This window comes from Mesoplodon mirus, assembly GCF_964341445.2.
Source record: "Mesoplodon mirus genome assembly, chromosome: 7".
Classification (NCBI taxonomy): domain Eukaryota; kingdom Metazoa; phylum Chordata; class Mammalia; order Artiodactyla; family Ziphiidae; genus Mesoplodon; species Mesoplodon mirus.
This window is the reverse complement of record NC_138983.1, coordinates 136745209-137033566: the sequence shown is the minus strand read 5'-3', so window position 1 is coordinate 137033566 and position 288358 is coordinate 136745209. Positions and strand designations below refer to the sequence as shown.

Here is a 288358-nt window from a genome sequence, read left to right as displayed (position 1 = left end):
TCACAGCCAGCACCGCCCCATCAGGCCCAAGGAGCCAAAAGCTTCGGCTCATCAGATGCCACAGCCAGAGCTGGCCAGTAGCAAGAATGTGGAAACTCAGCCTCCAGTGAACCCCAGGAACAGAGCCACGAGAGCTGGTCCAGGATCCAATTTCTCGTGCCAAACCCTCCCAGGCAGAAACGATCAGGGTTTAAAGAGAAACCATCTGCAATCCAAGGCCGAGGTGATGGGTCAGCTTGGGGTAGTGGACAGGGCATGGCTTTCGAGCCCGACACAGGGTTTGAAATCAATCCACTGTTGACGAGCGTTGCACACCAGGTTCCTCACCTTCTCTGAGAGCATCCCTTCCCGTGTGAAGTGGGGATGACACAGGTTGTGAGGATGAAGTGAAACAACACAAGCAAAGGTCCTGGCGGAGGCCCGGCCCTTTCCTTCCTCCATCCCTCCCCATGGGAGTCCTCTTTCTCCATCTCCATGGATCCCAGGAAGGGGATACCAGAGTCGGTGATGAACCAGGCTAAAGGGCAATAACTCTGTGCAGGGCGGAAGACAACTGCTAGACGTCCCTTCTCACATTAGATCATAAGTCTGTCTTATGTTGAAACTGTGTTTGGGGGCTGTCAGGACTGGCTTTACCCAGCATTCAGCACTCGGAATGCACAATAATAAACTGCCCTATAACTTATAGAGCACGGTCATGAAGAAATTAATCAGGAGTTCTCCAGAGTTCCCGTTATCTGAAATTTAGCAGTAATGCTCAGTAATCAGTAAATCTCTGGCAAACTACACACACAGTCCAAATCCAGCCAAACGCCTATTTTTGTAAATAATGTTTTATTAGAACACAGCCAGGCTCATTCGTCCACATAATATCTGCGGCTGCTTTCATGCTACCAAGGCAGAGTTGGACTGCAAGGGCTAAAACATTTACTATGTGGCCCTTTACAGAAAAGTTTACCAACCCCTGCTCCAAAAAAAAAAAAAGCATAGCTAAAGCTAACTGTTGTGGTTTGGGCTCTCCAAGACATGGACTCTGAGAGGAGTGTAGAGTTCAGGGATATAGACAGGGAACACCCCTGGGACCCCGGCCTCTGGAAGGAGAGGAAGGAAGCAGGAGTGAGCACAGGGTAGGGTCAGATTGTAATGCAGGTCCCGCAGCCTCCCTCGGCCGGCTCTACAGGGAACGCTGGAGCAAACGGCCCCTCGGAGTGGTCCTGAATTGGCCAAAATAGCTGCACTTTTACACTCCGCCTTGATCAGTCATTGGAAACAGGCCACCCCCAGAAGGGCGTGACCCTGGGTGAGGCAGCTCTCTAAGGGTCTGAGCTCTGGCGGCTGTCTGCTGACAACACTCCCAGTACCCGGGCAACAAGTCCTCCCTCCAAAGGACCCTGGAAGTGCATCTGCATGCCCACCACACTCACACTCTTTTAGTTTTCCCTCACCTCCTTCCTGCAATGCACCCACATCAACACCACTGAGTCGTCCAAACCACCCATGGATGTGGGGTGTCATCAGTGGGACACAAAAGTCAAAGTGGACACACCGCTTTCAGAATAACAACTAAGATATCATCTTCAGTGTGTTCCCAATAATATTCTTGAAAAAATTTTACGTCCATAAGCTTGATTGGAAATCATACAGAAACAGACTATGAATATACACACACCGTTCTCAGGAAAAGTGGACTTTCTATTTCTGTCAGAAGAACACCAAGATTTTTTGATAGAACGATTGGTAAGATCTAAGATATGTATATATTTGAGATATAAAATGTTTTATATAAAAGGTATAAAATGAGAGAGAAAGTGCAAAAGGTTGCTGCTCTTGGTGCAGGAGTAAGAGATTTTGAGCCTAAAGACCTAGGTTCAGTTCCTGTCACTCACTGTGGACAATCCCGCTCCCAGTGTTTACTCCCCTGTAAAATGGGACCAGAGTACTCTACCCACACGGTTGTCATAGAATCAGATGAAATGATGTAAGTGAAACAGCGACAAAACCTGTAATGTGCCCAAAAGATATTTCATTGTCTATGTTGGTGTTCTGTTAACACCTCCTTATCACTAAGTTCTTAAAGTTACATATTCAAATATGTAACAGTTTTAATTATTCTTCTTTTCTGGTCTTACCAAGAATATCACGAACATTGTGTCACATGCCAAAAAAAAACAAAAACCGAGGTATTTTCCATTTTTATTTTATTTATTTATTTTTTTCTTTTTGCGGTGCGCGGGCCTCTCACTGTTGTGGCTTCTCCCGTTGCGGAGCACAGGCTCCGGACATGCAGGCCCAGCAGCCATGGCTCACGGGCCCAGCCGCTCCGTGGCATGTGGGATCCTCCCAGACCGGGGCATGAACCCGCGTCCCCCGCATCGGCAGGCGGACTCTCAACCACTGCGCCACCAGGGAAGCCCTAAAATATTTTCATTTGTTCTTTACGTACATGCATGCACATACATATATACACACACATACACACACTTATATACACAAACACCAGCCCCCTACACTATTTCCTTCCCAAAACAAATTATCTCAGTGAACAGATAGACATGAATATCGCAACTCTTGGCACAGGATGTTGGAGAAAATGTCAGAGAACATTCAAAGCCCCATCTCCTCAATGGCTGTACAACCCTATGAATATTCTAAAAATCAGTGAATTGTACATTTTTGGTGAATTCCATGGCATGCAATTATACCTCAATAAAGCTTCTATAAATTGTTTTTAACAGTCCCACCTCCTCCTGGTTCTGCTCCCAGTGACATCACGTGAGGTCTCACAAACCCCCGGGAGCCCAATGAACGGGCTAGAACTCTGGGCCTCCGTCCCACCATGGTTCCCTGAGCTATAAGTGAGCAGGTACAACACGACAATGAGACTGGGGTTTAACTTCATTCTGTCTTGTGTCTCAGTTGGCATGTCTGTTCTCTCAGTGGGTCACTAACCTTTCTGTATTTCTTGTTTCTCTCTTTCAAGCTACCTCTTCACTCCACAAACACACCATATATAGATTATATCAATACATATTCCTTGGGCTGCATTAGTCAAGAGAAAAGGGCACCACAGGGACAGGATAACCCGCATTACTCAGGCTCTGCCCACTTCTATCCAATCTGTCAAAATCTCCAGTTTTTATTAACAACTGGTTATGGGAGTTCTCAGGAAGCGCTCCCCCATGACCAGATCCCCAGCCCTCTCAGCTGCCAGGGGGCCCCTGCTGTCTTCTTTCTCTTCTGCTCCGAGTGTCAAGCTCTATGAAGTTGCCAAGCTCTAACATGGCTCTTCCTCATGATAAAGTCCTCCTGGGCCCGACCATCAGGAGAGGGGAGGTCAGTGATGCTGCAGTTGACCTGGGGAGAATCTATTCCCCACCTTGTCACCAAAGCGGGAATATCTGCTCCTCCCCAGTCTCTTAAGACGTTCAAGCAAACTCGTTCCTGTTCCTTTCCTTCATTTTCTCTTTCACTCTCCTTGGCCCTCAGGGGCAGGTCCTGGAGTTGGAGGGACTCCATCCAGTTCTAAGAACCAACCTCCTCACGGTGACTGGGGCACTGTCCGTGGGCCGGGCTCATTCACCTGGGCTCCTGCTTCCCTTGCAAGAACCGTGGGTCCCTACTGCAACGTGTGCCGTGTGCCCACCCAACCAACAAACCCTTGCTGAGCAACCACCCAGGTGGTCCAGGGTCAGATATTGACTGCCTGAACCCCTGGAGGGCGCGACTCAGCCTCAGCACTTACTTCTGGGGCCTCTTCCTTCACCTGGGCTTTCAATTACTCAACAAGTACATTCAGCACCTGTGATGTACAAGCCATCAAGCCCTATGTGGCAAGAGATGAGGGGCACACAGCTGTTGCCCTCAGAGGTCTTGGAGTCTAGTAGCAGATATAGGAAGTTCACAAATAACCATAATACAAAACAAAATACATTAAGTGCTTAAAGAGAGGTACAAAGTGTTTCTGGTATTCAGGAAAAGAAAAGTGCATTTATTAAGTACTTTCTATAAACCAGGCATTGAAACATATTGGAATATATGCATACATATATATCGTAATGTATATATACATACACACAGAGAATACTGTATATATATATATACATATACACACACACATACAATATATATAATACATATCTATATTACATATACATCATAGTGTATTTTTTTTTCACTTAAAAGTTTTTAGGCCCCATTCAACAGGTGAGCAAGATACCTGTGATTGATTCAGTAACTTGCTCAGAGACTGATCTCTGCCAATGGGAAGATCTGGAAAATTTTAATAAAAGTATCATCTCAGCTGGTTCTTGAAGGTTTGGTGGAATTTTAATTCTTATTTATGATTTTTAGTTACAAGAGTAACACGTGTTCATTGTGGAAATTTTTAAAATATAGAAAAGCACAAAGATGCAAGTTTTTTTTTAAGCCCATAAATCCCACCTCAATAGAAAAACATTATTAACATTTTGGTGCAGATCCTTATAAACTTTTTTCTACTAATCACCTCATCTAAAAGAACAATTGGGACCAGACTTGAGTCACCTGCATTTTAATAAATGTTATTTCCCTGCAAACTAAGAAGTACTATCAATCCCATTTTATAAGAATAACTTGAGGGACAGAAAGGTTAGCTTGTCCAAGTCACACTACAGAGCCAAAATGTACACCCAGAGTGTCTTTCTCCAGAGCCCGTGCTCCCCTCCCTCCCGGCTGCCTCCCCGACTGGGGGCGGGGAGTGCCCTGGGCACGGCAGGGCAAGAGGAAAGGGGTCACTGAGAGACACTGCTGTCATGCTGGGTTCGGTCTCTGCTTCTATCAAGGGCATAAAGGAAACGGAGAAATTTCAGCATGACCCCAAATTTTCCAGCCTGGGCAGCTGATAGAAGGATGACCCCAGAAATGATAGCAATTTCATAATCTGTTCAATAATTCCTATAACTTCTACTGGGGAAAAAGTATTCCCTCGATGAGAATCTACCCTATCTCCGATGGCACTCTGTGCACTGTGTGATCCAGGGAGTCTTGTCAAATCAGTAGTCCAGGTCACCGAGGGGACCTGGCCCTGGCTGACATCTGTGGGAGCCAGCGTGGGAGCTAGAGAACCTCCCGGGTGAGCCCAGGGCACCCCACGCCCCGCTTTTCCATGGGGTGTCTCTGCAACCAGCAGGGCCTCCAGAACAGGCACCAGGCTACAGTGCTGTCAGGCAGACAGCCCTCTCCCCCTCCATACCAAGCGGACTTGATTTCTGCCCTCGCAGGGATGGGAGCAACAAGTTTTTGCCAAAAAAAAAAAAAAAAAAAAAAATAGAAGAAGAAGAAGAAGAAATCAAAACAGAAAACTTACTTCTTCCCTGGACTGCATGTTCCTGGCTTGACTTATATCACTTATATAACAGTGATATTATGTGTTAGAACAGCACAGAGAGTTTCAGGAAAGGTCAGGAATGCCAGCCTGGGATCTGGTCCCCTAGAGCTCTGACACAGACAGAAAGACAGGGGATTGGGGGGTGGGACTCAGGAAGGTCTTCTGATTCCAGCCCCCAATCCGGCCACACCCTGTCCCCACAGACAGGAAACGCAGCCCGACAGCACTGCAAGAGGGGCTTTGACACAAAGAAGGAAGAGCCGGCACGTGTCCTGGGACCCTTGGGATCCTCACCCTCTTTGCAGGTCTGTCTGACAAGTTCATTTTGATGAGGAAAACAGGGATTCACAGGACATAGAGTTCAGGTTCAGCTCTTGGCTGAATACCCGGCACCCAATCCCACGATCCACATCCCCCAAGCCCAAGACGATTGGTTTGGTTGCTTCTTCCTCTCAGGTTTTCTAAACCTTGCCACTTTCAAGAAACTCACCCTTGGGGAACTAATTTTTCCATAATTGTTAGTTTGTTCTTGTTTTTTCTTGACGAAAGCTGCTCTCCGTTTCTGGATGACATCTGATGACCTGAATCAGTAGAAAACATTAGCTTTGCCCTCTGACTCTGAAAACTTGGCCACAAAGTCAAATTCTCTGTAGGTCCCTCTAGTGTGAGACTTCTTGTAATCCTCTCCCTAACACATACCACAGCTCCACGCAGATGCTTCAGAGAGAACGCCGGGTCGTTGCAAATATTTTACAGGGAGCCTTCTGCAGGCCTCTTTCTTCCTCTAAATCTCTCCAGTTTCTCATCTCCCCTCGCCCCCCACCCCCGTTGCTCTTTTCCCTACATTTTATCACATCGTATCCAACCACTGTGTCCTCTATTATGTACCAGGAGAGCTAACGTCCAATAAATATTGATAAATGGGGTGACTGTGAGTGAATCCTTTCCATCCTTTCCCTTTTCATTCTTTTTCTCTGTATTTCCTCATCACTGACTCCACATTCTGCCGGTTCCCAGCTGAGATCTCTATCTGCTCCCTGAGACTTTGCAACTGGCCACTACCCATACCCCCTCTTTATCAAAAGGGTCTCCTACAGGATGAATTTCCTTGCTCCTACACCAATAAAAGCTGCTGTTTCCTTTTTCATTCAGTAGTAAATATGTATTAACTACATATTTACATAGTATGTCCCAGGCAACGTGCTAACAAAACAGATAAACTCCCAATCCCATAAAGGTGATGTTCGAGTGGGGGGAAACCAAAAATAAGCAAAGAGATAAACCAATAAATAATAGGTTCAGAAGAAAATAGAGCAGAGTCTCAGAACAGAGTGATGGGGGTTGGTTGGCTAGGCCTTTTCCAAGCCTTAGTGAGAACAGTCACTTGTCCTCACGTTTATCAAAGCCTCTCACTCGTCTGGTGACGGACAGGGATGCACTGAGAGAGCAGATCCACAGTGTCTGCTTCTGCCAACCAACCCTCCAAAGGGAAGCGTAATGGTGTCCACCTCATGAGCATTAAACCAGACAGGTAATCCTTGTAAAGAGCCTAATGCGGTGTCGGGGACACTAAGTGACTAAATAAATGGTAGCCAAGGAAAAATGGGAAGCAGGGGGAGCCGCCATTGGCAAAGGCCATCTCATTTGCTCTAATTTTAGTTTACTCTGCATATTATTTGTGCTTTCTTCAGGCAGCCCACAGCCTTAATGAGCAATTGATCCTCGAACTGATGAGCAGCTCTTGGCTGAAGGCGACATGATAAATAAATGGGACAGTTCAGAGAGGAATGCAGGCTGAACTTGACAGTAGCTGGTAGGTCTCACTTTCCTCCCCAGGGCACCTCCTCACTCACTGGTCATCTGACATACGGGCAAACCTGGAAGTGAAGGAAGTAATGACCCACGGGGCGACCTGGATCACTGGGCACTGGAGACAGAGCCACTGGAGAAACTACCCAACGTCTGAACTTAAGGCAGGAGAGGTGCAGTCCACTGTTTCTCAGACACTTCCCAGCAGGACGGAGCCTCAGTCACCCATGGCAGTGACCAGCACAGTGACACGTCCGGGTCTCTCTTCCCCTGTTCAGTTTCCTGCTTCCAGCCCAACTCCTGCTCACTGACATCACTTCCCAAAATAACTATCTCCATAAGGCCCTCACTTCAGGTAGAACTGAGGCTAAGACACTATCTATGCTCTGGTCTTTCCTTTTATTTATTTATTTATTTTTTTTTTTTTTTTTTTTTTTTTTTTTTTTGCGGTATGCGGGCCTCTCACTGTTGTGGCCTCTCCCGTCGCGGAGCACAGGCTCCGGATGCGCAGGCCCAGCGGCCATGGCTCACGGGCCCAGCCGCTCCGCGGCATATGGGATCCTCCCAGACCGGGGCACGAACCCGTATCCCCTGCATCGGCAGGCGGACTCTCAACCACTGCGCCACCAGGGAGGCCCTGGTCTTTCCTTTTAGATTCTACCTCCTAATATTTATATAAATATTGGAGGGTTGCAATGAACTTCTGTATTTTAGAGTGCAGACTGCCTTTTAATTCTAGAAGCAACATTTTTTTAATGTTTACTAATGTTTTATTTGTAGAAGTGAAAATTGAATACAACCTAAATGACAAATCATAAGACAATGGTTTCATAAACTGAACTAGTGTATCTAATGAGTAGATCATGCAGTTAGCAAAATGGTAATTAAGTAGACTGCATAATAGCAAGGAAATGCATATGGTATATGTTAAGTGGTTTGTTGTGTTTTCTTTATATTGTTTTATAATTTCTAAAATATGTTATGAAGCAGATTATTGCCTTCCCCCCCAGCTTTATGCAGATATAATTCACATACAATGTGTAAGTTTAAGGCACACAAAGTGATGATTTGATACACGTATATATTACAGAATATACTGGAAGCAACATTTAATGCTTCCTTTTAGTAATGCTCAGGCACTATATATATATATATATATATATATATATATATATATATATATATATATATATATGCAAATACTTCCAACTGAGATGTTGAGAAGTTAAATATTCTATTTGGGCATATAAATTGAGCATAACTCCAAGAATGATTGACCTGTAGCATTAGATTATTTTTTCTAAATCTAGATTTAAGCTGTCTTAGAAAGAAACTTTTTGATTTGCCCTTGGGAAGAAGCAGAAAGACAACAGCCTGGAGAAGCAACAAGAGGACAAGGAGTGACCAGCAGAAGCAGAGCATCGTACCAGAGCCAGACACTATCAGATCGCCTGGCTAGAATGGGAGGATTTGGGGAATCGTTTCCGTAAGGGTTCCCAAAAATTACCTGAGGAGGAAAACCTAATAAAATACTGAATCCTTTATAGCAGTGGAATGGAGACTTTAGGCGACTGTTATTTGGGCATTGGTAACTTTTGAAGGCTGGAGAAGATGGGAACATCTTAAGTACCAATGGTTCCCAATACTCCTGCATGTCTCTCTCCAACCTCCTTCTTTTCCCTTCCTTGTGAGGACAGGAGAAATCAAAGATCTACTGATTTAGAGTGGGTACCACCATGTCTGATGCTCTATAGGTGTTTGGTAAATATTTATTGAGTGAATAGAAGAAATAGACCAACCTCCATCACCAAATACAAAATTATCCGAATACTGAATAAGAAGGCATGAAAAGGAGAAAAAGGAATCTCATTCAAACTACTATTCAGTTTCCCTTCTAGCATTTCTCAGGGGGCTCTGCTAACCATTAACTCCCGGGTATGTAAACAGACGGTGGAGCGTAGCGGGTGATGGAAGAAGACAGGTGTCAAATATGTTTGCAATACTGGTTAAAAAAAGTAAAAAAGACTTTGTCATTGTTAGGTTTTTTTTTTAATTATAAGAATTCTCCGCTTTTACTGTGCTAATGTATACCACGAAAAGATATACTATAGACTACATAGAGTGGTGTTTTCATAAGTATTTAATCATGAGCTTCTTTTGGAGAAGTATCTTGCAAGATAGTGTTTCTTGGGTAGACGGTTCCCTGGAACATACTTTGGGAAACACTGGTTTAGCATCTTCCAGATTTCTTTTTGGCTTTGATTCATGTGGCTTTTCCTGGCCATCACATAGTTCTCAGACAAAGGGCATTCTGCACTCTGGACTTGTTCTCCTTATAAAGCTTCTTATGTAAGTGAAAATCTCTGAATGTTCCCAAACATCTTCTGTACTTCTGCATCCCAGCTTCAGTTTAGGCCTAGACCTCAAGCAGGCCCACCATACTCTACTCAGAGATCTTAATTCTTTTCCAAGAGTCCCTCAACTTTATAACCTATAAAACAGGTTGTTATCTACCCATTTATGCATCAAAAAATATGCACTAAGTACTTCTTACGTGCAAGGCACCGGGGGGACAGTTACATGACACAGATTCTGCCTGTGAAGGATATAGTTTGAAAATAACTGTCACTTAAAATGAATAAGCTTGGGAATGAAATAAACCTGATTTTGTGGTCTTGGGTAAGTTACTTAACATTTCTATCAGTACCACGGCTGTAAAACAGAGATAATTGGGACTTCCCTGGTGGTCCAGTGGTTAAGACACCTCGCTTCCAATGCAGGGGGGCACGGGTTCAATCCCTGGTTGGGGAACTAAGATCCCACATGCCATGCAGTGCAGCCAAAAAGAAAGAAAGAAAATTATATCTACTCACCTTTGTCGTGTTGCTCAAATATGATAAAGTGTGCAAACATATCCAGCACAGAGAAGATTCTGGCACTGGAACCTTAACAGCATTAATAGTATGAGAACCCTTTAGAATCTACACAGCAGGTTTACCCAGAAGCAGGCCTTGGCCTCAACGGCTTCACAGAAACCTCCAGCAGTTTCCCAATTGTGAACCAAAGAGGAGGTCACCGGAGCCAAGTCGGGCTGGTTGGTCTCTCCAGTGCTCTAGCCTGGCCCAGCCTCTGTGGTCTGGCCACAGTTACTTTTGACAGATTTTTATGGTATTAGGAGGGGATTTTTTGTCATTATCTACTTTTGACAAATGAGTAAACTCAAGCTCTGAAAAAATAAATGTCTTGGACAACATCACCCTGCTAATGCGTGGCAAAGCTAAGACAAGTATTTCACGAGGCCAGTGGCCCATACATAACAAGACAAAAGTGGACGGTGAGGGGGTTGCTATCCAAACAAGGGGCAGGTAGGGCTGTTGCTAGGATGGAATGGAGAAGAAAGGACAGAGACAAGGAAAAAGTAAAGTGGCCATTTGTGGAAGTGGAAGGACCTGGGAATCCTACAGTATCTGTCAGTTTCCAGCCTTTCCCCAGTTCCCCGCTCCATCACCCCTGGAAGAAAAGCACATCGTGTCTAACAAAAGTGCAGGGCTTCCCTGGTGGCTCAGTGGTTAAGAATCCATCTGCCAGTGCAGGGGACACGGGGTCGAGCCCTGGTCCGGGAAGATACCACATGCCATGGAGCAACTAAGCCAGTGTGCCACAACTACTGAGCCTGTGCTCTAGAGCCCACGAGCCACAACTACTGAGCCTGTGTGCCACAACGACTGAAGCCCACATGACTAGAACCCGGGCTCTGCAACAAGAGAAGCCACCACAATGAGAAACCCACGCACCGTAACGGAGAGTAGCCCGCGTGCAGCAACGAAGACCCAACGCAGCCAAAAATAAATAAATAAAATAAATAAATTTATTTTTTTTTAAAGTGCACATACATGCACACAGACATCCAGCTTTGACTCAGTCTCCACTGCCAAATAGCAGCTTCTGTTATACTGATCTGTACACAGTCCCTGCCTTCAAAGAGTTAAACATCTGAAAGGGAGACAAGAGAGACCACAAAAGGGACATAACTCCAAAAGCTGTATCATACTCAGGTAACCTAGATTCCAAAGTTAGTTCTGCCATTAAGTAGTTATGGGACCTTCGGCAGGTCACAGAATTTCGTCGGGTCACATTTTCTTCACCCCTCACTCATTCATACACAAAGCCAATAAATATTTTTCAGTTGTTTACTAGGTGCCAAGCACTGTGGTACACACTAGGAAGACAGTGTCCCTGAACCCATGTCAGTGAGAGGCAAAAATCCAGAAGATTCCCATTCTACAGCAGACTCCTCTTCCTCTGCCCCATGACTAGATAATCATCAAGTCCTGTCTATTTCACATCCAAAGCATAGCTTGACTCACTGGCCTCCCAGCCCCTGTCCACTACCATCCTGGTCAAAGCCACAGCTCATAGACACGTGAGCCACTCCTGGGGTGAGCCCAGGTTTGATGGGTTCCATCACCCAAGCTTCTGCTTCTGGTGCGTCAGAGGAGGGCTCAGCTGTTGTTGGACATTCTTCCTTGGAGCCCTGCCTGCTGGAGGACGGAGACCAAGTATCCTGGGCAATAGGCATCTTGTATGCGAAGACTAGGAGGCCTAGAGCCTTAAGAAGGACACCCTGAGATGCTTGAACATGATCTCTGCATTCCAAAGAAACCACAGCTGATTAAAAATCACATTATGCACAGAATTATTTCAAAGGGTAGGGAAGTTAGAAGCCAGAAAGTTTAAGTGTCACAATAACAAAGTTATTTTTCCTGCAGGAATTTTAATAATAAAAGTGTTTTTAATAGTTATAAGTGTTTAGCCATAAAACCAGTATATCATTAAGTAAATCCAGCCTTTGATGATTCTGGCTTTTCTGCTCAAGAGGAATAGCTCTTCTTTTTCTCTCCCTCCCAGCACTATCAGATCACAGCTTTTTGTCATTCTTTTGTATGGAAAACAAAACACAAAACTCTCAAACAAAGCAGCAGGATTGCACATCCACTCCCTGCCATACAAATCCAGTTCTGCAGCAGGTAAGGAAACTTGCCTCAATTTCCTGGTCTGTAAAACAAGGACAGTAATAGGACCCACTTCCAAGAGTTATAATAGGATTGCATCAGCTAATATTTGTAACGTGCTTGGAGCAGTCCAGCCCACAGCATGTGCTGCATAAGTGGTATTAAATTACGTTAATTATGAGATAAATAACGTTCGATCTAATTCCTGTTATGAAAACACTTGATGCGGGAGAAGTGTTAAAGCAAAGAGAGCGAAAGGGTAGGAGCTGAGTCTATCACAGCCCAGCACGCGAGCTACATAAAAAAACAAAGTCACAGAGTTTCTCCCCAGAGACAGTCTATGAGATCAAATATACGTACTTCTGATTAAATGTGTTATATGCATATATATCTGTATCTACGTATATCTACACACATGACTGTGGAACTCCTACTGCCCCACTTAAAAATCAGGGCTTGAATCAGAAGCAAAAATGAGAAATTCATTCATTGTGCCCTACTTCTCTCTACGATAACACACAAGACGTTACAAACCTCAAATTGGGTCTGGGCCCAGAATTTGGTCAGTAAATTGAAAACAAGAAGAACATAAAATGACCGAGATTCTCCATCTACAGAAATAAACCACTCGGGAGATGGCTGTAAAATGTGCTGTTGATGGGAGCAGGGCTTCTCCCCATTTTCCATCCAGGAGAACAGGATGCCTTACAAATTCAATTAAGGGCGCCAGAGTCTCCCACAAGTCCCATCAGAGTGGCCCCAGGAACACACGCTGGAATGTGGCTCATGGTAACCTACTCAGTTGAGTTGCAATGGATCAGAGATAATGTCGTGTTGTCATAACAGAGGGTGAGGGTCCACAGGAGTCAGGAAACTGAGAGTGAGACTCCCAGGGCGTCTCCACCACCACCCAGGGTTCTTGCTACATCATCAGACCTGACGGATGGAAGCACCCCTCCAAGCATCCCTTTGATCCTCGATCTCCAAGGACAGGCTTACCTGTCCCTCGGTGTCCTCAGTGGAGGGCCTTCCAAAGATGAGTGCCCTCGCTCGCCTCTGACCAGAACCTCACCCACTGTATCTCAGCAAATTCCATCAGTAAAAGAGCCAATTCTGCAGACAGGCGGCCTGGCTTTCAACCCTGGATCTAGGCTTTACCGGCTGAAGACATTAAGCAAATCTGGCATCTTAGTCCTAGTTCCTCACTGACAAGGATGACAACAGTACCTCCCCTACGGGTTGTTGCGGGAGATTAAATTAGAATAATCCAGAAAAAGACGTTTTCTGTTTTGTGCCCAGTAAACGCTTGCAATATTTCTTGTTGGTTATCATTGGTCATTGCATTGTCGTTGTTGGTCCGCTTAAACCCTGACTCATTGAACACCTCCGGGTAAACCACTAAAATCTATTTTTTTTCATTTTTATTGAAATATAGTTGATTTACAATGCTGTATTAGTTTCAGGTATACAGCAAAGTGATTCATATATATATATCTGTGTATAGATATATATTCTTTAGATTCTTTTCCATTATACGTTATTACAGGATACTGAGTGTAGTTCCCTGTGCTACACAGTATGTCCTTGTTGATTGTTTTATATATAGTGGTGTTTATCTATTAATCTCACACTCCTAATTTATCCCTGCCCCCACTTACCCCTTTGGTAACCATAATTTTTCTATGTCTGTGAGTCTATTTCTGTTTTGTAAATAAGTTCATTCATATCATTTTTTTAGATTCCACATATAAGTAACATCATATGATATTTGCCTTTCTCTATCTGACTTACTTCACTTAGTATGATACTCTCCAGGTCCATCCATGTTGCTGCAAATGGCATTATTTCATTCTTTTTTATGGCTGAGTAGTATTCCATTGTATGTGCATACCATGTCTTCTTTATCCATTCCTCTGTCGATGGACATTTAGGTTGTTTCCACGTCTTGGCTATTGTTAAGTAGTGCTGCTTTGAACACTGGGGTGCATGTACCTTTTCGAATTAGAGTTTTCATCTTTTCCAGATACATGCTCAGGAGTGGGATTGCTGGATCATATGGTAACTGTACCTTTAATTTTCTGAGGAACCTCCATGCTGTTCTCCACAGTGGCTGCACCAACTTACATTCCCACCAGCAGTGCAGGATGGTTCCCTTTTCTCCACACCCTCTCCAGCAACTGTTATTTGTAGACTTTTTGATGACGGCCATTCCGATTGGTGTGTGAAATCAAATTTTAGATCTGAAAGGTTAACCACTACTATTAAGAATGATCATGTATGGCCAGAAAGAAATGATAACGTTTTGAATAAATACATTTCTGTACAAAATGGAATATTTGATGTTATAGAACTACCCACAACTGCCTCTCAGGGGCCCCGCCTCAGTCCATGTGCTCCTATCGTGAAACCACGTAGCAGGGGATGTTAGAGCCGGTTGGGACATGAGAGGTAAACCCACTTTCCGACTCTCTGACTTTACAGCTGAGGCAGAGGAAAGGGCTTTCCCCTCTTTTTTTGATTCACAGTCAGATGCTTGTTGCCCTGTGCCCTCCAAGTTCACAAACCATTGACAGCACAGTAGAACTGCAGAAAGAAATGCTGAGCCACAGCCTGGAGTTCAGAGGCTCAAGCTCGAACCTACGTCCATGGAAATGACCACAGACCATCCGTTAACCCCTGCCTGGGCCTCCGTCCCCAAGCCTGTAAATGGGAAGCAGGGTCACCCAGCCATTTCTGCTGCCCAAAGCTGTGGGACATATGGCACCAAACGAAGCATGGAGGTGCCCTGTGGGCTGTTCCTGCACACGTCAGAGCGAACTTTCACAAGTTAGTTGTAATCATGCCTAGGAGAGAAGTCACCAAGGCGAATGACATCAGATTAGGGGCAGAAACGGGGAGAGTCCCAGCAGGACCTGGGAAAGGCTTCTGGAAGAACACACATTTTGTCCCCTTCCCCTACCTTCTGTGCCCTCATCCGTTCTTAACACACGCAAGAAAGGAGAGCTGAGAACAGGCCTAAAGCTTTGCTTGGAAAAGCAGGTGATCAGTCAGAAGGCCATCGAATCTGTGGCAGGGAATGGGAAACACATGGCAGGTCATTCTAATTAACTCTTTGATGTGTTGCACTGCGTTGGGGTGCTATTTCCAATGTTTTACGTTTGACTTGTCCCAGGCCGCTCTCTCACCATAGCAACTCAAGTTTACCGGAAAGCAGAAAAATCTGCATTGGGGAGAGTTAAGGGAGTCTGATACAGTTCAGCTAACCACAATTAATTTCTAAAAAAGAAGAAGAAGCAGCCAAATGTTTCCCACACTGTGCATGCCTTTTGGGAGATATTCTCTGCCTCTCTCTTTCTTACACCCCTCCTTCTCCCTCTCTCTCTTCCACGCCCTCTCCCTCTCTCCACCTCCCTGAAAACTCCTTTTCTGTGTACAGTAAGTCCCCTGCAAACGAACGAGTTCCATTCCAAGAGCACCCAATTTGTTCGTAAATCCAACCAAGTTAGCCTAGGTACCCAATTAACACAATTGGCTATACAGTACTGTACTGTAATAGGTTTAATACTAATTAATAGGTGTAATACTTTTCACACAAATAATACATAAAAAACATACACAAAAAATAAAGAAAACGTTTTTAATCTTACAGTACAGTACCTTGAATAGTACAATAGTACAGTACAATGGCTGGCACACAGGGGCTGGCATCGAGTGAACAGGCAAGAAGAGTTACTGGCTGGAGGAGGGAGAGGAGGTGGGAGATGGTAGAGCTGAAGGATCATCAGCAATAGGAGACGGAGGGCAAGCTGCCATTTCACTCACGCCTGACGGTGATGGAACGCACGTTCACATCTTTGAAAGTTCACAACTTGAAGGTTCATATGTAGGAGACTTACTGTATCTGTTTTTCACTAACTGAAGAAAGTAAAAGGACAAGAGAACTAAGTCCACGTGTGTTCTCCACAAACACCTGTTTCTATGAGCACCACGAGGGTGGAGCCTTACCAGCTTTGTTCTTCGTTACACCCAACAGCAGCTCAGTTAAGTTTTTGAATGAATGAATGAATTTGGCTCCTCCCTCCTTTTGCTGTGGACTGTGGATTTTAATATGATAGCCCTTTGTGAAAATGACTCTACTACCCAAAGTAATCTACAGATTCAATGCAATCCCTAACAAATTACCAATGGCATTTTTCACAGAACTAGAACAAAAAATTTCACAATTTGTATGGAAACACAAAAGACCCTGAATAGCCAAAGCAATCTTGAGAACGAAAAACGGAGCTGGAGGAATCAGGCTCCCTGACTTCAGACTATACTACAAAGCTACAGTAATCAAGACAGCATGGTACTGGCACAAAAACAGAAAGATAGATCAATGGAAAAGGACAGAAAGCCCAGAGATAAACCCACGCACATATGGTCACCTTATCTTTGATAAAGGGGTCAGGAATGTACAGTGGAGAAAGGACAGCCTCTTCAATAAGTGGTGCTGGGAAAACTGGATAGGGACATGTAAAAGTATGAGATTAGATCACTCCCTAACACCATACACAAAAATAAGCTCAAAATGGATTAAAGACCTAAATGTAAGGCCAGACACTATCAAACTCTTAGAGGAAAACATAGGCAGAACACTCTATGACATAAATCACAGCAAGATCCTTTTTGACCCACCTCCTAGAGAAATGGAAATAAAGACAAAAATAAACACATGGGACCTAATGAAACTTAAAAGCTTTTGCACAGCAAAGGAAACCATAAACAAGACCAAAAGACAACCCTCAGAATGGGAGAAAATATTTGCAAATGAAGCAACTGACAAAGGATTAATCTCCAAAATTTATAAGCAGCTCATGCAGCTCAATAACAAAAAAACAAACAAACAACACAATCCAAAAATGGGCAGAAGACCTAAATAGACATTTCTCCAAAGAAGATATGCAGATTGCTAACAAACACACGAAAGAATGTTCAACATCATTAATTATTAGAGAAATGCAAATCAAAACTACAATGAGATATCATCTCACACCAGTCAGAATGGCCATCATCAAAAAATCTACAAACAATAAATGCTGGAGAGGGTGTGGAGAAAAGGGAACACTCTTGCACTGCTGGTGGGAATGTGAATTGGTACAGCCACTATGGAGAACAGTATGGAGGTTCCTTAAAAAACTACAAATAGAACTACCATATGACCCAGCAATCCCACTACTGGGCATATACCCTGAGAAAACCATAATTCAAAAAGAGTCATGTACCAAAATGTTCATTGCAGCTCTATTTACAATAGCCTGGAGATGGAAACAACCTAAGTGTCCATCATCGGATGAATGGATAAAGAAGATGTGGCACATATATACAATGGAATATTACTCAGCCATAAAAAGAAACGAAATTGAGCTATTTGTAATGAGGTGGATAGACCTAGAGTCTGTCATACAGAGTGAAGTAAGTCAGAAAGAGAAAGACAAATACCGTATGCTAACACATATACATGGAATTTAAGAAAAAAACAAAAAATGTCATGAAGAACCTAGGGGTAAGACAGGAATAAAGACACAGACCTACTAGAGAATGGACTTAAGGATATGGGGAGGGGGAAGGGTAAGCTGTGACAAAGCGAAAGAGAGGCATGGACATATATCCACTACCAAATGTAAAATAGATAGCTAGTGGGAAGCAGCCGCATAGCACAGGGAGATCAGCTCGGTGCTTTGTGACCGCCTGGAGGGGTGGGATAGGGAGGGTGGGAGGGAGGGAGACGCAAGAGGGAAGAGATATGGGAACAGATGTATATGTATAACTGATTCACTTCGTTATAAAGCAGAAACTAACACACCATTGTAAAGCAATTATACTCCAATAAAGATTAAAAAAAAAAAAATGATAGCCCTATTTCAGAGAGGCAGTAGAAGGCAGTACAGCAGGTCATAAACCTACTGGCCTGCGAACCTGAAGACCAGGAGTCCCATTCATCCTTGCCCCTACCATACTGTGTGGGCTTCAAGTTAATCACTCATATCTCCTCTCTGAGCTTTATTTTCTTCCCCTGAAAACAAGGGCATCAAGCAAGAAATTCTTTAAAGCCTCCTTAGTTCTAATCTCCTTTGAGTGTTTTACCAAAGGCCCTGCAGGGGAATAACCCTCCCTTTGTGGGTGAACAGGCCAGGCCCGTGCTATCTTTTCTGGCCACAGAAATGGGCTGAGCTTGATGAAAGGCAGGGAGTGTCCACTTTCTCTGCACGTCTTACTCGGGTTTACATCCACTGCGCTGGGGAGGGGAAGCTGGGAACAGGCTCAACATTCTGAACAACCGCCCCCATCTGGGCCAGCTGCCCCCAGGAATCCGATTCCTGTCACATTTTCATGAGTCTGCATCTTACTTAGCTCTTACTGGCAAAACTGTGACCTCTCTAAGACGAGAGATTAAGGAGGTCACCCAGTCCTTTTCCCATCTCTAAGAACGCCCTTGGCCAAATTACCCCAGAAAAGTGATTAGATTCTGCACTGAAGCATCATCCAAGAACATTTCACAACTTCTCTAGGCATTGCACCATCTTCAGAAACTGAAGTGTACCGGGGATTCTCTGTGATGTACACATCAGGAAACCGTACACCCTCCATGCTCTGAAAATTCACTGATTTGCAGAGATCTTGGCCTTTGGACTCATCTGGACAGTGGCAGCTTCTCAAACGGAGCCCTGAGACAGGAACTTGAAGATCTGGTTGATTTCAAGCCCCTTCTTGGGCATCCCTTCCACTGTCATTAGCACCTGAGCTACCTGAGAGGTCAGGGTAGCCAGATCACAGGTGTGCCCAATGGCTGGGTGTCCACCGACACTCCTGCTCTCAGGTGCTGGGCTGGGTGGAGAGGCATGTTCCCTTCCCTGGCCTGTCCATGAACTCCAAACTCTGAGGTGATTGCTTCAGACCAGCTAAGTTAATGTTTAAAGAGCTAATAAATATATAAATAGGTACTCTCTGGGGCCAAACTGCTGAAAACGGCTTAGAACCTTCCTGCCCTCTAAAAGCCCTTTCAAAGAGGGCATCGACTAGCAGGTCATTAAGAAAAGTGAGATGTGTTCATTCTGCAAAGCTCCCTTTTCCCTCAGTGCTCCTTTGTTCCTAAGGGTTTCAACACACTCCATTTGACATTCTCAATTCCTTTGATAAGAAGTTCTTAAAAGTCCACGGCCACTCAGATCTCCCCATTCCCGAAGCAGGCCTACAGGAATTCTGGTCGTTAGTTGAGCAACCCTGAACAAGTTGCTTCACTTCTCTGAGTCTCAGTTTTCTCATTTGAAAATGGCTCATAATCTGTAGGATCTCCTTAATAATCCATGATTCTGCCCGGGGTCACGTGGAAGGAGAGTAACTTTGGAATCACACAGGCCTGGGTGGGGTTCTGACTCCCTGACTCAGTGTGTGACTTGGGCCAGTCACTCCACTTCCCTAGCCTCTGTTTCCACACTGGTACAGGAATAAATGAATGTGTGCGACCAACCTATACAAACTCAGGGTAAAAAGGCAAATATGGTGCTTTGGGTTTTTTAGCAAATTGTTCAAGCCCCGTGACATATTGGCAGAAAGCCTAGGGTCTCTCTCTCGCAGTTACTTTGTACATGAGTTTTCCAGGAACCCCAGGCTTCACTGAATTCAAAGGTACCTCATCCTCGACCCAGTGGCTCATCGCTTTCGTGGACGTTGCCCTGACCACTCACCCTGTTACCGAGTCCAAGCTCGCTCTGCTCACCACACGACAGGCCAATAAATCGGGAGACGAGGTGCGGAGGCAAGGAGTATGGCTTTATTCGGAAAGCCGGCAGACCCAGAAGATGGTGGACTGGTGTTTCAAAAAGACCATCTTATCGGGGTCTGGATGCCAGTTTCTTTTATAGAACAGAGAGGGCGAGGAGGTGAGGAACTAAAGCAAAAAGCCCCTAAGTCTTGCAAATATCTCCTGGAATGGCCAGCCTCAGGGAGGGGACATGTTAATTTCTTCTTTCTTGCAGCCATCCCCAGGTGGACAGGGTCCGGATGTTTCCCTGAACAAAGGCGCTTTGGTTTAACCTTCAGGCAGAGGAGCAGGGTTCCCCGAGGCAGACCATTACGTACAGACAGTACCCTTTTAGTGAACCAAAGCAGCGGAGAGCAAAGGTTAAAGTGAAAGAAACAGATCCAACATGTAGCCAGATTTTGTTCTTCCCCGTAACGACCCCACTCGGATCAACAGTCTGCATTTGCCCCTAGAGCCAGGATGGACTTCTCAGCATTACCTGGGGAACACCACACAGGCACCAGCGTCACAGATCTTCACTCACACGCCATCTGCAGCCAAGTTCCCCCAACCTGCAATCCCTGGGCATGAGTGCTGGGTGCAAGGGGTACACACAACACAAAAACCAGCCCTTGCCACGAGCCTCAGCCTTCGTCTTGAGGTTGGGTGACCGGTCTAGCTTTTCAAGGTCAGGTTCTGGGATCCGATCCTTTCCCAAACTTTCCCTTTCCACTTTCTTCATAGCCTTTCTCCCCTCCCCCTCTCCCTCCCTCCCTCTTGGGCAAATTTGTATACCTGGAGGTGAGACAGCATTTGCAAAGCCATTTTTCAAAAACTGTAGTCCACCCTTATCTCATTACAATACGTGCCTACTTAAGTGCCTTACATTTGTCTAACCGAGAATTTTTTCCCTCAACTTCCAAGGTCTGATCTGCTCTCTCCTCCTCCAGCTAAACAAAGGAAACACTGAAATAATTTTAAATAATCCCCTTAGCGGGCAGCCCATTGGATCCCTGCCTTATCCATAACCTTAATGCCTTGGCGCAAATATGATGCACTTCCCAGCACCTGAAAACACAGGAGTTTAAAAAGGGGCAGTGCACCCCTCCGCAACAAGAACCACACCCAAAGCAAAGGTTCCCTACCTGGAAGGAAGGTGACTCATTGTGTTACCTCTTCACCAGCTGTAACATCAGGTTTATGTATCCCTTATTAAGCCAGGGGAGGCAAACATTTTCTGTAAAGGGCCAGGGAGTAAATATTATAGGCTCTGCAGGCCACTTACATTTTTGTCATATATTCTTTATTGGGTTTTTTTTGCTTTTAGTTTTTGTGGTCTTTTTTTAATACAATTCTTTAAAAATGTAAAACATCGTTCTTAACTCAAGGCTGTAAAAAAAGGGTCTCTACAGGTTGGATCTGGCCCAGACGCTCTTGCCTACCCCTTGTCTAAACTGATGACTTCGCACACCCACAGGTTAATCCGCCTGATGTGGGAATGGAGCGAGGGAGGGAGCTGGTTTTGGAAACAGATTCCTAGGTCTTAACCCAAACCCACTCAGTCAGAATCTTAGGTAAATTCTCAAGCTCCCTGCTGGCTGTGATGGAAGCAGTCTACTGCTGACCCCAGGGGCCACGTGGGTTCCCCTCCAGCCCCTGTTCCTCCTCCACCCCCGCAGGTGATTCTCTCACCTGCTTGAATGTCATTGTTGAGCCACTCCCATCATGCACCATCCTCTATTTCTCCTTCAACTCCTCTCTGCTTACAAATTAATCAAGGGCACTGAACTTTCTTAATAATCCTTCCTAATACCACTTGACAATTTTATCACTAGCTCTTTTCCCACAAAGCTTGCTGGCAGGACAGCGTTCCCCCAAAGTGCTGCCTTCGCCCCATCCTGGCTGACGCCATGACTCCTCCTCAACTCCATCCTTGCGCTGGGCATGCCCCAGCTTCCGCCCCAGCCCTGGCCACCTTTGGGTTGAAGGATGCAGCAGTTACCAGATCTCTGAGCCAGCTCTGAACTTGCTTCAGGAGGGTGGATATCCAGTTCTTTGGATATTTTCCATGACTGCCCTTCTGGGTTTCGGGTTCCTCAGGGTCATGGCGCCTAAGTTGGCCACTTACCCATAAGAGTCAAAGTTAAACCTCCAAAATCCTAAGGAAAGGTTTATGCACAGCACGCAGCAAAAGCAAAGCCAAAAATAAAGGCAACTGGGAAGGAAAGCCAAATTTTAGGGGTCTGTGAAGTCAGCACAGGATTTTGAAAGAAATTGGCAATCAGTCCTAGATGCAAACTGGGTCAAAATGACGCTGAGGTCACCTGGGCGTAACCCACAACCTTTGTGTAGGTGCAGATGCGTTGAAGATTTTCATGGCACTGTTGCTCTTTGCATCATCACAATTTTTCACTGGAACATAATATACCAGTCAGCTCAACCGTCATCATTTCCAGAACTTTGTCAACAACAAAAAAAGCCTCGACTAAAAGAGTTTTAAAGTCAGTTCTGGCTCAGTTTATTCCTGACTCAGACGGGATGTGAGAGAATCCAGGGCAAGGTTGCCGGGGCAGGTGGGGTGCAGCTGTGGACGGCAGGCACAGTCATATAAGAAAGCTGAGGCCGTAGGCGAGAAGGTATGTATCTCTGAATAAAACAGTGGAGAAAATCAGGACTGGCCTGTTGGCCTGGGTCTCCTAGGATCCTCCAACAGACTCAATTAGAAGCCAAACAATCTCCCTTTCCATCTGTTAGGCAGAAGAATGCAAGCTGTTGGGAGTTATGATAAACTGTGTTTTTTACTTGAGTGAGACGGGGTACAAAAGAAAAGATGAGAAGGAAGGGAAGAGTGAGTGGACAGTTTCAGAAGCCATATACAGTCCTTAAAGTACACTGAACAAACACTAAATAACACCCGTCTAAGACAGAACAGGAGAATGTCTAGATGACCTTGGGCTTGGCGATGACATTTAACATACAGCACCAAAGGTACAATCCATGAAAGAAAGACAATAAGCTGGACTTCATTACAATTAAAAACGTCTGCTTGCGAAAAACACTGTCGAGCGAATGAGAAGACAAGCCACAGTCGGGGAGAAAATAGTTGCAAAGGACGCCTCTGAGAAAGGACTGTCATCCAAAATACACCAAAACCTCTTGAAATTCAACAATAAGAAAATGAACAATCCGATTAAAAAAATGGGCAAAAGACCTGAACAGACACCTCACCAAAGAAGACATACATGTGGAAAATAAGAACGTGAAAAGATGCTTAACAACATGTTGTCGGGAAATTTCAAATTAAAGCAACGATGAAATTCCACTGCACGCCTACCAGAGTGATCAGACTCCAAAACACTGACACCACTAAAGGGTGCTGAGGATGTGGAGCAACAGAAATTCTCATCCACTGCTGGTGGGAGCCCGAAGTGGTACAGACACTTTGGAAGACACTTTGGCAATTTCTGGATTTTTCTTTCAGTTTTACTGAGGTATGATTGACATACAGTGCTGTGTAAGTTTAAGCAAATAAACTGAAAACTTCGGCCCACACAAAAACCTGCACACAGATATTTAAAGCAGCTTTATTCCTAATTGCTAAAACTTGGGAGCGATTAGAATGCCTTTTGGTAGGTTGAAAGGATTACATAAACTGTGGTCCATCCAAGCAATGGAATATTACTCAGCACTGAAAAGAAATGAGCTATCGGCCATAAAAAGATGTGGAGGGAACTGAAATACACATCACTAAGTGAAAGACGCCAATCTGTAAAGGCTACATGCTGTATGGTTCCCACTCTATGACACTCTGGAAAAGCCAAAACTACGTAGACAATAAAAAGATCAGTGGTGGGCTAGGCGGTGGGCGGGGCTGGCAGCGGTGGGATGAGCAGGTGGAACTAAGATCATGCAGAGGATTTCTAGGGCAGTGAAACTATTCTGTGTGATACTATAATGATAGAACCATGTTATCATACATGCGTCAAAACTCATGGACTGTTTCACTCAAGAGTGAACTATATACTGTAAACTATGGACTTTGGGTGATGATGACGCCCACTGCAGGTTCAATGATCGTAACGTGTGCACCCCTCTGACGGAGGATGTTTCCAGAAGGGGAGACGGTGTGTGTGTGGAGACAGATGGCATATGGGAACTCTCTGTACTCTCTGCTCAATTTTGCTGTGAACCTAAAACTGCTCTAAAACTAAAACCTATTTACAGTGCACTGACCACCTTCAACCATACTGAAGTAGAACTGGATTGGATTTTTTTGAACTCAGAAGGAGTTCAGGTCCCAAAACAATAGTAGACGCCAGCTGGATACAAGAGGTGAAACGACCTGAACCATCGGCTAGAACGCGGCCATAACAGATGCTTTGTAAATACGTGTAGAATGAACAAACGACTTATCCTGAACCTCACTTATGCCGCTCCCACCTGGACCTGAGGCTGGGTGTGGCCACCACCATCCAGATGTTCATCGGCCCAGACCAGTCCTGGGGAAACAGAGGCCCAGGCTCCTCCCAGGCTTCCTTCATCCAAGGACTTGGCCCGAATCCTTGGGTGATCTTCACCTCTGGCACTTCTGTCATTCCCCTCCTCAAGCCCGTCAGCCAATGCCATCAGCTCCGGCCACTGCCTTCATCTCAGCCACCACCGCCCCGGGCCCAGCTGCCAGCGTTCTGGCCTCAACTTTGCAGCAGCCCCTGCGGGCTCCCAACCTCCACACGGCAGCTCCCCATCTCGCCCGAAGGAGAATCCGATGTGCTTACCTACGGTGGCTGTACGGGCCTGCGTGGTCCGGGTCCTGGTCCCTCTCTGACCTCATCTGCCCCTCGGGACCCTCTCCAGCCCACCAGCCTCCGTGCTGCCCTCCAGACACACTGGGCGTGTTCTCCTCTGGGCTCCCTGTTCCCGACACCTGGACGTTCCTCCCCAGCAGATCTCTCCGTGTCATTCGGGCCTCTACTCAAGTGTCCCTAATTTAAACAGGACACTCCCTGCACCCTGTACACACTGGAGCCCCTGCCCTCCTTCTACTGCTGCCAGGTTACCCTGTCTCCCCTCCCCCGCCCTCCACAGCACGTGGTGTACTGTGCATATGTTCATTTCCTTGCGTTGCCTTCCTCCCCTGCTGGGATGTAAGCTTCATCAGATCTTGTCTGCTTGTTCGCTGCTCATGCCCAGGGCCTAGAACAGAGCATGGCACGTGGTCAGTGTCTGATAAATACTGGATGGAAGGGAAGGAGAGATGGAGAGAAGAAGGTGAAAAGGGAGGGGGGGAGGGAGGAAGACAGGCGAGCCGGCTTCTCCTATGAAGTCACCATTTGCCCCGTCGACCTCAGCACCTACCACCTGCTCACCGCCCTGCAAGGCTGTGGATACTACAAAAGAAAAAGAAAGCATTCTCCTTGTCCCTAAGTATCTCAGTCTGAGGAACGAGAAAATATACTAAAACCAATTGAGTGAATGACAGAAGCAATTCACTGTGCTGAAGAGACTCAGGAGCTAAATATATTTGAACACAGACAAGTGTTGTGAGAACCAGAAAAGAAAGAGAACTACACGGAAACTGGATACAGTTGTAAAGCCTCAGCTGCGTGTATTTCTCTGGTCCTCCAGAGCACGTCCTCCATAAAGAGTCAGGACACACTATATCATGTTCTCCGAATTGGTTCTGCGGAAATTTGCCCAAATCCTTCTGAAGTGCACATTACCCACAGCTTCAGGGGTGTCCAATGACCTAAAAATCTGAGTTACTTATTCTCATGCTCACCATTTCTTCCACTGACCTATAAATTCAATCTCCTGGTCAACCCCTCCCACAATCCTTCTCTCTATTTCAGGGGAGGGGGGCAGGGAGCAAGTCCTCCTATGCCTTCTTTGATTCCATTACTGATGTTTTACTCACCTTTTTGAACTTTCTCTCACACTCAATCCCAATAATCCTTTACACTTATTTTTTTTAAAGACTGACTTTTTTTTTTTTTAACTTGGCCGCATGGCAAGGCATGCGGGATCTTAGTTCTCCAACCAGGGATCAAATCCACACCTCCTGCAGTGGAAGCGCAGAGTCCTAACCACTGGACCACCAGGGAAGTCCCTCTCTTCACTTATTTTTAATCTTCTTTTTCCCTCAGGCCGTCTTCACTCCATCTTCTATTCCTTACCTGTTTCTTCTGGATTTTCCAACACGAAGGTTTGCAGTATATAGCTCACCTCATTGCCCCATTTTTAAGCATTCAATTACAGAGGGAAAAAAGTGCATTCCCTCATCTGCCTGCATCACACATGCAAGGTGAAGGAAGCGGCTAGTAAATCATTCCTCCACATCCTCACGGGACCAAAATGGCCCGTGCAGCCCCTCCACTACATTCCTGCTGCTCCCTGCCCTCCTGGCTCATCAGCCGGTAAACTCAGGCAAGGATTTTAATTCAGTGCTACTCTTCTGGAGAAAAGGTGACTGGAAATGCCCAGTGGAATGGCACATGTGAAGGAATGTTCTCCTGGCACCCAAAATAATGTGCCCCGTTTGGACCTGGCATCAGGGTTATATGCGGCCAGCAGAGAAGTTGGGCCTCAGCCCAGATGCAAACTGAAGGGGCCACCCTGCTCAGGAGGCATCTACCACTTCCACCCTCATGGCTGAGTGATGGAAAAGCTGGTCCCCCACTAACTAAAAGTGCCAACAGTGCCAGAAACACAGAAGGTGTCACGAGAGAAGGTACCAACCAATCCACCACCAAGGGCTGAAGGACTGAAAGATAAAAGGTAAAACACAAGAAGGTTAAATGAGAAAAAGTCAAAACACAAGACACCTCTATAGCTTTAGCTTCACTGCAAGGCTTTCTAATGGGAAAAGTAATGCACTTGCTGGAGAAGCAGCTGGTTTTCATTACAGCCCAAAAGAGTTCAAAAATGAATACAGCCCCCCTTCTCCCTGCCCCAAATTCGGTGCACATTCAATTCTAACAGAATGGACACCCAGACCTAAAACTCAAATAATCTGAAACCCCCGCCACGGAGAATTGCTGCTCAAATGGTTTATTCCTTTGGAGGCCACTAACTAAAACAATGATAACTTTCATGTCAAATTCCAGGAAATAAAGGGTAGACAATAAAGAGAGATTTTTTTTTAACCAAATGCAAACAAATGAATTAGTGCTGAGGGGCTGAAGAGAAGCCAAACAAATTAGGCCTGAGGGCGCCCACCAGCCCTCCTACCCCACTGAACAGCTCCTGGGCGCCTTCTCCGTGAGAGTTCAGAAATGGTCAGGTTAGGGGACAAACATGTAACAAAAGACGCAGGCCCACCCAGAAGATGTGGGAGCCTGCTGGGAGGATTACAAACACTGGCACAGGGCCAAGAACTGCCTCTCTTCCCCCAGCAGCGGAAAGGAAGCAAGATCGCCAACCCAGACATCGTGGGCAAGTCCCCCCACAGTCAAGACTGGTTTTCAAGCCAGAAGAATGCCTGTCATTGTGCCTGCAGACCCTGGGGTTGGCAACTACATTTTAAAATCATTACTTTTTCAAATGCACTCTCCATTACCACAACAGAGCATCTCAGTCCGTTAGAGCATGGCCTGCTTTTTTGGGGACACAGTAAATATTTGTCATTAGAATTAACTAACTGTGCTAAAGAGGCCGCGACCAGGATCACGGTAACACAGCCTTCCAGTTTCCCACAGAGAAAAAGCCTATTCTTAAACCACAGACTTTACCCCACACCCCCAAACCGGCATCTGAAGAAGTCATATATGAGTTGTGAGATGGGCTATGCTAAAAAGCAGGTGACTCAGGACAAACAACCCACCCACCCAAATCACGGAGGATGGGTTGGAAATAGCATCTCGTGAAGGTGAACGCATTTCTGGCCGCCTATTGTATAGATGTGATCGTTGACGACAGGAGGGGCTCAAAAGCTCCCCTAAAGCAAATAGCAACCATGAGATTAGCCATAAAACCTCCTTAGGTGGTTTTCATTAAGAAAAATTTATAGTTGGACTTAAAAATTAAAAATCTCATTACTCCCTAGTCCCTACCTAGAACCAAATGCTGTCTTTGACCTCTGCCTTATGTAGGCCCACCACTTCCTGGTAAATCTCCTCCGCAAGCCTCACCCAGGGCATTCAGGAAATCCCAAAGTCCACATACAAACTGAATGACTGAGCAAGGACAGGAGGCCCGCTGACCTGGTGGCCCCAGCAACTCAGGGAACTGAAGGATGCCGATGCCTGCCCACAGGGTGTGTCCAGTGTGGGGATCACTGACGGGGCCAGAGCAGGGGCAGAGCATTGGAAGCAGTGTTAGAAAATGAACTTTCGATGGTACAGCGGTGATCTCAAGCGTTTCCATGCCACATGGAAACCAAGACGGCTTTCCTCGGGATTTGCTGGAGCTGCCACCAGCTAGTTTGGTACCTGGAGTTACGTTCAGCTGGGCGTCTTGTCTTTCCTTTGGAGCACTCACCCCCTTTCAAAATGAGCTTCATCCTAGACCATCCAGGCCATCTGATGATCAGAAACAGCCTGGCCTACCTACCCCTTTTGCATCTCGAGGGCTGCGGCTATGGTACTTCACTGGAAATGCAACTTTGCCATCTCCTTAAAATACTTCTTCCATGGCGTCTGCTTATGGCTGTTCTGCCTCAGCTAAAGTGCATATGGGCAAATAAGATGCTATTTCATCTGCAAAGATTCCACTTACACATAGTCTTTTGGATACATACCTGTTGTCTACAGTATTGATTTCCATTCTGTGCTCCTGAAATACTAAGGTTGCATAAAAGGATCTCAGAAGACCAAGGACACCAGGCTGGTAGGGCTTTGGGTCCTCCACTTACTCTTCATTCAGATTCATTCTGGTATTAGCCATTTATTTATATAACATATACTTTATCATATATAACATATGATAACATAATTTACATTTATGTATATTATATATGATAAAATATATACACATACATAAATGGTATATATGCATACACATATATATAATCAGAAAATTTTATGTAGAAAAAAATAATTCCATGGCTAAAAAAAAGCTTGAAAACCATGATTTAACCAAAGTGAGACCTATCTGTATCAGGGACTACAGTTTCTAAAGCTCTACCAGGCAATTGTGATATGAACAGCCAACCATATAGAGTTTCTCTGGTTGAAGCGGACCTGGGGAGCCTAAAGGCTCCCACTTAGGACCAACTCCTTACCCTTAAGTATCTCTCTCTCTCTCTCTCTCTCCCTTTCTCTCTCTCTCCTTGGAGAATAGTTTGGAAATTATTGAACCACATGATCTATATGTTCCTCCAGATTCAATGATCTACAGATTCCCATATTCCAATACTTTTAGATGAAATGGATGAGAGCAATGATGATCTCACTGTCTGGGGATCTAAAATTGAAAAGATTCTGAATTACTGTTTCAAATAATCACTCGCCGAAAAGAATATTTAGGCAAGGCAAGATATTAGGATATGTTGAAATCAGATTTCATTGCACAACTGCATAGATGAGCTTCATATTGATGAAATTCATATTTTCTGGCTTTTTGTTTTAACTGTGGCCACCCAGCCCCTTGCAGGCCAAACAAGCTCTTTCAACTTAGGATTGCAGCAAGCAAAGCATTTCCAGCAGAGGACCAATGATGGTGGAATTAAACCACCAGGTGATCTTCAAGCTCTTCCTTCCCCAGTTTGTTATTCCAAACTCTGTTACTTTCAACATCCAGAGAAGAACCACTTGTCACCAACGAAAAAGAAGTTTAATCAGCAGCTTTAACATTGTTATCCAGCATTTGGACCTTATCTCCTATCACTATGTCACCACCACTTACATTCTTAAAATTTAAAAGTCAAGACTGTCCCATGCCATGGTCATTTACGTTGAGAACAAACTTCTCCCGCCCTGCCCAAAAAAGCATTTTTAACAAAAACTTCACACGGTTTTACCCCTAGGATTATGTAAAGCACTTCCACATGTCTTAATTAATGGCAAGTAAATATTAAAACATTTGGGCTTTGTTTTGCATGTGTGTGTATGTGTGTGTTTAATTTAAGTAATGAACAGATTACAAGTAAGTAGAGCTCTTGGTTGAAGATATTTGTTTTCTTTTGATCATCTGGCTCATTTTACTCATCATTAAATAGGGAAAGTGGGTGAAATTCACCCAAGGAGTTTCCAACTTGCCAAAGCTCAAGATATGTGGTCAGTAGGCATGGAGCTGTTCAGACTGAAGCCGAGCAGGTCACTTCCGAGGGGGGTCCCCAGAGCACTATTGAAGACTCCTCTATGCCACTGTTCCATGAGGATTTTTCCAGCTGTAAAATTCTATGATCCAACTGTCTCCTCCGTATCTCCAATTGGGTAAGAAAAGGAAATAAGTGTTCAAAGAACCAAATGAAGAACCGAAAAGCCACACCCATTACTAGTCCAGTAAAGCAAGCATGCAGTCTATTTTGTCTCCCCATAACTCAGTGTTCTGTCTGCAAAATGGAGAAAGTATGGGGCCAATGAGGATCCAAATGGCTAATGATGTTGGTGAAATGCGTTCCTTTCTCTTAATTGTTTTGTTATGACTCTCACCACCCCCACCCCAATACCAAAGAGTTATAGACACAGACAGGGAAGATAAAGGGTGATGTCAATAGAGGCAGGGTGAGTCGGGATCAGAATACAGGATGGGGCAGGAAGCAGAAATCCCAGAATTCAATAGGCAGGAGTAATGGGATGGCTCCAACTGGTCTACACAAGCCTCATCTGTGCCAATTTGATTTGACACAGTTTAAGAGGAAGAAAGAAAATGCCAATGAAAACCAAAACAAAAGATAAACAGCAGCCTTTCCAAATGGGTGGGCAGGGATCTGGCCTCCTGGCAGGGGAGGAAGCCAGCAGCCCAGGGGGCCTGTCCCCAAAACCAGCTGAGCCCACTCTGCCCCCGTGGCCACTCCTTCCCACGGGGTTCAGCAGTGCTTTCCAGACCCTGAACCCATTGGGGGGATTTTTTGGAGGGAGTTTGGCAAATTATTACCCAAAAGGAACCAAAGAAGAGAAGGGAAACCATAAAATCATTTCTACAGCATAAAAAAATTTTTAGCCTTTGACTTTAGCCAGACAAAGAATTTTCAGGCTCCATTCAACCATAAAATCAGTTCTCATGCCACCCACATTTCACATGCCTCCCCCACTCCTACCGCAGCCATTCCACTCCCCCAGCTCCAGCTCCCCCCATCCTCCACGTCTCCCAGCACCTGCCATCCCCCTGGCCTCAAACCCAAACATCCATTTGAAGCAAACATGAGGACCCAACAAATATACACTCCCTCTTGCACATATTCACGTGTGTGTATACATACATACAGCTACCCCCATCCCTCACTAAAACTCTCTAACGTCCGACGGAGATATTAGCCATGGTACCAGCCCCATACCCTCTCCCAGTGAAACTGACAAGGCACAGCTTCTGTCTAGGGGTAGCCGTAGGTGATGACTATTCCACCTGGTAACCCCACTGGAGCCATAGCTCACCGGACCCAGAGTAGGTAATAAAAGGGCTATGACAATGATCCTGAGTGTGGCCAGGTAAAAGGGAAGTTGGACATATTCATTTATTTCTTATACATTGTAGGTGAGGGGCTTAGGCAAGATTTATTTCATTCTCACTGTCATCCGTAGGGTGGGCTGTGAGTCTGCATAGAACATTCCATTTCACACACCCTTGGTCTGCCTCTTTTATCCTCTTGCCTAAGCCTTTTTCTTTGGAGGAGCAAGTGCCAGAAGATAAGCTTCTGAAACAAGTCAGGTTCTGGGGGCAGTGTTCCCACCAGCCCTGGAGAGCTTTCACACAGATCAGTATCCTGGAATGAGCCTGTTCAGTCTGCAGAAGGAAGTGTGATAATGCAGGAATGTGGCTCTGGGTCTTGGTCCCCCAGGGAAGGGGAGAGAGGAAGAGAAGGGAGGAAAAGCAGAGTTAAAGGTCATGAGTAATTGAGACTTGATAATGCCATGTGCCTGTGACAGTGAAGTCACACATGGTGGTGGAGCTTTGAACCCTGGGCTCTACATAACCCACCAAGCCTTGGGCTGAAAGTTAGATTCTAGTTCTGGTCTTCAACTGACCAGGAACTTCTTCGTAACGCTAACACCTTAGTGATTAAGGAACCATTGCCTCCCCAAATTCTACTCCTCCAGTTGGATTCGCCTTGGGAATGTGATCTGTTAAACGGGAAGGGGGACGTTGCCCCTCCTCTTTTAACCCCTATGAGGCAAACTGATTCCATAAAGAGATTTAACTCTGACCTTTGGAGAAATTTGGGCAATCATGAAATTATGTCCTTTCTGTATTTGGAACAGCCATAGCTTCTACCGATAAAAACCTAAGGTCTGCAGGGTTTCCTAAAGACCTCACATCATACAGGCTTTTGGCAAGGTTCCTAGACCTAATGAAGAGATACAGTGGAGAGGAAGAAAATTTGAAGGGTGGCAGAAAGACATGGATAAACTATGCAGGGACTTCATTTTAACATGGACATCTTGAGCCATCCACACGGAAACTTTTCCTGGAGAGAGAGCACGTGAGATGTAAAGGCAAGGAAACGAGTTTCACCTCCTCTTCCTTCTTTCATTCTCCAGTGGCAGGATTAGGAAATAACCAACTGGCTAAAGATCAGGGGGCAAGAAGGAAAAGGAAGCAAAGCAAAAGGTCTGTATTATCCCTCCCTGGATCATCCTAGTGTTCTGACAAATCAAGAGGTGACCGTTTGAAAGATGAATGATCTCAGACCATTTTATGGATAGAGTCAGATTTTCTCATTATAGTAAATAAGTACAAGTATTGTTGGCATTCCAAAGAGGCTCAAAACCCATATCTACACGCAGGTTCCCCAACCATCTCCTCTGATTCTAGGAGGTAAATCCATGGTCAGGTGAGTTGTGAGGCAACCCAAATGAGATCCATTAAAAGATCAAGAGAGAAAGAAAGAAGGGAAGGAGGGAGAGAAGGGGAAGGGAGGCGAGGGGACAAAGGAAGGGGGGGGAGGGAGAGAGGGAGGAAGGAAGGAAGGGAGGAAAGCAGGAAGACTGGCTCTTAGTTTTTTTTTAAACTTGGGCCTAACCAATGAGAGTGTGATTTATGCCATTTGTCAAAGCAGGGAAAAGCTGAAAAAGTCAGAGAGACTGACTAAGTGGCCCCCTCCCTCCTGCCCACCTGTGATGTACACAGTCTAGGGCAAGAAGAGTCTGTTGGCAGAAATCTCTCAGAGGAAGAAGGAATTCTCTTTATAGTTAAGCAATTGTATCTCTTTTCAATCAAAGGAAAGTAGTATCCAATTTTCAGGGAAAGAGTTAGAGGAGACCAGTCAAGAATTCAAGAGGTGATTGGAATCTTAAAAAAAAAAGAGAGAATTCAAGAGGTGGATTCTCCCTGGGACTTCCCTGGTGGCCCAGTGGGTAAGAATCCACACTCCCAATGCAGGGGGCCTGGGTTCGATCCCTGGTCAGGGAATTATATCCTGCATGCATGCTGCAACTAAGAGTCCACATGCTGAAACTAAAAAAAAAAAAAAAAAGATCCCGCATGCTGCAACTAAGACCCAGCACAGCCAAAATAAATAAATAAATATTTTAAAAAGAACTAACTCAGTATTAAAAAAAAAAAAAAAAAAAGAGGTGGACGTTCCCAAGACTGATGGAGAAAACCCCTTAGTTGTTCAGGCCTCAGAACTGCTATGGAAGCAGAGGTGGGCAGCTTTGGAGAACAAAGGTCTTTGAGAGCCAGACCTATAAGGTCGAAGAACATGGTAGATATTTGTCACTTGGGGCCACCCAGCATCCAAACACTCTCCTACTGGTGGAAGAAATCCCAAGTTAAGTGGAAAACAGTCCTCCTTGGTAGCCCAAGAGGCCACATAGCTCCTCCCCCTCTTCCCTCGCAGCTGGAGAAAGGGCATGTGACCGAGGTGTGGCCCATCGGAGGCTACCATACAGTTCAACTCCGAGTTAAAAGCCAAGGACCACTTAGAGATGATCTTGTGATGGCGGGTTTCTAGGGGGAGTGGAGCCTGAAGGTGCGACAGCAGAAGCAGCACCCCAAGCCCACTGCTCCCACAGCAGGGTTTTCCCAGAGATTTCAAGAGCTACTGAATACGTCCAATAAATCTATTTTCTGCTTAAGTTAACCAGCTGGAATCTTTTCTTCACAACCAAGAACCCTGAAAAATGCTGCATTATAACAAGAAATGTATCAGAAAAGAATCCCCTGCTGGTTGGAGGTGCCCATCTAACCCCTGAAGTACCATTTCTCAGGTGATGCTCACCTGTCCTCTCTGGGCAGTGAGCAGGTAACTGAGAGAACCGTTACATCCGCACTGGCCGCGCACGCCATGTGGGACTCTGCTCCTGACACACAACTCCACACTCTGCCCTCGGGGAGACGGCTCTCACACTGAACCCACATGCACTGCACACTGTGCATTCATCTGCTGTCCTGCTTTCTTATTCCCTTTATGGTAATGCTTTTTTCAGCAAATATATGTTTGGGAGATGTAGGTGTTCTCCTATAACCCACAGGGAAGAACCTGAGAAAGCGAGCAGACCTCAAAGACTTCCACCAGTTTCCATCCCGTCATCTGGCCAAGGCCTCTCCACTCCAATCCATTTGCAGGACCCCATATACAATTTTTTTTTTTTTTTGCAGTGCGCAGGCCTCTCACTGTTGTGGCCCTTCCTATTGCGGAGCACAGGCTCCGGACGCGCAGGCTCGGCGGCCATGGCTCACGGGCCCAGCTGCTCCATGGCATGTGGGATCTTCTCGGACCGGGGCACGAACCCGTGTCCCCTGCATCGGCAGGTGGACTCTCAACCACTGCGCCACCAGGGAAGCCCCCCATATACAATTTTGTTGCTTCTGCCTTCAAGGTTTTGTTCAGCAGAGAAAGTTCACTCTACCAATTAAGCGATCTCTCTTCCTCAAAACTCCTGCTCGAGATTCCTCTTCTATAGAGTCTGGCTCCAAAAGTCAGGAGCCGCATGGTTCCCTGGATGCACTGTGTTCTTTCTCTCCTTCACTAGGAACGCCTGACCTGCCCACCAAGAATCTCCACTTAACCTGATGAGAGTCTGCTTCTTAAAAGCTCAGCTCAGGCACCACCAGCTCCAGGAAGTGTTTGCTGACCCTCTGACAGTGTACTAGAGACTCCTCCTTGACTCTCTCCAAACCCCCATGCCTGCTTCCACTACTGCACCTTCCACACGCATTGTCCCCTGCTTACGTGTCTGCCTCTCCAGGGAGATGATGAGCTCATTGGCGGCTGGCACTGGGTCTCCTTACACCAATACCTGGTGCAGCACTTGGCACAGAGTAAGTGTTCGGTGAGTGTTAATGAATGAATGAATGAGTTAGCGCTGGGACCTACCCCCACAGCTGAACTTGTTCTGCCACTGAGACCTCATCTGTCAAAAGCGGAAACGGAGAAGAACATTCGCAAAGGTCTCTTCCAGGCCCAAGATTTTGTGAATCATTTCAGTTTTCCCTCATGAATCCCACTTAAAAGCAATAGTCATAGCTAACATTTCCTGAACAGGTTAGCAAGCCAGCTGCTCTGCTAAGCACTGTATCCGCCCTCCGTATCCATGGGTTCTGCATCTGTGGATTCAACCGACTCCGGACTGAAATTATTCAAGAACATGCACGCACAAAAATTCCAGAAAATTCCAAAAAGTAAGACTTGAATTTGTCATTCACTGGCAAGTATTTACATGGCATTTACATTGGATTAGGTATTATAAGTCATCTAGGGATGATCTAAAGTGTACAGGAGGATGTGCGTGGGTTATATACAAACACTACGCCATTTTATACAAAGCACTTGAGGATCTGCAGATTCTGGTATCCGTGGGGGTCCTAGAGCCAATCCCCCACAGACACGGAGGGAGGGACGACTGTATGGGATTATCTCATTCAAGCCTATCAAACCCTTATCAGCACATTTGCAGGGAGCTGTACAGTAGCCAAGCACTCAGTCTCACGGGGACTAAGATGGGGTTGGATGAGCGTACAGAGCAGCCTGAAGAAGATGCAGCCAAGGGAAGGGAGGAGGGGGCCAAGCAACTGGGTGCGGTTTTCCTGCCAGAAGAGACTTGAGGAATAAGCCAGGAGAGAAACGGGAAGGGAGGTCACAGTTGTTGAACACTCCCCTATGAGTCCTCGCAAAACCCCATGAGCAAGGCATGGTCGTCCCCACTTTACTGAGAGGGAAACCAAGACCCAGAGAAGTGAAGGAATTCATCCAAGGTCCCGCTGAATGGAGGCCGAGTCCAAAAACCCAGGTCTGTTTGTTTGCAGAGCTGGACTCACCATCCGCCCCAGGATGGGGAAGGTCCGACAATAGGGAACCGTCCCCAGAACAAAACCTTGGAGCTCTAACCTATAGGTTTCCTCCAGCCTGTTCTCCTAAAGGAAGCAAGGGTCTGTAATCGATACAATCACACAGTCAGTCAAAGCAAGCTTGCAATTTCCCAGGAGCCCTCTAACGTTCTTTGGACGGACCTACCAAGGTTGAGAATCGCACAGGCAGAGAAAAGAGCCCATGATTTGGAGGCCAAGAACTTGAACGCAAGGCCCCCCATCCACTCTTTGTTGGCTGGTGATCTCGGGACCTTGGAAACCGTAAAGCATTCAACAAATACTGTCATTTTATGAATGATCTGAGAATCCTGGCCTCAACACACGGTCAGATATGATCTGGCCCTGGATGTTGAGCCCTTTGAGCACACCAACAGCCTTCAAAAAGGACAGCACGTCTCAGCTAAGCCTGACACAGCCCCTCCAAGCTTCCTGGTCTCTTTATTTGTTGGAAGCATCTGTTTGGTTAGAGAAACACAGCAAGAACGTCCCTCTGCCTGCAAACCTCCCCTTCAGCTGGACAGATGGGCCAGAGAGCAGGGCTCCCAGGAGCAGTGACGCTCAACAAGATGCAGATGGCCAGCTGACCCAGGCCACCGGACTCCACGTGCCGGAGCTGAGCAACAGCTCAGGCAGCTCCCCTCCCCATGGCTACGCTGACCCCTCTGGCAAAGAGCTCAGGGCTGGGACGGGTACCACTGCTGGGAAAGAGAGAGCTCCAGTCCTCCCCCACCCTCCGTTCCCTTCCCACACTGGTGGATTCAGCACTGTTGTCGCCAGGAGGGCCTGCAGCCTGGACTGCACTCAGCTGACAGGAACTGTGCACGTGTCGGGGGGGCCGGCCACCGCCCTCTAGGAGATGGGAGGAGGGGGCTTGGGCTGGATGGTCCAGGGTGTGTTCTGGTTCCCAGACCTGATGTGGGCTGACCTGACATGAATGCCTTTCTCTCCCCCATATCCATGCTCCAGGAAGTACTGATACTTTACTCGGAACACCTTCCACCCCCCCTCCACCCATCTCTCCACCCCCAACACGGAGACAGACACAATCTCAGGCAGACAACCTGTTCTCTGTGAAGCCTCTCCAACTCCTGGGGGCAGAGTTATTCTTATTTCAGATCTCCTCCTGCACCCTGTATATACCTGAGGGAAGACTGAGGGGTCCAAGTCCAGTTAATCCACTTACGAGCACAGAATTGTGGCAGGGATTATCTGAGTTAGCAGAGGTAAAGGGCCACGGCAAAGTACTTATACGGGTATATATACCAATACACAAATCTAAACATCTGAAGACAGTATATCAATAGAGTATGCATACTATATGATATACTATATAGCAGGTATGTATACATACACATAATAGTGTATATGTGTGTGTATATATATACTCTATTAATTTACTGTCCATAGCTATATAATTGATATATATGATATACTAATAGATTAGTATGTTATTAGTAGTATATTAATATTAGTACCACATTATATACTAATAAATATATTATATATCATATATTATTGATATTTTCCAGGATGAGTATCATATCACGTCATCATCTATCTACTTGTCTGCCTTCTTCACTAGACCATGAGCTCTTTAAGGGCAGGAGCCATGACTTCAGTTTCATCCACCTCTTACGCCAGGGTCTGGAACCCAGTAGGTACTCAATAACCAGCTGATGAATGGATAAATGCCACAACACTGTGTGCCCACCCCCGCCCAATATACTATCAACTGAGGCGGAAAAGTCCGACTGGCCACCCAGTCCTCCCCAATCTTTTGAACTTCCCAGCAGAATCTCACGCAGAACGTTCCAGCAGAGGCCTGGCTTTAATTTTCAGAGATAAAGAGCCAAGCGCTGGAGAAATGCCTTATCCGGCTTTTCAAGCCCTTTCTCCGTATTCGGCCCCCCGAGACTGGAGACTCGCACTTCGGCCGCCCTCCCAGGCCCCTCCCAGGCTACACCCGCGCCGTCGGGGTCTCCACCCCGGGGCGGCCCTGCTTTCCCACACAGTGTGCGACGCAGCCGGCCGCTCTCACGGACGCGGAGGGAACCGGCCATCTCACAGGCCGGGCGGGCTGGGGCCGTTCCCGCAGCTGTCGCCCGTGGCCTCTCAACACCCACCAGCTCTGCTGGAAGCAGCCCAAGCGCCTCCAACACCCAGAGCGACATCCAAGTCCGAGCCTCCCGTGGCCCCGAGGCTGGAGGGACCACACACAGCAGGCGGCGCCCACCCCACCCTCGGGCCTCACTCCCCACCCAGGCCTCACCCAGACGCCCACCGCACGCACTGCGCTCCACGCAGAGCCCCTCTCGGAGGTATCCTGCGGCGTCCATGCTGGACGCAAACAGCGCTGTGAAGGACACAGCGCCCTGAGCAGTGTCGCTGCTGAGTCCACAGCACCTCCTGTCTGCCCCTCCTCATGCGCAGAGCAGAAGGGAGTCCAGAGCCTGGAGCAAAAACATCGCCCGCCTTCAGGCTTCATAACCTCACAGAAAGACGTAGAACGTAAACGGGCCCTAAACAGCAGGTCCTTGCCACGCTAGGCACTTTCTAAGAGTGAGAAAGACGCCAGTATTCCTCCATTTTTGGCAAGAAAAATGAGATTCATGGTATCAGTTTTGCTAATGTTCTTGGAGCTTCCTTGGACCCTCTCCCACCCTTGGGTTTCCCCATAGCAGCTCCACCTTGGTGTGTTTTATATACAAATTTCTGAGTGAACTTTAGTTTGAAAGAATGCCATGGCTATAAACTAATGTTCATGCAGTTCCTATATCTGCTGCATATCCAAATATATGGGGTCAGTCTGGATGAAGTTTCAGCCCCACCTTGTCCCCTCCCCTTCAACCCTCTCTACACGCATGTGCACACATGCCTGTGAGCACACACACACACGTCAGTCCTCCCAAGCCAAGGTTTGATGTTCTTGGCAAGGAAAGGGCTACTTTTAGATACTAGTCTTAAATGGCAAAGAAGGCCAAGGTGGCCACCAATCTTTTCTCTGGGACCAGCACTTTGGGAAGGACGTTTCTACTTCCAGCAGCAGGCTCCTAACGTAACTGAAATGCAGCCTCCTCAGACGGGGGGGTCATTTCATCCTCAGGTTTCTGCTGCAACCCCAGAAGTCCATGTTGGGAAATGACGGGGGAGGGTAGGACAGATACAATCTTGAGGATATTGTTGGGAAACGGAGGAATTTGTGGAGTAAACACTGCACTGTTCTCAAGTTTGTCTTCCCATAAAAGCTCGGTACTAGAGAGACGGCTGCATCTGACATTCTGCAAGCTGTCATTAGACACCACTGCGTGCGTGAGCCAGCACTTGTACCAGGAGGGGATAAAAAAGAAAGATTTCCCGTCTGCAAGGACCCGACCACCTCCCTGGAGAGATAAGACCGCAGCTGTCCATAGACAGGCACATGGCAACCCAAAGCAGCGTGATCAGTGTCAAGGGAAGGAAGGAACTCACAGGAGACACAGAGACCTCAGGAAGCCTTCATGGAGAGATGGGACTCGAAGACTTGGGCATGAAAAGGGTGTATGGGAAGCATTTCAGGGCACAAGAGGTAGCCTAGAGAGGACTAGCGTGGGAACGAGCAGGAAGTGCTTGGAGGATGCTGAGTAGAACAGCAGAACTGCGTTTGGGGGATGGCTGAGAATAAACACCAGCATCGCCAAGAGTGCTACTGAGCGATTACTTACTGTTGATTGATTTATATAAATAACATCTCCCTATTTCTAATCATCCTGTGAGGCAGGTAGTGTCATCCCAGTTCTACAGAGAAGGAAGGTGAGCTTGGAGAGCTTAAGTCACCTGCCCAAGGCCCCATCCCCACCTCCGTCCCCCAAACAAAGCCTGAGCTTTCTCTTCCCAAATCCCTGTGTTAGTTGGACCCAACCATCATGGTTTCCACAACAGCCAGAGGAATATTCTCTCGTACCAGACCTGGGAAGGTTGTGAAGGCAGATCTAATGGTAAGATTCATCCTAACTGCCTCCCCGTAGCACGTATGTATCATCTTTACCTAAGCTACTGATTTCTCCATTCATACCATTTACCCGTTCAACCCACGACCTGAAGGAAATAGATGTTAAACGTCTCGGATTTCAATTAACCATTGACTTAAACCAGGGTTCTCAAAAAAAGTGCCAGGTGGAGCCAAAACTGCATTAAGCAAATGAATTAAGCTACGAGAAGGAGATGAGGACGGAAGCGCAGCCCCAGACCTTGGGCAGCACCAGCCTGAGCCCGGGGAAGGGCGAGGTTATGGCGGGCACTGAGCCGCACTGGCTGGGCTTCCCTTGCCCACCAAGCCCCAGACCAGGGCGCAGGGGATTGGGGAGGCGTTGAAGAGCAGGAGCACCTGGTGGGAATTCTCCTGGAATTCCTGGGAAGCAGAGGGGCACCGGGACGGGGAGCTTAGTCTGGTTTTCTCCCTGTTTCAGCATCAGATCTTTTGATGTTGCAGCCCAATCACCTCCCCTCCCCCCATGGTAACCCTGGGTGACTGAGAAGCAGGGGGTAGAAGGTGAGGCCTCCAGGGAACCCCAGCAGCCCCACTTCTCTGCCCCCAGCTCCCCACCCTCTTCGCCTGCCAGTGCAACTCAATGCTGAGCTAAAGGCCGAGCGACCGTACGATCTGTCCTCCAAACCAGCATCCTCCTGAGAACGCAAGGGGGCATCGTTACTAATTATGCAGGACAACAGCTGTACACTGGAGCCCGGGAGCTAGGGCATGTGGTGTCCCTGGTTACAGGGCTCGGGGCAGAGTCTCTGCAGGGCTGGCCTTGAAGAATTTCCCTTTTAAGGAAAATCAGTTGATTTCAGTTATGGCAGAGAAGTTCTCCCAGGGACTTTTTTTAGAGCCCCTAAGGGTCTCCCTCTCTCCTCTCTGGTGTAAGGTTTGTAGTCAGAGAAAGCAGGTGGTTGGGGGGGGGGAATTAAACTCACTGACTAATAATCAAGAACCCAAAAATATATCGTGGCAATGGTCCTGTTGACAACTGGGTTACACTGGAGCCATTTCCCAGAATCCCCTTCCCTGGATGGTTCTGGGTTAGACTTAGCCAAAAGTGGGACTTCAGTAGCTTTGGAGGCAGAAACGGTGTCCTGGCCATCAGATACTTGGTTTCCAGTGGACTTTCTCACCCCCTCCTGCTTTGTGGGGTCATTTCAGCAAGTGGGCTTCCCCAACTGGCACCACCCCCAGCTCTGCCCAGCACCTCCCATTCCTATAAGAAATAGGATCCATTCCTATAAGAAATCTCTTCTCCCATAACTCCCACAATAGTGGATCTGCTTCCCTGATTAAACCCTGACTGACACAGAGAGGGCAGACTTTTTAAACATCTGGACAGGTGCAGGCCAATTATATGTAAAGGCATACTTGTCTCCCGTTATTCCTGCAAATACTGGTGACCAAGGAGAGCCTCAGAGGACAGCCCACATGAGGGACTGGGAGGTAGAGGAAACCAGGCTCAGGAACCCCAGTTCTGGAACCAAATCCCAGTTCTGCCAACTAATCACTGCTGGGGGCAGGTGGATAACCTTCCTGAGTCTCAGTATTCTCCTCTGTAGTTCCTCTTATTCTGCAACACCCAGCTACACCAAAGGGCCAACACACGACTGGACATCACTGTCCCCTTCTCTCAACCTGCCACCCCCGAGACTCTCCATGCTGGTCACCAACCCCACATCCAAGGGGCAGCAGCCTGGGAAGGAAGAATCACCAAAGCCAAACAGGCAAGTGCTGGGTGGGAGAGGAGGCATCAGAAAGAGCCGGAAAGGAGAAGGGCAGAGGGAGTATCTGCAGGAGAGAGGTGTCCTCACACGGCCTTCCCTGGGCTGCCGGGACGCTTTCGAGGGATGGATTTCAGAGCAGAGAGTCACATTTCAAGATGTCCATCTCGTACGGGGCCAGCCTCCTGTGTACCAGTGTGGTTTCAGGGAGCTGATTCACTGTCCCCACCTGCACCCTCACCCGCACCTGCTCCTTCAGCGCTGCCTGACCGGTGGCCTGTCTGCCCAGATGTCATCTCTCCTCCACACGACCACTGACCCTTCAGATCACTGCAGGATTCTTTCTGCCCTGGCCTGCACCCTGCACTTGGCTAAACAGGAACCAAGATACGCGGGCAGTGGAGACTCAGCTGCCTCCTCAAGCCCCGAGGCCGATGCAGGAGCTTGCAGATCAGGTTCTGAGCAGGTGCCATTCATTCTGGGGGGGGGGAGAGTGTAGGCGATGGGGACAAGGTGCCCAAAGGCAGAGTCCTCCAGGAGTCGAGTTGGAGAGTCCATGTTGGGGTCCCTCGGCCTCCCTAGAAGACAGTCCTTCCACCAGGTGGTTCAGGCTCTGCAGCGTGGACCCTTCCCAGGACGCTTGCTGGGCAGAGCACACTCTTCAACAGACACCCAGACAGCAAAGCAGGGGCGGCCGACCCTGTGTCCACGAACCAAGCTCAGCAGGCTCTCTACCCAGATTCTGACACTGGGGTTCTGAGACTCATCGGGGGCTGGTTAAGTCAATACATGTGATTTCCCTCAAGCCTGTGCAGACCCTTGGGAGATCTTCACTCCAGAACAACATGGTCTTTGGCAATCTGGGTCCCTACAATCTCTGCTAAGAGCTCAGCATCTCAAAGGTTTCCCGCCCAAATCTATATTTCATCAACATTGCATCCAATCCATCCTCCACTTGGCCCTGGGACCCTTCTAACCTGCCCAGAGAGGTGCCTCCTTTTAGGGTTGGTCAAGGCCAGTGGTTCTCAAAGTGGGGCTCCCAGATCAACAGCATCACAGCACCTGGGAACTTGTTAGAAAGGCAAGCTATTGGCCCCCACCCCAGACCTACTGAATCAGAAATTCTGGCGGTGGGGGGGGGGGCCGCGGGCAGCACTCTGTGCTTTAAGAAACACTGGTCTAGACTTAACGATCTCCTCTCTGCCAGAATAGGAGGGAAGGTACTGGAGGCAAGAGGACCAGGCAGAGGCCTGGGACACTGCTGAGGTCTGGGGCCATGGATGAAGGTAAGGAGAAGGTCTGCTTGCTCTCTGATGAGCTAAGAGGGAGGCTGGCTTTCCCCGGGCAGCAGAAGTTCAGGGGTCTGTCACTCTGTGAGCCTAATCTGTCCCCCGAAGAGTCTGACCATGTGTCACTGCAAACACAGCTTGCTCTACCGCAGAGCAGATGTTCCCAAGAGCTGAGCCGTTTGAATAGAGTTAATGGGCAGCCGTAAATCATCAGCTGGAGACACGCGGAGGCTGCAGGGGAGATGAGGCCACTTGGCCTGAGCCCCAGCATGAGAACTAGGTGTTCCCTCCACTTGAGCTGGCATGCAGGACATCAGCCAAACAGGGGAAGGTTGGGCAGGGCTGGTCCTCATGCCTGCTTGGAGCTCAGACTGCAGCCACTCGCGCTACTGGGGAGATCCTGAGTGAGGAGCGGAGAACCCAATTGGCCAAGGTCCTACCAGCTGCTTCAGGGGGTGGTCTGGAAGGGCACCATGCCCAGTCCTTGTGCCCCACTTCCCTCCTCTCCCTGCATGGTCCTCACTGAGGTTCTTCCCCAGGAGGGCTTCCGTTAGTAAGAGAGGTGGGCGAGGAAGGGAGCACAGACAGGAAATGCGCCTGGAAAGCTCCAGGACGCCTGGGGAAGCCCAGGGCACAAGCAGCCTGGAGGGGCGCCTTCTCCACCACCACCCATTCTGTCCTCCCAGCTGCAACCTCCCCACAGCTCTGAACTGAGCCTGATGCCGGATACCTTGCTGACCTCTGTGCTGAGGCTCCCCTGGGGGCAGAGGTGCCAGTGCTGAGCCACCGTCCATTGATCACACTGCAGGGTGCAAGCTACTCTGATCACCCAAGCTCAGCTTCTCCTGTCTTCACGTCCCTCTGCCTCCCCCCACCCCCAGCCATGCCCATGGCGGATGTGCGCTTGAATCTGAGTGTCCACCTGTGAGGACCGCTACTGAACCTGGAGTTCAGCACTGAAGACCAGTGCCATCGTTTGGGACCAGTTCTCCAAAATGGTGGGGAACAAGGTACACTTGGTAGGGGTAACCATGTAGAGCCCTTTGTCAGGAGGGCAGAAAGGGAAGCAATCAGCCTGGATTTGGCAGGAAAGGGAGTGTAACTAAAATTAAAAAGATTTAGATTCTGGGCCTATTAAATGTGTGAAAGGATGCTAAAATTAAAGTTTCAGCAGAAGAATTCATATCATAAAGATTGGTACCACCAGAAGTATAAGACCAATTCCTATGTGTGCACCTCACACAGTAAATGTTCCAAGACAAATTGCACCACTCTGGGATGCTTGGGCAAATCAGTAATACAGGAAGGGAACCAAGAGTTGTGGGAAACGGTGCAGGAAGAAAGTTCTGTGGAGAGAGCTGTGGCTGAGCTGCGAGTCCCACCCCTCCCCCACTTGGGGTGACCATCTCACCCCAAGGCTAGTGAGAAGGGGTTGCTACGAGATTCCTCAGAAAACCTGCACTGTGTTTCTTGCCACTGGAAGAAGATAAAGCGACCTGGTGTGGGGTCACTCCTGAGAAAGTAAAGATGCACATGGACCAGGTGGATGCGGCTGCATGACTTATCCTGGAACCACGTGTGCTTGAGAAGAATGTGTCTTCTGCTGCTGTTGGATGGGATGTTCTATATGTCCTCTGGGTCCATCTGCTCTAACATATAGTTTATTTTTTTAATAAATAAATTTATTTATTTATTTTTAATTTTGGCTGTGTCGGGTCTTCATTGCTGCGTGCAGGCTTTCTCTAGTTGTGGCGAGCGGGGGCTACTCTTCGATGCAGTGCTCAGGCTTCTCATTGCGGTGGCTTCTCTCGTTGCAGAGCATAGGCTCTAGGTGCACGGGCTACAGCAGTTGTGGCCCGTGGGTTCAGTAGTTGTGGCACACGGGCTTAGCTGTTCCACGGCATGTGGGATCTTCCCGGACCAGGGATCGAACCCATGTCCCCTGCATTGGCAGGGGGATTCTTAACCACTGTGCCACCAGGGAAGTCCCTCTAACATATAGTTTAAATCCAGTGTTTCCACACACACTGATTTTATGTCTGGGTGATCTATCCATCATTGAAAGGGGATTATTGAAGTCCCCTCCTATTACTGTATTGCTTTATATTTCTCCCTTCAGATGTGTTGGTGTTTGCTTTATATATTTAGGTGCTCCTATGTTGGGTGCATAAATATTTAAAATTGTTGTATCCACTTGATGAACTGACCCCTTTATCATTATGTAATGACCTTCTTTGACTCTTTTGACAGTTTTTTAGTTGAAGTCGACTTTATCTGATATAAGTATAGCTATATACTATACTTTGGTTTCTATTTATATGGAATACCTTTTTCCACCTCTTCACTTTCAGTCTACATGTGTCCCTAAAGACGAAGTGAGTCTCTTGTAGGCGGCATTTAATTGGGGCTTGTTTTTGTAATCCATTCACCCACTCTGCGTCTTTTTATTGTAGAATTTAGTCCCTTTACATTTAAAGTAATTATTGATAAGTATGGGCTTAATATTGCCATTTTCTTCATTGTTTTCTGGCTGTTTTGTAGTTCCTATCTTCCTCTCTTGCTCTCTTCCTTTGTGGTTTGATGATTTTCTGTGGTGGTGTGCTTTGATTCCTTTCTCCTTGTCTTTATCTACCACAGGTTTTTGTTTTGTAGTTACCATGAGACTTACACAAAACATCTTACATACCTTCAGTATGCTGTTCCTCATTTGTAATGCACTGTGCAAAATATTAGTGAGCATGGCTTTCTTAACACAGCATTTTCTATTTTCACCCATCACTTCACAGTGATGTTTTGCCTCAAATTATTTTTAGTTTTGATTTTCACTGAATAAACCTGTACTTTTAGCACACCCACAAAGAAGTAATCAAAAGGTTCAATTTATTTAAGTAAATAATATTGTTCAGGTTTCCTTTTATACAGTTCTGTAGATTTAAAATACAGCTTCTGGGTCAAGGGGTCTGCAGGAGGGAACGCGCTGGGAGAACCCACCAAAGTGCCCACACAAGAGAGTGATCTTCACACCCAAAGCACAAAGCCACGTTGGGAAATTTCCAGTCAAGAATGAACCTTTTCTATGTCCTCTGCCCCCTACCTTTTCTCACCACTCCCCATCCACCTTCCCATCCATGGAGGGAAAAGAAACCAATCAGGAGGTAAGAGAGGAAGGTGAGAAGAAAGGGTTGAAAAATAGAGAACCAAGCACATCCCTCACTTCGCTCCTACAGCAGGCTCCAGAGGGACCCTACCTGAGGATCATTTGAGCCAAGGGAGGGGAAGAAGTTTAACATTAAATCTAGTTCAGAATTTTTATTATTGTCCTCACCTGGACATTGCAGTTTCTGAATTAAGGCTGTTGGAGAATTAATGTGTTGGTAAGATGTACCTGCTGGAGTATCTTTCTAGGGCAAGAGAAGATTGCACCTGCTGAGTAATTTTAAAGGGATGATGAGACACACAAAATATTAAGTTGCATTTTGATCATGTCATGTATTGTGAACGTTCACAGGGCACTTACTCTGTACCAGGCATTTTCCCTGCATTGTCTACTGTAATCCTCCCAACAGCAACACTGGGTCAGGTGTTGTCATCCTCACTTCACAGCTGAGGAAGTGGACACTCAGAGAGGTTAAGGACCCTTTCCAATGATACACAAGTGGAGAAGCCAAGGTGGAACTAATCTGTCTCTGATTCCAAAGCCTTTGTGTCAAGTTAGACACATTCTTTCTGCCTACAGGTTCATCACAGTTTCTAAAATGTGAGGGTGAAAATCAAGGAACACCCACACGTTTGTTTGCATGTGGCTACATTTCCCAGGAACCTACAAATTCTATCGCTTTAATGCTCAACCTTCACCTTCCCCCAGCTGCTTCCCCAATAGAAGCAGGTCGCATGCAGGAAAGAGTGTTAAAAGTGGGCTTTCAGCTCCAGCCAGAGACAGGGATATGACATGTGAAGGGTGTTCCTTTTTTTCTTCACCACATCCTTTGCAGTCACGACTGCATTTTAAAGAGAATGTCAGGTTGGCGGAATTAGTTAAGCTCCAAGACAAACGTTATATGTTTGTTTTTAAGCCAGGCCTCCTGAGTAAAAAAACCAGCAAGCATATGACAGGGAAAAATCTCCTTTTACAGGCATTCACGGGCACAGCCAGAGGCCTCCTTAGGCTGAGGAAGACTTTCTTTTCTAATTTAGAGACTCAAGGGTACAAATAAAGTTAGGTACTGGTTAAAGAACCTGGCCAAACTTTTAAACAAATCCAAGTTTCTATGAGGCAGTCAGATAGAACAGACCCTTTATAAGGAAAGGACTTGTTTTGGTTTGGAGACTGTAAAAAAGGGAGAATCGTCCCTGAGATACTGAACTCAACCTTTGACAGTCTAAGAATTGTCCCCAGTACCCTCCTGGGTCAGTGAGAGTCCTGAAAGACACCAACGACCACAGCAAGTAAGATTCTGGCCAAACAGACATAACTCCTTCAGTCAACAACCATCAACAAGCCAGCAGCCTGCCAGGCCTCCCAGACAACAGAGAGGTTAGCATCTCAAGAGAATCTTTGAAATCAGGTACAGGTTCAGAACCCAACTCTAAACTCACCATCTGAGCAACTCATGGTAAACTGCTTACCAGGCCCCAGTTTCCTGATCTGTAAATTGAGCATACAGGCAATGCCTATACAAAGGGTAATTGTGAGGGTTAAATGAGATGATATTTGTAAAGCAGCTTGCACAGTTCCTGGCTGTTAATATTAAGTGTTAAATATATTTTTAATATATGGTTTAAAACATTTAAACTATAAAAAAATTAAATTTAAAAATTGTAAAAGCTGCCCTTCCCCAGGATCCCAGTCCCCAATTTAGACTATTGTGATAACTTTTGTGAGGGTTCAAAGAGAGAGCTGAACTTCCATTTCTGGGAAGATGGAGTAGAGATATTTTTCCTATTCCTTCCACCATATACAACTAAAAGCCCTGGATAGAATATACAAAACCAATACAAGAAGACTCTGAAAAGTGGAAAGAAAAAGGCAGACTGGCGAGGGACCTCAGAATCTGATGACAACACAGCAGTCAGTTTTCTGAGCTTATTTTTTGCCTCGTATGTACCAGACTTGGAGCTGAAGAAGACAGCAAACAGACCAAAAAACAGACAAACTCCCAGAAAAACTCTTCTCTCTCTGGCCAAAGAATGAGGAAAAGGGAGCCTAGAAACACAGAAAACTTGTAGTCGATCACTGCCCTACTCTAGCCAAATGCCACGGAAAAAGGCTGTGATCCAGGAAAGCTGGGTGGGGAGCTACCCCTCACCTGCTCCATCAGGGTGCAACAAGACACCCTCAACATCCCTGCATGGTACTGTCACTTAGAAGGTCAAGAAGGGCACTGGGAGCTTCATCCCCACCGGGCAGTGATGTTATCTTCCCTTGGGGTCCAAGTGGAGACCAATGGAGACCTGGACTTCAAGTCCACATGGAAATAATGAGGTGACCCCCAACCTGCAGAGTTTGTGTCAGAGGAGACAGGACTCACTGTCACCCAGAAGTAATGAAACCACCACACCCTCCCTCCCACTAGAGTCAGTGGAGGCCACATGGGAAGCAAAACAAGGCACTCCTCCCCCTGCCAGCCAGGAAGTTTCAGTGGAGGCCTAGCAAGGAGCCAGAAATCCCCCCCCCCGTGCCCAGCAGTAATGAGGAGCCTCCTCAGGTGTCATTAGAGAGATCCAGTGAGGGATTCAGAATTCTACTCTCACCTGGCAGTAGAAGGTGACCTTCCCCTGCAATCCTAAATATGTAGGTACCAAACAACAAAGCTGCAAAATATGTGAGGCAAAAACTGATAGAACTGAGAGGGAAAAATAGACAAACGCACAATTATATTTGGGGATTTTAATACCACTATCCAAAAATTAATAGAAAAATTAGACAGAAAATCACCAAGAGTATGAAAGAACTCAACACCATCATCAACCAGTAGGATCTCATTGACATTTACAGAACACTCCACCCAATAACAGCAGAATACATACTGTTTTCAAGTTCCCTCAAAACATATACCAAGATAAACCATATCCTGGACCACAAAACCAACCTCAACAAAGTTAAAAGAACTGAAATCACATAGAGTGTGTTCTCTGACCACAGTGGAACCAAACTAGAAATCAATAACAGAAAGATAACAGGGAAATAAACAACACACTTATAAATAATACATAGGTCAAAGGGGAATTCTCAAGGAAAAATTTTTTTAAATTGAACTGAACGAAAACAATAATAATAACATATCAAAATTTGTGGGACACAGATAAAGCAGTGCTTTGAGGGCAATTTATAGGCCTAAATGATACATTAGAAAACAGTGTAAGTCTCCAATCTATGACCTAAGCTCCCACCTCAATAACCTAGAAAAAGAACAAATAAACCCAAAATGTGGAAGGAAGAAAACAAAGAGAAAAGCAGAAATCAATGAAGTTGAAAACTAAAAAACAATAGGGAAAAAATCAATGAAACAAAAAACTTCTTCTTCGAAAAGATCAATAAAATTGACAAAACTCTAAGAAGATGAAAAAAAGACAAGATATAAATTAATAATATTAGGAATGAAATAGAGGCTAACATTACATACTTCATAAACATCATGACGATAAGAGAATACTATGAACAACTCTGCATACATAAATTTAACAACTTAAATGAAATAGACTAATTTCTTGAAAAACACAAACTATCACAACTCATCCAAAATGAAATAGACAATTTGAATAGTCCTTAACTATTAAGAAAATTGAATTTGTAATTTTTTAAATGCCCCAAAAAGAAATCTCTGGGCCCAAACGGTTTCATAGAGAATTCTACCCAAAGAAGATTTAACACCACTTCTATACAATCTCTTCCAGAAAATGGAAGAGAAGGAAACACTTCTCTATTTAATGAAGTAAGCATTATCCTGATACTAAAGACAACACAGAAAAAGAAAACACACCAGTATCTGTCATAAATATAACACCAAAATCTTTAATAAAACATTAGCAAATAGAATTTAGCCATACAGAAAAGAATTTGACTTAACTAAGTGTATAATTTAATAGGGTGTCTTCTAGGTATGCAAGGGTGACTCAATTCACAATCAGTGTTGCCTCCATATAACAAGCTAAAGAAGAAACAGCTCATGATGATATCAGTCAATATGGAAAAAGCATTTGACAAAATTCAACACCTATATATGATAAAAACACTCAGATAACTAGCAATAGAAAGATCTTCCTCAAACTGATAAAAAAGCATCTATGAAAACCTACAGCCAATGTACTTAATGGTGAAAAATGAATGTTATTGCCCCTCCAAGTCTGGGATCAAAACAGGGGCATCTGCCCTCACTACTCTCATTTACATAGTGCTGAAAGTTCTAGCCAGTGTAATAGGGGAAGGAAAGGAAATAAAAGGCATACAGATCCAAAATGAAGAAATAAAAATATCCCTATTTTCAGATGACATTATTATATATGTGGAAAATCTCAAGGAATCTATGTTTTTAAAGGTCCTAGAATTGAGTGAGTTCAGCAAGCTTCCAAGGTACAAGATAAACATTTTAAAGTTAACTGCATTTCTACATACTAGCAATGAACACATAGATACCAAAGGTACAAATACTGTACCACTTACAATAACTGAAAAAAGTTAAACACTTAAGTGTAAATCTAACAAAACATGTACAGAATTTTTATGAAAAACTACCAAGTGCTAATGAAAGAAACAATTCCTAAATTGATGGAGAGACATACCATGCTCATGGATTGTAAGACTCAACATAGTAAATATGTCAATTCTTCCCAAATTTATATACAGATTTAACATAATTCTTATCAAAATGCCATCAAGGATTTTTGTAGCTGTATACAAAGTCACTGTAAAATTTAGATGGAACAGCAAACAAACTAGAATAGCTAAAAGAAATTTTGAGAAAGAAGAATAAGAGGAAATCGTCTACCCAATTTCAAGACATTATATAGCTATAGTAATGAAGACGGTGTGTACTGGCAGAAGGAAAACTACACAGATCAATACAACAGAATAGAGAACCCAGACAAAGACCCACACAAATATGCCAAACTGTTTACTGATAAAAGTGCAAAAGCAATTCATGGAGGCAAATATAGCCTTTCAACAAATGGTGCTGGAGGAACTAGACACCCAGAGGCAACAAAATGAACTTCAATCCAAGTCTCACACCTCATTAAAAATTTCACTCAGAATGGATCATGGACTTAAATATAAAACATAAAACTGTAAAACTTTTTTTTTAAATAGGAGAAAATCTTTGGGATATAGGTCTAGGTAAAGAGTTCCTAGACATGGGACCAAAATCATAATCCACAAAAGGAAAAATGATAAACTGGACTTCATCAAAATTCAAAACATTTGCTCTGCAGAAGACTCTATCAAGAAGTCTACAAACTGGGAGAAAATATTTTCAAAACACATATCTAACAAAGGACTAATATCTAGAATATATATAGAACACTCAAAACTCAGTAGAAAAATAAATAATCCAATTAGAAAATGAGCAAAAGACATGAAGAGCCATATTCAAAGAGGATCTAAAGATGGCAAATCAGCACATGAAAAGATGTTCAACATTATTTGCCATTATGGAAATACAAATTAAAACCCCCTGAACTATCACTGCATACCTATCAGAATGGCTAAAATAAAAAATAGTGATGGATGGCAAATCAGCACATGAAAAGATGTTCAACATTATTTGCCATTATGGAAATACAAATTAAAACCCCCTGAACTATCACTGCATACCTATCAGAATGGCTAAAATAAAAAATAGTGATGGAAGAAACAAGATCACTCACACATGACTGATGGGAATATAAAATGGTACAGCCACTCTGGAAAACAGTTCAGCAGTTTCTTAAAAAACTAAACATGCAACAACCGTATGACCCAGCAATTTGCACTCCTGGGAATTATCCCAGATAAATGAAGACATTTTCACACAAAAACCTATGCACAAATATTTATAGTAGCTTTTCTCATTATAACCAAAAATTTGAAACAGCCCAAATGTCCTTCAGTGGGTGAATGCTGAAACCAAGACGAAAGGACAACCCTCAGAATGGGAGAAAATATTTTCAAACAAAGCAACTGACAAAGGATTAATCTCCAAAATTTACAAGCAGCTCAATATCAAAAAAACAAACAACCCAATCCCAAAATGGGCAGAAGACCTAAACAGACATTTCTCCAAAGAAGATATACAGATGGCCAACAAACACATGAAAGGATGCTCAACATCACTAATCATGAGAGAAATGCAAATCAAAACTACAGTGAGGTATCACCTCACACTGGTCAGAATGGCCATCATCAAAAAATCTACAAACAATAAATGATGGAGAGGGTGTGGAGAAAAGGGAACCCTCTTGCACTGTTGGTGGGAATGTAAACTGATACAGCCACTATGGAGAACAGTATGGAGGTTCCTTAAAAACTACAAATAGAACTACCATATGACCCAGCAATCCCACTACTGGGCATATACCCTGAGAAAACCATAACTCAAAAAGAGTCATGGAACACAGTTTTCATTGCAGCTCTATTTACAATAGCCAGGACATGAAAGCAACCTAAGTGTCCACTGACAGATGAATGGATAAAGAAGATGTGGCACATATATACAATGGAATATTATTCAGTCATAAAAAGAAACAACATTGAGTTATTTATAGTGAGGTGGATGGACCTAGAGTCTGTCATACAGAGTGAAGTAAGTCAGAAAGAGAAAAACAAATACCATATGCTAACATATATATATGTTATATATATATATATATATATATACATATATATATATACATATATATATATGGAATCTAAAATTTTTTTTAATGATTCTGAAGAACCTAGGGGCAGAACAGGAATAAAGACACAGAGAATGGACTTGAGCACACGGGGAGGGGAAAGGGTAAGCTGGGACGAAGTGAGAGAGTGGCATGGACATATATACACTACCAAACGTAAAATAGATAGCTAGTGGGAAGCAGCCACATAGCACAGGGAGATCAGCTTGGTGCTTTGTGTCCACCTAGAGGGGTGGGATAGGGAGGGTGGGAGGGAGATACAAGAGGGAGGGGATATGAGGATATATGTATATGTATAGCTGATTCACTTTGTTATAAAGCAGAAACTAACACACCACTGTAAAGCAATTATACTCCAATAAAGATGTTAGAAAAAGAAAAAAGATACATCATGCTAATACTAATCAAAAGAAAGGGCATAGCTATACTAATTTCAGACAGACCAGACTTCAGAGCAAAGAAAGTAATCAGGGATAAAGAGGAGCATTACATGCTGACATAGCGATCAATTTTCCTAGAAGACATAACAATCCTTAATGTGAATGAACCTCACAACAGAGCATCAAAAATGTGTTTCAAAAAGTGATAAAACTTCAAGGAGAAATAGATAAACCCAGCATTATAGTTGGAGACTCAATACCCTTCTATCAGAAACAGATCCAGAAGACAGAAAATCGTAGGGACATAGTTGAACTCTATGTTGAACTCAAAAGCATCAATAAACCAGATATAATTGACATCTATAGACTATGTCACTCAACAACAGAAGAACACAGATGCTTCTCAAGCTCATGTGGAACAAATTATTAGCAAATATAATCCAACAATGTATAAAAAGAATTATATGCCACGATTAAGTGGAATTTATCCCTGATATGCAAGGCTGGTTCAACATTTGAAAATCAATTAATATAATTCATCTTATCAACAGATATATCTGATAAAAGACTAATATCCAACATATGCAAAGAACTCTTAAAACTCAACAATAAGAAACTGAACAACCTGATTTTAAATGGGCAAAAGACTTGAACAGACACCTCACCAAAGAAGACATACAGAAGTAAAATTAGCATATTAAAAGATACTCAACATCACATGTCATTAAGAAGTTGCAAATTAAAACAGCAACATATTACTACACACCTATTAGAATGACCAAAATCCAAAACACTGACAACAGTCAATTCTGGTGAGAATGTAGAGCAACAGAAACTCTAATTCACTGCTGGTAGGAATGCAAAATGGTACAGCCAGTCAGTTCAGAAGACAATTGGGCAGTTTCTTACAAAACTAAATAAACTTTACCATATGATCTAGCAAGTACACTCCTTGGTATTTACCAAATAAGTTGAAAACGTGTGTATACACAAAAACCTGCATATGATTGTTTATAGCAGCTTTATTCATAATTGCTAAAACTTGGAAGCAACTAAGATATCGTTTAGTAGGTGAATGGCCACATAGACTGTGGTACAACCAGACACTGGAATATTATTCAGCACTGAAAATAAATGAGCTATCAAGCCATGAAAATGCATGGAGGGAACTTAAATGCATATTACTAAGTGAAAAAAGTCAATCTGAAAAGTCTACATACTGTACGACTCCAACTACTGTATATGACATTCTCAAAAGGCAAAACTATGGAGGTAATGAAAAGATCAGGGGCTGCCAGGGCCTGGCGGGGAGGGAAGGAAGGATGAATACGTACAGCACAGAGGGTTTTTAGGGCAGTGAAAATACTCCGTGTGATACTTTAATGGTGGATCCATATACATGTGTCAAAACTCATAGAATGTACAAAGCCAAGAGTAAACTCTAATATATACCGTGGACTTTGGGCAATAATGCTGTGTCAAGTAGGCTCCTTGATAGTGGGGAGGTTGCATGCGCGAGAGGGCCAGGAATATACAGGAAATCTCTGCACTGTCTGCTCAAGTGTGCTGTGAACCTAATACTGCACTTTAAAATGTCTAATTCTTTAAGTATGTCTAATTTTTTTTAAATGCCACTACCATACATCTAACAGTTGAACTTCTTAGCATTGTTCCCAGAGAAATAAAGACATTTCACACAAAAACCTGTACACAAATGTTTGTAGCAGGGTTTTTCATGTTAGCCAAAAACTTAAAAACAGCCCAGATGCTGAAACCCACTGCAATACAGCCATACCATGGAATACGACTCACAACAAAGAGGACCAAACTATTGATTAGCAGTCGCCAGGGGCTAAGGAGGGGATGAGAGTGAGGGGGAAATCACTATAAAAGGGCAGCATGAAGATACCCAGTGATGCTGGAAATGCTCTGTATCCCCATCAGTATCCTGGCTGTGATATTACAGTACAGGTTTGCAAGATGTTATCATTGGGGAAACTGGGTAAAGGGCACGTGGGCTCTCTCTGATTTCTTATAACTGCCTGAAATCTGCAGCTATCTCAAAGTAAAACTTTTTATTTAAAAAAATGACAAAAGGAGAGCTGAAGAGATCCAGAAATGGAACACGGCAGATCCTAAAGTCATAGCAGCAGGGGATGCAAAACACCAGCTGTCGGGGCCGCCTTGCCTCCCCCTGTCCTAAGAACCACGTGAAGCCAGTTCTTCTTGAGGACTGTGAGGGGTATGGGAGGTCAGGCAGAAGGAAGGGGGAACATACAATTGCTTTCAAAGGAGCCAGACAAAGAATAAGTTCTATATCAGACGAGAGCAAGGGCAGACATCCGGGAAAAAGACATCCATGTCTCAACTTCCTAATTCAAGCTCAGCCCTGAAGGTTGGGCGCAGGCTGGGGAGGGCAGGAAGGTTGGGGGGAGGTAGGCCGACACTCTGATAGAACCACAGATACAAAGAGTGGCTCCTTGTGACATGTCCTGCCCGGTCCCAGCTGTCCCTAAGCCCCAGTTGGTTCTTCAACACTTCCTTAAATGATCTGAGATACTTTAGTGGCCTCCATGCATTCCCACTTTTTACCCTAAGTTAGCTCAAGATAATGTTTTGTCCCTTGCAAATAAAAAAACGCACTGCCTCAAAAACCAAGGCTTGGGCTCTGACAATTTAAATACCATGAATTAAATAATTGTCACCTAAGAACAAATTCAATCCAGCCTACAGTTGCCCTAAAGCCACAGGACCAGCTTCAACACGGAGAGGCAGATGGGGTGGTTACAACAGTAATAACTTCTAACTGGGTGATGTGGGAAAACTTCCTTCCTCTCTGCACTGATTTCATCCTCTGTAACATGGAGGTCATAGCAAGATAGGAGAGTCTACATCTATGCCTTCCCTCACCTTCAAAAATCAACTTAGAGATTTCTGGGGTGGTCCAGTGGTTAAGGCTTCACCTTCCAGTGCAGGGGGTATGGGTTCGATCCCTGGTCAGGGAACTAAGTAAGATCCCACTTGCCTCGGGGTCAAAAAACCAAAACATAAAACAGAAGCTATATTGTAACAAATTCCATAAAGATTTTAAAAATGGTCCACATCAAAAAAAAAAATCAACTTAGATGCCAACCACCTACACAAAGTCTGCCCTCATTCATCTTCAAATAACTTCTCCCTCCTCTCAACCCCTAAAAACTTTATTTAAAACACTCCCACACTTCTTATCTTGTGTTATAATTAGATGAACATGTCTGATATTCCCTATTAAAGTGTAAATTCCCTGAGAACACGTGTTTGTTTTACGTTTATTTGTCCCCCCATACTGCATAGTAGGACACAGATAAAGTGGGCAGTGAGTTCTTTGTTGAAAGAATAAATCAAGGACAAACTGAGACAATTTGCTCCCGATGAGGAAGCCCTTTTAAAAGTATAAACCATAAATTACAAAGTGTAAAGGCATTGTATATACATGTATATGTGTGTATGTATGTGTGTGTGTATATGTACATAAAGGCATTATATATGTGTGTGTGTGTGTGTGTGTGTGTGTGTGTGTCTATGCACCACCTACTACGTGAACTGGGCCTAGTACTTTAACCTCTTTGACTTCTCACAAACAAGGCTCTGTGGGCAAGGATCACAGGGAAGGTGAGGTTGCATTGTTTGCTTTTGTTTTTAATTTCTACCACTCCTAATTTCAAAGGAGTGAAATTGAAGGTTGGGTACAATAAAACGCCTAAGCCCCAGGCACATAAAGACAAAATTGAGAAATCGGAAATGGAGAGGAGAATTGGGGGAGATAAGTTAACTAGAACCATAGGTGAAACAGTCACTGCAAGTGGGCTCTAAACTGAGTGCTAAGCTTCCTGGTAGCCAAGGCAAAAATCAAAGTGGGATAACATTCTTAGCTCTCATTGTCAGAAAAAAAGATCATACCGACACTGGGAAAGATAAACCCTTCTAGGAGCTGCCTTTTGCAGGAATTAGGGTGTCAGTCCTTTTAAAAGGCTGATAAGTAACACTGTGGGCAGCATCCTCAGCTGCCCCCTCCCCAAACCAGCAAGGCTGCGGACAGGCCTCTAACCCAGGGAGGCCCTGCTTCTGGGGGAGGATCAGAAAGGGCTCCAGTACGAGCCAGCCCCCCGCCGACCCAGCAGCCCCACGCAGCTGTGAAATCAGCCAGTCACATCATTATTTAATGCTGTCGGACTGGATGTCGGAAAATGCCTGCCTCAAACAACTATTTTCCATTTGGCATGAGGTTGGGCTGCTCTCTCTGACAATACATTGCCATTGGATTCAGCTATCTATTAAAACAGATCATGTCTCCTGAGTAGAAAAGAAAAGCCACGATAATAAACCATAATTACTGTGGCAGAAGGGCATGTGACAAATTCATCTTAAAAGTCATCAATTGTTTGCAAGTTAAAGAAGAGAGTGCTGCAAAGAGAGAGGCGAGAACTGGGCATGGGGGTGGCAGCGCTGAGAAAACAGCAGCAGCAGAAAGTCAGGGCTTTCTGAATCTTGGGTGACCAGGTACCTGGGCTTTCACTGTCCTATTCTCTCTGCTTTTGTGTGTTTGAAAATACCCATATTTAAAATGGAAAAAAAAAAAGTTTAAACCTAGGTGCACTGCAGTTTATACTGCAAGATTCTGGCCCTGAAAAGCAATCTGAACCCTGTAAAGCACCCTAAGCACCCGGGTTACCCACTATTCACTGCTGCTGCTGTGACTCGGCTCCACGAAGCCCCAAGTGGCCTTCCAGAGTTCACATGCAGGCCTCGTCCGAGTCCTGGCCCAGGGCACCCGGTGACCCAGTGGACTCTGAGTGGTCCTAAAAGCACCTCAAACAATGAGCTGTTTGTTCCCAATCCAGTGGTGGGCCTTGGAGAGCTGATCTCAGCCCCTTCGATGGCTGCCAATAAGAAACTGACCCTCAGTGCGGGGTTGGTGGGGGGAAACTAGGGGCTCTGACCCTCCCAGGAGCAGGGGACGGAGAACATGGCCTTGGCTCCACCACTAGTGGGTCTGGGATGGGAGGAAGGAGAAGCAGCAGAAATCGGAGGACGGCAGGGATAACTTTCCTGTCCAGCCAAGGCCTCTCTGCCTGCAGACTCGTGAGTTAGAAGCTAGAGTCACGGGGGATGGTCCAGCAAGGAGGAGCCTGGGGTTGCAGAGCCTGGAGCGGAGGAGGGGCTACAGCTGCGCGGAGGAGAAGGGCTGCGACCGCGGATCCAGGAGGTCCTCAGAGATGGGTAACTCCAGGCAGCCTCACCTCACAGAGCCAAATTCAGAGAGACTGCAAGATGCACAGCCGTAAGTCTGGGGCCTCTGATGACGCCACACCGCTTAGCTGCGCAAGGAAGGGGCACGGGGACGACCCGAGTGGGACCTAGAAGAGGGAAGCTGTGAGCTGACCCCTCGGCACCCGGCAGCCCTCCTCCCCAGGCAGCAGCCAGCTCGCTCCCTTCGAAGAACGCAGAAGAGGAACGTGCTTTGATTTTCTTAAAACAAACACTGTGCTGAACAAAGAGATAAGCCGGGCCGGGGTTGGCTCAGGCTCCCCTGTGCAAGGGAAGTCTCACTTCATATTTCCACCACGCAGGCCCCGGGGAGCCAGCCGTGGCCCCTTCTCCTCTCGGGAAACGCCTGTCTGGCAAGGGGGGGTCTGCTCTGATCCGGCGACACCAGCAGCCGAGGGACTTTTCTCTGCCGGCCGGGCCCCCAGGATCCAACAAGGAAAGAGGGCCCTTGATGCCTGAAGCTCAGGAGGTGCCCCTCCCGACCCTGGGGGCTTGGAAAAGTGACCTTGTGGGGAGGGGGACGCTTCCCCTAAGAATCTGCCTGAGTCACACCCGCTGTGAGAGGCCGGAAGCCACGGCGGGGCTCGGGAGCCGCGGGGGTGAGCGGTCGCCGCCTCCCCTCCCCGCCGGCCGCGCGCCCCCATCTACGCCCTGCGTCACTCACGCTCCGCGCGCACCGGGCGACACGAAGAGCGCCAGGCACTCGGTATTCCGAGTGCTTCTCACAGGTTATCTCACCTAGTCCACTCGGCGAACCTGCCAGGCAGGTACCGCTATCACCTCCAGGTACAGATAAGGAGCCAAGGTCACACGTGTTCGCAGCAGACCCGCCTTGAACCTGACGCTTGGCTCTGGAGCCTGAGCGGAAGGGCGGCTCCGCGGCCCGGCTTCCCCAAGGCCCCACACCTGCTCCAGGTGTGCGTGCGTGTGAGCCCGACCGCCGGCCGCTCACCTGAGCGTCCCCGTCGCTTGTTGCCTTGGAGACCAGGGTTCCGCCTGCATGCGCAGCCTTCCGTCCCTCTCCCTCCGCTGGCTCCCTGGGCCTCTCCCTGCGGCCCGTTGGCCGGACCCCTCCCAGCTTCCGGCGTCGGGCCCAAAGCCTATGCGTATATACGTGCTTACGCATACGAGTACGTATATATGTATATATACGTTCTCTTTCACTCAAAGGCCAATTCCACAGGACTTCCTTCAAAGGAGAGGAGGAATGAACTGCTCCCCTTTTCTATCCCAAATATTCTTTTTATTTTTCAGTGAAGTGGGTCTTGATAAGCCAGCCCCGTAGGGTTGCACGGAGGAGTCCGAAGGCGCAGATGCGGAGGAGGAGGGGGCACACGGAGCACAGCGGGCAGGAAGGGCACGCGGCCCACTCGCAGATGACGAGCCCGGGCCTGTTAGTGAGCCCAAGAGGGAAAAGCCCCAGTGCCGGGACGTCGCTGTCACTTCTGAGCGGTGACCAGCACAGTGCACCCGAGCAAGGACTGGCTAACAGGGGGCCATGAGCAAAAGTGCGCTCCAAGGCACAGGGCGAGGAACGAGAGTCTGCAGGAACGCGTCCATTCGCGTGGAGGAAGTGCCAGGAAAAGACCAGTCTCTCAGGGTGGGACAGTGGTCAATAAGTAGCTATAACTTGCAGCTATATACAAAGACGCTCTTGGTGACCAAAGAGGAATATTGGGAGTTTGGGATTGACATGTCCACACTGCTATATTTAAAAAGGATAACCAACAAGGACCTGCTGTACAGCGCAGGGAACTCTGCTCAGTGTTCTGCGGCAGCCTGGATGGGAGGGGAGTCTGGGGAAGAATGGACACATGTATACACATGGCTGAGTCGCTTTGCTGTGCACCTGAAACTATCACAACGTTGTTAATTGGCACTACTCCAATATAAAATAAAAGGTTAAAAAAGAAATAAAGAGGAAAAGGAAGTCTGTCAGCAACCCCCACCCCACCGCCATCCCCCTCACCCGAGTAGACCACACACAGTGACCAGCCATCACAGGTATTCCTATCTGCTTCTAGAGATGGCTGGAACAGGCCAGAATGTGCATGGCTTGATTTCACTTCCCTTAAGTAATCTCCCTGAATCTGTCCTTCCTGAGCTGCCTTCTAAATTTAATTTTCCAAGTAGATTTTACTGCAAAAGAGAGGACAATAACAATAGCGATGGTTGTCTCATACTGAATTCTTACTAAGTGCTTTACAGGTGTTTCTCCCTCAGTCACAAGACTCCTGTGAGTTAGGGTTATTTTGTAGACGAAGCTGTGTCTGCCTGTTGTTAGCTATTCACAGGCAGGCATTGACCTGAGTTGCTCCTCTGCAGATTTTATCACAGCGCCTTGCATACATGGCAGACTTTCAATTATGTGTTCCACTGAACCAGATTCAATTAACAACACTCCGGGGTTAAGGACACACCTCTTTACCCCAAGTTGCAAGTGAGAGTTTTCTTTCTTTCTTTATTAACACAGTAATAAAAATAGCTAACATTCCTTGGTCTTAGTAGGTGCCAAGTACTGTGCCTAATGTTTCACATTCATTATCTAATGTGACTGTCATAAAAATCTTATTATTATTTTCCCCATTACAAAGAAATCCCCAGAGGTTTAGAGAAGCAGTTACAAAGAGGCAAAGCTAGGATTTGAGTCTGTGCTCAAATCATGAGTCAAAAAACCCCAGTCTAGGGATTTGTGCTCTTTATCACTAAGCTAATCTCCAAAATAAACATATTAAAAATGAAATTCATACAATAAATAAATGGGGAAAAAATCCCCATAATCCATTGTTACACAGCTGTCTCCCCTTCACCACGATGCCCACCTCTTTCACACAGATTTCCACTGCTAAATGTTTGACACACGTCCTTCCAAATGTTTTTTGGTGTACATACATGCATATATTTTTCAACTGTTTTTGGCCGCACCTCGTGGAACGTGGGATCATAGTTCCCTAACCAGGGATGGATCCCGCGCCCCCTGCATTGGAAGCGCAGAGTCTTAACCACTGGACTCTCAGGGAAGTCCCCATACATTCATATTTGTTACATACATACTAGTTTTTTCACAATGGTATCATACTTATTATACTGATCTTCAATTTATTTATTTTTAACAATTCTAGACACCTTTCCATATGAGTATGTGTATCTTGTTATGGGCTACATTGTGTTCCCCCAAAATTCATATGGTGGGGTCCCAACCCCCAGTACGTCAAAATATGACTGTATTTGGAGATGGGACATTTAAAGATGTAATTAAGGTAAAATGAGGTCATTAGAGTCCCTAATCCAATATGACTGGTGTCCTTATAAGAAGAGTAAAGGACACAGACAGGTACAGAGGGAAGACCCTGTGAGGACACAAGGAGAAGGTAGCTGCAAGCCAAGGAGAGAAGCCTGAGAAGAAAGCAACCCTGTTGACACCTTGATCTTGGACTTCCAGCCTCCGAAACTATGAGAAAATTGCTTAAGGCACCCAGTCTGTGGTACTTGCTATGGTAGCCCCAGAAAACTAATACACGGCTTTATCACAGTTCTTTTCATCTGCCACATGGAATTCTTTTTGATAAATGTACCACGATTGATTTAAATAGTTCTCTTTCTGTAGGAATCTAAGGCCTCCCTTCCTTGTTTTCTTCCTTTCTTCCCTCCTTCCTTCCTTCCCCTTTCTCTTTCTTCCTTCCCCTCTTTCTTTTTCTTTCTTTCTTTCTTCCTTCTTCCTTTTCAATTACACACAGTGCTATAATGGATATCCCTAGGAATGTTCTTGCACGTTTATGAGTGAGTGTTTCCATAGGTTAAATTCATCAAGGAAGAGCTTTCATGTCAACTAAGAAGCATGTTTTGTAAGTCAGTACCTATCGCCCGGGAGCTTTGAGTTTTGCATGCATGTAGTTTGTTAAGTAATTCATTACTGTTCTTTTTCTGCACTCACTTGGCCTCCTGCTCCCCCTTTTATGTTGCCCGTTTCATTTTTCGGATTGCATTGGACCTTTTTCATAGAGAAGGAGCTAAAAAGAAAGAGAGTCAGGCACAGGCTTAACTCCAGGAGGACAGAAGCCCTCAGCCTCACCAGTGTCAAGGCGGCTGCTCTGTCTCCAGCTCCAGCTCTTCGTTCCTTGAGTTCCTGTGCACTTTTTTAAACTCACAGAGGCCACACGAAGACCTAGGAAGCCATGTGACACTAGAGGTCAATTCAGTTGTCGTTGCCAAATCCCTCGAGAAGCAGCGGCCGGTGGAGAGAGGCAGCGGCCTAGCCATGATGGAGAATTCCCTGTAGTTGGCTTCAAAGAGTTCAACGCATCAACACAGAGACTCATTTCTGGCACAAAGCATATAAGTCTATATTCTTCTCTCCTCTCTTCATTTCTCTTTCTTAAAAACAGTCAATACCGTGTGATTTCAGAATGCTAGTCCCTGTTCAGAAACCAGACTCACCATGTCTGTGGCTCAGCATAAAACCCCAGCTTTCCGGGTGAGGGCTCAAGGCCCGGTTCTTATCCACCCTCTCCCACCACCCCTCTCCGGCACAGCACCTCTGCCTCTGCAGAGGCCACACCACCTCTGCTGCTGCCCTTGCTCAGGCTAATCATACAGTCGCTCCCTTCGACTGTGAGCTCTCTGAGTGCGGAGTCTATGTCTCATATTCCACATTCCTGGATTCTGGTGAGAAAATGATAAATACGGAAAAGGGGGAAAGAGGAGAAAAAAGAATAAGGAAGGACGCAGTGCCTGCCTCGAGGAGATGATGCCCTTCCACTCCATGCACACGCGGCCACCTCCCATCCCTCTCCAGCCTCCAGACTCAAGCTGGGCTGTCCTCACCCACCCCAACTCCTCCTCCTCTAGGAAACTTTCTGGACCACTCTGCACTATTTATTTATTTCCTAAGACTACGCAGGACTCTCTGAACTGGACTATAGGCCCTTTGAGGGCAAGGACCATTTCTTGGGCTTCTTTCTTGTAAAGCTCCAAGCACACACTACAGTAGACAGTTATCAGACTAAACTGAAGACACTGTCCAGGAATAAATCCGTCCTCTTCTGAAGCCTGAGACCATCAGTTGAGAGAGAGACTCGGCTGTTGAGAACTTCTGTGAGATCAGAGACCCAGGAGGAACGATTCTCACTGCTTTAGCCCTAAATCCTACCAACCTACTTGTCCCTTAACCAATGTCACTTTTCTAATCTGCAGAAGGGGAATAATAGTTAACTTTATTGTTCTATTATCCATCAAGCTGCTGTGAGGATAGAGCGCATGTAACATATAAATAATTATGAGCTATAAACACACGCAACATGTACAACATCTAAAGACTTAACAGTGCCTGGGTGGGATGTAGAAAAACCCCCATTATTAGCAGCAGCAGCCTTATTATTATCCCACTTTCCAAAAGGTGTCCAGGTTTCTCTCCCCAAGGCCCAGTATAAAGAGAATGCTGTGATGAGAGCTACCCACTGGGCAGCAGTGCCGAGTTTAAAACAGATTTTGGTGTCTAGGTATGGGTGTGATAAGTAGAGGGAAGCAATGGAAATATTTAATATCACTTTCCTGGTCCATGACATCCAAAACTACTTTAGAAGTCAAGAAGGACTAAGGTGGGGCTTCCCTGGTGGCGCAGTAGTTGAGAGTCCGCCTGCCGATGCAGGGGACATGGGTTCATGCCCCGGTCTGGGAAGATCCCACATGCCACGGAGCGGCTGGGCCCGTGAGCCATGGCCGCTGAGCCTGCGCTTCCGGAGCCTGTGCTCCACCACGGGAGAGGCCACAGCAGTGAGAGGCCCGCGTACCGCAAAAAAAAAAAAAAAAAAAAAAAAAGGACTAAGGAAACCCCAGGGGCAGTAGCAAACCTATGTTGCAGTGAGATTTCTTAAAGATTTATTCTCCTTCCAAGGGCCACCTGCAGGTGGAAGAGTAGGCAGGCATGCTTCGGATGGGACACTCACCAAAAAAGTGGGGAAACATGGAAATTTCCAAAGTATAAAGCCGAAAAATGCATCTTCTTTTGTTTCAGAAAAAGTGACAGACAAAAGCTTTTGAAAATCCCCTTGGAGCTGAGATTTCCAATTTATGGAATTGATGAGTCTTAAAGCTTGAAAGGGACCATGAAATTACTGATCAAGTTGAATGCCTCATCTAAAAAGGAAATGGACACTGAGAAAAGACAAGTCACCTGCAGAAAGTCACCTGGTGGTAGCATAGCCTAGAAAGAAGGTTGGGTCTCCTGACTCTCAGGCCATGACTGTCCAGGCTACCAGAGCCATGCGTAGATAGGTGACTTTTGAAGAAATAAGAGCAAAGTGACTCAGACATGGTGCCCTAGACTGATGGAGAGACTTTCCCATTAAGCAGTTAGGTATGTATCTAATTATCTCAAAAGCAATATGTATGTGTCAGACTTCCCCAGCATGGTGGGGAGAAAATAACAGTGGCCTAACCATTGGCATCTTCATTTAGATAGAGATTGGGCAGCAAGGAGATTTACCCAGTTTGCTTTTAAGAAGGTTTTCTTGCCCAGAACAGTACATAAACCTTCTCATCCGGAAGATCCTCATTTTTCTCAGCCTGACTCCAATCCATTTGCCAATCCAAAGCAGAGTGTGTTACACATTAAAGCCACAGGATCATTTATGGGTACCATATGGAGACATAATATCTCGTAACCCAGTGGTACTGTCCCTAGAGTTAATACAACTCTGTTAACATATGTTCCTGCTATTCCCATCCTGAGAGATGTGTATTGAAATATATTATGCACAGTGTATGGTTAATGGAAAGATACAGGGGGTATATTAAAAAATAAATCTGTTTATATGACCTAGGCTGAAATACATGTGAAATACCATACAGTTGCTTTCCACTGTATGTGGAGGAAAAGATACTGAACTATCTCACTGCCTTTTCCTCTGATTGCTCTTCCCTTTTCCTTTCAACCTCCCATGTCTCCTTGTATGTTTTCTTGGTGCCAAGCTAACCACAGAATAGTAAGATTAGAGGGAGGGGGATGTGATTCCAGGAACGAAGGCAGTTAGTAAGAAGGTGTGGCTGGGAGTAAGGGGCAACAGGAAAAAAGAAAACCGTCAGTCGTCCCATCCCTCTGAATCCTGGCAGTACTATATTTTCAAAACTTAGTCCAGACAGGAGATCAAGAATTTCCACTTTCCACTCCCCTTGTTCCATGGTCCTATCCATGTGTCAAAGAATGACCTCACTTTACACTTCCTTTGTAAAGCACGGAAGTCACTGACAGGGAAAACATTCATCTGCTGTTTCCTCTGATACTTCTTTCCTTGTCATACTCTGCCCAGAGTTAGTTTTCAAGACCAGCTCACCCTTAACTGTATACATTCCTAGAATTTATGTCATCTTCTCCAATCCACTTACACTGCCCTAGTCTAGGTTTCGTGGTCTTGAATCTGGATTATTGCCGGAGCCTCTTACTTGGTGTTTCTGCCAACAGTCTTTTCCTATCCTAATCCATGCTTGCTCAAGCTCACCGGAGTTGTGAGCTGATCAAAATATGATCTGAGTTCAATATCTGATTTTAAATCTTTCCATGGCTCTCTATTGCCCACCAAACAAAGCACAAATTCCTTAAGGTGGCATAAAGGGCCTTCATGATGAGACCCCAGCCCAACCTTCAAGCCTCATCTCCCATCACTCCACCCCAAGCACCCTGGAGTCCAACCATAGCAAGTACTTCCATTCCTGACACTCTCATGCTATTGTCCATGCTGGCCCCACTGTGGGGAATGTCTTCCCTCCTTAGCTACTAGCAAATTCTATTCACTCTTCGAGACCCAGCTCTGGCATCATTTCCTCTGTGAGGTCTTCCCAGATCCTCTGAAAGTTATCACTGCAACTTCCTCTTCTACAATCCCATAGACCTAACACATACTTGGAGTATAGCCCTTCCCACTCTACATCACAGTCATCCGCCTGCCCCCCCAGTGAAATGTGAGCCCCCTGAGAGCCAGCACAAGAGGTTTCATTCTATAACTCATTCAGTAAATATGGAGCGTGGAGACCTGACTGCCACTTAAAAGTTGGGAGAACACATACTAGGTCCTTTACATCTTAGGCCTCAGCTTCTTCATATGCAAACAGGCACAGTAATTTAACATCATGCATAATGTTAGTATGATGAATAAATACAATAATACAAGCAAAGCCACTACCAGAATCCTCGTCTATGATTAATGCTGAGGGATGGATATTAGTGTTATATTATGGCTCTGTGTCAAGCAGAAGTGCAAGGTCAATTAGGGCCCACCCTCGAGGTCCTCAGAGTATAACTGAAGAGTCAGACAAACCACTGGTGCAGTGTCAGAAGGACACGGAGTTGCCGGGAGAGCGCAAAATGGGCCATCTACTATCGAGGCTGAAAGTCATTCCTGGAGGAAGGACTGAAAGGGGGTGAATCTGAAACCACAGAGGACGGGGAACAGCCTCCTGACATTTCTTGGATGAGACGTGATGCTGGCCTGCACTAAGGCAGCAGCTGTGGCCAGGAACGGAGGGGACAGCTTGAAAGACATCTGGGAGGTGGAATTAAGTCATGTGACTAGGGAGCGATGAGATGTGGGGTCCCTGCCAGGGAGAGTCTTGTGAGCACCGGCCCGGGGGAGGTTTAGAATGCAGACTCAGGAGCCATCCCTGTGCTGGTTTTAACTGAAGCAACCGGAGAGCGCGTGATGCGGGGGGAGGGAGGGGAGCGTGTGAAATGAGCTGCGCAGAGGGCTGCACTGGAGCAGCATTTAAGGGCCGAAGGAGGAAGACCAGCTCATGAAGGCAACAGCCAGACAGAGCAGAGGAATCCAGCACAGAAACAGCAAGGAAGCAGAGAAAAGAATATTCTGGATATTCTTAGTGCCTGGTGCCCAATACCTGGCAGATATACAGATGTTTGTGGAGTAAATGAGTGAATCACTGAATTTAAATGACCCACTTAAAAGTGAAGACATATGAAAGGCCTTTCATAGGAGTAGGTGCATGCCTATTATTTTACCCTAACAGCGTCTTGGGGTATTGAAGATCAAGGAGATGGCACTTCCCTGGCGGTCCGGTGGTTAGGACTCTGTGCTTCCACTGCAGGGGGCACGTCTTCGATCCTTGGTCGGGGAACTAAGATCCCACAAGCCACTCGGTGGGGGAAAAAAAATGCACATGTAAAAAGGAGAAGGGACCTTGGACTTCAGTGAAGAGCAGGGGAACTGAAGGAGAGATGGCTGGCTGAACTGCACTCCACGGACGACAGAGAGCGTGAATGTCCTCAAGGCATCTAAAAAGGAGTCAAGGAGACCAAGTAACCCAGCAGCTTCAGCAACAGTGGAACACCAGGCCAGGGACAGCATGAGAGCCACGCGGGGACTACAAGGGGAAAAGGAACAAGTCAAAGGGCACCGTGAGGAAACAACCAGAGAATGAAATTCCAGGTGAGAAGCTTGACTGAATCCTATAAATGACATTCTTGGAACAACTGGGGAAATGCGAATATGGACTGGATATCAGATGCTGACACGGAACTGTTCGTTTTCTTAGGTATGATAATGGTATCATGTTTATAGAAGACAATCTTTATTCTCAGGAAATGCCGCTGAAGTATTTAGGGGTGAAGTGTCAGGATGCAACTCCCAAATGGTTTAACAAAAAAGGTCTCTCAATGAAAGAGATGAAGAAAATACAGTAAAATAATAATCACAGATTCTAAGCAGAGGATAACTCTACTCTTTCCAGTTTTGTATGTCTGATATGTTTCATTATAAAAATCGGGGGAAAGATTGAGAAACTCATTCTTCAGAACCTTGGAGAGTCCTCCCCCAGAAATAATTCTGCCATATCTAGGAAGCAGGAGCCATGTGGACTCCTGAGGTGCTAGAGAAAAGGCAGTAGGCAGCGTCCCAGCAAAGTACAGAAAGTGGAGGTGACCCATTTCCTATTTTTTAAAATGTCAGGGACACAGCTATGAAAGGAATAACCTTAAGCCACTTACATTTCAACACAGATTGGGAAATAACAGCTATGAAAATTCTTTGAGAATTCTGGAGGCAGTGTAACTTACTCCAGGTTTAGAGTAACAACTAATGACATTTACTGAGTGCTTGCTACAGCCCAGGCACTCTGCTGGACACATCAGTCCACTGATTCACACAGAAGCTTCAGAGGTAAGTACCGTTATTCCCTCTTTTTGTTTTTGTTTTTTTTTTGTGGTACGCGGGCCTCTCACTGTTGTGGCCTCTCCCGTTGCGGAGCACAGGCTCCGGACGCACAGGCTCAGCGGCCATGGCTCACGGGCCCAGCCGCTCCGCAGCATGTGGGATCTTCCCGGACCGGGGCACGAACCCGTGTCCCCTGCATCGGCAGGCGGACTCAACCACTGCGCCACCAGGGAAGCCCTCCCTCTTTTATAGTTAAAGCAATTGAAGCTGTGTCCCCCAGTCAAAAGCCTCAGCACGTATCTGGCTGCCCTGTCTACACAGAGCTCCCTAACTTTGGTCCTCACCACATTTCTCCCCTCACCTTTCAGCGGGTGTGGAAACTAAGCCCAACAGTTACTACCTGGGTTGTTGCACGAGCCCTTGGGTTTTCCCTACCCTGGCCCACACCTTTGTAACCTGCTCTTTATTTAACTCTCTCCTCTAATTTTCCTAAGTTGAGTGTGCCTATTTCCTGCTGGAATCCTTGGAACCAGAGGGTGAGAAAAAGAGAAAGAAATTGGAGACAGGTGAATCATTACCCAACAGGTTAGTGGGTCAAGAGGCAACCCTGGTTGGTGGGTAAGGCAGCCCCTAAAAAATAGTAAGGCAAATTGGGAAAACTGGGCATGGTAAAATCACATTGGAAAACAATTTGGAAATAGTTCATAATGAGGTTGAAGATGCAAATACTCTGTGGCCCAGAAATTCCACCCCTAAAATCTCTCACATGATACATGCTCTGGAAAACATGTACAGGAATCTTCACAGCAGAATTGTTTGTATTAGCAGGATTCTGGAAACTACCTAGATGTCCATCATTCCTATCTAAATAATGAAATAATATACCAGACTGAAAAGCAAGCAAATTAGAACTACATGTACCCACGTGAATGACGCCTACAGGCAGAACGTTAAGCAAAGAAGGTAAGAGGTTGAAGAACACAGGTCCCTGCAGGTAAATGCACATGCTACCCTGCATGGACGGTTGAAAAGTACGCCAAGCAAACTAGGCATTGCTTGGGGGTACAGACACATGTAGTGAGACAATGAAGGAATGGCTGGGGATGATAAACACCAAATTCAGGGTAATGGTTGCTCCACCTCTACCCTGGGCAGAGGTGGGGAGGGGCACGAAAGGGCAGGCATCCCCAGAGGGCCTCGACTCTGCTGGTGATGTGTTATTACTTACACTGGGTGATTAGCACCTAGGCTTTATTTTATATTCTTTGTTCCTTGTGTATGACTTAAATATTTAATAATTATTTTAAGGAAAAAAATGAAAAAAGTTTCTGGGTTTGTTTTTTTTTTTCCCCTGCCAGGTTTTCAGGGAAAATAAAGAGTCATGGGGGTTGATGGACTCCCTTGCCAGTTTCACTCGCATCTCATCATTTTTTTCTGCTCCTTTGACTCAAAGTAGCTCAAACCATCCGAGACTTCTGGGGCTTCTCTGAACTCTTGGTTCATTTGGTGGCAGAATGTTTCCAAGAGCCAAATGCCAGCCCTAAAAATCCTCAGAAAACTCTCCCCTGGGAAACATACCAAGAAGGCAGTCAAGTGCATGGGTTTCCTGTTAGGAGGGGTTACAGGCAGACCTCCTTTCATTGCACCTCTCTTTATTATGCTTCATGGATATTGCATTTTTGTAAATTGAAGGTTTGTGGTAACCCTATGTCAAGCAAGTCTATCAGCACCATTTTTCTGACAGCATTTGCTCGCTTCGTGTCTCTGTGTCACATTTCAGTACTTCTCACGGTGCATCAAATTCTTTCCTTAGTGTTCTGACATTTGGTATGGTGATCTGTGACAGTAATTTTTGATGTTACTATTGCAAAGATTACGACTCGCATAGATAATGGTTAGCATTGTTTTTAGTAAATTACTTTTAGTTTTTTTCTTTCTTCCTTTCTTTCTTTCTTCCTCTCTCTCTCTCTCTCTCCCTCTCTCTTTCTTTCACTGTGCCAGGTCTTAGTTGTGGCACACGGGATCTTCATTGCAGCATGCAGGATCTTTTCAGTTGCAGCATACAGACTCTTTGTTGCGGCATATGGACTCCTTAGTTGTGGCATGTGGGATCTAGTTCCCCGACCAGGGATCAAACCCGGGCCCCACTTGCCCCCACTGGGAGCACAGAGTCTTACCCCCTAGACCACCAGGGAAGTCCCGATGGTTTGCATTTTTTATTTTCCAATAAAGTATCTTTTAATCTAAGTATGTACATTTTTTAGTCATAATACTAGTGCACCCTTAATAGACTACAGAATAGTGTAAACATAACTTTTATATGCACCAGGACACCAAAACATTTGTGCAACTCGATTTATGGCGATATTCACTTTATTGCGGTGATCTGCAACAGAACCTGCAATATCTCCCAGGTCTGCCTGTATAGGAATCAGGGCATGTTTGGGTTGTGTTAAGAAGTCCTTTAGAAACCACAAAACATTGCCTCAAGAACATGCTCTCAGTCATCCCAAGAAATCTTTCAGGGCAGAAGAATGGAACACTGGTCACTGAAGAAAGGTCATTGTCTCGCTGCCATACCAAGAGGCTGACAAGACCTCCTAAAGCACAGTGGAGTAGGGAAGAGCCTAGTTCTGGAAGGAAGCAAACTTGGGCTTGAATCCTCGCTCCGCCACTTGCCAGGGTAACTGTACAAGTCACGTCATATTCTGAAAGACCAGTTTCAGCATCTAGAAGGCTGGATTGATCAACCCACAGAGGGTGGCTGTGAAGACCAAGTGGGATCGTGTTTGTAGATTAAACGCTGCCTGCACGGAGCAGGGTCCTCATAGTCCCAGAGGAGACAAGCTCCATCACCCTTCCTGGTCTGACGCGTGTTCCCAGGGAAGCCTCCATCTGGGAATCGCTCCCTGGTGTTCGACCGGCCCCAGGCCCTGCTCTCCGTGTGTGTGTACCTGCTGCCTGGGCCAGATCCCCACTCTCTGCAGGCCCAGGCCCAGGAGGGTCCTTGACGGGGTCATGGCGTCCCCCAGATACACGTCCTTAGGCCTCCCAAAGACTCTTTCCTCAAAATCCTCACCACCAGCAGCACCACATCAGGAGTCTCTGCTTGATGACCTGTGGTGGAGACAGGTCCTCTCCGATGAGTCTAGAATCCCAGTCCCGTGGGGTCAGAAGTCCCAAGGAGCGGTGACCTAAACCCCTGCATATACTGTCTAGGACTGTGGCCCTCGTGGGGACAGGGGAGAGGGGTGGGTAGAAGGGGACCGTTTGTGACAGCTCAGGGATGCGGCTGAAACCTCATCAACCTCCAAGCATTTGCCATCACAATACTTTCACCGTTTTCCCCAATCCCACTTTTCAGGAGGAGATTCCCTTCCCTCATCCTCTCCCTCTATCTTGCCCTTTCTGCCAAGATCACTCTCCTTTGGAAACCAATAGCTCTGCTTCGTCCTTGGAATGCCTCTGGAAGCCAGGGACTGTTATCTCCCTAAACTACATTCCGGCCAGTGCTTGGAATGTGATCTACATTACTGACCACTAGCGCAGAAGAAAACAATGCGAGGCCCTCCCAGCTGCGTGCAGAGGCTGAGCGGTGCTGCCGGGTGGGAGGTGAGAGAGAGCTGAGCTTCCCACGCAGCTTGGGGTCTCCTCCCGCCGGAGCCCCCGTGATGCAGGCAGGGAGGAGCCTCCCCTTCCAGGGCCCCACGACGGAGGCGGTAAGGGGTCTCCTCCCACTTGGGCCTCATGATGGGTGCAGTGAGGATGCCACCGCAATCCCCTCCGGGCCACGTGGGCTGGCAAGTGAGGGTGGCATCTGCGGAGCTTGAAGGAGATGTTGGGCTCTTCTCGGACTTGCTGCTATAGGACAGCCGGCTTCAGGCCTGACTCACCCGGTAGGGCTGGGCACAAGCCAAGGGCCATGGAAAGACTGTGGGTTACACACCCGGCCGTGGGCTGTGCCAGCTCAGCCTGCTGGGGAACAGCCAGGGCTCGCTGGGCACAGGGAGCATGGCCCAGGGAGTCAAGACCTTTATGCAATCATAGAGGCTTTTTCTTTTTTTTTTCTTTTTTTTTAACACATTCTTTTTTTTTTATTATTAGTTTCTGCTTTATAACAAAGTGAATCAGTCATACATATACATCTGTTCCCACATCCCTTCCCTCATGTATCTCCCTCCCTCCCACCCTCCCCATCCCACCCCTCCGGGCGGTCACAAAGCACCGAGCTGATCTCCCTGTGCTCTGCGGCTGCTTCCCACTATCTATCTACCTTATGTTTGGCAGTGTATATATGTCCATGCCTCTCTTTCGCTTTGTCACAGCTTACCCTTCCCCCTCCCCATATCCTCAAGTCCATTCTCTAGTAGGTCTGTGTCTTTATTCCTGTTTTACACCTAGGTTCTTCATGACATTTTTTTTTTAATTCCGTATATATGTGTTAGCATCTATTGGGGCAAGAAGACATTCCTCTCCCGAGGAGGAATTACAAAGCAAATTGTTCCTGCCTCTCTTTAAAGGCCAGTGAGGTTAGGAAACTGCTCCTTCCTTCTCCAGAAGGCTTGAAAACACAGGCAGGTTTGTCTGCTTTCAATGTTTCAGTGTAAGTCGCTGCCCCTATTACCTTGCCTGGGGTGCTCCTGAGCCCCCAGACCCGCCGCGGGGTGGGACCCAGCCTTCTCCCCTTCCTCTGTTATTTGTTGCAACACAATAAGAAATATATATCGGTCTCTGTCCCCTGGTTCCTGACACACAACTCCGAAAGCACTTGTGATTCCCTTAGTGAGAGAGGTGCTAGGAGCATCTTTTTGTTTTGATATTTGGTCTTTGATGCTGGTTCATGGTACAGAGCTCCTTTTCAATCCCTTGCAGTTTCCAGTGTGAGGTAACCTCCATAAAAATCCCTACACTATGTGGTTGGGAAGCTTCTGGGTTGGTCAACACATCCACATGCAGAGGGTGACACACGCCAAGTCCACAGGGACAGAAGCTCCTGCGTCGGGACCCTCCTGGACCTCGCCCTATGTACCTCCTCGTCTGACTCTTCATCTGTGTCCTTGATCATGTCCCTTATGATAAACGAGTAAACACAAGCAAATGTTTCCCTGAGTCCTGTGAGCCATTCCAGCAAATTATCAAGCCTGAGAGGGAACTGTGGGAACCCTCAACTCTGTAGCCAAGTAGGTCAGAAGTGTGTGGATCCTGGGGACGCATTACTTGTGATGTGTCTGAAGTGCAGGCAGTCTTGTGGGACTGAGCTCTTAACCTGTGGAGACTGATGCTAATGCCAGAAACGAATTAAACTATACGACACCCAGTTGGTGCCCGGAGAGTTGGAAAATTGTATATGGCGAGAGGAAAAACAAAACAAAACACATGCATTTGGTATCAGAAGTGTCGTAGGCAGAGAAACGGTTTTTCCTTTACCCCCAAACCAACCCATGGGAACTTTTCCTCACAAAGCTTTTGCTGGCAATTGCCACAATGGAAAGCAGAAGGGATACCAAAAATAACAACCCCAGAAATGTGACAAGGTTTTGGGTAATTTTACAGAGATCTTACAGTTGCTGACTGCCAGCTTAGACATCAACCCTCAGCCCCTCCAGATCCCGTCCAGGCCTCCAACTAGCTCAGAGAGTCAGACAGCCCCTTCTGGCTCCCCACTCCTTCCACGATGACTTTCTATCAAGTGCCAAAGCTTTGTCCCAGCCCCCCCTTAGACCCCTCACTCATCTCTGAATCCCAAATTGAAACCAAATAATCATCCACCAAAGTGTAAACCGTAACAGTGCCTAGAAACCCAGACTGAGAATGTTGGAAACGCCCTAAGGAAACAGGAAATCTACCTTCCTCACTTTGCAGATTAGGAAATGGGATTCCAGAGACAGTCTCAGATCTGAGACCAAGGCAAGTTTCTGGACTCCTAGTTGGATGTTCTTTAAAATGTGTCACGCCCCTGCCATGCCCGTACGTCTGCTAACGTGGTCCGACCAAAACAAAACAAGGAAGAAGGGAATATTCTCCAAAAAGGATGAAACTTCCCTCTAAAGACTTGGGATCCCTCCTAAGGGAGGTGCCCAGGAGCATGCTGGCCCCCTGACCTCGGTCCAGCCCCAGAGGCCGCCCCTCAGGCCACCTGCACACCCGCTCCTCTGGATCCCCTCCGCCACTCAGCAGGGTGTGCCCCTCCCCTGGAGCCCTCCCCTGGCCCCTCTCCCCACACCCCCAGACCCAAGTGCTCCTTCTCGGCCCCAGTCCGACCCCTCTTCACACTCATCACACCCGTCACCATCTGTGTCTTTGCCAGCCTGGGCGCTGCGCGAGACAGGGGCCCACAGGCTGGCTGATGGTGGGTGCTCAGTAGATCTGGGGAAGGTGTGTGTGGATGAGATGAAGTCACAGAGGCAGGACACGGGTCTTAAATACAACTTTATTGGGAGCAGGCCGTTGTCCCCGCAGCGGCCACCTCCCACGTATACACAGTATACAGAGACCAGCCAGTACCCAGGTCCTTCCATCCTTCTGCAGTACACACACGGAATGCAAAAGAACCAAACACAAGGGGGTCTCGGTAAACGACAGTGTCTAGTGCCTTCGGGAGCCAGTGCCCAGGCTGGGGGCACTCGGGTCCCTCCTCCCGTCCTCGGCTCCCCTGCCCCTGCCCCAGCATGGCGAGGCCCTCGAGGTTGAGATCCTGCAATCAGTGCACACAACGGGCAGAGGAGGCAGAGGCTCCTGAGCCCAGACCCTTACTGGTCCACACCCCTCGGAAGAGGTTGCTGCAGCCCCAGAACGTTCCTCTTCTTCCACAGACAAGAGAGACCACCTTAACTGTTTCTCCATCACCAGAAACCTGTGCCTTGAGGCTTGTCTCTGCTCAGCCTTGCAGAGTATGGTTGGATTAGTGAAATGGTCCCAGACAAGACACACCTCCCAAGTTGTCTTGCTCGTACTTCTTTTAAAAAGGAAAAAAAAAAAGGTAAAAGGGAAACATCACGACAGAAAAGAGCGCTGAGACCCAGCTTACGTCAGGAACAAGGTTAGTTGTCCCTCCTGGAAATGATCCGTCAAGCCGCTCTCCTGGGGGCCAGGCGCCCCCAGCGACGGCACCTCCCTTCCCACCCACCCGGTCCCCGCCCGTTCCGCACGCCCCCGCGCCACCCTCTCCTCAACAAGGAGGGCTGCACCAAGCACAGGGTGCGGGGCTGTCGTCAGCTAGCGGGGGTCCACCTCTGCCTTGCAGCCCCAGTGCTCGCTCGGGCAGGGAGGGGGGTTCCTCCTCGCTCCCTTCTTCAAGGGTGGCTGCAGCCCAGCCTCCGAGATCCTCCCGCCCTTCGCCCCCTGCGGGAACTTGTTCCAGGCTCAGCCAAGGTCAGACTGGGATTAGAACACCATCCCCGGCTCACCTGGCTGGTCGGCTGGTTTGTGGATTCTATCAAGGGAAACCAAAGGCTGACTGCCTTTCCCAGGGAAGGCAATGCTGTGCTGTCCACCTCACCGAGGTCCAGGACTCACTACCTACTCTCAGAAGCAGAACCTCCCGTCTTTGTGCTGGGGCAGCTGCACCCTCAAGAAATACCCTGCTTGGCCAAAGAATCCCTAACTCCAAAACATCGTCCCCCCTGGAGCTGTAGGAAACATCCGGTTTCCACTCCGCTACTGTGTCTCCGAGATAGACAAGTCTCCGGCAGTTCCTACTGGTGGCTGCCAAGGGCGCCTGGGTCAGCTAAGTGATTCCTGGTGTCTCCTGAAACCTGTCCCCATGGCACCTGAAGAGAGAGACCCTGTCATTGCATTTGGAGGCCCGGGGGGTGGCGGGCTGAGGGGAGCAGGAAGCATGCACCCAAGCTCATCTCTGTGTCTGGGCAGCTCAGTCTACAGGGGAGGACAGCGGGGCTGCTGGAAGCACCAGGGTCCCCACTGCCCCGGGGAGGGACAAGGGTGGGTTCCCAGAGAGCAGAGCCTGAGGTAGCAAACAGTGAACCCCGTTATCCAACGGCAGAAACTACAGCCTGTGATGCCACGTGGCAGGCCCCAGGCAAGACCGCATGTAGCTGTCTGGATGATGCCCACTTGTTTGTTCAGCACCTGGCCCTTCTGGGCATGTCCCACGTCCCCCTAGTGGGATCAGGACTGTGGCAATGCTGGGTTAAGGTAACAGCCTTACTTATATCTGGCTCCCTGGAGGAAGAAGCCATCAGAACTGGGGCTCCCTCCTCCCCATCCTAGGGAGACATGCCTGCAAAGCTCAGACCCAGCCCCAGTGACAGGAGAACCCTCCAGATCTCTCCTCAAACTCCCTGCTTCGGGCACAGAACCCATCACCCCAGCATCTTTTTTTTTGATGGTCGGATCCCTCTTGAAGAAGACGAGTCTCCTTACTGATCGCCTACCTCCCCCTGCAAAGCCTCAGAGGATACCTATGCGGAAGCCCTCCCACTAGTCTGAAGACTGGACGACCCAGGGAGAGGAGGTGACCCTTTAAGGGATGGCCGAGAGTCGAAGGAAGACGAGGAACTTGGGACTGTCCCCCACACACCTCATCCCAAATGGAGCGGCCCAGGCTCCAGTTACACCTGCCCCCTGCCCCTCAGCTCTGCCCACCCCCAGCTGGTTTTCACTGTTCAGTCCACATCGGTCAGAAAAGAAAGTGGAGGAAAGCACCATAAAAACCTGCCTTGTTCAGAGACGGCTCAGAGCCCGGGGGCCCCCTGAAGTGGCCAAGCTGCCGGGCCTTGGCTCTTCCAGCAGCCTGCGGCCTCCCTGACGGGGGCCAGGGTCCCTGAAGTCCTGCTGGGAGGCGCCCATCCTCCAGGTCCCCGGGAGACTGGGCCCGGGGCCTCCTGCGCAGCTCCAAGCCCCTCTCAGCCTCACCCCGAGGCTGGCCCCGGAGGAGCCGGGCGTGAGGTAGACTGTGCCTTAGTGACTTAGCTTCCCCGCCCAGGTCCTTGTCCCTGGATGTGGGTGGCCTCGCGGCTTGGGCCCCGGCCACTGCCCTCTGCCCATGGCCGCCCCGGAGGCAGCACCGCAAGGGGCTGCAGAGTGAGGAGGCGGAGCGCTCCGCTCAGCACGGCCTCAGGACGCAGAAGTCCAGCTCCTGGGGCTTCCGGCGCAGGTTGCACCGGTCCCGGGCCAGCAGCCGCCCTCCGTGGCCCACGCACTTGAGCGGACGCCTCTTGAAGCCCCGGCCGCAGCTCTTGGAGCAGGGGGACCAGGCGCCCAGATCCCAGGCCGGGCAGGGCTCCCCACAGGCGCGCGTGTCCGCCGGCCGGTGGGCAGTGTCGCAGGCGGATGCCCCGCGCTGCCCGGGGGGCCCGCGACAGTCCACAGGCCGCCGCTGCAGGCCGCTCCCGCAGCTGGCCGAGCACGGCCCCCAGCTGCCCGCCACCCAGCGCGCGGGGGCCCGGGCATCCGGCTGCTCCACCTGATTGGAGAGGCTGAGGACGCTGTTGTGGAGCACGGAGGGGGCCCGGGGGTCCGTGGGCGGCGAGGCCCGGTCCTCCCGGGGCTCCTTGGGCAGGTAGAAGGAGTAGCGGACCCGGGGCGGCGTCATCTTCCCCACGGAGAGCACCTCCACGGTCAGGGGCTCCAGGATGGGCCGCGAGGCCTGCAGGCTCTCCACCGCGGTCCCCGTGCCGCTGTAGCGCAGCAGGCTGCCCTTCACCACCAGGTCCCGCTCCACGGCCGACACCACGAAGTGCCCGTTGAGCAGGTACTTGCCTTGGCTGTTCTTCAGGGCCAGGTAGTTGTCGTCTCCGATCAGCCCTTTGTAGCCGCGCTGGCGGATGTCGATGCTGGAGGCGCCCGCCGGGATGGCAACCACGAAATTGTAGCCGTGCCTGCGGCGGCAGAAGAGTAAACGTTAGACCGATGTCTCCAGGAGGACCTCGCTGCCCTCCGACGTCGAGACGGGTTCCCCTTCCCAAACCCCGGGCAGGTCACGCAGGTGGCAGAGTACAGGGCCTGGCCCAGTCCATGGGTCACACAAACCGAGAGGTGGGTAGGCTGTCGGCACATCGGCCAGCCCCGGATACGCTGGCTGCACCTATCGCCTCCAGAGGGAGCGGAGAGGAAGGCGGAGGAGGACGGGAGGGGCCAGGGCTGGGGCTGATGCAGCGAGGTACACACGCTGGGGTCAGGGACCTACACCAAGCCTTGGCTCGGGCGCCAGCTCCCTGGTGGCTTCAAGCAAATCAGCCTCTCTGGGCTCCAGGGGCCTCATCTACGCAATGAGCAGGTTAAAAGAGATGATGTCTCAGCTCCTTCCCACTCCACTAGTCTATGAAAGGGACACCTGCCATTTAGCCTGTGAAGAGAGTCCGGGGATCTACCTTTAATTCCCAGCCCGGTCTCCCCTGCGGGCCCCTGAGGGACAGCCTGCAACACCATCCGCCTGCAGCACCCAAGTGCCCAGAGAGGTTACACCCAGGGCTCGGCAGAGGGCACTGTGTCCAGGGGGCGGGCGAGGCTCCTGGACAGCCATCGAGGCCTTACTCCCACCAGCACCTGGACCCCCAAGTCCTCAGATCCAAGCACACCCCTCAACTGAGACAGCAAGGACTCTGCTTGCCCCTGCTTCTTCCAGAGCTGGGATCCGGACTTTGCAAGGAGCACATCCCCCTGAAAATAAAGGGAACGTGCTGGACCTCGGAAAGGCAGGAGCCCAGGCTCAGCAGAGACATTTCTTCAGCGGATCTGGGCACCCATCTCCCCCGAGGGGGCTCCCTCAGTCCCAGCCGTTCACTCCGCCGACTCCCTGCAGTTTAGTGCCATTCTCGACTTAATCCTGTCCCCAAGGCCAGGGCCTCAGGCTCAGAAAAGTGGGAGGCTGTCACATCTGTCCCCAGGTATGTTTTGTCATCATCATCATGAACATTTAGCGAGCATTTATTACGCAGCAGGTACTATGCTAAGCATGTTACTTGAATTAACTCCCTAATCCTCACAATAGCAGGACATGAAATATATTAGCATCGTACTCACTTTACAAGTGGGGAAATCTAGAATTCTAGAGATTGTGTCACTTGCCCAGCTTCATCCAGAAAATGGGGAACTGGGACATGAACACAGGTCACTCTCACTCTAGAATTCTAGACAGACCCTAACAACTCTGCCAAATGCCTGAATATCATCTCCAGCTGAGTGGCATCCTAGTCAAGCCTTCGTCTTTGTTGGATGAATGAATGAATGAACATCATACTTGTAGCCGGGCATGAGTGGCCTCTGAAGCAAGGGTACTGGCCAGGATTTGACATTTACTCCATCTAACCCAAGCTTCCGACACATGGGGGCAATCCTTCCCTCCCCCCACCCCCCCCAGGGCCCAGAACTCACATGGGCTTGGTGAAGAGTCCTGACACCTTCTTACAGCTCTTATTGTCTCCCCCGCACACCCCACATTTGTCGAACTTCTTCTTGGAGCCCAGGTTCCCGTCACAGCCAGCCTTGATGCACTTGCCTTGGACGCAGACCGAGGTGGAGTCAGGGGTACACAGTGTGCCGTCCACCACCTGCAGTGGCCCAGGATGGGGAGAAGAGGGACGGGGCAGCTCAGCCTGATGCTCCCCAAGACCTTGCCCCTGCCCCGGCCTCCCGCCCAGGGTCACCCACCTTCGGCGCCAGCACGTAGAAGTAACCGGTGCCGCTGGCTCGGCAGATGAGCTTGCACTTGTCCCGTGGGGAGACGCCCGAGTACTTGGGCACCCAGGCCACAGCCAGGCTGAGCCGGTTTGTGCTGCGATTGTAGCCGTTGAAGGCCTCGCACTGCTCCTCCCGGAAACTCTTGCCAGAGGCTGGGGAGGGGGAACACATGCAGGAAGCTAAAGGGAGGGCCAGTTGGGGAGAGGGCAAAGGAGAGACGCACCCCAGGGGTGCTCAGCCTCCCCTGGCTCTAAACAGTTCCTCCTCCGCCTCAGCCGGGTGGTCCTCATCACTGAAGCCACCCCACCTCAGAGGACCAAGGCAGGCGGGGACCAAAGGATGCAGGAGACAGACGGTAATGCATCCCGCAGGCAGTGTGCCGCCTCTCCCAGTAGTCTGGCCTTAAGTTCCCTCGAACAGGAATCCTAAATACAACCCCCCAGCAGTCTATTGAAACTGCTTTCAGAACGTTCTTAAATGCATAAAATACATAGATAGATTACAAAGAACACCAATTATATTTATATACAGCTATCAATATATTTTGAAACATATTCGTGATTTATGTGCTTCCTTGTTAACCCATTAAATAACAAGATCCAACAATGAGTGTAAAACCCACTGTAATTGTGAGGCAGTGACAAGCACAAATGCCATTTTAAGGAATCTGCAACAACTGAAAATATGCAACATTCGAAAACACCCATGATTTCTAGTGGCAGACCCACAGGTACTGTGACTAGCATTGTAGTTTGTTGCCTAATTAAGAGAAACACTAAATTCTGGGTGGAAAGGTTAGTAAAAACTACTAAATTTCTAACTGAAGGAAATACTAAATTTTAGATTAAAAGGTTAGTAACTATAGAGACGTCATTTTCCTCCCACCCAACTTCATGAGGCTTGGATAAAGAATTCCTGCTTGGGGGGCTTCCCTGGTGGTGGAGTGGTTGAGAGTCCACCTGCCGATGCAGGGGACACGGGTTCGTGCCTTGGTCCGGGAAGATCCCACATGCCGCGGAGTGGCTGGGCCCGTGCGCCACAACTACTGAGCCTGCATGCCACAACTACTGAAGCCCGTGGGCCTAGAGTCTGCAACAAGAGAAGCCACTGCAGTGAGAAGCCCGCACGCTGGAACAAAGAGCAGCCCCCACTCGATGCAACTAGAGAAAGCCTGGGCGCAGCAATGAAGACCCAACGCAGCCAGAAAGAAAAAAAGAAGGAAGGGAGGGAGGGAGGGAGGGAGGGAGACAAGAAGGAAAGAAAGAATTCCTGCTTGTATACAAGTAAGAATGGTGTCTGAGTTTGAAACTGGGCTGTACCTATCCCTATCCCATTAAAAATAGCAAGAAACTGAGAATGTGGAAAAGATGTAATTTACTTTTATCCCAGCAAGTTACAGACAGCTGAGCGTGGTCTATAGGAAAGTCAAACAAGGGATATGTAACAGTTCCTTTTTTTCTGAACCATATTAGTTCCATTCTGCTATTGTTATTGCAAAGGATTATTCTCAGAAAACAAATTAAAAGCTAACCTATTAAAAAAAAAAACTCTGCTTATGAAGATGGGCTTGTCTGTGCTTAACTAAGAGGGTTCTAGTATCCTGTCCCCTTGGGCCATCTAGACTCCCAGCCTCAGCATCAGAGGAAAACAGCCCTGGCAAAGGTGGCTAAGCCAAGAAATGATCCCAAGGTTTCTGCACAGCTGCACGTCCGGACTGTGCCCTGGGACTGAGAATCTCGACTGCAGGAGCTCTGTGGCCTCCCGCCCACCTCCCCAGCCCGGCGCGGCCGCCCCCACTCACCTGAGCTGGGGCAGGACTCCAGGCTGCAGGAGCGGTATTTCACCCTCACTCCCTCGCAGTACTTGCCACCGTTGGCGGGGGCAGGGCTGCTGCACTGCCTCCGCGCCAGCTGCACGCCCCCGCCGCAGGTGCGGGAGCAGGGCCCGTAGGGCTCCCACTTGGCCCAGGAGCCGTCCACCTGTGGGAAGGGTCTGTTATGTCCCTGCGGGGTCGGGGCACCGCACCCACATGCTGAGCCTGCACAGGAGCCCCTCGGGGACAGCCTCCACTGTGCCATCCCACCGGAACGAAACCCACTTTGTGCCATGAGGGAGAAAATGAGCAGTAAATGATCCTGTGCCTGGGACGCACACAACACTTCAGCCCATTGATTAGCGAATGCCCACTGCCCCCAGTTACACACGAGGCCACGCGTAGGACAGGGCTCCTGGCTGTGGAGTCAGGCAGGCAAGTTCCACCCGGGCCTCTGCCCTCGCCACATGGGTGGTCTTGAGCAAGCAGAGAAACTTCCTTAAGTTTCAAGGTGCTTCGTGTGCAAAAATGGGGCCAGCACATCGACCTCGGGTGTGAGGTCAGATGGAAGATTTAAATGATGCAGCGTGTGTGAAATTTCCTAGCTCCGTGCTTACCACCGTGAGGGAGCTCAGGGTTTCTCTTTCTGTGTCGTTAGTGTCCTTACAAAAGTCTCTGAGTCTAAAGGATGGCCAGTAAACCGTGTCGCCATAGATATCTGAATATTTTTATTTGTAAGGTTTCCATAATTCAGACTTTTCACCAAACCAGACTGGTCTTCACCTCAATCCGGGGTTAAATTTGAGAAAGTTTCACTCCAAGCAGATGTAATGTTTGTGCTAAGAGGAGATAAAGACAGGAGGCTATTGAGCAATCCTGAAACTCTGTTTGGCTTTGGGGTGAATTATGCAGTGTTGCTTTACTTTTCAAGAGGGTGGAGAAGGGAGAGAAAATTTATAGTCTTCATTATGTTTTTCTTAGGATGACAGTAAAGCCAGTTCTCAGCCCTGAATACACACGAGTTGGGCAACAGGGCCCAGGTGTACGAGGCTGGTGGAGAGGCTGTCACAGGTCACCCAAAGCCGCGAACCTGCACGGAGCCAGTCAGGATCTGGCTGCAGGTAAGACAGACACCTTAACTTAGGTAGATACTCAGAGTTTCATCCTGAGGAAGGACACTTTCCCTCAACCCTGCTTTCTCCTCAAACCACGGCCCACCTCATTCACGCCTTCCCCTCCTCAGAGAATCAGCCACACCTGCTCCTTCCACCTGCTCCCTCCTCCGTGCCTTGCAGTACGGGCTCTGTCCCCATCGGACCACGGGAGCTGCTCTCTCAAAGGTCAGCAGTGACCCTCCTCGAAGGTCAGCAGTGTCCCCTCTCAAAGGTCAGCAGTGACCCCCCCCCACTAAAGAATGAAAGAGTCTGTGCCCAGGCCCGTGGTCCCCAACCTTCAATATTTAACTGTGCTCCTTTGGCTTCTGAGACGATGCTATGCATTTTTTTTACCTGGCACACTTCTTCCTACCCATTCCTACAGGAAACAGTCCTGCCATGTGCCATTCAGTCACTCATTTGCCAAACATTTGTTGAATTCCTACCACAAGCCTGGCACCATGTGCAGCAAACCCCTGCCTTTGAAGCAACTGCATCCCAGCAGGGAAGACAGACCATAAAAATAAGCCTGTGCATATAGTGTCAGATGGGGTTAAAGCAGGTGTTCGGAGCGGGAGATGGGGAGGGCCCTGGCGGGGGGGCTGCCCTGTGTTACAGGGGGGCATGGAGGCCTCACCGCTGAGGTGACATTTGTACAGAGGCCTGAAGGAAGTATGGGAGTGAAGCATGTCGATACTAGGGAAAGAGCGATCCAGCGCAAAGACCCTGAGGAGGCAGCGGGAAGAGCTGAAGACAGAGACGGGGCTCGCTGGGTCTGAGCCAGAGGACCTGGCTCGCATTTCAAAGGATCCCTCTGTCTGCTCTGGAGGGAACCGTCTGTAAGGAGTAAGGTCAGAAGCAGGGGGACCGGTTAGGAAGCAGGGGTGATAATCCGCGGGGCTGGGGGCGGTGGCGTGGGGGGGTTGACAGCAGAGGAGGTGGTGAGAAATGGTTAGGCTCTGCATCGATTTCGAAGAAAGTCCACAGGGATTGCTGGACACGAGTCTGGAGCAAAGAGGCGTTGGCCTGAGCGCCTGGAAGCCGCCAGAGCAGGTTCGGGGTGGTGACGAGGAGCTGCATTTTACAGATGTCGTATTTAGGACGGGCATCGGTTATCCAGATGGGGAGACGGAGATCCAGGGAGACAGGCAGTGTCCAGGAGAGAGGTCTGGGCAGCAAACTTGGGAGTCTTCAACATGTATGTGTAAATGGTGTCTACAGACAGCGATCTAGATGCTCCACCTCAGAGGGTGGCGTGGATCTTGACGGGGGCGAGGACCGAGCTCTGCAGCACCCACCCCAACGCTGGGAAACAGGAGTGTGGGGAAGGGGCAGCTGGGGGGAGGAGGGAAACCAAGGCGGGTGCGGCTGTGTCCTCAGGGCAGAGAGCCATGGCCGGGTCAAATGCTGCTCGCAGGTCAGGCAGGAATCACCAAGCAGCAACGTGCAGGTCGTTGGTGACCTTAAGAAGAGTTATTTCAGAGAAACAGGGGGACTGAAAGCCTGTTTGGAATGGGCTCCAGAGAAAAGTGGCAAGACAGGCGTTGGTGAGAGCTGGTTCATACAACTCTTTCAAGGAACTTTGCTGTAAAAGGGAGTCAAGTAGGGGCTTCCCTGGTGGCGCAGCAGTTGAGAGTCCGCCTGCCAATGCAGGGGACGCGGGTTCGTGCCCCGGTCCGGGAAGATCCCACATGCCGCGGAGCGGCTGGACCCGTGAGCCATGGCCGCTGAGCCTGCGCGTCCGGAGCCTGTGCTCCGCAACGGGAGAGGCCACAACAGTGAGAGGCCCGCGTACCGCAAAAAAAAAAAAAAAAAAAAAGGGGGGGGGAGTCAAGGAGAGAGACTGTGATACATGAGAACAGGAGGATTGTGAGAAGTTTAGTTTGAGGTGGAAGAAACTGCAGCAAGCATGCATCCTGATAGGAACGATCCGACTCAACAGAGGGGACAATCTGATGCTGCAGGAGAGAGAGAGGAGATTGACAGGGTGCTTTCCTTGAAGAGACGGGAGAGGAGAGCATCGGAGTGCAAAGCACAAAGCCTGGCCTCAGGTGAGCGTGTGGGCAGCTCGTCCGCTGTGCAGGAGGAAAGGCAGCACCATGGGCGCAGAAGCAGGTCCAACGGTGGATGTGGTGCTGGGAGCTGGTGGGAGTTCACGTCTGATAACTTAAATGCTTTGTTTTTCTTAGGGAAAGAGGAAGAAAGGTCACTGGCAAAAGTGAAAAAATGAGGAAGAAAGGGCTGGTCATGGAAGAGAGAAGTGAAGGTGTGAAGTAACAGCTTAGGTGGTTGGGAGAGTGAGAACTCAGGAAGTAAAACGTGATGTGACCCCTGGGCAGCAGGACAGGCCCACCGCAGTGTCCAGGTCATTGATTCAAGCTGAGGCCAGCGAGCAGGACTGCGTGTGCTTCTCCAGCCATGTTCACCTACGCTGGCACCACTGAGAAGGTGAGGGAGTTGGATGCCACCAGGGTGGTGGCTTAGCCCAGTGAGTACGAGGAATGGGGACAGGGCAGAGGAGTGTACGTGACAGAGTGGTTCCAACAATGGATTCCTGTGTCTCAGCTCAATAAGAGGCTGGTGAGGGCCTGAGACGCCTGAGGGATGATGGAAAGATGTCGGATCAAGGGACTGTAGGTCAGATGGGATTGAAGAATTGCTGGAGTCCCAAAACTGGAGGGAGTGAGCTGGGAAAATAGGGCTTCAGTGGACAGAGTGGGACCCCTGAAATGAGATCTCTGGGGTGATTAATAGGACAAGTTTTGTGCTTTGTCCTTAGCTGATGAAGGCAATGTCCTCCCTAAAGGGACAGGGTGGAGGAGGGACAGTTCGCTCAGAAAGAAGGTTGAGGATAGAGTGGATTTGGTTCCTGAGGGATTGAGAGGTCCATAGAGCTTCTCCCATCACATTTCCTGTACCCAGTATCCCCCTAACCAATCCCTTTATCCTCTGACTCATCTTCCCAAGAGAAGGAACTGGCAGTGCCTGGCCTGTCCTCAGGACCTTCCAGCCTCAATGCATCAGGCTGGTGGTCAAGGCAACTACGGGCCAGTAGCAAACCACCCTCCCAAAGATGCCCCCAGTGGAGTGCTCATCCACGCAAGCCTCCAGCTCAGCCCACCTCCCAGACTCTGCTCCAGCTCTGCCTGTTGAGACACTACTCATCCCTCGAGGCTCTCTTCAAATCCCACCTCCTCGGGGCTTCCCTGGTGGCGCAGTGGTTGAGAGTCCGCCTGCCGATGCAGGGGACACGGGTTCGTGCCCCGGTCCGGGAGGATCTCACATGCCGTGGAGCAGCTGGGCCCGTGCGCCATGGCCGCTGAGCCTGCGCGTCCGGAGCCTGTGCTCCGCAACGGGAGAGGCCACAGCAGTGAGACGCCCGTGTACCGCAAAAGAAAAAAAAAAAAAAAAAAAATCCCACCTTCTCATCAAGGCTTTTTCAGGCCCTTCTAGTCATCATTCAGCTCTCATCCCTGTTCTCCACGACACGTTCTCACACTCTGTCTCAACACACAGAGCACACACACCCCTCTGCGTCTTGGGTTACAGTTACATTTCTGGCTTCCCCACTAGACCGTGAGCCCTCTCTGACATGGCCCGTGTTTCATTCGTTTTTCTGACCACCACAGTACTTTATCCAGATCCCTGAATAGAGTGGGTTGTTGCCTAATGAATGAATGAAGCTTTAATTAAACGTATATTCCCAGAACACAGAAGATTCTACATAATTCCGTACCATGCCCATCTCGGGGCAATGGATAAAGTGCTTGGTGAATGCTTTTTTATTATTGATCCATGGCCTCTGAGTACATAAAACCCCAAGGCAAGCCCTCCCGTGGCCAAGGCAGGGGCAGGAGAGGGCTGGAAAATCCCCTCCAGGATCAAGGGAGAAGATGGGCCTCTTTCTTATTCCTTTTGGTGGAAAAGCGCAAATCCCTTTGCTATCCCAACCCAAGATCTGGAGAAAATAAAGTTTTTATTATATTCAGAGAATATTTGGATTTTGAATTTGTTCCGGTCTGGTTGCTATTCCTGTTTATCGGGAAAAAATAACTTTTGTTCATTTATGTTTCAACTTCAAAAACGACCAATCACAACAGAAACTGAAGCTTGGTTCGGGATGTAACAAACAGGGTTCTGAGCCTGGCTCATCTTGAGCCCACGGCTCCCTGGCCATGAAACACCCGCTGAGGGCAGAAAGGAAGGAGCAGGCAGTGAGCCAGTCCGAGCTCCAGGTGTTGGGCTCCAGGTGTTGGGCTCCAGAGCTCCTCCCAGGGTGCAGCTCAGGGCTGGGCCCGCTGCCCCTGGGAAAGCACCCCACCTGCCTACGGCCTCACCAGTTTCTCTGACCGGTTTCATCTTTTCTCTCCGGTTTTGGAGTCAAGAAGGGGCCAGGACCACAGCCAGGGCAATCCAGGCACAGAGCAGCAGTGAGATACAGTTACGGCCACACAGCAGTGTGTGCCGGGGCTGGTCCCCAGGGCAGGTCCCCGGAGTCCACCCCCCGCCCCCCAGCCCACTCACCCTGTGCTTGCTGAGGCTGCGTCTCTCCACACAGGCCCCCTTGAGGCAGAAGCTGCCGTCCCCGCAGCTGGTGCCGTCGGCCCAGGGGAAGTGGCGGGTCTGGCACAGCGTCTGGCCCTTGGCCTTGCCCGTGCACCATAGCTTGCTGCAGCGCTGCATGTAGGGGCAGGGCTTGGAGCCCACGCCGAAGGCCAGCTCGCACTGCTGGCTCAGGGGGTAGCTGGCACCCGGCAGGTCCTCGGGCAGGGACACAGGCTTGCTGGGCTCGTCCAGAAGGCAGTCGCCTGCAGGGGGCCAACGGCGCTCATCAGGGGTGAGCCAGAAAGGTGGCCACGGCCAACGCAGGGTCTCGACGGGAGCAGGGATGAAGCCAGGGGAACGGAATGCGCCCCGTCAGACGCCGTGGGTCACGGGGCACAGACGGGACGGGTCCGAGCCAGTCTCCCCAGGGCCCCGCTTACCGTGCCCGCTGTCCAGGAAGTCGGTGACGATGGCGGCGCTGCAGGCCGACCAGGGGTTGGTGCGGTCGATCTGGATGAGTGTCGGGGACATCATGTGGTTGCCCCGGAGCTTCCCAAACACCTCCTCGCACACCTTCACGTTGTCGTGGGGCATGTTGAACACATGGCCTGTGGGGGAGGCGAGAGGCCTCAGAGGGCGGCCCGCGGGCGAGCGTGGAGGAGCCCGAGGGGCGGGTGGGGGGCGGGAGCTAGAGGACCTGGGTCTACGGCTTTCAGGCAGGTCATTTCTTCCAAACGGTAGATTGCTTCGCAAGTGTCCTCAAGATCATGTTCCTGGGGACTTCCCTGATGGCACAGTGGATAAGACTCCACGCTCCCAATGCAGGGGGCGCAGGTTCAATCCCTGGTCAGGGAACTAAGATCCCACGTGCATGCCGCACCTAAGGAGCCTGCGTGCTACAACTAAGGAGCCCACGAGCCACGGCTAAGGAAGCCATCTGCCACAACGAAGGCCCGGCACGACCAAATAAATAAATAAATATTTTTTAAAAAAATCATGTTGGGGTTTTATTGCTGTTATATTAAAAAAAAACAGAGAGAGAGAGAGAGAGAGAGAGCAGGATCTCACAGGTCCTGCCCTGCCCATCAGCTGTGGGCTCAGTGAGGACAGCAGGGTAGGGAATGTCCTCTCCCCTTGGCCCCTAGTTGATGAGACACGCTGACCACTGACTGACACAGACAGTGGCACCGGCCACCTGGGCTGGGGCGATCAGGAAAGTGAGCCATCACCAAGGGCGACTCTGACCCTAAGGAAGGAGCCCAAGGGAGCAAAGATAGACATCCACCCCTGCCCAGAACACCCAGTGCAGACCCAGAAGGGCACTCTCCTCCCTCCCCCAAGAGCTGCCAGCCTCACCCAGCTCGTGGGCGGTGGTGAAGGCCGAGGGAAGCCCGTCGTCCTCGATCACGGAACAGCTTCTCTTGGGGTCGCACATGGTGCCCACGTCGGCCATGCCCAGCGTGTCACAGGTGGTGGCCCCACACAGGTCCTGCCCGGGTGGGGGAGAAGCAGAAGCCGGCCAGAAGTTAGAGACGTAACAGAAGGACCAGATGGGAAGGAGGGGCACTCACCCGGCTCTGGGCCCCAGCAGGCCCGGCACTTCCCAACCAGGCCCTTTGCCCAGGGGGCTGCAGGACTGTCATTCATGGACTGCACGCAGGGGAAAAGCCTCAGGAGGGAAGCTCGGTGGCTCGCTGAGAAGATGCGACCCAAATCCTGCCCAGGGAGGCCCTGGGAGGAAATTAGGAGGTACAGGATTACACTGAAAGGACCGTTGCTTTCTATAGACACAGCCTTCCAGCCCTGAAAACGGTGACTCCCCAGCCGGGTGAGGTTCTGGTCGGGGCTGACTGGGCAGGACGGGGTGGAAGGCTGGCACCACCCCAGCCAGGGTCGGCTCTGGGAGCCTCGATCCTTGATGCGGGACTGCCTTTGGACCACCATGAATTAAGCTCAGATTCTCAGCCAAAGGGTCACTGGCCAAGGGCCTGCCCTGCCCAAGGCCCGGCTTCCGCGGGCTGCGAGTAAGCAGGGAGAGGCAGAGACAAGCCCGGATGCAGACCCAGCTCCACTGGCCACAGAGGCTTGGGGACCACAGGCTCCGCGGCCGCTCCGAAGAAGATACGGTACATGAGTCGCGACCTAAGCAGGAAGGTCCCTCTTTCTGTACTGAAACAGCCTGCAGCGGGGCCAGAGCCTCTGGCAGCCCGGACGGAATACACTTCATGGATGTGGAAGGGTCTCCTGGGGGCACAGCTCTCAGGACTCAGGAGCATTATGGGCCAGCAACGCATCCAGGTGCCTTCGGAGCCCGGAGTTGGAAACGGGATGAGACACCTGTACACGTTCTGCTCCTCCTGAGAAGACGCTTTGAACGGGTGACACTGGTACTCTCTACCTCACGTCCCTGCCTTTAACGTGGAGGGCATTTGACAGTTTCCACGAAGTTGACATGCAGCATCTCGTGTAACCCCCACCACAGGCTGAGGAGGCAGAGGTATTATTACACCCATTTGTCGACGGTGGAGACCGCGACTCATGATCACAGCTAATCACCGTGGTGGCGACTGAGTAAGTGCTGACAGCGGGCCTGCACCTGACACACACAATGCTAGTTAATCCTCCAGCATCCACTAGGGTAATGACGGCACCATCACCCTCCACAGACACCTCTTCAGACTCCCCTGAAGCTCAGAGAAGCTCAAGTCCCAGGCAGGGTCTGAGGACTGGACAGTCACCCTCTGTCCGCTTCATCGCAGCTGTTTACTCAGCGTCTCCTGAGTCCACGCACTGCGGGTGTTTCCCCCAGGAGCCCAGGGGCTCACACAACAGGCACAGAGAGCTGTCCTCAGCTGTGTGTCTCCCTAGGGGTGTGTGTGTGTGTGTGTGTGCGCACGTGTGCGGACGTGGGGAAAAGGTGGGCAGCCAGGGCGTGTAAGGGGGGCCAGGGAGCACAGGAGGAAATGTGGTCACAATACAGAAAATCAGCAAAATTTAATCCCAAGCGCTCAGAAGTTTACCACCTGAGCAGTCAGACTTGGCTTCTCACAGTCAGGTGACCGTCACACCTCCTCATGAGGTCACAGTGATTCTGGCCAGAGAGCTTCCAGGGTGATCAGACTGAACCCGAGGGCACCCGAGTCACTGGCGGGTAAAAGGCTGCCCCGCACTTGCTCATGGCTCCTCTGTTGCTTCTGGGAGCCCTCGGGGGGACCTCGAATTCTGGTCTCTTCCAAGTCCCCTTCCCTCTCCAAAGGCTCACTCCCCAGAGAGTTCTCCCTCCGCCAGAGTTCTGAAACCCAGAGGACACCTGCTGTCAGGACGCATGGGGGCTGGCGCAGGGGAGGCTCACCTGACCGGTGGCTGAGGGAGCGTGGCCGCCCAGGAGCAGGCTGGGCCGGTGCAGCGGCCTGGGAGCGGAGGATGGAAGGGAGGCAGGAAGGCTCGTGCAGGGCCAGAGGGAGGCGGGCACGAGAGCGCAGGAGCCCACAGAGGTGGTCGCCCCTGAAAGTTCTAGCCTGGCGGTCACAGCCCGTAGGCAGAGCCTGCAGGACGAGCATGTCCCACTGTCCCCGGGCCACCACGTGCACCCAGCACTGGCCTTGTGTACGGGAGGGCACGGCAACAAGCACCAAGAAGCCCAGAGTCTGGTCCTGGCCCATCACGCTGCAGGTGTGTCCCTTCGGGCAAGTCACTCCTGTCCCCTCGTTCTCCTCCTCTGGGGAGGGCCAGCTCCCAACTAAAACCCAGAGGGTCCCAGCACCTGAAGCCGCTGCTCCTTCCCGATCCCAGGGTGCTCAGCCCACCCCACCCCCCGGCCTCTGGGTTATAAAAGGAACACCCAGAACAATCCGCTTGTAGAATGGAAACAACCTTAAAGGTGATCTGGTCTGCTGACCCATGCAGTGTAGTTGATAAAACTGAGTCACAGAAACTTAAATCACTCACATGGAGATTCAGAGGCCCATCCCCTGCCCTGCTCAGCGGAAAAGGCTAGAGCAGAGTGGGAGCTCAGGCCGGAGTCTGGCGGCCGCAGGGCCGCCTGCCTCTGTGGTCAGGAGGTCCTTAAAGCCAAAAGCCGCCTTTCTCTCGGGGAGTGTGGATTCTCCCTGAAGCAGACATGCAGCTGCAGGCCCTTCCTGGCCGGGAGCAACCTGTTCTTTCTATCAGGAAATCCCAGTTTCCCTGGATCAAACAAGAAGAGCAAGGCAAGAGCCGGCAAACTTCCTGAGGGTCGGATGCAGCTGACAGCAGCTGTCCCGCAGTACCCAGCCCATCGCTGTGGGAAGACCAGCTGCTTGGGGTCAGAGGTGCCGCCTGGCCCTCTGTCTGGCCCTTTGCCCCGAGTCAGGACTCAGATGGAGCCTCGCTGGGCCTGCAAGCTTTGAACTCCCACAGGTGGCTGTGCAGGGTCCCATGGTGCCTTGTTTGTGGCCCTGTGTGTCTCCACCCTTCTGGAACGAACTCAGATGCACTCAAGCTGCCTTAACTTCTTCAGCTCAGGCACTTGTCTCCAGAAACTGAAACGGTTCTGGTTCCTTCCACCTGGAGGGCATAGGCACCGCCCAGCCCAGCCCCTCACTATTTCTGGTGATTTGCCATTTCTTCTTGTAGCTGCAACTGCCTTTCCAAATGACCCAAGAATCATCGTGGCCAACCACTTAATCCTCCTGGATTATTCTTTTCTAATTGTCTCTTTTTACAAAAATAATTTAGGACTAGAGCCACATTTGGGGAACAAATCAATAAATAAGGATAACACCTGGCAGCGGCCCATCCCACGTTTACCAAGACTGTGAGTTACACACGCGCCACACCTCCCGGGCAGCTGCCTTCCTTACGGCCTTCCTTCCACCTCCTCTCACATCCCCCGCCATCTGCTGAGATGCTCGTGTTTTCAACAGTAGGAAGAGAGGGAGATCCACAAAAATCAAGCACATTCATTTTTTTAATGTGGCAGAAGATACATGTTCTGATGGAGCCAACTTCCCGCTCACACTGAACTCCTGTGCATGCGAACCAGCACTCATGTTCACGGCCACGTCACAGCTTCCAAGAATTCTACTCGCAGAACTTCAGAGCCGCCCTCTCATTCTGCAGGTGAGGAAACTGAGGCTCTGTGAGCTAAGATCACTCCCCCAAGGCCATGCCGCTATGACGTAAAGAATGGGGTCCGCATCCATGCCTTTTGACACCAGGCCAGCAGTGGCCTTTGGTCTGGATGGCACCACACGAGTTAGGGTATCCTAATCGCTGGTGAAACCACCCTGCATTTGTATTAACACTGTCCCACAGCTTGTTACCCAGCTGAATCTCTCAGGCGTCACTGGATTTCTTCATCCAACTCAGAATCCACTTCTGTTTGTAATCTCCAAGGATGGGAGGGCATGGCTTTGCTAGAAGAAAAAAAATCTAGCAGTTCAGTGCCTAGGCAGTGTGACTCAGGATGCCTGGAAGAAGAGGTTAGCTCACACAGGCAGCTTCTATCAGCAGATTCTGTTCCACTGGGATATAAACACCTCAAGATACACAAAGTGGTATCCCAGCAAGAGATGGACGAAACCAAGCAAGAATTACATCATTGAGGAAGCAGGAAGACCAAACAACTTTCTCCAGAAGCCGTCACTTCGAGGAAGCGTGCGTACCACGTCCAACAGTAGCTGGCCTTCATGCACAGACGCTATTCTGAGCACTTGACCTGCTTTGCTTACAGAATCCTCACAGCAGCTTTATGAAGGAGATGCCATTACCAGGCCGCGTTCTACAGATGAGACCCGGAGAAGATGCGTAACCAGCCCAGGGTCAAGCGGCAAGCCCAGGTTAGACTAGGAGGGAGGGGCCGAGGGAGGGCCGAACCCAGGCAGTGCATCAGCAGAGCTGGGCCCTCCCCACCCTTGCATGCGACTTCCAGGGCACGTGCTCCCAAAGAACGAAGGGGCCGGGGGGTCTCAAGAGGGCAAGGTCGTCCATTCCGGACCCCCTGCCCCCAGAGCGCAGGCGGGTCACGGGTGGGGAGAGGGGAAGGCAGGATTAAAGGCCACGAGTGCTCTGGGAACGGGGTCTGTGCCAGGTCCCAGCCCCACACCTGCACAGACACACTGACCCCAGCCCTGCCATGCACCGTCTGCCGGCTCCTCCTGGGCAAAGCCTGATGGTAGAGAGCCAAGGTGAAACGCCAGAGAACCCGAGCCTCCCTCTCCCAGCCCTGCATCCTCCAAGGTTGGAAGAACAGTCCCCAGGAAGGGAGGTGAAACTACCTGAGCACTCAGAGCTCTGTGGTCCTTTCGCTGCATCAGCACCTCCCTCCTGCGAGCCCACTGAACAATGGCGACGTGCATGGGCCCATCGGAGGGGCTACAAAGATGTAGAGAGGTCCTGCCCGGAAGGTCAGTGGGACTGGCAACTGTGGAGCCCAGAGCTTCCACACAAATAGGAAGTGTTGAGCATACCTGCAGGGGGTGGGGCAGAATGCTTTGAAGCAGGACCGTCTCAAACCTAAGCTCTGGCCAGGGACCCATTGGTAATGAGTGGACAACAGCAAACATACTGAGCAAGACTAAGGCAGCGATGGTATCAGCTACCATAACTGGGCACCAATTCTGGAACACTCGGTAGCTCGTCCCCTCAACAGCCCCGCCAGTCAGGTACCCTTGTCATCTTCATTATCCTTGTTTTACAGATGAGGGGAGAGTAGTTCAAACGGCTGATTCACTCACGGTCATTGCAAAAAGCGCAAGTGCCAGGATCCCAACTCAGCTCTGCCCGACGCCATGCCTGTGTTCTTTCCACTGAGCCCTGCGACCCGGGCAAGGTGTCACAGCAAGGTGAGCGTGAGGGCCCCACGTGAGGCCAACATCTACAGAGACGTTGAAAGGCAGGGGAAGGGCAGGACCTACCGAGGGACCCACCTCGTTGCCCCTCCTGACTAACCACAGTGTAAAAAAAAGAAAGAGGGCTTCCCTGGTGGCGCAGTGGTTGAGAGTCCGCCTGCTGATGCAGGGGACGCGGGTTCGTGCCCCGGTCCGGGAAGATCCCACATGCTGCGGAGCGGCTGGACCCGTGAGCCATGGCCGCTGAGCCTGCGCGTCCGGAGCCTGTGCTCCGCAACGGGAGAGGCCACAACAGTGAGAGGCCCGCGTACCGTAAAAAAAAAAAGAAAAAAAAGAAAGAAAAGATTCCAGGGCACATTCCTCCCTCCAACTTCCTCCCCACCCTCCCCCATCACTCCCGGCTTGTTTATTTGCTGTAAGTAAGAAACAGGGCAGAAGAGCTATCACCCTACAGGCCAGGGAGAATCATCTCTCCTCCTCCCTCCCAGAGGGAGTGGGGTTGAGTTTCCATTTAGTGATAAAGATTTACAAACTATTAAATGCCAAATCTACAGCTGTCTCTCTCTCTCTGCTAACATCTTCCTCCAAGACCCGACTTCAAAAAAGCTTCTCACAAAAGACAAAAACTCTAATTCGAAAAGATACACGCGCCCCAATGTTATAGCAACACTGTTTACAATAGCCAAGACCTGGAAGCAACCTAAATGTCCATCAACAGATGAGTGGATACAGAAGATGTGGTATATTTATACACTGGAATATTACTCAGCCATAAAAAAGAATGAAATCATACCATTTGCAGCGACATGAATGAATCTAGAGATGATCGTACTAAGTGAAGTAAGCCAGACAAAGACAAATATCATATGATATCATTTATATGTGGAATGTAACAGAATGATACAAATGAACTTATTTACAAAAACAGAAATAGACTCACAGACATAGAAAACAAACTTACAGTTACCAAAGGGGGAAGGGGTTGGGGGAGGGATAAATTAGGAATTTGGAACTAACATATATACACTTACATATGTTTTTATATATATATATATATAAACATATAACACATATGTACATATATAAAGTCAACAACAAGTTCCTACTATATAGCATAGGGAATGATACTCGATATTTTGTAATAACCTATAAAGGAAAATAATCTGAACAAGAAAATATATATATATATATATGAATCACTTTGCTGTACACCTGAAGCTAATACAACATGGTAAATCAAAAAAAATTAAAAGATCCTGGTGACTTCCCTGGTGGTTCAGTGGTTAAGATTCCATGCTCCCAATGCAGGGGGCCCAGGTTTGATCCCTGGTCAGGAAACTAGATCCCACATGTATGCTGCAACTAAGAGTTCACATATCACAACTAAGGTGCCCATGAGCTGCAACTAAGGAGGCTGCCTGCCACAACTAAGACCCAATGCCACCAAATACGTAAATTTTTTTTAATTAAAAGATCCTGACAAAATTACGATTCTTTTTATTGTGTTGGGAGATGTGTGTAAAATCCATATTATTATTTTATTATTAGCATTCCTTTTGTCAGAACACTAAATGTCACCGCCATGCTGCAACTAGTTGATTATGGAAAGAACTGGCCTCTGTTTCAAATGAGGGTCCAGAATGCTGATCCTTTCTGCACAGTGTAGAATACATACACATCCCCACAAAACCCAAGGCCAGAGCAGGAAGACAAGCACCAGCCTTGGGACGTGAGAGGAGGAAAGGTGAGAGCGTGAGTGAGGAGAGGAAGAGAAGAGAACGAGGACAGAGAGCCTGCCTCGATGACCCCACAAGAGGAAGAAGACAGCGCGGAAGAAATCGGGGAGAGAAGGGGACAAGGGAGCACCAAGCATGGTACTCGGAGCGACAGGAAAACAAGTAAATGAAGGAATAAGCGGCAAAAACAGCCCCACAAACTATGAATCCTAAAAAGCAGCCAGTCCCATGGAGGAAATGTCACAGATAGCAAACCAGAAGGTGGCCTGAAGGAGGGGCCTCCTGCAAGATAGAAAACAAGCTTCCTGTCCCACCACCACCACCTCCTTCCTTCTTGCCTTGCCTTCGGTCCAGCATCTGTTTGTCCCTTGTCCTCAGCTTCCAGACTCCGGTGTTAAAGAGAATGACCCCCCTCTGGGCTTCCAGAAGACAGGGTCCGAGCCTTCGCCAGGGCACTGACACAGCACTGTAATGGGTTGTTTCCTTGTCAGGGGTCCCTGACACACAGTGAATTCCTGGAGGCCAGAGGCCACATCTTAGGAGTATCTGTAGCTCCACAGCCCAGGCTAGTACCAGAAATAATAGATGCTCAATAAGTGTTATGAGAATGTATGGATAAATGAATGGAAGCCAGTGGACCACAAAGTTGCCCAAACAGCAGAGGCGCTAGATCTAAACAGAGAGAAGACCCGGAGAAGTGCGGTCCCACTGGACCACTGCCCAGCACAGCAGAAGCCACAGAAACTCCTCCTCTCAGAAATAAATGTGCACACAGAACGGCTGGCTCTCATTCTCCACAGATCCTGGTTCCAGTCCTCTGTGACCTCACCCTGCTGTTATGAGCTGGAGGCTGATCGCTTTGTAGAATCCAACGTGCACTCCCCCTACGGGAATGGACTTATTCCGAATCTTTAAGGAAACTCTTCAAATTGTCAGAATCCTTGCTGTAGGATCCATTGTTTCTCCTTTGTGGACAGTAAAGAATCCTCCCTGGGTCTCATCTTCCCAGTGTTTTCATCTCAATACCTCACAGCCCTCCATCCGCCTGCCAAGGGGACAGCAGGCTCCCCACAGCCTGGCCCGGGCTTGTTTCCACCGCTGCAGCTCTGAGACGTGGGAGGGGAACTCCACGCCTGCCGGCCTGCCCTCCTCCTGCTCTCTGCTGGGCACCCCGGCACCAGGAGCTCCCTGGAGCTGCTCTCACCTCTTCCTCATGGGAGGAAGTACTGTCCGGCCAAGCCCGACCCCTTCCTAACTGCTTCCTCCCCGTGAGAAACACAACCGGAGTGCAATCAGAAAGAGGCAATCGCCATTTTTCCAATTTCTCTGGGGCAACCAAGAAACAGGTGACTCTAAAGGGACTTCCCTGGAGGTCCAGTGGTTAAGACTCCACACTCCCAATGCAGACGGCCTGGGTTTGATCCCTGGTCAGGGAACTAGATCCTGCATGCCACAACTAAGAGTTCACATGCTGCAACTAAAGATCCCGGACACAGCAACGAAGATTCCACGTGCTGCTGGGTTTCCCTGGTGGCGCAGTGGTTGAGAGTCCGCCTGCCGATGCAGGGGATGCAGGTTCGTGCCCCGGTCCGGGAAGATCCCACATGCCGCGGAGCGGCTGGGCCCGTAAACCATGGCCGCTGAGCCTGCGCGTCCGGAGCCTGTGCTCCGCAACGGGAGAGGCCACAACAGTGAGAGGCCTGCATACCATAAAAAAAAAAAAAAAAGATTCCACATGCTGCAACTAAGACCCGGCGCAGCCAAATAAATAAATAAATGTTAAAAACAACAACAACGAAAAAAAAAACGGTGTCCGTCAGTTCAAGGTCCTTTAGAGACAAAAGGTAATTTACAAAATAAGCACCTTTCTAAAAAACGTCTTAGCCAAGCAAATTATATATATATTCTTTTCAAATTTTAGTTGGAAAAAGCATGGATTACACCACTATTCCAATAAATAGGGTTTAAGCAGAGAAGCTCACACATCTGATTTAAAGGATTACTCCCCACCCTTACAAAGTAAGACAAAAGTCCCTCCTGCGTTGGAGCCCAGAGGAGGCCCCAGGCTCCTGGAGACCACGTCGGCCTCCGCCTAGAAAGAGCAGCTGCGCGCTGGTGTTCTCATCTCATACTGTACCTTCCCCGGGGAGCTCAGGAATGAGCCGTTCCTGAGACTCTGGGAATGCAGCAGGCCCTGAAGTCTGTACTGGCCAGGAGGAGGAGGAGAGACGTTTGCTCTGGAGCATGAAGCGCATACCTGCACGATGCGCCTGCCGACACAGCCTCCCCACTCTCTGGCTTTGCCCTCTCCACGCCTAAGGGAAAGACAGCTTCTAAGAGTCACACCATGCACATTCCTGCTTCCGACCCAAGCGATCATACATCTTGTACCCATTATGCATGGTCAACATAGCCCCCTAGGGGAGGTCTAGCACACACCGCTGACAAACAGAAGCTGTCACGCTGTTTGATTGCTTCTTCTTCAAAAGGCGGATCCTTCTGACGGCGTGGCCCATATTCCCAGCAGGAGTGTTCTTCCTAGGGCTGGTTCCAAAAGTCAGCCTCACCACCAGGCAGTAGAGACGAAGGTCTGTTACTTTAGACCAGTGAATGGCCTCCACAGGGGCATCCCAGGTAGCAGATGGGGCAACAGCTGCTTTGCCCATTAAGAGATCCTGTTCTTGGCCTTTGCTTTTTCCCCAGCCATCTGACTGCCGAGTTGGGCTGTGTGCAGAGGTTGAAGCCACCTCCTTTGCAGCTTCCCCGTGACTCAGGCAGTGCTTGTAGGGGCTGGGCAGTGATGGCTCCACAGACCTCAGTTGGAAGAATGAGCGCAAGGAAACGGACTCGGGCCAAAGGCCTCCCTAGAGGAACCAGGTGGTGGGAGGAGAAGGCTGGGAAAGGAGGAAGCTTAGCTCCAGGAAGGGACCAGCTGTGCCAAATGGGTTAGTGTGGAAGCCTTCAGCTCCTGTTCCAGCCCCATGCGCGCCAGTCCATCTGGATACAGTGGAGAGTCAGGGCCCCGTAGGTACCCAAGGATTCCTTGCTACCCCCAGAAGCCTGTGGTTATGATGTCAACAAAACAAGAGCCTGGCACAGATTCAAACCACAGCCCCCCAAATCAGAGGAAGCAGCAGGTCACATGGATGCTCGCTGTCCTCCCAGTCTCCTGTATCTGAGAAATTTCAAGAATCCAAAAACACAGCACCCAGTCCCTGCAACATCATGAATCTAAATTTTCAATAGATCCATAGCAAACGGCAGAGCTACTTTTCTGATCTGCTTTTTTGATCTGTCTTTCTAATCCCAAGACTCCGTATCTTTCCAACCCTGCAGCTGGGATCTCCAGATGCTCTGCCCTGAGCTCACTCCACTTCCGCACTGCCAGGGCCAGGAGCCGGAGCCCTGTAGTCAAGCCCCGTCATAGGAAGTGTCAGTGAGTCTGGGTCATGAGCAGCCCTGCCTGCTCTGCCCAGAGCCTACATCGGGGCACAGGGTCACAATCCACCAACAGGGATACGGGAAAAGTGAAGGAGATGTTCTCAACTCAGCTCTAAGTGAAGCTCCGCTTGAAACTCCAAGCCTCGAACCGTTTGCCTGCTCTGAATGGACCAGAAGCTCCTCAAAGAGGAGACAGGCCCAGGACAGACGGATGTAAGAGAAGCAGCAAGGAAGACGGACATGCTGCCTGTACTTGAGTCTGTCCTTTCACTGCAACCCACGAAAAATCCCAGACGAGCCCCTCTATCCCAATCCAGCTTTCCCAGGCCCAGGACAGATAGAGGATAACGGCGTGTTACCCACGAGAAAAGCAGCAGGCGCTCAACTTCCAGTTCCACAAGCAGGAAAAAAGGAAGCCTCGGAAGGGTACGTCCGAAAGGACTTAGACGCCTCCTTACAGTAGGGGCGGACCTCGCCAACACCATCCTTAGAGCGCCTCCTATCTGCCTTGGAGACAAACTGCGGCTGCGGGGCGGCAACTTCCTGGGTTCCGGCCCCTCGGCGCCGGATCCAGGAGGCGCTCATTGGCCGCGCGGGGCCTACACCTTCCGAAGGAGCAGGCGTTCCTCTGACCGCCCACGTGCATCCGGATGCACAAGAGCCGGAGCTCCACCGAGCCTAGGAGCCGGCTCTCCCCGGAAGATCCAGAGTGGCAGTCGGAAGAGATCAACGAGATTTCAACTCGGGGGTGGGGGATGGAGGTGATTGCGCGCCACAGAGGGCATTTAGAGAGTTAAGGGCAGTGACCTCCCCCCCAAAAAAATGGGGGCTATCTGGGTCCAAAGAGGTGACAAATCAACTCACCTGCCGGGTGAAGAGGATGGCGGTGTCCCAGTACTCAGGGTGCTTGTCACTCACTTTGTTCAACTTCTTCTGCCACGCGCAGAAGTTGCGCAGCGTCAAGGCCGCGTTGCCCGTGACCTTGGGCCCCGTGTCGCGGTCTCCGAGAAGCAGCACCTTGACCACGACGATGTTGATGGGGTTGAGGATGCTGGGATGGCGGTAGAGTCGCGCCGCCGTGGCCAGCAGCGTCAGCAGATAATGCTCCAAGTCCGCGCCGTGGAACTTGACCATCGACTCGTCCGCCACCACCAGCGTCTCCACGTACCGCGGGATAGACACGAAGCGCTTGGCGCGCCCGGACCTGCGCGGGCTGCGACCCTCCCCTAAGCCGATCCGCTGAGGCTTGTAAGGGTCCAGGGCCCGCAGGATGGAGGGGTTCCAGCCTGAGGCCACCCCGCAGCGAGACTTGGGATCTGCGGGAGGCCCGCCGGGGGTGCCCCGGCGCTGCAGGAGGTGTGCGCCCTGGCTGGTGCGCTGCGCCGCCGGCACCCTGGCGTTGGGCAGCGGGCTAATGACGTACTCGGTGCCTCGGTAGCCAAAGGCTCCGCGTAGCCCCCCGCACAGGCTCAGGGCGGCGAACGAGTCTGGCTCGTCATTCACGTCCCCAGAGTAGAAACAACGTCGCAAGTCCGGAGAGCTCCCGATGAGTCCCTGGAGGGGGACGCCCAGATGCTCAGTGGCGAAGGCGGGCGCCAGGAACTGAGCATCCGGCGTCAGGTGTAGGTAAAAGTCCTCCTGAAATGCTGTGATCTGAAACACGAGTCCCTGATCCCCGGAGTCCTCGGGACGCCGCCAGTAGTAGTGGCGGCCGTTGATGTCCGGGTCCAGTCGGATGGGGACCACCACCTCTCGCTCCGGCTCTGAGCCGCCAGCGGGTGCCCCGGCGAGAGCCAGCGTTAAGATGCCCAGCAGAAGCATGGCGCCGGGCAGCGCACAGCAGCGCTCTGGGAAGGGCTCGGCCGGCTCCCCGGCCGCCGGCACTGTCTCCTCGCAGCCCGTACGCCGGAACCACCGACGCCTGGGGCCGCCCGCAGCTCCCAGAAAGGAGAGCCCCGGGCAGGGAGACTCCTCGCAGAGCAGCGAGCGTGCACCGGGCAGTTCGCGCCTCCTACCTGTGCCTTTCCAAGCAAAGCGCGCCCTGGGAGCTTAAGTACAATCGCTGTCAAGTGCAAGGACGAAGATTTGCAGCCGAGAACTAGAGGGAGGTGTCGGCCGCTCCTCCGAACCGCAGCCGCTCCGCTCGCAGCGCCGCAAACCAGGCGCTGGGCGAGCCTATTAAAGGCCCCCTCCTCTTTGGACTGCCCAGTCAGCGCCCTCCCTCCCTCCCCTCCCTCCCCTCCCAGCCTCCCAAAGCTTGCAGCCTCCTGGGGCCACCGAAGAGCTCGGTCCCGCCTCCCGAGCGGAGAGCCACTTGGCGGGGAGGGAGTGGCGTTGAGCTGAGGCTGGAGGCGTGGGCTGGCCAGAGAAACCAGCGCCGGAGTCTGGATTCGTGTCCTGCCCTCACGCTAAGTCCCAGTGCCCGACACATCAGTCCGGACCCACCATCCGGCCGCTCTCTGGGTCTTAGCCTTTATCTCAAGGCATTCGGGGTCAGGAGTTGGACATGAAGACCCGCCACTGACCCCCTCATCCCTACCGTTGCAGCATCCCTGCTGTTTCCTCATCCTAGGGTCCCCTAAAAGTCCCAGAACCAAGAATTGCCCCCTGTAAATGTGCACACTCCCGGGCACATGGAGGGACCTTCTGGAAGCCAGGGCCGCCCAGGTCCACAGTCTGCCATGGGGGTGGTGGTGGGCTGGCTGGGATGATACTGATGGTTAATTTCCAAGAACTTTGCCAGTCGGCTCTTACACAGTCATTCCTAACATTTTAATTATGTGAACTTATAAATTATGTTTAATAACAAGCCCCATCACTTCCTAATTATTTGTGCGGAGTTATCTGTGCCCTTGAACCTCGGGAACCACCAACCCTCCAGGACAGCCCCCAGCCCCCAGGTCAGGAGAGCAGAGGGGTGGGAGTATGATGGCAGGACTGAGTGGTGCGCCATTCCGCACGGCCCCAAGCTGGGGTGTCACGAAGGGGGCTCGGACCAGGTCCCGTGGGATGTGTACACCACCCAAATGGGCAGACGCTGCCACTCAGGGCTTGAGGGAGGGAGGGGAGCCTCTGTGCTCAGCACTGACCAGCGGACCAGTGCAGGGGGCGAGGCCCCGGAGGGGCTGAGGCACTGCTGCACGGTGGGAAAATCATCAGGAAAAAGTATTTCCTCCCTGACTTCCTCTCATCTGATCCTTGACCAAGTAGACGCAGGACCCTGGAGTGCGACGCTGAGGATGTGTGGGCAGGGTGTCCGTCTGTCCGTGAGCTCCGGCTTACCGTGCGGGGAGTCTGAGGGGCCCGGTGTCAGGCTCTGGGCCCCGAGGTCCTCCCTAGCTCGCTGTAAAATCCACGTCTTTTCTTCTGACCAGGGAGGAGGTCAAGTAGAGGAAGGAAGCCTTTCCTAGTCTCTCCTGATACCGAGAACATCTTCCCAGAACCAAAGGGCTGTGGGTTGAGTTCGCAAGGGGGGGGCGGGCAGGAGAGTATGTGATGCAGTGAAGCATGAGAAGGCGGTGTTCGGAAGAAGTCTGGAAGTTTCTCAGGAAAGTGGCTGCTCGCGAGTAAACAACCCTGTTGTTGAAGGGAAGAGAAAGCTGGGACTGGTCCATGGCAGAGAGCGCTTTCTGCCCATTATCTTCTCCCCATAAAGGATCCCATCTGCAAGAGCCCCCTGGGGCCTTGGAACAGGAAGAGCACTCGGATGCCTCGCGAGTCTCCTGGGGCCCCTCTTCAGCCGAGATGCACGGGGCTGAGATTCATTCTGTGAATGAGCAGGAGATGGTGTTTATGCTCTGCAAATGAGAGAGAGAGGGTGTGCATATGGAGAACTGTGAGAGAGAGAGTTCACCACATTTCCAAAGGCCTTCTGTGTTTGAGTGTTTAAAGAGGGCCTATAATTAAAGAGAAACTCAGACAACCAAGGGCAATCGTAAGTCACTTATTTAGGGCAAGCAACTGTTGTCCTACACCCAGCAGTTTTGTTTTGTTTTGTTTTGTTTTGTTGCGGTACGTGGGCCTCTCACTGTTGTGGCCTCTCCCGTTGCGGAGCACAGGCTCCGGACGCGCAGGCTCAGCGGCCATGGCTCACGGGCCCAGCCGCTCCGTGGCACGTGGGATCCTCCCGGACCGGGGCACGAACCCGTGTCCCCTGCATCGGCAGGTGGACTCTCAACCACTGCACCACCAGGGAAGCCCCACCCAGCAGTTTTAATGGTGAGTTACAAGGTTACTTTCACTGTGATCCATGGGGTTTGGTAGGGGGCCATGGCATGTCACTCACGATGGCAGGCCCATGAGAGGAAGCCTTTCCCCACCTGTGGGCCTAGCTTCCCCTTCCCCAGTCTCACCCCAGCTGCTCTCACCCCTGAGCACAGAAACAGGCCACGTGGACGTCCTCAAAGGCACGAGCATGCACTGAGCCCTTACTCGCCGCTAAGCACGGCACCAAGTTTTACATGCGTTCTTATTTGACGCTGGTCTCTCCCTGCTTGGGAAGCTGCAATTCTGTCCAGGCACCTTTACCAGGGGTTCCTAAGCAGTAACTGAGGCTCTAGGGAAATGCCGAGGTAAAGCACATAGAACACTTGAGCAGAAGGTAGGAGAACTCCGCATGAACACTCCAGTGCTATCAGCGATCTGATTCTCTGACCCTACACTTTCTCATGTGTCAAAGGAAGAGGGATTCTCCTCCATCAGAGGGATTCTCCTCCATCCATTCTCCTCCATCTCCTCCTCTTCGGTCGGAAGACTGCATTGGAAATCTCTGGTCTGGGTGACGTCTAGGATCACATCCAGATCAAATACCACCTGACTGTTCCAGGCCTGTGGAAGGCGGCAGAGCGTAACGATTGGGAGCCCAGGCTCGGAGGACCACCCCATCTTAGTTGTGCCGTCGTGGGTGAGTTACCGTACCTCCTTAAGCCTCAGCTTCTTCATTATTACAATTAGCAATAATACTACCCATGTCCTGTACTTATTATGAGGATTAAGTAAGCAAATGCTTAAAAAGTGCTCGGAAGTGCTGGTGCATAAAAAAGCTTCCTCAGGGCCTCCCTGGTGGCGCAGTGGTTGAGAGTCCGCCTGCCGATGCAGGGGATACGGGTTCGTGCCCCGGTCCGGGCAGATCCCACATGCCACGGAGCGGCTGGGCCCGTGAGCCATGGCCGCTGAGCCTGTGAGTCCGGAGCCTGTGCTCCGCAGCGGGAGAGGCCACAGCAGTGAGAGGCCCGCGTACCGCAAAAAAAAAAAAAAAAAAAAAAAACAAGCTTCCTCAAAGTTACCTAGCAGTGCTGTGAGTATACTTATTAGCTATTATTATGAATTATTATTACTACCAAGCTTTACTTGACCTTCCGAGATGATTGCATCATCACCTTCTGAAGTTTCTGGTATTTCTAGTGGGAGAGGAGGAAAGCTAGTGGGACCACCTTCTCCCAGCTCCGCTGGGCCTCCCAGTGTCACTTTGGTGGCCCTGCTTCCATGCTAGGACACTGCAAGTGCCACCCTCTTACTTCTCCCTGTCCTCCAGGACGTTAAGACCTTTGGGAGATAAAAAACCGCTCTTCCCCCAAAGAAAGATTGGGGCCTGGCCCTGCTGTCAGATCTGAATACCTCAGCTTGGCCTTCATGCCCTTCACCTACTAGGCTGACCTCTTCCTGGCCTTCTGACCTCAGCCCAAGTGCCACCCCCTCAGAGAGGCCTTCCTAGGCCACCCAACCTAACAAGCCCCAAATCATGATTATGAGTCCGTATTTTATTTTCCGCCACAGCATTTACCTCTATCTAAACCTATTTTGTTCATTTGGATCTTTACTTCTTTATTGAACCCCCCCAACTATAGAACGAGAGTGGGACCTCCTCTGTCTCTTTCACTGTTACCTCCCCAGGGCCTGGCCCAGCGTTTGGCCAATAGGGAGCTCTCCATAAACACTGAGTGAATGAATGAATTCGCCCGATTCTAATCTCAGCTCGGCCACTCGCAGTGGACAAGGAACTTCAGCTCCAAAATGGGGGTAAGGCTATCTCCTGGGAGAATTGGGAGCGCCTAACAACTGCTCCCATAATTATTAATTCCCTACACCTCTGTGACAGAACCTCAGCCCAGCACCCTAGTCACCCAACCCAGGATCCTCGTGTCATAGTTGAGGCCACTGAGGTCCAGAAAGAGAAAGTTCCTTGCCAGCGAGCTGCTTTGCTCATCTTATAAACTCATTTCTCTTACGCTTTCCATGAAAACCTGGCTTTAGCTAAAATAATTAGTTTGGCTTCTTCTGCTCCGAAGCTGTTACTTCAGCTCAGCATCTCCCCGACGTGGGATGCCCTCCCAACCTCACCTCTGCTTGTCTCTCTAACTCTCACCTCCTGTAGGAAACGACTTCATTTAACTCTCACAGCTTTGATTATGCCTGTTTTCTTAGCTCCTTCAGCATATGTGTATTCCATTTCTAGCAAATGAACATTCCACTTGAACTTGCTTACCTTTCGCTAATTAAATGTTAAACCCTTTTCCTGGGACTGGGCTACAGCCACACTGGACCAGAAACTCAGCAAAACCGGGGCTTCCTTTTCTTTCACATGAGTCTCCATGACAGTCCCCAGAGCAGCTGTGGGTGGCTTGGCTGAGCCAGGAGGGTGCCGAAGTTTCCAGGTAGAAGATCAGCCCCAAAGGGCGATGTACTGAGGCCAGAGGATACAGCCACAGGATTCTGTTAGGAGACTTAGAACTCACTTCTTTCAGATTCTGCTTATTCACCAACATCAGGACCAAGGATGACTTCTGCCTCCTGTAAAATCTAGCATCCTGGCGTATCTCCCCAAACAGGAGATAAGAATTAAGGAGAAAAGAGAGTGGGGGAGAAAGGAGGAAGAAGCCCTATGGTCGAGGCAAGATTTCAGTGGGGAGGGATGTCTCTCAACTCCTCAGATCAGGTGTTATTAAATCACTGGTTTACCATGTTAGCATTTCAATCAGAATATAGATTTAAGAACGTACCATTTTTGTGCGTGTGCTGTATGTCTCTACCGTTCTCTGGCAAAGATCCCTGAAAGTCCCAGGTGTGTTTAATCTGCTTTTCATGGAAACTGTGCTATAGAGACGGGCAAAGCAGATAACATTCACAGAGGCATAAGGAAGCTTTCTGGAAGGCTCAGGAAGTGTTAAAGGCATCATCCACGGGCTCACACCAGTGCTGGAGCTCTTGGCCAGCCAGAGCTCTTGGTCTTCCCCCAGACGTGGAGACAGCTGAGGTAGCTGGAGAGTCACCTAAGGCCCCTGAATTATAGCCCTGGGCCTGGGTCCATTCTTCTCTGCTCACAGGAAATATTTAACTCTATTTTTTCCCACTCTGTTTTTCCTCTGGGGCTCAGTATTTAATAGACGTCCCTCTGGTACTTAAGTCCTGTACCTCTTCTCTTGGATGCTAGGAGGTTAGAACAAAGGGTCCTGACTTGGCCTGGGGACACTCACCCGATAATAGTTCCAGGCTTCCTCCTTCTTGCATCCTGAGTTCCCCTTCAACCATCTTAAATAACAGCCACCACACTCATATCTCAGGATCCCCAATTTAGCAACTTATTTCATAGATTTACACACACACACACACACACACACACGCCAGTGTAAATTACTGTGGAGCTCTTGGCTGTTCGGGATATCGCTGGCCTTCGAACGGGTGCAGGAGCAATACCTAGAATGGAGATGAAATGAGGCTAAATCCTCAACTCCTGCCTGGGGATTTAGAAAGCAGCTCGTTCTTTCTGCCAAGCAAGCTTCTCGCTGCTCTGCTCTTCCAGTATATGCTTTCCCACCATCATCAGCATCCAGAATAGGAGCTTCAAGATTGGGCTTGGACCAGAGCCCCAGGCCCCCTGCACGGTCAGTAGGAAGCACCACCTCTGAACATCAGGATGTCAGAAAAGGCCCCAAGATAATTTCATCATTCCTCCCACGCGCCACGTTCTTCTCCATCCACCCATTCTCCTTCTTAATAAAAATACTTGACAGGTACAGGATAGCATGTGATCTGCAAAGGAGTTCATATTGATGTATATTATCTCACTTTATACTCACAAAACACTGGGGGAGGGGGAGGGGTGGGACAGGAGTGAGTAACATCTCCACTATGGGTAAGAAAAACAACTTGATGGCCCTAAAGTGACGGAGCTACTATGTTTGGAGTTTTTACAAAAAGTCACAGAGAACACCCTAACATAGCAGAGGAGTATTATTTAATTTGCATTCAAAGAGCGTTTGTTTCTGTTGTATTCACTTTCACTTCCTTCCTTCTAAGCTAGGGCACTAAGGGAACCCAACCCTATGGAACTCAGCATAGACCACAGTTTGCTCCAATGTAGCGATCCTGAGCCTCTTAGGGACCACAGAGGATGTCCTAAACACTGAGAAACCTGATCCCTGGAAACACCCAGCCACAGACACACACTCGAAACTTTGCCGGTAACTTTGGGAGATTTGTAGACCCTCAGAAGCCCATCCCTCTGCTCCTGGAGGCTTAGCAAGTCCTGCCTGTGCCCAAACAAGAGGAAAAATCTCCTCTCACACCTGTTGTTAAAATACTTGAACATCAGATAGGCCACAGCAGGACCTGGGCAGAAAAAAAACAGCCCTTATGTGTCTGAGGGTAGCTCACTGCCCCAAACTGCAGATCTGCAAGCCGGCGCCCAGCCCCAGCTCTGGTGGTGGGTAGTTTGGGGGGGCCAGCTAAATGGCCCCGTCTCCTGCAGCTTTGAGGTCCCTATCTATCTATGGAAGAGGAGGACTATTCTTACCGTCATGAGTAAGGACCCATGGAGCCCACAGACTGAGGAGCATCATTTGGGGCTCTTGTCATTAGAAGGTATGGCACAGTTCTCACTTCAGGAGTTTGCCAGGAAAACCTGAGGCGAGCTCCTGTGGGGAAAACGGGGGGAGGGGCATGTGGCCCGCGGAAACCCCGGGGGCCAGCTCTTCCCGTCTGCACCCCACCCTGCCCCCTCCACCCTCTGCTTCCCTGTCCCCCCTCCCCCCACCCCCACCCCCTGCCAGGCTGGCTGTCCTCTCTCCAATTCCTGCATCCTCACTCCGCTTTCTCAAAATCTGCCGCCACCGGCTTCATTTGCACTAAGGTGCAAGCAACTGATAACAGCTTTAAAATGTTTCCCATTCATGTATATTTACACCTTAAAAGGATCAAAGCCTTTTCCAAAACAAAGTTCTGACAGTAGAATCTTAGAGAGTGGCCACCAAGTGAGGTGCTTTAAGAGGGTAGGAGGTTCTCAAGTCAGAAAGAGAAAGACAAATACCGTATGCTAACACATATATACGGAATTTAAAAAAAAATGTCATGAAGAACCTAGGGGTAAAACAGGAATAAAGACACAGACCTACTAGAGAATGGACTTGAGGATATGGGGAGGGGGAAGGCTAAGCTGTGACAAAGCAAAAGAGAGGCATGGACATATATACACTACCAAACGTAAGGTAGATAGATAGAGGGAAGCAGCTGCAGAGCACAGGGAGATCAGCTCGGTGCTTTGTGACTGCCTGGAGGGGTGGGATGGGGAGGGTGGGAGGGAGGGAGATGCATGAGGGAAGGGATGTGGGAACAGATGTATATGTATGACTGATTCACTTTGTTATAAAGCAGAAACTAATAAAAAAAATAAAAAAGAGGGTAGGAGGGCGAGAGGGTGGCACAGAGACCTTCCCAGGCAGGGTCACAGCCCAGCTGTGGGGGCGCAGGTCTCAAAAACAATGAGAAATAAACCACCTGTGCCACATCTGATTCGTGTCCCCACACTGCTCTCACCCATCACTCTGTTCCCTGGGCCCAACAGGCTGGAAGCGTTCTTACAGAACCTCCCAGGACTAGAGGGTGTCCACTGAGGAAGCTACTGTCCTTGAGTTTTTTCTCTGGCATCTCATTTAGAAATGCTTTGTGAACTGCCTCCCCGCCCTGTATGTCCCTAATGGGGTCAATGCACTTAGGCCTCTCTGCTTCACCCTGGAAGTAGAGAAGCGAGGGGGCAAAGGGAACAGGTGCCATGGATGGCCAAGGTCAGAGCAGGAGCCAGAGCAGACAATTCCCACCTGAGCCTCCATGACCCAGCATTCACGGACATGCTTACAGGACATCAGAAATTAAAGGGCAGACCGGGAATTCCCTGGTGGTCCAGTGGTTAGGACTCCACACTTCCAATGCAGGGGGCATGGGTTCGATCCCTGGTCGGGGAACTAAGATCCCACATGCTGCATGGCCTGGACAAAAAAAGAAGAAAGAAAGAAAGAAATTAAACGGCAGAAAACCCTGGTATTTAACTAAAGAACGGGACTTCCCTGGTGGCACAGTGGTTAAGAATCCACCTGCCAATGCAGGGGACACGGGCTCGAGCCCTGGTCCGGGAAGATCCCACATGCCACGGAGCAGCTAAGCCCGTGCCCCACAATCACTGAGCCTGCGTGCCTAGAGCCCACGAGCCACAACTACTGAAGCCCGAGCGCCTAGAGCCCGTGCTCCCACAACTAGAGAAGTTACGTAATGAGAAGCCCGTGCACCGCAACGAACACCCAACACAACCAATAAATAAATAAATAAATAGAATTATTTACTTAAAAAAAACTAAAGTAGAACATAGAACGAGCCCCTGGCCAGTCCATCGGGAAAAGGAAAGCTGCTCTGGCTCTCCTGGCCCGGGCCTCCTCCCACCTGAGCGGGGATCCCAGAGCAGAGCCCGGGTGCCCGGCAGATCCCTGCTTGCTCCCAGCCGGGGCGCCCCAAAGCTCTGTAGCGAGGCAGGATGCCGTCCCCTTCGTCAAGGCTCTCGCGCTCTGCCCGCGCTCGCCTCCTCCTCCCAGCACCTCTGTGCGGTCTCCCTGGTCACTGTCAAGAGTCAAGAGGTGATGGGATCCAGTAATGTCACTTCTCAGCCAACCTGGCAGGATCAGCCCAGAAACCCATCCAGTACTTTCCAGCTGTGGTTGGTGAGACTCCAGACATCGAGTCACTCCAAGTAAAGACTTCTCCCCTGCTCTCTCCAGGCCAGCCAGCAATCTCCTCCTTCACCAGGGCATCCCACCCTCACATCCAAGTCAGCCAACAGACCAACTGGAAGACACCTGCAGACCACAGAGCCCAGGTGGGTGAAAATCACCGCATCTCATCAAGGAGGACCAAGGGTGCTGACTCTTCGGGAAAGACCCCAGAACGGGGATCGGACAGGCTGGCCGCACCTGCACCCTGGGAGGTGCAAAAAGAGAGGAAAGTGAGGGAATGGGGAGATGCTGGGAAGATGAGTAGAAACTTAGGAGGGAACAAAGAGGCTCCTTAACTGCGCACACATTTGCAGAGCAGAGGACACTCATAGCTTCAACTACCCATCCTGGCAGCCAGCTCCACATCCACACGCCCGGCCCCACACCTGCCTGAGCCTCGTGGATGTGTATCCATCCCCACCAGCCGTCCCAGAGGGCGCTCAACAGGTCTGAAACCAAAGGTATCACTCCCTCCCACGCACATTCCCAAAGCATCCTGCACGTACATGTACACCGCGTGCCGTTTTCCGCAACTGGGACAACGGCACCTCTGTCCACCTCATCACGCCGTGCGTCAGCCCCACCTCCTCTGTCCCCTCGGCCCCCTGCACCATCACCAGACGAGATCAAAGGCTCCAGTGTGTTCCTGTGCGTCTCCACCGCCCCTTCCTTCCCTCAGGCGCACACCGCCGCTGGAAAGCGTGTCAAAGCGGGTCCGCGTTACTCCAATCTCTCCCTTAATGCGATCCTCATTCTACATAATTGCTGGAGTCATCCTTCTAAAAGGTGGATGCAGTCATGTCACTTCCCTGCTTCCGCACTCAAGTGCACAGGTAACAAATACACCCCTCGCACCTGCCCCAGCGACTGCTTCACTGCCCGCCACTTCCGCCGCTCCAGATCTGAAAGACGCACTGAACTCCGTTCCTTCCCAAGCGCAAAAGCTCCTTTAATGTCCATCCGTGTGTGTGCGTGCGTGCGTGCATGCGCGCAGGCCCGCGCGCGCGCACTGCAGGGTATAGGTATGAGCGGGTGTGTGGTGCGTGCGCGCACACACACACACACACACACACGACAAGACGTGGGAAAAAAGCCTTCGATATTTCAAAGCTTCGATGCTAATTAAAAAGCTTTTCCATGCAAGGGCACCAGGCCCTCCATCTGTATCCTCTTCCTCTTCCTCCCCAGCCACGTGGCTGCTCAAATGCCACTCTCTTCCTAAGTCCTCAGGCCTCTCCTGTTTCCCCATCACCTTTTGAGGCATTCGGAAGATACCTCCACGTTCTTCGATAGTATCACTCAGGGTGAAACAGTCCTCTGTAAGTCACTAAGTATGGCTAAAGTCTAAATACTTTGAATTCTTCCTTAATGGAAGGTTCTTTTACTGGAGAAAAAGCAAACATACCAAGGAAGAGTTCTGAGTGAAGATAACATGCTGGATGACGAAGGATGCTGAAATACACCAGCATGCCTCGCTGTACCCACGGACTGGGGCTCTGCCGCCAGGCCCATCTCCAGGCAGCACTGGGACTTGGGTCGTGTCAGATGAACCCTCTGAGCTCAGGTCCTGTTCTGCAGGAGAAGGTGGCGTTAGATGGGACACAGAGAGAACACCAGGCTGAGAACGCACATTCAGGCCCTGAATCTCCTGTCTGCCGACCAGCTGTGTGACTCGGGGAGGAGGACGGCCTTGCAGGTCTCAACCTCCCCATCTGTAAAACGGGAGGATGGAGAAATGACCTCTGCCAGCCGCATCTAATGTCTACCGTCCTCTTTAAATTCTCAAATCCAGTGAGCTTGATGCAGACAGAGAGGACTGCAAGGAAGAATGTCCTGAAAAAAAGAAATGTCCTATAACCTCAGAAAGTGGGATGTGTGGACAGTTTGCACTAGTCCCAGATGTCTAAGAGAAAAATATCTAGATTTTTTATCCAGAATCAAGAGAATGTTCATTTCCTCCACTGCCCAAGGACACCAGGAAAATAGAATGGATGGGGCCCTCACGTTCTCATAACATCATCCCCCGCCCAGTTCAAAAATCCTCTTTTAATTTGAAAAAGAATAGACACATGTGTATGTATAATTAAATCACTTTGCTGAACACCTGAAACTAATACAACATTGTTAATCAACTATACTCCAATATAGAATAAAAAGTTTTTTAAAATCCCCTTTTAACACCCTTTCGGGTGCCCCCATCTATCACTTAGTAGCCCTGGTGTGTGTCCCTGGCCCCCAGATTTCTCGCTCAGGCTACAGCCCTGGTGTCTGAAATTCCACCATTAGTTGTTTATTTCTTTTGGTTCCCCTTCCTCCGGTCTCTTAAAATTCAAACACTCCTAGGGGTACTTGCTATCAAACCAAAGGAATTTGGTTTGGATTCCTTTCTGTCAATGAGGGCAGGGCAGGGAAGCGCCCTGGACAACTCTAAAGACGAGAGAAGCTGAGGGTGAGGGGAATGAGGCCAAGGTAAACTCCGGAGTCTTTACGACTAGTCTACCAGACCAGGCTGGGTAGATAACGATGATGACAGTGATGACGATGTGATGGAAAACAGTGACCATTTACATATGCCTACCGTGGGCCACGCACTCTGCTTAGCACTTCCCATCCTAACTCACTGGGAATATGTTTATAAAAAGTGGATCGTTTTTATATCAAGTCCCTTGATAACCTTGAGTAAGCACTTCATCTGCCCTGAGAAGTCACCCTCCATTCTGAAATCCCAGCTCCTTTCCTTCATCCCTCTTTTCTTCCATCTGTTACAAGGAGAAATGCATGCAGCGTTGCACGTTAGTACAATAAAATATATTTATATGTGTGCGTGTGCCTGTGTGTGTATAATCAGAAGTGGTTAATTAGACCCATTGTTTAGGGAGACTTGAGACCCTCTTGCATCGGCTATTAAAAGTGAATGTGGGGCCTCCCTGGTGGCGCAGTGGTTGAGAGTCCGCCTGCCGATGCAGGGGATACGGGTTCGTGCCCCGGTCCAGGAGGATCCCATATGCCGCGGAGCGGCTGGGCCCGTGAGCCATGGCCGCTGGGCCTGCGCATCCGGAGCCTGTGCTCCGCAACGGGGGAGGCCACAACAGTGAGAGGCCCGCATACCGCAAAAAAAAAAAAAAAAAAAAAGTGAATGTGACAAGACTCCCATCTGGTGGTTAGAATCAATAATGACGATGTAGAGGAACTGGATTGTTTTCCTTAATGATTAAAGGATGCACGAAAGCCAAACCATCCTCATGATTAAGGTGGTCCCGGGCCCTGGAGACACCGCGGCTTGGTCAGCTCTCCAAGACGGCCAGGTAATTTGAGTTGAGACACACTGGTCTGATGAAGACCGGAAATCGAGGTGAAGGAAAGATGGTGGGAAGGGGAGAAGCACTGGTTATAACAAGCAGGACAACCACACAACACCTCCTTCAACCTTCTCCGGGGACTGGGTGTGAGAAATAGAATGAACACTTAGATTTATGTGCACAATTGTGAAGGACTGCCGCCTCAGACTTGCATGTTGTGATAGAAATGTCTAACTTTGGAAAAAGTTGCTCCGCAGTGGATAAATGTCATGTTGAACAGTGCCACCTGCTGGCCATTTGGTGGTAAAGCAAACATGACCCAAGCCTCTTGTCATTCATCTTTGTGGCCATCGTTACAGCATGTAAGACTCAAAATGCGCAAGTGACTGGCCAGTTACGGTAGTGACCACAGATTGTCATCACGGATGCAGCCCACATGGATCTGGGGCGACCTTGTATTTGGGGTGCCCCACAATGAACCCAATACTTGGCAGTCAGTCATTGAATATACAAAGTAGGAACAAAAAAAGTTTGTTTGCTTCTGCTTGTTATATTAAAATCAATCAATGTCTGGTCAGCAACCAAGTCGACGTCAATATCGGACTAAAGTTTGCGCTAGATCTGGTTCTCGGTGATGTAAATAACAGGATTGGAAATGTGCCCATTGAGACTATCTGTAAACACCAGAACAGCCAGATGAAGGTAGGAAAAATAATCAGTAGCTAGCGCTGCACAGGAGTTAGGACATTGAACTTAAAGTGGCCTCAAGAATATGAATTAAAGATTTTCCATATACTGGGTGAAGTTCCAAAGGTTCCAAAAGATAGAATATTTAGGACTAAGAAAGGATTAAGCAAATAAAAACACAGAGGAATGCTTGTGTACGTACAAGTGGCGCTCACAAAACCCTGCATACCAAAGGGAATACAAAGGCACATCAGCACAAAAATGATGTCAAAAACCAAACCCGAAGTGCTGGGGGTCTGAGCTCACTAGCGAGACAGAGAAGGACCAGGAAATCCTCCCTCTGTTATAGGCAATGTGTGGGTCACAGCAACTAACCAAAGTTATAGAAAATGAACATGAATTGACGCAAAAAACGGTATTATTTTGTTTAGAAAAAAAGAACTGTTTATATTTAAATGCCATCACAGGCTTTTGAGAAAAGCTGTTTATTGCCTTCTTTGAAATCGAAATCCTAGAGGCCCTTCCAGCTCTGTAATACCATGATTTAATCTTTGGCTCTAAACAAAGAAACACTAATTCAGTGTAGGACATCATCACTAGAAAAATATTATATTTAATTAGTAGTTTATGAATGCGACCTTAGTTAAGAACGCTGTTTCCACCACTTATTAACTGAGTGACCCTAAGCAAGTTATCTAACCTCTCTAAGCCTATTTCTTTATCTGTTAGATGTCCTTTTCAGAGGATTGTCTTGATGGTAAAGTGAAATCACGTTTTGTGAGCTGTTCAGCACAGTGCCTAGCCCACAGCAAGCAGTCAAAAGATGGATGCTAGGGGCTTCCCTGGTGGCGCTGTGATTGAGAGTCCGCCTCCCGATGCAGGGGACACGGGTTCGTGCCCCGGTCCGGGAAGATCCCACATGCCACGGAGCGGCTGGGCCGCTGAGCCTGCGCGTCCGGAGCCTGTGCTCCGCAACGGGAGAGACCACAGCAGTGAGAGGCCCGCGTACCGCAAAAAAAAAAAAAAAAAAAAAAAAAAGATGGCTGCTATTATTACCGAGGATTTAATGGAAATTAAATTTAAATGAGTCTCTAGGACATTGCCTGGCTCAGAGTAAGCACTCACTTTTAACGGAAAAGTATGAATTGCAAATGAAATTTGAAAGCAATACATTTTTTAAATCTTCATGCAGTGGGTACCATAGCATTTTAGGAAAAATTTTACCACTAATTATGTGTCTTTGGGTAAGTCACTTAACCTCTGAATTTGTTTTTTCTCTGCAAAATTTGAGTGGAAATGGATCAGATGGCCACTAATGGATCTTCCAATTGGAAGGAGATTCTAGAGATAGCAGAGCTTAGGATACATTATAAATTTATAATATATACTCTATAAATCTCTAGTGATAAGCTAAGAGATAACCAGTTACTAATAGTATGAGTTAATTAAAAACTTGAAATTCATAATAAACCTGTAGTATAAGGTACCATAAACATAAACTTCCTTTAATTATTTAAGGACTAATTAAATAAATAATTGCTAGATACAGAATTAAAGACAGAGATATTTTGATTTTCATTTTTTATATAATTTCCCCTTCATATTCAGAGCAAGAAATTATGTTAAAATTCTTATTCCACATGAATCACAGACACTGAGTCTAAATAATCCCATATTCCAAATTTGAGGACTCCAAATTAATGTCGCTCTACTGTAATTCAGAGGTCAACAAACTGTTTCTGTAAAGGGCCAGATAGTATATATATATTTAGGGGCGCTTAACCCTGCCCTTATAGTACAAGAACAGCCAATGTGTAGATGAATGACTGCAGCTGCTTTGCAAAAAAAACGTTACTTATGGACACTGAAGTGTGAATTTCATACCATTTTCAAGCATCGTGAAATTTTACTGTTCTTTTTCATTTTTTTCAGTCATTTAAAAAATGGGGGTGGGGGGCTTCCCTGGTGGCGCAGTGGTTGAGAGTCCGCCTGCCGATGCAGGGGACACGGGTTCGTGCCCCGGTCCAGGAGGATCCCACATGCCGCGGAGCAGCTAGGCCCGTGAGCCATGGACGCTGAGCCATGGACGCTGAGCCTGCGCATCCGGAGCCTGTGCTCCGCAACTGGAGAGGCCACAACAGTGGGAGGCCCGCGTACCACAAAAAAAAAAAAAAAAAAAAAAAAAAAATGGAAGTGGGAAGCATCCTTAGTTTGTGGACTATACAAAAGCAGGCAGCACGCAGGATTTAGCCCACGGGCTGTGGTTTGCCAGCCCCTGGTGTAATTATGCATTTTGGGAAAGAACGTGGTAACATAGGAAGTCCGCTACTGGCAGATACCCCCCTGGCCCGTTGTTGCATTTTGTTTTGTACTGTTTCCACCTGCCATTCTCCTGAGGGCTTTCACCACAAGCCAGGGAGCCCCTCTCAGTCCCAGCAGCAAGGGCACTAGGCGGAAGCATACCTAAGGTAAGCCTGACACCTTGAGGATGCAGTGCAAGTGGCAGGCACCACCCTGGAGTTACCAGCAAGGCACGTACAGCTCCGGGGAAGGGTGGATCCAGAAGGGCGATGGGAGGCCAGCCACGCACGCTCAGCCCAAAGTCCACGACCCGAACTCTCTCCAAAGAAACTTCCAAAGAGCTGTCTTTGGAGGCATTTTATTCTATTTAAAAACAACAACAACTCCCAGAGCCCTCCCAGCTGAAACCAGGAGGCCCAAGGATGTCCAAGACTTTCCCTGGTCTGGTTAAATCTCCCACCTGCAGCCATTAATATACACATGGGAGGAAGGGGACTGAGAATAACCGTTGCCTCCCCAACGAAGGAGAAAGAAAGAAAACGTAAGGACCCAATTACTATTGATAATCAGGAGTTCTACTGGGCGGCCGGGGTTGGGGGGATGGTGAATAGGGGACTTTAGGCTCTAGGAAGCAAAGACCGATGATCGCAGTGTTACAAAAGGCCTGAAGCAAATGGGATTACTCATTGCCTGCCCCGGTCAGACTCCCCCAGGGCTGTTATACCATTGTCCTGGGATGAAGTGTTTGGCTCATTTTTGGAAAAGGATTGAAGAGGCCATTCTTTCCATCCCCCTGCCTCCGGAAGTGTTTCCCCAACACTCCAGTTATTCCTGTCTTGTAAATTATCCAGGAAAGAATCCTCTGGAGCATGATACAATAAAAAGCTCATCCTTCCTTTCATCTAACTCAAAGCCTTCTGTGTTTCTGAGAAAGCAGAGAGAGGGGACACTTGGAGGGAATTTGCCAGGACTTGCCCTGGGATTCTGTAGTCACTAAGGAACTTTTGTGTCTGTGAGGGGCTCCTGTTCGGGATTAAGAAGCCCTGAGAGTCTCACATTCATGCTGATCCTGCATAGGCGGTGAGGGAGCAGAATGGGCTAAAATGAAGAAGGGGCGACCCCGCCTGTCTGTTGGCACCGCAACCCAGGCGGAGAACTGGGCAGCTGGGGTAGGTGAGCCGGCAAAGGCCCTGAGCCCCAGGAATCTCCCACGCTGACAACTCGGAGCCCATCCTTAGAGAACAGGACCCTTGGCCCAGCCCAGACCTGTGCCATTAGGACTGGGCTGCCAGCCAGTGCTGCTTTTTGTGGTCTTGAGAGAGGACCGTACCATTCCCCTCTCCAGGTTTCAGCCCCTCTCATCCCAGGGAGGTGACGTCGTGGGACAGAATGAATCAACTCTCATGTTCACTGGTACCCACAGCCATGGGCAGTGCGATGGGAGGTGGGAGTGCCCCCTTTCTTGAGGTCCCCGCGCAGCTGAGCACTGTTCCAGTTGAGTTTTCAGGGCCAGACACGAAGCCCCTGGAGCTCAGGTGCCCTCCTCATCAAGTGCTTACCTGCCCCGGCGTGATTCCACCCTGCTGCTACCTACCCTGGCGTAATTTACCCCTGTGCTGGGTTCTGCCCCCAGCCCCCGACCAGGCAGTCACAAAGTCCTTGGCTGCCTTAACCAGGTGGTATTGCTTGCCCCGATCCGCCGCGTGGGGTGAAAACGTGTTTTTCAGCAGACAGAGTGACTTTAATATGACCTTTCTCGCCTCCCTCTTTTGCTTTACAATGAAAAGCTCTGGAACCTTCTCTGAAGATCTCTCTTCTGCACAGTCGGATCCCCGAAGTGACACTGTCGCTGGGACCGGTGTGAGGGTCTCCTGGGGTATGTGTCCCGGGCACTTGGCCTCAGAGGAGGGAGCGACTGGGGTCTCCCCAAGGACGCTGGTTGAGGGGCCCGTCCAGCACTGGAGGAGTTAATGTGGGACCGCGTAAGCGAAGGGGAAAAAGTTGGAGTTGACACTTAAAGGGGGGCGGGGGGGGGCGGGGGAGCGAGCCCCGCTGACTCCTGATTGGTTTTACATTTCATCCAAATTTTTTTTCTCTCCTCTCTCGCTCCCTCTTTTCAGTTTCTCTCTCTGATCCCAGGGGAGGGGAAACGGGAATAGTGAGAGATCAAAAATAAACCTCTTATGTCAAAGCCGGGAAGGAAGTATAAATACGAAGGGCTCGGCAGCCCACTCTGGGCTTCCCGGGGTGGGGAGAAGGCAGGGGCGGAGGACGCGCACGCGGACGGGGAGCCAGTTGCTCGCGCTCGGCTGGGCGGGAGGGCGCGGGAGCAGCGGCAGCGCCGCCAGCCGGAGGGGCCGCCCGGGGACCGCCGCCGCCAGGCGCCCACCGGCCACGCGGCCGGCCAGCCGCCCGAGCTCCTGCCCGCGGGGACAGCGGCCGGGCCGCCAGCACCTGCCCGCGCCGGGCCCGCTTCCTCCATCGCCTGCGCCGCAGCCGCAGCCCCCATGCCCCGCGCCGCCCCCCGGTGGCCGCCGCTCCTGCTGCTGCTGCTGCTGCCGCCGCCGCCGCTCGCCCGCGGCGCCCCGGCCAGGCCTGGAGGCGGGGGGCCGGCCTCGGCGCTGGTGGTGCCCACGCGGTTGCCGGGCGGCGCGGGCGAGCTCGCACTCCACCTGTCCGCCTTCGGCCGCGACTTCGAGCTGCGCCTGGCGCCCGACGCCAGCTTCCTGGCGCCCGAGTTCAAGGTCGAGCGCCTCGGGGGCTCCGGCGGGGCGGCCGGGGGCGAGCAGGAGCTGCGCGGCTGCTTCTTCTCGGGCACGGTGAACGGGGAGCCCGAGTCGCTGGCGGCAGTCAGCCTGTGCCGCGGGCTGAGCGGCTCCTTCCTGCTGGACGGCGAGGAGTTCACCATCCAGCCTCAGGGTGCGGGGGGCTCCTTGCACCAGCCGCACCTCCTACAGCGCTGGGGGCCCGGGCGCGCAGCCGCCGCCCAAGCCCAGCCCTGGCCCGGAGCGCCCGAGTGGGAGGAGGAGAAGGGAGAGGGTCGGAGGCAAGAGGACGACGAGCAGGGCGAAGACGAGGAGGCGGAAGGCGCCAGCGAGCCGCCGCCGACCCTGGGGGCCACGAGTAGGACCAGGCGGTTTGTGTCTGAGGCTCGCTTCGTGGAAACGCTGCTGGTGGCCGATGCGTCCATGGCTGCTTTCTACGGAGCCGACCTGCAGGTAGGACTCGCTCTGCCCGGAGACGCCGGTCACCTCCCAGAGTCTCCAAATTCTTCCCTTTCCATCCCTCTGAGAAAACCCTGCCCGTTCCTCACCCCAGACAAGGTTCTGCCCTTTCTGAGCAAGCCCAGTAACTCCTTTCCTGACCCCTGACACCTGGGCTACCTCCGGCTCCTCCCATGCGTCCCTTCCAGCTTAGAGCGCGGGTCCTGGGCTTCCTCCTCCCTGCTCACCCCCCTCCCTCACATCCTGAACTGAAAGTGGGTTTTAAAGCCCCCCCCGCCCCCGCCCCAGACACCTGCCCCTCCCAACAGACATGATAAGTGAACATCTGGGGAGAACCTCCACCCCCACCCCCACGTCTCCCCGCCCTCTGCTGTCTCCAGACCTGGGAGGCTCCCAGGGAGAGGCAGCTGGGATGGAAAGATTCCCTCTGCCTACAGAACTGAGGCCGCCATAAGTAAAAGACATTGTCTGCAGGGAGTTGAACCTGGAAAGGGGCTGCCCAACTTCTGTGTGCCCAGCTGGTTCTGATCAGGGGCACGGACACCTTGCCAACCTGGCACTCAGCCCTGGCAGAACTTGGCAGTGCCGGCATCAGCACAACAAGGGAGGGGAACAGAATTTCTGCCTGGGGGCTCAGCCCGGGAAACTGAAGCTTCAGTGGAAAAGGGAAGGAGAAGGGGGTGGGGATCTGAACTCCTCTGGTGAATGTTCCTGGTGGAGCCAGAACTATCCTTGGTCCGCCCAAGCGGCTCTCCGCCCAGACACAGCTCTCTACCGAGCTGGGGCAGGAAAGCTGATTCCAGGGGACAGCTCCTGTAGCCAGGCCATTTCCAACTAGATTCCAAGATGGTGCAGAATCAGCAGGAGGTGTGTGTGTCACCCTACACCCCAACACCTCGTGAAGTGGAAGGGCTCCAGGAGAGGCTGCGCTTTCTCCTCCCTGGGGGAGCGCAGAACCAGAGACGTGCGCGGTGGAGAAGAACTGACCTGCCCAGCGGTCACAGTTTCCTGAAAAAGGCACCTTGGCCGCTGCTGCAGCTCAGTTGCTGCCTTTTCGGTGATGGCAGTCTTGGCTGGGACCCTATACTAGGCTCGGCCTGTGCCCAGCTGTTGCGGGCACCGAGTGCTTCGGCATCCCCTATGCAGCATAGTCTAGACGAGGTGCAGCCGGCCCCCCAGCTTCTCGCCCCAGCTTTCTCACTCTGCAGTCACCGGGAAATGCATTCTAGATGGAAGGGTGGGAAGAGCTGGCCGGCTCCCCTGGCTGCTGCCGGGCCGTTAAAGCCCCGCGGGCTCCATGTGCCTGTCCCGGTATTCGGTCCTCCCAGAGCACGGGGAGGCGGCTTGGAGCCGTCAGTGCGGTCTGCCCCCGGGACTGTGGGTCTGCACTGACTGAGTATCTGCTTCCCTGCCTTCCATGAGAGCAGGGGGAGGCACCAGCCGCCTTCCCTGACTCCTTTCCGCAAGCAAGTCCTCCAGAGGGTGGCAGGGGGGTGGGCTTCTCCCGTCTCGGGTGAGGATGGCTACTCCAGCTACCAGGGGCTCCATCAGAAAGCACATTCATCGCCAACCCAGAGCTGAGGGGCTCAGCCCCTCCCGTGCACGACTCCTTTCTGACAGCTGCCTGAGAACCAGGAGGTAGGAAAGCCAACAAGGACATGGAGCAGCAGCAGAAAAAGAAATTTGCCTTTCGGTCTTCAGAGCCAGAATGTCCTCCCTGGCGTTTTCCTACCATCTCACTCTGAGCTCAACGCCCAGACACTTCAGATGCTGTCTGTTTGCCTCCAGCACACACTCGGCAGCTCCGGATGTCAGAGCCTTCTGAAAGCAGACGTGCTTGCTGCCGCCAGGGCTCCCAGGCCACTGAAGCCGGGGGCTGGGCTGGGTTCTGCCCAGGTCTGCAGCACCAGACAAGTTGACTTGCTCTTCGCAGGAGCACTTCCACCCTCGTATGACCCCTCGCTGGGTGACCCAGAGCACGGTTGCCCCGTTTCCCGTGCGCACACACAGGTTTCTGGACCATTCACAGACTGGCACCTCTGCAGCAGCCGGCTCCCTCGGGCCCGGAGAGCGCGCCGCAATAGGCATCGGGCACCCTGAAGACTGAGGTCCTCTCCCTGGGCGGGCGGGGGGCTCCCTCTCTCCTCGGGGCCAGCCCTGCCGTCTCCCCCTTGGTCTCATCACGTCACTGCCTGCATCCTGCTGTCACCGCGCTGGGGTGGGGCAGGGGCCGAGACACAGCTGTCTCTATGACTGGCCCCTGGCCCTCTGCTCCGACCGCTCACCGGCTATGGAGGTGCCACAGAGCAGACCTGAACTTCTCAGCTCCATTTCCTGGGCTTCCTGGCTCAGCCAAGACAGGAGTGGATGTCAAGGGCCGGTTCCCCACGACCTTGCCTGCCCACACCCACCTCCCAAAATGGAGCCTAGTTCTTTACAAGTAACTCTCCGAGGGGCCTCCTGGAGACTTCATTCATACAGACAGAAAAAGCTTCGGGGTGTCCCGGCAACGGGGGCGTGTGAGGAGGATGAAGAGGGCCCTCCCCCTCACCTGTGAAGCGAGGTGCCTGCACTAGGGCATCGATTCTAGCCTAAACGTCGATGAGGCTGCTTCATGGTGAGTCTTCTGGAAAGTTCAGCACCACGTGGAAAAGCCACCCGCTGCGCGTGCTCAATCTGCAGAGTGGTTTCCACGCGCCACCTGGGTGGACCTACCTGTGAAAGGGCAGAGGAAGAGAGGCCAGCTCTCGCAGCACCCGAGTGCGGCGCTGCGTCACTGAGCCACGCCGCCTCCTGAGCACCAGGAGGCTCTGAGGCCCTGGCTCCCCTGACATCATCCACGCTGTGGGACTGGGTCACTGAACCCAGCAGCCCAAAGACGTCCAGCCACAGTGCGAGGCCCAGTCCTGAGAAGGAACCACCTCTGAGGCCAAGAGAAAGAATCAGCCGCGCGCAAGGCTGGTCTCGCTGCTAAGCAACAGGGGAGTCTCCCAGACACTTGAGTTCAGTCAATCCCTTGACAGGAGGGGCCCTGTCTCCCACCTTCTTCTCTGGTTTCAGAGTTAAGGAGCTCAGACAAAAGGGGCGTTCTGAAAGAAGGGACCACCTCGGAAGAGACCGTTAACTCTGTCTGCATCCGGCCGCAGCTAATTGTTCCCTGGATGAAACTGGAGCAGGAGAGGGGCGAGTGGGGACCGTGCTGCGCCCCATGGTTGGTCTGGGAAGCTGTCCTGCCAGGGCAGCAGCTGCACGCTGAGCTTCTGAACTCGCTGCTGAGCAGGGAGGGCCCCCAGAGAAGACCAGAGGAGTCCCAAGATTCAGGCTACTAGCAGGTGGTTTCCGGGAAGGGCCAAGTCACAGCCATTTCATCTCCCCTTGCCCTTGCCCCCTGGGGAAATGTCTCCCCCGCCAGCCCTAATACCCGAAGTGGCCAAGTACCCCGGCTTGCCCAGCACAGCCTCCATCTAGGCCTGTTCGTTCTGGCATAATTATTAATAGTCTCATCTTTCACTCTGAAAAGTGTCCTGTTTTGGATAATAACAGAAACAGACACATGCCCGAGTCTCCACAGGCCACGTTATATGCATGTGAAGTATGTTCCCCCACTGGCAGAAGACCAAGTCTTCTCCATCCCTTTGGTCTGCTGCCGTCAGAATGATGGACTATATGAAGTATTTCCCAAAGAGAAGGCCCTAGTGTTCAACGGTCTTTGATTCACCACTTCCCCCTCCCCCCCGGGGGGTGGGGTGGGGGGGGGAGTTGGGCAGAGACAACATCAGGGGCACCCTGGCTGGCTTGCTTGAATGCTCTGTTCGGGCTGTGCTGCAGTTTTCCTTGCAGCAGCAAAGAGGGTGGTAGTCAGTGCCGTGATGAAGCGCGTAGACTTTGACAGGAAATAGACATGAGTGGCCTTGAGCGAGTCACCCATTTCTCTGTACCTCGATTTCCTCACCAGCCTGACAGGCACAGTTATACCAATGTCCTGGCAGTGTCTGGAGGAGATGGTCAACTACGGAAGGCACCCGACCCAGAGCCTGGCACACAGTAGGTGCTCGGCGAAGCGTGGCTGGCGCTAGGGTTGCCTTGGGTGATGCATCTGTCAGAGCAGGAGGGCAGGGCGGTCCCACGCCGTTAGAGCCGGCCAGCGCTGTGCCACCTGTGCTGTCGCACGCAGCACGGCCCCTGCTCTGCCTGGACTGTGTCCACTGGGCCCCTTGTGGTGCTGGTAACTGCGTGCTTCGGCGGCGTGGCCTTGCCCCTCGCTGCTGGGAGGACGGGGACGGATGAAGGACATCTGTGCAGGACCCTGTCTTCTCTCCAGCTCTTCCTTCCTCTCCCTTTGCTTCTCCCTCCTCCCCAGCAGTCTCAGGCCCCAGAGAGATGCCAGAAGGGAGAGTGATGGCCCCGTTGCTGAGGCCGCAGGGTTTGCACGGTACCACCCCTCCTCTCCCGGCCTCTCCCAGGCGTGCTGCGAGGAGAGCGCGGGGCCCACAGCGTCAGGGATGACGCTCTGAAGAGAAGGAGCTGCTGGAAGTGTGTTGGGCCCGGGCCCAGCCTTCGCCAGACTCCCGCCATAGCTGCTGGCCTTGGCTGCACGGGAGGGAGCTCCGGGGGAGGGATCTCCTTGTTTGTGTCTCAGAGAATCAGAGGGCTAGGTCCCAGCCTAGCTGGCGGAGTGTCTTTTCGCTCCTCCAGGTCCTGGGGGCGCCAATGGAGAAGGAGGCCCCCTGAAAAGTGCCCACCTTTCCGTAAGGAGACCCAAGGGCAGGAGATCCCCAGGCCATTCCAGAGTCGGGTTGTGTGACCACCCCGGCCCGGCTGGCCCTGGGCTCTGACCTACCCGACCTGGCTGTGGGGCGGTTGTCTGCTGGGGGCCCTGCTGCAGCCCGCAGCCCGCACCCACGTGGTGCACAGGGAGGTATAAATAGACAGGGCGCGGTAGAGCAAGCGAGCTAACCTTCTCCTTGACTGGCTCCTGGGCCCACTCTCTGTGGGACTGAGTCAGGCCTGCCCTTTTGGACCAGGAGATGGACCAAGAAGCGGGGGCTCACAGACTCACGGCCGCCCACCCACCCAGGCCCGGTGGCCCTTCCCCCAGGGCGCTGTCAGATGCACAGGCAGCCGGGCCACCGTTCCTCAGAGGAGCTGATGGTGGCTAGAGCATCCCGTCCCCAAAAGTGCAGTGAGGCAAGACAGAAGGGGAGGGGAGCCGGACCAGGACTGGGGACTTGAACAGAAACTCTGGCCCACACAGTCCTGGCAGCCCTCTTGCGATGGGAATTATCTTCTGAGAAAGCAGCCAGAAGGACCTTCAAATGTCCTCCCGTCTAACCCACCTCCTGGAAGGCAAACGGCTCTCAAGCCAGCTCAGCCCCCCAGTTGTTCCTCGGTGTCGGGAGAAGATGCTGTGAGCTGCCTGAACTCAAGCAAGCAGACTCCAAGAATCTCAGTGTCGGGATGCGCCCCCCCGTGCCGGCCTTTGTGCAGCAATTTGTACGTGTGCACCTCTGGTTTTCATCGGGGACGTGCCCATCGCATGGTCTCTGCTAGTCTGACCAGGCAGCTTGGGAACCAGACCCTTCTGAGACCTTAGGTCTTCCGTTCCTTATTCTGAGCCTTTGGGGACTGCTTCGGAGCATCTGGCATCTCTCATCTTCTCACCTTCTTTGTAAGACGTCAGCTCCCCAGTTTTGAGATTGTGAAGGTGGGACTGAAAGGAAGGCCTCCTGTGAGGAGAGCTTCAGGTTGTCTCGGAAGAAGTTCCCGGACTTAGCCCCTGGTCCTTCCTGGGGTAGGAGATCCCGGACGCAGCAGAGGCCTGGAGGAAGTAGCCCCAGAAAGCTGCCAGTCCTCAGCCCTCGCCCCCAGCTGCATACTGATGTGATTGCTTGTTTCCCTCAGGAATCTGACTCCAGGGGCTGGTGCCAAGTTTCAGCTTTGCTGATAAGATGTTTACATCAGCCTAAACATAGCTGGAGTGCTTGACACACTAAGTAACCTGCCAACCCCTGTTTGTAGGGCTTACAAAATATCTGGCTGGTTGCCTGCGAGGTGAACAGACAGATCCCATTCACACACAATGGGATTCGTCTAGAACTCGCACACGTGGCCTCAGCCCGTGGAATGTCCGTCTCTAGCCTTTCACCCTCCTCTCCTTCCTTCTTCTGCCACCTTCCAGAACACAGGAGGGAAGAAAGAGAGGCTACAGGAGGTGGTGCCCTAGGGAGCAGGGAGCAGGGCTGGCCGCACCCCTGGCTGGAGGCCTGAAGGCCCGTATGCCTCTGCCCCATTCGTCTCCTGTTCTGTGAAGTCATCCAGGAGGGCTCCCTTCTGGAGGTCCTGGAGGCGGAAGAGTGAGCCCCATCGGGCCTCCCCCAAAGCCTTGGGAGCAGTTGGCAGCCCAGGGTTGGGGCAGCGGCCAAGCACCGATGTCAACGCCTTCAGCTGGCCTTGGTGGGACCGGAAGCAGTGGGAGCCTGAGCGCCTGGGTCTCAGCGACCCACCCGATTCTCTCCCACCCCAGGCAGAGGGGAATAAACCCTCTGGGCTGTCCAGGCAGAAGCCAGGAGGCCAAGCCCTGGGAAGCTTACTGAGAAGAGCGTAGACCTCAGAGACAGACACGCTTGGGCTGGCACTCCAGCTTTAAGAGCTGCGCGGCTGTCGACAAGTTATTTAACTTGTGAGAACTTCCACTCCCTCGTTCGTGAAATGGGGATGACAATCCCTACTTCCCAGAGTTATTGTGAGCATTTAATGAGGTGACACGTGTACCGTCTGTGACTGGTGCAGAGAAGCTATTGTCAGGAGTGACCATCAGAGCAAAGTTTTCCCATCCTGGAGAGTAGGGGTTACCCCAGCAGACATCAGGAAAATTCTCGACGGATTTTAACCTTGGGCGCTCAGATAATTGCTTCTGGGCTGAGGGCGGAGAGGGGATGGGTGGCTGGCAGGGAGACGGTTGGTGTCAAGGTTAAGGTAGAATAACCAGTGCAGTCCACTAGAAGAACTTTCCGTGATGATGGAAATAGTCCGTCTGCTCAGTCCGATGCAGTAGCCACGAGGCATACACGGCTATTGGTGCTCTTGAAATGGGGCCAGTGTGGCAGAGGAGCTAGGATGTTAATTTTATTGAATTTTAATGGATTCAGATGTCCGTGGCCACATGTGGCTGGTCAGGATGTTAAACACTTAAGCTTTGGAGCCAGGCGTTCTGGGTTCACACGCTGGTTGACACACTGGCTCTGGGACCTTGGGCCACCTACTGAGCCGTGAATTTCTTATAGGTACAGTGAAGGGAAGTAATGCCAGGGCCTTGGGGGTTTGGTGAGCCTTCACCGAGGTGCTGTGTACCGAGGCCCAGCACACAGGGTGCATAACGGCGTGACGGCAGGGGCGGGCGGCAGCCAGGAGATCTCCCCCTCCCTCTCCACCCCTGCTTCCTGCAGAACCACGTCCTGACGCTGATGTCTGTGGCGGCCCACATCTACAAGCACCCCAGCATCAGGAACTCCATCAACCTGATGGTGGTGAAGGTGCTGATCGTGGAGGATGAGCGATGGGGCCCCGAGGTGTCAGACAACGGCGGGCTGACGCTGCGCAACTTCTGCCGCTGGCAACGGCGCTTCAACCAGCCCAGCGATCGGCACCCCGAGCACTTTGACACGGCCATCCTGCTCACCAGACAGGTCCGGGGCCGCTGGGAACCGGGGGCGGGCTGGGAGGGCGCGCCGAGGGGACCAGACACGGGGACCGGCTCCCTGCTGGCCCCAGCTAGACACCAGGAGCCTCGTGTGTGGACAAGAAGGAGGAGGTCACGAGGACATGTAGGAGGTATTTGCGAGGCAAGGAGAGGCATTCGTGGGGGCTCTTCTCCAGAAGTTTGTGACCAGCTGTCTGCTGAGGTCATAACAAGAGGAAACGGGCTCAAACTGCCCAGAGAGCGATGTGGATCTGGAACTAAGACAGGAGGTCCAGCTGCAGTGGGGGTTAAAGCCGGTGGAGGTAACCAGGGGGTCCCCTCAAGATTTCCCCAATGGCAGGAGGCCTGCCCATCTCCCTGGTGTGGTTTAAACAGATGGCTTCCTGAAGGCCAGCAAGTGTGATCATGTGTGGAGACCCTGCTCACCCCCCAGGCCGCACGCACAACCCCAAGGCGAGTGCTGTGTTTTTTAGCCCCACTTTACAGCTGGGGAAAGCGAGGCACAGAGCTGCCACCCCGTGGCAGCGCCCGCAGTCAGGCCCCGGCCACCTCGCTGTGGGGTCCACACCCTTAACCACCGCCAGGCTCTCCCACCTCCCGGGACAAGCTTTCCGAGTCCCCGGCAGCCCGAGGACATGCCGACACACAAGGAGAGACGGCCTTTGGGGAGAAATAGGGATTTGGCTTAAAACGTGTCCTGCGTCTCCGGAGGCGCAGGAATGGGAAGGGTTTCCGTTCTGTGTCTGTCCTCACGTCCCGCTCTCTCCGCGAGCAGAACTTCTGCGGGAAGGAGGGCTTGTGTGACACCCTGGGCGTGGCGGACATTGGCACCATCTGTGACCCCAGCAAAAGCTGCTCCGTGATCGAGGACGAGGGCCTGCAGGCGGCCTACACTCTGGCCCACGAGCTCGGTAAGGCTCGCCACACCAGAGGCCTGGGCTGCTGGACCGGGTGGGAGGACCCGCCCTCCCGAGTCCAGCCGGTGAGGCCCCCCCAGGACCCTGCCGCCTCTCGGGGCCACCCCTCCTCGTTCCGGCAGGGTGACTCTGCCCTCGTGCTGTCTCCACCCCCACCCTGAGCACGGGGCCATCCTCAGAGGTCACCAGGGAAATGCCAGTGCTCAGGTAGAGCCGTGGGGCCGCATCCCGGCTAAGCAGTCAGGATTCTGGAAGGTCAGCTAGCGAATGACTGAGACGAGTGTGAATCCGCACAGGCCCCGGCAGAAAATAAAGGGACCCCGGTGTTCCTGGTGCTCTGAGCAAGCTTCCTGGGAGAGGAGAGCCAGGCACGGTGGGCCGGGAACAGTCTTTGAGGAATAAGTGGAGCGCTGTGGTGGTCCCTCGGGGAGCTGGCGCTGCGTAGGCCTTCAGAGGCCCTCTGTCCCCTGGGCGGATGGCTGGGGGCAGTGGCGACGCTGGGTGGACCGCGGGTCTCGTCCTCCCCAGGGCACGTCCTCAGCATGCCCCACGACGACTCCAAGCCCTGTGCTCGGCTCTTTGGGCCCCTGGGCAAGCACCACATGATGGCGCCCCTCTTCGTCCACCTGAACGAGACGCTGCCCTGGTCCCCCTGCAGCGCCATGTACCTCACGGAGCTCCTGGACGGCGGGCACGGTAGGTCCCCCAGGCTCCTCCCTGGCTGGCAGCCGGCACCTGCAGCGCAGACATCTCGGCCTGGGAGAGACTCAGGAGCTATGTCCCCGCCACCCCGCCAGGCTCAGTGTTCAGACCACTCCACAGAGCATGCCCTTCCTTGGCCCAGCTTCCAGCAGCCCCTTTCGATTATCCCACAGAGCAGGTGGAAGTAGTCTGAGAAGGTCTGTCTGGAGGAGGTGGGTTCGGACAGAGCTCGAAGGGATGGAAGAATTTTTGTCGTGCAGAGGGGAGAAGGGAGCTTCTGGCTGGAGCGATAGATCACAGGGTAGTGTGCAAATGGCAGAGAGGCAGGAAGCGCCCCGTGAGGGCAGGGAGTGGGGCGAGGTGCTTGGTGAAGACAGCCTGACTTGTTGAGTAAAGCAGTGAAAACACAACTGGTTCTTTTTTTTTTTTTTTTTTTTAGTCTCTGCTTTACAACAAAGTGAATCGGTCATACATCTGTTCCCACATCCCCTCCCTCCTGCGTCTCCCTCCCTCCCACCCTCCCCATCCCACCCCTCCAGGTGGCCACAAAGCACCGAGCCGATCCCCCCGCGCCACGCGGCCACCCCCCACCATCCATCCACCCCACGCCCGGCAGTGTATACACGTCCATGCCTCTCCCCCGCCCTGTCACAGCCCCCACCCCTCCCCATATCCCCAAGCCCACCCCCAGTAGGTCTGTGTCTCTATTCCTGTTTTACCCCTAAGTTCTTCATGACATTTTTTTACAACTGGTTCTTGATTCTTGGTACAAAAATAATAGATTATCCAACATCAATACTTTGGCTTTATTTCTCCTGGCCTGGTTTTTAAGAGTCCATTTACATCCCCAATTATACTGTGACGTAGGTTAGTGTTACAATTAGCTGGCCTTCCCTAGGTAGACACTGAATGCGTATAAGATGTTCTGGATACCAAAAGAAATGCAACCCTTAAAACAAACAATTGCTACTGATGGTCTAAACTTGGAGGAGCTTCTGTGGATGACTGAGTGCTGACGGTTTGTAGGTGGAGGTCAAGGAGGCCTCGCGTGTGATTGGGGGGACCCTTCTTCCTACTCCTCTGCTTCCTCCACAGGAGACTGTCTCCTGGACGCCCCTACCTCGGCCCTGCCTCTGCCCACAGGCCTCCCCGGCCACAGGGCCCTCTACGAGCTGGACCAACAATGCAAGCAGATCTTTGGGCTGGGCTTCCGCCACTGCCCCAACACCTCTGCTCAGGACATCTGTGCCCAGCTCTGGTGCCACAGGGATGGCGCCGAGCCCCTTTGCCACACGAAGAATGGCAGCCTGCCCTGGGCGGACGGGACGCCTTGCGGGCCCGGGAGCCTCTGCTTGGATGGCAGCTGCCTGCCTGAGGAGGAAGTAGAGAAGCCCAAGGTGAGGGACGGCCACTGGGAGTGGGGGACAGGGAGAGGGAGGGCTGCTTCCAAGGAGGAAACCACAGTTGAGATCCATGAACTAAGAGACTCTGGGCCTGGGGGCAACTCTGAGGGAAAATCACTCACCTCTGGACAAAGCAAAGCATATTTATCCGAAGCCGAGAGGAGCTGTTCAAGTCTGTACTCAGAGCCGATGGATGACGTCAGCAGGGCTCCGGGCCTTTGGGGGACTCCGCCTCTGGGGCTGCCGCGGAGTCGACGTGAGGCTTGGTGCTAGGTGTGGAACACTCCAGTGCAAAAGCAGTTGTGGGGACGCAACAAACAGAAGCCGTTATGAATTCTATTATAAGCAGGTAGCATGACAGCAGAGGAGGGACATCCAATCAAGAACGAGGGGAAGGTATTCCTATCCTACCCGTGTCGGAGCCGAACGCATAGCTAGGGGTCAGGAGAGTGAGAGTAATTGTGGGAACTCCTTGCGCAAGGAGGAGGGAAGGAGGAATCAGAATCACATCTGACCAGGCAGAGAAAACCTGGCAGAGTAAACTCGCAAGGAAAGGCAAGGCAGTGCCAGTGAGAGTTTTTAAATGATTTGCTTCTTTGCCCTGCTCTTAATACATCCTAACTGTGAGGCTGATCACATTTCTCTGCGAGTCACTGAGCCATCTGTGAAACAGCATCCACCGGGTTCGCAGCCTGGGCCTGGCCCAGCTCTGAATCACCAGGGTGGCCTGTGCACTCACCCTCTGGAGGGCTGTCCTCGGGGGGTGCTTCCATTGCACTGAGGCCCAGGAGCCCGCGGGGGCGGGGAAACCACATGCTTCTTCTAAGCCTGAGCCAGGACGGGATCCATGGATTCATTCTCAGCTCCCTCCCAGCCTACACCCCGACACTGAGCTTCTCCCAACCCTGTCCTGTAGCGTGTGCTTCACACGTTCCTGAGGGGAGAGGCAGGGAGGGAGCCCATCCAACCTTTCCCAGCACCACAGCCAAGCCCAGTACAGGGAAAGGTGGCCAGAAAATGATCACGGGATGATGCTTATCCCCTATTTTCAAGGGGAAAAGACAGATCATAAAATACTGTATATATATACATATGTGTGTGTGTGTGTGTGTGTGTATATGTATATGACAGAATCATATCTGTGTAAAATAAAACCTGGCACCTTCATGATTCTATAGTCAGAGCAAAGGTACAAAAGGATATTGATGAGAATCATGTCAATTGTTTCATCTGGGTAGTGGTATTTTGTAAGCGTTACTTTCTTTTTTATACCTTTCTGTATTTTTCATTTTTTATATGAGCACATATGACTTCTGCAACTTTTTAAAAATTATTTTCATTTTGAAAACTTAATGAACCTACCCAAGGCAATGCCTTGTCCTCAGGGTCAGTTGTAAAGTTGGAAGCAACTCTAGTTTAGTTCCCAGCACCATCCTACCTGGCAGCTGGCAGACTAGTGGCCACACCTCCTAGAGATGAGTCCTTCAGATCAGAACTTACCTGCCTCAGCACTGGTGGCATCTGGGCTGCGTGCGTCCTGGCTGTGGGAGGCTGTCGTGCTCGTGGCTGGATGTTTAGCAGCACCCTGTCCGCCACCTGCTCGAGGCCAGCAGCCTACGCCCTGCCCAGCTGTGACAACCACAGGGTCTCCGAACACTGCCACGTGTCCCGGCCGATGGAGAACCGCTGCGCTAGACCCAACCTTATTCCCATAAAAGTGTTTCACTCAGCAACTCCTGTTGAGCGCCTTACAAAGGGCAAGGCACTGTTGTAGACAGCAGGGGCCAGCCGCGAGCAAGGCCAGCACAGACTGTGATCCGGGAGCCGTGGCTGCATGGGCCACACAGCCCCTGCACAGATGAATCAGGCAGTTTACTGAACAGCATGCACCAGGACGGGCGCAACTAGGCGAGGAGGTCACACTAAGAGCCGAGGCCTCCTGCCCTCTGCTCCCCACTCAGCTCAGCCTTGTGTGTTGCAGGCCGTGGTGGATGGAGGTTGGTCCCCGTGGGGACCCTGGGGAGAATGTTCACGGACCTGCGGAGGAGGAGTACAGTTTTCACACCGCGAGTGCGAGGACCCCGAGCCTCAGAACGGAGGGAGATACTGCCTGGGTCGGAGAGCCAAGTACCAGTCGTGCCACACGGAGGAGTGCCCCCCTGATGGTAATCGCCACACCGGCCAGAGCAGCTGCTGTGTTGCCTGCAGCAGATCCCCAGAGGAGTCCGGGGGTCTCCCGGGCACAGAGCTTTCCTGGGTGCAGACATAAATGGTTGAGAGCAGCCCGTGGCGACCCAGGACACCTCTCCCTGTCCAGGGAGAGCCTGGCAGAGTCAAGGAGAGACACTGCCCCGGTCTTCCAAGATGCGGAGATGGAGGGCGTCACTCCCAACCAAACTTATTCATTAGAGCTGGGGGAGGGCTTTGCAGAGGGGCAAGCATCTAGGATAACGTCTGAACCCTCGTCTGTATGCAGAATGGAGGCGTTTTCCAAAGCCAGGGTCAGAGCCAAACCTCCAGTATCTTTCCAGCCAACATCCAGCTCAGGGCGGAGGGAAGATTTCTGCATCTGACCCTAAGGCACATTCCCCCTGAGAAGAGTTGCCCATCTCCCCTTGGAGCGTGGTAACTGCCTGGCGGCCCCTTCTTGGGAAGCAGCCCCACCTCTGCCTCTCCTGGGGACGTCCTTCCCGGTGCCTGCTAGAAAGCCCACACATTAACGTAGGGGCAGTAGACCACGTGAGAGCAAACCACCGCAGGTCTTTTCCCCACCATCCCATCCAGCTCCCCTTGTGCAGCCCCAGGAAGTATTGGCAGGCAGCAAACGACAAGCAGAGAGATGCATCCAAGCGCAGAGGCATACTGGCATTGGAATGGTGTCTAATGAGGGAATCTGGAGGCTTTGCAGTTTTGCAAGATGAGGAGGATCAGTAACGGCAGGAAGCCCTAGAAACTCTGCCCTGGAACCGTGAGAGTCTGCCTGGCACACGGGTGAAGCGTTCCTGGGGGAATGAGAGAGAGAGAAAGGGGAAGGGAATGAATATAGGCATGAGGTAGACACGAACCATAGGTGATACCATGATTTCCGGTGCACCGGGACCAGCCATCTCAGTCAGTGAGTGTTTTGGTGCCTCTTGTGTGCGTAGAACCGGAATAGGTGTTATAAGGACATAAGAAGCATGTTCTCTTCCTCAGGGAAATGCAGATCTTGTTAGAGATCCAAACCCCTTTTACAGAGCAATTAAAGGTCAATCTGTGAGGCACAGACCCCAGACTGACAAGGAATCCAGAGCGAGGAGAGGCCTGGCCTGGCCGGAAGCTTCTTGGGGAGTCAGGGCTGAGCGGGGCCTGGAGGGCTGAGACAGGGATGAGGTGCAGGAGGCCGTGCTGCAGTGGGGGCTAGGATCCCCCCCCAGGGCACAGCTGAGCAGAGCAGGCCAGCGTTTCCAGGCCAGCCAAGGGTGCGTAAAAGCTAAAATAGCCTCAGGAGGTCCTCTGTGCTGGCTGTCCCATCAGGTCACCTGGGAAGCTTTTCCAAACACAGAGGCCCAGACGCCTCAGGTGTCCTGACTCAGAATCTCAGGAGGAGTGCATGGCCGGCTGGGATTTGAAGCTCCTCAGACCATGCAGGTGTGCAGCTGGCGTGGAGAACCTTGGTAGTAAGAGCGGGTTTAACTTCAGGATTATGGAAGGGAAAAACCCAGGTCTTACTTCAGACAGATTGTTCTGGAGGCAGCATGCAGCAGGACGGGAGAGGAAGCAGGCTGTGTGTCGGAGGCTGGGCACCAAGTCTCACAGGAAACCACAGGCCTTGGCTTGTGAGCAGTGGACCAAGATGCTGACAGTGGGAAGGAGACATTTAAAATCACAGATCGTCCTGAGAAGAGTACAGGACTTAATGACAGGTTGGAAATAGTGGATGTAGATGCGCAAATATTCAGAAGATACCAGGGTTCCGGTCTCAGGCTGGAATGTGGTAGCATTACCAAATGAAACTCCAGCCAGTTCTTCATATGGAGAAACCATATGGAGTTGGGCCTCACTGAGCTGGAGGTAATTGCAGCATCTACAAATGGAGCTCCCCCAGAGAGACCCAGAATTACAGCAAGTGGGGTGGAGAGGCAAGGTCAGAACTAGAGATGTAGATCTGGGAGCCTTTGGCCACATGTCCACGGAGGTCAAGATAAATCACGATCAGCAGAGGCCCCAAAACATAACTCCACGTGTCATTCTGTGCTTCCCCTGTCCCCACCTAAATGTATTCATCTGTAAAGCAGAATTAATATTCCCCCCAAACGGGAAGACTATTTTCCCCAGAAAGCCCAGCTGAGGCTGGCTGCTCCTTTCCTTGCCCCGTGAGTCAGGCCTTAAGTCGGTGTCTAGGAAAGTTGGGGCCAGGTGACACTGGACCTCTGTCCTCGGGTTGGGTCAAGTCCGGGAGGAAGAAGTGTGCCCAGAATCTCGGCATTTCTCCCATGGGGTCCTCCCTGCTTCAGCTCAGCCTGTTAACTCCAGGCCCTCTCGCCCTCATTTTAGGGAAAAGCTTCAGGGAGCAGCAGTGTGAGAAGTACAATGCCTACAATTACACGGACGTGGATGGGAACCTGCTGCAGTGGGTCCCGAAGTACGCAGGGGTGTCCCCCCGGGACCGCTGCAAGCTGTTCTGCCGAGCCCGGGGGCGGAGTGAGTTCAAAGTGTTCGAAGCCAAGGTGAGGATCCTTCTGGAACTCAGGTGCACAGGTGTGGAGGAAGGCCCCCTGGCCTGAGCCCGAGAGTGGGCGGCGTCAGTGCTCACTGGGCCCTCTGACCGCCCCCCTCCCTTCCCCACTGCAGGTGATCGACGGCACCCTGTGCGGGCCCGAGACTCTGGCCATCTGTGTCCGTGGCCAGTGCGTCAAGGCCGGCTGTGACCACGTGGTGGACTCGCCTAGGAAGCTGGACAAATGCGGCGTGTGTGGCGGCAAAGGCAACTCGTGCAGGAAGGTGTCCGGTTCCCTCAACCCCTCCAGGTGGGTCTCCCCAGAAGTTCTGTCCCCAGCTGCGCGAGCGGACCGGGCTTTGGAGTCACAGGGGCCTAAGTTTGAATTGTGGCTGCTACTCCATCCCCGTGGAGCACTGAGCTTCAGTTTCTTCATAAAGCGCGGTGTCCTCTCTATCTCAGAGTCGCTGTGACGAGGCACGAGATGGGCAGAACACTTGGCCCAGGGTCTGGCCCGCAGAGATGACGGCTCTCGGGGCAGCCAGAGGCCACTCGGATAGGGATGTGTCTTCTCTGAGTCAACTGGCAGTAGAGCTACACTGAGTAACCGGGACCTTTGCCAGAAAGCAGCTCTTCCAGGCCTGCTGTGGGAAGGACATTTCACCCTAATCTGATGGGCCCTGCCCTTTCTGCAGGTGGATCTTCAGAAACGGGGGCCCACAGGGGGGTCTTGGCAGCCTCAGGGCTTCATGGATCTGAGAACTCTAGACGCTTTCTCACACCTTAAAGCCACACGTTCATAAAGCTCCTATATCTATCTGTTTAAGTGCTTTCACTTCTGTGGGCTCGACGGACTCCTAAAATACGTCTACTGGGGCCACGACCGTTACTCCCCTTTTACAGATGAGGAAGCTAAGGCACAAAGAGATTACATGACTCTTCTAAGGTCACAGTGGTAGGTCATGGCGGCCAGAGGTGAGCCTAGGTTTATCCACTCCCGGGCGGTTTTTTCCTGTCCCCCACACACTTCCCGGGAGGAATGGCTAGGGCCTGCGGCCACACTGCGCCCCCAGCCGGCTCCCTCGCTCGCTCTCCTCTCATCAGCCTCAGAAAACAGAATCCGCCTATGGCAGACAACTCAGGAGTCTTTTCAAATTTAAACTCAAAGGATATAGAAAAAAGCAGCACGGGGTGTGGGACAGTCAGACACTGAGTCCCTTCCCAGAGCTCTCTCAGGCATTAGACGTGGGGCCTGGGGTCCTTTCTCAGCTGCCCAGTGGGCGTGAGGCAAGGGCAGCAAAGAGCAGAGTGACCGTCCTCCTCAGTACTCCTCCCTTCCCTCCCAGCCCACGAAACCAAATACTTCTGCCCCAAAAGAGAAGAAGAAGAATTAAGGTTTCTCCATCCCACGTAAAGCCCCAGACCCACAATAAAGTTGAAACGTTTTCCCCAAACAGCATCCCAGCACCCCAGACAGCCCCGCTCATGGTGCTGGGCACGCCCAGAAGAAGCCTCCTCAGAGCAGGCTGTGTTGCCCTGCTTCCTGCCCTAGAGCCACGATAACCAAATCCCAGCAACTGATGGACTCTAAGAGGTGGCGTGAGGCGTCCATCTGGTCAGCTTCCGGAATCGGTGTGTGGATCAGATTTTTCCACATGGGTGTGAGCTCTGGGATGAAAGTGGCCAAGCAAAGTTTACACCAGTGCAAGGAGCTGCACGTGCCTGAGATCTCTTTTCAGCCAAGAGCCCAGGTTTGGCAGCAACGCGGCTCAGCGCTCACCCCCTCTAGGCTGCCTTCCCCTCTGTGCTATTGTCGAGATCTAAACTCCAAACGTTTGAAATAGAGCTCCCAGGCCAAGCAAAAGTCCCGGTGTACCAAGTGTTCCTGTCAGCCTCAGCAGCTAATCTACTGAGCACTTTGGGGCGACTACTTCCTTATTTGCTAGCAAACTTTTGTCCGCCCACCCCCAGTCCCCGCATGCTGACTTCCTGAGCACCGGGCTGGGGAGCCACGGGTCCTAAAGGTGTCTTCCTGTCATAGTTATGGCTACAATGACATCGTCACCATCCCAGCTGGCGCCACTAACATTGACGTGAAACAGCGGAGCCACCCAGGGGTCCAGAACGACGGCAACTACCTGGCCTTGAAGACGGCCGACGGGCAGTACCTGCTCAATGGAAACCTGGCCATCTCCGCCGTGGAACAGGACATCCTGGTGAAGGGCACCATCCTCAAGTACAGCGGCTCCATCACCTCCCTGGAGCGGCTGCAGAGCTTCTGGCCCCTGCCTGAGCCCCTGACCGTGCAGCTCCTGACAGCCCCTGGGGAGCTCTTTCCCCCCAAAGTCAAGTATACCTTCTTTGTCCCTAATGACGTGAACTTCAGCATGCACAGCAGCAAAGAGAGAGCGACGACCAACGTCATCCAGCCCCTGCTCAACGCGCAGTGGGTCCTGGGAGACTGGTCTGAGTGCTCCAGCAGCTGCGGGGCCGGCTGGCAGCGGCGGGCGGTGGAGTGCCGCGACCCCAGAGGCCAGGCCTCCACCACCTGCGACGAGGCTCTGAAGCCTGAGGATGCCAAGCCGTGCGGAAGCCAGCCGTGCGCCCCGTGATCCGGCGGGCGGGCCAGGCTTATGCTCATGGACTCGGGGCACGGGGTGCAGACCAGGGTCACGCTACGGTGACCCCACGTCTGGGGGTGGCGTGGCCTGCCTACCCAGGTCCCCCACTGCTGCAGCTGGGCGTGAATCCATGGGGGGAGGAGAGGAGAGGAGAGGAGACAGACCACAGACGCTAAAGTCTACTGTCTAGTGGGTTGGACCTCGCTTGGGTTCCAGTAGAGGGCATAGGTTAAAAGGTAAAGAGTACTCTTACGGACCCGAAAAGAAGACTTGGTCAGCCTGTTTGCAAAGGACTAACAAAGTTAAACGAAAAAAGTTTTTTCTACTTGGTCCCCTCGTTACACCATCTACCTCAGAGGGGAACACTTAGTCAAGGAGAGGTGTGGAGTGGGGTGGACTGTGAGCGCCAAAGCAAGCACTGTAGCTGTGCCCTGAACTGCCTTCAGAAATGCCCAGGACTGTCTTCAGGATTAAACCCATCGCCTGGAGGGCTGCGAGTCGCAGGATGGTGGAGAGCCCCGTGTTCTCAGGCTCGCGCCTGCAGGGGTGGATCCACTTCAAGTATTTATGCAAATGTGTCTCTGAACTAAAGTGTGATCTTGCGCCAATGGAGTGGTCTGATCTGGTTCGGTATTGCTTTGGAAAGGGCAGGGGACCCAGGGCCCAAGGACAGAGGCTAAAACTAGGTCGGCTCTCCTTGAGCACAGCCAGGGAAGCTGGCACCTTGCCTGCACCTCTGAGGCCTCCCCCGAGTTCTCACGTCTGCTGAATCCAGGCCATTCAGGCAAGTCTTTATCTGCAAAATCTAGACCAGTGGTTCTCAAACTTTAGTGGGCATTAGGGTCATCTAAAGGGCTGCTTGAAACACAGATGGCTGCGCCCCACCCCAGAGTTTCCGATTCAGCGGGTCAGGGGCCTGAGAATCCACATTTCTAACAAGTTCCCAGGTGACATGGAGGCTGCTAGTTTGGGGGCCGCACTCTGAGAACCACTGCTCTAGTGGAAGCTCCCAGCTCTGAGGTAACAAAACGTTATACTCGAGAAAGCCCATGCTGCTCCACTCTGCATATGTCCTCATCCTCACATTTACATACTGACCAGGCAGAGATACAAGATTCTCCTCGCATCTGAGGAATGCTGCACCTGTTTCTAAGTAACATCATCCCAATGACCTCAGCTCCTTCTCTCCACGCCAAATGTCATTCCCAGCTCACAACTCTTTTGACCCAGACAAATTGCAACTGTCCCAATCAGCCCTTTTACATAGCCTGACCTTCCCCACTAGCCACCTGAAACCTGCCTGAGAGCCTCCCAAGTCCCATCTTCCCTCCATGTCACCTCATCTCTTCCTGGTCAGATGAAGCCCCCGGCTCGACTTCCATATGGTCTGGTGTAGAGGGAGCTCAGTCCTTGGTCATAGTGGGCGAAAAGGAACAGACGACATCAAGAAATGACATTCTAGGGAAAAGGAGGAAAATATCTAAATTTGCATCGTCCCTTTTCCTGTCACCATTGACCCCACCCCCCTTGTCCTTCCCTTTAGCTTTCTCTCAAGACCCCTTCAAGTAAAAAGTGACCTGGGCAGAGAGGATGCTACATGGATCCCTTGTGTAAATGAGGAAAAGGTGCCCACTGGGAGGACTCAGGCCTTTGGGACACCGGCAGGGCAAACAGGCACGGATTTCAGCCCCTACCGTGCCCTCAGCTGGTCGTCTTCGTGTGGTGCACACCCTACACGGTGGCCGTGGACACAGCTGACCACTTTTCCCTGACTGCCGGCTTTTAGTGAGTGGGAGGCCGGGCTTACCTAAGCATAAACAGTCACACACACCGGCACGTGGCTGACGACCAGGAAAGCCAGATCTGTCCTTGCTGTGAACCAGCTTTACTGAGATTGATCGTATGTTCCTGCAACCCTTCATCTCCTTCCATTTCTCACTCTCCCCCAAATAATCAAGGCCAGGTGTGTCCCCATTAACCACCCACGCCATTCCAGCTGTGCCATACCTAGAGTCTGCATCATTACCAGGCACAGAGTTTGCCCTGGAGTTCAGCTGGCAGCTGGGCTGCTGATGTGCAAAGCAGAATGGAATCCAGCTTGGCTCTTCCTTGCTGTGTGGGCTCAGCGAGGCTCACAGAATACTTGTTTGTGTCTGGAAACTCAACAGCTGCAGCTCGGGGACTCAGAAAACAGATCTGCAGAGAGAGACCATGCCATCATTTCCCCCAGCCTACCACGACCACCCTTCTAGCCCAGAGAAGGGAAGGTTGCATTTCCTCTGCTGAGAGCTTGCATTTTCCAGCTAGAGCTCCTCGCAGAAATGGTGGTGGTGCCTCCTCGCGAAAGCCCACAAGGCCCTGACTCAGCAGGTAACTTGGTCATGCCTCTGGATCCTCCGAGCTCCTGCCAGAAATATTTCAAAGGTGGTACATTAGCATCGAAGTCCATTTCCAACCTCTGTGCGCAAGACAAGTGAATCCTTGTCCGGGGTTTATTCTCTGCCCTTTATTCTCCTATAGCTGACCAGAGGGTTTTGTGAATCTACAAAAGCATGTTCCCCGGCCCGCTTTAGTAAACCACACTTCTCTCCCAGGGGTGATGGGAATGTCTTCCCACCAGCTCCACACCTTGCTCTCTGATGACGTCCGCTAGGCTTTAGATCCTTCGTGTTTGGGCATTTTAGCCAGTGGACCCTCTTACTGAGGACTTTTCCTCCGTCCTAGCATCCAAACATTAGTGCTTCTTGCTTTCCCCTGGAGCCCTCTTCATTTTTACCAAGGCTTCCTACCACCACCAAAACAAACAAATAAACAAAAAAGACAAGAACAAGAGGAAAGTTCTTAAGAATATGTTGTCTTTTGCTTTGTTGTCATATCTCTGTGTGGTCCAGACAAATAGAGTGGCTTTGTCACAGCTTCACTCTCAGGCCTGTGAAGTGAGGTGGTACCTCTGCTGTGCGCCAGGCCCTCGCACGCAGCCTGAGTCCCCCAGAGTCCGAGTCTCCCCTGGTCGCGGGGAAAGAGGCTCCGGGGCCCACAGCGATCTCGGCTCTGTGCGCTATGCCTCGGATCTTCAAGCCCCTCCGGGAAGCAGCGGGGCACCCATGGCTGTTGGGGAATGAGGAATGGTTTGTCCATAAGAGTGACCAGAAACATGGAATTTACCAAAGAGAAGCAGGGGTAGTGCTATCCTTGGATTTCCAGATTTCTCCTGCCATAGTCGCGTCACTTCCTCTCGCCTCTAGGGTGAGTTGAAGCTAGATTACTAAGTACACGGCCAAAGTCAAACACGAGATGGGGTGAGCGCGACGAAGACTGTGAAGACAGCATTTTAGGCAAGGCTAAATCACCATCTCGACAGCTGTCCTCCTCCACCCAGGCTCTGCTCCGTGCGGAGTGGAGAGACGTGTATCCCCAGCAGCGCCCTCCTCCCCTAATTCCACCGTCGATTAGACACTCAGCCAGCCCAGGGTCCTGAGCAGGCACTGCCCGTGAGTGCTAGGAGGGGAGAGGGGCAGTAGCGCCCATGCCCGGGAGGCACGCAAACCGGGGGTCACTGCCTGTGGTGGCCTCGGCTGCAGGACGGCGTGTCTTTCTGAGAAAGGTCTCTCCTAGTACGGCACCTTTCCCCGTGGTCCTCCGCTGAGCTTGTAGCTTCGAGAAAGCTGCCCGCGGAATGCGAGAGAGAAAGAAGGCACCAACCTAAGCTGATGTTTTTGCTGGTTCAACCTAGGTAATCACTGGAGACGTACTGTGGTCAGATCGACCTTACATTCAAAACAGTTCCAAACAAAACGAAGTAACTCGCAAAGGGAACTGGAAGTTGGAGCGCTGAGGGAGCGGGGCGGTTGGGTTGTGACCCCCGGCTCCCCCTGCCTCGCGGGCGCCACTTCAGCCCCTCCCAGGCACCTGTCTGCTTTTCAGGTCAACACTTCTTCCCAACAACCCGGCCAGGCTTATCAGAACAGGTGCGCCCCGTTACAGCCCTGTTCCTGCTTCTTCACATGGGGACCTTCTCTGATACTCCACTGGGGAGGTAGTGGGCCTTCCCGGCTAGTGTCACCTTCCCGGTAGTGTCAGCCAACCCACACCCCCCAAAACAAGACCCTGCTCAAGTATGGGGAAGAGAAAGATGAGACCCAGTGCAAAAGTAGAGCCTGGGCTGAGATGCCAGTGCTGGAAGAGACGAACACAGGAGCCTTCAGACGCACCTGTGTCTCCTTTAGGACATACTTTCCCTCAGGCCTGGGGCTCAGCGACGAGAGACGGGAAAGTTCTGGCTAGTCTTCCACCCCCACGAGCTGCCCAGCCTGCCCCTGGCAGACGCACAATTGCCCCAGGAAAGGAGAGAAGAGTCTTCCCCAGCCCTCACCGTTCCTCATTCCAAACAACTTGTAAGTCCCAGGGGCACTGAAAGAGTTTGTCCTCAGCCAAACACAACTTCCTGTTTCTAAGAAAGGGAAGAAAAAAATAGTTGAAAGGGTTTTTGGACACTGGAGATGTTGAGTTTCTGTAAACGCAAATGAATCAGACACATGTGGAATAAATTTCTCCGGAAGTAAGAAAAGATGCTGTGAGTTTCTCTTGCTGGACCAGAAAGTGGAAAAAGCGTAGCTGAGATGAGAGGTGCATCCGAGGCTAAAAGGAGAGAGAAAAGCCGTGTGAATGTCGCCTCAAAGAGAGGGACCCGGTGATGACGAAGGTCAGTGTGGGCCTCCGAAGACCACATCCTGAACTTGCTTATTTATTCCTCACAACTTCTCCACCTCTGAAGTCATAGATTTAAATATCCTGCCCCCCCAACCACAATTTACGACCCTTCCCGACCTCTCACTGCTCCCCTTACACTTATTCTAGGGACCCCAGATCCTTGACGACCCCCCATACACACATCCCCATCTTTATTTCTCTGCCTCTGCCTCTGTTTCTTCTTTCCCTGTGTGCTTAAAATCCGTGTTCCAGCACCTCAAGTTCGATCTTCCAACATTCCCACCTTCCTTGCCCCGCTGACTGTCTGGGGCTCCACAGCAGAGCCCACGAAGACCGTTCCACCCTCTGCCTGAGGCTCGCCATCGTGACTCTGGCAACCAGGCTCCACCCCCCCCCAAGCGTGTGGGACCACGTGAAGGTGGCATCTCCAGTGAAAGCTCTGACCAGCCACCCACACAGGCTTCCCTCGTCGGCTCTGTTGCTGCTTCTCTACAAGATTATCTTCCACTTTCCCCACTCTCCTCACAAGCTCATGACCCTGCTGTGAGTGAAAGACCTCACCACCACCTACTCAGCAGAACCCAACACTGCATCTTCCATGATACGAGGAGAGAGGGGACACGGTCTCACTGCTGACAGGTCAGGCTACAGACTCGAGTCTAGAGGAAACATCCTGATTCTGCCTTATTTTAGAATCAAGAGGCATATTCCAGTGACTATCAAGTCCGTCGGAGAGCAGAGATTCAGGACCTTATTAAATTAATCTCCCAGGTCCTCCAGGGCACAGCACATCAGGTTCTAGGCATCCAGGACTCCCGACCCCGTCATCCTTGTCCACCCCTCTGTTCTCTACCACCCACCCAGAGTAACGCCTTTCCTTGTGCTTGTTCCCTGACATGATTTATCAGTTATTCCACCCTGTCTGGTTTCACTGCTGCAGGGAGCTTGAACTTCAGATCTCAGGGTGGAGGAAGGGGAGGTGGAAAAGCCCTCATGGGGACAGAACCAAGAACAACAATGACAGCAGCCTTTCCCCCATGCTCGCCCACTTCTGGTGTGTTATGATGCTGAAAGAGTGTCTCCCTCTTCTCCATCATGTGTTATATTACCAAAGATCCCTTCTATTTTTCTAGCCCCCAAATGTGCTAGATCTCAGAAAAGGGATGGGATGAAAACAACAAAGCGAAACAAAACAAAACCCTGCCCCACAAGGGAATGAAAGTCATCATACAAGAAAGCTCAGTGGCTTACCGCCAGTCCTCAGCCTTACCTGTAGCTCTATGTATTCTTTTAAAACCTACCCTCTTTTCCTTTTTCTGTTACATGTTGAGGTATTTCCGCCAGTCAGAATCAATCCCTTCTAGAAACCAGAGCCCTCCACCTTCTCAAGGTCCTCAGCCCCTATATATTCTTCCCTCTGCCTGAAATGACCTTTTTCCCTTTTTCTACTCCCCTGACTTCAACAAATTCCTACTTATTCATCAATTCCCACATTCAAAGTCACTTAGTCAAAGAAGCCCTCGGGTTAGACGCAACACCCACAAGGCCTCGTGCACTTTGCTTTTCAAACACTCAGCTGGACCACAGACTCCATGAGGTCTGGACCACACCCTGTGCTCACTGCATCACTCACGTCTGGCCTAGAGCCTGTCGTGCAGCAGGCACTTAATACAATGAGAAAACAAGTGATCGAGTTTTCTTTTTGTCTTACAAACAATATGTTTACACCTCCCCACATCCCTCTCTGTTCCTTCCACCCTCCTCGCCCCCTAACAAGCCAGCTCTCCCCACAACTGCCCACAGGACTGCTGGCCAAGGCCGGCAGTGACCTTGCTAAGTCTGCAGACACTCCTCTCTCTGGCTGCCTGAGTCCTCCCCTCCTTCGTGGTTCCTGGCCCCCGCTCACTCCTAACTTGAGGAGATCCTCAGGGTCCTACTCACTCTTCCTGGTGGGGGGCGGGGCTGGAAATCTTGTACGGTCACGTGGTTACGGTTTTTTCCTACATGCTGATCACTCCCAAATTTAAATCCTGAGACTGTCAGGGGTCCCCAAGACCACCCCATCATTCTGAGATTCGCTAGAACTCCCGAGACTCAGGCCGAGTTGTGCTCATGGCTGAGATTTATTAGAGACACGGTGAGGATACCGGCCGAATCATAAGGGACAGAGACATGGGCAGGTCCAGAGAATCCGTGTGAGGCTTCCGTGCTCTCCGCCTCCCACGGGGGCCGCACGGAGCTCGCTCTTCCCCAGCAATGAAAATGCAGCCACACGCGTGTGAGGTTTCAGCCCAGGGACGCCCAGGAGAGGCTCAGAGCTCAGGGCTGTATCCGCGGGCTGCCCATGTGGATGCCCTCCGCCTGGCACACAGCAATGTGCCAGACTCCCGGAAGGAAAGCCGGCGTCCACCATAAACCACAGGGTCCGCGCAGACAGTCTAGGTGCGGAAAACCAGCCTCGTCAGTTCACTGGTGACGGGGACACCCTGAGAGCCGAGGTCCCAGACACCAGCCAAGGGCCAGCGTGCCATCAGGTGTCTCTCAGGACGGCGGCCTCGGCCCTGCTGTGTTCCCTCCTTTCCGCACAGGCTGGCTGTCTCCTGAACCACAGGCCCATATGCTTCCAGCTCCCCGCCAGACTCAGCGGCCGCAAGCTCACCCTCTCCCAGCTGTTGTGCCTGTTCCCCTCCCCGCCACCCATCCTATGCACTGGCCTCCACATGAACCACTTCTCTCTAGTCCGCCAGCTGCTCAGGACCCCCAGCCCGGGACGGAACAGACAGCACGTCCCACCCCTCCCATCTGATTCTCACATTATTCAGAGTTCTCTTGTAAACCTGAACATTGGATCGTTTCACTTCTCCACTTAAACCCTTTAATGGCTCCCCGATGCACTGAGCACGTAAATGTAACCCTCTCAGCAAGACCTGCCAGTCCCCGAGCGACCTGCCCCCAGGAGCTCCCAGTCTGATTTCACGTCCCTCCCTGCTCTGGTGACACTGTGTCTTGTCAGTTTCTCCCCAAGCCCTTTCTCACCCGGGGGCCTCACACGCACCCTCCCCGAGCCTGTGACGCCCTTTCCTTGGCTCACGCCAGGCTCCCTCCACTCATCCTTCACGTTGAAGGCTAGAGGTCGCGTCCTCAGAAGTCCTCCCCGTCTTCCATAGTCTAAATGAGGCCCTGTTACGCTCTTCCATGACAGTAACTACATATGTCTGCGAGGAGCGTTCATTTCATGCCTCCCTCTCCCCCGCACTAGACTGCAAGCTCCACGGGGGCGAGGATTCTGTGTTCGCCCTGGATTTCCAGAGCCAACAGGCCCAGGGCTGTGTGCGTCTCCATCAGGTGGGCTGCCATAACACAGCACCGGAGACTAGGGGCTTAAATAACAGGAATCTGATTCTTTCTGTTCTGGAGGCTGCAAGTCCGAGACCAGGGTGCAATCACGGTCAGTTCCTGGTGAGCACCCACCTCCTGGCTGGCCGGCAGCCCCCCTCCTCTGTGCCTACATACGACCTTTCCTCGGTGCATGCTCACGGGGAGAGAACCTCCTTCAAGTTCCTCTGTAATTCCCACCGCCTATAGGACAATTCCTGAGGCCCTCAGCATAGCTTCTGAGCCTGCCGTGACCCGGCCCTCCTCTCGGTCCGGTGCCTCTCTCGGCAGCGCCCCTGCCAAACTCCCTCTTCTGCAGGAGCACGTTCAGTGTCCTGGCTGCCCTCACACCCCTGCCTCCTACTGGGTGGCTCTCTCCACCGTGGCTGCACACCTTGCCCGCAGCCCCTTCACAGCCCGGATCCCTGCAGCCGGGGTGGTGCAGCCGAGGATGCCCGGTGAGCGGATGCAGTAAAACTGCCCAAAACTGTGCTCCTAGGAGGTGGGGAGCTGCCGGAGAGGAGACGAAACACATGCGGGGGAGGAAAGAGCCGCGCACGTGAGCTGAGGGCAGGAGGCTGAGACCAGCTTGGCGCGCGCGCTCAGCTCTGTGGGCGCAGTCGCTCAGTCCCTGGCTGCCCGCCGGTGGAGCAGAGGCGGCCCTCCGCGCCCCGCTACCACGTCCTGAGGGAAGCAGCGGGGCCTGACGCAGCTGTGTGCGCGTCCTTCCCAAGTCCCGTGAGCGGTGAACGGGTGAGCGTGGCCCACAGTGGACGCTCCGTGCACGGACGTCCTTCTCCCCTCTCCCTGCTGCCCGTTCCCAAGCCCATCCCCTGACCTCCGCACCACACGTGTGCCTCCAGCCCTGGCGCCTCTCCCACCATATTTTCCTGCTCCCTGGACAGCTGGCGTTGCCCTCGCCGTGTTGTACACTATCCCAGCGGATCCGTGTAGATGAAGTGGTGCGTAATTCCTTTTGTCTGAATAGCCTCAGTCTGTCTACTGATGGAAATGAAAATGGAGAATAAATTTGCTAGATCTTCAGCCTCCACTGTATTCCAAGTTGAAAGCTGACTTGGATGTCACATACATGGCAAAAGGGTGAGCGTGTGTATTTGAAAAGCTGTAGACTGAGAGTTAGATGATCTGGCTTTGAGCTTTGTGTCTGTCATTTATCAGCTAAGTGAGCTTGAGCAAGCCACACAGTCCCTCTGAGCAACAGTTCCTTCGTGGAGAAAATGTCCTACCAACCTCAGATAATTTGTGTAAGATTTAGATGAAAGAATGCTACGTGAGAGTGCTTTGCACATTACCACGTGCTATGGAAGTGTAGGGGATTCGGTACCCTAAGTCTTAGGAGAGTGGAGGCATCACCTCTGCTGGATCAGGATATTGGTTACAACCAAATCCCTGGGTTGGAGGAGGCTGTAGGCAGAGGAGGAGAAAGAAAAGCATAAACTTACCTAAGTTATGCTACCGGAATCGGTAGCATAAGTCCTCTGTGTGATGGCAAGTTGGCGAGAATTGGAAGGAACAAAAGAGCCACGCTGGCCATGTCTGACTCAGGGCTCTGGGGCTTCAAAGCCAGCGCCAGGCTGGGCAGACGTGTAGAGGGTGGACTACCCTCCTCCCCCTCTGAGTGTGGAGACTTGGGAAATAAACACAAGATCTGAGGATCAGAATAGACACTTTATATTTTTACAATAGCAAGAGATTGGAAACTCCCAAATGCCCGTCCATATGGGACTAGTTAAATAAATTATGGAAATTCATTCAATGATACACTATGCAGCCATTTTAAAAGGTGAAAAAAAACAAAAGGATGTTGAACACTATATATAGTATGCTACCAACTGTGGGGCAATGTATGATTTATTTGCTAATGTACATTTAAAACATGTCTGCAGGGACAGGAGACACTGTAAACCCTGGTGGGGTCTACAAAGGGGACTAAGAAGCTGGGGGACAGGAGTGTAGGAAGATATATATGCCCCTTTGTGCCTTTTGCGTTTTGAACTGCGTGACTGTGAGACCACCCTGTGTGTGCGTGGAAGTGCGTGCATGTGTGCCTGCACGTACGTGTTTGTGTGTGTGTGTACCAGTTTTACTGGACTGGATCAATGTCTTGAACCTGAAGCCAATGGACTCTCTCCTTCCTAATACTTAGGTCTCCACCCTAATTTCAGACCCCATGACCCGCACATACAGAAATCAAATCCAGACAGCAACACGCAGGACAAGAGCAACAGAACACATGCTGTCAGTCCCGGGGAAACAGCCAAGGGCTGTGGACAGCAGTGCCTTTCTCCCAGTCTCAACAATGGGAAGAGAGGGTTTGGACGTTTCTCCAACTGGATGGCCTTTCCCTGCCGTGTCGATATAAAGGGTGGGATGACAAGCATCCTCCCTAACGGTACAAGAAAAGTCAGCGTCAAGCGGAGGAAGAAAAGATGAGCCACACATGTGAAACCGCTGGGGCTGGGGAGGTGGGTGTTAAGAAGGAAGCTGATGGGAGTGCGCAAAGCTAAGTTAAAGGATTCTGAGAAAAATTAAGTGGTGTCAGCGTGTCGTGGGTCACAACTCCTGTGAGGGCCAGGGACCCAAATGTTTTCTATTGCATCCGTTAGTGAGACAGAAGAGTAAAGGGGATACAACTTTTGATCTGGCATAATTAGCGAGGATGCTGACAAGATGGGAGCCTGATTCGGTCTGGTTCTAAGGAAGCCCCTCCCTCACTGCCCCTCACTGCATTCCTGCTCCCCACACACAGAAATATCTCTTCATTCGGTGTTCCAACGTTCTGTTTTGCATTTGGTTTTGTTCAACTGCTGCGTCTGCTTAGCCAATTTCTACTTAGAAGCTGAAGCGCCAAGAAACTACACGAGAAGAGCAGGGCCTGGGCAGGATCAGAACTGCCGGAGATTTTGCCACCAAGCCTCATGCACCAAGACTGCCAGGAGAGCTTTGCAAATGGAATCAGTCTGAATGTAGCTGATGAGAAACATATGAATGAACGAAGCCAGTACAAACAGAAACCGTTGAGTTTCCCACCGCAGTAGCCTGGAGTGGCTTCCCCAAAGTTTCTACACAGATGCGTTTGCCTTTCTGTCACCAAGAGGACTCATGCTCCATGGAAACGCCTCCAGATCCCGCTGATTAACCCTGACCTCCCAAAGTCCACGTCCCCTCGAGTCCACTCAGCGCTCAGGGTGCAGTTTGCCTGGGAGCTATCTGGTTCCTCTGTTTGGTACGTTTTTATAGGGGACAGGTGGGAGGTAGAATTTGGTCACAATATGGTGCCTCCTCTTCCCTGGAACTGGAAAAGGTTACAAAACCTCACCCACTGACTAGGTGTGTCCCCATCATCCCCAAATAAAAGTCCAAGATGTCTCCCAAATGTTGTTGGGGAATTTGGGGCATTCTCCTGTAATTTCCTCAAAGAAGCATACCTGATATCAAACCATCAATGGCAACATTCATTGTAACACGTCTCAGATGAAGTTGTAATAAAGGAACATGATTATTTGCCTAGAGCTAAGAAGAAAAGAGTTAGGTAGTAATGAAACCTGAACAGAGGTTGTCTAGGAACTTCCAAGGAAGAGGGCACCCTGATTCCTACTAATACTTGCCCTGGAGCCCAGCCTGCTGTGTCTACAGAGTGGAAAATTACAACACTCCCAAGAGATATTAACTCCAGACAGATGTGGTTCTGGCAGTGTCCAGTTTCCTTTTCCTGATTCCATCTTCACCATGCGGCCTTTTCCATCTTAATTGAGAGCAGTTGGCCAGCTCCAACGGGCCCTAACAGATAGCGGCCATTAGCTACCCGGACATTATGCTTTATCAGTCAGGCACTGTGTGTTTAGCCGGCATGATTTTGGGCAAATGCCACATAGGGATTTGGCATCTGCAAAGCTTTGGTTCAGACCTGGGACCGATGGTGATTGATGGTCCTGTGATTCAATATTTAGGAATCATCGAGCCGCCAGTCCAGAAACAATTAAACCACTGGTCAGAGAGTTGTTCTGCTTCTTAGGTTCTCCGAAGGATAACTTAGCTACGTGTTACTCAGCATAAACATTACGCTGACCTCGATCCAGGAATTTAAACAGTGTCATTTAATGTAAACGCTAGCAAATACCTTCTTGCTGAAGTGGTCTGTTTTCGGGATGGGTTAGGGTTTCTTCTCTCCAAAAGTACTTTGGGGCATTGGATTTTAAACTCACAGTCAGATCTGCATTTCTTCTCTCATTTACATGGCGTGGCCTCCCAAGCATCAATAGCAGCTGCTAAGGTTGAGGGAGCCCCCTGCTGATGGCCTGGGTGTAACTTCACAGCACATGGCAAGAAAAACTGGGTGAAGTCTCAAGATCTCCTGAATCTGAAAACTGTAACCTGTCTCTAGACCCAGAGCAGACTTCTGCTGTGAAAATCCAGGCTCCAGAAATGTCCTTTATTTCCTCAAAGTATCCACATTTTTTCCAATTTTACTCTTCCGGGAAGTAGAACAAAGAAGAGCGGTCTGTCTGTCTGTCTCTCTCTCTGCAACTGCAGTGCCCTGATCCACTCCAGGACAGCTCTGCTCTGTGTGTGTGTCCTGGAGTAAAGGAGTGGGAGCCGCCTGAGTATATATAGAGTCCCAGAATCATGGCACTGAATTTAGGAACATTTACCCTTTGTGGCGTGTCCAGACGAAGAACTCTGATGCGGCCACAGCTTGAAAGAGGAATTCTTCCCAGCAGCTGTGGCCTTGATTCTGGAGGTTAACAGCTTAACACCAGGGTGTGGTGCCTAATTCCAAAGTCTGAAAATTAATGGTGATAAGGGCGGGCCTCCTGCCAAGGCCTGCAGTGTGAATCCCAAGAGAAGCACTTTCTATTTTGGGACCTCTCTCAACCCAGCGCACGCTGTCCTGTGCCTTGATGCATGTCCCATCTCTTCGTCTATACGCTTCTTTCTCCAACTCTTTTATTCCTAAACTTTCTTGAGTTTTCAACCTACGGACAGTGATGACAACTTACTCCCTATCCCATCTAACTCTCCGAAAAGAATAGTCATGAGTCAAATACCTGACCCAGATGTCAGCAGGAAGAAAGAAGGATAAAACTTCCCCTGCCACAAGCATCAAAGGGAAGGGAGAGGAAATGGCAAACAGAGTATCAAACCTGGATGAAAGGGAACAAAAGAACAATAAGGTCCTTTTCCTTGAGACGGCTCCCCTGGAAAGAAAAAAGAAAAGTGAAATCTCCCGCCCGCATGAGGTAGCCAACACTGCCAATAACTGCGTGCAAAAGGAGCCATCTCCGGAAAATCAAAAGATCAAAAGGTCTTCGGTGCTCAGAGTTCTTCAGGGACTCCCCGTTGCCCAGTAAAGTCTAAAGTCTTTAAGAGGGTATTCAAGTTTCTTTACTTTTTCTGCCACAGTCCCTACCTGACCCAACACATGTATGCAGAGCTCACTCTCACTCTGGCAGTTACACCACTTTCACCTCATGTTTTCCTGCTCCTGTTCCTTCCTTCTCCTTTTGTCAGGGGCCTGCCCATCCTTCAAGAGTTAGCTCAAATGTCCCATCCTCCGTGAAGGCTTCTCCAGCTCTCCCAGATAGAATAAACTCCCCTCTCCCTTAGGTTCCCAAAGGATTCTTGTTTATATCCTGCCTCCAACCCCACCGTCATAATACTCATGTACGGTCCTGATAGTTCAGTCTCCTCTGCGGTTTATAAAGTAAGATCCAGCCACGCATTCATACCTGCATCTTCCCTTGAATTCCCACCTCCACCAGGTCTCTCCATGCCCCACCATTCCCCATCCTCATTCCTCCTGTAAAGGAACTATCATAGCTTCTTCTGCATAGGAGATTCTCAATACACTTCTTGTTCCATTAAATTACGTTAATAACTAAGAAGAATAGGAGATTACAGTTTACTCCAAATACAGAAGAAGAGCAGTACCGTGACAACGGGCAAGTGAGATATTACTTCAGACCCTAAGTAATAAGAATCCTCATTTGTCAGTTCCAAGATGGCTCATCTAGAAGGTGCTCAAGATTTTTAATTTCTCCAGGTTATGGCCCCTGCCTTCTACATGTGACCATAGGGCACTGAGAACCATTTTTGAGCAACTGTGAATCAGGAACCACTCCCCACCCACCTTGCTCAAGACAGTTTAACACCATCTGCTAGGAAGTTGTCATTAAAAATGACCCAAATATGCTATGAGCAGGGGGCAAGTGCTGACCCCGGAGTTGTGCAATGACCAGCCCTAAGTGGTCTTAAACATGAGAAGTTGTACATATCTGTGAACCTAAAAAATTATTCACAACCTAAAAGTTGAGAGTTATGTTTTATTCGGCGGGAGTTTTTAGGACTTCAAGCCCGGGAGGCAACATCTCAAGTAACCCTGAGAAAACTGCTCCAAAGAAGCGAGGTGGGAGCCAGGTTATATATCAACAGAAGTTTTGCAACAAAGGGCAGGGAGCCAGAACATCAAAAGATTATTATTATTTTTTTAATATTTATTTATTTGGTTGTGTTGGGTCTTAGTTGCGGCAGCGGGCTCCTTAGCTGTGGCATGCGAACTCTTAGTTACGGCGTGCATGTGGGATCTAGTGTCTGTGAGTGAATCTCTGGCCAGGTACCGAACCCGGGCCCCCTGCATTGGGAGCGCAGAGTCTTAACCACTGTGCCACCAGGGAAGTCCCCAAAAGATGATTTTTAATGAAAGAAACCCAGATATCCCAAGTTAAGGAATTTAGCGCTTTTCTATGTATGGGAAGATGCAAGAGTCTGGGCTCACTGACATCATTCCTTTGATGTGCACCTCAGCTATCTGGGGCCAGTATCCTGTGCTTTCTCATCCCGAGTCTCCTCAGGGTGCACCATGGGGAGTGGCTGCAGCCTGATAGCTGCTAGATGGCAGGTATTTGTTCCTTCCTGAGTTCCCTCAGGGCCCACATCCATTGCAGTGGTGGCTGCAATCGGTGATGACTGTGACATATTTTCTTTACTGATTTGTCAGGAAATACTCCACCTTTCATATGCAATCAGTGTTTGTCCTTCGAGATGGACTTTGGTGTTCAAATCCAGGTTAACTATTTTAACCTTAAGTTTCCATACCTCTGAAATGGAGCTAATAAAATCGCTCTTCATGAGGTTGCTTTCAGTATCAAATGAGATTTTGAATATCAAGTACTTAATGACTCACAACAAATGCTCAGTAAGTGAAAGCTATTCTTATTACAGTAATGCTTCCATAATTTAATACATTTCTGAAAGTTTTCTTTTGGAACCACCTTCAAAGCCCTTTTATAAGCCACATGTAAAAGTCATGGGGTTTTTTTCTAATTCTTTTTATTCCTTATTTTGTGCTAAAATATTACCATATTTGAGTCTCCATTTTTTTAATCAGATTTATCTAAAAATTATATTTAGAGGTTCACAAAAGTCAAATCCACTGTGTAAAGAACAAGTGTTGCAATCACTGACTATACACTTCAGGTACTTATGGAATTCCAAAGGCATGGTTCAAAACTCAAATGTTGTATAAAAAGCACTTGCATCTTACTCAAACAGCCGAGACCCATTCATTCTCCACAATATCTAGAAAAAGGTTAGAACCACTGTTCCCAGCTTAATTCAAATCAAGTATTTACTGAATAAATATATGAAGGTTATTGAGGGACGACAATTGTAAAAATCAGGTCTTCTGAATCCATAGACTAGAATGCCAAGAAACCCAAAACTGTGGAAGCAACCCAGCGTGGAAGCTGAGTTAAGCTGACATTCTAGATGGCTCCAGGGCACTTCAGTGGAGGCATAGTCTCTGAGCTCCCTTCTGGACCTGAGAATAACTTTAATTATTACCTCATATTCCAATTTTTCACTGCTTAGCCAGAGAATATCCTTGAAAGGTCACTGGATTCACTCACAGACACTGCCAAAGCTCTGATTTTTCAAGAGTGGATTATTATTCATTCAATCAACAAGCACTTCCTGGCTCCTCTTGTAGATACAGCACTTAACACCGTAGGAGTTACAAGGAAGATAATGCATGAACCCTGACCTCATGGGGATTCCACTCTAGAGGAGACTAGAATCTAGAATTCCAATGTGAAAAATGTCAGTTCTAATCAGTTTATAAGACTACAAAGAATCTATCATAAGTAATGTAATGACTCTTTGCGTAAAGAGTAGAAACAATGCACGCTATGGAGAGAAAGACACCAGTGGGAGTGGTCATGGAGGTCTCGGAATGAAACTCAGCCTTAGAGGATAGAAATGCTTTCAACAGGCAGCGAGAAGGGGGACTATTCCAGGGGAGGGGACAATTACAACAATGGCATAGTGATATAAGTGGCCTTGGAAAATGGAAAGTGGACCAAGACTCAAACAGGGGCTACAGTAAGGACATAGTGGTTATAGAATGGGAAAGGTAGTTTGGGACCATATTGTAAAGAATCTGAATGGCAGGAATTCATACTTTATCCTATAGAGTCTAGGACGGGACACTCCCCTGTTGTACGCTGGAGAAAGTTAGGCAGGAGATATGGAAATGCTAAGCTTTCAATGGGTCCTTGTGACATGAGCTCCAGAGTCAAAGGACTTCACAGGCAAATGGGTCTAAATTTTCTGCCTGGAAAAAAAAAGGGGGGGATTAGCTGTATATTTTAGTCTTCCGTGTTCACCCTGGCCTCTCTGACTGAGGGTCACCAGTAATGGGCAGCTGAAGCAGGAAAAGCCAAAGAAACTGAGAGCTGCTGGTGGCTGGAAAGAAATTGTTCCTGGCAGTGAAATCTGCCCCATCGATGCCTGGGATAAAGCAGTTGGGATTAGGTGGTTTGCTGGGCCCCATGGCATGGTCTGTGGTGCTGTCAGCAGTCTTTCATCAAAACATGACGGTGTAGCGTGCAGTGGTGGCTGGTTTATGTTCTGGATATGAAATGCAGGCTTACGTGTCCGTCTATTTATATGTGCACCCAGGCCTGCTGGATGACTGCCATTCCATTCAAGGGAGGTGAAATAAAACCCTCTGGTATAGCACGCTGAGATACACACCACACATTCCTGGAAGCAGCAGGCAAGAAAGGGTTTGACCTGCAACCACAAAAAAGAATACAGTAGGGGAAACCACACAGTGGCATAACAGACCACAAAGAGAAATCCATTCTCAGAGTGTGGAAAGCTGGTCTTGGAAAAAGCAGTAGGTGGGATTTTGAACAAACCACACCGATTCTGAAAGCAACATGAAGGGCCCTGGGGCACCACCTGTCCCATCTGCGTTAGCTTCATTGTCCAACTCCAGTCCTGTCGAAATCCTTGCATTGGGAGCCCACGTGGTTTGCGCTGACTTCACTCCACCATGCCTTAGGCATACCCTACAACAGAGACTAAGCCAATTTCAACCCAAAGGAAAGCAGATTGCAGAAGTCAGCATGGTTGGTTGTGTGGGAAATGGCTAAATGGAGTTTGAAGGCTCCCAGAGTTACCATGGGTCGGCGGCGTACCCTGACGAAACCCGCTGCTTGTGGACTTTCAGTTCCAACCGCCAGCCTCCCACTCCTCTCGGATTCCCCACCCTTGAGCATTTACAGACAGACCCATATTTTATTTTATTGGCTACCCCCTGCCTAATGCTTTCCCAGGTTACCAGGACTGAATGCTGCCTCTTTTGAACTGGTGCTCATCTCATGGCACTTTTCACGTACCTCATTTTGTCTGATTATTTACATACACAGCTTTTCCCTCACTAGTTTGTAAACTCCTGTGGGTGAGGTATAATTGCCCTCTCCCCACATCACCTTAAACACCTTAAAGTATATACAAATATATTTTGTATAGTTGGGAAACTATAAATCATCTAAAAAAATGGAAACTGTTGAAGATTTGTGAGTGGGAAACCAATTAGGAGACAACTGCCATAGTTCAAGGGACAGTTAGTGAGCGTCTGAAGTCAAGGAGGTGGAGAAGGAGACGTGAGGCCTCAATACCTGTTGCTGACGCCACTGACTTTTAGAGCAAAGTGACACTTAAGCAAAGCACAAATCACCTCCAAGGTGAAGATCACAGCCAAATAGTATCGCTGTTTGTCCAAACTCTGACTTGCTCTGAATGGATAATTGGGTATTAAAACCAGTACTATTTTAATAAAAAAGTAGAGAGACAGTCAGGTTTGGGGAGGTGACCACCAACCTTGAGGAAAAGAAGCAGATGTGAGGTTTCTTCCCTCCAGCCTCCCTCACCTCCATCCCTTCCTTTCCATCCCCACAGTCATCCTTTCCCCAGCCAGTCCTCATATCCCCTTCTCTCCCCTGCCCCTTGAGCTAAATGCTCACTAACTGTCCCTTGAACTGTGGCAGCTGTCTTCTAATTGGTCTTCCACTCAAATATCTTTGACAGTTTCCAGGGTTTTTTCTAGGTAATTTATAGTTTCCCAAATATGTCCCACACATTTCCACCCCCAGATCTTTGCTCAAGCCTTTGCGGGGCCTCTGGACTATTTTCCCCCATATCTGCCTATTCAAATTTTATTTATTCTTCAAGATTCAGTCTTACCACATCATCCTTCATTGAGTCTTCCCTGAAATTTCCTCCTGGAAGCAATTTCTCTTTTTCTGAACTCTCATAGCACTTGGCACCTTTCTTACTGTATTTAGCACACTCTGTATTACAGTTTTCCATGTACATCTTTGCTCTCCAATTAAAATGGAAATTCCTGGGGACACAAACTTGTATCTTATCTCCCATAGTACCATGCATTGTTAATTTCATACAATATGTCCTCCATGAATACTTGTTGAGTGAAGGAATGTATGAATGAATGAGGATATAAAGCAATACAAATAATTGAATGAATGGGATGGATTGTCAGTATTTCCCAGACTTAAGGAAAAAGGAAGGTCACTCCAGATGCTTATCAGGTTGAACCTCTTACCTTTACTTAGGTTAATTATTATTAGCCTCATTTTACAGACAAAGTAACCGAGGCCAGTGTAGACCAAATGCTTATGGAAATCATATTGCCCAATGCAAGGCTCTTTATTCTAGGCCATTCTGCTCAATATTAGCCTCTATTTTTTAATCTCTGGCACGTATGTCATGGGATTATCTTCAAGAAGACCAGAAAAGATACCCTAGCTCTTTTTATTCCCTTCTCATTAGCCCCTCTTTTTAGTCCCATGCCTTCATAGCGGGTACAGATGAGCACTTATAATAGGAAGATGTCCTACTCTCTATAAACAGGGCAGACAGGGTCTAAATACATCCCAAAAGCAAAAGTTTTTCGGGATCAAAAGTAATTCCCAAAGAATCCCCTGGCGGTCCAATGGTTAGGACTCAGCACTTTTACTGCCGTGACCTGAGTTCAATCCCTGGTCGAGGAACGGAGATCCTGCAAGCCAAGCAGCTCAGCCAAAAAAAAAAAAAGTAATTCCCAGATTAGAGTCTATGGATACAGTGAGGAGGGAATTTGATCAAAAGAAGCAGCCTAATTGTGCAGAATGTGAGAAATCAGCCAATCACAGACGCCTCCATCAGCAGGCAGGGCCAGGAAAACAGCTGTCTGCAAGTGTTCCTGTCTCTCCTGGCCACAATGCCACCAGGACCTCCTTGGTAGATGGTTCCCTGGACTTGGTTCAAAGCCAATGAATGGAAACTCTCAGGACAAGCTTTTTCTTCTTGCGGCTGGCAAACTGCCCCAGAAGCATTCCAACCCCCTGGGCTCCACCGGGAAGCAGGCATCAAATCACAAGAACAGAGCACCGGCTACCAGGGACAGGGTGAACCTGGCTTGGTAGCGGCCCCAGGCTCCAAGAAGTGAGAGGATCACTAAACAGGCTAGTTCTGCTACAGCAGGAAGAGTTAAGCCTGCTCCTGAGAAATCTCTGGCAAATGTTCTCACGGTATGATCTGTGAACAGCAGCTCCTGATAAAAGCTCAGAAAGAAGATAGTAGTTATTAACACCCTTTGGTCTGAGGCCTGCACCTCTTTTGACAGTTTTTCTGCATGGTAGACAAAAGGGTGCGGAAAATCAGAAAGATTTACAGGCAGTTGGGGGTTAGTGCCGCAGCCTGGAATCAGAAGGTAGTTCTCACCTGGCCTTTCTAAGAGATAAAAAGCTAAACGGGTCTGTGCCTCTATGTCCCCAGCCGTAAGATGGGTTTTCCTGGACTGGGACTGTTGTGCTTGTATGTAAGATGCCAGATCTATGCTCCGAGCATCAGTCGAATGTCCTCAAGCCACATCAGCCTGGAGTGGGAACCGTGATGGTCACTTCAGGCTCAGTTCTCAGCAGTAACAAGAACCTTCCTCGTGGGCTGCTTCCTCCCGGCAGCTCAGTCCCCGGACGCCGTGCCCTTCCTCTGGCTGCGGCGACGCCACTGGAGCCCCAGTCTGGGCTGTGGGCCGTGCTGACCTTACAAACCCTGGTGTGGCATTCTAGGGCTCGGCTCCAGCACTCCCCTCCCCAGAGGGCCCAACTGCTCCTCTCCGGTTTCATTCCATTCTCTTCTTGGGCTCCCACATCACATAGACCTTGAAGTACCTGACTGGTTTCTGCAGTTCACTAAGCTTCCTTGAAGGGTTGGGGTAAAAGACCATTCAAAAGGTGTCTCACCATGTTACACTCTTTTTTTTTTTTTTTGGCCAAGTCCCCTGCATTGGAAGCGCAGACTTGACCACTGGATGGCTGGGGGAGTCCCAGTACACTCTTCTAAAGTGTCCTTATCTTAACGTTGAGGGCATTTTAAAACATAATCACTGTGCCTTCATCACACTTATCAAAAATAACAATAATTCCTTAAAGTCCTCTCCTACCAATCCCTATGCATATTTCCTTGATTTTCCCAGTCTTTTTATTGTGGATTTGTTTCCATCAGGATCCAAACAAGGGCCTCACAATGCATTTGGTTATCTCTTCTGAGTCTATTTTGTCCGATAATAACTCACCCTCCCTTTTTCTCTAATGCCATTTTTGTTGGAGCATAATGCATTATTAGTTGGAAAAACTGGGTCATTTTTCCTACAGAATGTCCCATCTTTTGGATTTAGCCAATTGTATCCTTGTCATTTAAGTAGTTCTTCCATCCCCCATATTTCCTATAAATTAACAGCAGTTCTGATGACTTGATTAAAATCAGGATCAGTTTTTAGGCAAGAAACATTATAAGAGATACTTCCTGTTGCATCACCACATATAATGTTTCTGTTGTCCCACTTTTAGGGAGGCTAAGGTTGATCACAGGGTGTAGGTGGGGTCAGCCTGACCCTTCCATCATAATGCTCCCCACTGACATTTCAGCTAATAGTTTTAGCCTCATTAATGGAAGTTGCCTAGATCAATTATCTCTTTAGAGGTGGAAAATGGTGCATTTTTAAAAATTCTATCATTCCTTCTGCATTTATTGGTTGGAATTCTCCTATTATAGGACCTACTTGTATCAAAGATTTAGTTACCCCATAATATATGGCATAGGAAAGATAAAATACTTTCTCGTCATTTATTCATTTTCAGAATAAAAAAATATTGCCCTAGCAACTTCCAATGGCAAGCCTATTAGGTTGTTTGTGATGTTTTTGGTTTCATTATGAACTCATGGTTTTTATGTATTTGATGGTTTTAATCCATTGAAGTTATTATTCTTTTTGATGCAGAAATTGCCCTATTTTGGCCAATAAGGGCCCCTTTAAAGTGGTTCCTGTGTTGTTTTGACATGACCTCTAATAGTCTGGGAGAGTTTCCTTGCAAAACAAGTGGTCCATGGCTCATCATGTAGATTTCTTGTCCCAGGCCTGGAATCAGCCATTTCACCATGGGAAATGGTATTTAGAGACCCATGTCAGGATTTTTTTTTAATTAAGCATTGCAAACATAATTGAGACTTTCTGTGTGGACATCTCTTGGATCTCATTGCCCCTTTTTTTTTCCATTGGAGGTAAATACTACCATGAATGTGTTATTTATCCTTCTTGTTTAAGTTTTAATTCTTTTACTACATATTCTGTATACATACATATTGAACGGCATTGTCTTGCAGATATTTAAATCTTATAAGATGGTATTACACTGTGTATCTTATTTCAACCAGTGTTTTCCACACAATACTATATTTTTTATATTTACCCATATTGGTAGATATATTGCCAGTTCATATTAACTGCTGCGTGTTCTTTCCTGGTATAAATATACCACAGTTCTTTTCCTGTTGATGAATTCTTTGTTTTTCAAATTTTGCTATTACAAACAATACTGCAATGAATATTCTCCATCACACCTCACTGTGCATAGCATGAGAATTTCTCTAGGGTATATTTCTAGAGAAACTGCTCAGTCTTTGGGTATGAGCACCTTCAGATTTACTAGATACTGCTAATTGCTCTCCCAAATGGTTGTGCAAATTGATACTTTCACCAGCAGTGTACAAAAGTTCCCACTTTCTTCCTACAATCTCACTCAAACTTGGTATTATCAGACTTTTTAATTTGTGAAGTGATTTCTCCTTGGCATCTTAATTTTCACTTCTGTGACTGCTGGCAAGGTGTGTTGGCTCCTTGCGTGGTTGTTTCTATTGTGTTTGAGAGCATAGTTGTTAAGACCATAGGAACTGAAGCCAGACTCCTAGGCTCAAGCTCAGCTCTATCACTTAACTATCAGTGATGTTAGGCACAGTTTAGCCCTTTCTGTGCTCGTTTCTTCATCTGTAAAGTGGGGGTGATAAACACCTATCTCATAGGGGCATATCGTAAAGATTAAATGAGTTAATAGATCTCGAGTGCTTAGGACAGTGCCTAGCCATCATCATCATCATCATCATCGTTATTGGCTTGCCAGGGTTCTTTCTATATTCTGGATGCTATTTTCTTTGTTAGATTTTGCATTTTAAATATCTTTTCCCAAATGTCTGCAATTCATCTTTTTACTTTGTTTTTGGTATCTTTTGTTTTGGCAGAAAGTTTTTTGTTAATATGATATAATAAAATTTGGTCCTTAGTTTTTCCTATACGGTTCAAGGTTTTGGTATAAAGCCTAAGAAATCTTTCTATACACAAGGTCATAAAGACCTGTATTTTCTTACAAAAGTTTAAAGTATTTTTGTTTGTTTGTTTGTTTTTTACTTTTAGGGTTTTAACCCACCTGTGATGTAAGAGAGGGATCCAACTTTGCATTTTTCCACAAACATAATCAATTTTCCAAGCACCATTTATTGAACGGTCTTTGTTTTCCCATTTATTTATAATTCTACATTTATTACATATTGTGTCCACATATGTGTGAGTGTGTTTCTGGGCTTCCTATCCTGTTCCATTGATTCATTTTCCAATTCTTGCACCATCCCACTATGTCCAAATTTCTAAGACTTTTATTTTAAAATAAGCCTTCATATCTCATAGAACAAGTCCCAACTCTTCTTTTTTTTTAAAACATCTTTATGGAGTATAATTGCTTTACAATGGTGTGTTAGTTGCTACTGTGTAACAAAGTGAAACAGCTATATGTATACATATATCCCCATATCTCCTCCCTCTTGTGTCTCCATCCCACCCTCCTTATCCGACCTCTCTAGGTGGTCACAAAGCACCAAGCTGATCTCCCTGTGCTATGCGGCTGCTTCCCACTAGCTATCTATTTTACATTTGGTAGTGTATATATGTCCACGCCACTCTCTCACTTCCACCTCTTCTTTTTTGAAATGGAATCTCAGTTCTTGGCTCCTTGCTCCTCCACAGAGTCTCCCGGAGCCTGAAGGACACTGTAGACTGTGTCTAACGTCTGAGAAATCTGGCTGGTAGCTGCTCTGACAACGGAGCAAAGGGAGGCATTAGGGAGATCCCACATCCCCAGAATTTATCTGAGTAAAGTGTGGAGGTATTTCCCCTGAGCCAGTTGTGGGCCATAGGAAAGACTTGCCTTTGTGGGATCATCTTAGACCCATGTAAGAGGGCCAGCTTCTATAAAGAACTAGAGCTGATGGTAAGCTAAGTAACCCGGTGGAAAAGATGCACTGTCCCATATGAATGAAATTGGAGATGAGAGATTCCCAGAAACAGCAGGTGCCCCAAAATGCCCACAGAAGACCTCCGTGATAGGAAAAGTCAGCTTTAAACCTCCTCCCAGTCCCGGGTGGTCTGATAACCAGCTCATAACAGGGCTGGGCCAGTAGGACCTTTCCTTTTGCTCCCCTCTCTTTCCCTGCTTCAATTCTAGAGGAGCCAGAGACCACCTAATGAGTGCAAGGGGAGGAGGAGAATATCTAGTCGAGGAAACAGATGGCACACATACCGTGCTGTCTATTCCCATTGCAAGCTTTCCACCTGTTGCAGACTCAGGCTGGGGATGAAGATAAGCTTCAACTTTGTGATGCTGGAAGTTTTGACTATTACCTGGGACTATATATCTTAATTCATAAACTGAGACCATTTCTCATGATCAAAGGACTTTTTAGTTGGAGTGGCCAAAAAAGTGAATGAGTTTTCGTTTATTCAGTGGCAAGAAAGAATTGGTCCACAATTCAGCTTACAAGGACAAGAGCAGGAGGCAAATGATGACACTGCACAACTGTACTCCATGGATCCTACTCATTTGAAGTACTTATTATCTTTATTACGTTGCTGAATTAAATTTGCTAATATTTTACCTAGGAACCTTGCATCTACATTCTTAAGTGTGGTTAATAGATAATTATCTTGTCTTGTCCTTGTCAGCTTTGGTATCGAAGTTATACTAACTTCATAAAAAGATCTGGGGAGCTGTCCCCCTTTTCTATCATCTGAAACAGGTATAATATAAGGATTCTATGTTTGTTGATGACTTTGTAAAACTTGTCTCCAAAACCATCTGGGCCTGACTTTGGGGTGACTTTGGGGTACAGGAGACTGGGTCATATAACCTATAATTCCACTTAGTACAATAAGGTCTCAATTGCTGGGAAGCAAACAAATGTGGGGCGCCATTCTCCCTCTGCATCGTGGAACCCTCACCCTCCTCTTAGGCCCCCTCAGGTAGCATGGGTAGCCCAGGGCTCATGATGGAGGGAGAGTGCCAGTGCCAATTTGGATATCAAATTTTAGTAAAGCTGGATTTCTTTTTCTTTTTAGAAAAAATTAAATAGAAATTGAAGAAAAAGGGAAAATATTGCCTCCCATACACCAGTGGAACCTCTTATGCACCCCATCTTTGGAGACCACCGCACTAGAGAGTGGACTGAACATGACCAGCAGCTAAAGCGGTCTGCGTAGAGCCTCTGCAGGGAAAGGGAGAGGCAGGAAGAGGGGCTGGCAGTGGCAGCAGCCACATGCAGGCTTTACCTGTGAGTCTGATCATAAGAGTCCCTGAGCGCACTTGTTAACAAAAGAGACTCCCAGACTTACCAAATCAGAATCTCAGAGTGGGATGTGGGTGGGTGCCTGGAACCTGTATTTTCATTTTAATAACCACTCCAGAAGTCTTGTAAATGGGCAGGTTTGGGAAACACACAAAAGGAGAACAAGCATGGGCTCTGGAGTTAGGCCAGAGCTCCATAATCACTCACCCTTTAACAGTTGTGGGCTTAGAGTGTGCCATTTAACCTCCCTGTGCCTCCATGCCCTTATTAAGGAAAGGGGGTTAGTCGTACCTGCCTGGTAGGGTAGCCATAAGGATTAAATGAGAGGATTCATGTAAAACACTCTGTACAATGTCCAGCACTTGGTAAATGGTCATCTTTTTTATGGACAGGCTTCTGGTGGAAGATGTGAGGCTTGAATTTCCAAACTACAAAACATTCATCCGTGAGGTTGAGATGAGGGGATAGTGCCTCAGTTCTTGTTTGTTCAGCATTCAGTTCCATTTTTCTGGTAGCAGTGACTGTTTTTTCTTAGAGAATCATCACCACCTTCTAGTGGCAGTTCATGTAGCTCAGGTTGATGGATCTGACCCTGCCCTTCACCTCCAGGGCTGAGTGTGACCAAGGCCCGGCCAATCGGCATACTCCTTTCCCCCCGGCCACCATGACTGGTTCTGAATAAGGAGTATGACCCAAGTTGGTCCAATGAAATTCCACCTTGGGACTTTTCACTAGAGCGGTGAGCCTGGAGCTGAGCCGCCAGCTGCCCTCTTGCCAGAGGAAGGGAGGGCCCACCTGAGAATGCAGCAACAGAGGAGAGAAAGGCTGAGATATGGGGAACATGGGACCAAAGCTCAAAGGAACTTTGAGCCCTGGAATCGAGACATGCTGAAGCAGTTCCATCCTGGGAGTTTTCAGTTATGGGAGCCAACAACTTTTCTTTACTTAAGACAGTTTGAGTTAAAAGTTCTGGTACTTGCATTCAAAAGGGTTCTGACAATGAGTTTTAAGGCACTTCTATTTTAGACTTCAACTTACTGTATAATCATGTAAGCCCCTTTCTTGTCTGATACATTTCCTAACTTTATTAGGAAGAAGCAATCCCATGACCTTAGCATTTAGACTTGATGGATAATAGAAATTGCTAAGGCATGATCACTCCCTGGGGATTAGACAACTCAAATCCTTTCCATCTAAATAGATTCTTTTCTCTCAGGGTGAGAAGGAGCTGATATTTAGGTACGTCTCTGTTTTTGTTCTCCAAACTCTGAGAAACGGTGCCGTTAAAGGGCAACACAACAATTAAAAGCTGTTGGATATAAGAATGACACGCTTGGTTGGTATGCAGTACTGTGCAGCTGAGATGATTATTCTCAATTAATGGGCAAACATTACACAATTGTCTCTTTCAAGTCCAGAGTGCTAATATATAATACACAATCAGAGGGCATTGTACATCGGAATATAACTCATTAGCCAGGGCCAATTCTTTACCCCTTAGAAATAAAATAGTCTGTTGTTTATGAAAGCCACAATTTGGAGTCTTTTAAATTTGCAGCTATAGACCAGGTGAAGGATTTCTATTTGGGAAGAATCCAGATGGAATTGGGAACCGAAATTCCTGTTGGGAACTCATTATTAAGGCAAAATCAGTGTTAGTAGAACGGGCGTGGGAGGGAGGCGGGCTTTGATCTCCTGTGCCTCCCACCAGGAACCCCACTCAAGGACTCTTGGCCAGTCTGGCTGAGGCAGCATCTGCCCTGCTGAGGGACATCCCAGAATGGACATGTCCCTATGTGACTGCCCAGGGAATGCCAAATAGATTGGGTCATTTTATTCAAACCTGGGGGCCTTGGCCGCCCAGGCACATGCTCTGTGGATGAACTCACTTTTCCTTTAGTCCACATGGCTGCCGAAGTCTGCAGCTCAGACAGCAAGGGAAAGAGGTGAGGAGAAGGCAGGGCGGGAGATCAGAGAAATCTGTGGAAGAGGATTGAATTACTGTCGGATCACAGGGTGTGGGAGACTCTGGGACAGATTGATGGGAGAGCCTACCCGGCTGGCAGGGACCTGAGAACTGTCACAGATAGCTGTGCTGAGCCAGCTGCCTTGCTTGTGCATGCAGGGAACAAGCTAAATGGGAGCAGGACATCTTAACAGTTACCAAAACACCCAGCAGGGTATCAGCCCACCTAACTGGAAAACAAAGCAGGCCTTTGGACTCCAAATCCCCCAGGCCAAAGCCATATCTACAATGTTATCCAGTGTCTTGCTTCACAGGGCATGTCTCTATCAGTCTTTCAACAAACACCTATTAAAAGCTTCTAAATGTCAGGGCTGGCTGTGCTAGGTGCTGGGGATGTGAAGGAAATATGCACAGTACTCCCCTCTAAGGGTCTCACCACCTAGTAAACAATTATAAAAAAGGGAAAAAATGCAGTAGGAGCTGGGGTAAAAGAGAGGACAAGTACTACAGGAACCCAGGAAACAGGCACCAGCTTATGTTAAGTTGTTATGTAAAGCTAAAGAATTTGTATCTTCAAACATGCATGAACCACTCTTCAAATTCCACCCAACAGTTGTCTCTTATCCAATCCAGGCTCATACCTATGACCTCAGCATGGTAAAAATATCCCCCATGGCCCTTAAGGTCTAGTAATAATTTAATGTTTTGTTTTTCTCTGTATGTTCTTTGATGTGTTTTCATATCTCAGATGTCTTTCTTTTCGAGGGCGTTATTTACTCTGGTTCGTAGGATATGATATTAAAAGGTCAAGGCTTTAATTTTGTGGAACATTTAGCTTCATTTGGAAAGAGAATTAAGCCCCCACAATCAGAGGTTTACCCCTCAATCTAAGCCAGAGGCTTAGCAAATGTGGACTGTGTCCTTGCTTACTGGGGCCAGACAAGAGACAAAAAGAGGTTCGCTCCATTCAAACCCATCGTCATTACCAGATATTATGGCATTGACAGGACACAGCCATTAGGTGGTTTGGCAGCGTTATTGTGCTCATAAATAATGGTAAATATGAGTGTGTGTGTGTGTGTGTGTGTGTGTGTGTGTGGGCATGTGCATGTGCACATGTAATGTTTTGCAATCTCCTTGAGGGCAGTGATAATGGTAATTATTATGAACGGACAAGCATAACCCCAGATACTGACAAGGCACACTCCCTCATATCTCTCATGTCTGTGCTCAGCATTACCTCCTCAGAAAGCCCTTCCCTGATCACCACTAGAATGTAAATCCACTGGGATTTTTGTCTATTTTGTTCACTGTCCACAAAATTAAAGACCTGAACTTTTAAAATGTCATATTCCACTGAGTACATTAAACAACATGGTCAAGAAGAAAGATGTCCTATATATAGGATGAATAAACAACAAGGTCCTACTGTATAGCACAGGGAACTGTATTCAATATCCTGTAACAAACCATAATGGAAAAGAACATGAAAAAGAATATATATATGTATAACTGCATCAATTTGCTGTACAGCAGAAACTACCACAGCGTTGTAAATCAACTATATTTCAATAAAATGAGTTTAAAAAAAAAGAAAAGAAAGATGACCAAGATGTGAAAACAGAGGATCTACACGGAAAAGAACATAAACATTAAATTGTTGCTAGACCTGAATAGCCTGGGGATAGTTTGACCCTGTTGAGGTCATGGATATGAGACTAATGGGACAAGAGAAAACCGTTGGACTGACATAATGGAAGATGTGGCATCTGAAGAGTGGTTTATGTGGCTAAGGACAATCACGAACTCTTCGGCTTCACATCACAACTTACATGAAATGATGCTACCTTCTGGGTGCAGCTCCTAGAACAGTGCCTGCCACATGATAGGCACTCAGTAACTTCTTATTGAATGTCAAGTGCTCTTCAGTGAAGTTTTTATTTGTTTCCTGTCATTTAATTTTGTAAAAAGGTAGTATGTTGACATAGTTCAACATTCATTTTAGTGTAAAAAGGTAACACAAGGCCTTGTTCTTACCCTATTCTCTGCCTGACTGGTTCCCACCCGGCAACCATGTCCTGTAACCATTTTTATTACTTTCCTTCCAGACTTTGTTTATGCAAATCAAATACAACTATATTTTTATTTTATTATGCAAAAGATAACATACTATCTACTCTGATATTAACCTTGCTTTTTTTCATTCAATAATATAAGTTGATGAATGGGTAATGTGGTATATTTATACAATAGAATATTATTCTACCATAAAAGAGAAGGAAATGCTGCCATTTGTGATAACATGGATGGACCTTGAGGGCATCATGCTAAGTGAAATAAGTCAGACAGGAAAGACAAATACTGCATGATCTCATTTATATGGGAAATCTAAAAAAAAAATCATACTCATAGGAACAGAGAAGAGGTTGGTGGTTGCTAGAGGCTGGGGGCAGGAGGGAGAAACTGGGGTGAAGGCAGTCAAAAGGTACAAACTTCTAGTTCTAAAATAAATAAGTTCTAGAGATAGAACATATAGCATGGTGACTATAGTTAACAATACTGTATTGTACATTGGAAAGTTGCTAAGAGAGTAGATCTTAAAAGTTCCCATCACATGAAAAAATAATTGTAACTATGTGAGGTGATGGATGTTAACTAAACCTATTGTGGTGATTATTCTGCAATACATATGAATGTCAAATCATTATGTCGTACATCTTAAACTAATACAATGTTATGTCAGTTGTTTCGCAATAAAATGGAAGGGAAAGATATAATTCGGAGATTCTTCAAGTTCGATTTGGTGTCTTCAATTTTTTTTTTTTTTTTTACAGTTCCAGTCAATTCTACTATTTAAATGTTCCACAGTTTATTAAACCAGCCCATGTGGATGGACACTTTTGTTGTCTCCAATCTTTTGCTATTAAAAAACAAAAGCACTCTATGCTGGGCTTCCCTAGTGGCGCAGTGGTTGAGAGTCTGCCTGCCGATGCAGGGGACACAGGTTCGTGCCCGGTCTGGGAAGATCCCACATGCCGCGGAGCGGCTGGGCCCGTGAACCATGGCCGCTGAGCCCGTGTGTCCAGAGCCTGTGCTCTGCAACAGGAGAGGCCACAACAGTAAGAGGCCCGCGTACAGCAAAAAAAAATAAAAATAAAAATAAAACAGCACTCTATACTATATAATAGTATAAATTTCCAGAGATAGGATTGCTAGGTCAAATAGTTTACATCTTGGTAATTTTATATACATATTGCCAAATTGCCTTCCAAAGGGGTTATGTAAATTTAAGTCCTCACCAGCAATGTAAAAAAAAAAATCTGTCTCCCCACCACCTTGCCAACAGAGTTTTATCAAACTTAGAGTTTTGTTAATCTAGTAAGTAAAAAATAATATCTCAGTATGGTTTTTATTTGCATTTCTCGTGACACAGAGCACCTCTTTATTTCTATGAATGGATACTTCATATCTTTCTTATGTTTCTGTTAGGTTGATCGTCTTTGTATACTTGGCTTATAAGAAGCACAATACATATAGGGAGATTAGCCCTTTCTCTGTAATGCAAGTTTCAAAATTTTTTTCCAGTGGTGTGTTGGTTAGTGTTTAGTAATGGTCTCTGGGGAAAATAAATCCTGGTTTATAGCATTTGCCAAGTTTCATGATGTAAATATTCCCACCACAGCCAATTTCAAGCTACCAACATGACATCACTAAATGTGGAGTTGGGGAGAAACGTGCAACACCAGGCCATTATGTAATATCTCCATGATACAGACACAACAGATGTAAATCACTCCAAGAGCATGGATGATAGCAAAATGTAGTTAAACAATTAGAGTGATGAGTCTTTGAGCATATATTACCTTTGTATCATTCTTTATTTAATTATAAGTTTATATAACTTAATTTTAAATAATGGCTGTGGTTGACAACCAGCTTGCAAAATTTCTAAAATTTAATAAACAGCTCCTGTGAGCCAGTGCAGGCCATCTCCAACACCCCACTGCCTTTTATTCTATTTGTTTTCTGCCTTTTGACTTTTTTTTTCAAATGATGTTTTTCATCATGCAAAGGTTTCATTTTGATGTAGTTTTATTTATCAGTCATATTATTTATGAGTTCAGAATATTAAGTAACAGTTAGGAAGACCTTCCCCATTCCAAGATTATAAAAGAGTTTTACCATGTTTTCTTCTGACACTTTTATGGTTTCACTTTTATGTTTAAATCTTTAATCCATTTAGAGTATACACTAGTGTATTGTGGGAGGTGCGGCTCCTACATGCAGTTTTTCCATCCAGTTATCTCACAAGAGGTGTTGAATAGTCCATCTTTTCCCACTGATTTGTAAAGCCATCATTATATGATGAAGCTTTCTTGATTTTAATGAACATGGTATTTATCATTATTTGAATGATGTTTTAATTATGATTATAGTTTATAAACAGGTTCCCTGTGTCTGCTCATTTGATTCTTTAACCTATAGTGGTAGGCTTGGTAGATTATAATAGCTACCATATTTTCATGCCCAGCATACTCTCCCATCCTCTGTCTCTTGAATCCTTTAGGGAACTCCCCCTTCATGCAATGTGATCCTGGACAGACAGTCAATTATGGTACACTGGCCAACTACTGTGTTATATATGCAACCTAGGCTGGCCAATCCAAAAATCCCAACACATGGTAATAGGCTAGGGTTTGCACATCTGACCTGAGCAAGGCAATATAATCTTCCTTGGGAATGACATTTGAAAAAGATTTTCTGTTGGAATTGTTAAGCTGGGAGATAAGTTCTTTAGATCTTCTTAACTGACACATAAATTAAAACTATCTGAGAAAAAGCCAAACAAAAACAAGCAGAGCTAAGAAATGGAGAGCCAAAAAGTTTTAAAGGCATCATTTGGGTCTTTGGATCCAGCCTTGCCCAAAAGCCAATGCCCTTGGACAACCAGGAATAAAAGCCTACAAATTCCTTTTTTTATTTTTAACTTATGTTAATGTGTTCAATATGGCTTCTTATAATTTGCAGTCAAAAGAGTTCTAACCCTCTTCAATAGATATTACTGTTCCCACATTACAGAGGAAGAAACAGAGGGTGGTAGAGGTTAAATTCAATCAGTGTTAATGTGCTTCCCACTCTTTGCTCTTACCTTCTGGGACCCGTCCTTCCAGCGCTGGCAGCTCCTCACTTTGTGTACTGTATCCCAAAGATTTTCTGGTGATGACAGGGAAGAAAGGCCATATTAATGTATGGAGGCTGCTTACTATCTTCTAAAACAGTTAAGATTCTAAATTAGATCTGTTCTATTCCTCCTCATCAGCCTTTCTTTTCCTGTAGCAAGGTGAAAATCTCCCTGACCTGACTTCTCAATATGATCAAGGTTTTGGCTTTATCCTTGGTATCTTTGGCTGGAAAGGTGTAAAAGCTCATTATCCAATAATGCCACATTCAAATCAGCCTCAGAGCATCTTTTCATATTGCGAGGAGAAATTTGATTTTCTAAAGTCCCTTTATAATTGGGAATTTCTTTATACTATCTAGAGTAGAGTATACCTTAAAAACATTCTGAGTTAGAACCAGGTCCTCTAAAAATTCTCTTTCCTATGGAACAGCTAATACTTAGAGCTTCACAATTAGAAATGTTTTCGTTTAGCTTGAAATACAGTCTTCTGTTAAAATGCAAACAGCCCCTGGACAGGTTTACACTCGAGTCTTATTGGCTATGTGCACCTTAATGTGAATTCATTTAGCAGACTGGAACATATTTTCACTGAGGTAGTAGGAGGCAAAGGAGGATAAGTAGGCAGAGAAGAAAAAGGACAGGAGAGGCAGGGGATACTAATGATAGGAGAAAGAGTGAAGAAATGGAGAGGTGAAGACAATTACTAAAGGCTTTCCTCCCAAGACACTTCTGAGATAGAGCTGTGAACCACAGTCAGGGTTAGGACAAGCTGATATGACAGCTACCATTAGGAATGAATTGAATTAGATTCTCTGAGCTCTGAGGGGAGGATCTAATTGAGCACTAGAAGCAGCCATATCATTATCTTCACATTTTCTTCTACTTGGTCATTTTTGGCATTGCTCAAGACCCTTCATGAGCTGGAATTAATATGCATCCAGAAATCAGAGCCAACCATTTGCAGCATGTAACTGCAGCTGTCCCACACTGTCAGCAAGCACCAACTCCCTGAGCAATTTACTACCTGGACAGAAGTTCATTTCATAAGCTTATCTGTTCTCAACTGTCATCCAATAACCTAGTGGATTCCTCATCTATAAAATTTCAACTCTCCAAGCAAGTTCCTATTCCAAGCCTCCTTACAGTGGCTCAGAGTGTCTTTGCTCCACCATTTTTTAGTAACTACACACACCTTCACTTAGGTTACATGCCAAGTGCTCTGATGCTCTTTGGTGAAAGTCCAAGTGAAGGCAAAACAAGGTTAAGGAAAAGACTTCAGCAAAATGGCAGCCTAGGAAGCTCCAACTTTTCATTCCCCAACAGAAATGTTTTTTTTTTTTTAAGGCAGAAACTGTCTGAACCAATCTTACTGGAGCTCTGGAAGACACTCAAAGTTTTGAGCCACCAAACAAATACCCAATCAAGAAAAAGCCATCTTGGGGCTTCCCTGGTGGCGCAGTGGTTAAGAATCCACCTGCCAATGCAGGGGACACGGGTTCAAGCCCTGGTCTGGGAAGATCCCACATGCCGTGGAGCAACTAAGTCCGTGCACCACAACTACTAAGCCTGCACTCTAGAGCCTGCGAGCTACAACTACTGAAGTCCGCGAGCCTAGAGCCCGTGCTCTGCAACAAGAGACGCCACCACAGTGAGAAGCCCGTGCACCACAAGAAAAAGTAGCCCCTGCTCGCCACAACTAGAGAAAGTGCGCATGCAGCAACAAAGACCAAATGCAGCCAATAATAAACTAAATGTAAAAAAAGAAAAGAAAAAGCCATTTCAAAATGGTAGGAAAGTTCTGTGGCATTTTTAGTTACCCTTACTCCACCTTTCCCCAGCATGGCAGTGGTTTTGGTCTTGAAGTGGTGGCAACCTGGTTTCCAGTATCATTCCTCAAACTAGGAGAAGCAGAGCAGAAATTATTTGCAAATTACTGTGTACATTTAAACTGTCTGGTGGATACCTGAAGGACTGACACAAGAGCCTGTCTCTGTTATGTCTAACTCAGAAATCAGGTGGTAAAAGTGGTGGACACTACTCATAAAACTTGCAAAAGACTATAGCCCCACAGACTCCTGGAGCAAGAAATCATAGGTGGAAACATACAATAGACCTTCTAAGGTGCAGAGGAAAATCTGGGGTAAGACTGGGAATCTAGGACATTTGAAAGCAGCCAAAAATATGGGGGGGTTTAGGAAGCCATATGCACACCCAGGCAAGATGCATGCTCAGAAAATTGCTGAGAAGACCTTAAGATTTTACCTCAGACTGATTGCTAGCCTCAGAACTAGCCTAGCTAAGTACTGAAGGAATGCCCTAGTACAGAGCCAATCTGCAAACACTGGAAGAGTTCCTGGCACTCAAGAAACTTTCTACCAAAACATCTGATTTTGAGCTGAATATGAGCTAAAGGAACAGAGACTTCAGTGATCACATCTGACCAGCAATAGCCTCTGCAAAGATAGTTAGGACATCACTCAAAACAAACAGACTATTACAGCCTTCAACCACAATAGCAACAACAAACCCAGCAAACCCTGGGAAAGGGGAAGAATGTGATTTCCAGAGTCATCATATATATATATTTGGCCATGCCCCTGGCATAGGGGACCTTAGTTCCCCATCCAGGGACTGAACCTGCACCCCTACAGTGGAAGCATGGAGTCTTAACCACTGGACCACCGGGGAGGTCCCCAGAGTTACCATATTATAATCGTTAAATATCCAATTTTCAGCAAAAGAATATTGCAAGGCATAGACAGAAACAGGCAAACATTCAAAGGAACAAAATCAATTCACAGAAACCATTCCCGAGGAAGCCCAGACATCATACTTACTAGATAAAACTTAAATATACTCAAAGACCTAAAGGAAAACATGGATAAGGAAATAATGGAAACCAGGAAAAATCACGTATGGATAAAATATCAACAGGAATTATAAAAAGGAACCAAACAGAAATTGTGGAGCTGAAAATTACAATAACTGAAATGAAAATTTCACTGGAGGGATTCAACAGCAGATTTGAGCAAAGAGAAGAAAGAATCAGAAAGCTTGAAAATAAGACAATCAAAATCATAGAGTCTGAGGTGCAGAAACAAAAACAATGAAGAAAAGTGAACTAAGGGATCATGAAGTATACCAACATACACATTATGAGAGTCCCAGAAGAGACAAGAGGGGGGTGGAGACTATTTGAAGAAATAATGGCAAAACATCTCAACTTTGATGAAATAAATAAACCTACAATTGTAAGAAGCCTGATGGACTCCAAACAGGATAAACTCAAAAAGACCCAACCAAGACATAAAAGCAAACTGTCCAAAGATAGAGTCTTAAAAGCAGCAAGAGAAAAGTGAATCATCATCATGTACTAGGGATTCTCAATAACAATATCGGCCAATTTTGCACAACAAACCCTGGAGGCCAGAAAGACATGGGATAAAATCTTTAAAGTACTGAAAGATAAACCTGTCAACCAAGAATTCTATAGCTGGCAAAACTTTCCTTCAAAAATAAAGGAAAAATTAGGACATTCCTAGATAAACAAAAGCTGAGGAAACTGATTACCACCAGGCTTGCCCTACCAGAAATGCTAAAGGGAGTCCTTCAGGTTAAAATGAAAGGATGTTATTTAGTAAATTGAAGTTGTATGAAGAAATAAAGGTCTCTGATAAAAGGTTTAAAAGAAAAAAATGCATAAAGAATAATTATAGAGCTATGTTATTGGGCACTGTTATGGGTGGTATTATGTCCCCCCACCACCACCAATTAATAGTGAAGTCCTAACCCTCAGTACCTCAGAATGTGATCTTATTTGGACATAAGGTCATTGCAGATACAATTAGTTAAGATGAGGTCATACTGGAATGGGTGGACTCCTAATCCAATATGACTGCTGTCCTTATAAAAAGGGGGAAATTGAGAGAGGCATACAGGGAGAATGCTATATGAAGATGAAGGCAGAGATCAGGGTGATGTTTCTACAAGCCAAGGAGCAACAAAGATTGTCAGGAGACCACCTGAAGCTAAGTAAGAGGCTTGGAACAGATTCTCTCTCACAGCCTCAAAAGATAGCAACTTGCTAACATGTTGATCTCGGACTTCTAGCCTCCATACCTGTGAGACAATAAAGTTCTCTTATTTAAGTGACCCAATTTGTGATAATTTTTTAGAGTAGCATTAGGAAACTAGTATAGGCACATAATAGATAAAGATGTAATTTGTGACATCAATAACATAAAGTGGCAGGGGAAGACAGAGCTATATAGGAGTAGAGTTTTTGTATGCAGTTGAAATTAAGCTGGTGTCAGTTCAAATTAGGTTGTTATAAATTTAGGATGTTAAATGTGATCATGATTATAGCCACAAAAATATAGCTAGAGAATATATACAAAAGGAAATGAGAAGGGAATCAAAATGTGTGACTACAAAAAAATCAACAAAACACAGAAGAAAGCAATAATGGAGTAAATGAGGAACAAAAAAGCTAACAGACATACAAAAACCAAATAGCAAAATGATGGAAAAAAGTCCTTCATTGTCAGTAACTGCTTTAGATGTAAATGGATTAAACTCTTCAATCAAAAGGCAAAGACTGGCAGAACTGATTTAAAAACACGATCCAACTATATAATGTCTAAAACAGATTCACTTTATATCCAAAAACACAAATGGGCTGAAAGTAAAAAGGTGGAAGAAGATACCCCATGCAAACAATAATCCAAAGAGTGCTAGGGTGGCTATACTAGTTAGACAAAATAGACATTAAGTCAAAGACTATTACAAGAGACAAATAAGGACTATATAAGATATTATATATCTATAAAAGGGTCAATTCATCAGGAAGATATAATAATTATAAGCATAGATGCACCAAACAGCAGAGCCAAAGACTATATGCAGAAAACCTTGACAGAATTGAAAGGAGAAACAGTCCTTCAAAAATAGTTGGACAGGGCTTCCCTGGTGGCGCAGTGGTTGAGAGTCCGCCTGCCAATGCAGGGGACATGAGTTCGTGCCCCGGTCCAGGAAGATTCCACATGCCACAGAGTGGCTAGGCCCGTGAGCCATGGCCACTGAGCCTGAGCATCCGGAGCCTGTGCTCCGCAACAGGAGAGGCCACGACAGTGAGAGGCCCATGTACCACAAAAAAAAAAAAAAAAAAAAATAGTTGGACACTACAAACCCTACCTTCAGTAATGAATAGAACAACCAGACATAAGATTAATAAGGAACAGAGGGCTTAAACAACACCATAAACTAAATATATATGTATATATATACATATATATACAGAAAACTCTAGCAACAACAGAATACACTTTTCTCAAGTGCACATGGAACATTCTCCAAGATAGACCATATGTTAGATGACAAAACAATTCTTAATAAATTTAAAAAGATTGAAGTCATGCAGAGTATCTTCCTATCAAACTAGAAGAGAAATTAGAAAATTCAAAAATATGTGGAAATTAAACAACATACTCTTAAATATCCAAAGGGTTAAAGAAGAGAAATTAGAAAATACCTTGATAAAAATGAAAATAAAAACACAACATATCAAAATTTGTGGGATGCAGAAAAAGTAGTATTAAAAGGAAAATTTGGGCTTCCCTGGTGGCTCAGTGGTTGAGAGTCCGCTTGCCGATGCAGGGGACATGGGTTCGTGCCCCGGTCTGGGAGGATCCCACATGCCATGGAGCAGCTGGGCCCGTTGAGCCATGGCCACTGAGCCTGTGTGTCCGGAGCCTGTGCTCCGCAACAGGAGAGGCCACAACAGTGAGAGGCCCGCATACCGCAAAAAAAAAAAAAAAAGGGAAATTTGCAGCCGTAAAAATTTACATTAAAAAAAGGAGAAAGATCTGAAATCAATAACCTAACTTATACCTTAAGAGAACTAGAAAAGACAAACAGGGAAGCTCAACATTAACAGACAGAAGGAAATAATAAAGATTAGAGTGGAGAAAAATAGAGAATAAAAAAATAGAGAAAATCAACAAAACTAAAGTTTATGTTTTGAAAAAAATCAGTAAAATTGACAACTCTTTAGCTAGACTGAATAAGACAAAAAAGAGAAAACTCAAATTACTAAATAAGGTTGGGGGGAAAAGACATTACTATTGACTTTACAGAGATAAAAAGGATTATAAGAGAATACTATGAATAATTGTATGCCAACACACTGGATAATCTAGATAAAGTGGACAAATTCCTAGAAACATACAACCTACCAAAACTGACTCATGAAGAAAGAGAAAATCTGAATAGATCCATAATTAGTAAGAAGATTGAATCAGTAATCAAAAACTCTCAACAAAGAGGCCTTCCCTGGTGGCACCGTGGTTAAGAATCCACCTGCCAATTCAGGGGACACGGGTTCAAGCCTTAATCCAGGAAGATCCCACATGCCACAGAGCAACTAAGTCCATGCACCACAACTACTGAGCCTGTGCTCTAAGGCCCATGAGCCACAACTACTGAAGCCCATGTGCCTAAAGCCCGTGCTCCACAACAAGAGAAGCCACTGCAATGAGAAGCCTGCACACTACAACGAAGAGTAGCCCCCACTCACTGCAACTAGAGAAAGCCCACGCACAGCAACGAAGACCCAATGAAGACCCAATGAAGACCCAATGCAGCCAAAAATAAAAATAAATAAATAAATAAATAAATAAATTTTTAAAAAAATCTCTCAACAAAGAAAAGCCCAAGATCAGATGGCTCACTGGTGAATTCTCCAAACACTTAAGAAAAATTAACACACGTCCTTCTTAAATTCTTCACAAAAATTGAAGAGGAGGGAATACTTCCTAACTCATTCTATGAGGCTATCATTACCCTGATATCAAAGCCAAAAAAAGATACTAAAGAAAACTACAAACCCACATCCCTTAAGAATATTGATGCAAAAATTGGGGTGCATGTCTTTTCAGTTATGGTTTTCTCTGGATATAAGCCCAGGAGTGGGATTGCTCTATTTTTTAGTTTTTTAAGGAACATCCATACTGTCCTCCATAGTGGCTGTACCAGTTTACATTCTCACAAACAGTGTAGCAGGGTTCCTTTTTCTCCACACCCTCTCCAGCATTTATTTGTAGACTTTTTCATGATGGCCATTCTGACCAGTGTGAGGTGATAACTCATCGTAGTTTTGATTTGCCTTTCTCTATTAACTAGCAAGGTTCAGCATATTTTCATGTGCCTTTGGCCATCTGTATGTCTTATTTGGAGATGTCTATTTAGAACTTCTGTCTATTTTTTGACTGGGTTGTTTGGTTTTTTGATATTGAGCTGTATGAGCTATTTGTATATTTTGGAGATTAATCTCTTCTTGGTCGCATCATTTGCAAATATTTTTTCCCAGTCTGTAGGTTGTCTTTTTTTTTTTTTTGCAAAAGATTTTCAGTTTATTATCGCTAGGTAAATATCACACTAGAAAACAAGCTCCTCTTCCTCCCCCCATCCCCCGTAGGTTGTCTGTTTGTTTTGTTTATGGTTTCCTTTGCTGTGCAAAAGCTCTTAAGTTTAATTAGGTCCCATTGATTTATCTTTGTGTTTATTTCCACTACTCTAGGTGATGGATCCAAAAAGATATTGCTGTGATTTATGTCAAAGAGTGTTCTGCCTATGTTTCCCTCTAGGAGTTTTATGGTATCCAGTCTTACATTTAGGTCTTTAATCCATTTTTAGTTTGTTTCTGTGTATGGGGTTAGAAAATGTTCTAATTTCATTCTTTTACATGTAGCTGCCCACTTTTCCCAGTACCACTTATTGAAGAACCTGTATTTTCTCCATTGTATATTCTCGCCTCCTTTGTCGTAAATTAACTGACCAAAGAGATTTCAAACTATCTAGATATATCAGACAGGAGCCCAGCAGGAAATAGAATTCAATGAGACGGGTTTTGTGAAAGAACCATCTTTAGAAGTACTGTTGGGTTTAAGGGAACAAAGAAGAGATGCCAAGGTACCTGTCAAGAACTGTTAGGGATCTGAGATTTTACCCTATTTGAAAGCTAATGAGATAGCCTGTTACAGCTTCATGGGCAGTGACTGAAGACATGACACTCCTGGATCAAAGATGAAGGATAGTTGACTAGCAATAACAGTGGCAAGAGCATCAGCATTTTTGTTTTGGTTATCTAAGCCTCAACTCCCGCAGAGTGACATGAAGCGGGCCAGAGAACAACTGCACTTGTGATGGGTTGAATTACAGGCCAGGAAACCCTGAGTTAGGAAATGCAATCTTTTATAATGGGCAGTAGGCATGTCTGCCCTTTGCTTCAGAGGAAGACGTTATCTTCATTACACTGGACAGTGAGTATGACTGCCTTTTGCTCCAGAGAGAGACACTATCTTCACTTTCCAAGACTATTCGGTATACAAACATCTTTGAAAAGATCATCAGCAACAAAAGGGCATTTAGTACCTTACTCACAAGATGTACAAAAACATGAGAGAACCGTGGAGAATTATCTCCTGATATTATCTAGAAATCAGTGGGGTAAAAATCTGTTATTCATAGGGTCAAAATGCAAGAAGAAGAAAGAGTTATCTGAGCCCAGTGAGAGCTGGATCCATGGAAAAGGGGCCATTAGTGGGAACTCTAGTCATGGAGAGACACGTATGCTACTAGAGAAGCAATGCTGAAGCAGGGAGAGAATGCGAAGGAACTCTGTTCTCTCTTTCACTCACACTGATTTTTGGCCAGTGACTCCAATTTGTCAAACTCCACGTAAAGCCAGCTAGCAAGGACACCTGCAGGACACAGTTCATAGGGGTCAGTCTTACATATCCAAAGCAGCACTGAGAGAAGATTAGAGAATCTATTTGGGATGCAGTGGAGGAAAATAATCAGTATAATATGTGGTCCCTCCCATATCTTAGTTTCAAAACTTCTTGACTTTCTGGGATCAAATGATCTTCATGCTGCTCACTCTAGTCAACAACCCTTGAGGCTACATGAAATTTATCAGCACACAGGACTCCTCCACCTATGAAATATTAAGCCTAAATATACAGATCCATGACCACACTTGCGAAACCTCCAGCTTTTTCACTCTCTTTTTCCCCAGGAAACCTGCTTTGCTTACTTGAGCACCACTGATTCTTGCATTCCATTTATTTCTTCCGATTCCAATTTCCTTCTTATTGAGTTACTACACTTAATGATGCTTTCAGAAAGAGTCACTGAGAGATACATTCTCACTCTTTTGACTGGCTGAACATGTTTTTATCCTATCCTCAATATTCTATGTTAGTTTAGCTGGGTATAGAATTCTGGTGTACCAGTTATTTCCTCTCAGAACTTTAAAGATATTATTCCAGTGTTTTCTAGCTTCTAGTCTTAATGACGAGATACTGGGTTAATACTTCTTTTCTCCATAGGTGACCTTTGTCTTTGTCTCTAGTGTCCTGTGTTTACATAAGGATTGTTTTGATTTATTTTGCTCATGAGTCAGCTTTCTTCAATTTGAACAATCAAGTCTTCTAATTCTTGGAAAATTCTCAGCCTACATCTTTTTTGATATTGCCTTTCCCCCATTCTTTTTTTTAATTTAATTTTATTTTTTTATACAGCAGGCTCTTATTAGTCATCAATTTTATACACATCAGTGTATACATGTCAATCCCAATCGCCCAATTCATCACACACTCCCCACCCCCCGCCACTTTCCCCCTTTGGTGTCCATACGTTTGTTCTCTACATCTGTGTCTCAATTTCTGCCCTGCAAACTGATTCATCTGTACCATTTTTCTAGGTTCCACATATATGCGTTAATATACGATATTTGTTTTTCTCTTTCTGACTTACTTCACTCTGTATGACAGTCTCTAGATCCATCCACGTCTCAACAAATGACCCAAATTTGTTCCTTTTTATGGCTGAGTAATATTCCATTGTATATATGTATCACATCTTCTTTATCCATTCGTCTGTTGATGGGCATTTAGGTTGCTGCCATGACCTGGCTATTGTAAATAGTGCTGCAAGGAACATTGGGGTGCATGTGTCTTTTTGAATTATGGTTTTCTCTGGGTATATGCCCAGGAGTAGGATTGCTGGATCATATCGTAATTTTTTTAGTTTTTTAAGGAAACTCCATGTTGTTCTCCATAGTGCTGTATCAATTTACATTCCCACCAACAGTGCAAGAGGGTTCCCTTTTCTCCACACTCTCTCCAGCATTTGTTGTTTGTAGATTTTCTGATGACGCCATTCTAACTGGGGTGAGGTGGTACCTCATTGTAGTTTTGATTTGCATTTCCCTAATAATTAGTGACATTGAGCAGCTTTTCATGTGCTTCTTGGCCATCTGTATGTCTTCTTTGGAGAAATGTCCATTTAGGTCTTTGGCCCACTTTTGGATTGGGTTGTTTGTTTTTTTGTTATTGAGCTGCATGAGCTGCTTGTAAATTTTGGAGATTAATCCTTTGTCTGTTGCTTCATTTGCAAATATTTTCTCCCATTCTGAGGGTTGTCTTTTCATCTTGTTTATGGTTTCCTTTGCTGTGCGAAAGCTTTGAAGTTTCATTAGGTCCCATTTCTTTATTTTTGTTTTTCTTTCCATTACTCTAGGAGGTGGATCAAAAAAGACCTTGCGGGCCTCCCTGGTGGCGCAGTGGTTGAGAGTCCGCCTGCCGATGCAGGGGATACGGGTTCGTGCCCCGGTCTGGGAGGATCCCATATGCCGCGGAGCGGCTGGGCCCGTGAGCCATGGCCGCTAAGCCTGTGCGTCCGGAGCCTGTGCTCCGCAACGGGAGAGGCCACAACAGTGAGAGGCCCGCGTACAGCAAAAAAAAAAAAAAAAAAAAAAAAGACCTTGCTGTGATTTATGTTGAAGAGTGTTCTTCCTATGTTTTCCTCCAAGAGTTTTATAGTGTCCAGTCTTACATTTAGGTCTCTAATCCATTTTGAGTTTATTTTTGTGTATGGTGTTAGGGAGTGTTCTAATTTCATTCTTTTACATGTAGCTGTCCAGTCTGCCCAGCACCACTTATTGAAGAGACTGTCTTTTCTCCATTGTATGTCCTTGCCTCCTTTGTCATAGATTAGCTGGCCATAGGTGTGTGGGTTTATCTCTGGGCTTTCTATCTTGTTCCATTGATCTATGTTTCTGTTTTTGTGCCAGTACCATATTGTCTTGATTACTGTAGCTTTGTAGTATAGTCTGAAGTCAGGGAGTCTGATTCCTCCAGGTCCATTTTTTTCCTGCAAGACTGCTTTGGCCATTTGGGTCTTTTGTGTCTCCATACAAATTTTAAGATTTTTTGTTCTAGTTCTGTAAAAACTGCCATTGGTAATTTGATAGGGATTGCATTGAATCTGTAGATTGCTTTGGGTAGTATAGTCATTTTCACAATATTGATTCTTCCAATCCAAGAACATGGTATATCTCTCCATCTGTTGGTATCATCTTTAATTTCTTTCATCAGTGTCTTATAGTTTTCTGCATACTTTTGTCTTTTGTCTCCCTAGGTAAGTTTATTCCTAGGTATTTTATTCTTTTTGTTGCAATGGTAAATGGGAGTGTTTCCTTAATTTCTCTTTCAGATTTTTCATCATTAGTGTATAGGAATGCAAGAGATTTCTGTGTGTTAATTTTGCATCCTGCAACTTTACCAAATTCATTGATTAGCTCTAGTAGTTTTCTGGTGGCATCTTTAGGATTCTCTATGTATAGTATCATGTCATCTGCAAACAGTGACAGTTTTACTTCTTCTTTTCCAATTTGTATTCCTTTTATTTCTTTTTCTTCTCTGACTGCCGTGGCTAGGACTTCCAAACCTATGTTGAATAATAGTGATGAGAGTGGACATCCCTGTCTTGTTCCTGATCTTAGAGGAAATGCTTTCAGTTTTTCACCATTGAGAATGATGTTTGCTGTGGGTTTGTCGTATATGGCCTTTATTATGTTGAGGTAGGTTCCCTCTATGCCCACTTTCTGGAGAGTTTTTATCATAAATGGGTGTTGAATTTTGTCAAAAGCTTTTTCTGCATCTATTGAGATGATCATATGGATTTTAGTCTTCAATTTGTTAATATGGTAAATCACATTGATTGATTTGTGTATATTGAAGAATCCTTGCATCCCTGGGATAAATCCCACTTAATCATGTTGTATGATCCTTTTAATGTGTTGTTGGATTCTGTTTGCTAGTATTTTGTCGAGGATTTTTGCATCTATATTCATCAGTGATATTGGTCTGTAATTTTCTGTTTTTGTAGTATCTTTGTCTGGTTTTGGTATCAGGGTGATGGTGGCCTCATAGAATGAGTTTGGGAGTGTATATTCCTCTGCAATTTTTTGGAAGAGTTTGAGAAGGATAGGTGATAGCTCTTCTCTAAATGTTTGATAGAATTCACCTGTGAAGCCATCTGGTCCTGGACTTTTGTTTGTTGGAAAATTTTAAATCACAGTTTCAATTTCATTACTTGTGATTGGTCTGTTCATATTTTCTATTTCTTCCTGGTTCAGTCTCGGAAGTTTATACCTCTCTAAGAATTTGTCCATTTCTTCCAGATTGTCCATTTTATTGGCATAGAGTTGCTTGTAGTAGTCTCTTAGGATGCTTTGTATTTCTGCGGTGTCTGTTGTAACTTCTCCTTTTTCATTTCTAATTTTATTGATTTGAGTACTCTCCCTCTTTTTCTTGATGAGTCTGGCTAATGGTTTATCAATTTGTTTACCTTCTCAAAGAACCATCTTTTAGTTTTATTGATCTTTGCTATTGTTTTCTTTGTTTCTATTTCATTTATTTCTGCTCTGATCTTTATGATTTCTTTCCTTCTGCTAACTTTGGGTTTTGTTTGTTCTTCTTTCTCTAGTTCCTTTAGGTACAAGGTTAGATTGTTTATTTGAGATTTTTCTTGTTTCTTGAGGTAGGCTTGTATAGCTATAAACTTCCCTCTTAGAACTGCTTTTGCTGCATCCTATAGGTTTTGGATCGTCGTGTTTTCATTGTCATTTGTCTCCAGTTATTTTTTGATTTCCTCTTTGATTTCTTCAGTGATCTCTTGGTTATTTAGTATTGTTTATCCTCCATGTGTTTGTGTTTTTTACGTTTTTTCCCTGTACTTCATTTCTAATCTCATAACGTTGTGGTCAGAAAAGATGCTTGATATGATTTCAATTTTCTTAAATTTACTGAGGCTTCATTTGTGACCCAAAATGTGATCTATCCTGGAGAATGTTCCCTGTGCACTTGAGAAGAAAGTGTAATCTGCTGTTTTTGGATGGAATGTTCTATAAATATCAATTAACTCTATCTGGTCTATTGTGTCATTTAAAGCTTCTGTTTCCTTATTTATTTTCATTTTGGATGATCTGTTCATTGGTGTATGTCAGGTGTTAAAGTCCCCCACTGTTATTGTGTTACTGTTGATTTCCTCTTTTAGAGCTGTTACCAGTTGCCTTATGTATTGAGGTGCTCCTATGTTGGGTGCATATATATTTATAATTGTTATATCTTCTTCTTGGATTGATCCCTTGATCATTATGTAGTGTCCTTCCTTGTCTCTTGTAACATTCTTTATTTTAAAGTCTATTTTATCTGATATGAGTATTGCTACTCCAGCTTTCTTCTGATTTCCATTTGCATGGAATATCTTTTTCCATCCCCTCACTTTCAGTCTGTATGTGTCCCTAGGTCTGAAGTGGGTCTCTTGTAGACAGCATATATATGGGTCTTGTTTTTCTATCCATTCAGCAAGCCTGTGTCTTTTGGTTGGAGCATTTAATCCATTCACGTTTAAGGTGATTATCAATATTTATGTTCCTATGACCATCTTCTTAATTGTTTTGGGTTGTTTTTGTAGGTCCTTTTCTTCTCTTGTGTTTCCCACTTAGAGAAGTTCCTTTAGCATTTGTTGTAGAGCTGGTTTGGTGGTGCTGAATTCTCTTACCTTTTGCTTGTCTGTAAAGCTTTTGATTTCTCCATCGAATCTGAATGAGATCCTTGCCGGGTAGAGTAATCTTGGTTGTAGGTTCTTCCCTTTCATCACTTTAAGTATATCATGCCACTCCCTTCTGGCTTATAGAGTTTCTGCTGAGAAATCAGCTGTTAACCATATGGGAGTTCCCTTGTATGTTATTTGTCATTTTTCCCTTCCTGCTTTCAATAATTTTTCTTAGTCTTCAATTTTTGCCAATTTGATTACTATGTGTATCAGCATGTTTCTCCTTGGGTTTATCCTGTATGGGACTTGCTGCGCTTCCTGGATTTGGGTGGCTATTTCCTTTCCCATGTTAGGGAAGTTTTCGACTATAATCTCTTCAAATATTTTCTCAGGTCCTTTCTCTCCCTCTTCTCCTTCTGGGACCCCTATAATGCGAATGTTGTTGCTTATAATGTTGTCCGAGAGGTCTCTTAGGCTGTCTTCATTTCTTTTCATTCGTTTTTCTTTATTCTGTTCTGCAGCAGTGAATTCCACCATTCTGTCTTCCAGGTCACTTATCCGTTCTTCTGCCTCAGTTATTCTGCTACTGATTCCTTCTAATGTAGTTTTCATTTCAGTTATTGTTCACCTCTGTTTGTTTGTTCTTTAATTCTTCTAGGTCTTTGTTAAACATTTCCTGCATCTTCTCGATCTTTGCCTCCATTCTTTTTCCGAGGTCCTGGATCATCTTCACTATCATTATTCTGAATTATTTTTCTGGAAGGTTGCCTATATCCACTTCATTTAGTTGTTTTTCTGTTTTCCATCTTCTCAATCTTTGCCTCCATTCTTTTTCCGAGGTCCTGGATCATCTTCACTATCATTATTCTGAATTCTTTTTCTGGAAGGTTGCCTATATCCACTTCATTTAGTTGTTTTCTGTTTTCAAGTTGTTTATCTTGTTCCTTCATCTGGTACATAGCCCTCTGCCTTTTCATCTTGTCTTTCTGTGAATGTGGTTTTTGTTCCAAAGGCTGCAGAATTGTAGTTCTTCTTGCTTCTGCTGTCTGCCCTCTGGTGGATGCGGCTATCTAAGAGGCTTGTACAAGTTTCCTGATGGGAGGGGCTGGTGGTGGGTAGAGCTGACTGTTGCTCTGGTGGGCAGAGCTCAGTAAAACTTTGACTGCTGATGGGTGGGGCTGGGTTCCCTCCCTGTTGGTTGTTTGGCCCGAGGCAACGCAACACTGGAGGCAACCCTACCTGTGCTCTTTGGTGGGGCTAATGGCAGACTCTGGGAGGGCTCACGCCAAGGAGTGCTTCCCGGAACTTCTGCTGCCAGTGTCCTTGTCCCCAGGGTGAGCCTCAGCCACCACCACCACCCCCACCTCTGCAGGAGACCCTCCAACACTAGCAGGTAGGTCTGGTTCAGTCACCCCTGGGGTCACTGCTCCTTCCTCTGGGTCTCGATGTGCACACTACTTTGTGTGTGCCCTCCAAGAGTGGAGTCTCTGTTTCCCCCAGTCCTGTCGAAGTCCTGCAATCAAATCCCACTAGCCTTCAAAGTCTGATTCTCTAGGAATTCCTCCTCCCGTTGCCGGAACCCCCAGGTTGAGAAGCCTGACGTGGGGCTCAGAACCTTCACTCCAGTGAGTGGACTTCTGTGGTATAAGTATTCTCCAGTCTGTGAGTCACCCACCAAGCAGTTATGGGATTTGATTTTATCGTGATGGCACCCCACCTACCGTCTCATTGTGGCTTCTCCTTTGTCTTTGGATGTGGGGTATCCTTTTTGGTGAGCTCCAGTGTCCTCCTGTCGATGACTGTCCAGCAGCTACTTGTGATTCTGGTGTTCTCACAAGAGGGAGTGAGAGTACGTCCTTCTACTCCGCTATCTTGGTTCAGCTCTCTCCCCCCTTCTTTCTACTTTCTTTTCCTGGAAGCGACTGTATTCTCTATATCTCCACTTTTCTTTCATAGTCTCCATCCTTTCTGTTTGTGCAGTCATTTGGATAGTTACCTTTTGGCTATGTTTCACTTCACAAATCATTCATTAATGTGTTAGTCTATAGTTTAACCCACTTATTCAGTTTCCATTTCAATAAAAATGTTTTTCATTTTGAGAAACTCTATTTGAAGAAACTCTTCTTCAAATCTACCCAGTCTATTTTCACAGAGTCCTGTTTTCTCATTATGATTTCTATATCTTCTTGCATCTTTTTAGTTAGTTTCAAACTACTTATTTTATAATCTTTTCAAGACTGTTTTATAAAAACAAGGTTTCAGAGTTCTAATTCCACTGATAGAATTAGATTTGGATAAATCTCTGCATAATAGATCGTTTCCCATGTGGTTTGGAATTTTGAGTATAAGCTCATCATTAATAGAGATTAGTTTTCCCATGTGAGTCTCCTGGTTGATGGAGGTATACTACATAGTGACTTTATATTTGCATCTTCCAGGCACACAAAGGATTTCACTGTCCAGGATAACAAACTGTCCAGGACCAGCCTTTATACTAATATCTCCTCTTCAGGAATCCCATTAATGAAAATAAGGAAAATTCAGATTCAAAATCTGAACATGGGGCAGAAATACATTTCCTTATTACTTCCCTGTGAAGTTTGTAGTTTTCACTGAGATACCAGGGGTAATTTTATCAGAGTCCTGGCTTGATTTAGGGATCTCAGTTCCAGCTTCTTGCCTTGTTCTCTCTTAAGGCTCTATCTCTTATCCTTATACAGGTGTTGTGAGCCCAGTACCTAGCCTCTAAAGTATATACACTGCTTTGTTATCTCCCTGGCCTATGAATCAAGTTTACAGATCCAGAATTTAGCTCCTTTTTCACTTTTGGCACCAGGAACACCATTTCTATGCCTGTGCAGTGGAAAGGGGTAGCAGAGATCCTCACTGGCTCATTCTGCCATGATGCTAAGACTGGCAGTCCCCTTACATTGCTACTTCATTAATAACTCTAATTCCTTCATTTCTCTATTTGTCCAGGAACCTTACTCCATTCGTGGCTATGGTGCCAACCCTAACCAGACTGGAATCCACAGTACACCATTCAACCATTCTACTTCCTACAACCCACCTGTAGACTTCTTTTATTCTGCCTCACCCATGTGGCAACACTCAAGATTGGATCTATCTGAAAATCCCTTTTCTTATAGCAAGCCTATGATGAACACAGTGCAAGCATGGACTTTGGAGTAAAACAGCTAAATTTGAATCCCAGCTCTGCCATTCACTAGCCAAGTAACCCTGAGCAAGTTATTTAACTTCTCTAAGCCTTCATTTTTCTCCAGTAAAATGTAAATAATAATATGTATCTGAGAGTTATTGTAAGAACAAAATAAAATAGTAAAGGCAAAGTACTCAGCACAACTCCTGACACTTTCAATTAATGTGGTTATTATTAGATTCTGGAGAAAATCTCCAGATTTTCACCCTCAGCAAGACCCTCTGTGGGGCTTGGGGACCTTGTTTGTGAGGCCTTTTCTATTCCCCACAAGTGCTCTTGCAAATCTGCAACATTCTCTTCAAGCCATGCACCACAACTCTGACCCAGCAGGTAACTTTGCTTCCTATCTAGATGAAAACATTGAGAGTATCAGATGCCTTCACCATCAACTTACTGCCCTCACGAAAGCCTTGTATCAAATGTGGTTTTTCATTTCTTTTTTGAGTACATGTTGTGTGCCAGGCAGTGTTTTAGGTCCTGTGTATACATCAATGAACAAAAGAAACAAAAATCCCTCCCCTATATAGTTTACATTCTACTGGCAGAAAAGAAAACAATAAAATAAAGTAAATAAATTACATTGTATCTTAGAAAGTTCTCAGTGTAATGAAGAAAAGTAAAATGCTGGCAGGATTACAATTTTAGATAGGGTTATCAGGAAAGTTCTCACTGAAAAAGTGGCATCTTAATAAAGGCAGTGAAGGAATGAGGAAATAGAAAGTACAGGCAGAGACATGCCTGGTGTGTTTGAGAAAAGCAATGATGCCAGGTTGGCTAAAGAGAGGTGAGTGAATAGAGCACTGTGGGAAGTAAGGTCACAGAACTAAGGAGGGGTGAGATTGTGTAGGGTCTTGTAAACAATTACCAGGACATTGAATTTCACTTTGAGTTAGATGGAAAGCCTTTGGAGGATTCTGAGTAGAGGGATGACTTGAGATGTTAATATTTTAATGGCACCTCTCCGCTGCTATGTTGACAATTGGCTGAAGAGATGTAAAAGCAGACTCAGGGAAACTAGTTAGGAGGTTATGGAAATAATACAGGCAAGAGATGCTGGTAACTCCTATCAAGGTAGTAGCAGTGAAAGTAGTGAGAAATGGTCAAATTCTGTATATATTTTGAAGAAAGTGCCAACAGTATTTGTTAATGCACTGAATGTGGAGTGGGAGCAAAAGAGAGGAATCAAGGATGATTCCAAGATTTTTTCCCTAAGCAACTAGAAGGATAAAGATCCAACAAATTAATTAAGAAGTACTGAGGGGATTGGGTTTTGGTGGGGAGGATAAGGATGATGTGGAATTTAGTGTAGGGCACATTAAATCGAAGATGCCCACTTGATATTCAAACAGAGATGTCAGGTAGATTACTGGAATTTGACATTCGAGGGAGAAGCCCAGGCTGGAGATATACATTTGGAAGGTGTCAGCATATTTAAAGCCATAAGACAGGGCGATATCACCCACCAAGGGAGTGAGTGCAAACCTACTCTGCAAACAGAGTAGGTCCAAGGACTGAGGAGGAGACAGTAAGGACGATTAGCAAAGGAGACTAAGAAAGGGTGCCTAGAGAGGCGGGAGGAGAGCTGGGAGCGTGTGGTGGTGTCCCAGATGTCAAGTGAAGAGCATCCCAAAGAGGCAATGATCAACTCAGCCAAATGGCACTAAGTGAGGTGAGGATGGAGCATTGACCGTTGGCTACAGCAATCCAGGGGTGATCTGTTACCTGGACAAAAGCTGTCTGGGTAGAGCAGTGAGAGCAAAAGCCTAACTGGAGTGGATTTAAGAGAACTAGCTCAAATAGATACTTGTACGTCACTGTTCATAACAGCATTATTCACACTAGCCAAAAGGTGTTAACAACCCAGATGTCCATCAGTAGATGAATGGATAAACACAATGTGGTATATACATACATACCATGGAATAGGAAGGAAATTCTGATACATACTACAAGATGGATGAACCTTAAAAACTTATACTAAGTGAAATAAACTAGAGAAAAAAGGACAAATATTGAAGGATTCCACTTATACGAGGCATTTAGAATGCTCAAATTCATAGAAACAAAAGGTAAATGGTGGTTACCAGAGGCTGGGGCGAGGTACTGGGGGTTATCGTTTAATGTGTACAGAGTTTCTGTTTGGGATGATTTAAAAGTCCTGCACAGGCCTCGACGTGGTCATGATTGCACAGCAGTGTGAATGTTCTTAGCGCCGCCGACCTGTACGCTTAAAAACAGATAAAATGGCAAATTTTATATTATGTACATTTAACCCTGCAACAACAACAAAATTTTTAAAGGGAAAGAATTGGAAACAATGCAGCGAATCTTTCAGGAAGTTTTGTTGTAAAAGGGAGCAAAGAAATGGGGCAGTGGAAGGAGAAGGAAGAGGTCAAGAAAGAATTTAAGAAGGGAGAAATTACAAGTTGTTTCGATGCCAGTTGTAATGATCCTGGAGAAGGGGGGAAATGATAATGCAGAGAGCAGGGAGATAGCTCCAGTGGTGTTACTGAGTGAGCAAGAGGACATGGCCTGGTGCCAGGTGGCAGTGAGGCCTTGCTGGCAGCAGAGGAAGGGGCAGTCTCTGAAGGAAGGGCTGGGACTTCCCTGGCGGTCCAGTGGTTAAGACTCTGCGCTTCCACTGCAGGGAGTATGGGTTCCATCCCTGGTTGGGGAACTAAGATCCCACATGCCGTGAGGTGCGGGGTGGGGGGGGAACAAAAACACGAAACAAAATGAAGGAAATGCTGGGAGCAAGAGAGTTTCAACCACCCCACAGGAAGGAAGGCAGAGTCCCTGGATCCACACAGTGGGGATGGGTGGGTAGATGTGGTGATAAAGAGTCTGTCAAAATTCTCTTCTGACTGCTTTTCTTTCCTTTCTGATATAGGAAGGATGGTCATTGTGGTAGACAGAGTAATGGCCCCCCAAAGTTGTCACATCCTAATCCCTGGAACCTGTGAATATTAACTTACATGGTCAAAGGGAATTTGCAGATGTGATTAACGGTAAGGACTCTGAGATGGGAAGATTATGCTGGATTATCTGGGTGGGCCCAATCTAATTACATGAGTCCTTAAAAGTGGAAGAGGGGAATGAAATACTGCCACATATTACAACACGGAGGAACCTTAAAAACACGCTAAGTGAGAGAAGACAGGCACAAATGAGCATGTATTGTATGGTTCCACTTAGATGAAATGTCCAGAATAGGCAAATCCATAGAGACAGAGAGTAAATTAGTGGTTGCCAGGGTTTGGGGCTGGGGAGAATACAGGGTGACTGCTAAAGGGTACAGGGTTTCTCTGGGGGATGATGAAAACTGTTCTGTAATTGGTAGTGGTGAAAGGTGCACAATTCTGTGAATATACTAAAGATGATTGAATTGTACACTTTAAATGAGTGAATTGTATAGTATGTGAATTAGATCTTCAATAAAGCTGTTACTAAAATCAAACAAACAAAACTGGAAGAGGGAAACAGAAGATTGCAACAGAGCAACATGTGACAATGGATATAGGGTCAGAGAGTTGCTGACTTTACAGACAGGAGACCATGAGCCAAGGAATGCAGGTGGCCTCTAGAGCCCGAAAAAGCAAGGAAATGGGTTCTCCCCTTGAGCTTCCAGAAAGGGACACAGCCTTGCCTACACCTTGATTTTAGCCCAGTGAGTCCTGTGTTGACGTTTTGACCCATAGAACTATAAGACAATATATTTGTGTTGATCTCAGCCACTACATTTGTGGTCATTCATGTTATGGGTCATCAACTGTGAGTGAGAGTAAAGAAGAGGTATTAGAGGTTTGACAGGAGAGGAGACGTTAGGAAATAGTCCTGTAGGAAAGCAAAAGAGTGAATTGACTGGGAAAATAGAGCACGATTACCCGCCAGTGTTAAAAACACGCCTAAGGGAGTTGGGAACTTCGTTTCCCCCATCTAGATGGCTACTGTGGGAAGTCTGGTTTTTTATGACCCACAACTGGGCAATATTTCACTGATTGTTTCATCCAGCGAGTGGATGCTCAGAGTAAGCAGCAGGTGGGAGACGGGAATCTGTCATTTGCTTGGTTGGACTCAGTTTCTGGTCTCAGTTTTGTGGACACCCAGCAGTCTGAGTGCGAGTCGCTAAACAGAAGCCCACAACCTTCTCTGGTACTCAACAGAGGAGTGAGCAATCTGACCCCACACTGGAGGGAAGACCCACTGGGTCAGACATAGTAAGAGGTGGCATGTCAGCCTCCAAAGTGGCTCATAAGTACAACATATTGTGCTCTATGGGTGATTTAAGAGATCTTCCAAGGTAATTTCAACTACACCTGATTTTTAAGATTTGTAACGTGTTTGTTGTATAATTTAGTTATTTTCCATGTTTACTATAGAAAATAAGACAAAAAAGAAGTCGGCTAGATGAAACCGAGTATAGAAGCCAATGGCATGCAAGGAATGTTGGAGAGATATAAAAATAAGTAGAGCGTACATGTTCTGAGCTAGATAGACAGAGAAGGAAGGACCAAGACATACCAAATATTCCTGATTCACTAAATATACATGAGATACACCAAGCATCCAACGTTTATGAGCCACCCATAGATGATGCCCTTCTGACCCCACTTGTCCTCTGCCCGAGAAATGTAGGTGAAACCACAGCTACTGGACTTCGCTGGTGACGCAGTGGTTAAGAATCTGCCTGCCAATGCAGGGACACAGGTTCGATTCCTGGTCTGGGAAGATCCCACATGCGGCAGAGCAACTAAGCCTGTGAGCCACAACTACTGAGCCTGCATGCTGCAACTACTGAAGCTTGCGTGCCCAGAGCCTGTGCTCTGCAACAAGAGAAGCCACCGCAATGAGAAGCCTGCGTACCGCAACGAAGAGTAGCCCCCGCTCGCTGCAACTAGAGAGAAAGCCCGCTCACAGCAACGAAAATCCAACGCAGCCAAAAAGTAAATAAATAAATTAATTAAATAAAATTACTTTAAAAAAAAACACAGCTACTCATCAGGGTAATTGATGAGATACAGGTATTTTCCAGGTAAACTTGCCCCTGCATCATTCCAATAAACAAGTGTGTATGATGGCCCTATGTACCTTCAGTCTATGGGATCCCCTTGCTCAGACACAACTCTGATTCCCATAAAGCCCCACCACCAGAGAGGAAAGCTAACACAACAGGGAAAAAACAGGAATATGAACATTGTATAATCCAGACTCAGGTAGTATGGTTCTTCCACCGTGCTTGTAGCTTATCCAATGTGTGTTCACATACCCCACCTTTCCCCTTACTTCTCACTATGTGTTTTAAACTTTATTGATAAACTGTGGGATTTGAGCTTCTTAGTTTGGTCTATGCACTTTTCTCCTCTGTGGCCTCTGGGACAACTTTGCCTAATATGGGTCTTGGAGGTTATCACTGGCCCAAGGTAAATTCAGCATCAGGAGCTGACTTTAGAATCTTTGCAAACGATTGTGACTCTACTGTTTTGAGAGTAATCAAATTTGTCATTTAGCCGATAGGTTGCAAAACTGTGTGCAATCATATCCAGACATGGTAAAACAGAGATTCTGGGAATCAGAGATGGATGTGGTAGCTAGCTATGTCTTTGAATAGTTTCTCATTGAGGAGGCAAGGTATCTGTTGTTCTATGTGGGAAAAGTGTATTATGTTGGACAAGGGAATTTTTGATACTGGATGTATGGGAAGAAATATGTGTGTACCCTCTATGAGATTGCCTACCTGGCATTCCCCCTTCTTCTGGAAATTGCCCCTTTGCATCCACATATCTGGCAAAGAAGCTGCATGTTCTTAATGATGCCCATCGTGTTGATTTTGGTTGGTTGGTTTAGGGATGAGTACCTGACCTGACCTAAGCTAATAAGCCCCTTCTCTGGCATTTTTGAATTTAGGACTCAAAGAATTGAGGTCAGTTCCTCTCCAGCGTAGACATTTGTGTTGTTTTTCTTACAGACTGCAATACACTAGGGTTTTAACCTTATATCTGGGGTTCTAGAGCCAGATTGCTTAGATTTCTTTTTTTTTTTTAATTATTTAATTATTTATTTATTTTTGGCTGCGTTGGGTCTTCATTGCTGCTAGTGGGCTTTCTCTAGTTGCGGCGAGCAGGGGCTACTCTTCGTTGCCACGCGCAGGCTTCTCACTGCGGTGGCTTCTCTTGTTGCGGAGCACGGGCTCTAGGTGCATGGGCTTCAGTAGTTGTGGCTCACGGGCTCAGTAGTTGGGGCTCTAGAGTGCAGGCTCAGTAGTTGTGGCGAACGGGCTTAGTTGCTCCGCGGCATGTGGGATCTTCCCAGACCAGGAATCAAACCTGTGTCCCCTGCATTGGCAGGCAGATTCTTAACCATTGTGCCACCAGGGAAGTCCCCAGATTGCTTAGATTTCAATCTTGACTCTGACATTTACTATCTATGTGAACTTGTGCAAATAGCTTACTCTCTCTTCAGTTCCTTATCTGTCAATTAGAGGTAATTATAATATCTACTTCATAAGGTTATAATGAATATTAGAAGAACTTAGGAGAGTACCTTGTTCTCAATAAATGTTAGTTATATTTACTCTTTACAAATCGAGACAGATGTTTTATTTTTCCCAAATCTGACTTCAATTCAATGTTATTCAACATTTATTTTTTGCACACATACTATATTCCGAGCATTAAATTAAGCTTAGGAAAAAATATGGTACCAAAATAGACATGGTCCCTGACTTTTTTGATCTTATAGTTTCGTGGAGGAAGCAAATATTAAACAATTAATCACAGAAATAATCTTAATACAAGCTATAAGACTTGCTATGAAGGACAAGTAGAAGGTGGTATAAGAGATTATAACTGGAACACCAATCTAGCCTTCCTTAAGAAAGCAATGTAAGAGTTAGTAAGGGAAGAGGACATTGGAGAAAGCTTTCCAGGTAGAGGGGTCATCAAAAGCTTTTTGAGGCTTGGATGTAGTGAGAAAAGGAGGAGGAAAATAGCATGAAATGAGGCTGGAGAAACAGGCAGGGACCAGATCATTCAGGACCTTGCAAGATGAATAGGGCACTAAAGGTTCAAGATCTTGGAGGTTAGGTTAAGGATTTTGGATCAGGATGGTGGCAGTTGAAAATAAGAGTAGACAGGGTTAAGAGATAGTGAAAGGGAAAGAATCAAGCATTTATCCTGCTTTCTTACATGAACTATACCAACGGGTAATCAAATAATTGAAGAGGGGTGATTTCTCTTGTAGAAATATTGCAGCTTCTAAATGAAGAATGATTGAATTATATCACCATTTTAAAACTCCTCATGAATGAATTGATGCAGGCATTATTCATCAACAGCTGTTAACACTACAAAAAGAGAGACAAGCCCACACTGTGTGTCTCCTAATGGAAAAATACACCACCACCTAGGAAGGTATCCTGCCAAAAAATTAAACTCGAATTTGATAATACATCTAGATCTTACTACCAATTTATTGAAAATAACAGAGGACAAGGTAACACGTTAAAGTATGCTGTGGGGATGCAACTGACAAAATCTGGATTGTGGCAAAAACTAAAGGACAAACAACTAACTTCCTTAAATTAAAAAAAAAAAAATACTAGGAGTTCCCTGCCGGCCTAGTGATTAGGATTCTGGGCTTTCACTACCATGGCCCAGATTCAATCCCTGGTCAGGGAACTGAGAACCCGCATGCTTAGCGGTGTGGCAAAAAAAACAAAAACAAAAAACAAAAAATGGGAAAACAAAGAAAAAATAAATACAGAGGACTTTCAAAAATGTACCAACCCAAAAACAATCTAAAAAAGAATGGATATATGTACATGTATAACTGATTCACTTTGCTGTACACCTGAAACTAACACAACATTATAAATCAACTATACTCCAAAAAAATTTTATTTTTTAATTAAAAAAAAAAGAACCAACCAAACACAGTATAGCTCCTCACTGAAACATTTGGTTAAAAAAGAAGTAACATTTATGAGTCTATTGGAAATGTGTATACTAACAGGATATTTTATGACATTAAGAAATCATTGTTATTTTAAATTTGTGATTATGGCATTAGGAGTTTTTTTTTTAACTCTGTTAGAAATACAGACTATTTACATAGAAAATCATATGACATCTGGACTTTTCTTCAAAATAATATGGGAAGGGGAAAAAATTGATGGGGGTATGGATGAGGCAATGTTGACCACTGACTGGATTTGGGGGCTTGGGTGTTAGGTACATGTTTATATATATGTTTGTTTGTTTGTTTGTTTGTTTGATTTTGCGGTACGCGGGCCTCTCACTTTTGTGGCCTCTCCCGTTGCGGAGCACAGGCTCTGGACGCGCAGGCTCAGCGGTCATGGCTCACGGGCCTAGCCACTCCGCGGCATGTGGGATCTTCCCAGACCGGGGCACGAACCCCTGTCCCCTGCATCGGCAGGCGGACTCTCAACCACTGCACCACCAGGGAAGCCCAATATATATTTTTAACTGTTCTTCCTATATTTTATATGTTTGAAATTCTCCACGATAAAGAAGATAGGGGCTTCCCTACTGGCGCAGTGGTTGAGAGTCTGCCTGCTAATGCAGGGGACACGGGTTCGAGCCCCGGTCTGGGAGGATCCCACATGCCGCGGAGCAACTAGGCCCGTGAGCCACAACTACTGAGCCTGCGTGTCTGGAGCCTGTGCTCCGTAACGGGAGAGGCCGCGATAGTGAGAGGCCTGCGCACCGCGAAGAAGAGTGGCCCCCGCTTGCCACAACTAGACAAAGCCCTCACACAGAAATGAAGACCCAATGCAGCCAAAAATGAAATTAATTAATTTTTTTAAAAAGTTTAAAAAAAAGAGGTTTATATTAAAAGAAATTTGGAAAGCAAAATTGACATAATTTAATAATAAATCGAGAGATGGAGGTGTCAGAGATGACCCTGGGTTTTGATTTTTGTGCCTGGTTCTAAAATGGTACCCTTCAGTGATTGGAAAACAGTGAGCAAGAACACTATCTATAGAAGAAGGCCATTCGTCTATCTTGGACATGTTGAGTCTGAGGTATTTCTGAGACAACCAAGCAAAGTGGAACTAGTAGGCAGTTAGACAGGCACATCTGGAGCTGGGTAGAGAGATACGGGCTAGCAGTGTGCATTTACGAATCAATGGCTTGGGTGGTCCAGTGGTAAAGAATCTGCCTTCCAATGCAGGAGATGTGGGTTCGATCCCTGCTTGGGGATATAAGATTCCACATACTGCAGGGCAACTAAGCCCACGTGCCACAACTACCGAGCCCACGTGCCACAACTAGAGGGAGAAATCCCACATGCCACAACTAGAGAGAAGCCCATGTGCCATAACTAACACCCAATGCAGCCAAAAATAAAAATAAATAATTTTTTTAAGTGCATTTAAAAAAAAAAGAATGGCTCAAAGAGTTTATGCGAGTAGACAGGTCTGCCTGGGCACCAGTTCTTAAACTTAAGCAAGGGTCTGAATTACCTGGAGAGTTCAATTAAACACAGATCGCTGGGCCACTCCCCCAGAGTTTCTGAATCAGTAGGTCTAGATATGACTTAACTCACATTTCTAACAATTTGACAGGTGATGGTAATGCTGTGGTCTGGAGACCACATTTTTGAGACTCACTGGTCCCAGAAGATAGTATAAACACTAGTTCTCAACCCTGCATGCACATTGAGAATGTCAACAAAGACAAGGGAGAGAGTGTTTCAAGTTTGATCGAGTACTCAACAAGTCCAAATGCTGCTCAAAAGTCCAGTAAGATGGGGAATTCCCTTGCGGTCCAGTGGTTAGGACTCGGGCGCTTTCACTGCCGTGGGCCTGGGTTCAATCCCTGATTGGGGAAGTAAGATTCCACAAGCTGTATGGCACCCCCCCACCAAAAAATCCAGTAAGATGAGAGTGCAAATAAATATCCTCTGGATTAGCAACATAGAAATAATTGGTGACAGTAAGAAGGTAGAGTGAAGGGAAGATCAAATTAGAGGGGATGATGAGAAGTAAAGAAGGAGAAGCACGATCAAAGAACAGTGAGTGCGGATAATATTTAGGTTTGAGAAGTCTGGCTGTGAATCCTGTGAAGAGGAAGAAAAATAGTGTTGTGGTGGGAGGCAAGGTGGGCTGAGAGCAAACAAAAGCATTAAGATCAAATTACTGACCAAAGCACCACCTTCTTCCTTGAATTAAAAAAGAAATTAAACCACCAATTCCCCATCTGAAGATGAGCTGTATTTCAATAGTTGCATCTTAAAGATCTAATGAGTCTTCAAAAATCAAAAGGATGTTGTGACCAGATTTGACAATTATGAATAAAGCTGCTACAAACATTCAAAAAAAAATCAAAAGGATGGACTTTTTTTTTTTTTTTTTTAAAGGATGGACTTTAATTGTGGATATTCTGGCATCTTGGAGAAGAATGGGTAAGTCTACTGAAGCACAAGCTTCTTCCCTGACATCACAGGTCTTGGGAAGTTGCCATTCTACTAACTGATAAAATTGGCCCCCATTTTCATTGATTTCATTAATCGTGATTCATTCCTTAAACATTTATCAAATACCTATTATGGGCTAGACACTGTGCTAGGCTCTGGGATTAAAATGGTGAATGATAAGAGGGAACTACAGTGGTAATTAGAAGAGTGTTGGAGAAATGCAGGGAGCTCTAAGAATCTATACCATGGGATCTAACACAGTCAGGGGAAACAGGGGAGGAGGACTTGAATGAGTGGTTGTCAAAAAGAAAGCTGAATTCCATTTATATGAAACGTCCAGAATGGGCAAATCTGTAGAAGCAGAAAGTATACAGATTAGTGTTTGCCTAGGGCTGAGGAGTTGGGGAGGAAGGGAGAGTGACTGCTAATGGTAAGAGTTTCTTCTTGGGGTTACGAGAATGTTCAAAAATTGACTGTGGTGATGACTGAACAACTCTGCATATACTAAAAAACATTGAACTGTAACACTTTAAATGGGTGCATTGTATGGTATGTGAATTATATCTCATAATGTTCATGTATATTGTTAAAAAAACAAAATTCAACTCAGTAAACTTGAAGATCTAATTCAGTTTATTCGATTCCTGAATCAGGTAGCATCCCATCTAGCAATGAGAAGTGTGCTCTGAGGGGTTGTACAAAATGGAAGGTTTTATAGGAAGAAGTGGGGGGGGCAAGGGATGTTTGATAAAAGAATAGAAAGGATTATTTTTAGGCTAGGACACCTTCTTCTGTGGGGGGAAGTGACAGCAAGGGTTTCATCATGCAGACTGCATCTTCTTCCTGGGGCGGGATGGGGTGGGGAATGGAGAGGGTCCATGTGACAGATTATTATTATTGCTGACCAGAAACTTCCAAACTGGCTGATTAAGGCTACATTCCCGGTAAAGGTCGAAACTGCAGTTAGGTCAGGTATTAAATCTAGGTTTGGTACCATGGGCTTTAGCAAGAGTGATACCATTTGGGCTTGTGGTTTTTCTCTTCATTTTATTATTATTATTATTATGTTAATTATTTATTTTTGGCTGTGTTGGGTCTTCTTGCTGCGTGCGGGCTTTCTCTAGTTGCAGGGAGCAGGTGCTACTCTTCCTTGCGGTGCGCGGGCTTCTTCACTGCAGTGGCTTCTCTTGTTGCAGAGCAGGGGCTCTAGGCTCATGGGCTTCAGTAGTTGTGGCACACGGGCTCAGTTGTGGCCGGTGGGCTCTAGAGGGCAGGCTCAGTAGTTGTGGCACATGGGCTTAGTTGTTCTGTAGCATATGGGATCTTCCCAAACAGGGGCTCGAACCCATGTCCCCTGCATTGACAGGCGGATTCTTAACCACTGAACCACCGGGAAGCCCTGGTTTTTCTCTTTAAATACATATATTATGTAGAAGAGATGTGTGGATTGAGAGGAATTAGCTAAGGAACAATGTATACATACACAGAGGGAGTAACGTGTGCACTGGAGGAAAGAGTGTGGCATTTTAGAAGATGTGAAAAAAAAATCTGCATCTGGCATGTTCCTTGAAAGAGTATAATGAGAGTTGAAGCTCAAGCTATGTATTGAACAGGCCCACATTTGTAGCTGTGAAAGCCATGGTAAAAGTTTGAGATTTTATCCTAAAAACAATAGGAAGCCATTGTTGTGTGATAAGATCACTATGCATTATAACTCCAGCTACCATGCAGAGAGTGAAGAGAAGGGTGGGGGGTGGGGGGGGGTATATTCGGGAAACCAGGTAAGTGGTATTACAGTTCTCCCGGTACAAGGTATTGGTTGGTGTCTTAGATTGTTAACACAAGTTCGTGTGCCCGATGCACAGTGAGGCCAAACAAACTGAAACATTGGGGCCATGCAAGGAGATGAGGTGGCTCATGCCCTAAAAAGCCCTGAGCTCCCGCAAGGTTGGCAAAGCACCTTTAAAAGCCAGGGTGGCAGGGGGAGCCTCAGGGCATGTGATTAGCTTATCAGCTTATCAATTCTCTGATTGTCTGATGGTGAAGTAGCAGGGTGGTGTCACAGGGGTTCACATTATCAGTCCTTAGGCTCCAGGAGGCCTGGGGCTATGGGCTCAAGGTTAACAATCTTCCATTTGTTGGGGGGGGTGGTTTACATCTGCAAAACAACTCAGGAAATGTGCATCAAATCCACCATTATCTAGGTACTTCAGAGAGAAGCAAAGCAGAGGATCTGGGGGAGGGCCTGTCCTGGGAAGGGAAGGCCCCATGGCCTCCTGCTTGGTTACAAGATGAGGATGGTGGTTGTAGGAATGGACGAATTCAGCAGGACTTGTTGATGGGATGGAACTGAGATGTGGTAGAGTAGTGAAGTAGCCAAGCTGACATGCTCAACTTGGATGATGAAATGGGAATACTAGAAAAGGTGCTAGTTTCAGGGTCGGGGAGTAAGACTAATTTTGTTAATATAGTTGGAATGATCTAATAGGGAAGCAAGGCTGCTTTGTGCAGTAGTGAGTTCTCCTTTATTGGAATTATCCGAGTTGGACTAGAGATCTTTCAGTTAAGTGTCCAGTGTTCTTGCTCTGAAATAAGTTGTGGACTAAGTAAGTAAGTTCCCACTCAGCCCTTATGGTCTACCACAAGTAAGGGCCATTTCTGCCAGAATTTGGTCCCCCAAACAGCTCAGGGCTGAAATAAAACCCTCTTCGCCTGGTATTTGAATTCCTCAGAATCACCTACACCAGGTTAATAATTAAAGGTTCCTCATAACTGTCTCCGTTTGTTTGTTTCGCCTGTGTGCAGGATTCTGGTTTCATAAAATCCTCCCAGCAGTATTATTTAATCTAGTGTGGAAGAAAGGTGTATATAGTCCGCCAACCCAAGGGCAAGTCTCTACTAGCCCAGGAGAAGGTGGGAGGCTGCAGACGCCACAGACAGTGACCCTGCCCATAGCCAAAGCAGAGGAGAGGACTCCTACAAAGTTAATCTTTTTATATTTTTTCACACCCTATCCAACCATCTAGCCCTGTGCCCTCAGGATCCCACAGCCATTGGGTGGTTAATTTATCCTCCAGTCCCAGTAAGGGGGTGGGGTGAGAGGATGATAATTTTTAAATATAAAATGAAAAACAGAAAAGTACAAAAAGGGAGGAAATGGAGAAGAGACAAGAGAGTAATACAAGAAAAGCTGTATTTTGTGCCAGGGCTGCCACCTCAGTCCCCTGGGAAGCAGTAAGGACTTGCCTAGAGGTCCCTTATCGACTCTCCGATTAAATGCCCTAGGAGAGGTCCGCGGGATTTGTTTGACTGCTTTACTCCCACCCTGATTCTTCTCCAGGTATTACCTTGTGCACCTGCTCTAACACACACCAGGCCCTTCCTGAGACTTACTCTGTCACTGCCGGTCCCCTCCCAGGGTAAGCATTCCGCCTTCTTTTTCTTCTCCTTCTTCAAATCTCAGCACAAAACTTTCTGGCCTCATTCGCATGTTCCTGACTTTCCTCATCTCTGAAATGGGAATAATAAAAATGATGGTGGGAATGACAGCAAAACCTACGTATTACGATTGCTGTGAGGATTAAACATTATATATACTTGAAAATCTGTTGGAAACCGCAGAAGACTATACAATTTGACGTTGCTTTTTATGGCCTTTATTTCTCACGTAGATTTCGGTGGCTAGAAAGAGGGGGTGCTAGGGTGCTGGGGTGCTTGTCTCTCAGTGAGATCAATGCAGGACGTTGCCAAGTGTTTCAGAAGAAAACGCCACTCTACTTCAGACGGGGTGCCGGGCCATCTTGCACAAAGCCCTTTGGAGAAGTTTTTCGGTGCAAAAGCTGAAGGCGTGGGAAAACACAGCATGCAGCTGAGGAGCCCCCCGGGCGCTGCAGGCCGTACCCCCTCGGCCCCCGCGCGGCCGGCCGACTAGCCTGGGGTGCGCTTCTGCCAGACGTCCAGGGCGCCCCTCCGGGCCACCGGGCCCCGTCCGAGTGCTCGCCCGCCGGGCCGGGGACGCTAAGGCTTGGAGTCCCGGGAGTTTTTAACACTTTACGCGATTTTGCAGTTGACCGAGAACTCTCAAGCCCCCCGCATACTCCCTCGCCGGAAAGCCAGGTTACTGGCGGTGGAACCAAATGAGACTCCAGGTGTGAAAAGAACGGGCATATTTGAGGAGCCCCGTGTTGGGGGAATGAGATGTACTTCTCCAGTCATTTCAAAACCGCACCTCCCGCCGGGTGGCCCAGGGAAATTCTAGAACAATCCTCGGGCGCCGAGAGGACGCCCCGGGCTGCAGAGGCCGCAGGGAGCCGGACACCGCCCGGGCTTGGCTGCCTGCGGGGAGGCGGGCGCGGGAGCCGGCGGCGCACGGCATCCTCACCTGTCCGGGGCCGCCTCTCCGCAGGCCTCCGTTTCCGCGTGTGAGAAATGGGCTGACTACCAGCTCACCCTCTCACCGAGAGAAAGTGTCTGGGGTGTTCCGGTTCAGCGCCGCTACAGAAACCACTCGAGAAAACGGGAGTTTGTTTCGGTTTTAGCTCAAAGGAGGAAAAAAAAATGCAAGAAGCGTGCACCGTGCGCAGAAATGCTTGTCAAGGTTAGCGGGAAGCCGGCTGAGCGGACGGGCAGAGGAAGGACGAATTGGCCAGGGCCTAGGCGGCCTGTGAAGGTAACTCTACACGTGTTCACGAAGGCATGAAGATGCACGGCCCCTGTCAAAACCCGCGGGTGCGTCGGGAGACCGAGCTCAAGAGACGGCGACCGGGAGCAGCCTACTCTGCGCCTGCGCAGTACCCGCGTTCCCCCCCGCCCTGAGCTCGCGTCCCGCCCCCGAGCTCGCTCCGCCCCGCCCACTTGCCCTCCCTCTCCCCAGCCCGGCCGCCAGCGCAGAGCATTGTGGGACACAAACAAAGTGCCCCCAAACAGGCTGGAGTGAACGGAGCGGCAACCGCGGCGGCGCCGGCCCGCACGCGCGCGGCGGCGGCTCCCTCCCAACCTCCCCCTCCCCTCCCCTCACTCCCCTTCCCCTTCCCCACCCCGCCCCGCCGGGAAAACGCGAGCCGTCGCCGCGCTCCCCAAACCGCCGCCTGCCCTCGGCCAACCGCCCCCAACGGCCGCCCGCGCGCGGCTCGCCGGGCCCCCTCGCTCCTCCCCTCAGGCCCCCAGAGCGCTCCCCTCCCGCCGCCTCGCACTCTCCCACCTCGCAGGCACGCCGCTGCTCGGGGCCGCCATGCCCCTGCCGCAGGCTGTCCACGGGCCTAGGCGCGGCGGCCCGAGATAGGGTCTCCTCCGCCTCCCGGGGGAGGAGAGAGGGAGCGGGCCGCGCGCTCCGCCCCCTCCCCCCGGGCTGCCGCCGCCACCGCCGCCACCACCCCCTCGCCGCCTCAGCCTGGCGGGGAGGAGGAGGAGGAGGAGGAGCAGCAGGCCTCCGGGCCCTGGCACCGCCGCCCGCAGGTAAACGGGGAGGGGAGGGCAGGGCCGGCCCCTCTTCGCCGCCCGCGCCCTCGGGCGCGCCCTCCGAAGGGCTGACGCTGCGCGTCCCCCATCTGGGCTCTGGACGGAAGGGAACGCCTGGTCTCGTCACCCCCTCCGCGCCGGGAGACACCCCGCAGGGTCCCCTCAATGGCATCTGAGCCTTCGGGAAGGAGACTGGCCTTGGGTCCCGCCGTCCAGGAGAAATTGCCCCGATCTCCCAGGACGCCCCGCATCCGCACGCGCGTTTGCCCAGCACCCTAACCTCGAGGAGGCGGGGTGTTAGCGTCTCACCTGGTCGAGCCTGCAGCGCGAGACCCACTGTTCCCTCTCTCCCCTGCTGCTTTTTTTCTCTGGTACTGGGAAGAAAAGGTTGGCACTTACTTAAAAAACAAAAAATGAAAACCTTTTTTTCTTCCCTATCTGGGGATCAGTCTGCATCTAGTCATTTTCTGCTGGCCTAACCAGAAAAGGGTTACCTGCGAGTGAAATGACGAGTACGTTAGAACTGATGAAAGGAAGCATGCTTGTGAGTTGTATGAAGGTTAACCAGAATTTAGAGTAAAGCCCAGTAAGTCTGCTTTATTGGGACTGACTTACAGAAATGAAGGCCAGAACTTATTTTTTTCGACGTATAAGTAGATTTTCTGTTGGTGAGGAAGACATTCCCTTTAACTTCCACTTATTTTCTTACTGTTTTATTCGGATAAGCGGCTAATACCAAAAGCAGACTTCACAATTTGATAGATACCAATAGTTTGGGTAGGTAGGTTTTTTTGCCTAGAGGGTTTCGGTCGGAATTATTGCATTTAAAAAAATATTACGTAAATCTTCATTTATACAGTTACTTACCCCCATTACTTCACTTTCACTGCCAATGGATATTTAATTTTACCTAATGTAGCTTCCTAATCATGGAATGTGGCAATAATGAAAGGAATGTTTTCCTGTAGTCTTGTATTTTAGGATGATTGCATTAATTATGAAAACCAGATTTACTTATTGTGTGCAACACTGCGAGGCATTTTACATATCTGACGTGATTTTATTCTCAGAACAACTTAATGACTTAAGATATTATTGCTTGGGTTTTACAGATGAGACAAACTCAAGTGATATTAAGTAACTTGCTTTAGGCCACACAACTTGTTAGTGATAGAGGTGAGATTTGTATCCAGATACAATTCCAGTGTAGATGTGTTTTCTACCATTCCTCTCAGTACAGGTACACTTTTTTAAAACTTAATTATGAAAAATGTCAGTCTCTTTGAAATTGAGGGAAAAATGCAGTGCCTAGATTCAGTGATTGACATTTTTGCCATTTCCCCACTCTCCTCCCTTTCTGTGTGTCTCAGTATGTAATCATTTGAAAGTAAATTGCAAACCCCATGACACTCCAGTATTTCAGCATGGTTTCCTAAAACTAAGGACATTCTAACCCCAGTATCATTATCAACACCTTTCTAAATTAACAATCCATATGCAAATTTCCTTAGTATGCCAAGGTCTCTTTTGGGAAATCTACCCCTGCCCCTAGCATTGCATTTGTTGATTACGCCTCTAGTCCTTTTTTTAGAAGAGAGGTACCCGTCTTTTTTTATTCTGACAATTAACCAAACCACTTGCTTTATAGAATGCTCCCACTTCTGGGTTTGTCTGTTTCCTAATGGTGTCATTTAATTTATTCTTCTAACCCCCTGAATTTCCTGTTACTGGAAGTTAGGTCTAAAGAAAAGCTTGAGTAGCTTAAGGAAAACTTTATTTGGCAAGAATATTTAATAGATGATGCTCTGTACTTCATGTTATGCCATTTAGGAGGTATTTAACGTCAGATTGCCACACTGTTAAGGATACTAAATGTGACCACTTAATCAAACTGGTGACTACCAGATCTGTTATAAAGATGTGGTTTCCCTGTTTGTGATTTGTACGTGATCTTGGAGTAATACCTTGACACCAAGCAAATACCTGTTTCTGCCTACCCTTTGCTCAGTGATTTTAGCACCCATTGATGACTCTTGCTTAAATCAGTTATTTTATTGGAGATTTTCTGTCAGGAAGATTTCCTTCATTAACTAGGAGTGAACTAAACTTCCTCCTAAAAATGCTAATGTCCTCCCTCCAGTTATCAGTATTCAGAGTAAAGAATACTGGGGCGATAGTCACCCCCAATGGTGGCAAATAAGGTTTGTTTTTTTTTTCTTTTTTATGGGGATAACTGTAACGGAGCAGGACCCCATGGGGCCTTCCCTTCCCAGGACAGGCCCTCCCCCAGATCCTCTGCTTTGCTTCTCTCTGAAGTACCTAGATAATAGTGTTGGATGCACATTTCCTGAGTTGTTTTGCAGATGTAAACCTACCCTCCTCCAACAAATGGCAGATGTTAACTCCTTGGCGACCCTGAGCCCATAGCCCCAGGGGTCCTGTTGCCTAAGGACAGATAATGTGAACCCCTGTGACACCACCCTGCCGCCACACCATCAGACTGTAAGAGAATTGTGCACAAGCTGATCACATACCTCGCGACCTCCCTCCCTCACCTGGCTTTTAAAAGTACTTTGCCGAAACCCTCCGGGGACCCTTCGGAGAGCTCGGGGCTTATTAGGGCATGAGCCACCTCATCTCCTTGCATGGCCCTGCCGTAAACCTTTCTCTGCTCCAGACTCCGACGTTTCAGTTTGTTTGGCCTCACTGTGTGTCAGGCACGTGAACTTGCGTTAACAGTTTCACTATGGACTCATGGGTTTTAATTTATTCTTTTTTTTTTTTTAATAACCATGACAGTCGTTTTTCTTCTTGATGATCTAACTGTCCCAAATTTGGGCAGTAGGAACCTTTTCAAGCTGTCTCCTGTGTCTTTTTAAATGCTAGGAGTGCTTTCTGGCACAGGATATCCCAGGCTTGCCTTGTTACTTTCCTTGTTCCAGATCTGGAATGGGCTGTTAATCTAAGGAGTCTTGGTTCTTTTTAGTGAGAAATGGTGTATAGAAACCAAGATCTGGATGTTTGGCATATTCATTGCTGCTGGAGTGTCACTATTTCTAGGCCCTTTCAGAGGGGAGAACTAAAAATGGTTTTTTGCTTGTGAATCAAGTTCATAGTGATACATCCAATTCAGATTTAACATAGCAGATTTTTCTTTAACTTCTTTGATTCTATATTGGTCTCTTTTGTCTTAAACAAAAATCTTGGTTCCTAATAAAATTAACATACTTGCCTTATCCTACTATGTATACTTCAAATCATTTCAAAATTATCATACCAATATCATTACTAACAATAAACTGAGTAAAGTTTAAGATTTCTTTGCATTTATTTTTGTCCTTAGAATATATTACATGAAGGCTGTATCATCAGAGTACTTACTGTGTTCAGAAGTCACTTGAAGTACTTTCCTCTGTTTGGTTATACTGCCAATTTGATATGGTTCATTGGTTTCATTTTTTAATCTTAAGGTTTTCTTTTTTAAACTTTATTTTTTTCCGAAAGAAACAACTTTTTATTGAAGTGTAGTTGATTTAGTGTTGTGTTAGTTTCAGGTGTATAGCAAAGTGATTCAGATATACATATATTCTTTTTCAGATTCTTTTCCTTTATAGGTTATTACAAGATACTGAATATAGTTCCCTGTGCCGTACAATAGGTCCTTGTTTATTTTATATTTAGTAATGTGTATCTGTTAATCCCAAACCCCTAATTTTTCACCCCCCCTTCCCCCTTTGGTAACCTTTGGTTAACCTTTGGTAAGTTTGTTTTCTTTGTGAGTCTGTATTTTGTAAATAAGTTAATTTGTATCACTTTTTTAGATTCCACATATAAGTGATATCATGTGATATTTGTCTTGGTCTGACTTATTTCACTTAGTATGGTAATCTCTAGGTCCGTATATGTTGCTGCAAATGGCATTATTGTTTTTTATGGCTGAGTAATATTCCAGTATGTGGAGGGGTGTGTGTGTGTGTGTGTGTTTGTATACACACATACTACATCTCTTTATCCATTCATCTGTCAGTGGACATTTAGGTTGCTTCCATGTCCTGGCTATTGTAAACAGTGCTTCAGTGAACATTGTGGTCCATGACTCTTTTTGAATTACGGTTTTCTCAGGGTATATGCCCAGGAGTGGGATTGCAGGATCATATGGTAGCTCTATTTTTAGTTTTTTAAGGAACCGCTATACTGTTCTCCACAGTGGCTGCACTAGTTTATGTTCCCACCAACAGTGTAAAAGGGCTCCCTTTTAAAATTTCATGTTTGAGTATATAAAATATATACAAGGTTCAAAAGTCAAAATAATATTTTTAAAGTATGCTTAAAGAAGACTCACCCAAATTAGTTTTTAAGATGAAGTGTTCTTTAACTTCGTCAACCCTTTTAATATCTAATCTCATAAATCTTGACCGCAGTGGGCAAAGTATGTTACTTATGTGAAGCGATATAGGAGTACTTTTAAATTTTGCAGTTCGATTCCGATTCATCTGGCAAAGAGAAAGCACTAGACTAATCTTCAGAGGTGAGCAGAGAAGTAGATTTCAAGCTTGTTTTGTTTTTGTTTTTGTTTTTTTGCGGTACGCGGGCCTCTCACTGCTGTGGCCTCTCCTGTTGTGGAGCACAGGCTCCGGACGCGCAGGCTCAGCGGCCATGGCTCACGGGCCCAGCCACTCCGCGGCATGTGGGATCTTCCCGGACCGGGGCACGAACCTGCGTCCCCTGCATCGGCAGGCGGACTCTCAACCACTGCGCCACCAGGGAAGCCCTCAAGCTTGTTTTTGCAAGCTTTACTTTGAAAATCATATCTTTATTGTTTGGTCAAATTTTTTTTTTTTTCCTTTCGGCTGCAGGCTTGCAGGATCTTAAGCCTTGCAGGATCTTAGTTCCCCGACGCTGGGCCCTGGCATTGAAAGCCCGGAAACCTAATCACCAGACCACCGGGGAATTACAAAAACCATGTCTTTAAAGGGGCATGTAGTTGGTAGAGCTTTATGAATCCATCTACTTATATGTCACACAGCAAAACTGACATACATATGCTATCTGCAAATATAAAAGGTATTTGGATATATGATCAGTGAGGATAGCACTTTTTTTTCGATTGGGCAAAATTTGATAGAAATTATAATTATGCTTTCAAATGAGAATATATAAGGGAGCAATCAGTAGTTGTCTAAAATAAGCAGAATATAATTATGCAGTTTATAAGCTGCTTATCACCCAGGAAAAGTTGTGCCCACGGTGTGTTTCCCTCTGTGTACACCATCACTGCTTTTGGCAATAGAGCAAACATCTCTTTCCTTCAGGAAATGGAGTGGGAAAATGAGGAATGCATATGCTTTGGTCCCATTTGCCTTCATTCTGTCTTTAATCTTGGTAAAATATACTACCCAAGGTTAGAACACATAAGGTGATGAAAAAAATGCCACAAAGTGTAGCATAGGGAGTGGGCTAATACAGGGATGATAATTGCCAACATTTGTTGAGCCCCTTTAAAAAGGTAGCGCTGTGCTAGACATTTCATACATCATCTCATTCACATCTCACATTAACCCTTTGTTACTGCTGCTGGTATCTGCAAATAAGGAAACTGATATCCAGGTTTCAAACTCAAGTCTGTCTTCAGTGTTTCACTTAACTACTTGGCTGCACCTCACAGCTAAATATATGTCATAAAATTGGATATATTTTCACTCAGCATGAATCAAAGGAAGTGCATGACTGACATTAGTCCTATAGCAGCACTGAAGATTGCATCTAAAATTTTCCTAATAAAATGTTGGAGGTTTTAATTTTTTTTAAATTTTTATTTATTTACTTATTTATTTGGTTGTGTTGGGTCTTCGTTGCTTCACATGGGCTTTCTCTAGTTGCATCGAGCGGGGGCTACTCTCCATTGCGGTGTGCGGGCTTCTCATTGCAGTGGTTTCTCTTGTTGTGGAGCTCGGGCTTTAGGCACGCAGGCTTCAGTAGTTGTGGCACATGTGCTCAGTAGTTGTGGCTCACGGGGTCTAGAGTGCAGGCTCAATAGTTGTGGCGCATGGGCTTAGTTGCTCCATGGCATGTGGGATCTTCCTGGACCAGGGGTCGAACCCATGTCCCCTGCATTGGCAGGCGGATTCTTAACCACTGCACCACCAGGGAAGTCCCCAGTGTTGGAGGTTTTAAACTTTAAGTCTTCCTAGCCTTGTAAAGGATAAAACTCTCTTGTTATTGAAAATGGTCAAGCATCAAAGACTATTGTAAAGGAGTTTCCTTCATTAGTTGGGGGATCCTAATTAATTTGGCTTCTTCCAACTGTAATTTTTTAATATCTTTATTATATATATTGAATGTGTGTGTGTGCATATATATATTTTCCCCCTCCTGTGGTTTCCTGGTATTCTGTAGACTATCGAGCATGTCTTTATATAAGGTATGATGGAATGTTTTTACTTTAAATGCAACCGCATTCATGACTGAGACAGTTTTCCCTGTACCTCAGACTGATTGCTTGCAATTTATCTCCTGTTAAGCTGAAAGCCACATTTGTTCTTTATATCAGAAAAACTTCACCCCATTTTAGACAATGAGCTGGAAATCTCTGGATTCTTAGTCACAGGATCTAAAATAAAATAGTGATTGCATATGTGTTTTTTAAAATATAAAGATACATTGAATTTCTATTACACTCTTGCTTGAAGGGCACATTGAATATTACATTAATTTCTTCACTGACATTATTAGGGCCAAAGGTGACCTTAGCCAGCACACTTTTACATAACTGATCATGGAGTACATCAGTGGCTTATATCATTGTGGTATTTCACATTGATAACTCTGTCTTATAAGAGTGAAAGTTGATGGATGAAACTTATTAATGTCTCACTTTTCTAGGAGAACATCTTTGTCTCCATATTGAATGTTCTTCCATTTTAATAATTGTATAGCTTTAAAAAAACTTTAAACTTACAAATGTTTGATACTCCAAGAATTTGTAATTTCCGTATTCTATATTGTTATTCTTCTGTAGGTATTCAATGGTATATATATGTTTTTTTTTATGTTGACAAGATTTGCTGTTTACTTGGTTTTCATAATTTTTATTTATTTTATTATTATTATTTTTTGTGGTATGCGGGCCTCTCACTGTTGTGGCCTCTCCCGTTGCGGAGCACAGGCTCCGGACGCACAGGCTCATGGGACTAGCCGCTCCGCGGCATGTGGGATCTTCCCAGACCGGGGCACGAACCCGTGCCCCCTGCATTGGCAGGCAGACTCTCAACCACTGCGCCACCAGGGAAACCCGCTTTTGATAATTTCTGATGCATTCAGCATAACTGTTGTACAAACGTCTTTGGGTACCATATAACCAAGACTTTGAATCTTTGGAATCAGGATTTTGTGGAACTACTACCCTCGGGCTTCTGAAATGACTTTAGATAATTCCTTTTAAAAATGATTTTCTCTAATTCAGATCTTACCCTAAGTATCTGATCTTCACCTACTGTTAGCAAGCAAGCCTATTCAGAACTACCCTCTATTAAATGTTAATTTTATTCACTTTGATAAAATTAGTAAATTCTTTGGTCCAAACAAAGAAAATAAAATGTAAGATTTTTCAGGGACTCAAGGGATACTTACTTTGCTTCCATTTCGTTTTTCTCTTCTACTGGTATGTTTACTAGCGTGTGTGTGTGTGTGTGTGTGTGTGTGCGCTTCCATTTTTACCTTTTTCTCCTTTTTTACATTTTGACTATCTGGGTTTTACTTTTTCCTTTGCTTTTGCTTTTCTTTCTTTTTGCTTTGGATCACCCAACATTGCTCATTTCCTTTTTGTGGCTTTCCATTACTCCATGAGGACAGTTTCTTTTATCTTTGGTGCCTTTTATGTGCCATATGAAACTATACCCTACTTCTGTGAGAACTGTTTCTATTTACAGGAATCACTGCCTCTGTTTTTGGCCCACCTGGTATGTTTCCTCCTCTTTTCTTCCTACTTCCTTCAACTAGGTTCACTTAGCTTTACTTTGAGAGGCAGTTCAGTGTAAAGCATCACTGAGCATACCGCCTAGGTTCAGATCTTGACTCTAGTGTTTACTAATTGTATGGCCATGGGCTGGCTCCTTAACTTCTCTGTGCTTCATTTTCCTTGGTTAAGTGGAGATACCAAGTGATACCTATCTCAAAAGGTTGTGTGAAAATTAAATAATTAATATGTAAAAAATACCTAGAATAATGCTTGGTACATATTGAGTACTATATAAGTATTAACTAATGATTATTACTGCTTTTTTAAAAAAAATGGTTCAAAGCCATTGATTATTCTTTAACAGTTTCTTGAGATATACATAACTCAAAAGCCATAGATTATTGACACTAGAAATTTGTGGTCTCCAATTTTAGTGGGGCCTTCAGTGCCACCTAGCCATCCTTTTTTGGATGGCTAGCCTCCACGCATTTTTTGCATATTTCATTTTCCTCAAAATTCTACTTTATGTCCTCTCTTGTCAGCAGTCTAACCTCTACCTATAACTTCAGAGAAGTAAAAGCCAAAGCTATCAGAAAAGAACTCCCACTACTTCTCACCACCCACCTATAAGCCTAACTGTAACTACACCCTTCCTTTCCTTTTTTCTTACACTGGGTCTCATTCTGTTTAAGGCTAATTCTTTTACTCAGGCACTGAATCCAGTTTCTTTCTATTTATCCAGGGATCTTACACTATCTGTTATCACCTGTTTTCTATATCTTTTCCTTCTCTGATTCTTTTCCACCAATACTCAAAACATTCTCTGTATATTTTACCACAATTTAGAAAAGCTTATCTGGGGGAAAAAACATTCTGTAGTTTCTCCCATTTTATAAAAATATCAGTATCCTCCCTCGAGCCCTTATTTCCCTCCAGCTAACCCCCTTGCCCTATCTTTAGAGCCAAACTTCTTTAGATTGAATTGTCTACTCAAAATTTTCACTTCCTCATTTCTATATAGTCTTTATCTTTATTGCAGTCTAACTCTACTGCCTCTCCATTATGTGCTGTTTTAAGGTCACCAGTGACTCCTTGCAGATAAATTGAATAGACTTTATATCTTATTTGACCTATCAGCAGCATTGGACACTGTCAACCACTCCTCCTTGAAATGCTCTATGCCCTTCATTTCTGGAGCATTCTACCATCCTGGTTGTAACAGGGAAGAACAAAATCTGACTCCATGTTGGATCTGTTTCTTTTACTTTGACCTTTGCTTTCCATTGTTTTTGTTCTGTCTATAGCTATAGGCATACATAATGGCCTGCCCCTCTGCCTGAATGTTAAACTGAAGTGCCCTTGTTTAGCTCACAGGGAAACAATGACCTGCCCACCTGTGAATGGCTGCAGAAAAGAAGAAATTAACACATCCCCTCCCTGGGACTGGCCAGAGCCAGGAGGTATTTTGCAAGACTTACTGGCTTTTTACTTTACTTCCTCACCTCCTCTGCCTCTCTGTTCTATAAAAGAAACTAGTATTCCCATCCGGATAAGATGGTACTCTAGGCCGCTAATCCACCATCTTTTCGGACACCCAGCTTTCCAAATAAAGTCACTGTTCCTTGCCTCAACACCTCGTCTCCTGACTTATTCGCCTGTCATGTGGCAAGCAGAGTGAGCTTGGACTTGGTAACATGGTCATTGTATATATCACTTGCCCAGGTTTTTCTTCTGCTGCTCCCTCCCCCTTTTTTTCCCACCTCTTTTTCCCTTGGTCAGTCTAGCTAAAGACATCAATTTTGCTTGTCTCTTCAGAGAACCAAGTTTTGGCTTTAATTTTTTCTGTGATTTTTCTATTTTCTGTTTAATTTATGTCTGAGCTTTATTTCCTTCTATTTTGGGGAGGTTTGTCTTGCTCATTTTCTAGCTTCTTAAGGTAGAAACCTAGGCCATTGATTTTTTTTTTTTAATTGTAGTGAAGTACAGAAAAAAAATTTACCAACTTAACCTTTTTTTTTTTTTTTTTTTTTGCGGTACGTGGGCCTTTCACCATAGTGGCCTCTCCCGTTGCGGAGCACAGGCTCCGGATGCGCAGGCCCAGCAGCCATGGCTTACGGGCCCAGCCGCTCTGCAGCATGTGGGATCCTCCCAGACCGGGGCACAAACCCACGTCCCCTGCATCGGCAGGGGGACTCCCAACCACTGCACTACCAGGGAAGCCCCCAACTTAACCATTTTTAAGTGTGCTGTTCAGTGGCATAAAGTACATTCACAATATTATGCAACTCTCACCACCGTCTATCTTCAGAACTGCTTTCATCTGCAGAACTGTAATATAATTCTGTACTCATTAAACAATAACTCCCTATTCCCGTCTCCCCCCAGCCCCTGGCAACCACCCTTCTACTTTTTATCTATGAATTTGCTCTAGGGACCTCATATAATTGAAATCCAACAACGTTTGTCATCTTGTGACTGACTTGTTTCACTTAACATTATGTCCTCAAGGTTCATCCATATCATAGCACATATCAGAATTTCCTTCCTTTTTAAGGCTAAATAATATTCCATTGTACATACCACAATGTGGTATATACCACATCAATGTGTACATATCACAGTTTGTTTATTCATTTATCTATCGATAGACATTTAGCTATTGTGAATAATGCTCCTGTGAACATTCATGTACAAGTATATGCTCATGTCTCTGCTTTCAGTTCTTTTGGGCATATACCCAGAAGTAGAGTTGCTGGATCCTATGGTAATTCTATGTTTAATTTTCTGAGTCACTGCAGTACTGTTTTCCATAGTGTCTACGCTTACATTCCCACCAGCAGTGCACAAGGGCTCCATTTCTCCACCTCCTTGTCAACACTTGTTATTTTCTGTTACTTGGTTCTTTATAGCAGTCATCGTAATGAATGTGAGATGGTAGAGTGTGAGGTGGTAGACCACTGGTTTTTAGACCTTCTCTAATGTATTTATCTAAAGCTATAAATTGTACTTTAAGCACTGCTTTAGCTGCATTGTACAAATGTCGATAATGTATTTTCAGTATTTTACTCAGTTAAAAATACTTTGCAGTTTCTCTTGTTGATTCCTTCATCACTATGGGTTATTTAGAAGTGTGTTATATTTAAAATACATGACATTTTCTTGATAACTCATTGACTTCTAATTTTTTAATTGTGATTAGAGGACATACTCTGTGTGCATTCATTCCTTTAAAATTTATTAAGAAGATTTGTCTTATGGCCCAGCATATGGTCTGTCTAGGTGAACATACCTTGTTGCACTTGAAAAGACTGTGTACCAGTGACCTTTGTGCTATTAAAGATAGCCGGCTCTAGCCTTCCTTTACTTGTTGTTTGCGTGGTGTATCTTCTAAAATACCCCTCTGTCTTTTTATTTAAAGTAGGTTCCCTGTAACGAACATGTAGTTGGGCTTGCTTTTTTAATCCTACTCTCTGCCTTTTAAATTGAAATGTTTATTAGTCCATTAAAATTTTACGTAGCTACATTTTACATTATTTTGAAAAGCAGGCATGTATTAGTTTGCTAGGGCTGCAGTAACCACAAACAGGAGGGCATGAAGAGAAACTTTTGTCTCAGTTCTGGAGGGTAGAAGTCTGAAATCGTGGTGTTGACAGGGTTGGTTCCTTCTAAGGGAAGGAACTTATGAGGGAAGGGTCTCTTCTTGGCCTCTCTTCTTGCTTTTACTAGTGCCTTGGCTTGTGGCAGCATAATTTCAGTCTTAACATGGCATTCTCCCTTTGTGCATCTGTCTTTGTATTTCACTTTATATAAGAACATCCTAATTACCTCAGTTTAATTTGATTGCTTTTTAAAGAGCATGTTTCCAAATAAGGTAACATTCTCAGGTACTGGGGATTAGGATTTCAACCTATCTTTTCAGGGACATGCTTCAATCCATAAGACGCATATAAGGTTGGCAACAGTGCAAAAGCGTATTAGGTAAAGCCACTATACTTGTGTACATATTTTAAAGCATACATAGTAGGACTCGTGAGTACTTGGTAGGAACACTTAAAACGCTCTTTAGAGAAACACAGAGCTCTTTAAATGCTAATTGACTAAAACTGACTTGAATTTGATTTGCTTATGTAAGGATCCAAGAGACTGAATAAGATATACCCTTTCTTCAAGCTTTTTTTCTGGTAAAAATGATTTGAGGTTAATAGCTGATATCCCTTAAGTACTGTGATTGAATTCTTGTAAATGGTAACTGATGGGATGGGGAGAGAGAGGGGACTGTGAATTTGAGTTTTCAGTCAGACAGACCTTTCTTCAAATCCTGGTTTTATTATAAGAATGTGGACAAGTTAATTTAACCTTCTGTTTCCTCCTTTATAACTGGATCTTAAAAATTCTTTTCCCAGAATTGTGAGACCAGAGTGTGATAAAGACACTTGGTAGGAGTTACTCAATGTATATTAACTTATTTTATCTGGATATAGAAATTAATAATCAGCATGACTCTGTGGTTACCAGCAATGAGAAGAAATTCTAATAGTTTAATATCACTGGTTTAATTGATTTATTGTTTAACTCCAGGTAGATCTCATTCTCTCTTCTTCTCAAAGCTCTGAACTAGAAATAACTACTTCTTGTAGTAAAATGATTAAAACCTTTACTTGATTAAAAAGTGGCTAGTTACAAAAGTTAAATGATTTTTTTTTTAATAACTCAGATACGGTAATTCATTTGTAATTCTTCCTGAAAACTCAGTAAAGACTTAAGGAAGACCCTTGGGGATTAAACAGTTGTCACATAAATATCACAAGCACTTTTATTAGTGTTCATGTTCTCAAATATGAGTACTCATGTGAATCCATTCTGAAAAGTGTGATTCCTTTCATGGAAAAATGTAGATATTTGTTTTTGCTTAGATTGACAACATAGTGACAGGTTTTCTTAGAACGAAATTTAAAATATGAGGTGCTGTAATATTTGTCCAAAAAACTTGATTCTAAAGGAAATAATAGTGGAAAACATCTTATTGTAGCAATAACTTTATGGAGAAGGAAGTGAGTTGTAATTTTCACTACTTCACTCAGATTTCTGTGTAACTTTAGCATGAAGTTTTTTCTTCCATTCTTAAACCATCTATACTGACAAGTTTTCTATAAAAACGTTTGCATGTTGTATATGTTAAACTCCTTAAAAAATATTTATTTCAGGGCTTCCCTGGTGGCGCAGTGGTTGAGAGTCCGCCTGCCGATGCAGGGGATGTGGGTTCGTGCCCCGGTCCGGGAAGATCCCACATGCTGCGGAGTGGCTAGGCCCATGAGCCATGGCCACTGGTCCTGTGCATCTGGAGCCTGTGCTCTGCAACGGGAGAGGCCACAACAGTGAGAGGCCGCATACCACAAAAAAAAAAAAAAAAAAAAAAAAAAATTATTTCTGGTATTTTGCCTCAAGTTTTATTTTGTTGTCCGTCATTTATAATTATACTTTTATTAATAATGTGAATGAACATAAAAGAATATGCTTATTCCAAAAGTAAGCACCATAAGTCACAAACATTTATTCAACTTTTTAAAAATGCCCTGTGTTAGGCAGTTAAAGAATATACACAGGCTCAACCTTTTCCCTCAAATAGCATATGGATCTATAGGACAGCAAAATCTGTAGGCAGCTAACTGATCACCTATTATACATAAAATACTGATTAAAAGAGCAGTGATCCTTTTGTGGCCGTAAAGGGATGCCTAGTTGAGAACCACTGCACTATAATAAGGAACGTTACTGGTAAGAGTATAGCACATGTAAATGGTGTAGAGACAGAAATGGTTTAGAAACTCTGCTGGTGTGTCTACACGAAGACTTGTGCACAGATGTTCATAGTAGCTTTATTTGTAATAGCCCCAAAGTGGAAACAACTCAAGAGTTTGTCCTCTGTTAAATGATAATCAGACTGTGGTACATCCACATAATGGAATAGTACTCAGCAATAAAAAGGAGCAAAAATTCTTGAGCCTAACAACATGAATGAATCTCAAAATAATTATATCCAGTGAAAGAAGCCAGATGAATAAGAAAATATATACTGCCTGATTCCATTTATGTTAAAATTCTAGAAAATGCAACTAGTCTAAAATGAAAAGCAAATTCGTGGTTGCGGGGGAGGGAGACATTGTGAAGAGGCACAAAGAAAATTATAGGAGTCATGGAAATATTCCTTATCTTGATATCTGTGTGAAAACTGACCTAATTGTATGCTTTAAATATGTTTGGTTTATTTTACATCAGTTATACTTCAAGCATTTATAAAATGATTTTTAAAGAACATGGGTATAATTGATTCTAAAAATATACTGGAATTATCCTTGGAGAGACAGGACATATACCTGGTAAACCTAAATTGGTATTATATCAAATACCTAAACTGGTATTATATCAAATGCCAGATCAGTGGTCAAGACAGAAAATGCTACAGGAGTTCAGTGGGGGGAAAGGCAGCATAGTTTAGTAATAAAATGAGGAGAGGATTAAAGTCAGAGTACTTGATTTTGAGGCCCTATTAAGCCACTTATTTTTTCTAATCTTTATTTTCTGTGATCTTTGAAGAATTTCCTAATCTACTTCATAAGATTTTTAAGGTCCAAAGAAAATATATTTAAAAATACACTGTAGGGGCTTCCCTGGTGGTGCAGTGGTTGAGAGTCTGCCTGCCGATACAGGGGACGCAGGTTCGTGCCCCGGTCCGGGAAGATCCCACATGCTGCGGAGCGGCTGGGCCCGTGAGCTATGGCTGCTGAGCCTGTGCGTCCGGAGCCTGTGATCCGCAACGGGAGAGGCCACAACAGAGAGAGGCCCACGTACCGCAAAAAAAAAAAAAAAAAAAAAAAATACACTGTAATCTGAAAAGTGGCATGCAAATGGAAGGTATTGCTGATATCCAGAGTAGAAGGAAGAACAAAACAGAATAGTATTTGACCTGTTGAGAGAAATAAGGGAATTCCAAAATGAGACCAGAGGTGGGGAAGTGGAAATATGTATAATATGTTCAGAGAATGAGTCAAAGATGAGTTTGACTGGAGCAAAGAGTTTGTGTTGGAGAGCAAGGAAGAAAAGATAACTAAAGCATCTAAAAGCACAATAGAGCAGAGAGAATATGAGATATATAGCGAGAAAGACTAGCATCAGAATGTAAATTGCTTTTTAATTGCCTTATGGCTTTGGATAAGTCCTTTATCCTCTGAGCTTCAGTTTCTTCATCACTATAATGGGAGGATAATAGTCTGCCTTATCTTGAGTATTTTATGTATTGAAATCAATTGATGTCCAATGATACATATATGAACATGCTGAAAAGAACTTAGTGCTGTTCAGAGTTGTACAATGTGATAGCTAAGGCATGAGGTAATAATTGCTGTACTAAAATGATTGGATTTTAGACATTGTGAACGGTGGTGGAGGATTAACTCAAGATTGGTGAGACTAAAGACAAGGAGACCAGTCAGGATGTTAAGTAGCCCAAGGTAGTGTGGCTAATGGAGAAAAGAATGGGTGGATTTGAGATAGGTCTTAGTGACCAAGTCTGTGTTAGGAGGAAAAGTGAAAGATAGAAGTTGTGTTAGCTTCCTGTGGCTCTTGTAATAAATTATCACAAACTGGATGGCTTAAAACAACAAATTTATTCTCTCACAGTTCTGGAGGCCAGAAGTTCAAAATCAGTATCACTGGGTTGAAATCACAATGTTGGCAGGTACCCCCTTCCTCCAAAGGCTCTGGTGGGGTGGGGAATCCATTCCTTACCTCTGCTAGCTTCTGGTGGCTATGTAGTCATTTTGTGCCTTGCAGCCAAATCACTCCAATTTCTGCCTGTCTTCCTATCACCTTCTCTGATATTGGTGTCAAATCTTCTAACCTCTCTCTTAGAACAGTGCTAAAGATTGTATGTAGGAGCCACCTGGATATCCAGAGAAGTCCTCCTATTTTGGCATACTTAATCACACCTGCAAAGTCTGCCATAAAAGTACCATTTGCAAATTCCAGGGAGTAGTTCATGGACATATTTTGAGGAGTGACCTTTTTTAGCTTACCACAGAAGTCAAAGATGACTCCTAGGTTTTTCACTTTTGGAACGTGGTATCATTGGCCAGAGAACTTCAAGAGGAAGAGTACATTTGTGAGAAGTGATGATTAATTCATTTGGACCTTTTGAAGTACCTATGGGACATCTGTATATGGATATTCATTTTGTGTAGCAGACAACTTTGAATTGAGTGACTTAAACACTAAGAACATTCACTATTTCAACCAAAAACAAAACAAATCCTAGAGTAAGACAGCTTCAGAGTTACTCAACAATTCAGTGACATCATCAAGGGCCTCAATTCTCAACTTTTTGCTTTGCCATCTTTAAGGAAGCTCTCCTTGTGGTTCCAAGGTGACCCCTTAGAGTTCTAAGCCTTAAGTCCAGAGATGAAAACACCTAACCGGCTTGTTTTGTGTGCCTTTTTTTTTTTTTTAATCAGCAAGGAGACCTAACCCTAACCCCTGAATCTCCCCAGCAAGCTCTATTCCTCTTAGCCAGATAAACATTTTAATGTTTTCTTGACTAACTTTTACCTAAATAGATGTATTATGTCTATGTTGCAGTTGGTCCTTTATGATTATCTTGACAAGTGGATTTTACTACTCTTTGATGTGCAAATTTGAATATACAAAACCATCTTTCTCTGGCTTGGCTCAGTTTGAACGGCAGTCTATTCACCTTGCTGAGCCTTTTCTAAGTTCTTATCTACAAATACCTAACCATCTCCTGATTTAACATTAAATGTTAAGGCAGTGGTTACTGTGGTGTGGGAACTCTCCTGAGATCCCCAGAAGCTTTCAGAGGGTACACGAGGTCAAAACAATTTCATAATAGTATTAAAATATTGTTTGTCATTTTCATTCTTATTCTCATGGTGTACAGTGGAGTTTTCAAGAGGCTACTTGAAGTGGGATATTACAACAGACTGAATGCAGATGCAGATAGGAGGATTCCACTGATATAATAATAAACCAGACGAAGAGATTTGAAAAAATCCATGCCACTCTTGCTTCTCTTTTGTTCTGAGAAAGTGTAGGTTTTTGAAAAATATGTTGTGCTAACATGTAATGGGCTTATTATTTTTAATGAATGAAGTTTTTGCATTTCTAAGTTTCAATGTATAATATGGTAATATTAGTAAATATAGTTCACATAAACAAAAGTTCTTTGGAATTCTCCGTAAATTTTAAGAGTGTAAAGGCGTCCTTGAGACTAAAGAGTTTGAAACCTTGCCATCTAGTGTCGATGCTACTCTAAACACATACTCAAAAGTTTTTCCATTTTACTAGTTTTCCTTGTCTCCCTAGCTGATTATTATCAATTATCTCGTAGATAGGGCATCTTTATGTATTGCAGGATTTGTTGTGCATACTTCAGAATCATTCATACTGCTCAGTGATTTATTCCATTCATGGGGGGGCAGAATCCTTTCTCACTGTTTATTAAAATGTTTAACTCTGTGTTTTGTTTCCCCCATAATCACATACTTCTCTTTATTAAGCTTAATGGTTTTTGTGTTTATTGACCATGATGGATTTAATAGTATTCATAACTACCTCAAAACTAAGCACAGAGAGATAAACTAATGAAGACTAGAGCAAAGATTTAAATGACCTTGCAAAACCATTATTATTGTCTCTTGGTAGTGGGTATAGTTAACATCTTGCTCTGGAGAATGACTTTGAATTATCAATAAACATTTATAAGTTGGGGAGTATCTGTAATTTTTCTGAATTTGCCTATGAAGGGAGAGTAGCTAAGGGAAGACTTCCAGGTTTTGACAGGAGATGGTGAATCAAAAATGAGTACTAGATTTTAAGCTCTGGGTGACTGGATAATTGAAAGCATCTATCATTAATAGTTAGAAGTCCTGTTGTGGAGTGTTAGTTGAGGAGAAAGAATTTGAGTTCAGTTTCAGACAGTGAATTTGAAGGATGGCAAACACATTCAGATGGAATTGTCTAGCACTCTAGCTCATCATAAGAGGTCCAGAATTGGAGTTCAGGAAGGATGCTGGGGTTAGAGATTTGAGATTAGTTCAGCCAAAGGTGAGAGAGTCAGACCTATCAATAAGGATACTTCATCTGTTACTCAGTGCTGTATCACATTCTTGTGTGTATACTATGTGCTAGGCGCTGGGTGCTTCCCACGTACTCATTTAACCTCATTTAAGCCCCTGCCACATTTAACTTGTATAAGGGCATCCAGTCAGTTCAGTGATATAGTCATGATTAAGATCCAGGTTTGTAGAGAAAGATAAATACTGTATGATATTGCTTATATGTGGAATCTTAAAAAAAAATACAACAAACTAATGAATATAACACAAAAGAAGCAGACTCACAGATATAGAGAACAAATTAGTGGTTACCCGTTGGGGGGGCAATATAGGGGTGGGGGAGTGAGAGGTACAAACTATTGGGTGTAAGATAGGCTCAAGGAGGTATTATACACCATGGGGAATATAGCCAATATTTTTTGATAACTGTAAATGGAAAGTGACCTTTAAAACTGTATAAAAAATTTTTTTTAATTAAAAAAAAAAAAACCAGGAGTTCCCTGGCTGTCCAGTGGTTAGGACTTGGAACTTCCACTGCTGCGGGCATGGGTTCCATCCCTGGTGGTCAGGGAACTAAGATCCTGCAAGCTGCATGGCGCAGCCAAAAAGAAAAAAACAAAAACAGAAACAGATTCACAGACATAGAAAACAAACTTCTGGTTACCAAAGGGGAGAGGTGGAAGAACAAATTACAAGTATGAGATTAACAGATACAAACTACTATACATAAAACAGATAAGCAACAAGGATTTACTATGTAGCACAGGGAATTATACCCAATATCCTGTAAGAACCTACAGTGGAATGTAGTTGTTGTTTTATAACCTGTTTATTATTCAAGCATAGTTAATTTACAATATTTTGTTAGTCTCAAGGATACAGCATAGTGATTAAGGTTTTTCTGAACTAAAAAGCAATTGCTCTTCCTACTATATAAGCTGTCTCTAGGCACCATTAATATATTAATTGATAATTGAGTATAGTGAAATAAATAATGCTTAGTTATACATGAGGTGGAGAAATCTGTTGTTGGATTTGGGCAATATGAAAAGACTTCAATTCTTTTAATTAATGCATTGTACTGTGTCAAAAGACTCAATGTATTTATCCTTATAGCAATTTTCTATAGTTCAAAGGGGTGTGGATACTAAGAGTATCTATCTATGGCATATCTAGAATTTAAAACCTTAATAGGAATTAAGGAGTTATGATGTAAGATATATATTGCTCATTGGGGAGGTTTGAGGTAGTAAGTTTCTAAGAAAATTCAAATTAATAGGTTTTTTTTAAGACTTTATTGTAGATTTCTATATTTATAGATTGAAGAGTTGTAACTATAAGCATGTATTTTTCTGGGACATTCAGATAATTACAATAGGCTAATGTTTGATATTTTCAGTCACCTTTTCTTCTTTAGGTTGTTTTGCAGCAAAGACTACAACTAAAACTCAGCTTTTAAAATTCTGGCCCAAGAGCAACTTTTTTCTTTATTTCAAACATTTTGTTATAGAATTTGCCTAACTAAATCATTTGTTTGAAAATTTATAAAGGTATTTACTTGAATGAGTCATAACCTTTTCCCATCCCAAGCTGTTTCCAATTGTTTCCTATATGGAAACAATTATTCTTATACTATTATCAAATCAGTGGAAAGAGTACTTGTAATTTAGGAATACTGGCTCCAGGTCCTGTTTTTAACTGTGATTTTTGTACAAAGCAGTAGACTCCAAGAATCAAGTAATCTGAGCTCCACTCCCATCTTCCATTAAGTTATGACTGGTTAACGTTTCTGGGCTTTTTAGCATAGTATCTAGCACTTGGTAATGTTTGGTAAACTAAACTTTTAAACACATAATCTACTAATATACCTTTCAGCTTTAAAATTCAAGTTCCTTCATTCTATTTTCTGAGGGTTTTTTCCCAGTTGAGGGGGGAAAAATTGCATCTTTTCAATCTATTCCTCCATCCTTTATCTCTTTAAGCTCTAAGATAATGTTCAAGCCATGAAACATTCTCTTATAGTATAAGAGAATGAAAACCATCAGTTCCAGAGACGTACCTCACAGTCTGACATATGGTTCCTCTGGAGACACTTAACATAGTTTTGACTATATCAAAGTGCTATGTTTTTCCATAGTTGTCTGTATCTTCAAAGATTGGTGATTTCCAGAGTTGCTGTAGAAAGTCCTGTTCTTGACCAATTTGAGTCAGGGTCCTAAACGGACCAGATATTACCAGAGGTTTTGTGGTTCCTGTCTCTTTATCAGTTGTGAGTTAAAGCTAGAGGTATTGTAAAGAACCATTACTAATGTACAGTACCATTAATAGTTGTGGCAATTATGAATTATTTAAGTGATTATTACAATTACTTTTATTTTATCATGAATAAATTTTTAATGAAAAGGATGAATAAGCAAAGTGAGTTGCACTTCCATATTGCCTATAAGCAAGAATGATTCAGTGAAAAAATTTGCAGTAACATACAATGTAATTCTATAAATTTTACTTACCTATGTGCTGCCTTTTTATTTATTTATTATTATTATTATTATTTTTTGCACTACACGGGCCTCTCCCGTTGCGGAGCACAGGCTCCGGACGCGCAGGCCCAGTGGCCATGGCTCACGGGCCCAGCCACTCCGCAGCACGTGGGATCCTCCTGGACCGGGGCACGAACCCGTGTCCCCTGCATCGGCAGGCGGACCCTCAACCACTGCGCCACCAGGGAAGCACCCTGCCTTTTTAATATTATCTGTGGAGTAGGGAATCAGGGAAAAAAAAAAAACAAGCTTCCTTCTCATTGTCAAATAAACTCAATTTTTAAAAGTGAAGTTGAACCTATTAATTTATTTTCTTTATATAAAAATGAAGTTTTTTGATTTATTTAAATGATGAACTTATTTCTTACACACTTTGTAAAATCCTTTTGGGAATACCATGCCAAAGTAAAGTCTAATGCTATTTGCTTCGGTTCTCTGCAGTTCTTTTGACGGTTGTCAAAATCTGGCCTTGTCAATGAAAAAGTTTTAGAAGTAGGTGATGGTGCTGTCTGCACAACAGTGTGAATGTACTTAATGCCACTGAACTGTACACTTAAAAATGGTTAGAATGGCAAATTTTATATTATATATATTTAACACAGTTTTTTTTAACATCTTTATCGGAGTATAATTACTTTAAAATGGTGTGTTACTTTCTGCTGAATAACAAAGTGAATCAGCCATACATATACACATATCCCTCCCTCTTGCGTCTCCCTCCCACACTCCCTATCCCACCCCTCTAGGTGGTCACAAAGCACCGAGCTGATCTCCCTGTGCTATGCGGCTGCTTCCCACTGGCGATCTATTTTACATTTGGTAGTGTATATATGTCCATGCCACTCTCTCACTTTGTCACAGCTTACCCTTCCCCCTCCCCGTGTCCTCAAGTCCATTCTCTACATCTGTGTCTTTATTCCTGTCCTGCCCCTAGGTTCTTCAGATTTTTTTTTTTAGATTCCATATATATGCGTTAGCATACGGTATTTGTTTTTCTCTTTCTGACTTACCTCACTCTGTATGACAGTCTCTAGGTCCATCCACCTCACTACAAATAACTCAATTTCATTTCGCTTATGGCTGAGTAATATTCCATTGTATATATGTGCCACATCTTCTTTATCCATTCATCTGTTGATGGACACTTAGGTTGTTTCCATGTCCTGGCTATTGTAAACAGAGCTGCAATGAACATTGGGGTACATGACTCTTTTTGAATTATGGTTTTCTCAGGGTATATGCCCAGTAGCAGGATTGCTGGGTCGTATGGTAGTTCTATTTTTAGTTTTTTAAGGAACCTCCATACTCTTCTCCATAGTGGCTGTATCAGTTTACATTCCCACCAACAGTGCAAGAGGGTTCCCTTTTTGCCACACCCTCTCCAGTATTTATTTGTAGATTTTTAAAAATTAATTAATTTATTTATTTTTGGTTGTGTTGGGTCTTCGTTTCTGTGCGAGGGCTTTCTCTAGTTGCGGCGAGCGGGGGCCACTCTTCAGTGAGCGGGCCTCTCACTGTCGTGGCCTCTCGTTGCAGAGCGCAGGCTCAGTAGTTGTGGCTCACGGGCCTAGTTGCTCCGCGGCATGTGGGATCTTCCCAGACCAGGGCTCGAACCCGTGTCCCCTGCATTGGCAGGCAGATTCTCAACCACTGCACCACCAGGGAAGCCCTGTTTGTAGATTTTTTGATGATGGCCATTCTGACGGGTGTGAGGTGATAATGATACCTCATTGTAGTTTTGATTTGAATTTCTCTAATGATTAGTGATGTTGAGCATCCTTTCATGTGTTTGTTGGCAATCTGTATATCTTCTTTGGAGAAACTATTCAACACAATTTTTTTTAACCTGAATTTTTGCCCATGGAGGTGTATCATATATGTGAACATCCTCTTTCATGTGTTATATGGCTAAATAAATAAAATTAAAATACTGGTGGTAATTGCCAACTTGGAAAAGAGAAATGTGAACAGTTTAAAGTGGTAGCCACTCTTACTTAAGATGATACAGAACTTTATGATTGTGGTAACTTCTGTCAAATGATTTTTAAGTATTTAGAAGGCTGTGGAACTAGATGACCTCCAAGATTGATCTCTACCTGGAGATTCTTTGAATTTGTGAATAAATCTTGCTTTCATTAGTTAAGTAGAGGATTAAAAAACTGGGAAACAATCCAAATTTTTATCAACAGATGAATATATAAACAGAATATACGTACAGCGGGATATTATACAGTCTTTAAAAAGGAAGCAAATTCTGATACATGCTACAGAACGGATGAGACATTATGCTAAGTGAAATAAGCCAATTACAAAAGGACAAATATTGGATGATTCCATTTATATGATGTACCTAGAGTAGTCACATTCATAGAGGTAGAAATAGAAGGTTGTTTACCAGGGTCTGGTAGAGGGTGAAGAATGAGGCGTTATTGTTTGATGAGCACTGAGTTTTGTTATTCGATGATGAAAAAGATCCAGACATAGTGAAGATGGTTGTACAACAGTGTGAATGTCCTTAAAGCAACTGGACTGTACACTTAAAAATGGTTAAAATGGTAAATTTTATGTTATTTATTTTTCCACAATAAAAGAAAAACCTTTATTAACTGCTGTTAATTAAATAACTTATTAGATAATGTAGGTGTTTTCGTTTATAATAGAGTTTTGGAGAACTTTTTTTTAATAAAGTGATTTGGGCACATTACCAATACAGTAAAACTGCTTTTTGGTATATTACTTGAAGTATGGCTAGTAAGACTGAGGAGCTGAATTTTCAATTTAATTTACTTTACTTGATTTAAATTAAAATAACCACATGTCGTTAGTAGCTCCTTCATTGAACAGTGTAATTCTATAGTTTCTTCATCCTTTTATTTTCAGCCTACCTATATCATTATATTTGAAGTGAGTTTCTTACGGATAGCATGTAGTTGGCTCATGGTTTGAAAATATGCATTCTACCAGTCTGTGTCTTTTAGTTGGTTTTATTTGGATTATGTACATTCAAGGAAATTATTGATATGTTGAGGCTTAAGTCTGCCATCTTTTTGTTTTTGTTTGTTCCCTCTGTTCTTTGTTTCTGTTATTTTCCTGCCTTCCTGTGGGTTACTTGTACCTTTCTGAGAATCCATTTTGATTTATCCTTAGTGTTTTGAATGCATGTCTTTGTATGTATTATTTTGAATTTGCTCTAGGTATTACATATACATAAATAACTTATCACAGCCTACTGTTGTCAGTATTTTACCAGTCTGAGTGAAGTATAGAAGGCTTACCTCTTTTTGAAGTTACACTCCCCTGTTTATAATTGCCTTAAATATTTCCTGTACATGCTTTGAGAATCACATCATTGTTGTAGTTTTTGCTTCAATTATGTGAAACAATTTAGAAAAGTCAGAGGAGAAGGAAAGACTATATAGCCTATACAGTTGACGCTTGCACACGGCAGGGATTGGGGCACCAAGCTGACCCTCTGCACAGTGGATAATCTGTGTATAACTTAGAGTCAACCCTTCGAATCTGAGGGTTCCTCCGTATTCAAGGTTCTGCATCCTTGGATTCAGCGAACCTTGATTAAGCTAACCGGAGATCATGTAGTACTGTAGTATTCACTACTGAAAAAAAATCCACATTATGAGTGGACCTGCACAGTTCAAAGGGTCACTGTAATTTGATATTTTTCATTGTTCTTCCTTTCATTTCAAGAGCTGTCTGAACTTACTCTTTCTGGGTGGATCTGCTGGCATCTGATTCTCTAGTTTTCAATCATATAACAATGTCTTGATTTCTCTTTATTCCTGAAGGGTGATTTTTGTTGGCTGTAGCATTCTTGGTTGGCAGTTCTTTTCTTTGAGTACTTAAAAAGTGTTGTGCCACTTCCTTCTGGCCTCATGGTTTCTGATGAGAAAGACTCCATTACTTGAATTGTTTTCCCCTTATAAGTAGGGAGTCATTCCCCTCTTGCTGCTTTTAAGACTTTTTCCTTTGCCTTTCTGTTTCCCACAGTTTGCTTATGATGTGTCTGAGCATGGACTTCTTTGAATTTATCCTGTGCAGGTGTGTTGAGCTTCTTAAATCTCTAGGTATAGAGTTTTTGCCAAATCTGGCAAGTTTTCAGCCATTATTTTTTTCAGCCCCTGCCTCTCTTTCCTATCCTGTCGGAACTCTGAAGATATCCATATTAGATCTTTTTTATAGTTCCATAGGTCCCTTAGGCACAATTCATTATTTTTTCAGGCACAATTCATTATCTTTTCTCTCTGTTGTTCAAACTGAGTAATTTCTAATGTTCTATCATCAAGTTTACTGATTCTTTCCCCTGTCCTCTTCATTCTTTTGTTGAACTATCTCTTGAATTTTTTGTAACAGCTTTATAATTAGTATACCATACCCTACATACTCACCCATTTAAAGCGTACAGTTCAGTGGCTTTTAGTATATTCATTGATTTGTGCATCAATCACTGCAATCAATTTTAGACCATTTTCCATTACCTAAAAAATCCCTGAACCCCTTAGCTGTTACCCCCAAATTTCCCCACTCCCCAACCCTAGGCAACCACTAATTTACTTTCTGTCTCTCTAGATTTTCCTGTTCAGAACATTTCATATAAAAGGAATCATACAATATGTGGTCCTTTGTAACTGGCTTTTTCACTTGGCATAACGTTTTCAAATTTTATCCATGTTGTAGCATGTATCAGTACTTCATTTCTTTTTTGTTACCAAATAATACTCCATTGTATAAATATACCACATTTTATTTGTCCATTCATCAGTGATGGATATTTGCGTTGTTTTTACTTTTTGAGTACCGTGAATATTATGCTATGCTGTATAGGTTTCTATGTGGACATCTCTTCAATTCTTTTGGGTGGGTAGAGTTGTTAGAACATACGATGACTCTGTATAACCTTTTAAGGAACTTCCAAGACTGTTTTCCAAGTGTCTGTGCCATTTTGTATTCCTAGCAGCAGTGTATGAAGTTTTCTGTTTCTCAGCAACATTTGTCATTGTCTTTTTGGCAGATAATAACATCCTAGTGGGTGTGAAGTGGTATCTCATTGCAGTTATTGTATTTTATCTTTTATTCTTTTACTGACATTTTCTTTTTTTTCATTTGTTACAGGCATGTTCATAATTATTCCTTAAAGCATTTTTATGATGGCTACTTTAAAGTCCTTGTCAAGCAGTTAGAACATTTGTGTCATTTCAGCGTTGGCATCCATAGACTTTTCTTATTCAAATTGACGTTTTTCCTGGTTCCTTGTATGATGAATGATTTTCTGTTGTATCCTGGACATTTTTGGATTTATGTTACGAGGCTCTGGGTCTTACTTAAATCTTCAGTTTTAGCAGGCCTCCTCAGACACAACTCCAGCAAGAGAGGGGGGGCTCTGCCTCATTACTACTAGGTAGAGGTGAAAAAATACATGGTGGAGAAAGTAGTGCCTAGTTACTGCTGGTCAGAGCTGGAAGTTTGAGTTCCCCACTAGGCCTATGTTGAACTACCCTGGTGAAAGAGGAGGAACACCTTGTTTACGCTCCCCTTGTGGCCTCCACTGACTGATGAGGATCCTCTTTATCACTGGGCAGGGATGGAAGTACGTACCCGCCTTGGCCTTCTCTGACACATACCAACAGGGGGCAGAGGCACCTCGTTACGCTTGCAGAAAGGGAGACATCTCAGCTCCTCGCTTGGCCTGTGTTGATGTGGTTGAAGTAAGAGTTCTTCCTGTGGCGTTCGACTGAGTAGAGCAATTATTGTCTTAAACATTTTCTTTCTTACTAGGCTTCCTCTTGCCTTGTTCTTTAGCTATAAAGAGCTGGCTTTTCTTGGAACATTTTTTTTTGTCTGCACCCTCTGACATTTGTTGGCCTTCTGGCTCCTTTCACCCAGTCCAGGATATAATAGGTAAATATAAAACTCAGAGGACTCACCAGTGTCATTCCTTGCAGGTCTACTATTTCTCTGTCTTTCAAAGTTGTCTTATGTTTATTTTATACATAATGTACATAGTGCTTAACTGTACTAAGTGGAAGGAATAGAAAGAAGTGTTATATTCATCTTGGCCCAGAATCAAAACTCTCTCTTGCCCATTTTTTCATGGGGTTGTTTTCTTACCATTGAGTTGTAAGAGCTCTTTACGTATTTTGGATAAAAGTTCTTTGACAGATGTGTGATTTGCAAATAATTTCTTCCAAGCTGGAGCTTGTCTTTTCATTCTCTTTTAATAATAGTGTTTTCACAAAAGTTTTTAATTTTGAAGTCCAGTTTATCATCTTTTTGCTTTTCATTGTGCTTTTGGTTTAATATCTAAGAACTCTTTGCCTAACCTCTGGTCACGAAGGTTTTCTCCTATCTTTTTTTAAAGATGTTGTATAGTTTTAGCTTTACATTTAGATCTGTGACCCATTTTGAATTAACTTTTGGGCTAAGGATGAGGTTTCAGTCAAGGTTTTCTTTTCATATATGGAATTTCAGTTGTTGCAATAACATTTACTGAAATGACTTTCTTTACTCCATTGAATTGCTTTTGCTCCTTTGTCAAAAATCAGCCATGTTTGTGTGGATATATTTTTGGATTCTCTTCTGTTCCATTGGTCTCTGTTTCTGTCCTTTTGCTAATACTACTCTGGCTGGATTACGGTAGCTTTATAGTAAGTGTTTAACTTACTTTGATAACTTTAACTTCATTTTTCTTTCAAAGTTGTTTTGTCCGTTCTATTTCTTTTTGCTTTGTATGTAAATTTTAGAATCAACTCGTCTATACCTACAAAAAAAATCCTGCTGTAATTGTAATCGTGTTAAATTTGTACAACAATTTGAGAAAGAATGACATTTTTATTATATTCTTTTCCAATTCACAAAAATAATATGTTTCTGCATTTACCTAGGTCCTCCTAAATTTCTTTTATCCATGTTTTATACTTTTCAGCATATAGGTTCTGTACATGTTTTTTTAGTTTTATATTTAAGTTTTTTTTCTGGGATTACTGTAATGATATTGAGGGTTTAAAATTTTTTTTAATTAAATTTAGATTTCCTATTGTTCACTGCTATTGTATAAAAATACACTTGACTTCTTCATGTTTACCTCGTGTCCTGTGACTTAATAGTTGTAGAAGGCTTTTAAACAATTTTTTTATTGAGGTATAGTTGATGTACAGTATTATATTGTTTCAGGTATACACAATAGTGATTCATAATTTTTAAAGGTTTTACTCCATTTATAGTTATAAAATATTGGCTACATATGCCAGAAAAAAAGCAGGCAGCACAAAAGCTGCCTGTGAGAGAGAGACCAGTTATCAGATTTAACAGAAAAAGACTTCAAAGTAACCACTGTAAATATATTCACTAAAGGAAAATAAAGGGACTAAAGGAAATCGTGATTAAAGAAGTCAAGGATGGTGTAATGACAATTTCACATAAAACAGGGACTATTGGTAGTAAATAGGAATTGTTGGAAATAACAATAGACATTCTGGAATTGAAAAACAATGACAGAAATAAAAAATTCACTAAAGGGGCTCATTAGTAGGTTTGACCTGGCTCAAGAAAGGTTTAGCAGACTTGAATGTAGCACAATAGAGATTATTCAAACCAAAGAACAGAGAGGAAAAAAGATGAAGAAAAATGAACAGTCTCAGAAAAATGTGGGACACCATCCAGCACACCAACATATGTGTAATTGGATTACCAGAAGGAGAGGAGAGAGAAAAGAGAAGAAAAAATATTTGAAGAAATAATGACAGGAAACGTCTCAAATTTTTTGAAGAACAGTAACCTACATATCCAGAAGCTCTATGAACTCCCAAGTAAGAAAAATGCAAAGAAATCTCCAAACAGACCTATCATAGTAAAAATGCTGAAAATCAAAGACAAGGAGAAAATTTTGAAAGCAGCAAGAGAAAAATAACTCGTTACTTACAATGGAACCCCCCCAAGTAAGATTAATAGCTGACTGCCTATCAGAAATAGGGGAGGCCAGAAAGCAGTGTGATAACATATTCAAAGTGCTCAAAGAAAAAAACTGTCAACCAAGAATCCTGTACTGTCTTTCTAAAGTGAAAGCAAAATATTTTAAACAAAAACTGATTTTCTTGCTAGCAGACCACCTTATAAGAAATACTGAAAGAAGTTCTTAAGGCTGAAAGCGAATGATCCTAGATAGAAATTCAAATGCACACACAAACAAAAGAGCACTGGTATAGGTAAATATGTAATTATTAAAAATAGTAGAAATGGATATTTTTCTTTCTTCTCATAACTGATTTAAAACACAAGTTATAAAATAGATATATAATGTAATATTGGGCCTATAACATACAGAAGTATAATGAATATAATGTATTTGTCAATAATAGCTCAAAAACGGGGGGAACAAAACTGTATTGGGCTACACAAGTGACTGTAGATGGTAAAGTAATTATCATAACAATGTTGTGTTTGTAACATTATATAATATATATATAATAATAGTACTCGGAAAAGGGAGGAAGGAGTAATGTTTCTGTGTGTCACTGATATTAAGCTAGTAGAAATCAACAGCTGATTCTGATAAGTTGAGACATATGGTAAACTCTTGAGCAGTCACTGAGAATGTAACTCACAAAAATAAAAGTCATTAAGGAAATTACAGTGCTACATTAGAAAATACTCATTTAATCCAAAAGAATTCACTACAGGAAGAATAGAGGAACAAAAAAGACATGAGACATATAGAAGCAAATTAGAATGAAAGGCATAAATCCAGCTATATCAATAATAACATTAAATATGACTGGATTAAACAGTCAAAAGGCAGAGATTCTCAAATTGGGCTACCAAAAAAAAAAATGATCTAGCTACATGCTGTCTACAGGAGACACATTTTTTTAAAATTAATTAATTTGTTTTTGGCTGCATTGGGTCTTCGTTGCTGCGCATGGGCTTTCTCTAGTTGCAGCGAGTGGGGGCTACTCTTCGTTGCGGTGCACAGGCTTCTCATTGTGATGGCTTCTCTTGTTGCAGAGCATGGGCTCTAGGTGCACGGGCTTCAGTAGTTGCGGCATTCGGGCTCAGTAGTTGTGGCTCACGGGCTCTAGACTGCAGTCTCAGTAGTTGCAGTGCACGGGCTTAGTTGCTCTGCGGCATGTGGGGTCTTCCTGGACCAGGGCTCAAACCCGTGTCCCCTGCATTGGCAGGTGGATTCTTAACCACTGTGCCACCAGGGAAGTCCGAGACACATTTTAGATCCAAAGATAGACACAGATTGAAAGAGAATAGAAAAAAGATTTACCATGCAAACAGCAACTACAAGAAAACCAGAGTGGTTGTACTAATAGCAGAGAAAATAGACTTTAACAAAAAATGTTACTAGGGACATTTTATAATGATAATAGGGTCACTTCATCAGGAAGATACAACAGTTATAAAAATTAATGCACTTATCAACAGAGTACCAAAATACATGAAACAAAAATGGACAGAAATGGAGAGATAGACAATTCAACATTAATAGATGGAGACTTCAATACATCACTTTCAGTAATGTATAGAATAGCTTGGGAATTCCCTGGTGGTCCAGTGGTTAGGACTCCACACTTCCACTGCAGGGGGCACAGGTTGGATCCCTGGTCGGGGAACTAAGATCCCACATGCCACATGGCATGGCCAAAAAATAAAATAAATAAATAGAATAGAATAGCCGACAGAAGATCAACAGGAAGTAGACGCTATAAACCAACTAGACCTAGCAGACAACTATAGAACACTGCACCCATTAACAATAGAATATACATTCTCAAGTGCATTCTCCAGTGTAACTCATGCTAGGCCGTAAAACAAACCTCAGTAGATCTTCAGAGGTTGAAATAATGCAAAGTATGTTCTGAGACCTTATTGGAATGAAATTAGAAATCAATATAGCAGGACAAATTTTGGAAATCTCATAGATATGTGAAAATAAAACAATGCATTCCTAAAGAACCAGCAGGTCAAAGAAGGAGTCGAACAGGAAATCAGAAAACTTTTTTTTTTTTTTTTGCGCGGTATGCGGGCCTCTCACTGTTGTGGCCTCTCCCGTTGCGGAGCACAGGCTCCGGACACGCAGGCTCAGCGGCCATGGCTCACGGGCCCAGCCACTCCATGGCATGTGGGATCTTCCTGGACCGGGGCACGAACCCGTGTCCTCTGCATCGGCAGGTGGACTCTCAACCACTGCGCCACCAGGGAAGCCCCCGAAAACATTTTGAGGTGAATTAAAATGAAGATACAACGTACCAAAATTTATGGTATGCAGCTATAGCAATGCTTAGATGGAAATTTATAGTTGTATATACCTATATTAAGGAAGAAGAAAGATCTCAAATTAATAACCATCCTTCCCCTTAAGACACTAGATAAAGAAGAGGAAACTAAGGCTAAAGCAACCAGAAGGAAGGAAGTAATAAAGATTATAAAGGAATACTATAAACAATGAACCATCAGAAATGAAATTAATGCAGTTCCATTCACAGTAGCATCAAAAAGGATAAAATACTTAGGAAATAATTTAACAAAGGAAGTGCAAAACTTGTACTTTGAATACTACCAAACGTTGTTGAAAGAAATTAAAGATGGTCTAAGTAAATGGAAAAACACCCCATGTTCATGGATTGGAAACCTCAGTGTTGTGAAGATGGCAGTACACCCCAAACTAATCTATAAACTTGAGCACAATCACTGTCAAAATCTCAGCTGAGGGACTTCCCTGGTGGCGCAGTGGATAAGACTGCACTCCCGAAGCAGGGGGCCCGGTTTCGATCCCTGGTCAGGGAGCTAGATCCCACATGCATGCTGCAACTAAGAGAGTTCACATGCCAAAACTAAGGAGCCCGCATGCTGCAACTAAGGAGTTGACAAGCCGCAACTAAGACCCAATGCAACCAAAATAAATTAATTAATTAATGAATTAAAAAAAAATCTCAGCTGATTTTTTTTGTAGAGGTTGATACCCTGATTCTAAAAGTTACAAGGGGGGCTTCCCTGGTGGTGCAGTGGTTAAGAATCCGCCTGCCAATGCAGGGGACACGGGTTCGAGCCCTGGTCCAGGAAGATCCCGCATGCCGTGGAGCAGCTAAGCCCATGCGCCACAACTACTGAGCCCGCAAGCCACAACTACTGAATCCCATGTGCCTAGAGCCTGTGCTCCACAGCAAGAGAAGCCCATGCATCACCACGAAGAGTAGCCCCCGCTCGCTGCAACTAGAGAAAGCCTGCACGCAGCAACGCAGACCCAACGTAGCCATAAATAAATAAAGTTACAAGGAACCCAGAATAGCCAAAACAATATTGAAAAAGGGACAAATTTGTAGGACTCAGACTTCCTTATTTCAAATTTACTATGTAGTAGCAGTAATCAATAAGAATAAGGATAGACATATAGAACAGTGGAATAGAATTGAGAGTCCAGATGTAAACCCATATATCTATGCTTAACTGATTTTCAGCAAGGCTGTCAAGACCACTGAATGGGGAAGAATAGTCTTTTTAACAAGTAGTACTGGGACAACTGTGTAGCCACATACAAAAGAATGAAGTTGGGCCTTTACCTCACATCGTATATAAAAAATAACTCAAAATGAGCTAAAACTATAAAACTGCTAGAATAAGACAGAGGTAATTCCTCATGACATTGGAGTTGGCAAGGAATTCCTGGATATGACACCACAAACACAAGCAACAAAAGAAAAAAGTAGATGTTAAACTTCATCAAGATTAAAAACTTGTGCTTCAGAGGACACCAAGAAAGTGAAATAACAACTCACAGAATGGGAGAAAATTTTTGTAAACTGTGTATCTGATAAGCAACTCGTATCTAGAATAAAGAACTTTTACAATTCAATAATAAAAAGACAACCCAGTTAAAAAATGAACAAAGTAGCTGAATAGACATTTCTCCAAGGATGATTTGCAAATAGCCAATAAGCACATGAAAAGATGTTCAACATCATTAGTTATCAGGGAAATGCAAATCAAAACCACAGTGAGGGGGCTTCCCTGGTGGCACAGTGGTTGAGAGTCCGCCTGCTGATGCAGGGGACGCGGGTTCGTGCCCCAGTCCGGGAAGATCCCACATGCCACAGAGCGTCTGGGCCCGTGAGCCACGGCCGCTGAGCCTGCGCGTCCTGAGCCTGTGCTCCGCAACAGGAGAGGCCACAACAGTGAGAGGCCCGTGTACTGGAAAAAAAAAAAAAAAAAATTAACAATTTCTTGACACTTTCAAGTAGTCAATAAAAACAAATTTCCAATTATCTCATAAGTTTATTCTTTAAGATATGCACAAAGTTCCCCATTCTGGTTCCCCCTTTATCTCTTTCTTCCTTGCTGTTTTTTTCCTTCCAAGTCTTTTGTCCTGTAGAGTTTCTGAGTCTAAATTTTGCCGTTTGCACTGCAGTGGTATAGCTTAATATATTCCTGTTCCTCTGTATTTACTGTGAATTGGTAGTTGGATCTAGAAACTTGGTCAGATTTTTGTTCAGTCTTTTTTGCAGTGTCTTACTGCTCTTTCTGTGAAGTTATAAACCATGACGATTAATGCCTCTTTATTTGGGGGGGGGCATGCAAAATGGTGTTCTTCTAATTCTGACATTCTTTCTTCATTTATTAGCTGGAATATTTCTATAAAGAGAAGCCTTTCATATTCTATTTGATTACTTAAAAACACTTTATATTGGAAAGGCAGGATAAATGCTTTATTTCCCCCCCCTTTTAAAATTAATTAATTAATTAATTAATTTGTTTATTTAGGCTGCACCGGGTCTTAGTTGAGGCATGTAGGATCTTCATTGTGGCATGTGAGATCTTTTTTTTTTTTTTTTTTTTGCGGTATGCGGGCCTCTCACCGTTGTGGCCTCTCCCGCTGCGGAGCACAGGCTCCGGACGCGCAGGCCCAGCGGCCATGGCCCACGGGCCCAGCCGCTCCGCGGCACATGGGATCCTCCCAGACCGGGGCACGAACCCATATCCCCTGCATCGGCAGGCGGACTCTCAACCACTGCGCCACCAGGGAGGCCCATGTGAGATCTTTTATTATTATTATTATTATTATTATTATTATTATTATTATTATTTTAAATTTAGTTACACTGGGTCTTAGTTGCAGCTTGTGGGCTCCTTAGTTGTGGCATGCGGCCTCCTTAGTTGTGAACTCTTAGTTGCAGCATGCATGTGGCATCTAGTTCCCTGACCAGGGATCGAACCTGGGCCCCCTGCATTGGGAGCACGGAGTCTTAGCCACTGGACCACCAGGGAAGTCCCTCTTTCCCTCTTTATAAAACCAGTTTTCAAAATAATTTTTTGGTTCATTAGCATCTTTAAAGGTGATGGATTAGGTTTGTTTTTGTTTCTAGTGTCATGTGAACTCATGAATGTATTTCATTGATTCAGTTTACTGTTCCATTTTTTGCCATTGGGAACCTCCTCAAAGTGACTTGCATTTTGGCATACCCTTAGTGATCTTTGATAGCTTCCTTGCATAGCTGATAAGATGCTCCAGGTGGACATGTACTGCCCCCAAAGTGCAATCTGCCTTTTCTCTAAGGAGCCATGATTTCTTTTAGTGGGAAATGGAATTTGAAAGCCAGTCTGGGTGCTAGGGATATTCATGGCTGAAGATGAACTACGTTATGAGTTCAAACTGATGCTTTTAATTCAAATTCAAGGCTGTAAATTCAAATTGCAACTTTATCTTCACCTTTTAACCACTGATAATGAATAGATACAGGCACTGTATATAGCCAAACCAGATAGAAATTTCAGGACATATATCTATCCATTCACGTATTTCACTGCGTCTATATTATGCTAAATACTGGACAGGTTAAAAATGTAGATTAGACACCATAAAATGTTTTCACCGAATCCTTTTGCTCTCTGCTTGCTCCAAGCTTCTCACAGCTTGCTTTTCTGCCTCTGCTCCCTACACATTCTTTAGATGTCTTAGGCTTTAACAAATTCAACGGGATGAAATTTGCCAGTGACTTACGTAAAACCCAGTATTTAGGTCCAGCTCCGACCTCTTCCCTGAACTCCAGGCCAGAATGGGCAACTTCATATATACATGTACTCTCGGATATTCCTCTCAGAAGTATTTCAGATTGTATGCTTAAAACCAAAATATTTCTTTTCATTCAAATATAAGCCCTACCAAAACCAGCTCTTCCTCTTTCACTGCCTTGTTTGGTGGAAATACCATCCACTCAACCATCTCGTCCAAACCTAGGGTTACATTCCTGTCTGCTGCGACTCCCCCATCCCATCCCCAACACAAAGTCATGCCTAGGTGGTTTTACCTCCTAAATATTTCTCAACTTACGTTCTCTATCCTCACTGCCACTGACTTAGTTCGATTTTATCTCATCTTACACTTGTACTGCTATAACAGCCACCCTCTAGACTGCTACCAGGATAACCTTAAAATGTAGCTGTAAATAACACTGCTCTCCAGTGGTTCTCCAGTGGTTACCTACTGCATAAGGTCCTAGGTCCTTAGCATTGGTATAAACATAAGTGGCTCAAACAAGCAGTGTTTCAAGTCTCACTTCCTCTGTAAAATCAGATTATCATCATCTTACCTCATGTGAGATACCATATCTGAATGTCCTAGTGCTGCATTTGCTACTGTACATGGTCAACTAGTACAGATACTTCATATGTAAATTCCACCTGGATATTCCTATTAGAGGCATCTTAAATTCAGTATGTCTCTCTCCCTAACCTTCTTTTCTGTCCTTGACTAGTTTTAATTAGAATATAGGGTGGGAATGAAGTTATCTCAGTTCAGTTTTAGCATAATTAAAACCTTGTTAGTATAATTTGGAAAGTTAGTGTCCAGTTTTGAGATGTGGCTGGATATTTAAACATGCAAATTCTTATTAAATATCAAGTTTCACATCCTTGCAAATTAGTTTCAAGGTTAGCAGTCTCATTACTTTCTCTTTAATCATCTGAGGCAGCCACCTCACTTTATATGCTGAAGAGCTACTCCATTTTTTTGGTTTTATTTATTTATTTATTGGCTGTGTTGGATCTTCGTTGCTGCACACGGGCTTTCTCTAGTTGCGGTGAGTAGGGGCTACTCTTCGTTGAGGTGCACAGGCTTCTCATTGCGTTGGCTTCTCTTGTTGTGGAGCACGGGCTCTAGACGTGCGGGCTTCAGTAGTTGTGGCGTGCAGGCTCTAGAGCACAGGCTCAGTAGTTGTGGCTCATGGGCTCTAGAGCGCAGGCTCGGTAATTGTGGCACTCAGGCTTAGTCACTCCGCGGCATGTGGGATCTTCCTGGACCAGGGCTCGAACCCATGTCCCCTGCATTGGCAGGCGGATTCTTAACCACTGTGCCATGAGGGAAGTCCAAGCTACTCCATTTTAATCTCAAATCCTCTGATAATTTTTATCAGTTAATCTTTACATCAAAATATACATATTCAAGATGTGCTCTGTGTCATATAAGAAATAGAGTAGATATTTTGAAATTTTATCTCCATTTCATTTTATTCACACTTTCTAGGGTAATAATAGAAGCTAACATTTATTGAATGTTTACTTTGTGCCAGGAATTGTGCTAATTCAGTCCTCTTGACTATCTTGAAAGTGTAATTTCCATTCCTGTTTTACAAATGAGAAAACTGAAGCATAGAGAGATGAAGTAACTAGACTTAAGATTTAATGCCTGAATGGTAAATGGAAGAGTCAGAATTCAAAACTTAGTATTTGTCTAACTTAAACTATTCTAGCAACTGGGCTATATACCTTATTTGGTAAATGTTTTTCAACCCAACTGCAAAACAGAATCATAGGATATTTTTCTCTCCTTAAAGTATATGTTGTTTAGCAGCGGCCGCTTTCATAAACACGTATATACTATTTCATAAGTAATTTGGAATAAAAGGGATAGGAAGGAGACTTTCTGAATTACTCACTAGTTCAAATTGCAAACTATTACAAAATACATTTTTATTTTGAATGCTACATAAATTCTGCATTAGTAATTGGATTGAAAAAATATTTATTTGAGAATTTTAAATGAGTTCCAAATTAAATATATAACTACACACATACATATTCATCTACACGCATATGGAGAGATACGAGGTTTTTTTAAATAGAATTATCTAATTTATAAAAATTTCAGGATATACCTTCTGGCTTCTGTACTATCCATATTATGTATGACTTTTTCAAATAACATAATTTCATCCCAAGTTTTGCCACAATGTATGTTACTGCAGTATTTCTAAATTATATTTGTCTGTGTAATTTATTATAGAGTATGTCATGAGACTAAGTTTTCACAGACCTGTGTTGGGAAATTAATGTAATAAATACATGGCATACAGGGCATTTCCCAGTCTAATCTTCATCTTCCTTCCATTCCATACCTCCATCTGTATTATACTTTGTACCATATGTGTGTAACCATTACATTGAACAAACACAATCTACGGAAGGTACTCAGAATCCATTTTATTTTTGTCTTCCACCATCCATATAAATTTATTCTGTGGGGTTAATACTCCCTCCAACCTCTTGAAGGGCAAGTCTTAATAACTTTTCTGGTTACTTTCAGGGAATAGAAACATTATTTTCGAGAACTAATAAATTTAATTCAGAGCTAAAGGTTTTCTTCTTTGCCCACCTCAGGCTTACTGTAGGTCTGCAGTGGAAAGTGAGGTTTGTTTGGCTTCCTTTTTCTTTCTGTTTTTCCTCTCTGCCCTTTTATTCCTTCTCATTTGCTGACTGTGGTTTCTGGCCCCTCCAGGATTGAATAAGAAGAAAAGGTCTTTAATAACAGTAGCAGCAGCGGCTGATGTGTCAGTAGCATTTATTTCGTGCTAAGTACTGTTAAAAGCACTTTATGTGTATCAGGCCAGTTAATGCTCAGAGCTCTCTGAAGTAGGTTCTGTTATCCCTGTTTCACTGCTGAAGAAATTACGGTGAAGTTTGGTGACTTACCTAAGGTCCCACTGCTACACATGGCGGTACCAGGATGTTCACCCAGCATTTGGGCACCAGAGTCTCTTCAGCCACTCCGGGCGCTGCTTTTATATACTGTTGGGAGATGGTAAGCATACTTCGTAGTCTTGGCCAGAGTTTAAATCAGACTTGTATCCATTAGATTTTTTTCAAGTGTGACACATTTTCCGTAGACCTGAAACAAAGGGCAAACTTGCCTTAATCCCTTTCCATTAAGGGGGAGTAGAAGGGAGTGGGAGAGGGTTTGAAACTCACAACACACTGATCACTCTGCAAAGTCCTTTTCTAATATTTAACTCTTTGAACGTTGAAGGTGGGTGTAACTCAAGGTTGAAACTAAGTTTTCCCCTGCCTCCATGCCCAGGTGGCCTTGCACCTCACTTTGGATGCAGTATCTGTTGTTTGGGGCCTCCACCCAAACCAAGATTGAAATGTTTTCAACACCCTGTTGCACATGTTCTCCAAATATACTATTTAATTTCTTGCTTTCGCACCTTTGTTCATGAAGATGGTCCCTGGATTATGAGTGTCACTTGCTTGAAGGCATGTTCCTCCCTGAACCACGTGATCCCGATCAAACTAAGTGCTCCTGATGGCCTGGCTTTTAAAGAAGCCAGTTTACTGGGGTACAGCAAATGAACAAAAAACTTCAAGTAAAGCTTTCCCATTTTTTTCCCTCTTCATCTCATTCCTGTGAGAGAGAAATCAGCAGATACGTTAAATGGTAGTTTGGTCAGGTCAGTCTTAGCTGCCTGGTGTCTCGTTGTAATTGCTTGTCTTTGGGAAGGCGCACGGGCAGGTTTATATTTGAGATGTCGCCTCTGATTGGTCAGGGTAGTTACTTCAGCGGCTTTACCTGGCTGGCTCGGCACAGAGCTTCATGCCATTTATTGTGTTATCAGACCAAGAAGAACCTCAGATTGGTCATTTTGTCTTCTCATGTTGGAATATTCAGTGAATTTTTTGTATTTATTCAGCTGGAAATCTTTAGGGTGTCTTTTTTAAAAACCTTTTCCCCTTCACATGTACATTTACTTACAAAGAACATTCGAAAGTGATGTTTATGTAGTGGATTGATGTTTGAACTGACGACCTCTGCATGCCCACATTTAGAGTAACTTATAGTGCCATTAACAACGATTTGCCAGTACGGTGCACACACTGTACGCAAGGCACGTCAGCATGGTGAGCACTCGCTGAGATCGTGTGAGGTCCCATGAGAGCCTGGCACTCCCATCTGCTTTATCACCCAGCAGAGTTCTACTTTCATTACACCCTGCCCTCCATGGTGCCTCTCCTGCCCTGCACATTCGGAATTAAATTTTTCTTTGTTTGCTTTCACATAGCACTAGCTGTATAGTTTTAATTAGGTACATGTGTTGTCTTCATAAAGACTGCAAGTTTTCTGTTTTTTTTTTTTTTTGGCTGCATTGGGTCTTCGTTGCTGCACGTGGGCTTTCTCTAGTTGCAGTGAGCGGGGGCTTCACACTGCGGTGGCTTCTCTTGTTGCGGAGCATGGGCTCTAGGCGCGCGGGCTTCAGTAGTTGTGGCACGCGGGCTCAGTAGTTGGGGCACACGGGCTCAGTAGTTGGGGCTCGCGGGCTCTAGAGCTCAGGCTCAGTAGTTGTGGCGCATGGGCTTAGTTGCTCTGTGGCATGTGGGATCTTCCTGGACCAGGGCTCGAACCCATGTCCCCTGCATTGGCAGGCAGATTCTTAACCACTGTGCCACCAGGGAAGCCCAAGACTGTAAACTTAATGAGGTCAAGGACAATGTTTTATTTTTAATTGTGTTCCTCTCTTTACATAATAAAGTTCCTCACAGCTAATCAGTCGATTATTGAATTAAGTTTTCAATAGTATAAACAAAATCAGTCAGTAGTATGATTTGACTGTCAGAATACCAGGTTTAGTCTTACTAATATTTGTACCCAGACAAGGGAGGTAAAAATAGTAAAGTTATGCTCAAGTTATAATCCTGCCATACCTGTCATATTGTGTACAACTCTGAGAACCAGTCTTAAAGGAATATGGGAAATGGAGATTGTTGAGAGCATAGCAAGGATGTTCATCAAATTTTAAGGAGAACTTAAAGGGACAAGGGATGTTTAGCTTAAAGAATAGAACCTTAGGAAATAATGGAATGTGATTGCCATCTTCAGTTTTTGAAAGCTTTTTCAAGGGGAAAGAAGAAGTAGACCTACTCTGCATGACTTTGGGGTTCGAACCAAGAGGAACTGAAACCCTAGGGTTTTGCAGCAGTATGGTGCTTTTTAAAAGAAAAAAATTGTTTAATGTGCAAAAAGAAGAGAATAAACACCCATAGTCTACCAGTGATTCCCTTGAATATGATGAAAGCTACCATCAATACACACATTCTTCTGTGTGCAATTTCAGAAGGATCATGGCATCCTTAGTGAATCCATGAATCTCTAGTTAAGACCTCATGTTCTCTTGTTCTGTGTGTGTGTGTGTACAAATATAAACATATGTTATATATTTCACAAAGATGATTATCGTCTATATACTCTCATCACATTTTTCTCTAAATACATAATAATGACCACTATTGAGTGTTCACTGTATTCAGTAATTGTGCATTCGTTTAATACTCAGAACCACACATTTTTCCAGGTCAATTAAATATTCATCATCTTCAACATCATTTTTAACTAGTGGCTATATTTTTGAGGCATTTGAAATCTTCTTTATCTAGAGATGATTTACAAAAAGTGTTTCCCCGAATTTGTTTTGCATTTATTTTACTACTTTTTTTTTAAATAAAGAAAAGTTATTTGTCTTAGATAAAATAATTGATGTACATAGCTATGTGTTCTTGTATTGGAAAAGCAATCTAACAATCAAAAGACCCAGATCTTAGCTTTGGTTGTCATTTGTTAGCCATTTAACTTCTCTGAGCATTAGTGTTTTCTTATCTTTATCAAGGGGCTAGTACAAGCCTCCGTGACTTTCACATAGAGGATGTAAAAAGAGTTTAGGGGGAAAGTACTGTAAAAACTTATTTAAAAGTATTATTAGATTTGCAAAATTAGAAGTTATTTAAGAATGTCAGTTTTTTACATTTTTAGTGAATAAATGTAAAATGTGATACAGGCAAACCAATTTTTTTTTTAAGGGAAAATCCAATCAGTTGATTACTAAACATTATTTGTTTTATAAATTTTCTTTCAGAAAGGTGCTTTTATCGTGTTCGAAATCTAACACGATAGCAGCAGCTGCTTTCACTTGAGTGCTCAGCATGTGTGGCGTGTATTGTCTCATTTAGTCCTTATAACAGCCTTGGAGGAATTGTTGAAGAAAGAAGGCAGACCTATCACGTCATAAAACTTAGACTCTTGGTCACTTGTATTTACTCGCTTTATATCCTAAAAGAGGCAGGATAAAGCATTGAGGTTAAGAGTGTAGGTTCTGGAGCCAGCCTGACTGGATTTGAACCCTGGGTCTGCCACTTAATAACTTTCTGACTTCAGCAAGGTAGTTAACCTTTTTCTGTTAAATGGGGATAAAAGGTACCTACTGGTAGAGACATTATGACAATCAAATTATCGAATGTGAAGCATTTAGAACTATATCTGGAAAATAGTATTCTATAATTGTCATTATTTGCAAACTATTATTATTTAAAACTATGCAGCTCATTAAGTGTGATAGTAGCTCACAGACTCCACTGATAGGACACTTTAGGAGACAGATATAGAGAATGTATTTTCATATATTTCTTACCTTGAACTAACTTTCTCACTACAATCTTGCAGCTTGTTGATTTAGCATGGTGGCCTCATGAAAACGATCTAAATCACCTTTTATTTCAGCTACTAAACCATCAATTAATGCTTATTTTATGTATCTTTTAGGACATTCTGATTCATTTGCATCCTTGAAGAGCATCGGTAGAAGAGGAAGGAAAAGATGGGTGTGAAAACATTTACTCATAGCTCCTCTTCCCACAGCCAGGAAATGCTTGGAAAGCTAAATATGCTTCGAAATGATGGACATTTTTGTGATATCACTATTCGTGTCCAGGACAAAATCTTCCGGGCACATAAGGTGGTACTAGCAGCTTGCAGTGATTTCTTTCGCACCAAACTTGTAGGCCAAGCAGAGGATGAGAACAAGAATGTGTTGGATTTGCATCATGTTACAGTGACTGGCTTTATACCCCTTTTAGAATATGCTTACACAGCCACTCTGTCAATTAACACAGAAAATATCATTGATGTTCTAGCTGCAGCCAGCTATATGCAAATGTTCAGTGTTGCTAGCACCTGCTCAGAGTTCATGAAATCAAGCATTTTATGGAATACACCCAACAGCCAACCAGAAAAGGGTCTAGATGCTGGACAAGAAAATAACTCTAACTGCAATTTTACGTCTCGAGATGGAAGCATTTCTCCAGTGTCTTCAGAGTGCAGTGTGGTAGAAAGAACCATTCCTGTTTGCCGTGAGTCGAGGAGAAAGCGCAAAAGCTACATTGTTATGTCTCCTGAAAGTCCTGTAAAGTGTAGCACACAAACAAGTTCTCCACAGGTATTGAATTCTTCAGCTTCCTACTCAGAAAATAGAAATCAACCAGTTGACTCTTCTCTAGCTTTTCCCTGGACTTTTCCTTTTGGAATTGATCGAAGAATTCAGCCTGATAAGCTTAAGCAAGCAGAAAATACCCGGACTTTAGAATTACCTGGCCCATCTGAGACAGGTAGAAGAATGGCTGATTATGTGACTTGTGAGAGCACAAAAACTACCTTACCTCTGGGTACCGAGGAAGATGTCCGGGTCAAAGTAGAAAGGTTAAGTGATGAGGAGGTCCATGAGGAAGTATCCCAGCCTGTCAGTGCATCTCAGAGTTCACTGAGTGATCAGCAGACAGTGCCAGGAAGTGAACAAGTCCAAGAGGACCTTCTGATTAGTCCGCAGTCTTCCTCTATAGGTATAGTGTCTTCTGTGTTTTCCATAATGCTATGAAGTCAAGTCTAGCTTTTCTTTTTTTAAAAGATTTAATTTAATTTTCTTTTTTTTCCCTGCGTTGGGTCTGTCTTTTTTTTTTTTTTTTTAATAAATTTATTTATTTATTTTTGGCTGCATTGGGTCTTCGTTGCTGCATGCTGGCTTTCTCTAGTCGCGGCGAGAGGGGGCTACTCTTCGTTGTGGTGCGCAGGCTTCTCATTGCAGTGGCTTCTCTTGTTGCGGAGCATGGGATCTAGGCGCTCGGGCTTCAGTAGTTGTGGCACACGGGCTCAGTAGTTGTGGCTCACGGGCTCTAGAGCGCAGGCTCTGTAGTTGTGGTGCACAGGCTTAGTTGCTCCGTGGCATGTTGGATCTTCCCGGACCGGGGCTTGAACCCGTGTCCCCTGCATTGGTAGGCGGATTCTTAACCACTGCACCACCAGGGAAGTCCCTGCATTGGGTCTTTGTTGCTGCGCACGGGCTTTCTCTAGTTGCGGCGAGCAGGGGCTACTCTTCGTTGCGGTGCATGGGCTTCTCATTGCAGTGGCTTCTCTTGTTGCAGAGCACGGGCTCTAGGCATGCGAGCTTCAGTAGCTGTGGCTCACAGGCTCTAGAGCGCAGGCTCAGTAGTTGTGGCTCACGGGCTCTAGAGAGCAGGTTCAGTAGTTGTGGTGCACGGGCTTAGTTGCTCCGCGGCATGTGGGATCTTCCCAGACCAGGGATCGAACCCGTGTCCCCTGCATTGGCAGGTGGATTCTTATACACTGCGCCACTAAGGAAGTCCCTAAGTCAAGCATTTTTTAAGTGCTTATTAGATAAAAGTTTTGTACTGTATCCTATAGGAAATATTAAGTAGAATAAAACATGGTAACTGGGTTTTTTAGATGGTATTAGTACTACAATGTTTTTTTAGTAAGTTACCCACGGGGAACAAAGAAAATAGTTGAACAGTATCTGATGGGACACATATATGATGGCACAGTTCATATATCTGTGATTTGTGAATTACTTTCAATGCAAAAAATACCAGTTTAAAAAATCCAGTTAGTGTTTTATTCTTTTTTTTTTTTTTTTTTTTTTAAATTTTTTTATTTATTCATTTATTTATGGCTGTGTTGGCTCTTCGTTTCTGTGTGAGGGCTTTCTCTAGTTGCGGCAAGTGGGGGCCACTTCTCATCGCGGTGAGCGGGCCTCTCACTATCGCGGCCTCTCGTTGCGGAGCACAGGCTCCAGACGCGCAGGCTCAGTATTTGTGGCTCACGGGGCTAGTTGCTCCGCGGCATGTGGGATCTTCCCAGACCAGGGCTCGAACCCCTGTCCCTTGCATTGGCAGGCAGATTCTCAACCACTGCGCCACCAGGGAAGCCCCTAGTGTTTTATTCTTTATTAAAATATTTATTGAAAACTTAACCATGTGCCAAACTTGGGGATATATGATGAAAAAGACGTATAGTGCCTGCGTCTGAGGAGTTAATAGTCTAATTGGGGAAGCAGATGAGTAAATCAACAATCAGCACTAGACTAGAGGTAGGAACAATGTGTTACAGGTTCACTAAGGAAAGAGCAAGTTAACACTGTGTATTTGAGCTGGATCTTACGTAATAAGTAGGAGTTTGCCCAGGTGAGGGAATGACATTTCTTTGAAAATGTATAAAAGCACAGAGGTGTAGAAGAACATTGCATATTTGATAAAGCAGTGAATTCAGTGCACAATGATGTGAATAAAGCATGGAAACTTACAAGTATAGAAAATAGTGGGAAATAAGAAAAACGAGCAGTTGAGAACATGTTGTGAAAAGCCTTGAACACTAGTTTCAGCTAGGAGTGCATTCGACTGCATATAACAGAATCCCTTCAAAATGGCTTAAACCAAATGGGATTTTATTATTATTGCATAAAATATTCAGAAATAGGAAGTCCAGGACTGGTAGAGTGGCTCTACAGTGACCTAGGCCCCTTATATTTTTATAATCCACCATCCTTAGTTTGTCATCCATATATTTATTGCTTCATGGTTATAAGATTTTTGCTTCATCTTTAGCCTCATATTCTAGAAAGGGGTAACTCTTGTATGGAAAATGTTCGTAGAAGTCCCCAAAAAACTTCTGCCAGTTTATGTCACGTCATCTTTCCTAGCTGCAAGGAAATCTGGGAATACATGTATGTTAGTTGGGTATGTAACTGCCTCACAGAATTACAGGAGAATGGATATTGTATGCAACTAGCAGTGTCTACCACAGCTTGGCCAAGCAAGCTTGGGTTTTATCCTAGTGGTAATAAGGAGTCTACCTTACATGAATGAAAAATAAAACATTTACAGATATTTTAGGAAAATGAATTTGATATTGGTCAAATTCATAGGGGGTTGGCTGGGGAGAGACCGTCCAAAAACCAGTTACAGTACAGTTGTCTTTGTATGAATGAAGATGCTTAGCATAATACTATAAAGAAAATGGATATTAAGAGACTTTGTAAAGGAAGAATCATTACTACCTGATGATGTTGAATATGTGGTTTGAGGGAATAAGAGGGTCAGGGTACCTGGATGACTAGGAAAATACTGATAACATTATATTCATTGATTTTAAGTCACAGTTTTTCATATTTTATTATCTAAATTCAGATATGTTTTGCAATTAATAATCTTTACAGTTACTTTTTCTTTCTTAATGGTACAAAAAATAATGGTAATCGTACACTCGATAGGAATCTATTAGATGCCATAACTACTATGAAAATCATTGGGAGGAGGTGGGAGCCCAGTTTTAAGAGTAAGTCAGCAAGGTTCCGTGTGAACCATGCTTGGGTGATGACCAGGCAACATGCCACAGAGCCGTTGAAAGGCAGGGTGGGTGAGATCAAGACTGGAGATTACCAGTTTAGGACTTTTAGCAGTGACAAATTGACTCTCAACAGGAAAATGTGTGTAAGAGCCAAAGCCAAGGAACTGATCCTTGAGAAGTATCTATGTTCAGGGAGAGAAGAAAAGCCAACAAAGATCAATAAAGAGGATTTCTCCAAAAGATTGGAGAACCAGGAGGGCCCCTTACCTTTGTTAATTCCTTGGATTTTGATCCACCATATGAGTTTCCCAGGGCTGTCACAGCAGCTGCCACACACTGGGTGATTTAAAACAAGAGAAGTTTATTTCCTCACAGTTCAGAAGGCTAAAAGTCTGAAATTATGGTGTTGGCGGGGAAGGTTGTAGGGAAGGATCCTTTCCTTCTTCCTAGCTTCTGACAGTTACTAACATTCCTTGACAGTCCTCAACATGTAGCTGCATCTCTCCAATTTCTGCTTCCATCTTTATGGGGCCTTCCCTCTGTCTCTGGCTTCAGCACCAAATCTCCCTCCTAAGGACACCAATCATTGGATTATGGCCCACTCTACTCCAGTATGACCTCATCTAACTTGATACATCTGCAGAGACCCTATTTCCAAATAGGGCTATATTTACAGGTACTAGGGGTTAGGACGAGTATGTCTTGGGCGGGGGGGGGGGGGCGGCGGACACAATTCTACTCATATACCTACTAAAGATAATATTCCGAAATTTGGGTCAGGATACTTGTGCTTTCAAGTGACCACACACTCAGTAATATATTTGATGGCAGGAGATCCTAGCTATTTGACAGTGTGACCAAGTTTTTGTTAAATTACTAACATGTTTAATCTTGAAAACACCTTGGTACCTTCTGAATAATGAACTAATAAGTAATTACTATTTTAATTATTTATCTGAGAACTTAGAAGCCAAATATTAATCTAACTGAGTATCTTGCTAACTAGATATGTGAAATAGCCTTATTTTACCACTCTCAAGTATATCTAATCAGTTCACATTTTGCCTTTATTGTATTATTAACATGATTAAATAGAGAAGTTAGGAGCATAAGTAGAATAAGCCTTTCAGTTTTATAAGAATACTTCCTTTCCAATATATACTATTACAAATGTAGGTTCTGTTACAAAGCAGACATACAAAGAACTCTGATCTGAATGTCATATAATCAGATAATCCAAATTAGGTTTTTTTCCCATTTCTTCATAGCAAATGTACTAATCACTCTCAACTAACCTATCTTAACTCCAAATCTGTACGCTAAAATAAAGCCTTACAGAAAAAAGTTAAATTCCTAAAGTATACTAGGCAGTGAAAATTGTAGGAGGGAGAAGAGGAAGATGTGTGTGGTACTTTTTATCCATATTCCATAAGAATACTTCATAAGAGTACTTAATTTTACTAACTTATTAAAGATGATATATAGCAGGTAGTTTGTCATTCTAGAGACTGAGAGTATAATACTGAATATACTCATTATGAAATTCTAAAATAATAATTTAATTACTCATGAAATTAATTCAAATAAGATTTTACCTGTTCTTTTTATTGCCAGTTGCCCAGCAAAAAGTTATAAAATCTGACACTCCCAATAAATACAATAAGTACAGCAAATTTAAGAGACAAACAATTGCTAAGTTTAGATTGGGTCTTGTTTCTCAAAAAGCTGGCCATCTATATCTGGTATGGTTTAAGGAAAATTTGTTTAAGTGAGAAGGACTTCATGATAGGGCTTCATTATTTGTCTTGAAGTATTCGATTATCTGTATACACCAAAGATAAAATAGTTTTAGATAATCCACAGTTTACTAGGCTAACAAAGAAATTCAGGGTTTTTTTCTAGACTCTAAAATCTGCCGTTAAAAGAGAAGTGACTGTTATGAGGGTCAGTTAAGATGTTGAGAAATTTGACAGTTTGTGTATGAATAGTGAATAAACTTGTTGAGGTGAGCAGTTAGAATGATGGAAGAATTTGCGACACTGAGCATATATGCAGTATAGCGTAATGATTAAAAGTTCAGGACTTGAAGTCAGTCAGGTTTGGAGTCTGCTACCAGTTTCTGCCACTTACTAGATGTGTGACTTTGAACAAGTCACTGAACCTCACCAGGTTTCCATAACCATAAAGTAATGGTAGTATTACCTATCTATTAAGTATGTCAGTGCTCTCCAGCAAGACCACCAGGAACACACCTGTAGTTGAACAAGTTGGGGTGGTGGTTTTAATACCTGAAAATCCCAAACAGTTACTTAAATATACAGAATGAGTTAGTGTGCAGCGGGCATGTGTAAACCCTATGTCCAACATAGAAGTAGTATCCTAGTAGTGGGCGTATTGGAAATGTAAGTATCATTCATTACAGCAGGAGTGAGCCAGTTTTGGTCCCTTAAAATGGACAGATTCCTTAAGTGGAGTTAAATAGTTCCTGCAAGCCAGGCTCAAGTGTCTCTGAAGAGAACAGACTGGCTATCGTAATCAGGATGGTCCCAGGATTAGTGTCTTTCTGACTGAATAGGTCTTGCTGTTAGAATTGTAATGACTTCAGCAGAAACATGTTAATTTGAGGTCAGGGTCCATTTTTCTATGGCCGAAGCCTGGGATATGATAAAAGATTCCCTCTAAAAGGGAATCTACCTTCTGTAGTGCTTAAAAGAACAGTTATTAAGTTTTTGTCAGCAGGGTCAGATGGAGGATCCAGCAATCTGTTAAATTCAGATTAGTAACTATGGTCTGGGGTTGGGGGGAAAGTACAAGAGTTTTGTTTTTCCTTAAGTGGCAGAAGGAGATCTTAGGAGTTCAAAAACAATAGGATGAAGATGAAAGATCGTATTGGTTTTAATAGGCAAGATTAATAGTAAAGAGTACTGAAGAATCAGAAAATTAATCTGATTTTGTCATCTTGGGTAGGAACTGTCCACTTTTGAAGTCAGTATCTTCTGGAGAATCCCTTAGAAGGAATGGATGCACAGGAGTTGGAAGGGTGTGATACGTGTCTTTTAAGTTGGGAAACATGAATCCAATGAATGCCACCTCAAACTGTTACCACTGAATCAGTTGTTAACAATATCTGATCAGTTCCTTTCTATTGATAATCAATGGAGAGTTTTCTCTGGCGGCATCTTTTCCAGAAAACCAAAACTCCAGATTTTAAATCATTCATAAGCTCTTCTCTGTTTGTGATAAACCTGGGGTATCATTGTAGTATCAGTTGGTAATCGTGTAGAACCTAAGATTTAAACCAAAATTCCCACTTGAAAAAGGCAGCCTACTGTTAACTCATAAAGAGTCGACTTGTGGGTTGTAGAGATGATTTGTCTTATTGCCATCAAGGCTCTTGGCAGTACTTAAGACTGTGGAAGTTAAGAGGGTTTTTAAGTGCTTTGATAAGTATAGTTTTAGGATCTCATGTGTTCTCTTTATTTCTCTCTTGAAGTTTGTGGATGATGGGGACAGCGGAGAGTCTGAGTAAAAGATCAGCTTATAGAGTTCTTTCAGAGCAACATCAGTGTAATGTGTGGTCCTGTTACTTGAGAATAGTTGGGATTTCCCCAGTCAGGAATACAGAATCTATTAATTTTTCTTTTGCCATTACAGCATAGCTCTTAAGCATGAGGATGTCTCAATCCACCCTAAAAATTAAGAATCATCAAACAAACTCATAGCTCATTTAGAGGTGTTTAAAGATGTACGTCAATGCTTGGTTCCTATCTTTGTCTTACCAATGTTGTGTCATTGCCAGGAAGGCCATGCACTGGAAATACCCATGGGGTAGCTCTTGAAATCCCCGCCCCAGTGTTGGTACAATATTGATGTATCTCAGATGGACAATCTTGTTCATGTCGGAAGCTCCCTGCAAAATGGCTAATTCCAATTCCAAATTGTCCTTGGTGAAATTGAGTCAATTGAGAGATAAGTGTAACGTGTTAGGATTACGGAGAAAACATGAAGGAAACAGATGTTTGGCCTGGAAGAGATGCAGTTTCAGATTGAGATGACTCATGAGAACTGCAGTGGTCCATAAGAATAATGCTTGTGTAACTTTTTATTTCCAGTTGCAGAGGCCAGGGACCAGATGAAACCCTCCTGGTTCTGGGCATTTGAAACTAAGCAAAGCAGTTCACACAAAGACAAAATTGAAGTCAAGTCCTAATAAGGTTTTTTTAAACATCTTTATTGAAATACAACTTACATATTGTAAAATTCGCCCATTTAAAGTGTATACTATAGTGGTTTTTAGTATATTCACAGAGTTGTGTAATTATCCCCCCGAAAAGAAACCCTGTACCCCTTAACAATGCCTCTCTTCTAGTCTTACCCCTATCCCTAGGCAACTACTAATACACTGTCTGTATAGATTTGCCTGTTCTGGATATTTCGTATAAATGGGAGTATGCAATATGTAGTCTTTTCTGACTGACTTCTATCACTTTCCATTATATTTTCAAGGCTCATATGTCATACCTTATAAAGTTTTGAAATGTTTTTGCCAGTCGGAGATCTTCTGAACTCAGCTTCCAGGGCCAGTTCAGATGGACTAATCGGGTCTCTGTCCATCCTCTCATTACAGTGTATTTCTCTTGTAGACAAGAGTCAACACTAGATAGATAGATCATAGGAGCAGGTGTTAGAAGGCCAGAAAACAGTTTCGTCAGGGAACAATGACAAGTCCAACTGGATAAACAAAATATTCCCCAAAGACCTTTTTCTAGGAAAGCAAAATAAGCCCAACACTGAAAGGCTTCAGTGAAATATTTGAGCTCACTTGAGCATGAACTTACCTCCCAGCCAAAGGCAGGTTGCACCTCAGAAGGACTTTTAGATATGCACTCTGTTGTCGAGGTTCCCGGTGCAAGCCAGTAAGACCTTCAGCCAAATCTCGATGAGCCCTTCATTTCTGCCAATGCCCTGTTGCCAGAGGCTACCAGGAGCATACCTGGTTAACCAAGTTGAGTTCAGTACCCATTTGAAGTGTGGGAGATCACACACCATGGGGTCTTTCGGGCTTCTCAGTAAGAGGGTGTTAGAAAGGACTTATTAGAGGATTTGGGCTTGTGTTACGTGATTTCAGGACAGCTGCAAGAACAAAGGATTGTTTGTTCAATCCAATTCAAGTAAGTGGGGTTTGCTCGGGGACTGGTGATGTCGGAAAGCATAAATAACTCTGTGACTGAGAATCTTAACAGATATCTAGGAATGCAGACCAAAGTAAACCTAAAGCCAACAGGGACTTCCATTAGCTAGAAAGGGGAGGTTTGGTATTTTTGTGATTGCACAGTGACCTTGTTTTTGTCTGTGATTTAAAAAAATTATGTGTTTGAGACCAGTGTGATCGGGTCTGATCCTGGTGTTCTGCAAGATTGTTTTATGTCCAACAATAAACACCAGGCCTAGCTGTGAATACCAGGCCCACTCCTAAATGTCAGTGTCAGGCCAGTTCCTCTTTCTCAAGTATGAAATGAGGTATTTAAAACATATAGAACTGTGGCTGGAACATGGTAAAAGCTCAGTAGTGGCTGGACCACTGTAATTATTTTTCACCACCAGAAGGGTTTTTGCAAGTGTCTTAAGTACTTAAACAATAGTTAGCGAAAACAGAAATCAGTTTGATGGAACAGAAGCTATCATACAGCACTCCTTAATGATGGAAGAGAGTAGATTCTCTCTTGATAAAATAGCCCTTAACATACAAAGCTCATTGTCTATAAATCAGCTTTACTGTTTTATAAGAGAGAGGGTTCTGTTCAGAATTCTTAGTCCTCATTACCACTGAGAGCAGAATCCCTATCGTTTATTTATTTATTTAATTTTTATTATTTATTTATTTATTTGGCCGTGCTGGATCTTAGTTGCAGCACGCAGGATCTTTAGTTGCAGCATGCAGGCTCTTTTAGTTGCGGCATGCAGGATCCAGTTCCCTGACCAGGGATCGAACCTGGGCCCCCTGCATTGGGAGTGCAGAGTCTTACCCACTGGACCACCAGGGAAGTCCCAGAATCCCTATAGTTTAGAAAGGAAACTTCATTTTAATAATTTAAGAAACATCACTATCACCTCAGCAAAGTAAAATTGCTGGTATAGCCTGCTATTAAATCAGTTCAGTTAAAATTCCATAAAATTAATATGGTTACTTGTGCTGTCATGGGCAGAAACCACCATCTCAGGAAAAAGTTTACAAGATTGATTTGTGCTGATGGTTACATAAGTGATATAACACTATGTGTTATAATGTCCACAGTATGGATAGATTTCTAAAAGTCCGTTTTAACTCTTAATTTAGCTTGGTGTTATTTTTATTTTTAGCTTTTGGCACATTTAATGTGCCATGGACTAGAAGAGAGTACCCTTTGTTTTACTTTCCATGCTTACTATCCATCAAATTAGGGATCTAGAGGCCAAGGTTTAGATATTTTAGAATGGAAATAGATTTAAGAGGGACCATCTGCTAGATATGTCTTGTTCTCCATTTTAGTTCTTTTTGACCAGCCTTTTAAGCAGACTCCTGGTAACACCAGAACCAATCCAAAGCACAGTGGGTTTCATTTCCACCTCACCATGACCCCACTCCCTCCTAAAAGTATTACAGTTTACTTCATGGTCAAATTTCAGTTAGATCAGTCTTCCTGGCCTGCCCTAATCACACCTCCAGGCCTTTTTTGCATGTCTTTACCTATAAGCTTTAATGTTGCCTGCGTTCTGAAGAACTGCAGAATACTATAAAGTAGATTTTTCTGTGTGTCCATGGTGACCAGATCCAAATACCGGGATTTTTCCGGTTTTTAATCCTAGGACAGATTGAAATGTTAGTGTTTAGTTCCCTCTTTAAGGAAAAAAGTGACAGTGGGAAGATACTGACAAGTGAACAGCTCTTTCTTAAGCAAAATGCAACATTATCTGGTCCTCCAACCCACATCTGGTTTAAAAACAAATGAGAAGGATCAGGAATAAGTTGGATAAATAGGCATAGGGGAAAAGCATAAATGTTTTTTGATAGTAAGGGAATGAGAAAAAGAAAAGGCATGCACAGAAATGCCAAACACACACCAGTAAGGGCGAGATGGGGGTGAGGGGACAGGAGGAATAGAGGTGCAGTTGGGGATGAATGTAAACGCATAGGGTCTTGTCTCCTTTCAAAAACCTCTATCAGTGTATTAGAACACAGTATAACAATTGGTGTTCTTGATGATTACAGTGAGTCATCAAGAAACAAGAAAAGAATTATATTTAGTATTATTTATTTAAGAAGTCAAGGTAAAATACAACTGTCACAAATTTTCTAGTGCAAATTATTTAATAAAGTAAGCTTGGATGCCTTAAAAGGGATTAGGTTCGGTTTTTGGAAAATTTTACTTAAGTAGGAAATGTATTCGGTTCCTAATGTCAGCAAATTCAAGTGTTCCAAGGGGGAAAACTGAAGTATCGGATTCAAAATTTTCACTGGGAGGAAGTTTCATCCTATGTATCTGTTAACAGATGATATTTATTAAATGTTCACATGTATATGGTGTTGTACAGCTGTTACAGTTAGTACCTTTTAGCTTTCATTAAAATACTGCAACCAGAAGAGTGCTGGCCGTAAGGACTGCACAGCCGCAGAGGCGCGTTTGTTCACTTGGGGCAGCACAGCTTATTCGCACGCCGTAAAGACATTGGCCAGCTTTAGTACCTGATGAGAACAGGCGAGGCTGGTTGGATCTACCCTCCCACTGAAAACAACGTGATCTTTTTAAGTCACCTTTTTAAAGTATTTGAAAAGATGGTTAGGGAACTGCCAGGTTAATTTTAGGGGGGAGTCTGACGCAGAGAGGTAAGTACATATCAGAGCACTAAAACCAGTTTTTCCGTAAGACATTTGCCAAAACACAAGAGGGCTTTGGTTCATCAAGTCGAAGAGTGAGGGAAACAGAGGTCGCCCCAGAGCATATGAAAGCTGTGAAGTCTTAAAGAAGTTGCCCCACGCATTAAACACTAGGACTCAACCTGCTCCCCTTCCTCCAGACTCCAGGGGACTCTAGAAACAGCTGCCTTGGCAGTGGGCCGACTAAGAGATGAAAAGGGAAAAGGGGGAAAAACGCATCCCTGAGAAGTGGTGGGCACAGACCAGCCTCCTGCAGATTTACATCCTGCTTGCTTCTTGCATGAGTAGGCCAACGAATCTCAAACAGTGAATTGGGTTAGATAGGGCCTGCCCTCTAGGAACCTAGCAGAGGCAAACAGAAAGCTTTTCTGAAAGAGGGCATATTCATCCTCCCCTTAGCAAATCAGTCTCCTGCAAATCATTTTCAAGGGCAGTAACCACTGTCAGAACAACCAGAGCACGCAGGAAACATGGATATCAAACATTTTGGCAGCAGATGGGATTTCAGCAGAAGAGAGAATTGGTGAATCAGAAGATAAATTAGAAGAAATCACCTGAGTGCTGCACAGAGAGAGAAACTATTAGGGTTCTCCAGAGAAACAGAACCAGTAGGATATATATAGATAGACAGAAGGGGGTTTATTAGGAGGGATCCGCTCACATGATGATGGAGGGTTGGAAATGCCATAGTCTGCTGTCTGCCAGGTGGAGGCCAGGAAGGTCGGTTGTGTAGTTCCAGCCCAAATACGAAGGCCTGGGAACTGCTGGCCTGTTAGTGTCCAAAATCCCAGTCCGAGTCCAAAGGCCCAAGAACCAGAAGTGCTGGTGTTCAAGAGCAGGAGAAGATGGATATCCCCGCTCACGCAGAGAGCAAATTTGCCCTCTTTCACCTTTTTGTTTTGTTCAGGCCATCGCCAGACTGGATGATACCCACCTGCAATTGGTGAAGATGATCTTCCTTACAAAGTCTACCCATTTAAATGCTAATTTCTCTGGAAACACCCTCACAGACACACCCAGAAATAATATTTTACCAGCCCTCTGGTCACCCCTTAGCCCAGTACATCGACACATAAATTAACCATCACACAGACAATGGTAGGGACTACAGGTGTAAAAGAGAGTAAGGTTTATGGATGGTGCAAACATAGGTATGATGGAAGTCCTAAAAGGAGAGGAGAGAATGGCTGAGAATTTTCCGGAATCTACAAAAGACAACAGTCCATAGATTAGAGGCCAGCAAATCCCAAACTGGGAAAAGATGAAAAGAAACATGAACCTAGACACATTATAGAGAAGATTCCGGGAAAAAAAATTAATGACAGATGATCTTCAGAAGAATATCTGACTTTTAAATAACATTAGAAACCAGTGAAATGATATCCTCAATATGCTGAAGGAAATAACTACCAATCCAGATGTCTACATGCAGTGAAAATATCTTTCAAGAATGGAGATAAGACATTCTCAAAGAAAAACAGAATTCAGCAGTATATCATCACTAAAGAAATGTTTAGGGCTTCCCTGGTGGCGCAGTGGTTGAGAGTCCGCCTGCCAATGCAGGGGACACAGGTTCGTGCCCCGGTCCGGGAGGATCCCACATGCCGCGGAGCGGCTGGGCCCGTGAGCCATGGCCGCTGGACCTGTGCGTCCGGAGCCTGTGCTCCGCAACGGGAGAGGCCACAACAGTGAGAGGCCTGCATACCACAAAAAAAAAAAAAAAAAACGTTTAAGGATAGACTATAGGTAGAAGTGAAGTGAACACAGGTGGAAGGTTTAATACACACAAGAGAATGAAGAGCAAAAAAAGGTAAACATGTGAACAGATGTGGACAAACATTGCTTATATGAAAGAGTAGGGGCTTTATCAAAACAAGTAAAACGTCAGGCAATAATTTGTAAATTGAAGAATGGGTGTGTATGGGAAATGAAGTTAAAATGTTCTAAGATCCTTCTGTTGTCCATGAGGAAGGAAAAGTTTTTAGACTTGGTTAAGTATGTGTCTAATTTCCAAAGCAACCAGTAAAGTGAATAGGAAAAGACTATAATTTCCAAACTGATAGAAAGGGGGAAATGGAATGATTATTATCATTTATATTCAACATGTTGATTCTAAAATGTAAAAAATGCGAAGGGCCAGGAATAGCCAAGATGTTCAGGGAGCAAATGAACAAGGTGAGAGGATTTGATCCACCTCAAATCAAGATTTATTATAAAGCTACAGTAACTAAAGTGTGGCATTCATGCAAGTACAGACAAGCAGAGGGAACTAGTAGGGAACCCAGAAACAGACCCATGCTTTTAGAGCACTGCAGAGCAGAGGAGAAGAGACAGACTTTCCAGTAACTGTGTTCCGTTACAAAATCAACTGCAGGTGTGTTAAAGAAAAGACCCAAGTGCCAAGGGCAAAACCTAGATCTTTCATAAGGTAATTTGAGATAGGGAAGGATTTTTAAAAACAAGCTCTGAAAGCCATAACCATAAAGGAAAAGACTGATCAATTCAATTAAAATATAAATTTTTTGGTCATCAAAAGAAAATGTAAAAAAACAAGCCATGTAATAGGGGAAAATATTTGTAACATCTTTTACCTACAAAGATTTTGTATCCGAAACATGAAAAGAACTCGTGATAAAAAGAACAATTCAATAGCAAGACTTGAACAGGCTTGTCACAGAAGAGGGGTTCAATAAATACATGAAGTTAAAAAAATACATACTCTATGACTGAGCAAGTCCATTCCTGATATAGATACCCTAGAAAAAAAAAAAGCATGTGTATGTGCATTGTTACTTGAATATATTCCCTAGTAGTCCAGTGGTTAGGGCTCTGCGCTTCCACTGCAGGGGGCATGCGTTCTCAATCCCTGGTTGGAAACGAAAAGAAAAAAAAAAATTCCCAGCAGTGTTGCTCATAGTAGCCTGAAACTGTCCATCAAGAGTGAATTGGATAGATGATGAATAATATCTAACTTCATTTACATGTAACAACATGGATAAGTCCACAATACTGAAGGAGAGAAGCAAGACATAAGAATACATACAGTGTGACTCCTTTTATGTAAAGTTTAAACCAGACACCATTAAATGGTATGTACTCTTACGTACTCTTCATGGTGAGGGCGTGATAGTAAATACTTTACACTTGACTTCTGTCCCAAGCTCACTTGCTCCATCCACTCTGCCACTGGAGTGAAAGCAACCCTCGATGGTGCTCAGCTGTGTTGTAGCATAAAACAACTCCTAGTTTATGGAAACATGCATTTGAGGTAAAATTACTTTTTAAAAGGAAGGGGGAGGGGATTTCCTGGCAGTCCAGTGGTTAGGACTCTGCGCTTTCACTGCCGAGGGCGCGGGTTCGATCCCTGGTTGAGGGAAGATCCAGCAAGCGGAACAGCGCAGGCAAAAACAAATGAAAATAAAAAATAAATAAAAGGAAGCAGGATAAGAAGAAAAGGAAAGAAATGATAACCATGAAAAGAGGATGCTGATGGTTGCCTCCTGAAAGGAGGGGTTTGTGATCAGAGAAGGGTAATGGGAACTTTCAGGATGCTGCCAGGGTTTTAGGGGCTGTGAGGAGGTTTCACAGGTGTTCACCTTACAGCTGTCTTTCTCATTCTGTGTGGAAGTTGTGTGTACAACAAGTAAGTTGTATGTCACAATAAAATAAGTTTTAAAAAACAAAACTCGTCAATGCTTCTTTAAATGATTGTTGCAACATTACTTAGTTTTATGTGAATTTTTGTTTAGTTTACATTTGAATTGCTCTTCTTTCTAAAATTTATATCAAAGAAATACTCTTGAAAGAATTTAAGTAGTGATATAACGCTGTTGTTTCACATGTGATTTTTTTAAATCACATAAACATTTAATTAAAATAAAAGCAGGGACTTAACCTGGTGGTCCAGTGGTTAAGAATCCGCCTTCCAATGCAGGGGATGTGGGTTCAATCCAGATCCCACTTGCCGCGGGGCAACTAAGCCCATGTGCCACAACTACTGAGCCCGTGCACCGCAACAAAAGATCCCGCACGTCGCAACGAAGATCCCGTGTGCCGCAACTAAGACCCGATGCAGCCAAATAATAAAATAAAATGTAAACATTAAACAAAAGTAGAAAAGTTATGGAACACTACTACTTCTGACGAGTAATTCAGGGTATATACATCAGATAATCTGTTCAGAGGCTTGGAGACACAGCTTACGATTTACACCCTGGCTTTGTTTCTTACACCAGAGTGTTGACCGCCGTCTTTCTCATTCACAGGTTCCGTAGATGAAGGCGTCACTGAAGGGCTACCTACCCTTCAGAGCACTTCCGGCACCAGCGCTCACGCAGAAGATGACGACCGGTCAGTACTGACGTCGCACGCCGCACGTCGTTCTCTCGTCAGGGCTGTGCTCGTGACTCTAAATCCAGGCACTCTATCTGGGGATTCTAGGAAAGTTTATTGCGACCTCCCTTTACTGTAGTGTTTAGTCATCAGGTAACCACATAAATTAGTCAACTTATAGTACAGGGGGGTTTTTTTGGCATTTCCAAGACTTCCCAGCCCAGTTGCTTTAAACAGTATCTGTATTAGGGGTTGGCAGGCTGCGGACCACAGGCCAATTCCAGCCACCACCTTTATTTGTAAATCAAGTTTTATTGGAACGCAGACATGCCCATTTGTTTACATATTGTCTGTGGATGGCAGAGTTGAGTGGTTGAAACAGATCATGTGGTGTGCAAAGCCGAAAATAATTACATTTGACCTGCTACCAGAAAAGTGTATCAAACCCTTATCTAGATACTCATGGTTCCCAAGTCATTATCTTCACATTGACCCTTCCTGCTTGATAATTTTCACATAGATGTAGCAGGGCCAAGACTTAATATATGGCCAAGACAGAACTGTAGCCTTTCCCTCCCCTCAGACCTGCTCCTCCAGTCCTCCTGTCTCGGTAAACAGCACCATCATCCCCCCAGTTTCCCAAGCATTGTCTCTGGGAATTATACTTGATCCTTCTTTCCCTCACCTCCCACCACCATATTTAATCTTTAAGCAAGCCCTGTCAGCTCTGCATCCAAAACATACTTCTCCTCCTTCTCAGTCCACTTCCCCTCCAGCTCTGCTACTACCCCCCCAGCCCAGGTCACCACCGTCTTTCGCCTTTACTACAGTAACCTTCAACTGGCCCCTGATTTCCTTCTCCCCTACTCCAGTCATTCTCCATGTAGCAGCCAGAATGATTTTGTTTTTTAAATTAAGTCAGATTATGTTGCTGTTCTAAGTAGCAGATTCTTAAAATTCTCCAGTAGATTCACACTTAAAATCTAAACTCCTCACTGTGCCTTTAAAGGCCTACCTGATGGGACTTCCTTCAGACCATACTCCTCCTTGCATACCACATCCAGCCATGCTGGCCTTCTTTCAGTTCCTAGAATATTTCTAGTCCATATTTTTTCTGGCTTTGGGGCCTGTCTGCCATTTTAGGGCCTTTACTCTGCCTGAAATGCTTTCTCCCCTAATTTCCACATTGCTCACTCTTTCCTGAATCTTCAGATCACTGTCTAAGTGTCAGTTCTCAAGGAAGATTTTCCTGACCACCAGTCTAAAGTAAAACAGCACCGATCGCTATTGGACCACTCTGTTTTAATTCTCTGTTCTGATCATTTTCTCGAGTGTTTATTGTCTGTCTCTGACCACTGAATATAGACTTCACTGAATTAACTCCTCCTCTTAGAGTCCGGGACAGACTTAAAAAGTATATTTGTTGAAAACCTGAAGGATTCAAAGAACTCAAACAAGGTTTATTGTTCTTGAACAGCTAAACCTGATAGAGCAGGTTATGAACCAGAGTCATTTGAATAAGTTAATGAAGGTGTAAACAAATGGAAATATGCCTAGATTCCTTAATTTCAAACATTAGTGAGGTTGTCTGTTCTGTACTAGATACTGTGCTGAGTGGTGGGCATATTGAGATGAAACGTAATAACCCTTTACCCTCAAAGAGATCAAGCCAACTTTGGGGGAGGGGGAAGAGGTTAAAGACAGACAAGTAAGCAGATAATCATGAGTCATCTGCAGAGGGGTCTGTTGCTCTGCATAGGAGGGTACCTACCTAAACCACTGATGAATCAAAGAAGGCTTTCGGGAGGAGGAGGTAACTTCTTGGGTACATTTCATAAAACGGCTGGGCGTGTTATCTAGGCAGAAACGGTAGGCACGTGAAGGAAGTTAAATATATGAAAGCACAGCACTGAGAGAGAACTGTTAAGGAGGAACTGCCTGGTATGAGTTTGTTTGGGGAGTGTGACAAGAAATGAGGCTGGAAGAGTACACAGACCCAGGTCATGCGGAGTCTTGTCTGCCTTCACTCTGAAGATAACAGTGAACCATCCCAGGATTTTTATCAGGGGACTGATTTAACCAGAGATCACTGTGAAACAGTGAGGATGGATTAAAGGGGTGTGGGGCTAAAGAGAAGGAGTTACTAATTCAGCCGTATATTGATGAGGGCCTGAATTAAAGCAGTAGTAGGAAGGAAAGTATTAGAGAGATTAAGGATACCTAAAGTAAAAATCGTTTATGATATGTGCTTGGTCATACGACCTTGCTTAACTTAAGATACTTGACATTCTGGACAATAACATTGTTTTTCCTATTGTTATAAATGAAACTTGTAATCTAACTTTTAAACTGCTTCAAAAAGTCTTAAAATGTTTTTTTGTTGTTGTTCATTTAAAGTTGTGCAGAAATGTTTATTGAACTTTAAAATCAGAGCCTGGTTGCCTTCTTTGGTCTGTTTTTTAGATTGGAAAATGTTCAGTATCCCTACCAACTCTACATTGCTCCTTCCACCAGCAGCACAGAACGGCCAAGTCCAAATGGTCCAGATAGACCTTTTCAGTGTCCAACATGTGGGGTGCGATTCACCCGTATTCAGAACCTGAAACAGCACATGCTCATCCACTCAGGTAATGTCATCATCCCTTTTGTGGCATAAATGAGCACTCCCAAACATTTTATTTTGAAATTCCACTTAAAAACAGTAAACAGATGCTTTTGAGTTAGAAAAAAGTTTATCTCTGGGAAGTCTAGTGAGAACAGATAAACATAAGTCCATTGCTGAATTGGTGCAGTGTCAGAAATGTATTTGCTTACAGGCATCAATATTCTCATTAAGACTTGGGTCGGGTGTAACATGTAAATGAAAAAGATATCAGATGCATGTGTGTATATATGAGGGAGAAAAGCACAAATACATACAGTAAAGCAAATGGGGTTAACAGGGTATATATTGGTGTTCTTTGTACTATTCTTGTAACTTCTCTAAATTTATAATTATCTCCAAATAAAAAGTTTTTAAAAATTCATAACAATAATTTAATTTTAATTCTACAATCCTAAATTTCTCTGTGCCCTGATTAGTCAGCCTTGTAGTATTTTTTTGGTGTCAGAGATTTTGGATAAATGATGTGTAAAACATATTTGAAACTTAAGTGTTCACATAAAGGCAGTAAACTTCTTGTGGGTAGAACACTGACCTCTGATAAGTACGAAATCTTTACTGCTACTCTCAGCTGTGTAACTGTCTCACCTACATAGGTCTAACAAACCCTGTGCTATAACACTAATTCCCTATGACTTTGTTGAATCAGCAGATGATGTTTTGAAGGGTTTTGAAAGTTTATTTGCTAAAACTGTGATAATGAATTGGAAGAGGCCATTAATATACTTCATATTTCATATATTAATTTCTACATATTGTTTCCATCACTATTACATTAAATACCCAAAAACTCAATCAAGTACTAGTTCTATTGCAATCACTGATTATGTTCAGAGATGTTAGAATTTCCCTTTTTTCCTCTCATTTTTCTCTTGAGATAGGAAATGAAGAGTAGGTACTGATCATTTTCACATCTTCTCAATGTAAACCTCACTACTTTAATGAAATGAAGTAATCTTATGTGAAGATTTAGGCTCTGCTCAAATACTCTGGTTAAATTGTGTTTTGAAGTCTATAAAATACAAGATTTGGAAGCGTTCAAAAATCCGTTGGAGTATATATTACCTCGATTACCCCCACCCCATGGTGCCTTTCTTTCTCGCTTTCTTTTTTCAAGCACTAGTGACTTCTTAGATGTTCTGTACCCTTTCTGAGATACTGAGTTTGGAACTCATTTTTGCTGGTGATTTTTGTCTTTTCAGATCATCTCTTGCTACTGAATTACAGTTCAGAAGTCTGTGAGGTTTATGACATTTCCACTTATTTTGTTTTTAGATAATATTTTGTTTTGCTTTATTTTATAGGAATTAAACCATTTCAGTGTGACCGCTGTGGGAAAAAGTTCACCAGGGCTTACTCGCTAAAGATGCATCGCCTAAAGCATGAAGGTAAACGCTGTTTCCGGTGCCAGATATGTAGTGCCACTTTCACTTCCTTCGGGGAATATAAACACCACATGAGGGTTTCCCGGCACATTATCCGCAAGCCTCGGATTTACGAGTGCAAAACATGTGGCGCCATGTTCACCAACTCTGGAAATTTAATCGTGCACCTGAGGAGTCTGAACCATGAAGCGTCAGAGCTAGCAAACTACTTCCAGAGCAGGTGAGGTGCACAACAAAAACCGAACCAGGAAAACTGCTTTCTAAACTCTCTTTTCCTGCTTTTAGGGCAGCCTGCTGTGTTTTTTTATCAGGTTGCCAGCTAATCAGTCACATTCCTTTTAAATTCCCACTATCCAATAATTCTCTGATCTCCTGATCTGATCAAATTTTGCTGATCCTTCTAAGTATAAACAATTTTAAATACATTTATAGTTGGCATTAGAAATCTTTTCCTACAGAAGTAGACTACTTACCAGCTTGTTTTGATTTTTTTGTGGGTTTTTGTTGTTGTTTTTTTAAATACAAGGTTAAAGTAATTCTGTAGTACATTTTAAAATAGACCTTATTGGAGAATTTACCGTGTCAGATGATATTTAGTGATAGTGGATTACTTCAGACTCTTTGGATGTTAATTAAATTCTTGACCACTTCTCTCTTTTTTCTTTAAATAATAAGAGAGAAACTTCTATACCAACTGTAATGGATATGATAATTTACATCAAATGAAGTTTTCCTTTTTTTCTTTCAGTTTAGAGCTCCATGCTTTTAATATAAAGAACTTATAATAGAGTTACCTTTCTGATTTATTGGGTATCCAAGGATCAGGTTCTAGTTCTGGCTCTGCCACTAACTAGTGTTATGATTTAACACGTCACTTTACAGATGAAGAAGCTTGAAACGTAGAGAAAGATAAAATGTAAGCTTTAAAGATGATTTCTAAGGTCTCCTCTATTTATAAAATTCTGTTGTCTATTTTTAATACTTTATCAGAATTGTACATCTGTAGGAATTCTTAGTTTCTTATAAAATCAAATCTTAAATTTTTAACTGCCTTCATTTTTTAAATCTTATTTTTCAGTAAATTATTCCTGCATAGATTTTGTTTTCTCTTCAAGCCAGACATTTTGTTTAATGTAATCATTTCTAACTCTGGGTGTCTGGTTATCATGTCACTAAACCTAGATTATACATGACATAACAAACTTTGTTCAGGACTAAAATAGTGTCCCAGTTAACCACTCCTGTTTTCTGTATCTTCCCTGTACTGAGCCCTCTATCCTCTACTCTTGTTTAACACCTGAAGACTTTTTAGAAAATATAACATAGGACATCTTAAATTGCTTTGCAGATGAGCAGACTTCAATTTTTTTTATTAATAGTGGACAAATTATAAAATAACCTTAAGTATATTAGTTATTGACATTATAAAGTGTAATGAATTTTTTTTGTTTAACTGTAAAGATTTAAATCAAGCATCTAAGTAGTTTTTTACATTTCTCTATATAGTAGATTATATAAAAGGTCACTTATGCCTGAGGATTTAGTTTCTTAACTAATTTATATCCAGGAAGTAATAAAAAGCTAGGTTTATATACCTTATAATTAGTGTATAATCCAAGAAAGGTTATGCATAAGTTATTCAAATGATCTTTGTTTAAATGAACATGCTATTTCCATCTGTTTTGTATACAAAAACTCTTCTGTATAGAACAAGTATGGCTGTTTAGGTGTCCAGTGTGACACTGAAGGTGATAATCTTATCTCTCTTGGTGGTAGGGAGAGTTGATATACTTTGGTTCTAATGGATGGTTTTGGTTTGTATATTTAGGAAAGTTTAGAAGTTGAAAATTCCTGAGTTCTAATCTTCATTCAAAAATTAGAGAAATGAAAAATCCCAATCTTGTTTTACAAATCAGGTCTTTGTATTGTGTCTTATTTATTACTGGCTTGAAAATTAACTCCCTGTTTCATCCTTTGCCTCTTACCTAGTGATTTCCTAGTACCGGACTACTTAAACCAGGAGCAAGAAGAGACCCTTGTTCAGTATGATCTTGGAGAACACAGTTTTGAAAACAACTCCTCTGTCCAGATGCCTGTAATTTCACAGGTCTCCTCGACCCAGAATTGTGAAAGCACTTTTCCCTTGGGGTCTCTTGGTGGGCTGACAGAAAAAGAGGAGGAAATGCCAGGGCAGCCAAAGACCAGTGCTTGTGCCGAGGCAACCAGAGAGGACCCCCCAAAATCAGAGCTGTCTTCTGTAACTATTGAGTAATTTCATGGTTTGGCTTCATTTTTGATTTTTGGAAAGTGCCTGTGCTTGGTCTTGTACATTTGAATTTAATTTAACTTCTTAAGCAAAAAAGGGTTTGGGAAAGAATTTCCCTTTTTACTTTGTAAGTTCTGCAACTGATGTTTTATTTTTCATGACTGAGAGATTGCTTCTGTAAGTGCACAGTAACATGGTGTTGAAATATAATAGAAACCTTGAGACTTAAGGAGAACCAGCTGACTTAAAGCTTGTATCAGTTTCCTCTTCCATTATCAGGAGTAGGCTAACAACAGATCATGAGGTCAAGAAGAAATCAGATGATTATTGACCTTCCTGAAATGAAAGCATACACCAGAAACATATTACTGAATGAATCTGGCAAATGGCCCGAATAGATGTTTACTCCTATACACAGGATATTGTACAGTCTTTTGTAAAGCCTGTTGTTTTTGGAAGTATTTATGGTGAGCTTTCTTAAAAATTATTAGGGTATATACTTCTGAAATCCCACGTGTTTTGTGTTTTTTTTTTTAAGCTTTGTCACTATAATTTTTCATGGTGAAAATTTGGTATTGGGATAGGTATTCCCTGTACCTTTATAGTACCACTCCTCCAAATAATCTTTCTTCTGTGAAAGAAGGCGAAGAACCACGGTTAAGGATAGTCAACTTGTGCATGAAATGACCAGGAACAGAGAATATAGTATGTGAATAGGAACTCTTTCATACTGCTTTTCTGGATAAAATTATTGTTTACCTGGTCTTTGAAAGTTAATGCCTGGCTAATTGGGTCATTGCCTAAATCAGTTTTCTCTTGCCTATACTTGGCATGATCCCATGAAAAGGAGATATACTGGAGATGTTCTATATTTTATACATAGGTTTGTGTATTGTTGAGGATGTTTTTATTCTGCTGTTTTGGACAAAATAAAGAATTCTCTGTTAAGGCTATATTCTTAACCCAACTGCAATTGTTTACAAAATACCCATATGACAGTGATAAATTGTCCTTATTCCAAAATATTTTAAGACATTGCCAAATGTCATATTAAAAGCAGTTAGGATAGTTTTTACACAATTAAGCAATAATGTAGAAGTAGAGGAGAGTCTATAAAATGATGATCTATGACTCAAATCTATTTGGGGAAAAAAAAGAATTGTTAAGACTAAAGAAAAACTAAAAACCTTAAATTAATGACTATTACCTCTTGCTGCTAAAAAAAGAAAAGAAAAGAAAAGAAAGATACTTCATGGTTTATAGTTGAAATATATATGATACTCTAGACTGGAATATACATTTTTACTTGGTGCCATTAAAGCATCACTGACCTTGATCCTAAATATTCATGAGTCCATGAACAATGATCTTTTGAGTAACTCTTTTTTTCTGTGTATATACCCAAAGTTTAATAATTATGAAAACACCTGATTAGGTTAGAAAAAGAAAATACAGTTTCTTATTCAAAACACAAGATCTCAGTTTTGTCTGGGTGCTAGTGGTTAATAATAAAATTTTCCTAAGTTATAGTGATCTGTTTCATTTTTTTTTAATTGGCTAATTCTGTAACGTCTTTTATCCCCTACAAACGTAAAGGAAGGGAAAGTGAACTCATCGAAGATTTTTTTTAGGCTAATGTTCTTTCTGTCTGTTAGAATATTCTGCTATTTGTAACTTGTTTCCAGGTCCTTTTCTCACTCATGAACTTGCTGTTTCCTCTTTGCTCCCAAACGTAGGTGTAGTACCTTCAGGAAAATCAACATACACAGATTCTGGTGGCCTCGCATTATTTGTGCTTCTTCACTAGTAGGTTGGATCACTTCCTTCAGCAGACTGTGACACTAACAGCGGTGCTGCTGTGTCTCAACGGGACAGGTCAGGAAGGTTTATCTTCAGTGTGACATAGATTCTTTGGAAACTGTTGTGCCCACCAGTAGATGAATCTCCAAAGTTAAGTTTAAAATCTTAAGGAGAAAACAAAGAATCGGTAAAGTTATGACCAGGAGTCATTGTTGCCCTCAGCTCTGAGAGTTATTTTTTTAAAAGAAGAAGAAGGAGGAAGGAAGAAAAGGAGGAAAGAAATAGGGTTAATGGGAAGGAATATATCAGAACCATTTGGAAATTTGTTGGTTGAAAGTGTTTTAGCACACCCCCTGTCCTGAGAATTTTGTATTAAGAGAGTCCTACACAGTTTTGGCAGCTCTGAGGTGTTCTGTGTTCTCAGAATGTAGGATTACCACCATGACTGGCTCTTTTTTCCCAAATGGAAACTTTAGATTTTCACTGATAATTACAAATTATACAGATTTCCAAGTTTTATGAAACATTTGAATCTACTGTGAAAATGCCGATTGTTGGTTGTCTGCTCCCCAAATCGTATCAATACAGGTAACTAACTAGTACTTAACATGTGATATAAACAGAGTCCTTTTTTTTCTATTTCAGTGAGGCTCTACATTTTTCTTGATACACAGTTTAAGGATACTTAGCTTATGGATCTGTTTTAGGAAACTAAGCTATGAGGGATAATTGTATATAGTGCTATTTAGATTTATTTAAAATTCCTCTAAGAGAAGGATGCCTGGATGTATAATTTTTACCAGAATATATGGAAAACATTGCAGAGAGATGAAAGCCACTTATATTATCTCATCCATTAGAAATTACCAGTATAACTAAACATACAAAAAATTCCAGTTTAGAATACTTTAGCATAGCTGTCTTTCTGAAAGGCCCAAGGGTGGGTAACTTTGTTAAAGGGCTTGAATTTTAGGATGCAAGATAAATTGCCTTTTTAAACCAAGTATTTTATATAAGAAAAGCATTTATTTTTCATTTTAAAGCTACCAAATAGGTGTGATATACATACTTTAGAAATGAGCAAAGATGTTTGTTGTGATACTGGATATTACAGCTCCTGCAGTCATTCTTTCCATTTTTAAGGGTGTATTCTAACAGTGGAAGCATCTAGCATGTCAGTGATTGTACTAATTCAGAAACAAAAGCATTAATACTTGTTTTCATTTTTTTGAATTTTGAGTTCGAGAAAGGGATGCAGATGGAGGTTATCACCCACAAATGTATTTAAATGGATATTTCTTACTTTGAATTTAAAGTAACCTTCTTAATTTTCATTTTAAATAATTAGTTATATATTTAGTTACATTGCCAGTTTTTAAAGTTCTCACTTTCAGTGAGGCAAAAGTGTACTAAAATGTTTAAATAGCTTCATTCATTCTTACATTTTAACATTTCAGCAACCATTCTGGCTTACAGAACTTACATTCTGGTTCCATGTTATGACACATGCCCTTTGGTTTTAAAAAAAAAAACCTTCCATTTTGTTAAAATATGTTACCAAGTGGAATGAACCAGCCAGCACATCTAATATACTTATCATTGGTAACTTCTGTTACCGTCTAACTACTGAGCCAGTCTCTCCGGATGTGTAAATGGTTCCCTGGGAGCCTTTGGAAGTTGTATTAAGTCTTCTCGGTCTTTTATTTTATCTCTTATTATTTTTTATTCTCATACTTAATCTAAATAGAGATGAGTTATCTAGCTTAGTGGCTTTTATTTGGAAGATTCTCAGATCATGGTTTAGTTTCTTTTAGCTTTGTAGCCCCTGAGAAGTACATTACTTTCTAAGGTAGTGGCAGTTTGTACTAGTATATACCACATGGAGAGAATTATTCTTATTACTTGATGAGTGAACAGTCCTAAAATTATAATATTGTACCTGAAAGGGCTTTGAGATTTAAGGAATTGATGAAGAGAAGTAGAAACTTTTGTGTGGCACTTACTCTATTTTCACCCATCTAGAAAATGTGAAGCTCTGGAGTATACGACTAAATGAGGGAGAATAGTTTTCTAGTTATTAATATTAATTGGGAGGGAAAAAACTAGTAAAGTTCACATCTGGAAGCGACCCAAAGTTGCTAAAAGGTAGTAAATGTGGTTTTCAGTGTAAGTTATTGACGTAAGATGATTTATTTATAATATATTTAGATTTTGAAAGTTACTGAGAGAAGCATGTATACAAACATGATTTTCTTTTCTAAATCAGTGGTACAGAATGGGGGGTGCTCCATTACATTAACTATGTCTATGAGGAATATTTATAGCTAAGCATACTCCTCCAGGCTTTAGGCTCAAATCGTCAAAATTTAAGTTATTCCGTATTTTGCCTATACCCTTTTTTATCTTTCAGTGTCATTTTTGCTTGACAACATGTTGGTGACCATAGGGTATTTTTATTTGGAAGGTCCTCAGCAAGACTAATTTGCCAAAAGCAATAATGGTTCACATTAACAATGAAGTAGAGTTGAACCAATTTCCAGGTTCAACTAAGGAGCAGACAGTTTATGGGTATTTCATTTTTAGATTATAAATATGTTGAGATTTATTAATGGGGAGTTAAGCCTATGTCAGATTATGGGATGAAGACTCTTGGTGACATCATAGTTGTACTTTTTTTTTTTAACTTCATACTTGACACAGATATTTCTACTACATCATAGTGATTATATTTTTATGATTAAAAAAAAGTAATAGCTCCACATCTTTACAAATAGTCTCTGCAGAGATGTCAGGCGATGATGTTACTGGCCTCTCAATTTGGCACTATCCAAAAATTGAGACTGCCTTCAAGTGTATATGCTACTTCTTCAAGTTATATAGCTTCAAGTTATATAGCTCCCTCTGCTTAGGGGCCAGGCCAGTTCCAACTAATACCAAGGTTTTTATGTACATAATAGTTTTCGAAGAATTTAAGGGTTCAGACCATTGATTGAAAACAAAAACTTTTTTAAAAAATTTTTTAAAGACTTAAAATTTTTAAATTTCAGTTTGAAGTGCCTGGTTTATAAAATCTGATTCTTTGATGATTGCCTTTCTCTTGTAAACTGACTGATTTTGCTGAGTAAACTTAAAGCCCTAGGCTCAGTTGTAATGATTTATTGATAAAATTGCTGCTTGATGGTTTGAGGGCCTACAGTGTCATGACTTTTATTAAATTGTCCCTGTTTTCCCAAATACCGGTCTAACCATATCCAGATTTCATTATTCAATTAAACAGGTTTAAAAATCATCCTGTAAACGAATGTTCAGGTTACCAAAGTACATCATCTGCTGAGGAAGGATCAATCTTCCCTACATTAAGAGGAGCCGTCATCTCCTCTAAACACATGCTGTTTCCTTGGTATTAGTGGAGGCTGTGTTCATTTAAAGATGGGAAGCCTTTCATGCAGCCCCTAGAAACACCTGCTTTTTCTAGAAAGAACCTTTTCTATGATTAGGTTATAATTGTGTTTTCTCTAAGAGCTTTCTTTTATTTCAGTTATCAGTTTTCAAGTTGACAAATGCTATGTAAAGTCTCTCATACTGAGAGTGGTCCATTAAATTACTGAAAGTTACGCTGCTGTTCATCTTTCAGGTAACTGAAATGAATGCCATCAGGTGACCAGGAGTAAGATCATAAACTTTATTCATTTTCTTCCTTATACAAAGTGATGGCTTCTAATGCTTATATTTCAAGATATTTTTAAAAAAGACAACAGTCTCTTGTAGAGTAAAATTTGATTTCAATCCAGGTCCCAATAATATATTTGATTTTTCTCTTGTTGCTGGTGCTTCCTGTTGCATCAGATAGAGATTGCCTGCCTCTTTGTAGGGCACCCTTGTGGCACCTTATGTCCAATTGGAAGATAGTATATGGCTTGTTTGTGCCTCTGCTATCTTTTCAAAAGCCATTTTATAAAAATCCTAGGTAGCCTATTTTAATATTTAAATATATATATTTGTGAGAGATACTTTTAGAACAGACCTTTTTTTTTTACTTTAAATTTCCTGTATTCCCATTTTTAAGAGTAAATGTAAACTTTCCAGGATTTGAACTTGTCTTTTTCCACAGCAGCATAATGAAAAAGTCGATTTGAGACGATAGACCATAATTCAGTGATAGAAGAAATTAATGTCTGATTAAAGGAAACAGATGTGAAGGGAAAAAAATTGTTTTTTAGTTTCTGTAATTTTGTATTTGCTGCTACAGTAGCTCAATATTTTACAGAGCTAACATATAAATCTGGCTCCATTCAAAAACTGGAGTACTTTCTAGTACAACCAGCCTAGGAGGAAGGTGTGTATGTACCACAGTCTTCCAGATGGGTGACTGGCGGTCCTGTTTAGCTAATGAATGCATGCTTTAAAATTCGCCTATAGCCCAACATCAAGGAAGTTTGGGAGAAACGTTTATCTTGCTAGTTACAGCATTATGATTCTTTTTGGGCAGTGGCATTTGGTGAAACCCTTGGGGGAGGGAAGGTGATGCTGGGGAAGAAATGTGAATTAAATTATGTGGAAGGGTGTTGTCACGTCTTCTACCCTCTCCTAGAACCAGTACAACTTTCTTACCTGTGACAGGCCCAAGTTCACCAGCTTTGTATCCAGTTATCATCTCCTTCCAGTTTGGCTTTACTTGGTTACAGTGGCCATAGCTAAGTTATTTGGCATGTTTGACTTTCAACAGTAACAAAAATGGTTTTGGATTTTGTTTTATTTCCTAAAAATGTATACAGTGTCAGAACTTCACATTTTATATACTAGTATCTGGCTATTAGTACTTTACAGGAACCATAGTTCTTGGTGACTACATACATATATATATATTTTTGTGACTTTTTTGTATACTAAGTGCCGTTTCAATGTTACAATCATTTTTAGAGTTACTGTAATCACTGTGAATATCATGTTTTTTCAAATATGTTCTGAGCCTATAGTGTTTGCTTTGTGAATATATGTGTATCGTATATATTCTGTATAGTTACATTGTACTGAAATATTAGCTTGTTTGATATAAGGAAAGTATGTATTGAGTACTTTTTGCTAGCCTGGTTGGTTAGTCTTTTTTTAAAAGGTTTAAACTTTTTAAAAAACAAAAACAAAAACTTTAAACCAGCCTTTATTACATGGTCACAAATAAAGTTGCAGTTAGAAGGGATGGGCAGGGAAAAAAATAGTTTTAAGTGTCTTTGAATAGAAACATAAGACTAAGGTTTGTTTGGTTCCCCCCCACCCACCCTGACCCTTCATTAAAATATCTTATTAATGCTTTATGGAGTAAAACTTCCTGCTGTTGTTATTTACTGTTGGCTGGAAGGAAGAATTGGTGGTGCTGATCGAGGTCAAGTGGATAAGAAAAGTCATGAGACTAAGGCGCGCCTTAAGTAAGCATCCATTGAGTTTGTACAGACTAGAGAGTGTTCTGCGTGGCAGCACACACATCAGCTTCCTGGGCAGGTAAGAAAAGAGCTGAAAGGGCAAGGAGTCCAGGAACACCATCCCTAAAACGGAAAAGAATATAAAGGAGGCTAGTTGGAGAAAGTCATCAGATCCTGGAGCTGTTGAGCCAGGTATCTTGTGCAGAGCTGCTTTCCTGAGTGGTGGGTTATGTCTTGAGAAGTTGCCTTGAATCTTTCTGAGGCTATACTTTATTGATTAGAGACCTCTTGGGATATTTCAATAATACCTTACAACCAAGGAGTAGAGAATGGTACTTACTGGGGGAAGGCAGCTCATTGCCTAGGTGATGAGCCTGTGAGAGCCTGAAGGAAGGGCATTCTAACTACAGATGCACCTTGCTGTGGATTTTGACAATAAGTGGTCTCTAGAGTGAGAACAACAGCCAAAGGAGATTGTGCACTGACCCCAAGCTGCCAGCATCACTTAAGTTCAGGGAGGAAAAGGGCAAATTTTTAAGAAGCATTTTCTATCATTCAGTGAGTGTGTTGAGTGTTTTTAACAGTGGTTTACCAAACCATTCAAGGCTGGCAAACTGTGTTGGGGTCCTCAGTAGCTACCTCAGCCACAGGTGATCCATATAAATGCAGAACGTAGAATTTTAAGTACTCGTGCTTTACAGTTTGATTTGCATATGAATAACAGGCCAGAAAAATTCCTTTCAGAGAATGATACTAAAGGTAGTAAAGGAAGATGTGTGTCTGTCTCCTCGATGCATGGCACTGGGGATACACAGTTGGGGCATTCTTTTCTGAACAGAATATTTGTTCTAAGTACTAAACTGAGAGATCTGCAAATGTACTGAGAGTTTAAATGGGGGGAACTTGCTCATAAACGTCAAATCCCAAAATGTAATGTAATTCATTTTTCACATGGGTAAACTTTTATACAGATGGGAGAACTAAGATGGGGCATAGTCAATCCAGAAAGAACTTCCTCATCAGCAAAATGATGAGAACTAGGGTTTGAACAGCCGTGGGGACGAAGGGAAAGCTGTTTTACTGTTGTTAAACTCTTGATTTGTTTACTTGAATTCTTGTACCAAAAATACTTGAAATTTTTATACCCACCCATTTTATAGATAAGCAAACAAGTCACTGCAGAGGCTAGGGGCAGAGTTGTCTTTAGAGTCATTTTGTGGGGCGCCTCCATACAGTCCCACACCCTTCTTTCTATTGTTGCCTACTTTTTTCCCCACAGCTAACATTTCTGGGGGCCTTTGGCTGGACTCTGAAAGACTGAATAAGTGAATGAGTGTGTCTCATTGACCAGAGAACCTGAAAAGTGAGACAGGCTTAGCAACATACACATACACACACTCAGTAAAGGGCCAGCTGCAAACGAATGACCTCTGATGATCCTTGCCATCTAGAGACGCTCTGTTGGGAAAGTTGCTTTAGAACATAAGAAGAAAAGATCACAACCAAATAAAATTCCACTAGTCCACCTTAATCTAGGGGCTGAGGCAGATGTGCTCTCTTTGGCAGTTCAGGCAGCAGTGGTACATGTGGTAGGACCTGTGTACATGATAACTTTTGTCCAGAAACAGAATTCTCTGTTGAATGCAAATGAGTCTACCTACAAGATTAGTACTCATTCCTTTTCAGTGTGTTTCACAGTTTATAAAATGCTAGCACTGTGAGTGAGTTGGTTTTCAGAAACCCAGTGACATAATAACAAATGTATGACCCACACAGATAGGGCCCTTCCTACCCATTATAAAAAGGCATTAGATCCACCCTGAAACCCCCAGGCACCAACAGGGCTGCAGCCCGAGAAGTCTTGAGTTGATACAGCTCTCAGCTCTCCCAGACCCAGCGATGGGAAGAAAAACCTGGACCTCTGACCCTGCCAGTCCTGGCGTTGCGATTCTTTGGGGCACTAGCGTTTGGGGAGACCCTGGAGGGAGGGTGACGCTGGCAGAAAACGTGAGCTCGTTTATGCAGATGGGTGTTTCTGTCTTTTGTGCCAGGGCCTAGTTCTAAAGGAGAGTCAAGTTAACTTATTCTTCTGATGTAAAACAATTACAGGTGACCTTGTGGTAAATATGTGAACTGGTCACGTGCTTTTCTTTGCGTGCTTTTACCTAAATATCACCTCTGGATTATCTTTCCCACCCCTGTTGGTAATATTTTCTGTCATTTTCTCCATCCCTGCTGCTGCTACTTAATTCAAGCCTTTGTTGTTTCTGGCCTAGAAACAAAAACAGCCCTCTCTCCAGTCCGGCCCCCTCTGGTCTATCCTCCCCGTTTCTGCTGGGTCATGTTTTAACCGGGCCACTGCCCTGCTTAAAGTCCGCCTCCCTCTCCCTGGGAAATCCATCCCGGCCTGCTGTGCTTGGCTAGTTGTAGTTGGACTTTCACTACAAAGGTCAGGCTTCACCTCCTCTCGGAACCTGCCACTCAGTCCCCACTCCCGTCTACCTCCAGTTTTGGGCTGAAGGTCCCTCATGTCTGTTTCCCTAGCAGATTTTGTTTAGCTACACCAAACCACGTCTCAGTCACACTGTCTTGTAAAGCTACCTCCTGGGGCAGGTATGAGAATGGAATGATGATATGTAAAAGGCTTAGAACAGCAAGCACCTAGTACAGAGTAGCCACTTAATAAGTCTTGCCTATTATAACTAGTGTGTCTCCCTCACCTGATTTATTTCTTGACATCAGGGACTGTGTCTTCTATTTGTATATTTGCTGTAGTGCCAGGCACATAGTAGAACTCAAAAAAGTGTTGAATGAGTAATTGAATGTTGCCAGGAAATGGTCATAAGCTCACTTTACCAGAATGCTCAGAGGTACTCCCCAGGGAACTTCAGGACAGAACACCAAGATACATGGTACCTGACAGTTTGCCTCAACTCCCACTTCAAGTCTAACCCTCAGAACAACTGCCATCAGCCTGGCCACAATTTCTCCAAATTGTTCTCTGAAACACTGGTGCTGCCATTTCCCTCCCTTTAGTCCGGTTTACTCATCCATCAAGTCCATACCTAAATTTCACTTCTTAAAGAAGCATTCCCAGAGCCTCCCATGCTGGGCTGGGACTTCCTATTAGGTTCACAAGCATCCTGTGCTTCTATTACAATGGTAATTGATTATTTAAAAGCAGTTGGACTAAACTCCATTTGATTAAGTTCCATTAGGACAGGGCCATACCTGTCTCTTGTACCAAGGTGTCCCCAGGCCTGGGGTTGATTGAATGAAGTCTCTGACCTTAGGAGCTTATGGTTTCTGAAGTAAAGACTTACAGAAATAAAACGAATATAGAAATAACTGAGTGCCATGAGGGAAACAGCAAAGCACGTCCTCTGCCAATTTGGAGGGAGAGACCTGGCTGGAGGGATCAGGGAGGCTACGTGGAGGAGGAACATTTGAGCTGGAATTTCCTTGTAAAGAGGTCTAGATATTTGTACTGGCAGAAATGGGGGTGGCAAGGCACTTAGGAAACAGCACTGAGCACAAGAGGTGGAATGTCCAGGGAGTGAAAGTGGTTTGATTCGCTGAGAGTTACAGCATCCCTGAAAAGAGAAAATGGGAGAAAATGTTAGAAAGCAGATGGGAACCAGATCAGAGGAGGCCTTTAAGAGCTTGAACTGAATTTGTTAGGAAATAGAAAAGCATCACACCTTTTGAGGTAGAGGGACAACTAAATCAGAGCTTGCTCTAGAAAGATTAAGAACAAGCATGAAGTAGATTAGAGGGAAGGTGTACAGACTGAACTGCGATCACTGAGGAATTACTTAAGTAGTTCAGGGAAGAGCCCAGAGGAAGGTGCCCTGAGTGGCACTGGAGCAGGGGTCTGGGGAAGGGTTTGGTGGCACGTGGGGCTGGGATCTTAAGCATGTCTAGTCTCTGAACAGTGGACACTATCAGCTCTATTTCAGGCCCTCCAAGTGCTATTTACTTGACGTCAAATTCTTAAGGGAACTCCCTTTGTTTTTGAGGGGGAACTCTGTGTCCTAGACAAAAATAGAGAAAGAGTTAGGCAGAGTTCTGAGCCAGGTTCCAGAGCTGAGCTCAGAGTTAGGGTGAGGAGAGGTTTAGGAATAGTCGTGCAAGGACGTTACTTAGCTGGGTGGCCCTTTCCTAGCAGAGCCTGGCTTCTACTAAACCAGGTTGGTGGGGTTGAAAGTTCCAAAGACGTTTCTCACGTCCTGCTTTTGCTCTGCTTCTTACATTCCTTCTACTTTCCTTCAACAGACACTGAGTGTCTGCCACACGAGACACTTTCAGGCACTGCAAGCTCAGCATGGAACGGAACAACAGAAACCTTGCCCTCGTGGGGTTCATCATCTGGGTGGAGGGGAAGGGGTTTGGCCAACACTGAAGATAAAGTGTGGGGGTGGGTAGGGGAGCGGTTTGATGGCCAAGGTGAGAGAATGGCCAGGTCCAAGCAGGTGAGGGTCCACAAGGTCAAGGGCGCTACCAGGCGCGTTCAGGAGGGAGGCCGGGCTCCCCACCCACTTCTCTGTGGGAAGAAGCCAGAGCAGAACAGGACGTGCCCGGAGATTAAAAAGGGACATAGGCTGAGCGTGGAGGATGGAGGAAGTTTGTTTCCACGTGTAACGTCTTTTCCTGGACAAACTCAGAGGAAGTCTATTTCCCCAACACAGGCCAAGGAGCAGGTGGCTCTAAGTTAGAAACTGAGCTTAAAGGCCAGATACCGGCAGCAGCTGTAGATTTTTTAACTTTTTAACGCAGCTCGTTCTGTGTATCCAGATTTTTGGCTTCTAAGTTCAAGGTGCCGTTTGAGACTTCTGTGTGTATCAAATACCCAGACGCATCCTTTCCTACAGGGGGACTGACTCTCACAGTCTCCTATGTACCCGGAGCCCAGAGATGAGGTGTAGGCTGCCAGCGTGTAATCTCCATTGACGCAGGAAACATCAAGTGGCTTTTGGAAGACGGTTGCTCTTCCCCGCAAGAACCTCCTGACGCGTGAGGAGATAGGCATAACTGCCCTGGAAAGTTTTATCAAGTGCCTTTTGAAGAGGTACCGCAAGGAAGGCCTAGGGGAAGGATGAGATTCAAACGGGGGAACGTGCACATGCATGGAAAAGCCAAGCACCGAGTCATCCAGTCCTGCCCAGCACGTGCCAGGTACATCCACGCATAATTTCTACCCAGAACTGGGGTTCCGTAGCTCCCGCGGCCTCCCAGGTACGACCGTGTGATACCTGTGAGAATTCAGATCCACTGTCCAACACGGCAGGGCCTTCCATGTGGTCCCAGGAGAGAGGGACTGGTACAGATTAGATTTGGGGAAGTCCTAGCTTTGCCTTGCACGTTTTAAGTGCCACAAAACACGGATGTATACACATACGTACAAACACACACGAAAAGTAGGGGCAAGGGAAGAAGGGAGGTGTCCGTTTCAGTCAGGGTCCATCTGCAGTTCTGGTCTCCCCATGTCAGGATTCCTGCCTGCCCAGCACCTCCTCCCCGGGGCTGCTACCAGGCCCGCCCTCTGGGGGCCCTGGGCCTGCAGCCCTGAAACAATGGGACCAGAAGCTCTTTCGTGCCCCACCCCTCGCTGTCAGCAACAGCTGCCATTCCAGAGCCAAACAATTGGAGCCCTTTATTTGCCTCTCTTGACAGGCACCAGGTGTAAAAGGTTTTCCCCCCGTTTGCTGAATCCCTTCCCACCTGGACTGTCTCTCAGTCACTGGGGTTTTTTAGTTTGGTTTTAATTTTTTGGCCACGCCGAGTGTGGCATGCAGGATCTTAGTCCCCCCGCCAGGGTTCGAACCCACACCCACCATAATGGAAGCACGGAGTCTTAAGCACTGGACCGCCAGGGAAGTCCCTCAGTCAGTGGTTTACCCCAGCTCTCGTGTGCGTCAGTGGATGTTCCGGCTCCCCTCCCACTGTAAAGTGTAGGTTGGAGGGGTGAGCAGAGCCAAGAGCAAAGGAAAAACCCAGCAGTTCGTTCTGCCCAGCAACCGCCAGGCTCCAGTGGGAACCAGATGCCTCCTCGAGGCTCAGCCCACAGCACGGCCCTCAGCGCCCGGGTGCCTGCACCTCGGACTGGGGCGGGGGGGTGGGGGGGGCTCTCCCTGCTTCCCCACACGTCACTCCAAGTACGTTACATTAGAAGCATAATCTGTTTTCAGTGTAGACATGGAAAGTTGGTCCTTGCTTCCCAGAAGTTGCCCATAACCAAGTCCTATGAGTCATAAGTAGAAAATAGAAGGGGTTCCCTAATCCCAAGGAGGATGAGAAGCATGTGGGGAGGTCAGGGCTGAATGTAATTCAGACTCAGTCCAAGATACTGTTAATCTAGGGTGACAGGAACATGTGGTAACAAATATGCTTAAGACCTTTCCAGGGCCAAAACCTCACCTTTTAGTAGCTGTGCATTGGTGAGGTTTTCATGAAACCCTCAGCTCTGACGCCTACCTTTTTTTTTTTTTTTTTTTTTTTGCGGTACGCAGGCCTCTCACTGTTGTGGCCTCTCCCGTTGCGGAGCACAGGTTCCGGACACGCAGGCTCAGCGGCCATGGGTCACGGGCCCAGCCGCTCCGCAGCATGTGGGATCCTCCCGGACTGGGGCACGAACCCGTGTCCCCTGCATCGGCAGGCGGACTCTCAACCACTGCGCCACCAGGGAAGCCCCCGCCTGCCTTTTGAAGGTTCTTTCCCTCCTGTGACTGATGCACAGGACAGGAGCGTGTGTGGGCTCGTGAGCCGCTTACCTTCCCGGCCTCGCTTTCCTCCTGCCCACCCCCATGCCCGAGCCTGGCATGGGCCTGGCACACGGTGAGAGGTCAGTCAGTGAGGAGGGACGAATACACATCCTGGAAATGGGTCCATAATAATGGCAGTCTGGCCTGCCACAGATGAAAAACAGGTGTAACACGAACCTCAACACACCTCCTACCTCTCACTTTAACTCTCAATGATGGAGAAACACCTGATTATGAGCTGCTCGTGGGGGAGTGAAGCTCTTCATTAGCTTCCCTAGTCCTTGATGTGAGCACGGCACGACTGAGAAGCTAGAACACGGCATCAGTGAGGAAAGCCGGACGGGGATCAGTGTTGTCCTTGGAGACGTGGAACGTTTCCAGATACGTTAAGTGGGAGGAAATCCACACTCTGGAAAAGGCGACCCGAGGAGCTTCTGGGGGCCCTCTATCCCTCCCCCCTACCCCAAGAAGAGAGGAAAGAGGACGCTCAGTCCCCCTGGCAGTGCCCATGACGCCCGAGTCCCTGGGCCTCCCATAAACCTGCTCCAGCCTAGGAGTCTGCCAAGGACTCCCGCGTGATGCCAGCCCTGAACGCGCTCCAGCGTCACGTAAGCGAGCCCTGCTGCACTCTCGGAGCTGGCCGTCCAGCGCCTGCCAGCCTCTCCAGGACGGTGAGTTTCCCGTGGCGGCCACTGCCCGTGAAGTTCGCACTCTGGGGTGAGGGGTCGGGAAGAGGAAAGGCAGCACAGCCGCTGGAGAGCCGCCTTCACAGTGGGCCCAGACGTGGTGTTTCCACACTTGGGAACACAGGGTTCCACATCTGGGCTTTGCCAAGACTCACCATGAACTGGGTGGGAGGAGGTCGTGGAGACAGGCGGGCCACCCACACCTTCCTTCCGGGCCGGCTGCTTCAGCGACTGTGCCTATGGCGTGCAGGGCGTGAGCGCCCCCTACTGCTCTCTCCTAGAATGATCCCCAGGGCAGGGACTCGAAAGAATCTTTCTTTGCCTTTAAGCCAAACTTACAAAATATTTATTAAACCTAATTAAAAGGCTTTTGTTTAAAATAAATACCCAGCGAAACAGTTCAAACTGTTAACCACTCTTTTATTTTTCAAAAGCCTTTGAACTAGAACAAAATGGATTGTCCTTTCAGCTCTGGTTGTGACGTTCCCCAAGGTACCAGTGAAAGTCCTTGTCATTGGTGCCCCAGAAACATTTCTGTCACCCCACCCAGGCTCATTCTGTGGCTCTTTCTTTGGGACTGGAAAAATCTGAGAAAGGGGATTTCCCTGGACGCAGCAGGACCCTGCAGGCCTTCTGTCAGTCCTCCTTTTCCAGTCACTTCTCCAAGCCCAGGTGCCCCCATCACTTTTGGCCTCTGTTCCTTTTGCTTCAGCTTCCCCCAAGGCCAGCCAGCATTCAGCAGACATGACTGGCTCAAGGGAGGAAGAGGAGGGCAGAAGTGACCCTTCTGAACCACAGGTCAGAGCGCGTTGTCCAGCTGCCCACGGCCAAGACCTCAAGGAAAAGTTCTGTCCCTCCAGTCCCCACTGGCCCTGGGCGGAGGACTAAGAGAAAGCGGATGGTTTGGCCCCTGAGAAAGGCAAATGCCCAGGGGCTGCCGGGGGTAGTAGCCAAGGAAATAGGAATGGGAAAGATTTTGAGATGCTGAAGGAGCACTTGCAGAGCCCAGCTAGTTCATTTTGGCCTTTTCCACGTGTGCCTAAGCCACGGAGCTGATCGCCTGGCAAGAGGCCGTGGATCCTCCAGGCTTCAGGTTGGGGGTGCCCTGCCTCTGGAAGGCAGTCCAGGGGCTTTGGAGTCCAGCGGCTGGGTTTGCATCCTTCCTCATCTCTTTCTGAGGAACCTTGAGCGAGATGCCGTGGGGAGGATGCAGTGATGTGATGCACACGAGGCACTCGGCCCGTTACTGACACTTCGTAGATGTCACCGGAGCAGCTGAGCTGCCGGACCCTCCCCAGCGAGGACGGCGGCGGGACAGACACGTCGGCAGGGTAGGTGTGCAGAGCAGGTTCCTGCCTTCCTGACCTCCAAAGCTTCTTTCCAGCTGTGAGGTTGAACGGAGGTGTCCTTCCGGTTCTAAAAGGGCAGCCCTCAGGCAGCTGTTATCTCACTGAGCAACTGGAGGGTCACAGAGGCCCGGGGAGGCAAGTGGCCAGGCCCTGTGGCCTCACACCTCCTGGGAGTGTGAACTCCCTCCCACCCACCAAGGGCCCCGGAAGGGCTCCAGGACCTGCTTCCCAGGCCCGACGAGCCTGAAGCAGCCCTCGTCCTACAACGGCCCTGTTCCCCAGTCACAAAGGGCGCAGGGCGACCCTTGGCAAAAGCCTGTCGAATCCATGACTTCTTTCCTCATCCTTTCCTCTGGCTGGTATAAATAAGCCATTTTTTAACCATTTTTTTGCAAGGGTCACGTGTTCCAAACATAGGTTTCAATTTTTTCTAGTCTGTTTCTACACATTTTTCTTGTCCTCTTGGACATTACCTAGGTTATGAAATTCAAAGAGGTATCTGATGCCCTGTTTCCTTCGGGAGCTGTTGCGAGAGAGAGAGAGAGAGAGAGAGAGAGAGAGAGAGAGAGAGAGAGAGAGAGAGAGAGAGAGAGAGAGAGAGAGAGAGAGAGAGAGAGAGAGAGAGAGAGAGAGAGAGAGAGAGGGAGAGGGGGAGGGGGAAGGGAGAGGGAGAGGGAGAGGGAAGGAGAGAGCTCCCCTACCCTTCTCTCCGGACCAGGTCCTTCTCCTGTCCCCCAGCCCTCCCCCCCACACACCGTGTACTTGCAGCTCTTTGGAAAAAGAACACAGGCTAAGGGTGGAAGAGTTTTCTTTTTGAGGTAAACAAGTCCGTACGAAGTTCCAGAAGAGAGGTCTGGCAGGGAGACTGAGTTATTCCTGACCACAGGGGCGTGGGCAGGGAAAATTGTGATAACCTCAGGGTGAAGGGAGCATGTGGTGGAGAGCACAGAGCCAAGGGGAAGGGCAAGCTAGGTTTGCACCCAGGAAAATACACAGCCCTCCCGCTGGAAGATTCTGAGGCAGTGGAACAACCAGACAATGGAGCTGATTCCACCTCGCCTGGAAACAGCTCTGGACCCTGACTTTTAGGGAACAGCTGGAGATGAGGGGAAAAGGCAGAAAAACAGCCTCGGAGCTGCAGGTGCAGGGCGATGGCACGGGAGCGCGCAGCCCTCTGGAGAAGGAAAGGGGGAAACAGATAATGAAATGAACTGAAATCCGAAGAGCTGGGGTTTCTTCACCAAAATACGGTCATCACTGTAGGCGTATCAGACCAGAAGCAATTAGCGCGTCGTGCAAGTGCTGATCTGAGAGTCCAGGGCTGCTCTTTCCTCAGCATCTCTCTTGCGGGGAGCAGCGGGGTGGGGGCGAGGACAGCCAGAACATAAAGGGAATCTGGACCCAGGCCCCCCTGACGCTCGGCCGGCACCCAGGTCCCCCTCGCTCCCCCTTTTCCTGATGTGCCAGAGGCAGCTCCCTCTCCTCAGGGAGGAGCCTGTCCACGCCCAGGCCCAGAGGAGGCACCACTTGCTCAAAGCCCCTCTGACATCTTCACTCCCCGTTGTCAATGCCGTGTTTGTCATCTTGTGGAAGAACAGTTGGAACGATCTTCTAGGTCAACCCAAGACGTAAAAGCAGGTGATAAATATTCATATTCCTGCTTGGGGGCCTGCTCTCATCATCTGAGTGGTATTTGGTGTCTTTCCAAGCTCTGTTCCTGATTGCCACCCTGAGGAACCCCAGCCTGGTGACCTGAAAGCAGTTGTCCGGACCCCCTTCCAACGGACACTTCCCCCTTCCCTCCCTCGGCCCATCACCCTTACAGGACGAGTTGAAATGGCACGAGGGCTGATGCAAAGCCCCCTCCTTTGGGCCAGGTGGACCCCAGGGACCCAGGAAGCAGCGGTGTCCCACCCGGGCTGGCAAAGCAGATGGAGAACGAGTGCACTGCCCACCTGGAGCAAACCCCTCACCTGGAAAGAGCTCTCATGGCAGGGAGGCCTCGTGACCAGGTCTGTTGGATTTCCACAAAGCAAGGGGGACTCGAGCCTAGGGGATGGCCCACAGGGTGTCTGAGAGCGTGGCCCCTTCATTCTACCCGCGAGAAGTTCCTTCCCTCGTGAAACGATGGTGTGTGAGTAACAGAGTCTATGGGGGACAGAGCCTAGGTGCCCGGGTCCTAGGAGACGAGACGTGGGACCTTGGGCGGTTACTTACACTCTCGGCGCCGTGGTTTTCTGTTGTAAAGTTGTGCGGTTTACATCAGACCAGTAGAGAGAGCACTTAGAACGCTCAGGAGGCTCTTTCATTAGATGGTAGATATGTTGGAGCTTCGGCGTTCCAAGAAACTCAAGTCTGAGAAACACCAGCTTTAAGGTCCAATCTCCCTTACGTGTGGCTGCAGGTGTGCAAAACACACACCCCCTCGTGATTCCAAGCCTGGGAAAGTGGGAGGCCTCATTCCATCACAGAGAGCTGAGGGAGGCCCCCTGAATTGAATCTGCGGGCACCCCAGGTGCCCCAGAGAGGGAGGGTGTCCTGTGGTAACAGCCAGGCCATGTTTCCAGGACCGGGAGCTCAGGCCCTAAAACACAGCCCTGCCCCTCCCCCAAGAACGCGCGCGCGCATGTGTGTGTGTGTGTGTGTGTAAGAACGTACCCACGGGCTGCAGCATCTGCCAGCTGTGATAACGGGTACCGTTCCACACTTGCTCCTCCGAGAGATAACACCCACCTCCTGCCACAGGTCACTTGTCCTCAATCCCTAAAGCTCTTTTGACCCCGCCCTGGGCATGTTCATCCTCCGGGTCCCAGAGCCTGAGGGCCAGCAGGTCCCGGCCGCAGGGACGGGTGGGTGCGGGGCCTCCTGCTGCCCACCTGAGACGGGGCACGAAGGGACTGGAAGCTGCAGGAGACAGCTTTCCGAGAACGGCTGGGCCTGGCGTCTGTCCCAACCCACCTCCCCATCCTACGCAGCCGGGAGGCTGGCGGCCTGGGAAGCCCTGCAGTGCCCCCTGGTGGCTGAACAGCTTCCCTACGCCCTTCTGGTTCCCCCCGGCCCCGGGTCCCTGCAGACTGTTCCTCCTGCAGGATCCAGGTCTGGATCAGATTCCTGTCCACGAAATAGGACGAAACATTGACTGAAGCTCTATTTTAATGCTTGTGATTGGTGGCTAAAACAAGTGAGACGCAAGGTAGTTTGGGGGACCAGAGAGATGGCTCGTTTCAAGATCCTAGCAACTAAAACAGGCTAGTCAGTCAGGAAAAGGCCTCACAGTGGTTTGTTGCGCTTTTGTGGGCACTCAACCGAAGGCAACAGAGAGAGCATGAAGCTGAGGCAGCGCCTTGTGCGCAGGCCCACGCGCCTGCCTGGGGCAGCGCTGCCTGGTTGCCTGGGTGCGGTCACACGAACGGCACTGCACCGTCGTGGGCCTGGCATGCAGGCTGCATGGGCGGAACTGAACTTGCTCACACACTTGGAGCTGGAGTACTTGAAGTGGACATGCAAATGTGTGCAAAACAGTTTTTGGTCACTAGTCTCTCCCCGGGCCTTCACCCGGGTGCGGGAAGGCTGAGGCGGTGGCTCAGGGCTGGTGCTGGCGCCGCTGCCCTCGGCAGAGAGGAGCGGACCCGGGCCGGCTGTCACTCCCATCGTCAGCCCTGACTGTGCTGGGGCCTCTGTCTTCATTACAGCTCGAAGACGAGACTGACTTCCCACTAGCTAAGGAGCCTTAGCCAATTCTTATCTGTGGTCAGAAGTAACGCTGGATTTGGCTCCACAGTCTTTTGAAAGGCACTGATGATTTGTTTGGTTTCCAGGCGTCAAATGTTTGTGGCTTCCAGGACCCTGCCAGGACCGCAGGACACGCTTGCAAAGGCACCTGGTGGGCACTCGGTGATGCTGATGCTCTTAGCCCGGACGGCTTGTTAAAGCAGATGGCTGCGCCCCACCTCCCAGAGTCCCTGATGCGGGAGGTCTGGGTGAAGCGT

The 288358-nt window shown here is 46.1% G+C and overlaps 3 protein-coding genes and 1 long non-coding RNA gene across 7 annotated transcripts; 2 read left to right on the top strand and 2 right to left on the bottom strand.

Annotated features, from left to right (window-relative positions):
• Window positions 1–77738: 77738 nt before the first annotated feature.
• On the bottom strand, window positions 77739–102620 carry ADAMTS15 (ADAM metallopeptidase with thrombospondin type 1 motif 15). The gene is made up of 8 exons (XM_082627473.1): window positions 101142–102620; window positions 89627–89759; window positions 88711–88878; window positions 88250–88533; window positions 82560–82737; window positions 80729–80910; window positions 80453–80628; window positions 77739–78957 (listed from the first exon to the last, which is right to left on the bottom strand). The coding sequence occupies exons 1-8, from the start codon at window positions 102096–102098 to the stop codon at window positions 78183–78185; spliced, it is 2853 nt and encodes a 950-aa protein (XP_082483599.1). The 5' UTR covers window positions 102099–102620; the 3' UTR covers window positions 77739–78182.
• A 16690-nt stretch (window positions 102621–119310) lies between these two features.
• Window positions 119311–139470, top strand: ADAMTS8 (ADAM metallopeptidase with thrombospondin type 1 motif 8). Of its 2 annotated transcripts, none has more exons than XM_082628378.1 (9): window positions 119311–120815; window positions 128267–128506; window positions 129296–129431; window positions 129966–130133; window positions 131235–131536; window positions 133524–133707; window positions 136079–136251; window positions 136376–136551; window positions 138283–139470. In XM_082628378.1, exons 1-9 carry the CDS (start codon window positions 119781–119783, stop codon window positions 138851–138853), a joined length of 2985 nt encoding a protein of 994 aa, XP_082484504.1. In that variant the 5' UTR covers window positions 119311–119780; the 3' UTR covers window positions 138854–139470. The 2 variants fall into 2 exon arrangements, with proteins under 2 accessions (XP_082484504.1, XP_082484505.1); XM_082628379.1 differs by lacking the exon at window positions 138283–139470 and adding an exon at window positions 136704–137058 and having other exon boundaries at window positions 119339–120815.
• Window positions 139471–162084: 22614 nt separating this feature from the next.
• LOC309808280 lies at window positions 162085–204258 on the bottom strand. Of its 2 annotated transcripts, XR_014294723.1 has the most exons (6): window positions 204171–204258; window positions 202364–202480; window positions 173229–173309; window positions 171379–171443; window positions 166153–166243; window positions 162085–165058 (listed from the first exon to the last, which is right to left on the bottom strand). It is a non-coding gene; the product is annotated as an uncharacterized lncRNA (long non-coding RNA). The 2 variants fall into 2 exon arrangements; XR_014294724.1 differs by lacking the exon at window positions 173229–173309.
• ZBTB44 (zinc finger and BTB domain containing 44) lies at window positions 203882–275468 on the top strand. 2 transcript variants are annotated; one of them, XM_082628388.1, is made up of 6 exons: window positions 203882–204424; window positions 245924–246996; window positions 261977–262061; window positions 264507–264670; window positions 266010–266310; window positions 268080–275468. In XM_082628388.1, the coding sequence occupies exons 2-6, from the start codon at window positions 245979–245981 to the stop codon at window positions 268360–268362; spliced, it is 1851 nt and encodes a 616-aa protein (XP_082484514.1). In that variant the 5' UTR covers window positions 203882–204424; window positions 245924–245978; the 3' UTR covers window positions 268363–275468. The 2 variants fall into 2 exon arrangements, with proteins under 2 accessions (XP_082484514.1, XP_082484515.1); XM_082628389.1 differs by having other exon boundaries at window positions 266010–266093; window positions 268080–268182.
• Window positions 275469–288358: the final 12890 nt, after the last annotated feature.

What these genes read in the sequence shown, in the direction of transcription:
- ADAMTS15 (XM_082627473.1), bottom strand. Translation starts at nt 102,098, where the DNA reads ATGCTTCTGCTGGGCATCTTAACGCTGGCTCTCGCCGGGGCACCCGCT. An exon ending in GCAGCCTCAGCAAGCACAGG is followed by an intron (nt 82,738 to 88,249) that starts GTGAGTGGGCTG and finishes CCCTTCCCACAG; the next exon opens with GTGGACGGCTCCTGGGCCAA. An exon ending in GGACTCTTCACCAAGCCCAT is followed by an intron (nt 78,958 to 80,452) that starts GTGAGTTCTGGG and finishes CTGCCGCCGCAG; the next exon opens with GCACGGCTACAATTTCGTGG.
- ZBTB44 (XM_082628388.1), top strand. Translation starts at nt 245,979, where the DNA reads ATGGGTGTGAAAACATTTACTCATAGCTCCTCTTCCCACAGCCAGGAA. An exon ending in CACGCAGAAGATGACGACCG is followed by an intron (nt 262,062 to 264,506) that starts GTCAGTACTGAC and finishes TCTGTTTTTTAG; the next exon opens with ATTGGAAAATGTTCAGTATC. An exon ending in GCAAACTACTTCCAGAGCAG is followed by an intron (nt 266,311 to 268,079) that starts GTGAGGTGCACA and finishes CCTCTTACCTAG; the next exon opens with TGATTTCCTAGTACCGGACT.
- ADAMTS8 (XM_082628378.1), top strand. Translation starts at nt 119,781, where the DNA reads ATGTCAAAGCCGGGAAGGAAGTATAAATACGAAGGGCTCGGCAGCCCA. An exon ending in GGAGGAGTGCCCCCCTGATG is followed by an intron (nt 133,708 to 136,078) that starts GTAATCGCCACA and finishes CCCTCATTTTAG; the next exon opens with GGAAAAGCTTCAGGGAGCAG. An exon ending in TCAAAGTGTTCGAAGCCAAG is followed by an intron (nt 136,252 to 136,375) that starts GTGAGGATCCTT and finishes TCCCCACTGCAG; the next exon opens with GTGATCGACGGCACCCTGTG.